Source organism: Sinohyriopsis cumingii, chromosome 8, assembly GCF_028554795.1.
Source record: "Sinohyriopsis cumingii isolate HCF-2022 chromosome 8, ASM2855479v2, whole genome shotgun sequence".
Lineage (NCBI taxonomy): Eukaryota > Metazoa > Mollusca > Bivalvia > Unionida > Unionidae > Sinohyriopsis > Sinohyriopsis cumingii.
Genome location: NC_142968.1, coordinates 37,730,861 through 38,019,218, shown reverse-complemented (window position 1 = coordinate 38,019,218; position 288,358 = coordinate 37,730,861). Strand labels below are relative to the sequence as shown.

The 288,358-nt window shown below is 37.3% G+C and overlaps 1 protein-coding gene and 1 long non-coding RNA gene across 2 annotated transcripts; one reads left to right on the top strand and one right to left on the bottom strand.

The window, feature by feature from the left end:
* The first annotated feature begins 87,853 nt into the window (after positions 1-87,853).
* LOC149793311 (BOS complex subunit NOMO1-like) lies at positions 87,854-273,519 on the top strand. The gene is made up of 30 exons (XM_089967278.1): positions 87,854-88,020; positions 93,434-93,569; positions 103,832-104,039; positions 110,905-110,977; positions 112,725-112,802; positions 118,049-118,123; positions 132,578-132,709; positions 133,637-133,726; positions 134,277-134,333; positions 141,201-141,400; positions 145,066-145,243; positions 150,322-150,463; positions 174,826-174,890; positions 175,744-175,807; positions 180,586-180,722; positions 188,648-188,796; positions 192,457-192,558; positions 193,437-193,553; positions 194,220-194,302; positions 215,193-215,352; positions 218,194-218,320; positions 233,750-233,866; positions 238,625-238,752; positions 241,647-241,788; positions 252,319-252,405; positions 253,976-254,086; positions 256,288-256,389; positions 258,432-258,551; positions 260,077-260,169; positions 270,452-273,519. The coding sequence occupies exons 1-30, from the start codon at positions 87,880-87,882 to the stop codon at positions 270,599-270,601; spliced, it is 3,564 nt and encodes a 1,187-aa protein (XP_089823404.1). The 5' UTR covers positions 87,854-87,879; the 3' UTR covers positions 270,602-273,519.
* Positions 153,678-156,998, bottom strand: LOC149793312 (uncharacterized). Its single transcript, XR_016422549.1, has 2 exons — positions 156,930-156,998; positions 153,678-153,968 (listed from the first exon to the last, which is right to left on the bottom strand). It is a non-coding gene; the product is annotated as an uncharacterized LOC149793312 (long non-coding RNA).
* Positions 273,520-288,358: the final 14,839 nt, after the last annotated feature.

Below are 288,358 nucleotides of genomic sequence, written 5' to 3'. Positions count from 1 at the left end.
AAGCGTCCAGATGAGTGTTCTTGGATTCTTTTCCGTATCAAGAGATTTTCCAGGTACGCTCAATAATGGTGAGTATCCATGCTGCTGCTGACTAGTTTCTTATTCAAGTGCAAATCCACTTCGCTGAACAAGGAATGCATTAACAATTGTTGACGGCAGCTTCTCTATCATCGGCCCCCGGAGCAGTTTCGTCCGTTTTGATCACTTTGACTTCAGGTACAAGTAACTGTTATTCAGATCGATGTATTCTTCGGGCTGTCCTTTGATTTCGAATTCGATGGGAGCTGAGGTCGTCAAAGAGGAGATGGGATGAAATTCTATCCGTTGGGATTCTTGCCTCCTCATCATAGTGGGTGGCATGGCAAACAGATCCAATTCCGACTTGGAACAATCGCAAGACTGTCGGTGCATCATTTTTTCTTTCTGTTATTTAATAGTCAAAAACGTCTAAATCTCGGACGGTTTTTTTCTTGGTTCTCTAGCACTGTGTGTGTGAAGTCCTCTGGATGGGTGTCTTCATTGTCTCTTTCTGCCTTGTCTTCGCTGTGGTGTCAGGGAAGCTGGAATGCATTACTGGGCAGCGTCAAATGCATTTATAGAAGTTTCTCGTCGGCCCAGAATGTCTTTTCCAGTTTGAAGCAAGACTGTTTTGCTTGCTCTCAAGAAGGCTTCTTTGGGGTTTGTTTGTTGATGATGACATTTTGGAGAAACTCTTTGCCTTGCGTCAAGGCATGCAATCCTCGTGTCACTATCGGTTACAAGTCATTAGAGAATCGTTTTTGAAAATGGAGTTTCACCGTAACTTAACCTTTGGAGAATGGAATATATTGTTCCAGATCTCCTTTTATACCAATGTTGACACTGTCGAAATACGACTTACTGATGGGCAAATAGTGAGGATGTACAAATTCGCGGTAAACGTGATAGGTATAAATGGTCGTGGCAGAATCCGCTTTGAAAGGAATGACTCGCAGTAATGGTGCGGATGCGTGTCCCACCACGTTGTACTCCATAACATCAGAATACACAAAGATCAAATTTAATCCTTGGTTCAGTTCTACGGGGTAAGGAGAAAACTTCGGAAAATTCAAGTTGTTGGTGATGAGTGGTATGAGTGAACCCTTGACCCTCTTGAGGTCTCCACCCAAAATGTCAAACAATTCAGGACAAAATGCAATGAACAATGTTTTGGCATTCAAAAATCTCATAAGCAGGCGATGAGACACTCTTTGGTATTCGATGGTGACACATCGTTTCGTTTTGTCCACGGCTTTGCCAACAGCGCATTGAATTTGGAAGCGATCGTGTCCACCAGATGTTGACCGCTAAAATAATTTCCTGCATAAATTGTCAACATATAGATATACTGTTGAGTATCGGGGGACACTTGTCATTTCATAGAGGCGTCTAAAGTGTCGTTTTCGTTCAAGTATTTTTGTACTTGGTCGTTCAGAACTTCGACCTCAAAAGTGTTTTGATTTTCAGTGATATATTTGATTTGTGTAGAGTGAACCATTTCGACCAAAGCCACTTCCCAATGGGCTTCGTGATCCAATTGTATGGCCTGGGGTAATTTGGCCGTGAAACAGCACAAAGTATTGTGGGGAAACACATCCATGGAACATTCAGTTGGTAAAGGTAAGTAAAATTGGTTATTCATAATTCCAGAGTTCTGCTGTCTGAGGAGTCATTGGAGGTAAGAGTGTCTAAAAGAGGGTTATTGTTGTTGTTTTGGTCTGTTGGGAGAGTGAATGACATTGTTATCGTTAGAATATTTCAAGGAATGGGGATTAACTAACCGATGAAACTGCTCCGTAAAATGGTCCACAACTGTTTGTCTCCTTGTTGAAAACTCAGATTTGCAATGGTAGCAGCGATGACATAACACACCACAAAAATTTGGCAGAAAAAGACGATTTGCGTTTTAGGCACATGTTCTCCACACCACACCCACAGGGTTTGCTTTTTGTAGATCTTGCATAGAAGAACTCGGAAAATGAGTGGTCACTGTCATGGTTCAGGCTGCGTTGAAGTGTATGATGGTCACTTCTTTTTATAGTCAATGATTTGCGATGCGTCGATCCAAGAATCAAAACTGGGAGGATATCCTTTCCAACGTACTTTGACTTCTCTGACAAGTCGTTTTCCCACTTTACGTTTTTTTTTAATTGAGAATGTTTTCGATGTCATGCATTTCGTCTTCTTTTTTGGTCCCACGTTGTAACTCGGGTAAGTAAAACGTTCCTTTTAACACTTCCCCGTTCATGTCTTCCAATTTATAGATGCCAGGACGACGACCACGCACTCGTCCAGTGACAGGAAACAATTCGTTGGTCCATTTGGGTAAGTAACCTTTGTCGAAAGTGTGTTTGGTTTTGCCATTGCTCACCCAATCTTTAGTTGTCAACACTTCACCTTCTTGGAGATAGCCAGAGTCGGAGACGTACCAAATAGGCGCTCGAAGACGGTCACATCATTGTCGGGAGTCACTTTTTAGGGAGGGGGGCACATCCGATGTTCCGATGGCAAGATTGTTTGACTAGGTGCGGTAAGATGTCTATGTACTTGAAAGTGTGTTGATGCGTAAAAAAAATCCAAAAGTGCGTTCTTTCAAGGTGCGTTGAAAACGTTTCACGATGCTGTCTTTTGTTTCGGGATTCTTGGTGGTGAAAAAAGGAATGTCTCGTTTCTTTTGGAAATCTTGGTACAGAAATTCGATGCCTTTGTCAGTTTGCCATCAAAGAGGGTGACGACCACATTGTTTCAACAGCAGTTGTAGGGATCGCATTAACTCAGTGCTCGATTTGGAAGTCAATGGCACGAACCAGGCAAATTTGGAAAAGACGTCAGTGACACAAAACAAATATTTGTAGCCACGATTGTAGGTGGCCAAATGAGAGACATCGGCTAAATCGGCTTGCCATTGATGATCGATGCTCTCCACTCGGGCGCGATTTCTGGTAAAGTTTCGTCGAATAGGTTTGTGTAAGGTGTACGTGGCTTATTCATGTAATACTTGACAATACCGTTAAGATTTTTCCATTTCTCAAATCGCTGAGATCCATCGACGATTGCAATTTGTGTTGTAGCTGGGACATCTCAGTCAAATGAGGATTGGGAGGCAAATGCGGGGTCCGTTGTTCTTGCCAACGATGGAATTCTATCCATCGTTTGTAAGGCACTAAAGTCTCAGTTTTTGTCCTTCCATCAGATTCCAAAGGTCACTCTGAGATCGTTTAATCCGAGAGACTCCTTTAATCGTCTTGATCCTTTTTTATCTTTGACCTATCCCTTGTGAAGCATCAGCTCACAAGAGTCATATAATAAGTGGTCCCAATACTCCTTTGACAATGGGTCCTAACAACAGGTGCAAAAATCGTTCGCATTGTACCAAGATCTTTTTTCTTTTGACGGATGGATATTGTCTTTTGGACCATTTGGCGAAGAACGTGTCGATGCTTGTCTAAGCATTCATTCTGATGCTGAGACAAAGGTATCGTTCATTTCAAGACATTCAGGCAACGTCCGCACATGGTATCGACGACGTCTTTGGAGGCGGCTTGAATGCGTCGTTTTTGCATGGGTGGAGGGGTTTTGGACTGAACGTGCAACAGGCCCCACTGTTTGGCTAAACGAGGAGGAAGTCCTTTCCTTTTCTTTCCTTTGGGAGAACAAAAATGTTGGTTTCCTTAGCGGTGACATCTTTGTTTGTTCTCGAGCACACACAAAAAATACACTGACGTCGATGATTTGGCACACGTCCTTTATCTTATTTTTTAAAGTAGTCTTTTGGAGCAATTTGTAGGGTGTGTGACCTTTCTGTTTGATGACCTCTTTGACTATCTCATCATCGCCATGAATATAAAATCCTCCCCTTTTTTTGCTTCTTTTTTTCTTTGGACGATGCGGTCTTTTCTGGGGTAGATGTCGATGCTTGGCTAGACGAGACTGCCCTTTTCTTTTTCCTTTTCCTTTTTGGACGGAAGAACGACGTTGGTGGTGGTGTACACTTCTGGTGGGTGACATCTTTTTGCGTTCCGGAGTACAAAAACACTGATACCCATCCTTTGCTCGGGTCTTTTTTTATAGTGGTGGAATGCGTGCCAATGATTGTCGGTTCATCGTATTATCATCATGCCAGGCATCACTCAACGTTGAGGGTTTTCAACGGACTAAATCGGGTAGATTCTTGCTTGGATACATTAGGTGGCAGGTACTTTGTTATCAGCTACCTCATCATCTGTCACTGTAGCTAAAGAGGAGGAGTGTGTGACCGCTGAAGGAGAAGTTCCTGCAGACACGGGTTTCCATTTTTCATCAAATTAGAAAAGACACGTGTGAAATTGGGTTTGGCTGTCATCACCAGCAAAGGTGATGTCGAAGAACCTGAGTCTACTGGAGATGCGGTCACCGTTTCTGCAGGTCGTGCCTTGGATATAAGGTTGCGTCCTGGCCGCATTGCCTCTCTCGCGAATAAAAGCTGATTTCTGGGGTATTTTCTTGGGACTTTTCTTTTTCTGTATCTGTGCCCTAGTCTTGACACCAATGTAATTTTTCTTATGGGTACGTTTTGGTCGGGGAGTGTCTTTTTTCTTGGGGATAACTTTTGGAGCATTGGGATCCCATTTTAAGAGGGAGTGAATGATAACACCTCCTTGAGATCAGCTACTTCCAGGTTTCAAAATAATTTGCATCAAGGCTATTTTGTTTCTCTCAAAAAAAGAGATTCGTTTCATGAGGGATTTGAATGATGCCTTGAAGTAATTGAGACTGGCTTCTAAGACACGAGCACGTATTTGTGGATTTTTTTCGTGACTGGTGCAGTACAAGGCACGAATCAATTTGACGGGAAGATGAAGACTGAAATGACGTTATGTTGACGATCTTAAGACAGACCAAAAGATTTTTTTTAAGTCGATGGGGACGTGTACACGACAGGCCCTCCGTCTTGGCACCAGTGGTGAAACAGATGGCTACGAAGAGGCAAATAATCGGGGGTGGTGGGTTTTAAATCCACGAGTAAATAGGCGTGAGGGGTTTGAGTGTCATCGTCGTATGCATGAGTCAGCCAAGGAATTCCTAACTGTTTGGCTAACACTTGCCCTTGTGATTTGTCTCTAGGCTTTTTAAACAAGACCACGTAATAAGCATTGAGACTGATGGTCCGATGGGCTTTACTTCGTTGAAACAGGTTTTGGTTGATGTAAATGACACTGGCATTACGATGATGCCCTTTGCTCGTAAACCACAGTTTAATTTCTTCTTTGTGTTCTCCTAACATGTCATCGAAGATGACCAGATGAGTTTGAATGGAGTCTGACACGATCCTGTCCATTTCGCCAGGAATGCCTTCCACAAACACGATAATATCTCCTTGACTTTCTCGCAGAAGACTGTACGCCGATTTAGCACATGATGCGTTGAGTTGGATGATCGATCAAGTTATGTTTATGTTCAATCAAACGTTTTACAAATTAGGTTTTGCCAGAACAGCTCGGTCCAGCAGTTTATCTTAAAGGGATGGCGAAGATACAAGTTCTCCCAACTAGCACGATCTAATGTTTGTCGATGACTTTGAAAGTTGGGAAAGAGGGAGCAGAGACAGCAGAGGTAGCCATAGCGAAGGAGAGTGTCACGTTTGAAACGAAGACAGACAAGAAAAGAGTTTTTATTCTTTTCAGGACACGTTTATTTCAAAACGTTTAAAATTGAACACGAAAGACAAAAATACAAAAAGGCCAAATGGTTAAGTACATCGATAAAGTAGACGTCAAAACGATCAGAAGCAAATCTAGAAGTAGTCCTTGGCCGTGGCAAAGGATTAAGGCAGTTAGAGCTGATTACGTCCCGTTTCTGCTTTTTTTAAATATAAAAACAAACACCCAACGGTCCTTCTCAGGGCAACCCACTTCTTTCGAAAAGTGTTAGTATTAATTTTACCAAAATCAATTAAAACTCAAAATCGCTTTTTCCCCCACGATGTACGTGTGTGAATGCGTGAGTGTAGATCCATATTTTAAAAAAAAACCACAACCAAGAGACACTTACCTTTTCTGTCTGGTTTTTTCTGTTACAAATTTTACAATCCAATTCACAACAATACACTTTAAAAGTTCATAGACTTCTTCTGTGTCTAAGTTCACTCTCTTTGTTTTTTGAATTTCTTAACTTGCACTGATTTTTCCTCTTCTTCCTCACTTTCTACTTGTCTTGTTTTCTTCTCTTGCTTCTCTTTCTGCACATGTCTGGTTTCTTCCTTTTGAGGGGATAACTGTTCTTCCTGTTCCGAAGCCCTCTCTTCCTCTTGCTCCTTTTGTTTCTCAGGGCATTCTGAAGACCAATGTTCTTTCTCTTGACAATGATAACAGTTATCTCGACTTTTGTCTCGTCGGACACCTGTGTTATTTTTTTGACGGTGTGGACACTCTGCAGCCCAATGCCGTTTCTTCTTATAGATATAGCAAGTATCTAGACATGTATTTCGAAAGGAGGGAGAGTAGTCTGTCTGCTTGTCTGAAGAAAACTTTCGCATGATACATCGCAAAGCTCTGATCACACGTTCGATCTGTGTGGGCTCTTCCATTGTTCTGGTCGGTTTGAGAGGGAAATGAATGCAAGGAGGGAAGACACTAACCCTTTATATATACACTGGTCTGACATAGATATGAATGTACCCATGGCGTTTAAAATGCAGTCATTTGGCCTTTTTTGCAGTAAAGATGAAACGATCGCATCATTTCGTGGAGAAAAGAGAAGAAGTAAGAGGCAGAAACGTGATTTATCGCCTCGTACAGTAGCTGAAGTCTTGGCACAAATTCATGCAGTTTGAATATTCGATGAGTTATTTGGCTATGCTTGTGAGTCGAATGCCTAAAACGTTTGAAATGACAGAAATGTCCAAAGGCTATTTGCCGCACTTTTTCACGCCTCTGACTCATTCGACGTTTAGGAAGAAATGTTTAAGTATTGTCGTTCCGACGTGGACAGTTTATGGCGTTGCTGTGGAAAATTTCGAGAATTGTTCGTGGAACACGGAGGGATTGATCCTTTGAAAGAAGCCTGCACCATTGCCAAAGCGTGTTCCTTAGTGTCCTGTCAACGATTCATGTCCCAAAACACCCTGGCTGGCATCACCCCTCAAACGACCAACTTCGTCAAACGTCGATACTCGGTCAAAGCCCTACGCTGGCTACATTACTTGTGCGACAAGGAAGACAAATGGATTCAACATGCCAGAAACGAAGGAGGCGAAAAGATCATCGGAACGTATTCGGTGGATGGCTCAGACTTAGAAAACCCCAAAATCGTGTACGAGTTTAACGGGTGCTTATTTCACGGATGTCTCGTCTGCTACCCTCAACGTGACACTAAAAGTCAGTTTTTACAACGGACCATGTAAGACTTGTACGAAGCTACTTGTCAGCGACGCTTGAAGTTAGAACAGCAAGGATACTAAGTGGTGGGAATGTGGGAACACGACTACGATGACCGTTTGAAAACTGACCCCGAAATTGAGCGCATCGTGGAAAGTTACAAGTTCGCGGACCCTCTGAACCCGCGGAAGGATTTGATTCTGACCAATTACGAAGAAAAACTGGACTTTGTAGAAGCCGTCGAATTTGGAAATGTCATCATTGCTGCTTATGTGACAACCCATGCTCGCTTAAAATTGTACGAATTTTAGAACTGTTAGGAGATTGCGTCATGTACATTGACACGGACAGTTTCATCTGCATCGATCGGCTGAGTCACCGCCACCCTTAAATGGATGGAGACCGTTTAGGATCCTGGACGGACGAGAACCCCGCCGACAGGATTCTAAGTTTTGCTAGTGGCGGTCCCAAGAATTACGGCTACGAGTACTGGAACAAACAAGGAGAAGTTCACGCCGAATTCAGAGTGAAAAGATTGTCCCTCAATTATCTCACCAGTCGAGTGGTGAACATTGGCGTACTGAAAGAAACCTTGCAGCCTGGACAGGATGGAAACTTTAAAGTGACTACCTACGAACGGTTGTACGTTTACCCACACACCAAATTGTCAGTCGGCCTTTGGAAAAAGTGTGTCAAATAGTGTACCAAAAGCAAGTGCGGCTTCCAACCACGTCACTTTGCCGTACGGACACGTCGATATTGGTCAGCATATAAAGAGGGACAACGTCCAAGACCGATAGTTCATTGTAACTATTAAGACCAAGCGAGAAAGATAAACACTTTAAAGAGACATCATTCAAGTTCGGTGATTCTCAAATGGAGTGTGATGCTGTGCCTTGCGATGAGAGTGATAGCTTACGCTGTGACCTCAGCAATTCAATACCACATCATGGGAACTTTGTTATGACTACTACTACGACTACCACTACACCTACCATGAAAAGTGTACTGTACACGGTAAACCTGATGGATGCGACTGCGATGCCACTCGTTACAGAAAACAGTATCACTTTAGTGGTTTTCATTGTCAATGTCATCCTCCACGTGAAACCATGCAGCTACCAACATACGGATGTCATCCAAAAATGAGCAAACTACTGCGGGTTTCACCGTATCCTCATTGAAAGGAACCCGTTAAAGACGATTGGGTTCGTTCCCTGTGCGTTTGCCTGAATACTGCGACTTTGAAAGTCGATTTCAACCGTTCCAAGTACAATGGTGTAATATCTGGAAGGACCTACCCCCGAAGAATTAGCCAGTGCCGGATTTATCTACTTGAGGAAAGGGGATACTGTCAAGTGCTTCATTTGCGGTGTGTTACTTCAAGAGTGGGAGCAAAAGATTCTGCTTACCTGGAACATGCTCGATGGTCTCCGCATTGTCACAACCTACCTATAGTAGACCCTAGTCATTGACGTGACATGCTATGTCTTTTAAGAAACCAGCTTGGCTAGGAGTCAAACGTTGGACAACACCGAGACAAGTATTTAAACCCCATTTAAAAATAAATATTCAAGAATTACCAATCGAATTGCAAGAAACGTTCTACAAGGTAGTTTGACAGGGACTTGGCAGAGCAAAAGCTCAATTGGTGACTGAGGAACGTTTGTATCGAAAATTCACAAGAGGAAATTGATAAAAGTCAACAAACTTGTCAGATTTGTTTTGATCAAGTATGCGTTCATCCGATTAATCCGCTTTAGACCGATTACATCAGAAGATTTTATTACCATTCTTGACCGTTACCCTGAATGGCAGTGGTCAGAAATTACGCTCTACGAGAAGATTTTAAATAAAATAAGGCCATTTAGAAGTGACTCCAACGTGGGTATAAATACCGACTGACATAATCATGGATACTATACAAGAGAACATTAGTGGTTTGCCTGTGGAGTTAGGGTAACGCATTTACCGAGAGCTGATCAAAATACAAGTGAAACGCTTAGAACAATTTCATTCGTCATTCGTTAAGTCAACGATGTTTAAACCATTGGTACCTGAATGCTATAAGAGGACTTATTCAGATAAAAGTATTCCAGTAGTCAGACATTGTTAAACTGGACGTGGGCGAGAAGGATTGGATTGTAATGACTCATTCATTTTACTACAAGGTGGTCTTACTGCAACGAATTTCAGAGGAAGAGTTAGAGGATTACCAAAATCTTTTACACGGCGTAAACTTAGTTCAAGAGGAAACTTCAGAACGGTGTGGTATGATGTGCAAGTTAGTGACAAAACCATTTAGATTCGCCACTGGAGTACGATCATCTCTGTGCAGGAAGTACACGTATTGCCTCCGACAAAAACGAGGTATAAAAAACAGGCTACCAAGTCACGATCTTTATCAGTGGTGATACAACAGATTCCGTGGAAGGAAATCAATGACAGTATTCAAATGGTGGAGGATTACCGTGTTGGTGTTTTATTACGTGAACTGTGTAACATGAATCGGGGTCGACGTGTGGTATGTGTCTTAGTGACTTGCTTTCAGGGATTTCGTTTACCAGTCGATTCCTTGTGGGCTAGGTACAATCTGAACTGTACCCAAAAAATTATGGTATTTCGTTTAAATGAGCACGAGAAGCTCTTTCTGCTAAAAGCCTTGAGCTTTCGTCCACAAACTTCTTGACCTCTGTTTGAAGAAAAGTTTCCTTATGAAATTTTATTCACTTCGGATGCTTATCAAGATTTGTGTATAGTTGTTTGTGACTTACACTCTCACTGGAAAGATCCACGTGACTGAAAAGGTTAGGGTTTCGAGGCATTCTGTTATGCATTCAAAGGAAAATTGAACTTAAAGTGTCCAGTAAAAAGTAGCTTTTAAACTGTATTAACTGCAGTGCGAGAAGAAGCCGACCCGAGGACAACCACTCCCTTCAGGACAGGACTGTCATGGACATTCCCGAAAGGCCATTCCGGGAGGACACCTGTGTGACTGTACCCAATGAGAGACTGTTAGAACATTACTCACTGTCCCTTGACCACTTTTGTTACCAAAAACAAGTTGTACAGTGACTTGCTTATATTCCACTTTGATCGTTTCGAAGTGTATTTTATCGCTGTACTTAACCATTTGGCTTTTATGAATTTGTCTTTCGTGTTGTTCCATTTTTAACATGTGTTGAAATAAAAGTATAAAAACTCTGGTCTTGTCTGTGTTCTTGTCAAAAGTGACATCCTCTGCATTATGGCTACCTCTACAGTCTTTACTCCCTCTTCCTCCACTTTCAAAGTCATCGACGAACACTTGGAGTGTACCAGCTGAGAGGCCTTGTATCTTCACCATCCCTTCAACATGTTAATTGCCGGACCCAGCGGTTCAGGCAAAACCGAATTTGTCAAACGTTTGATCGAACATATACATCATTTGATCGATCTTCCACCTCAACGGACCGTGTGGTAATCGATGTACAGCCTCTTGCGAGAAAGTCAAGGAGATTCCATCGTATTTGTGGAAGGTATTCCTGGCGAAGACGACGAGATCGTGTCTAACCCCAGTCAAACCCATCTGGTTATTTTCGACGACATGTTAGGAGAAGACGAACAAGAAATTAATCTGTGGTTTACGCGCAAAGGGCATCATCGTAATGCCAGTGTCATTTACATAACTCAAGATTTGTTTCAACAAAGTAAAACTCTTCACACCATCAGTCTCAATGCTCATTATGTTGTCTTGTTTAAAAGCCCTAGAGATAATCTCATGTGCGAGTGTTAGGCAAACAGTTATGAACGCCTTGGCTGATTTACGACGATGACACTCAAACCCCACGTGCCTATCTACTCGTGGATTTAAAACCCTTCACCTCCGATTATTTGCGATTTCACACCCATCTGTTTCACCACTGGTGCCAAGACGGAGGGCCTGTCGTGTAAACGTCTCCTTCGTCGACTTAACAACAACAACAGCAAAAAAAAATCTATAATAACCTCGAACACTTTGGATCTGTTTCACACAGCGTCAACATAACGACACTTCAGTCTCATATTCCCGGGAAATTGATTTGTGCCTTGTACGGCATCAGTCGCGACAAAAAAATCCACAAATGCATGCTCGTGTCTTAGAAGCCAATCGCAAAGAAGTCATGCGATGGTTTACGGTGACAGCACGTCAATTACTGCAAGGCATCATTCACATTCCACATCAAAGCAAACACTGTATTTACACAAGCAATGTAGCTCTGATGCATCTGGCTGATCCCCGCATCGAAATTCAAACCAAAATGCAAATCAGTTTGAAACCTGGAGGTAGCGGATCTCTAGGAGGTGTCATCATTCGTTCCCACTTAAAATGGGATGCCAATTCCACCAAAGTCCTCCCCAAGACAAAAACAACTACGAAGAAAGCTAAATACACCCAAAATAAAAAAGGAGCAGTGGTGTCAAGACTTTGTCACAGCAACAGAAAAAAAAACCTTAAGAAAAAGAAAAAGAAAAGTCCCCAGAACAAAAATATCCCAGAAAACAGCTTCTTCCCGCAGGGAGTCACTGCGGCCATGACGCAACCTTACATTTGCAAACCACGACCTGCAGAGACTGTGACAACCTCTCCAGTAGCTTCAGGTTCGTCCACTTCTTCGTTGCTTGTGATATCAGCCAAACCCAATTTGACACCCTTTCTTCCAGACTTGATGAAACAATGTAAACCAGCGTCTCCAAGAACGTCTCCTCCAGCGGTGACACCCTCCTCCTCTTTAGCTACAGTGGCAACTCCTTACAAAGTACATGCCCCCAAAATCAATGTCCAAGAGAGATCGGGCATGTTTCAGAGTTTACTGGATTTGTTCAATCAAGAACTGTCCCAGTTTAGTCCTTTGCGAATCCTTCCACGACGTGGTATGCCTGTTATGAAGTTGATACGACGTATAGACAATCAGTGGCGACACATTCCAGTATTAAAAAAAGACTTGTGACAAAAGTATTGGTCTCGGTGTTTGTGTGCTCCTAAACTCACAAAGATGTCCCCACAAAGAAGCACACACCGTTACCATCGTCGATCTCCTGTCCAAAAAGGAAAAGGAAAAAAAACCAAAGACAGTCTCGTCATCCGAAAACACGCTTAGCCAAGCATCGACGTCACTCCCAGAAAAGACCCTATCTTCCAAAGAAAAGGAGAATCCAGCAAAGGGGAGGATTCTTTGGCGATTTTGAAAAACACATTGTCACCTTTTTCACGATGCGATAGTGAACAAAAAGGTAAAAGGGCGTGTACCAAGTCTTTGACGTTAGTGTATTTTTGATGTGTGACCAGGAACCGACAAACAAAGATGTCACCCATGTGAAAACATCAGTCTTCACTCCCCAAAGGAAAGAAAAGGAAAGGACTTCCTCTTTGTTTAGTCACACATGGGGATTTATTGTTCGTGCTGTCCAAAGCTTCTCCACCCATGCGGAAAAAACTCTTTCAAACATCCTTCGAAGACGTCATCGATACAGTGTGCGAATGTTATTTGAACGTCTTGAAAGGCACGATACCTTTGTCTAAACACCAGAACAAATGCTGAGCCAAACATCATCACGTTCTTCGCCAAATGGTTATAAAAAAAATACCCATCCGTCAAAAGAAAAAGATATTGGTCCAACAAGCAGGATTTTTAACCCTGTTAGGAAATCTTTCCGAAGGAATAGTAGGACCCACGTTGGGGCTACTGGGAAGTGTTTTATCCATGCTTCCAGGAAGATAAAAGGGACCTCTGCAATAAAAAATCTCAGGCGTGACCATTGAAATCGAATGGAAGGACGAAAACCGGCTTTAGTGTCTTACAAACGATAGATGGAATACCATCGTTGGCACGAAGAACGCGCCCCGCATTTGCCTCCCAATCCTCATTTGATCGAGATGTCCCATTTACAACACGAATTGCAATCGTTGGTGTATCGCAACGATTTGTCCGAAACATAAAACAATCGCAAAAGTACGGTCAACTATTGAAACGACTGCATTTATTTCACCAGAAAGTTTTAGACGCAAAAGCTCTACCCACTCTGAAAGATTTTAAGACCCTGATGAAAAATCCATTACCACCACCACCACCCCAGAGGTCAAGACAGACGCAGCCCCACGAATGCCTGAGAAAGAAGAGGTACGAGAAGTCTTTCATACACCGTCAACAGATTCCATTCCTAGTAAGATTGCAGCGTTCTTGTTGACCCCATCCCCCACTCACCTACGAAAAGAACTTAAAGCTTGGGTTAAAAAGATGACGTCGACTCCTCCTTCGACAGAATTCAAAAAGAAAGAAGGGAAACCAGAAGTGAAATAAAGAAAAGAGGACCAAAGCAATCCCATTACCGCCCCCACCATGAGAAATGTAATGCCTTTTCCAAACCATCATTTCGCCATCATCATATCATCAGCGAAGTGTGGGTGACTTTTTCAAACAATGGAGAAGGTGTTAACCATCATTTCTACGATCCACCCCATTATGGAGGTTACGGAGGAGTTCAGAAATTGTATCGTGCTGCCAAAACCCGTCTGAAAAGTCTCCGTTTACCTCAGTTTAATCGATGACTACAAGAACAAGCCACGTACACATTACACAAATCGATTCGACGAAAAGTTTGCAGAAGTCGCACCCAAGTGGAGGGAACTGATCATCAATGGCAGCCGATTAAGCCGATGTCTCTCATTTTGGACACCTACAATCGTAGCTACAAATATTTATTTTGTGTCATCGATGTTTTTTCCAAATTTTCCTAGTCATGCCATTGACTTCCAAATCGAGTACTGAGTTAGTGCGAGTCCTCAAACTGGTGTTGAAAGTGTTCATCACCTTCTTTGATGGCAAACTGACAAAGGCAAAGAATTGCTGAACCAAGCTTTCCAAACAGAATTAAAGAAACGTAAGATTCATTTTTTTCACCACTGAGAATCCCGAAACCAAAGCCAGCATCGTGGAACGTTTTCAACGCACTTTGAAACAAGACATGTGGAAATATTTAATGCATCAATGCACGCTCAAGTACATCGACGTCTTACCGCACCTGGTTCAAGCGTACAACCAATCTTACCATCGAAACATCAGACGTCCACCCCCCGCCAAGAAGTGACTCCCGATAACGAAGTGACCGTTTTTGAGCGTCTGTTTGGTACGTCACCGGCGGTGGCTTTCCCCAAGAAAAGTGGAGTGTTGTCAGCAGGAGATTGATAAAAGGAACGTTTTACTTGTCCGGGTTACAACGCGTGACCAAAAAAGAAGACGAAGTGTACGACATCGAAAGCATTCTTGAACGAAGAACTCGAAAAGTGGGAAAACATCGTGTCAAAGAAATCAGTGAGCGTTGGAAAGGATATCCTCCCAGTTTTGATTCTAGGATCGACGCTTCGCAAGTCATCGACTATAAAAAGAAGTGCCCATTATGAATTTCAACACAGCATCAGCTACCGCTACCACCGCAGTGACCACTCTTTCACCGAGTTCTTCTCTGCAAGATGTACAAAAGCAACCCTTTTGGGTGTGGTGTGGAGAACGTGTGTCTAAAACGCAAATCGTCTTTTTCTGCCAAATCTTTGTGGCGTATTGTGTCATTGGTGCTGCCATTGCCAATTTGAGCTTGTAACAAAGAGACAAACAAGTGTGGACCATTTTACTGAGCAGTTGCATTCCTTCTCTGAAATACTCCTTAAACGGGAACACCGGGAATCTTGTGCCCAAACCCAGTCACCACCCCAACAACAACAACCACCACAATAGTCCATATTTATACACTCCTCTAACTTCGAGTGACCCCTCGGACAGCAACAGAACTCTGGAATTATGAACAACAACAATCAATTATAGTTGACGTTACCTAGTGACAGTGACTTTATGCTGTTTAACGGCCAATGTACCTCAGGCCATCCAATTGGATCACGAAGCACATTGGGAAGTTGCTTTCATGGAAATCATTCACCCTACACAAATACAAATATTCGCTGAAAATCTAAACACTTTTAGAGTCGATGTTCATGTCAAACAAGTGCAACAAAACTTGAATGAAAACCTAACTGCAGTTGTCTCTGTGAAAACACAGGACCCCAAAAACTGAACGGTTCAGCTATCTATTGTCAATTCGACCAGGCTATTATTTTAGCTGCCAACATCTGGCGAACGCAAATGCTGCTAGGTTCAATGCACTGTTTGCAAACAAAGTGTCACGATCGAGTACCATAAAATAGCTCGTCGCCTGTTGATGAAATTTTTATAGGACAAAGTGTTGGCCATTACATTTTGTCCTGAATTGTATGACGTTATGGTGGAAACCCCAAGATGATCAGGATTAAAAACTAAATATCAACCATTACCGACAATGTTGATTTTGCGAAATATTTTCGATTCCCTGTAGAAATGAACCAAGGACTGAATTTGATCTTTGTATACTCCGATGTGGTGAAGTACAACGTGGTGTAACACACCTCCGTGCTGTTACTGCGTGTCATTCCTTTCAATGTGGATTCTGCCACGAACGCTGACGAGGAAGGTAGAAACATCTATCATGTTCACCGCGAAATTCTATATCCTCGCCATTTACCTGTCAGTAAGTCGTATTTCGACGGTGTCAACATTGCTATAAAAGGAGAACTGGGACAATATATTCCATTCAAAAAAGGCAAGGTCACGGTGAAACTCCATTTTCGAAAACGATTCTCTAACGACTCGTAAATCATATATCCTTTGTACCGAGGAGTCGCTAGACAGCGAGGACATTTTTTAAGAGATATGTTGAAATCGGCCTTTCGTTTAGTGGCATCTGTTTTGAAACCGATGGTGATATGCGGGATTGCACGCCTTGAAAGATGCCACTTTTATATAAGGCAAAGAATTTCTCCAAAATGTCATCATCGACAAACAAAACCCTAAAGAAGCTTTATTGAGAGCAGGCAAATTGTCTTGTTTCACACGGACAAAGACATTTTGGGCCTATTAGAAATTCCTATAAATGTCCTCGACTTTACCGAATCAGGCATTCCTGCTTCCCTGATGCCACATCAAGGACAGGGTAGAAAGAGACGAGGAAAGCACTCCTTCAGAGGAATTCACACTCATATAGCTAGAAAGACCTAGAAATGAAGAATCGTCCGACACTTTAACGTTTTTGATTATTAAAAAACAGAGAGAAAAAGAAAGATAATGATGCACCTCGAGTCTTGCGCCTGTTCCAAGACGGAACTGGATCTGTTTGCCATGCCACTTACTATGATTATGATGTAAGAATCCCAATGGATTGAATTTCATCCCATCTCCTCTGTCAAGGACTCAGGATCAGCTCGTATCGAATTTGAAATGAAAGGACAGCCCGAAGATTACATCGATCTGAATAGCAGTTACTTGTACTTGAAAGTGGAAGTGATCGACACAACAATAAGGGACGGTCCCGATCTAAAAGACGACGACGATAAAGTACCCCCGTCAACAATTTCACGCATTTCTTGTTCAGCGGAGTGGACTTGTACTTGAATAACAAACTGGTCAGCAGTAGCATGGATACTTACCATAACCGTTCCTACCTGGAAAATCTCTTGACGTAAGGAAAAGACGCCAAGAACACCCATCTAAATGCGTAGTGATATCGACTATGCAATGTCGGTTCTGATTGGTAGGTGAATATTTCAACTTATGCGAATTAGATATGTCTCAGGTATGTAAATTCAAATCCGATTGGAAGTTGAATTCTTTGGTATTTTCTAACTTGTTAGTGTCAGTTATGCAAAGTCAAATTTGATTGGAAGTTGCATTCTTCGGCAGATTATAAATTGTTAGTGTAAGTGTTAGTGTTAAGGTCAAATCTGATTGGAAGTTGAAAGCTCTGGTTCTTTTTTAACTTATTAGTGTCAGTTATGTAAAGTTGAATCTGATTGGGAGTTGGGTCCTATGGTTTCTTTTCTAACTTGTTCGTGTTGGTCATGTTAGGTCAAAATTGATTGGAAGTTTAATTCCCTGGTTGGTTAAATTAGAACTTTGTTATTATTGTGGGGAATTTATTGTCTGATTGGTTACGTTTGCGCCTCTTTCTGGGTTCCCTTCCACCTTGCCTCTGCCAGACAGCATAATTAAAACGTGTGACAATCACACATAAACGCGTTGTTATAGCGGCAATATTCCTAGGTGTGTGTTTGTATATAGTGCTTGTAAGTAAAAGGTGATTGAGTGATTCTTTTAGGTCCGCGCGTTCCATGTTTTTGTGATAATATGGGCCTTGTACGTTTTGGTAACATGAGCTGTTTTCCTTCACGTCTGCGCTTCACAAATATAAAGCGAAATCGTTAGTCAGTCTGGCCACCCGTCGTTGATTCATCAACTGAAAGACGATTAGCAGAATCACCAAGACTCTTGAACTCCACATGTACCTGTAATATACCAGGCGCCTCTTGGACGAGCTGTCCATGGAGGAAATCCAGGAAAGTGGAAGATGATGATGATGAGGAGGAGGAGTAGAGGATAAAGAAGAAAGAAAAAGAAGAAAGAATCGTGCCTTACCTCATGCTAAGACCTCTGTGTGAGGTCAAGCCTGAAGTGAGGACGCCTCCAGTACGACGTCAGCTACAGCCGCAGCCACAACAACCTCTACAACCAGTACCAGCACCGCAGCCACTACCAGCACCACAACCTCATCATCCACGGGTGCAGAATAGGAAAAGGAGGGAAGTTTTCACCATCCCTCAAAGTGCAAACTGGGATGATGAGGCCACTCATCCGCCGTCTGTGCTTCCAACCACAACAATCAATTGGGACAGCGATTGGAGTCGGTGTTGTGTCTTCGGTGTCTTCCGTGCCCGGCCTGGGCGGTGTCACCATTAACCAGGCGCATCTGGAGTTCAGAACAACAGCCCTTCTCAGGGCTACCCCAATACTCTAGATAAGAGACCATTCAAGTTGCCAATAGGTGTGACTGTGGAGTAGTGCGATTATAAACACTCACTTTTTTCCTAATATGTCTGTCTGTGTGTCTGTGTGTGTGTGTGTATCAGTGCGCGTACGTTTGTGTGGATAGTAGAGTGTGTGGGGTTTTCCCCGTCCTTCTGTATGGATAGCATATATTGTGTTTGTATGGGTTAGCGTACGTTTGTGTGGATAATATAATTTTGGTTTTTTTCTCATCCCGTGTTTGGATAGTATAATGTAGGTATTTTTCTTCTTCCTGTGTGTGGATAGTAAATGTTGGGTTTGTGGATAATATATAATAGTTATTTCTTCTTCTTCCCATGTGTGGATTGTAGATTCGTGATAATTTGTCTTCTTCCCATGTGTGGATAGTAGATTTGTGGTTTGTGGATAGTTATTTCTTCTTCCCGTGTGTGGATAGTAGATAATATGTGACGCGAGTGTAAGATATGTTTTCCTTCACGTTCGTACTTGACAAATATAAAGTCAAGTGCCCGTCATATCACTCACCCCACCCGTATAGCCATCAATAAATGCAACACACCCTTCACTAACAAAAAGGTAACTACCGTCCCTGCAGGGAAGCTTATACACCAGTTGATTAACCAACTACCAACTGAAAATTACCAAGCCGACCCATCAACAAACTACGACACAACGCCATGGAACAATATCAAACCATCAGTTAACACGCAAAATACAGAATTTGGCAATAAAAAGAACAGGAACTAAAACTCAAAACAATTATCTCTTCTGAAATTATGACTAAACACCCTAACTCAATTAAAATATACATTGACGGGCCCAAAATATCTTAGACCCCCAGAACAGCAGCAGCAGTGGTGGTACCTGAGCTGGATATTAAAATGGGCAAAAGGCTACCTGACCACTGCTCTGTTTACACAGTTGAGTTCTGGGCCGTTGTGTCGATCACGTCAACATTCCCAAAGCAGTGATTATAAGCGACTAGCTGAGGGTAATAACAACTATACAAAAAAAAAAAAAAAATATACTAAATCAAGAGATAATTTCCTTAAGCAAACATATTTATTAAAGAATTACGTAATAACAAACAACAAATCAAATTCATGTGGATACCATCCCACATTGACATTCAAGGGAATGAGTTAGCTGACCAAACAGCGAAACAAAAACTAAATGAACCAACTCCCATAGCCATTAATTACAGTGTCAGCGAACTCCTAAGCATAACCAAAAACTTTATTGATAGCAAATGGCAGGAATACTGGAACCAAAACACCAAAGGCAAGAAACTATACTCTATACTAAAAGATATCAATATGAATAATAAACCACCTAAAATAAAAAACAATGATCAAAAAGCCATAACTAGGATCTATACCGGAAAAACCAAATTGGCCAGCAGCTTTGGGCAATACATAGGACCCCAACCCCACAACCCAAACTGCTACCACTGCCGGGTTCCAAAAGACCTATCACATACATTCAACACCTGCCACAAATTATAAAAAGAAAGAACTAAACTAAAAATGGAGCAAAATAAGATTGGATCCCCGGATACATACCCAGGATTTTTAATAAATAACAACCCTAACCTCAATCTCACCTATATAAATATAATAAACTTGATTCATGAAACTAATGAAATTAGATTACAAAACACAATATAAAACCAAAATTACCTAATTAAATCGTTATCAACTAGGCAAACAAACCTAAACATAGGGAACAAATAAGAACAGATGTCCTTGAGGCGTAGTAGTGACCCGATTGATCGGCAAGGATATGTATCGTATCCAAATAGACCTTAACCTAGTAATAAACATCACATAATTAATATAACTCAAATATGGGGGGAAATAAGATCAGATGTCCTTGACATGTCAGAGACCCGATAAAATCGGCAAGGATATCTGTCTTAGTCTTATTTAAACAAACTTAGCCTGAATATGTAAACAACACCGAACAAACGGAAACAGATAACAATAAGGCAACTAGGGAACTGAAATAGGAAGGGGGAGGGGGAAAATAATTTTATTTTGCATTTTTATTTTTATTTATTTTATTTTATTTTTATTTAAAATAATATTTTTCCTTCTCTTCCTTCTTTAATAATTCACCTTCAACCTAACCAATCCTTCCCATTTTCTAGCATGCATATAACACCACTAATACCTCTGAGAACTCTCTGGCCGATGGTGACAGTCATATTTATAACACAGCGATTTATAGGTCCCCAAAATTAGAGCATATAACACCCAACACCATCAGGGCCCGCTACACAAAATAGCAAACTTTTAACAAATCTAGGGAACGAAAGGACCCCAAATTAGCATATATAAGGTGGTCTAAACACCAACGACCATCAAGCCCAGCAACCCAAAGCTGCAAACAAAACAACGTAAAATTAGACAAGTAAGACCCTAAAACAGAATCCTTCAAATTAGGTGGTCTCAAAAGTCCAAGACCATCAGGACCAGCCACACAAGGTGGCAATCTTATCAAAACTGTCACCTAAGATAACTCTCCTAGTTATTTTTAAACTCAAAACAGCACAGTGTTTTTCAGAATTGTGTAGGACGACAATTTAGACCAGATACCGTGAAGTCTAGGAGCACCGACCTGTGACCTTGGAGCCGCCCTTCCACCCTCGCCTCCCTTCTGCGGCCAGACATAAAAAACAACAGCGTGTAGTGCAGCCCTTAATACTTAAAAACCAGTACCAAACATATGAGTGTGTGATGGGTCCATTCCCACTGATTCATACCTAAATGCAGCTTAGTGGTGACGACTGATTAGCTTGAGTGTGTGCTGGGTCTATTATCACTCGCCTTCAAGCCCTCCATTCAGACAGTTAGGACCTCTTGTAAGGTCACTGCCTGACGGCTTTAGTTAAAAAGTGCTCCCTGAGCACATAAACGCCTATGGGAAGTGGCTCAAATTCTTTCCCCTAGGAGCATTTAAATAGCCTACTGTGTAGGCATAAAGCAGAGGTACATGCTCGGAAGAGCGCAAACCTCCTTAATTTAACATAATAGAGATAGATACAGCGTCTCATACATTCAACTTCATTCCACTTCCACCAAGGCTACCGGTCGCATCAATTATACGCCAACGAGGTTACCGCTGACAAGAAGTGGCCCTTGATACCCTAATAGCTGATGCAATAAATAGCATCTACCATTGCAGTAGCCATAAGAGCTGCACTTTTAACCGCCGAATTTGTACAGTCTTAATCAACCCCGCCAGCCTTACGCAGCCCGCCCACCAGACCTTTGTTCCAGCCTAGCCGCCATATTGACCACACCACCTCACAAAGGAAAAAAATTTCAGACAAAGGAAATTTATTCTAAAAGGTATCGTGAATTTGCTAAGCCTACGGTGTTATAACCCTGTGCTGTTTTATCAATTCTATCATGTAAAAAAACTTTTATTCTAAATAACATTGCAATATCTACTAATTCTCTTTCTAAACAAATTTTTCCCGCCTATTTCCTTAAACAGGAACTAGGAAACATACTAGACCATACCTGGATTGAATCCACACAAGTTATTTAGCACTGAACAACCCTCTGTGTGATTTTCAATTATATGGAATAAATCACGACAAATTTTACCCATTATTTAACCTCCTTCTAAAAATGTTTTAATTCCTTTAATCACTCATAAACCTTCTGATTTAAAAAAAACTTTGTTCTACTTCTGGCGCCATTTCCTGAAAACAGGTACTAGGAATCATATTAGTATACACCTGAACATAATCCTCACAAGTTCTCACGCACAAGAAAACCACTCAGATATTCTGTAGAAGGAAAATTTAATTACGCTATACTAATTCTGACTTCCATTAACCTTCTCCGATTTCCACTAACCTTCTCGCTATCATAATTACACATTTACTCCCTCACTCAATACAGGATTGATATATAAATAAATAATTATATATCACAACTTAAAGCAACATAAATGTCTCTAACACCAAAGACCAAAACACTAGTCCCAAATTTAAAGAAAAAACCAAAACAGTCAAATGTACAAACAAAAGAACAAAATGGCCGAACACAATACCCCAAAAACAAAAGGGCAGGAACCCACCACCCCAATCACTAACATGGGAACATTGGACCTTAGCGCTAAACCACAACACAAAGAACTATGCGCTAAGCAATTAACCGTTTCATACACAACATCCGTAGGATACGATCTCATCCAAGAGCAAGCTCAAAACCTCAGTCCCAACTCCCAGGTAACCTTCCCAAGTATCACTCAAAGACTCGAAAAACCGAGGAACTAGACGATACCCTGCCCATTCTTGATTTAGAGTTACCAACTCATAACACAGACGAACAAGTAAATCAGGATCAACCCCCCCCCCACCACCCATTTACTTAGAAATTGCGCAATCACCAATTAAAAACGAATTGCGACAATAATTGAATAAATTAAAACACCAAAACCAGAAACAACAACTACAACCCAAACTGATTTGAAAACATCAAACAATAAGAAAGGGAAAACAACACCAAAATAAGTAAATTCAATTAACACTCAAACCCCACCTCCCAAAATCCAGTAAATCCCCGCCAAAATAGGTTTCACAACAGCCAAACACCAGGATCCTCCAGAATACTAACTTTAGGGGACATTCTATATAACACCCAGGAAACAACTCAAACTATGGAAAACAACACCCCAAACAGGGAAATCACCCCCACCCGAAACCCTAGTAACCATAAGCAAGCCAGTGGTAAAGGGAAGCAACCAAACAAAAGTAAGAAAGAACGGAAACCAGCAAACAAATCAACCGAAACCACAAACTGCACCAGACTTAGCAAACAAATGGCTAATAATAAAAAAATGGCACCAATAACAACAACAACAACAACAAAAATACCAGTAGCGCCACCTACGAAGCAAAAACCGTACCCCCCAAAACCAGTCCAAGTTAAAACAACTAATTAAAACACACACTGAAAGTTAAGTCTTAAGTAATACATACAAGGATATGAGCAGCAGAGAGGGTGAACAGACCAATATTGGAAGCGTCCAAAACCCGAAATAAGCCTTCCTACGAACGATCGAAAAATAAAAAAGCGTCGACAAATTTTAAAAAGCGTCGACTCTTTACTGAGAAAATCTCTCCGGAATTTGTCTAATTAATATTACTCCATTGTCGTTGGTGATTTTTTTCTAATTTATTGCGTACGCGCTTTACGAAGTACGTCTTAATTGAGGTCCCCACCCTCTCTGCTGCTATTAATTTATCCAAATATTTTATCAAGACCTACACGATATCTTGTTCTGGGATCATGTAGTACTATTGTTATAAATCCATGCGGAGTAGCTTGCGCTCGTGAAAAGAAGTTTCTGAATTTAATTATATCCATGTCACCGCTGCACCAAGTTTGATGAATATTTCTCATCGTATGTGTATCAACTCCATTAAACACAACTAAAATATTACAGTTATCTCTGATCACTTTTGGTATTTGTGTGTATCGTTGAGTAACATAAATGACATCAGTGTTTTTATGTCTACCTCGAGAAAATATTCTAGCTGGGTTTGTTTGTTTATCCAGCATCAAATCGTCGTATACAACCAAATTATTAATAAATCCGTCTATGGAATCTACTGATGGTGCTTCATCAATATCTGTTATAAACTTGATAACATCGTCATCCAGTAATAGCACGTTTTCATTAAAATCCTTGAGCACATCATAACATCGTTGATCATCAACTGACGGGGCTACCAAATACAATTTATCCCACTTTAACCATCTCATTATAAGATTAAATAACAACTGTGTCTTTCCACTTCCAGATGGTCCTATTATTATCATTCTAATTGAATTCGGTAACGCAGGATGGTGCTTGACAGGTTCTCTTTTTCTTGTCGCTGACAAATCAATTATATCCATGCTGTATAAAAATATATATGTATTTATATTGTGAGAAGTGCAGGACGCGTACCCCGACGGATACACTAACAACTATTACTACAAAAAATAACAGATCAGCGGTTACGGGTAAGTGTACGCAGTGTGGTACAAAGAAATTCAAATTTATCTCCACGCAGTCAGGTGAAAAACCAAAGCAAAAGCCAAAACCAAAACCAAAGTCAAAAACAAAGCCAAAGTCAGGTAAAAAAAAAAGCAACGAGGAGGTGATATTGCAGCAAAATTAGGAAAATTACCCGGAACTCCGTGGGCTAAATACCCAGGAGAAGAACATCTACCAGGATATAATTATTGTGGTCCTGGTACTCGACTCGATATCAGGCTTGATAATCAAGATAAACCAAAACCAGGCGAGGAACCAATAAACGCTATTGATAAAGCATGTCATGATCATGATGTTGCGTATAAAAGCAATGATCTACAACATAGGCATATTGCAGATGTGAAATTAATTCCTGCGCTAAATTCTATAAAAAATAAAAAATATCAAAAGAAGAATTAGCTAATTGGTTAATAAGATCCGCGATGAAAGGTAAATTAGCGCTAGGGGCTGGTAATATATAAATGGAATCGATTTATTATTCCCCAATTGGATACTGGAAAGGTAAAGCAGCAATTAGTAAACTTGCTGATGCAACAGCGGTTAAACATTCCAATGCTAAAGCGGGGTTATCCAAACAGGCAATATGGCAAATTTACGTACCACCACCTAAGCAAATTCACTTTGCACATTTCGACGTTAGTGTTCCTAATGAAGTTCATCAGGCTGATATTCTCTTTTTAGCACATGATACTGTACGTAGAAAAAACGTACAAGTACGCGCTAACCGTTGTTGATGTTGTAAGTAGATATAAAGATGCAGAACTGCTATCAACGAAAACAGCATCTGAAGTAGCCGATGCCTTTAAACGAATTTATCAGTGAGGTGGTCTACGATGGCCACAGCTGCTACAAGTTGATCCTGGCAAGGAATTTCTTGGTCCAGTATCATCGCTGATGAAACAACATAATACCAAAATACGACGAGGACATACTGCAATTCATCGTGATCAGGCAATTGTTGAACGATTGAATCGAACACTCGCTGAGCGGTTATTTGGATATCAATACGCGAAGGAATTTATTCAGGATACGAGATCTCGTGAATGGGTTGCAAGATTACCAAGTGTGATAGCAGCGTTAAATAATGAGATCAGTCGAACAACCAACATGAAACCTATTAATGCAATTACAAAAAAAATATACCTACACAACGACGTGATCTTTCAGCACAGCCAGTATTACGTAATATCACTGTCAGGTATTTATATGAACTCGAAGGTGGTAAAAAAAGAGCGACTGATTCTATTTGGAGTGTTACCACACACAAGATATCCATTGTAACAAGATCCTCAGGTAGACCCGCAATCTACAGGCTGGATTCAACTGCTCCTCAACGTGGATTTGTACGTAAACAATTACAAGTAATTCCCTAGGATACACAATTACCACCGCGATCACTTAACTAGCACCATCGCTTCTACGTCGATTACACTCAAGACAGGTCAACATGATATTTTCTCGTATATGACCGCGACTGTTATTTTTTCTGTCTACGGTAAATTGTCTTGGATCATTTTTCAGATACCACCATAACATTATACAATTACAACTTGCACAATGATTATTCTGTTGTTGTTTCAACGTGCTGATAAATTCAATATCAAGATCAAAATCGCGTTTATTTTTTTATCAGATTGTTTATAACCAGCTAATTTTTTCTTATTATATCATTGTCAATATCATCACTAATCACTGACGAGTCCATGACGATTCGTCTCAATTGAGATATTTTTCTAACTCGAGACACTGCGAGATAAACTAAGTTTGACCATTCGATGTGATCATCGATGATCGAAACAACTGTATCAGAGATAGTCAGTCCTTGAGATGAGTGAATCGGCATTGCGTATCCAAGCGTCCACGGGGATTTATCAGCACGTAGAGCATCTTCAACAACATCAACATCAACTGCGACAATATCATTCAGCACAAGATTCTGTTTCCTTGACTCTGTCAAGTGTCCTGGTATATCAACGTCATTATTTTGTCGTCGCGTGTCTGCTGGTCGATAACATAACGAAACTGGCAATGTTGGATATTTTTCTTTATGCAACTGAAGCAATTCCCATTGAAGTGTATCACGAACTATCTTTCTACTTGCAACTATCAGATCATTTGGTCGCCATGTTTGTAGAAAGTCGTTCATGGATGTTTCTGAAATTATTCCACGCATTACTTCACAATGAATTTTATTCGGTTGTAGTATGGTTAATATTTTTAACTGTTTTAATTCTGCATCAAGTGCTCTATGATCATCATTCATTTCTTCGTAATAATCGACAAAGTTCTTTAGCCATCCATGTGGAGATGGTCCAACAAACGGTGGTGGTTGACCGTGATCGCCTCACATTATTACAGCAGTATTTCTTGTTAACATCCAATCTGGAAATGTTTTTAATGTTTCTAACGGCACCGTGCATATTTCATCCCAAATGATGATTCTTGGAATGTATTTCTCGCCCATCCTTGAAGATGTCCATGTATCACCCTTCCATCGGAAGAAGCTGTGATAAGTACATGATTGTACTCCTCGTTGTTTCATTTTTCGCGCGAGTCTGTGCGTAGGTATCAGCACGATCATATCTGATTTCTGAAATAGTTCGATCGCTCGAGTGGTTTTACCAGAACACCCGGTCCGTTTATGTATATCGTTTTATATCTAGCTATTGGATCATATACCGATTTTAACAACGAAGTTGTCGATGATATATTTGATCGTTGATTTTTATAATAATCATCTTTGGTCGTAATATCTGCTGATTCTGAATAATCAAGTATATTTTCTTTCTTTATTCTCCATGAACCCCACGGTGCATCATCGTCCGTAAAATCATCCAATAACGTTGCATATTTCTTATCAATATAGGACGAATCCGTTGCAACCTTACTGCGGTGTCAGGAAATTTATTTATCATAGATAGCAAGTTTATGCTCACGTAGGCCAACATCGATGAACTTAAATGCGTATACTGAGGCGATTCTCCATCCATATAGCTTACTATCGTACCTAATCGTGTTTCATTTGATAAATAAACATCTTCGCGGTTTATAAATATATTTCTCGCTGCTGCATCAGCAACTGTAAAATCGTATTCGGTATCATCCAGTATTAATCGTGCATGACGTTGTTTATGATCATATGCTCCACCTTGAGTAAATTTCCCTATCATTTTTCTTCCAAGATCCTTTGCTGTTTTATCGCTATTATTGAGTTTAATCTCGAGGATTCTAGGAGCTTCTTTGATGATATCATCCTTGAAAGCATCAGGACATTTTTCTCTAAATTCTTTAATGACCTCATCGAGACTGATATTTTCCCACGGTGGTAACCAAACCTCGGTTTGTTTCTTATATGATATAATTGCCTCACTAACCACCAACGATACCAATATCGCACAATCGAGCATATATCGTAATAAAACTATTGGTGCCCTCCGTTTTTCTGACAAATGTCTACCAAACCAAACATAACATATCGTATGAAGATCCATAGTAAATTCGAATGATTCGACACAAGCAAATCCAGTTAGGTCAAAATCCGAGAAAACTTCCTGGATAACACGCAACCATATCAACAGATATCATATCGTTGTAATTATATTTGGTATCCCACAATCCGCCTTGGCCATACTCGACACGTCGTGATTGTATATCCGAAAGAAATTCATTTCGGGTTGGTTTCCACGAATTTTTTTCTCTAGCAACATGAGCTGCAACAGATGGAACAATAAAACAGTTGCTAAGCAACTCATCAATATTTTCTGAATATTTTTGACCAAGATTTTTCATTTCTTCATGGAGGGATTCTTTACGATATATCTGACCGTTGGGTCGTACAAATTGATCATATTTGTCATCATCTGAGCTCTTAAATAACCACACCGACACAAGATCGTTTTTACTCATTTTGTTAATAAAATCAAACATGTTATCATCATAAAATTTAACAGTTCGATTTCGTGGAAATATTGTTACTGCGCTAGTCCACGCGTATGCGTTATGATCAATAATTTCGATCGAAGCTCTTTTTGATTTATATTTTGATTCATACAAACCTCTCCTGTTATCGTCGCTACGGTTATTGGGAATTTCAGTTTTTTTCCTAACTCAGTGACATCTCTGATAGACGCTCCGGTATCTTTAACCATCTCGCCCCACTCATTTATTATTTTACGTCTTTTATCTGTTAAACCGTTTCCACGGACCGCGTTTGTAAAATGTTCTATTACTCGTTCGGCTACACAGTTTATTTTTGAAAATTTCATCGGCGCCAGTTTATCAACGCTAGGTTTTTCATTTATCACATAGATTCCATAAATAACTGCTGTTACAGGATACGCTCGCTTATAATACGGTTTGTCAATACCGGTCAATAGACCTGGTTTGGAATTTCTACTTAGTATGACAGTTTTTTTTATTACCGTGGACAGGATCATGTTTGTCACGGATAATCCAGATATCTGTTTATGCAAGTATGACAAATTTTATTCTGAAAAGATAACTTCTATCATCGAGCTGTTTAATAATAGCTGCTGCTCTTTCGTCATTCATCGTAGCATTGATGATACCATTGACACCTTTGGCCTTGACTTTGTCATTGCGAATAATCTTGAACGTTGACCAGACATGAGATGCACCGTCTGCGTGAAATTCTTTCTTGGCGTCGTGAATTTTATTGATCAAACCTTTATTTTTCCGATCAACCAAATCTCGTATCGGCACGTCAGGAGATATCCTGTCGAGGTTGAATTTACTTGTTTTCCAAGGCTTGATTTGGGATAATCTCTCAAACTCATCCATATTATATTTCAGACAAGTATTTAAATAAAAAATATTATATATACAATGTCTCAACAGAACAAGTGGAAATGGTTGATGATCGGATCATTAACTCGTTTTAATAAACCCTGTAAATAGGAATTCGGCGGAATTCACTCACAGTCCGTTCGCAGCTGAAGCTTAGGACCAATACCATGTCTGCGATGTGGTGCTGAAGTACGAGGAAAAACACAGTTGTGTGCGTGTTGTGGTGGTAAACGATACAGAGAGCTTAAAAGATATTGTGATTTTAAAAAATAATGACCCTGACAGAGTCAATGACAATGCTATAACATCCGTGGAGGATTATCTAAGTATTCAGACAAATTATGATTTAAACAAATGATATTATTGTATAATGGAGCAAAATGAATTTGTCCCACATCCTATAATAACAAACTACGAATCAAATATTGATGGTATGATCAGAAATTGTCAGAAGAAAGTACCACTTGGTTATATTAATAATACTGGTTACCTGTTGTTTACTGCTGGGAAGAAACCTTATCTCTATAATCGATTGTGAATGTCACAAGGGGTTGATCAAAGACGGTCTTGTGATCGATCATATTGACGGGAATCCTCAAAATAATAATTTTTCCAACCTTCGAGCTGTTACACAGAGCGATAATAATACACGTGGTAATACTGGGAGATGTAAAACAACCGGAAAGAGGGCGGTAAAATCTACCAACACACAAACTGGCGAAGAAATTATGTTTCAATCAATAAATTCTGCTGCGAAATATTTTTATATTAATCCGCCTTCAGTACAATTTGTCGCGAAAAATATAACCAAATCCACTCTTTCCAAGAAATATAAACAGAAAATTATTTTCCAATAGCAATAATGGAGATAAACTATCATCACTCTCAAGTAATTACCTCGAATTATATTTATTAACTATTTTTTAACCATTTATCCTTTTTTCTCAGAAATCCTCACTCTTATACTACTTATTATATATATATATATATATATATATATATATATATATATATATATATATATATATATATATATATATATGTATGTAGATTTCTGATTTTTATGATCCTAATTAGTCAATTAAGCATCTACGTCGTAATTAATATCAATAATTATACTCGTAGAAGGATATTTATGGTTTTTAGCTTACAAAATAGAAGAAAAAACGTATTTTACATCGTACAATATAGCGGAGTTATTTTTAGATCTGTTACGAGAAATCGAGGCAGAACACGCTGTTAGTGGAGATATTTACAATCTGTTTAGAAACCGCTGTTATAATGCATAAATGTTTAAACCGATCTGTAGGTGATAAAACGTTTTGATGGTGCAGTGGTAGGAGATGTACATATATAGTTTAAGACTCGATCTTATCAAGGCAGAACACGCTGTTAGTGCAGATATTTACAATCTGTTAAGAGAAATCAAGGCAGAAGACGCTGTTAGTGCAGATATTTACAATATATTCCGAAACCACTGTTTTAATACAGAAATATTTACAATCTATTCAGAAACCGCTGTTTTTAATGCAGATATATGTATAACTTACAATCTATTCAGAAACCGCTGTTTTAATGCAGATATATGTATAACTCACAATCTATTCAGAAACCTTAGCTATATAATAATTTCTGAAACGTATATTGTTAGATGATTCGATAGCTCAATTGATAACGTATCGGACCGTAATACTCGTGGCCCGGCGCGATCGAATCCTCATGGCTCACAAGTGTCGGTGGTTTACGCATATTTGCGATTTTTATAATTAATTGGGGGGCTCCGCTTGAAGCCTCGAAACTCAACAGAATAAAACACACCCACCTACCACGTCACTGGTGGCGGATACATGTTTTGTATCACCCACGGGCTGATTATTGTGGGGTGGGTGTCAAAATCTGTTGAGTGTAGAGAAGGCCCCCCGTATATGTTGTGCCGTCCTTGTACATATGTAAATGTTATAAATACTACGTGTTGTATTGTCATTCATTCATTGTATATATTCCATGTCATTCATTCATTGTATATATTTCATGTCATTCATTGATTATATATATTTCATGTCATTCATTCATTGTATATATTATAAATAGTACGTGTTGTATTTTCATTCATTCATTGTATATATTTCATGTCATTCAGTCATTGTAAATATTATAAATACTACGTGTTGTATTGTCATTCATTGTATATATTTCATGTCATTCATTGTAAATATTATAAATATTACGTGTTGTATTGTCATTCATTCATTGTATATATTTCATGTACCCCCTGAACTTGCTAAAAGACTCGAATAGAGGTTCATGTGGGGATTTTCATTCATTGTATATGCTGTGCTGTCCTTTAATTAATATTTATGTTTGTACTGTCATTCATTCACTGTATATATTCCATATACCCCCTGAACTTGCTAAAAGACTCGAATAGAGGTTCATGTGGGGATTGTCATTCATTGTATATGTTGTGCTGTCCTTGAAACATCCTCCTGAACTCGCTAGAACACTCGACTACGTATTCACATGGGGATACATCTTTTCTTATATATATATATATATATATATATATATATATATATATATATATATATATATATATATATATATATATATATATATATATATATATATAAAATGAACCATGAAAATATCAATGATGTAATTGTTTCTATTAAAAAATTAGAAAAAGACAGTATTAATATATCTGATGAAGTGAATCCTGAAAAGATTATTTCTGATTTTGAAATCTTACAAGAACGTAAAAATGATGGCGGTTTTACACTGTCGTCTGAATACAAGTGCATAAAACGAACTCAGGCGGCGATGTTCCGGTCACTAGCTGCAGTTAAAGATGATCAGGTCAAAAACTTCGTTCCTCTCTCTGCCGCAGTAGAAAAAAATTAGATCAGAGTTATCCCACGAATACGAGGCAAAGAAAACGTTTAATACTCGTATAAGACAATTAAGAAAAATTATGTCAGCGAGTAACTTCGTTACTGATGAAACGACCGGACACGTGTAATATTTTATTTATTCTGAAATATTTTATTTATTCTGAAATATTTTATATTTATTCTGAAATATTTTTTTTATTCTGAAATATTTTATTTTCCATAAAATCTGATCGATTTGTATAATTTTGAGTACCAACCACCATATCAGGATTAACCAACTGATTGATTTGTATAATTTTGAGTACTAACCACCATATCAATTTAAGATATTTCTGATAAAATAAAATATTTCTGACTAATAATAAAATATTTTTTGTAGTATTTTTTGCAAAACTGATCAATTTTGTTAATTTTGAGTACCTAACTATATATCAGGATTACAAAATTGATTGATTTGCACGATTTTGAGTACGCACTCACTAGTCAAAATTAACAAACTGATCGATTTTGTTAATTTTGAGTACCAATTTACAATAGTCAATTTCTGAATAAATAAAATATTTCAGATTATAATAATTATTTCAGAATAAAATATTTCAGATTATAATTATTATTTCAGATTGCTTGCAAAACTGATTGATTTACACGATTTTGAGTACCCATTTGCTAGTCAAAATTAATAAAATGATTGATTTACACGATTTTGAGTAACAATCGCCATATCAATTTAAGATATTTCTGATAAAACAAAATATTTCTGATAAAATAAAAATATATTTCAGAATAATAAGATATTTTTTGTAGTATTTTTTGAAAAACTGATTGATTTTGTTAATTTCGAGTACCAATCACCATATCAAAACAATCTGATTGATTTTGTTAATTTTGAGTACCAACTACCATATCAATTTCAGAATAAAAAAATATTACACAATAGAATATTTCAGAATAATAAAATATTTTTTGTAGTATTTTTTGCAAAACTGATCGATTTACATGATTTTGACTACCTAAATACCCATCAGAATTAACAAACTGATCGATTTACATGATTCTGAGTACCTAAATACCCATCACAATTAACAAGCTGATCGAGTTACATGATTTTGACTACCTAAATACCCATCAGAATTAACAAACTGATCGATTTACACGATTTTGAGTATCAACCACCATATCAATTTCAGAATAAATAAAATATTTCAGAATAATACAATATTTCTGATAAAATGCAAATATTTCAGAATAAATACAATATTTCTGATAAAAAAAATATTTCAGAATAAATACAATATTTCTGATAAAAATAAAATATTTCCGAATAAATACAATATTTCTGATAAAAATAAAATATTTCTGATAAAATAAAATATTTCAGAATAAATAAAATATTTCTGACAAAAATAAAATATTTCTGATAAAATAAAATATTTTAGAATAAATAAAATGTTTCTGAAAAATCTGAAATAAAGTCTTACGACAGAAATCTTAAGATTTCACATACAGATTCACAATTAGTTGTTCCCCAGGCAGGTCAATTAAGTGTCCAATGGGGTCAGTTAGTTTAAAATTTATTCGTGTTAACATATTATTATGACACCGCAGATAAACAGGATTAGTTGGTTCTTGCACGATCAAATCCCCAGGGGGAACTTGTGGTGTGAACGTGTATAAAATGTATCCTTGTTGAGCCCGATTTGATTTTCCGAGATCTATTTGATAGCTACCATCGATCACATTACAAACTAGTTTAACCGCGATCGTTGAAGTTATATTAACGATTCCCGGAGATACATTTCTACCGCCGCCGTGTGGATCATTATTATATACAAGAACAGTTACTGGTGGGGCTATTTTTCTCCATGCATCGAGTATTTTAGGAAATTTTTTCGCGATAAGATCATTGATAGATCTTTTTAATTCGTCTGTGGAAAATCCTGGCAATATGAACGTTGGTATATCGGCGTCAGTTATCTTATAATGATCAGTAAATAATTTTTTAACTGTTATACGAGGTTCAGCATCATAAATAACACTACCACCAGTAAACGCAGACTGTCTTGGAGTGTTGATAGTAAGTGATAGAGTAATAATTTTATTAATATAATTAAGATCTGACATAACATGGTTTAAATGTTGTATTGTTTCAATAATTTATCTTGTATTTTCTGAATAAAGATGTGTTAAATCCTTCATTGACAAACCCTTTTTCATTACTAACATAGTGCATATTTCCTACCATCATAGGAAGTTGTGTGCCATCAGGTGCAGTAAAAACAGCTCTAACACTACCTATATAGTAATTTGCTAGTGTCCATGGGTATTCGCTTTCATATTCTGGAGTTATTATAAACTTTGTTTCATCTGTGATGAAATCATTGAACTTCGGTTCTGGTGGGCCATGATATTCTGGCGCAATATCAGGCCATCCTAGTACGGGTCTTATCGTGGACTGATAAATATTAACGACGTAATCAGGCTAGTTTATTTCGATTGCAGAAGATAGCGTCGGCTCATGAACGTTTATCGATATTTTTGCTTTTTTTTCCTGTTATTGATTTTATTCTACGCGCAAATTCATCATTGATTTGTTCGATCTCATAACTACCAGTTGGTATTTCAACAACAACCCAGTCAGGTGTTCCATCGGGTTTATTCTTATTAGCAAATACAAGCGAATTATTTGTTGGTGTACCATTAAATGATCTCGATCTGATATTTGGCCAACTATGGTATACTCGTAATTGCGCTAGTGCAATTTCTTTTACTGGAATTGCAGTTGGAAAATTGATGCTAAATTCAGGATTAATCGAGCTTACCGAGATCATCGTTGTCTTGTGCGGGGTTGTGTTCATCACGATCTGCTGGAGTAATTCCGTCATTATTAATACTCGTACCTTTAATACCAGCGCAGTTGTATATTTTAATCATCTCTGAAAACTCGAAATCAGAGATAATTCCATCACTGAGGCTTGCTGATAACAACGAAGATAACTTCGAGTATGCGACCGTCACTGTATGTCATCTTATCATGTAATCGGATAACTTTTCATTCGTGCAAGTACATATTTTTTTGCAGTGATATTGAGCACACCTACAATCGTTGTTGCAGCTGAAATACAAATAGTTACAGCTACTGGTGTCATCATTGTCATTGTTGATAATATCACGCCGGTTCCAGCAACAACAGCGGATATTGAATAAAAGACCACGTCAACGATAACTAGTCGTCGTCGATATTTCTTTACTTTTACCGTGTATTGTTCGACTCGACATTTTAACGCTGCCAGCCATTCACGCACTTAATTGTACCTGTAATGTTGCGATGCAACGTCGATTGAGGTACTCATTATATTTAATGCAGTGAGCAATTGATGTGTTTCAGCTACAAATTCTAGACACCACCAGTAAGACGTTGCGGTTAATTTCTTATCAGCTGATTCCAGAATAAATATTTCTTCGTTTCCGCTATTTAATATAACAGATACAACCCCGGAAAACTTATTAGTTGAATGACGCCATGGATACGTTGTAAATATTTCAAATTTTGCAGCACTGAACACAGACAACCTGTACACGCCAGTCACTGTTGCGGTATATTTGATAGTTTTATTTTGCTGCGACCATGTTGCGAATCCCGATGATACTTTGAATACCATGTTGGTAATATCCCCGGGAGTAACCCCGCCGGGAATTTTAATCAAACTGGTTTTATTAACGATCTCAGGAATCCCCGCTACGATGTCTTGCTGTGTTTGTTTGATCGTGTCGATGTTCGTCTTGATATCAACGAGTTTTACGTCAACGACCAACGGATTACCAAAAAATTCCTCTGCGGTTTCATTAATTTTTCTAAAGTTTCTGCGAAGATTTGTGAACGAGTTTGTGTGAACGTCATACTCGGCCCGCAACGTGGATAATTTACCATCTACGGTGTTGTAGTTAACGTCAACGTACTTTTTTGTTGCGGCATCTTCGTTGGATGTTGGATCTCTTAAGACTACTATCTTATTCCCGTTCATGCTGAGTTCTCCCGTCATTGTGTCACCGGTATTTTTCACGCGATTAGCAACACTTGCTGTAATTTGATCTCTGATGGTTGTAAACGATACACTTGAATCCCTGATTTTTCCGCTGTCAGTAAACACAGGGATATTATTCGTGACCGCACCGTGTACTCGTCGAATTATATCATTCCATTTGATATTGCTGGTTTTTAGTTTACCATATCGATCCTGAAAAATAACAACCTCATCTGGGTCAATTCCAGACAGGTTCATAATATCAGCGAGTTCATCCTTAGTCGCGTACTTCGACAGATCAATGTCATCGGACTTTTTCTTAACGCGTGAAGAAGATCTTCTTCCGTAAATATCAACCATTATAATTTAAGATCTGTTTAAAACGAATTGGTTGCTTGTATAATCATGCACGACTTTATGTGGCGGTTTGGATGATTTTGATATAGCGTTAAGTACATTAATTACTTCACGGCCGCATATTGGCGGATCTGTCATTGTTTGTGTGGGTAGCGTTGAATACCAAAATTGCGCGTGAAGTGGTGCAACCTACTTGATAAACTCACGCGGCGGAGCTAACCCGTATGAATCAAAATAACGATTCCACGTGGATCAACCGCGTATGATACCCAATGAGTACCGGGTCCTGAATTCGAGTCAAGATTAATAATACCTGTTTCTAATTCATTCGGTTGTTTCGGTAATTGATCTCGCATAAAAACACCTCTCAAGTTTTTTATTTTTAATCGTTTAGCAGCATCAAGTAAATCAAAATTTGATGCTGGAGCATCTAACGAAGTGATCCTGGAAGCCTCAGACCTCTTACCCAACGAGATCCCGGTAATCTTAGGCCGCGTCCCTTTTTTGTACCCCTTTCCTGTTGCTTTCTTTAGAGCCATTCCAGCAGCTGTTCCAACAGCACCTAATGCGGCTGCTTTTGCTACGGCTGGAGCGGCAGCAGCTATTAACGCTGGAATATCCGCGAGAAGTGGAAAAATACCACCGGTTTTAATTGAGTCCTTAATATCACCCGCAGAGAGATTAAGTTTGACGCCTGTTTTTGATTGTTATGCGCTGTTGAAATGTTTAAATTGACATTCTGATAATGACAATTTAGTTTGACCACCCGTGATCTGATCTCGCTTTAGTGATATTTTCATTCCGCAGTTTTTAGCTGAATTTTATTGAAGGTTTTTAATCTGACCAGGAGTCAGACTCACACTAACGTGATGATATGGCATTTTATGATAAATATTTGCCACGTTCCAAATAATGATTAAAGATTTTCCACTGGTGCATCAACGACTCTCATTCGACCACTACCACCTTCAAGTAACATGGCTTTATCGCCGAGTATAACTGCGATTGCTCTATAATTAACACCACCCGTATTTAACGTTGCTTTAAGATGTATATCAACGACAGATTGGTTTGATAGATCAAGATGCTCCAGTGAAAAATAATAAATCGGATACAAAGTTCTGAAATCATATTGTGATATTTGCAACCCACTATCTACATTTTGATCACGTCCCATGAATGACATCAAACGATGATATACACGTCCTATATGATTTTGTTCATAATTTAGTTGTATATTCTCTGTTGGTTCTTGTTGTCCATTTATCCGTAAAGAAATATCTGTGATACCTAGTTTATCAAATATTATATGAGCACGTTCTTGATTACTTAAACGATCATAGTTCTGAAACGCAATAAAAATATGCCGTGGTGCAGAAACACCTTGTTGTGATGCTATATGCCATGTAAACTGACCGTTAACGTCAGTTTGTATACTTTCTGTGCTTGTTGTTAACCATGACAACAAGGATTTACCATCTGTGTCCATGAAAGAAATCAATTTTTGTTCTTCTGCGATCGTTGGAATCATTACCGGCATCCACAGTGAAAGTTTCGATAATACTACTTTACCAGCATCACCAGCAGGTCTCCACAGAGCATCGTTATCATCACCCTTTCTCACAAGAACAACCGTGTGTCTAGCTCCAAAAATAACTTTTCTAACATTTCTACAAAATCTAAAAAATATGCGATGGTGGAATTGTACATGAAAAACTTCTTTTGGCTCCTAGCAACATATTCTTACGCGTTCCAAATCCCAAGTTGAAATCTGGATTAGAACCATGAACCAACTGCGCCACATCAGCATCATCGGCAGCGGCAGTGTGTTTTTTCGGTAGTCTTATATTATACGGATCGCTTTCAGGGTGACCAGAATTATCTTTTACAAACATCATTGTGGGACCTGCTGATCTTGTATAATCATCAGAATATCTTGCTAGACCAATTATTGTTGTAGCAACGTCGACATTATTCTGAATTGATTCAATAATTTTTCCATCGATCATATATGTGGCGCTATCAAATAATGCCATAATACCATTGTTGACAAACCGCTCCGGTGGCCTAGTGGTTAGAGCGTCCGCCTCGGATGCGGGAGGTCGTGGGTTCGATCCCCGGCCGAGTCATACCAAAGACTTACAAAAATGGTACTAACAGCTGCCTCGCTTGGCGTTCAGCATTAAGAGGTTAGTGTTAGGACTGGTTGGCCTGGTGTCAGGATAATGTGACTGGGTGGGACATCGTGCTACATGTCTGCGGCATGATGCCCCAGTACTAGACATCACTATAAACTGCCACATTGCAGACATCGTAGTGATATGACTGAAAAATTGTTAAAACTACGTTAAAAATCAAAATCACATCACAGCACCATTGTTGACAAAACCAACTTTTACTGCATCTGCGTAATTAGCATCGTTTGTTCTTACAATTGTACCTTCTACCTCAATAAAAGCCTCAGCGGGTAGAAAATATCTACTTGTGTCATGAACTTGTAGTTCAATTCTTCCTCCACGTTGATCTTGTGTTCGTGCGTCATAAGAATAAAACTGATAATCACGTACCGATTCATTTTTAAGGACAGGTGCTTCCATATCAAATGCTTCGTCGGATACGCGCTTGAACATCTTATTATAATTATTTCCGTCTAACACATTGATTACCGCGTTCGGGAAATTCCACTTCGGGAAGTTCCACTTCCTGATATCAAACTTGAAATATTATTCCTTAGTTCACAGAGTCCTTGATCAGCTAACGCTGCCAGTTTTTGATTTGCAGCTTTATTTGTTATTTTACTTACTTCTGCGGCCATAATTTCAGTACTTGGTAATTTTACTGGTTGTGATCTTCGTCGCATTAATCGTGCTAGTCTATCTTTGATCGCCGAGAACACCTTACCAGCAACGTTGACAATTGCACCAGGAGTTTTTTCACGAACACTATCAATAGCTTTCATCGATAATTGTTTTGCAACAGGTGCTACTTTTGGAGCTATCCTTGTAAATAATCCCCGTACAACATCATCAAGTCCATCTCCGTAAATTGCTCCATAGATTGGTAATCGTGAGTTTACCGCTCTGACCTGTACGGATTTACGATGATTATTGTGTACTGTCATCTTATTTTATTTACCATTTATCTAACAACTAGTCACTGTAATCATCAACAAATTCATCGATAAGTTTTCTGTAAAAGCCGATATCCATGATACCACCTTGAAATAATCGCCGACAAATATCAGCTGCTTCATTGGTTATTTCTGGTGAGTTATTTCCGGCACGTTTTCTCCCTATGAGAACTTCTAACCGTGACACGTCATTGAGGATATTATCAGGACAAACAAAATTATTTCCCAGACCACTCCCTGCTGCTCCTTCTGTTGTTTTCTCAGATAGTCTTAAGGGTGATCTTTCTTCTTCTGTTTTTTTAAGTAGCTCCTCAGACCTTTTAAGTTCCGACTTCAACTCTTGCCGCGGTGAAGGAAGTTGATATGAAGGTTTCTGCTGGGAAAGTTGTCTTGTTCTAGTTGTTTTATTTTCTCTCTATAAAGTCTTTTTACTTCTTCATCAACATTTTTGTATTCTGGACCTCTAGCTAGTTTTTTGTTTCTATATACGCGATATATCCATTTAATAAGATTATCATCACTTACTTTTTCATGACGGGGTTTTAAAATATTAGATTTATTAAATATACCAAATAATATTGTTTGGGTAATTTTTCTCTTTTAGTATTTCTAATATCTTCGATAAACCCTTTCCTAAATCTTGCAATCAATTCTACGTTTTCTTCTACTGGTTCGGGTTCAGGTGCAAGTTCTTTTCTCACGTCGGCGACTTCAGTACGAAGTTCTTCAATATCTTCAAGTATTTTTTCACCAACGGGTGGAGGCTGAGCCGCAGCTATATCAGTTGGAAGATCTCGTAAAATCTTCTTTGTCTGTTTAGTTCTTCTTGCTATTTTTTCAGTCTGCGCTGCAGTTTGTTCTAATACTGGAAAAATACCCTTTTTCCTCTTTTCATCTTCCTCCTTAATATCTCCCCATATAGTTTTTTTCAACAGCCGCTGCAGCTTTCTTAGTAGCTGCAGTGACGGGTTTAAATAGTTTTTTAGTGTCTTCTTCGTACTAAACTTGTGATTGTTGCTGCGCTTGTAAGTTTTCTCTAAATGAGTCTCTGACAGGAAGAAATTTTTTGATTGCTTCTAATCGTTCTCGATCTATCCTTGCAGTATAAGATTCCGGATGTACCATTATTTTAATATAACATAATGATTTAATTATAGCAGCAGAGAGGGTGGGACCTCAATTAAGACGTAATTGCGTAAAGCGCGTACACAATAAACTAGAAAAAATCACCAACGCAATGGAGTAATATTAATTAGACAAAATCCGGAGAGATTTTCTCAGTAAAGTGTCGACGCTTTTTTAAAATCTGTCGACGCTTTTTTATTTTTCGATCGTTCGCAGGAAGGCTTATTTCGGCTTTTGGACGCTTCCAAAATTGGTCTGTTCACCCTCTCTGCTGCTATATGATAGCAAAAGAGATAAAAACACAAATAGGGAAATTAAAACAAATTAAAAGACCAACCCTACAACCCAAACTAAAGCAGCAACAATACCAGCCAAAAAAATTAACAACCAACCCATAAAACCAAATAACCCACAAAATCCAACCACACAGAATAATACTAGACAAGCTAAACATAGATTCCACCCTATAGAGCATACAGTCTATATAAGCAGTAACTCCACTCAGCTGCTAACCTTAGCGGTAACAGCATAACAGGGGCCCTTCAAAGTAAAGCTGTACCGATTAATCGGCTATACTCATAATCGGACCGATTATTAGAACAATTAGTATAATTGGTATCGGCAGAAATAATCTGTGCCGATGTAAACAAATTTCTGAAATATAAATTCAATCATAACATTCATCTTGACATGTCTTGAATTTTAAATCAGAATTAAATAGTGGAAATTAAGGAATGAACATTTGATTTGGGAGTTATTTGAAAGACAATATATTCTTAAAAGTAAATACTTTTACCACACTTGCTGTAAACTACCGCTGATTGTCTGCACAAAACAAATTATCAATACCATTCATGCAATCATCCCAATCACTGCAGCCAAACAGCAAATGAGGCCTCGTGTGGCTGTTGAACTTAAAGCATACACATTAGCAGATTAGATAGGCAGATTAGATAGGTAGCGAAATTTCCAACTACTACGAAACTGTGACTTATAGTTACTATAGTTAATCTGTTTTTATTTTTTTGCCAGTCCTACAATGCTGCTAATCAAAGAAGAGCTGAAGCATCTGACCGCTGACATACAAATATTATGCAGCATTGATATTGGCATGCCAGCGCCAGCAACGTTATCCCTGGATACCCCAGCTGCTAAGTTGCTTCAGCGTGCGACTCGCAGCCTGGTGCGTGCATCCATCCAGCCACATGGACAACTTAATAGTAACTGACTTGATTTAAAACATTGTTTCAAGAGCGCGAAACGATTGGATTATTAATATTGATTAGCGATTGTCCACTATTAAATATACTACCAAGCATATGCATAATGTCGACCTCAAAACACTCACGTTTAGTCTGGAATTACTTCAAAGTAAATTTAGTCGGCGAGTCCAAAGCGAATTTGCACACTTTGCAAAGCATGCATTTCCAGAGGTGGAAAAGATTCTAAAAACTATACGACATCAAATCATGTCCAGCACTTGCGCTGCAAGCACATCGTCAAACAAGGCCTGTTCCTGGCAGATAAAAAAAAAAGGATGCTGCGCAGTCAACCTCAGCAACTGCAGCAAATCCCCGTACTCTGACTAGCCATTTGCATTTGACGACCCGAGAGCTATTCGTTGGCACAAAGCTATTGCAGAGTTCATGGCAGTAGATGTGCAATCATTTTACGCTATTGAAGACATTGGATTTCGACGTCTGACGGCCAAGGCAGAACCGCGCTATAAAATTCCAAGTCGGAAGTACTTTTCAACATCTTTGATAAATGACATACATAAAGCGATACAAAGCAAGGTGCATGCTTTAGTTTCTGCCCAATCTGACTTTAGCTTGACATCTGATGCGTGGTCAGACCCGTCCATCGGCGTAGCCTTGAGTCTTACGGAATACTGGCTGATGCAAGACTTTCAGCTGAAACAGGTGACTTTAGCACCAACGCCTCTCGATGAATCACACACAGGAGAATATTTGGCGAGAAACTGGACAAAGTATGCGAGGAATACAAAATTTCCAAAACTAATATCCATGTTCTTCTCTGTGACGGAGGTGCAAACGTGGTTAAAGCAACGCATCTGGCTGAAATCGATATCATCAGCTGTTTTTGCACACACACACCACAGCTCGTTGTCAGTGATGGCATTCTGTCTCAACAAGCTGTCAAAGACGTTTTGGCGGTCTCGCGATCCATAGTCAGCAAGTTCCGGCACTCCCTCCTGGTACAACAGCAGCTCGAAGAGCAGCAGGAAAATTTGGCGCTGTCCATAAGAAACTCATCAGACACGCTGAAAGTCTACATACAATATGCTGGTTTTGTTATATGAACAAAAACAAGTCTTGTGGGCTTACGCTACTCTCTATGACCTGCCTAGCCTAACAGCCCAACAGTGGGTCTTGATTAACTATATCGTGGACACGTTAGGCCCATTCGCGGTCATTACTAAGTAAGTAAGTAAGTGATAGCCAAACATCAGTATCCGTCATTCTTCCGATGATGAAAATGCTCCGAATGTTGTTGGCTTGAGAACATGAAGCAAGTCAAGATATTCAGACAATGCGCCGTGATATGTTCACGTCACTGAACACACGTTTTGCTGACGTTGGCAGCAACAAGAAGCTTGTCTTGGCCACCATCATGGATCCACGATTCAAACATCACCTATTCAGCGAAGAATTACTTGTGACCAGATCCAAAGATTGGCTTGGATCAGAATGCTGACAAGCAGGAGGAACCCCAGACCGAAAAAAGAAAAATTGCAACTGAAGCAAACGCCATTGGAACATCTCTGGGATTTGTTTTCTGCGGCCTGTGATGAACCTGTCCATACCATCAACGAAACAAACCACGTGGATGATGCCGTTGACGTGATGTTTGAATTGTATCTGACCACCCCTCTGTTCCCACGAGAAGAAGACATATACGGCTGGTGGAACACTCACAGGTTTCAGTTCTCCTACTTGGCTAAATAAGCACCAGCTTCAAGCGTTCCGAGCGAGCAGCTGTTAAGTTGCGCAGGCTAGATTTTTTCGGATCACCCTGGATTGTTACTTGGCGAGAAGGGAGAAATGTTGTTCTTGTTTAAACACAACGTACCTCAACTAGGCTTTCCGTACTAGCTTCAGCCAGCGTAATTTGTCGTCTAACTTTAGTTTTAAGGCATGCATATTATTAATTTTAATTATCATTCGGCTATCATTATTAATATTTTTTGTCATTTATGGAAATCTAATAATGGCGACCTGCTTCATTGAACGTTAAGTTCAAAGACTAGCTTAATACATTTTCATTCATTTATATCTTGAATTGGCAAACCATAAGTTTTATCAGTGTTAGTTTTAAAGTTTTTCAAGTTTTATGTTTGTGCGATCGTTGTTTTCTATAAATAGCAATGTACTTCTTATCCAGTTTCTGTTTCTTTTTGTACAGAAGTTCAGATTCACTTGCCGCATAAACAACCTTGTTATAATTCACACGGCAAAATACCTGCTTGCATTGCACTAATGGTTTATGTTTCCGAACCAGTCATTGCTATAAAACAAATAATAATGAAATAATCGGTCTCATAATCGGTATCGGCAATTTTAATAATCGGCTATACGTGGAATCGGCATAATTGGCAAAAAGTGACATCGGTACAGCTTTACTTCAAAGGGTGCACCATGTGCAATTTACTATACACCGGCCCAACACCAGATACATAATCGTGCACTGCAGCACCCTAAATCAACTGGCAAAATTTCTAGAATTAGAACAATTAATTAGACACCACGAAATAAAGTCCAACACCCTAAACCTAACATAAAGGCCCAAACACCAGACACAAAGAACAAAACAAAAACTGAAAACCCCCCACCCCACCAATAAACACAAAGAAGTTTAAGTCAGTCCTAAATTTAAAAGGCCCAAACAAATGGATAAACAAAGAAACTTTAACTAAACAACTTAAAGAAAGTGGGACACCCCTTGAAAGGGCATACAAACTTAAAAACTACAAAGGGCAGGAGACCAATACAGCGGTCTTAGAATTAAAAACAACAACACTGCCTGGCATAGTAAGGCTTGGCCCATACGGAATACGCCAGCGCCTGGAACCATACATAAACAAACGCAGGTTCTACAGCAACTGTCAGCATTGGGGACACTATGCGTCCAACTCCAAATTTACCAAAATATGCAAACAATGCGGGGGGAACCAGAAGGGACGATGCCGAAGGGCCATACCTAAATGCACCAACTGCAGAGATGATCAGATACCACAGTCCCCCAAATGCCCCCATGCTATCAGGGAAGGAAATATCATCCAAATAATGAGCACCAAAAACTTACCATGCTATGCAGCCAAAATATTGACAACAATAGATGAAATAAACTTAGAAATAAGCAGGAAGCCAAATGAAACAAACAGAAAACCCAAACTAGGAATAAATACAAACATAGATAAAACCAAGACTAAAGTGGTAGCAACCCCAAAACAGTAAAAAGGCGACCTAATGTCCCCCACCCGCCCTACCAGATAAGACCAACATAAAGTTAAACAACAAAATCAATTTAGAACCCCCCAATCGAACAAGTAGTCAAAGAAATAATAAAAGGCACCATTAACTGCTTTCAATCAAGCAAAAAAAAACTTAGAACAAATAATGGAAAAGATCCAACAAATGTTAACTAAAATGATCTAATCCCCCACCCCTTTTTCCACTTAAGAAACCACAGTCTAGAATGAATAGCACAAACAAACGTAACATAATAGCACGGCAATGGAATGCAAGAGGAATAACAGCTAACATTAACGAAATAAAAATAAAATTACAGTATCAAGTTCCATTGCCCGATATCGATTGCATACAAGAAAGAAAGATATCTAATAAAACTATACTACCAACACTACCAGGATACTCCCCAGGTTACTTTAAAAACCGCAACACCGGACAGGGAGGAGGACTCGTCATTTTTATTCTAGACAACCTACCAACTATAATACCAGCTGATATAACACCAACACCAGGTAGCAATGAGGCATTTGAAATTCAGTCCTTAATAGTCCAAACAGGAAATGGTAATATTCAAATTTTTAATATTTACGACCCGGGGGGAAACACCAATGTATCCAATCTGGCCACCTATAGGCAAAAAAATAAACACCAATTAGTAGATCATATCCTCGTCTGCGGAGACTTTAATGCTCCAAACGAGCTGTGTGTGTGTGTGTGTGTGTGTGTGTGCGTGTGCGTGTGATAGACAAAAGAGGGGGGTTGGTTGAGGCATAGGCTGCCGAATCCAACCTGACCATCCTCAATGATGGGAGAAATGCACGCCTCAACCCGGCGGATGGAACTATGTCTGCCATCGACCTAACCATATGCTCGCCAAATTTAGCACAAATTACTGACTGGGGAGTGGATCAAACTGACTCACTTGGCAGCGACCACTTTCCAATCGTTATAACTCTGCAGATGACAGTCCAACATAATCCCATTAAAAAACACCCACAATGGAAATATGACAGTGCAGATTGGGAAACATTTAGGGACCAGTTATCCAAAATAAACACCAATAACTTAGAAAATGAGGATATAAACACATTTTACCAAAACCTCATTAATACTATACAAACAGGAGCAACCACCAACATACCCAAAACTAGCACTGGCCCATCATGCCGCAGACATGTGGCATGATGTCTCACCCAGTCACATTATCCTGACACCGGGCCGACCAGTCCTAACACTAACCTCTTAATGCTGAGCGCCAAGCGAGGCAGCTGATAGTACCATTTCTGTAAGTCTTTGGTATGACTCGGCCGGGGATAGAACCCACGACCTCCCGCATCCGAGGCGGACGCTCTAACCACTAGGCCACCGGAGCGGTTAAAAAGCATAGGGAGATGGGCTGATAAATGGGGATTAAAGTTATCACATGAAAAAGTATTGCAGTCCTCTTTACATCCAAACATAGCTTTAAATTCAAGTACCCAGAACTCACCATCCAAAATAAAATCATCAAATTCGTAAAAGTAGCACTATTTCTAGGCATGTATTATGATGACCACATAAATTGAGGATATCACATAAATGACTTAGTAAATAGATGCAGACCTATCATATATATTCAACACCTGCCACAAATAAAAAAAAAAGAAAGTACTAAACTAAAAATGGAGCAAAATAAGATTGGATCCCAGATACATACCCATGATTTTTTTAATGAATAACAACCCTAACCCCAATCTCACCTATATAAATATAATAAACTTTATACATGAAACTTGGTTACAAAACAAAATATAAAACCAAAATTACTTAATTAAATAGTTACCAGCCTAAACATAGGGAACAAATAAGAACAGATGTCCTTGAGGCGTACTAGTGATCCGAGCGATCGGCACGGATATGTCTTATCCAAATAGACCTTAGCCTAGTAATATACATCACATACTTAATATTCAGGCTAAGAAACAAATTAGCCTGAAAATGTAAATAACACCGAGTAAATCGAAACAGATACTAATAAAGCAACTAGGGAACTGAAATAGGAAGGGGGATGGAATAAAAATATTTTATTTTAATTTTAATTTATTTCATTTTATTTTTAAATGTAAAAAACAATTCTCTTTCTTTTCTTCCTTCTTTAATATTCTACCTTCAACCTAAGCAATCCTACCCATTTTCTAGCAAGCACATAGGTCCCCAAAATTAGAACATATAAAGTGGTCTAACACCCAAGACCATCACGGCCCGCTACACAAAATAGCAAACTTTTAACAACTCTAGGGAACGAAATGACCCCAAATTAGCATATATAAGGTGGTCTAAACACCAACGACCATCAAGCCCAGCAACGCAAAGCTGCAAACAAAACAACGTAAAATTAGACAAGTAAGACCCTAAAACAGAATTCTTCATATAAGGTGGTCTCAAAAGTCCAAGACCATCAGGACCAGCCACATAAGGTGGTAACCTTTATCAAAACTGTCACCTAAGATAACCCTCCTAGGCTATTTCTAAACTCAAAACAGTACAGAGTTTTTTCAGAATTGTGTAGGACGACAATTTAGACCAGGTACCCTGACGTCTATGAGTACCGACCTGTGACCTTGGAGCCGCCCTTCCACCCTCGCCTCCATTCTGCGGCCAGACATACAAAAACAGCGTGCAGTGCCCTCCCTTAATACCTAAAAACCAGTACCAAACATATGAGTGTGTGATGGGTCCATTCCCACTGATTCATACCTAAATGCAGCTTAGTAGTGACGACTGAATAGCTTGAGTGTGTGCTGGGTCTATTATCACTCGCCTTCAAGCCCTCCATTCAGACAGTTAGGACCTCTTGTAAGGTTTACTGCCTCGTCTGCTAAAAAAGGGAGGCATAAATCCAGTGACGTCACCACAAAAATAAGCTATGGAGCAGCTAACCAACTTTCTGGCACCTGTTACAGCAGCCACAGAGAAGAACACCGAACCAAAGATTGATAACATTGCCTTAATGTATTTGGTTCTCAGTTTGGCTCGAGAACCTTTTTTGACAATATCTCTATCTAATAACCTAATTTGATCCATTCGGCGACCGCCATTAAAACTTCACCTATCCTTTTCAATGCGTGATGCAAAATGCACATAAGTCAATTTGACTTCACTGATTGGTATTTATTAATATATCATATGTACACTCAGTACACTAAATTCCAACTTACTGACGAATGAATAATGTTTGAAATTCTACAACTTACTATATTTGATCAATTACACAGGTGGCTTATATATTACTGGGTTTGTATTGTCCATTAGTAAAACTGGACTTGATTTGAAATGACAATACGTCCTGGCGTTTTAGGGCTCATAGTGTGTTGTGCTCGGTGTATGGAGTTATAAAACTAAATCGGATTCAGAACTTAAAAACTCGGCTCGTACTTTCACGCGGGAGAACCAGGTTTGTAATTTGTCATTCATACATCGTCTAATTCCATTCATTCGATTACATTCAGCAAGAGGACGTCGACCAGGCAACATCGTGGAGCACTGAAGAGATGTCAAAAGAAATAACCGGAGCGCTGACCGCCATACGAAATGGGAAGTGATAGGAGCGATAAAGCACGATGCACGTGGGCCATGACGAATCATTTAAACAGAAACGAAAGGAAGCGTGTCAAATATACATGTGCAAGCTGCTCGCGAAAACCTGACCACTTACCTCTTCGGATCTATACAGAGAAAAGAGCTGAGACTTTATGAGGTGGATGGCGTCATTATCGCAGCATTAATGCTGCGACTGAAAAATATCATGACTGGGAAAAGATGGCAGACTTTGTTTGAAGAGGCCATTTGGGGTAGCCCACAGGCGAAGGATATGCCATGCCGTGTACCAGTGGAGACCATATCCGAACAATGCTTAGACATCCCTGAACTCGAGACAGATGTATTGCCGAGTTACTTTCAATTGCCTGGTCGAATAGTCTTGGTTCTTATTTTGGCTAGAGAACCTATTTGATAATATATATTTAATAACAAACCTAATTTGATTGTTTCGTTACCACCATCACAATTTATTCTCTTATTTCTACTTATGCGTGATACAAACTATATCTATGAGTCATTTCGACTTTACTGATTAGTATTTAATTAGTATATCTAACGTACACTTTGTACACTAAATTCCAACTTTAGAATGAATAATTTTTTCAAAATTTACGACTCAGTTGATTTGAATTATTGCACAGGTGGCTTACACATTATTGGTTTATTATTGTCCAATTATACAACTGGACTTGATTTGAAATAAGTACGGGCTGTCTTTTTTGGGAGTACATACACAACATCCATGGCTGGCTTTCCGAGACCCTTGCCTTTATTGGTGTGGTCACACTCAGACTCAATCATAGAGAGGACCCCCTATTGCCGAAAGATGAAATGGTTTTATGTGTACCTGTTTCCCCCATAGTGTGCATCGTGTTTGTGAGGATTGAAACATAATTATGTAAAAGGTTTATGAATTTTGATTAGGGTTTTGTACATCTTCCAACTCGATTGTTATAATAGCTCTACAACCCTGGCTAGTTTCGGAGCTTATTTATAGAGTGTGATCCTTGCCAGGGATCTATAGTGTCCAATGTATGCTCTGTGTTATAATATAGTGTATTGTTTGTTATCCTTGTGTTTTTGTATGGACTGGCTAATAGTCAAATTCAATATGTTTTCTTAATTTATAAGGGCTATCTGAAAATAAAATATTGCGGCTAAGGATGTCTGGATTGGCATGTGTTGATGGCAGGAGATTATTGTCCCACCATCCGCTTCCATCATAGTGGCCATTTCCTTCGTACCTATGCCTATCACCCTATCTACTTTCAGTGGTGTATTAGATTTGGAGAAAGGAAAACGAGAGAAGAGAGAGAAGACAAAAGAAAAAGAAAATATATATAAATATTGTTTTTGTTAATTGTGTGCGTGACGTGTTTGTTATACCTCATAGTATAAGTAAAGTGTAATTGTGATCCCGTGTTTGTGTTTTCATAATGTTCTTATTATTCGTCCTTCCCTTTGGGGAGCTCCTGTACGATCCGTGCTACCCCGCGTTAGCCACGTAACTTTGGCATCGTACCACCATTTGCTCATTAATAGATAGGACGATCCCTGTCCCTCTGTATTGTTGCGCTTTTGTTTCTAAATATGTTAGCTTATGTTATTTCTTCTGAGGTATTGGTTGTTTTGGTTAATGTGTTATTATATTAGTTTAACAAAAAAACAACAACAAAAAAAAATTACAAAGAAGAAGTAATAAAGTACCTTTAATTCTTTCTTGAGGATCTCTAATATCTTGCCTATTTATTTATCACATATTTTTGTCTTTATGGTAAAACAAAAGAGAAACAATACAATAGAAGCAAATAATTTTTGTTTTTTTAAATATTAAAACTTAAAACATCTTGCCTATTTGTTTTCATAATTGTGTTAATATATATGATTAAATCTGTATATGTTCTCTTATTAATAATATCATGAATGTATAATACATTTTTAGCTACTACCCCTCCATTTTCTTCACGTATTCTGTTTGTTATTCGAAATCTTTCTTCAGCGGTTTTCTAGCATCTTAACATAGAATGGGTTTTGGAGTCAGTATGGTTCCCGCAAAAGCGGCATAGTGGGATTATTCTTATAATGTGCCTTCTGAAGGCGATCTCCCCTGTCATCCATACATAATTCAAGTAGAGATACATTTTACTTTGTTTAGCTGTATATTTAATTTCCGCCCATTTTTTTCCCCATATGGCTTCCCAGTTTAACTCTGGTTTACATAATTCAGCTTTCAGTTTTTCATTATATGTGATATTAATTAGGATATTATATATTTTATTTTTATTACTCTTCCATATTTCGTCTTTGTCTCTGTATTTGTATATGAGATCTCTAATTCTCCGGCAACACAGTGGCGGTTCAAGCATTTTAATTAGGGAATTATTCTTAAAAATTGTTTCATTAAAACGGCACAAATAACCGTAATAGTAAATATAAATCCCTTCCCATGGGTATTGCGGGCAGTTATCGATACGTTTAATTCTATTCAAGATCACTGATTTTTGCTTGGCACTTACGTTATACGCACCAGGCCGCCTTTCTCTTTAGGTCTGTAGGTATATTTTTTATGCATATAGTGAATTCCATTGTTCCAGATATAGTTTGAAATCGTCCCTTCTATTTTGTTTAGCATTGCTTCAGTCAAATGTATAGTATTTATGAAGTAATTTAGTTGACTGTACATATAGGTTTTAGCAACCTGGATACACTCCATTAGGTTCCATAACGTATTCGAGCAAGTTTCAATTTGTTCTTCTACCTTTGTCAGTACTATACGGTAGTTTAATTGGATAACATTGTTCCCATATATTATTCCTAGCGCTTTAACCTGGTTCTTAATTAAATTGGGGCACGGGGTGGTTATCCCTCCAGTTACCTATTAGTAGTGTTTAGGTTTTGTCGTGATTTATAGCTGATGCAGAAGGTTTCCCAAATTGCACTAATTCATCTTGTAGATGTTTGAACGATGAACCATCTCTGGTGAAGTTTGAACAGTCATCAGCGTGAAGAAGAGTTTTAAATTCGCCTTTTAGATTTGGCAGTTTGATCCCTTGAATATTAGTGTTCGTTTTTATATTAATATTTAGTGTTTCAATAGCAATAACATACAGTATCATAGACAGGGGACAACCTTGTCTAACTAATCTTTTAATCTTGATTTTTTCAGAAAGTGCCCCATTTATAATTTTTAAAGTTATATTTTTATATATTGCCTTTATCCAGTTTATGATATTTGTACCAAAGCCACGCGATTCTAACAATGTAGTGATGAAGTCATGCTCTATCTGATCAAAAAGCTTTCTCTTGATCGAATAGAAGCATGACTCCTTTTTCACCTCTACTTACTAAATATTTAATCACAGCCCCTATGGATAATATATTATTTAATATATTGCGACCTTTGCCCCGCAGCTTTGATTAATGTCTATAAAAGTTTCAATGCAGTTTCTTTTTACTCTATTAGTAATTATCTTGCTTAGTATCTTGTAATCCGTATTTCGTAATGAAATTGGTCTCCAGCTGTTTATATCATTTCTGTCATTTCTATATTAGTGTAATTATCCCTTCCCGCATTGTCTTGGGCATTTCCCCTTTTAGTAGTATGTTGTTAAATAAAGTTCGAGTGCATCTATTAATTCTTATTGAAATTTAATATAAAAGTCGGTAATAATACCATCCGATCCAGGGGATTTCCCCTTTTTTAAACTATTTTTATAGATTTGTAAATTTCATCCGCAATAATAAATTTATCAACCATTTATTTATCATATTCTGACAGTTTCTTGTACTTTGTGTTTTTAATAAAGCTAGTAATTGTATTTAAATCTATATTTTGTGATGCGTATATGTCAACATAATACGCATGTATATTTTGTAGTATTTCTTTCTTTCCCGTATATAAAATATTGTTAATTTTTATTGCTTCAATTTTCTTTTCTTTTCCTTTTCTTTAATTCCAATCGTCTGTACAACCCTCTCCCATTATTGTAGACGCCACTAAATTTCCCAGCTCTTATTTGTATTCCTTGGGTGATGTTCTTTTCAGATTCTTCCCACTGCTTTTCAATTTCTTTATCAAGGCCCCGAGTGGTCTAAAGCCCTCTCCGTTACGGATCACTGCCATCTCACCTCTGTCTGCGTGGGTTCGAGTCTCGGATTCGGCTAATGTGGGTATGTGAGAAAGCTTGCCAGTAGCTTCTCGTGGGTCGGTGGTTCTTTCTGGGGTTTTCTCGGGTTCTTTATCCACCATGAATACTGTCCGCCATCGTGTGCTGAAAAATGGCGTTAAACCTACAACAACAACAACAACAACACCAATTTCTTTATCTTGTTATGTTTTGGGTTCAGTTTTTCCCTGTAGTTCACTGTATTTTTCCTTATTCCATTTTCTATGTAGCTTTTGCGTTTTGCTGTAATATTTCGTGATATTTTTAATTTCTTTTTTGTTTTTTCCCCAGTTATTCATAGTATCGCTATAGTCCCATGAGCTAAATTCAGCCAAGCGAAGACGAACAGTGCGTACATACTCATCATTGAGCAGGTGAGCATTGTTCATCTTCCATGATCCTTGTCCCCATTTAATCGTGTTAGTGGTGGTCATATTTATGTTTACTGGCTTTTGATCTGAAATTTGGTCAGATGAATAGAGCAATTATTGATCGGATTTTTGTGTCCTGTTGAGATGTAATAGGTATCAAGTCTACTCTCTTTAGTTCAGTATTTAAAGGTATATTTTCTTAAATTACCACACACACACACACACACACACCACACACACACACACACACATATATATATATATATATATATATATATATATGCGTTAGTGAGATTGTTGGCTTTTCGAAAGGTTTTTATTAGTTTATGAAGTTGTTTGTCCCAGTCTAAAAAGCCTTCACCTTTATCCAAGTCTGTTTCTATCCAGTTGAAATCACCCGTATAATGCATTGTTCAAGGGCCGCGACCATTGCCCACTTGCCTCAATCGGACATGTACTAAGACGGTGATGTGGAACAATTTCCACCCGCCTAAAGCCAGGTGTCTCGATGTGACGTCATCGTTGCGACCAATCGCAACGGACGTTACATACTGCTTGTGTCGACAACTGGTGAAGTTATCAAAATCTCTTAACATGAGTGTGTGTGGGTCTATTCCCCCTCATGTCAAAGCCTTTCACTCAGGTTGTTAGGGGCTCTAATAGTCCTACTATCTGAAGGCTTGAATTAAATAGAAGTACAGTCTGTTGTTTTATCGTCGGCAAATGGAATAAGGATACAGCTCACGAGACGCAGAGGTAATTATTGCTGGAATACCAGCAATTACCATACTACTTGCAATTTTCTTTCTTTCTTTTTCCTTTTTCACCTTTTTCACTTTTCCTTGTTTCTTTTTCTGACTTTTCATTTTTTTCACAATTTAAAAAAAATATACTTGTAGGATTTGTCAGTTAACAAATTAGAATTAGTTGCCCCCCTTTGCATGTTGGTACATATTACATTTATGTTTATCTTAGAAATTGGAAGTTTTCTCATTGTGCTTTGTAACTTAGTTGCTAACAAAGTAGTGTGAGACCGTACGTGTACACACTTACATACAGTAAACATTACTCATTCTAAATGGAAGCACCAGCTCGGGGTATTAGGCCTAGCCAGCCTAGTGGAACGAAGCTACAAAATTACTTCGTTACCAGATTAGAGGGTAAGGGAAGGTGTCAAAGACTAGTGGCATATCACCCCCCGTGATGCCACACAATTGATTTTGGGGATGTCACAACTGCCCTAAACAAGCTGAAATACTGATGGCTTTAAAAACTTTAGGAGCCCCAAAAGAGGACATATATGTACTACAAAATGCAGGGAGAAATAAATATGTCCTATATCCAAAAAAGTATGACACCCCTGTAATCAAAGACGCAGAAATTGAAGTGACAGCGATAAAAGCCAAAGTTGAAAGAACGGAACCGATTATAAGGGAAGTTGAGCCCAAGGTGACTGATGTGACTGTCACCGGCTTGCCCCTTGAGATAGATACAAAGGAAATTGTCACAAAAATAGAACACAAACTAAACACCAAAGTCAGGGCGCACAGAATGGCTACAGTTTGGGGGGTGTTGTGTTAGAGAAATAAAATCCGGAGTCAGAGTCATAACCCTTTTAAAAGAGGACGCTGAAAAGATCCCCACTTTTTTCTATGTGATGGGTTGCCTTCTCCGCACTTGGTAGAGGGGGTGTAAAAATGATAGAATTTGCCCAAAGTGTAAACAGGTGGGCCATGAGCCAAGAAACTGTAAAAATCAAGTAGTGGTCGCTACTTATGCTAGTAAAGTAGCCAACATCGTACAGAACGTAGATCAAGAAATCCCTAGTGCAGAACAAAACGTACAAACTCAAGTAGGTCAACTGATTGAGCAATGTAGGATAATGAAATACAAGATCCCAATGGAAAAGGAAAAGAGCATAGCTTAGAAAAAGAGGACGAGTCAATTGCATCAATGGTAAAGGTTGAAAATAATGGGCCAAGTATAAAACCTGACGCAGATCAAATGGGATGAAAATTCTCAAAGTGAGCAAGGATGGGGGGATTACCTAAGTCCGAATAAGACTGGGATTGCCCCATCACCAATAAGAGGAGGGCAAATTGCCCTAAGAAACAGGTTTGAAATCCTGGAGGAAGAGAGCTGAATAGATCAAGTTGACAATGAGCAAGAATCAGGAATTAGGCCATTGTCATTTACCCCATTAACATCAACCCCTAGGTTAAAAAAGGAAGAAAAATAGAGCCATATCAACTTCATCACAGGGAAGTGAGAACAAGAGAGTGGAGTTTGATACTCCACAAACAGCGCACGACAAAAATGTGGCAAATATGTTACAGCACAAAAAAGAGACAAGACAAAGACGGAGAGAGCGAAGACAAAACATTAACTTGGAAGAAGAAACGGACGAGAGTGATGAGGATGACGGAATGGAAACGGAAAAAATGCGGCTACCTGTTGGAGAGAAAAATGGAGGGAAAAAACTTCCGTATAATCTCAACAAACTTAAACGGAGCAAGGAAAGAAAAAATTATTAAACTAAAACACGTAGGAAATTATGATATCTTACTTTTACAGAAAATACACAACCAATTTACAAAAGAACTAGTAACTTTCTGTGAAGAAGAACTGGATGGAGTCCTAATCCTTAGTGATTATAAAGATAAAAGGAGTAGCTACCTTAATTAAAAACAAAAAGGAATAAATTGGGAGAGGATAGATGAAGGAACAAATCTTGCGGGAAGGATGCTACACATTCTAATAGAAAATAATCACTATATATATATATATATATATATATATATATATATATATATATATATATATATATATATGTGTGTGTGTGTGTGTGTGTGTGTGTGTGCCTGCAAACAATTACAAGAAACAAAGTTTTATAGATACCCTTTTCAAGTACCTGGAGAAATTCTCAGTCGAAACATTGTTCTAGGGGGAATTTCAACTCGGTGGGAGATGAAATAGATCTGGTAGGGAAACCAACAACCACTGATACTAGATTTAAACCGGCAGTGGAAAACCTCTTGAACAAACACAAATTAGTAGATGTGTACAGAAGATTGAATATACTAAAAAGGGAGTTTACTTTCGAGTATAAAGGAGATAAGGGTAGTAGACTGGACAAGTTTTATTGCACCTAACTTTGATGATAAAGTACATGTAAAAGCAGGAATCAAGAACATAAAAGTGTTTGATCACAAATTAATTTATCTAGAAATAATTAAAAAGGAAAAACATAAATGGGGAAATGGGTCGTGGAAAATGAACAACACAATTCTAGAAGAAAAAGAAGAAGTAATTATAAAAGACTTTACCAATAAAGGAAATAAGGATATTATAAATGAGTGGGACATTTTAAAAACTATCTTTAAAAAGAAAGCCATTAGCTAATATCTATAAGGAGAGAAAATCAAAAAATGGAAAAGGAATCAATAAAAAGAAGACTAGAGAAAAATCTTTCTGAAGATGAAGTACAAAAACTAACCGATAGACTAAACGTAATCTTAAATGAAGAAAAGAATGACAGAGAAATTAGGGTGGGAAAATTTGCAAAAATTTATAAAAACGCAGAAGGGCTATATAAAAGAGAAGCACTAAGGAGAGGAGGGGAAAATATGTAGAAAACTTTAGAGATGGGGAGAGAATAATATCGGGGAAAATAGAAATGTTAGATTACATTCGAACATTTATAGTAACCTATTCAAATCACAAGAAATCGAAGAAGATATTATAGACACATATTTAGACGGAATACCATGTGAGAGATCACCAGAACATAAACACCTATGTGATGATTTCATCTCCACACAAGAAATTAAAGATACTATAAATCAATTAGCTAAGAAGAAATCCCCAGGTGGAGATGGACTCACTGCGGAATTCTATCAAAAATTCCAAAGTGAGTTCGCCCATTCTAGAATGGTTATATAATAATACACTTTTACGAAATGAATCAAGGACTCAGTCAGTGAGGGAGAGAATAATTACATTAATATACAAAGGGAAGGGGGAGAAGCAAGATTTAAAAAATTGGATTCCCATCTCCCTGCTAAATATAGATTCTAAAGTTTTATGTAAAATTCTAGCTAACAGAGTTAAAATGGGAATGGGTAAAATAATAAATTATAATCAGACATGCGGGGCGGAAGGAAGAGACATACAAAATAACATTCTAAGCATAAAAACCGTTTTTGATTACTTACAATAAACGGGCACAAAGGTGATATGGTACTTTTTGACCAAGAAAAAGCCTTTGACAGATGGAAACAAAACCATGTACACAAAAGTACTAGATAAATTTGGTTTTGGAAATAATTTCCAAACTTGGGACCAAAATCCTGTACAAAGAAATCACTGCAAAAATACAGGTAAATGGCGCTAGCACAGAGAAATTTCACATTAAAAGATCGGTGAGGCAAGGTTGCCCCGATCAATGCTATTGTACGTAATATCAATTGAAATTTTGAGCTTAAAATAAGACTAAATAAAAGTATAGATGGTATCCAAATCCCAAAATATAAGGGAAAATATAAAAATGCTCCAACACGCTGATGATTGTACAAACTTTATAAGAGACCCAAACTCATTTAAGCACCTTGAAAAGGAATATGAGAATTTTGGTAAAGCATCAGGGTCAAAAATCAACCATGACAAAATTGAAATACTAAAAATTGGTAACTGGCGAAGGGAATCACCCCGGACTTCCCCCCCCCCCATTTAACAAAAGATCGCGTGAAAGCATTAGGGATTGTTTTTGGAAAAGGAGAGGAACAAGAAAACTGCAAAAATATGGGGAATATAATAGAAAAGAATGTGTATATCTGGGCGCTTACGCCATTTTGTCTAATGGAACGGGCCCAAGTTGTCAAAATTTATATGTATGCGAACATTAATTTTATTTAAAAATCTATAGACATAAACAATAAAAAAACTATATAAAATAGATAACAATATTATAAACTTTATATGGAATTTTAAGAAACGATATCAATAAAAACACTCTTTATAGAGCAAAGGAAATTTTTTTTTTGTTTTTTTACTAAACCCAATATTAATTAAATGGGCAAATTGTATAAATAGACTTTAAAAAACTAAGCTCAGAACTAAAATCGGCCTGGGAAGGGCTATACATATATATACGGGTTTGGTTTTACAATGCGAAATGGGGGGGGGGGGATATCTATAAGAATAATAAACTAATGAAAAAGTTGGAAATACCAAACAAATTTAAATATATTAAAGACTTGCAGCTTAAATACAGGGATGAGAAGGAACTATGGGAACTAGATGAAAAACTGACTTTTAAATGGTTAAGGGAAAAAATTTAAAAATGGTAAGATCTAAAGTGGAGCAAGACAATATTGATATAAACTGGGATAGAGCATGGGGGCACTGGACGAAACTAAGCTCCATAACAATTCAAAGCCTCTGCTTCAAATACATACACAATGCGTGGTTGACAGGAAAGGTGGCAGTGCGACGGCATATGATCAGAGTATCGCCAAATGTCCACTGTGTAAAAAAGAAACTTTTAGTAAAACATATAATGGTCCAATGTGAGAAGGCGCAAAAGGATAAGATAGAAGTGATTTTAGAAATAAAAAAGTACCGGAGGAACAATATACTTTATCTGGATGGAAACTTCGATAATAAAAAAAAAACCTATATAAAATAACAAATTATATAACGACTACTATGATGGCCTGTGGGCAGGTTATCACAATATGTCGATAGCCTGCCAGCTCTACCTACCAGAGTAGGGGGGTGGGAAAGGGACACTGGTATAGCGCCCAATTAGGGGCGCTACGCAATTGTATAGTTAAATAAAAAAACATTTGGAGAACTTTGTCCAATAACCTAAATTAAGAGCGGGCCGAACTCGAGTCTGGAGATATACAACTAAATCAAAAAAGTATGGACCCTTACTCGAGTACAACCACCTCATTTTTAAGAGCAAATTATACGAGGAGTGACAAACATGATCACACACATAAAACAATAGGTTTTCTTTTTCTAATCATAATTAACGCACCACTCACTCGTCGAAATTCTAAATTGTATTTATTTTATATATAATACAAATATATGTTAGTAAGACAGTTGGGGAGATTTGAAGAGTACTGCTGTCCCAACACGAAAACTATATATAGCACTCACACAAGATAGCAAAACACACATAGCAAACATGGGACTTAGGAGACCTCTAGCAAAGGTCACAAATAATATCTAGGGAAGGGGTTTCGAGCAAGGTGAAGGAAACCTAGCTCGGATGAACAACCCTATAGGAAAACACTAGGGAACTATAAATACCCCATCAAAAATTTAATCAGAAAAAGTTTTGATCGAAATTCTTTATTAAATTATAACATACAACACACCTTCGGGGGATGTACATAAACATAAAACACCTTTTGTTTTTTTTTCGGAAATTAGGGATGCCATTTGTCTGGTGCCCCCCCCCCAAAAAAAATTAAATAGTGTTCCTTGAACACATTAAAGCATGGTGGATGTGGCTCTCTTTCCGTCCCCCAGGAGCAATTAATTAACATGCTGTGCATGCATTAAACCGATATGTATGCTCGAAAGAGTGAAAATCTCATTAATCCAATGAGTCAGTCATACAGCGTCATACAGCAGAATCAGTCTGCCGCGAACAGAGCAGCGAAAAACCACGCATTAGAAATGGAGCTAGCGACGGAAATTATCCCCGCCCCAGCAATGAATGCACTAAGGGGTCTCGGCCTCATAGTAGCCTCACGCTGGAGCCTTAGAGCGCAGGAAAAACGTACAACCCTGCTTCTAATATGGGATAACAACAACATAGAAGAAGAAATAGACGGCATCATACGACCCAGAAGATGTGGAGGAGGAAGAAGGCGGCAACAGAGGGAGCGTACACCGCAGACCCAGACTAGCAGCCCACCCACTACGATCCACCAAAACAATCCCCAGCAGTCGACAGGACCAACAACAAATACAGGGACCAGTCCTAACAATCTGGCTGTCCAGGATAAATCGATCAATAACTCGATTGCACAAATAATGAAGACACTGGAGACGTATGCGAGCAAAGTTACTCACACCCCAGTTAAATCACCAAGACAGGAAATCCCACATAACACACTGGTAGCTGACTTGGAAATGTCTTCCTTTAGTGAAGAAGAAACGGAAGAAGAAATAGAGGAAGAAACAGAGGTAGAAGAAGAGGAAACTGAATTAAAACGGTGTAAAGAGATGGGACAAGAACCAGCACTAGACGATGTGAGAAGGCAGGACACTTTGTCAGTGCCGTAAAATACCTAGCCTGGAGAACACTAGACACCAATAGACCCCCACCGGCACAATGGTTCTATGGCGTAAGAATTCTCTCCCAATACTACGAGAATGCTTACACGCAATACCCAATCTACCATGCTTGTGGAAGCGGCAAACTACGTGTCAATGATACATGGCTACCACTTCCCAGATACCATCAAACACGACAAAAGAAGTGCGGTGAAAATAAAAGAAACAGAAGACCGCGGGGGAACTTTCAGCTAGCCTGCCAAAATAGCCCTTTTCGGGGCTCTAAGTTGCCTCTTAACAAAGTGAATCCACTTTGGCTTGGAATTACCACTCGGTAATACCAATACACTGATCTGATCCTTTATCCACTGCCTCAAAATTAACAACTTACTCCACCTAATAGAGACTACAAAATTATTTGAAGTCGCCTAGACATATCAATAAATAAATAATAAAAAAGAGGGAATTTTCAATGTACACTATGTACTAGAATTTTTCAAACAAGTTAAGATATAGGAAAATTCTGAAACTCAAATAATTTGGCAGAATTGCACAGGTGGCTTACACATTATTGGGTTTATTTATTGTCCACTTGTACATCTGGACTTCATATGAAATAAAATACGTCCTGGCGTTTTAGGGCTATTAGTGCGTGCTCGGTGTATTAGCTGAAAACTAAATCGGATTGAAAACTGAAAAACTCGGTTCGTACTCGTACCTGGTAGAACCAGGTTTGTAAACCCGAATCTGATTGGCAGTTGAATCCTTTGGTTGGTTTGCTAACTTGGTGGTATCAGATATGTAAACTTGAATTTGATTGGAAGTTGAAACCTTTGGCTAGTTTTTCTACTTGAGCCAACTCAAACATATTAACTATATAAGGCTGCATCTGATTGGAGGTTGAATTCTTTGGCTGGTTTTGCCACTTGTAAGGTTCGATATACTAACTCAAATTTGATTGGTAGCTTAATACTCTGGTAGAAACTTAACTTGTAATATGTTAACTATGATTGGATATGCTAACTGAACTTAATAAAACGCTCGTATTAGTTGGTGGATTGGGAATTGTTTGTTTGGGTTTGCGCGCCGTTCCTGGATACCTTTCCACCTTTGCCACGTCCAGACAGACTAATTAAGAAGTGTGACACTCACACATAAATACGGAACTGTAGCGGCACCATTCCTACAGTTCCGACTAATTAAGAATCTTGACATCCGAGACATAGCCAGTCGCAAAAGCACATGATTCATAGGCGACTTTAATTTTTTTATCATTCATTCATTCATTCATACAGCAGAATTCTGGGCAATAAATGAGGCACTTAAATGGATTAAAACCCAAAAGTACAATCAGTACGCTATTATAACAGACCCTCTACGCGTACTCAAATCCTTGGAGACTGGTACAGCAAAAGGCCTAGGTAATATGTTAGAAGAAACAATGATATCCATTAGAGAGATTGAAGGAAAACAAAGAAAGCATTGAATTATTATGGGTGCCTTCGTATATTAATCTAACAGGAAATGACAAAGCTGACCAACAAGCAAACCTCAACCTCATGAACATCACACTGTCACACCTTGACTACAGTGTACAAGAGGTATATAGTCAAATAAGAATTAAAATAAACAAGAAATGGCAGCAACTCTTGGAAAATACCAACAAGGGCAGACATCTGTTCCAACTGAAAAAGAGGTCAACAGAACCATCATGACACCTAAAAACATTAAAACCACCGACCTCAGCGTTATTAATAGGTTAAAACAGGAAAAACTTTACTAAAAAGCAGTTTTGGAAAACATCTCAAGAAAGAAACAAACCAAATCACAAACTGTCCCCATTGTCCATGTTAGACCATGTTTTCAACACCTGCCCCAAAAATCATAGTCAACGAACTAACTTCCGAAAAAAAGAAGAAGAAACACGGATCCCCTACAACATACCCAGATTATATTAAACAAGGTATATAATAGAAACATCGAAACTGCATACAAAAGTATACTATGGTACCTCAAATAAATAAACAAATATGACAAAATATAAGCAAACATTAGAAAATAAAAACATAACATCAATCACTAGACATGACTAAAGCGGTAGGGTAAAATCTCACACAAATAACGTCACATAAATAAATATATCCATAAACTAGGTAAATAAACAAAACAAATAAGTCGAAACCTATCATAACAAAGAAAAAAGCTAACAATCTTAAATTTAGGTAATAAAAAAACCCACATGTCTTTGAAAAGTCCAAGCGACCTGAATATTCGGCAAAGATATCTGTCTTATCAAAAAATAACATCATATAAATAACTCAATCAAAAACTAGGAAAATAATCAAACCAAAACAAAAATAGATCTAACCTGAAAATAACACCACATAAATAGCTATATCCACAATCAGATCAAAACATCAATCACCAGACCAGACTAAAGCGGTAGGGTAAGACCGCTAGCCAAAGGGCAAGTCCATATTAGAAAAACAAAAAGTGTGCATGTATATATATATATATATATATATATATATATATATATATATATATATATATATATATATATATATATATATATGGGTGTGTGTGTGGGGGGGGAAATACACTATTAATTAAAACTCTTTCATTGCATATGTTCAGGCTACTAATACAATATTAACATTACAGGTGTGAAAGAACTATATAAATAACCATACAATTCCACCATTCAAGAAACAATAATGTATATAAGCTGGCTAACCCCGCCACGAGGCCCGGTTGTACGGGCACAAAGATTGGCAATGTGTAAACAAACGCCACAAAAACTCATGTCCCCATAAGAATTAAGACTATAAGGTGAAAAAAGCCTAGTCATCAGGCCTACCGCACAAAGCGGAAATAAAATAACAGATACACAGACCCCAAACGATTAAACACACAACACTCAAATCCCAACATTACCCATCAGACCAACACATTAATAAATAAAAAACTTTAGAGGCACAATATAATCGCAAAAATTCCAACAAGTAAATAAGAAATAACAGCCCATGGACCAGTCGCAAACATCATGGCCGGCCTACAATATTGAAAGTCGAGTGGGAACCAAAACACTTTACTTCAACATCAGACCAACAGAAAGAAGAAAAAGAAGAAAAGAAAACAAAGAAGAAGAAAAAGAAGACCGACATCGACTTTCAAATAGCCTTCTTTTATGAGGTTCATCCTTTGGCTTATGAAGTCCTCTTTCGATAAAAGCTCTATCCACAAAATCCTGATCCGATCCTTTAATTACCACCATCAAAATTCAAAACCAAAGAAAAATAACAGGGCACCCAGCCGATTGGTACAGTTTAGAAATTTAAAGGTACACCATTTACATAAAATTCTAAACTTTTTTTGCAAATAGTAAAGGAAATTATACAACTCAATGAATTTGGAAAATTGCACAGGTGGTTCACACACTATTGGGAAAGTAATTGTTCAATAGCAAAACTGGACTAAAATTTAATCATACGAGCTTCAGCGTTCCAGTGCGTACCGACATCCAATGGCTTTCTGCGTCACCGGGGTGCCTTTCCTCTTTGCCTCACCTAGACATGTCCAAAATTAATGAGTGCGACATTTGCACATAAAAACGTTGATGTGGTGGCACCATACCCACATCCCCGACCAACTAAGAATCTTGACCTTCAAGACTTAATCGGTTGCGAAAGCACTAGTTGCATGGGCCACCTAAATTTTATGATCATCATAAACATCGTCATCATCATTCGCGCCATTCAACATTGAATAAACCAAGATGGCTTCAAGGCGTCTTGACATAGATGAAGAAGTTGCAACACGTCCTCGACAATTTGGGGATAATAGAGGAGATGTTGGTTAAAGTGAATGAAGATTTTTATTCTTATAGCTCCCACAGAGTGAAGATGGAAATAAACAGTTTAGGAAAGTCAAAGGAAAATGATAAGAGATCTCCTTGAAGAAGAAAATGAGGAGAATGAGGATGAAGAGGACGCAAAGAGGATGAAAGAATGGAACGAAAAAATAAAAAAATGAAGAGGAGAACGAGAAGAGGAAGAAATAGGAAGAGAAGGAGAAACAGGACGAGGAAAAAATGAAAAAAGAAGACAACAGCAATAACGAAACTCAGAAGTTGAAGGAAGAAAAGAAGAAATTAAAAGAACAAGAAGAAGAAACCACTCATATGCCTCGAAAAGATTCGCTTTCTTGCCTAAAATGTTTTTAAAGTCAATTTTATAGTTAGTGTATGATAGGTTGATGTTCATCAATCTCTGTCTGTATGTCTGTCTGTCTGTATGTATGTATGTATGTATGCATGCATGCATGTATGTATGTATGTATGCATGCATGCATGCATGTATTAATTATGTCTAAGTCTATATCTTCCCCGTATTTGTCTCTCCCTGGAGTAGCACATATTTAGGTCAGCCCTTTGCTACATTGTTACCAGTCTCCAGTATCGCAACATCACCTTACCATTTCCATTCCTATTGTCCCTATACAACAACTGTACTTTCCCTTGTCGCTATACACCCAATATTCTCCATGTTAAATTCCCTTTGTGGCCAGACATGCCCAGGGGGTCCGTAACAATCTTGTCTCCATACTTGCCCACGACTTTTTTGACTGAGATTTCCGTTGCCGCTAGGGTGCCCCACTATACTACTCACTGGTAAAGTGACACACCGCAACTAAAGCACTTGACTTTGTCACCTTTGTACAAGTAGATAAATCCGACTCTGGTTAATTCTTTGGGGGTAGGTCCTCCCAGATATTTAGACCATTTTCATTGGAAGGTTTGGAATCGACTTTCAAAGTCGCAGTATTCAGACAAACACAAGGGAACGAATATTCTTTTTTCACAAACTCATTTCGATGAGAGTACGGTGAAAACCCCAGCGGTTTGGTCAGGCATGGATGACATCCGTAAGGTGATAGCCACATTATTTCACGTTGAGGATGACAATGACAATGAAAACCGGTAAAGAATCCACGATAACGAGTGACATTGCTTTCGCATCCCTCAGGTTTGACGTGCATATCATCAATTTCCATGGTAGGTATGGTAGTAGTAGTAGTAGTTGTAATAGTCATAGCAAAATTCCCATCATGTCCTGCTGAATCGCTGAGGCCTCAGCGTATGGCATCCCTGCAATCGCAAAACACAGCACAGCACTCCACTTGATAATCACCGAACTTGAAGTGTGTATGTAACTCGCTTGGCAAATATAATGACAATGAACTATCGGTGTTGGACTTTTTCCCTTTTTATATCAGCGTGCCTTTAAGGTAAAGTGAAGTGGTTGGGAAGTCGCACTCGATTCTGGTACACGACTTGATACATTTTTTTCCAAAGGTCGACTGACAATTTGGTGTGTGGTTAAACGTACAATCTTATGCGATAATTTAGAGTCAATCCTTTCACTTTACACTCGGTGTGCACTTCTCCTAGTGGATCCCGGTATTCGTAGCCATAATTTTTGGGACCACCACTAGCAAAACTTAGAATCTTGTCGACGGGTTGTTCGTCCGTCCAGGCTCCTAAACGGTCTCCTTCTATGTCAGCTTGCCTGTGACCTAGGCGCTCAATGTAGATGCATCTGTCCGTGTCAAAATACAGCACACGATCTCCTAACTGCTGTAAGGCTTCGTACAATTTTAAGCGAGTATGGGCTGTCATGTAAGCCGCAATGATGACATTTCCAAATTCGTCATCGTGTACAAAGTCAAAGTTCTTCTTCGTAATTCACCAGGAACAAGTCTTCATGAAGGACGTCCACGTATTTCATGTATTTGGTTTTGTCGTGAATCATGTGGAAGTAGCGGGAAGGTTCTGTCAAATACTCCATCTTGGTAAACACGGTCGTTGTGCCATTTTGCCCTACAAGCAATTCAATATCGCTTTGGTAAACGATCGTCAACCTTTGTTTTACTCGATGTGATCTAAACTGATGCCTTCCTGCTCAAAGTATTTCTCTTTGAATTTCCTTTGATCTTCGGTAGTGTGGTACCAGGAAAGATATCCACTGACTTCTTGTTTCAGTTTCAAAAAGGCATCCATGTAGTCTGCAAAAATACCTTTCTGACTCACGTCGTCCTTGTAATATTGTTCTGTCTTGGGAAAGTGGTAAATTTCGCCCACTTCTAACAATTGCTATCCCAGGTCCAGAGCTTTGAACAATTCCACGCTGACCCACGTTCCTGTCAAGACGCGTTCTTACTGGGTGTACTGACAAGGTTGGTCTTGGTTGCACGTTTCGGCACAAGTACGGCACGAAGGAAACATAGTTTTCCTTGGCGATGGTGAGGTAAAACGGGATGGTACAATTTCGTGGGAGGTAAGACTTTACATTTAATCAATCCTTCTTATTGTCGAATGATGTTTTCAACGACGATGTGATCCTTCAGCAATTGTCGGTGCCCTGCGAGAAAATGACAATATTTGCACATTCAAGGATAAATCGAAACACATCCAAGTATTTGATTTCTTCTCCTTTCTCCTCGTCGTCGTGGCACAGTAAACAGGTGTTATTCATCCGTTCTCTATACAAACTGTCTCGCTGGTTCAGAGGGTCCGCCAGCTTATAACTTTCTACGATGATCTTAAATTCTGGATCGGTTTTTGAACGGTGATCGTAATCGTGTTCACATATTGCCACCACTTGGTATCTTTGCTGTTCTAACTTTAAGCGTCGCTGACAAGTGGCCTCATACAAGTATTCCATGGTACGTTGTAAAAACCGATTTTGGGTTTACCGTTGAGGGTAGCAGATCGGACATCCGTGAAATAAGCACCCGTTAAACTCGTACACAGACTGAGGGTTTGCTAAGTTCCAGCCATCCACCTCCTCCTTTTCGGACGTGTTGGATCCATTTGTCTTCTTTGTCGCACAAGTAATGTAGCCAGCGTAGAGCTTTGACCTAATAGTGACGTTTGACAAAATTTGTCGTTTGAGGGCTGATGATAGCCAGGGTCTTCTCCGGCATGAATCGTTTGCGGTACACTAAGGAACAAACTTTGACTATGGTGCAGGCCTTTTTTCTCAAAAGGATCGATCCTCCGTGCTTCATGAACAATTCTCGAAATTTTCCACAGCATCGGCATAAAATGTCCAAGTCGGAACGACAACACTTACATTTCTTCCTGAAAGTCGATGGAGTCCGAAGCGTGAGTGTGGTACCAAGCATAGAAAGCTTCTCGTTGTTAGGTGCGCGTGTTGTCGTAGTAGTGAGTATTAGGCAAATGGGGAAAAACGGCGTGTTGATTGGCTTCGGTATTGAAAAAGTGCGGGAAATAACCTTTGGGCATTTCTGTCATTCCAAGTGTTTAAGGCATTCGACTTAAATGCATGGTCAAGTAACTCTCATCGAATCTTTAAACTTCACTTGTCCCACTTGCATGGAAATGAGCTTGGCTTTGTTCAATGTGACATTAGGACTTTCGGTACTGTGTTCCATATATTATCTCAAAAGAATCTGTCAGTCGTATCCCGAGAAATTGTGAGCCATCACCATAGCATCTGTAATGTTCGATGTACTCTTGGCTCCACGTTTCGTCGATAGGGTATAAGATCCATTGGGCAAAATCGGTGAGCGAGTTAGGTCCCCGAAATATATTTTCACGTCCTACAGGAATCTTGCTACACTGAGGGAAATGACTAATGATAGATTCTTGGATGCACTTCTCGCAAGCTCGATGAGCCACAGATTTAGAATGTGAATGCCGGTCTCTTGCATGCATTCAGAATCGAAAAAGATGAAATACCCTTTATTCTTGTCATCTTCTTCGTCATTCTCCTTTGGGGGCTGGTATTTTTTTAATGTAGCATTCGTCTTCCAAGTTCAAAATTTGGTGACAAATGTGACACCGTTTCTTTCCTGGACAAATGTGTGCCTTGGAACTATTGGTACGTATGACTTGTCCACTAGCAGAACAACATTTCAGGAGTTGACAAACACTTTTCCGCTGGGAACCTTGCGTCTTCAGACGTTGCTGGTAATAGACCATTCTTAATGAGATCCTCATGAATATTAATGTATGCATGCTTCCCTTTGGAGGGGGATTTTCTGACATTAACTTACTACAATGATATAATTTCAATGGCCTGTGATTTAAGTGTGCGTTTTCCTTACGTTTACACACATCAATATGTTTTATCAACATTTTCATTAATTCTTATCCCCTCTCTCTCTCTCTCTCTCTCTCTCTCTCTCTCTCTCTCTCTCGTAATTTCATTCAACTTGTACTCGCATCATTTTCATTGTACTGGTGCTATCTCTCTTCTCTATCGTGGTCATTTACATTCTACTTTCTATTTTTTTTAACGAGGTAATAAAGTTCACTTTTTCTGTACTTACTACTCCTATGTAAATTCATAATTTCTTATATAAATGCGCTGCGTGGAGATTCGCCTAGTTTTCGATGACCCCGTTATGTGGAATGGGACTAGGGGTAACATTTTTAGAAACCTGTCATTATAAAACACACAAACATACAATCATTTGCTTCATCGACAGAATCTATTTTGCGTTTGGATTTCTCTTTCTTACATCATTCATTTGCAAGAAAATGTAAACACACTAACAATCATCCAGTTTCTTACCTTAAAATTCGGCCCCTCATCACGACGTATTGTAACAATCCATTTTCTACGAAGCTCCATCTTCTTCACTGAAGGAATATGGTGGAAGCTTAAATCTATGTGAATTCTAGCATTCCCACAACGGAAAACAACAATAACAGTCACGATTTTTTCCGTTGCCGGTATCAACTGTAGCAGCCATGAAGCTGGTGCCTATCTTAGCCTCGTTTTGGATTCGTTGACCCAGGGTCACATGAATACATGAATACATTCTGAGAATGATACATAGGCTGGGCTGATACATGTTTGCTGATAAAAGCAAGGCAATGCATTTGTTTTGTTTTGTTTTTTTTGTCCTTCGTCAAGACAGGGTTTCAAGTGAAACATCCTCGACATTTCGGTCCGCAATGCTTACGTTGCTCTCATAAACATAGTCAAAATTCTCACAATTATAACCGTAACCCCCCAGGAATGCAATGATACTAGAATGGCATCGAAATGTTCATCGTGATGATAGACTTAAATGTATTTTCCGTCTTTGAAAATTTTGCCTCGAAACAACAGACATCCACGCACTACTTGAGGGTGTACTTTCAATGTGTAGCGTGGAGCCAGGAAGTCTTGCAATTTTTGCATTTGAGGAATGCCACATGGTGTGGCTTTTGCTGTAACAGGAGTCCTGCTTCTCTTTGTTGTTTGGCTCGTTCCGATCATTTAATAGTTTTCTATACTCTTTTCCATTCTGCTGTGTCGATCTTGTCGTTAGTCGTTTGTCCCACCACGATGACACGGGCTAAACACAGCTTATCTTGAGGATTGTTCGGACGATACTCGTTTTGGAATTCGTCTTCCAATAACACCTTTTTGCGTCCGGTCTCTTTGGGAAGAGAAGCGTGCGCCACGTACAGTGTCGCTTTTCCATAGGTGAACTTGTTGTTGGACTGCTGAATTTGTTGAATCTTGTCGATGACTTTGGAAGGTGTCAGATCTGATTGCCTGCGAAACTCGATCCAAACGGGGGACTTCAGACTGTCGTGATAAATAGAAAGCGTCAAGTGATCGTCTTCGATGGCTCGACATTGTTGTTTCAATGTGGTTAACAAAGAATCCAACAAATCGGTGATGAACTCCTCTGCTTTCTCCAGCGGTACGTCTGACTTGAAATCTTTAAACTTCGCCGTGTACGTGTAGGGCGTGGTTCTAAATATTCTAGAGGAGCGTTTATCCGTCTCTCGACTGTGGTAGTAGTTTTCAGGGGTTACTGGTGGTGGACTTTGGTTTAACTTTGACTCACTGGGTCTGGATTCTGGCTCCCTCATGTCATCTTCAAAATCGCTGGCATGGATTTGAGCCAAGACTTCAGCTTCCGTGCGGGGCGATAGGTCACGTTTCTGCCTCTTACTCTCTTCTCCTTTCTCCACAAAATGGTGCGATCGTTTCATCTTGATTGAAAATGTCGAATGACTACATTTTAAACGTCATGGACCTTATACGTAAATGTAAGGCCAGTGTGTTCCCTTTATAAAGGATTAGTGTCTTCCTTCAAAGTATTCATTTCACTCTCATGCCAACCAGAAAGATAGAAGAGCCAACACAAATCGAACTTCTGAGCAGAGCTTTGCGAGGTGTCGTACAAAGGTTACGAGAAAAAAGTCAAGATACTTGCTTAAGCTGTCAGAATAAAGGGCATATGTCTTCAGAATGTCCACAACTTCAATGAAAGACCGGCATTAAAAGAGACAAAGGTAAAGATAACTATTATCATTGTCAAGAGAAAGGAAATTGGTCTTCAGACTGCCCTAAGAAACAACAGGAGCAGGAGGTAGAGAGGGTTTCCGAATAGGAAGAAGAGGTAAACTCCGAAAAGGAAGAATCCAGACACATTCAGAAAGAGAAGAAAAGAATACGAGAAGAAAGTGAGGAAGAAGAGGAAAACCCCTGTGTGAGTAAAGAAATTCAAACAAAAGGAGAGAGTGAAAAGACAAAGAGGTCTAAGAACTTTTTAAAGTGATGTATTGTGAAATTGTAATGTAAATTTTTACAGAGAATATACCAGAAGGACCTACACTCAGGCACTCACACACGTACATCAAGGGAAAAAAGGCATTTGAGTTTTATTTGATTTTGGCAAACACTGAGTATACCCTTTTCAAGAGAGATGGATGGCCCTAAAAGGCCTTTTTTTTTTTTTTTTTTTTTTTTTTTTTTAAACAAACTCAGGAATGGGAGGCAATGAGCTTTAACTGCCTTATCCCTTTGTCACGACCAAGGCCTACTTCTAGACCTCCAACTGTCGATGTTTTGGTAGGTCTTTTTCTCTTGGGTCGTATTAAAGAAATCTGATACATTTCTTTCAGACTCCTTAACTCTGCCAAAATCCGTCACCGTTTGACTTTCACTGTCCTCCTTCTCTCCTACACCTTGTTTCTTCTCTGCTTCTTCATCTTTCTGTCGTTTTCTTCTTGCTTCTTCTTCTTCTCGCTATTGCTGTTTCAATGAGAAAGGCTTGTTCTGCTTCTTTCTTTTGTTGCAAAAAAATTCTCCAATTCTTCTTTCTGCCTCTGTTTAATATCCTCTACGTACAGTAAGGAAAGAGACAGCGGAGATGGTACTGGCACCGGAACAAATTCTTGTGAAGAGAGAAAATCTGCTGAATCCCAATTAAAATCGTTCTCTTCTGGAAGTAGAACTGTGTTTGTGTTAGCAGTGTTAGTAGCCGCTGCTATGCCATCACTCTTCGTATCCACGGCCCGTGCACCCCAATTCATCGTCTTCGCAGTTTCCGTCAGGTTCTAACTCTGCCTCATTGATTCACTGCGCACAGACGCTAGCGCACACACGCTAGCGCGCGCACACACACACACACATATACCAGGCAGCTCTCTTCGGATTGGAAGACAGCCTCCGCACTGCGACTGAAATTTGTAACGCGTGTTAGGATTGGTGAAAGAACTCGTTCTGTTTCGATTCGCTCTTCCACCATAAATAACCACGGTTCACCTCATTCGATTCAGCTATTCTCGTCACAAGATGTGGACTAACGTAGAATCGTCTACCCTCATATCGTCGATGCTGTTCAACCCGGACTATCCAGTGTATGTCAGATCATCGTGGGCAGTTACCCAGATCACAGAGACATCCCTTTGGAAACGAAGGATCTATATGGAGAGACAAGGCTGTCTGAAGCGAGTCTTAATCTACGGTCCAGAGGTCAGACGAAGTTTGAGTAAGAGAAGAAGATCAGTGTTATGCCTTCTATGTTAACTGGATGGTGTTTAAAAAGGCCCTTTTCAGGACCCCTCCATTGTTTCAAAAAGATGCATATTCTCTCTTGCCTAAAAATGTTTTTATTAGATCTTTTGTATGATAGATTTATGTCCATCAATCTATGTATGTCTATGTCTCCGTCTATGTCTCTAACCCTGTCTCTTACCATGTCTCTATGTCTATTTCTCTATTTGCCCCTTGTCCCTAGAGGAGCGCGTATTCAGGTAAACCCCTTGCAACACTGTCCAGCTCGATTGAGGTCAGCCACTTGCTATGTTTCCATTGTTTCCCCAGATTCCAGTACCGTGACGTCACCCATTTTAAATTCCTATTTTCGGTAGACAGTCCCAATCCCTTGTCGCTATACAGTCCCTATGTTAAATTCCCTTTGTCGCTATATAGTCCCACCCATGTTAATTTCCCCTTGTCGCCAGGCTACAAACACCCATATTTAACATAGAAGTCCCATTGTCACCAGGGTATCCCCACTCACTACTCGTGTATGATTCGTTAAGCGTTATCTAGTATATCAATTTACCTAATTAGGCGAAGAACAGAAAAATGAACCAGTGTTGAAATGACTGAAAAACAAATGTTTAACGTCTGTGCAATAGATTCCATATTAAATGCACCAGCGAAAAGCCACAAATACATTCGTACTTAAATCTTACCAGACAAAAAAAGCATATGGTTTTAACAGATGTCGAATGAAAATTGAAGATATCAGCAAATTTGAAGAAGTAAATCAATCTGTTAGGATATGTGAAATAATTATGACATCTGTTTGTGTTCAGGAAAGAAAAAAAACCAATCGGTTGATATGCTGATCATTGTTGATGGCTTGGATACATTTCATTTTATTTTTGTTAGAATCAGTGATCTCTCAAGTGTAGTGTCGATCGAAATTAAGAAACACAATGATCAGAAATTTTATTGCAAGAAATATTTTAACTAATCGAAGAACCTAGCAATCGAATAAAAATAGTTTTACGCTTCAAAGTTGGTAGCAGGGTTGACATCATACCTCAGGATGCGCCAGTCTTTAAGTTAAAAATGAACAGCATCAGCTTAAAATTTCATCGGTCGATTAATCCTATTTTAAATGTGGGATGATCACAACTAATGATGACATTGATTCAATATTAAAACACTACTAATTCCTACATGTCACAGTCTCAGCAATGTTGGACTTGAAAGACAACAAAACATGTACTTCATAATAATGCATATATAAAACAATTGATGAATGATTCTTGTGACTAAATTATTAATCGATGAACAGATTGTGTTCAAATATTTTGCAGCTTGTTAGAAAGGATTGCAAGACTTGTATTTGATGAAACGAGGCCAAAGAATTAAAACCTAGGATTTTCACCCATGGAGACTAATGGCAACTGATATTTGTCAAATTTTATGAAAAAACAAACAATATTCAGATATTCAGTTTGTGATAATGATCACCCACCATATAAATATCGTGATCAGACCCATTCTAATTGCTTCTTAAAGAACGGATATGGGAAATTCACACAACGCATAAATTGTTTGGATACGATTCGCATCTGTTCATCAAGTAGTTAGTGAGTCGGGACCATGAGAATAATGAAAAATCCATCCTGGTACCAAATTGGAAATACAACACGTACAAAAAGAAGAGAAAAGATATAACCGCTCAACAAGCATCTACATTCATAGCTAGCTATAGCTTCATAGGAGAATCCACTGAGCAAAATAGCAAAACATTTGAACGACAACAAAATTAGAAAAAGTTAAATGCTCTGAAAATATGCACGGCAAATTTCCGAGAAAGAATGTTTACCATTATGCAGAATCCAACCATCTGTAAGAATGGGCAATGCTACAGTTCTTACCATTAAATACTTCGATGGGAGAAAGCTATACATTAAATGGACTGGAGAAGTTTAATAACTATTCCAGGTAATAATGAAACAGGATGAAGTTTGGAAGCTGATATGGTCATTCCTAAGCATCTGCATACGTTTCTAAGACTAACCACTTAACGCTGTATGTATGTATGTATGTATGTGTATGTATGTATGTATGTATGTATGTATGTATGTCGTTCTGTTTAGTAAATTATATATTTGTTTAACACTTTAGCTCGATACACTTAACGGAAAAACTAAAGTTGGCGCAATATCACGGAGCGGCAAACTCGATTTGAATATCAAATATAATTACTTTTAAAGAATTCGATGTCTATTACTATTTTTTATTATTTCATAGTGATTTTAAATGATTTGATAAAAATATCTTCTAAATATGCATACGACATTCAAACACTTATTACCATTAGTCCAGTTTGGTTGAAATATACGTTAATGCCACAAATAAATAAATATATTTCCAAAAGGATAGGAAACGAATTCGCAAGAATGTTCAAGTTCATCTCCATTACGCAAAACTAAATCACACGTCGTATAGAAAGACGCAAATAGAATATACGGAAGATTAAATATAGAATTTTATCGAAAAGGGAACAAAAAGGTATGATAGAAAATGTTAAAGGGTTTTTGGTGCCAAAAGAGAGAAAATTTTGCTATGGATTATTTGCATAAATTTAAATCCATATAATTTGTGCTTCGACTCATACGTATATTACAGTATATTAACAAATCCATATTGTTAACAGAAGTCACAATTTATAGGCGTTTGATATTACAATTTAAAAAAGCAATTCCAGTAATGACTTGAACGTTAATACATATGTACTAAACTGGAACAGTTGATGAAATAAAAAAATATGTTAGTAATCATCATAATCATCGCCATCATCATCCTAAAAATAGTTATTGTCGTCGTGTTAGAAAGTTAAAAGCAAAACACAGAAAAATTGTTCCTTAAAAAAATATACACAAAATAGACATATTATAAACATTTTAGAACGTATTTTACATTTGTCTAAAAGCAATATCTGCATCAATTAAATTTCACATTGGACATCAAATACTCACATTTTTATATAAAATATAAATATTATACATACATACATACGTGCATGCATGCACACGCACGCACGCACGCACACACACATACATACATACATACATACATACATACTTGGACACAAATAGATACATAGATACATAGATGCATAGATAGATATATACATACATAGATACATACATACATGCATACATCCACACATATATACATACATACATACATACATACATACAATAAGCACAATGTCTAATTATTCATCTAAACTTCGATTTTTCTAATAACTTTGAACTTCAGTTAAGTATAAGTCTGTTTTCTGCCTATGAAAGGTATACTTTCTGACCCCTACCCCACCCCCATTCTGAAAATCAATTGATGACATTTTTTAAAATATAATTGCTCAAGGATGGCTATACAAGGTACTTCTAAACAGAGTATGAAGGTCGTTTTCAATTGGTTGCTATTAATGTTTGATTTCTTTAACGTGGAAAATTCCACCATATTGAATTTTTAGGTAGAATATCCGTTATATGGATACACAAAGTTCTTGGGCATCCAGGGAATAGGTACGTTCTTCAGTATTAAAAAATACTTACATTTATACATGAAATTAGAACTTCTTGTTTTAATATAACCATTTCATTTTCAAATGTGAGCACACATACAGCACATTTAGGACACAGACGGCATAGACATCGAATGAAAGAGTTGAGGTCACATAATAAAAGAAATTGCTGAGATGTTTTGATCAAAACATGTTGAAAAATAAAATAACCACAAACACATCCAGTATAGGCTTTCCACCAGTGTAGTACTACAACTAGTAGTAGTAGTAGTAGTAGTAATAGTACTATTGATACTACTACTACGACCACTAAAATAAAAATGAGGCAAGTAAGATTACACACATGAAATTTAAGTCATGATTTATTAATAATTTAAAAAATATGCAACTGTCCACCAAGACATGAGAAATTTAATCTAACAAAAATAATACTAGTTCGGAAGATTTATTACTATAACAAGCAGCAGGAACATACCAAATATTCGACCAAAATAAGGCTTACAAGAAAGATGGCCATACATGGAGGGAGAGGGGGTTGAAGTGATGGAGTCTGAACAGACCAAACATTCGAGACCTTATTTCGTGTAAATAAGGCTTATAGCTAAATCGGGGCGCAAACCTCTTGCTATAGGGTTCGTAAAAATAACGCTTAAGTAAAGAGTTTGTCAAAAATGTCAGAAAAAAATGGGAGTGAATCAAGGTTTTAACCGAACCTTCTCACTGGGGTAGCGAATATTTGGTCTGTTCAGCCTCCCTGCTGCTTAACAAACAATCAAATAATATCAGAAACAGACAGAGCCATTGGAATATTTTAGGCATAATGATGCATGTAATCGCATATAAAACAGCAGCAAAGAGGGCGAACAGACCTTTTGCTGAAACGTAACTTGAAAACTAAAAACCTCATACAAAAAAACAAAAAAAACCCAAAAGGTCACTGACGCTAAACCGAAGCCTCTAACTTACTTACCGAGAGCTTCTCTCCAAGAGTCTCTCTCCAAAACTTTCTCTTGGGGGTTAGTTTTTTTGTTACTTTATTTTTGTCGTTTGTGTTTTTTAACAAGTATATATGTTGATTTTTCAAAACAATCAGTATTAGGTAATGTTATTGTCAGATATTTACGTGAACCTGGTGAACTTAAAGGTGGTAAAAAAAAAGAGCGACTGATCCTATTTGGAGTGTAACGACAAATAAAATATCTAGCGTGGTAAGATCTACGGGTAGACCTTCAATCTACAGATTAGATTCAACTGCTCCTCAACGTGGATTTGTACGTGAACAATTACAAGTAATATCTGAAGACACACAATTACCACCGCATTCAGTTTTGTAAACTAGCACCTCGACGTCGGTTACATTCAAGATAGGTCAGCATTACATTTTCGCGTGTATGACCAAACTTGCTATTAATTCTGTCTACGGTAAATTGTCTTGGATCATTAAGAATATTGCTCCACAACATTACTGTATTACATCTCGCACAATGATTATTTTGCTGTTGCTTCAGCATCATTATAAATTCAGTATCAAGGTCAAATTTGCGCTTATTTATTTGTCACTCTGTTTATAACTAATTTTTTTTCTTATTATATCATTGTCAATAACAACGCCAGTGGTTTCTGTAACGTCTATAATAACCCTCCGCAGCTGAGATATTTTTCTAACTCTAGACACTGTGAAGTAAACTAAATTCGACCATTCGATACCATCATCGACGATCCAAATTCGCGTATCAGTAATAGTTAGCCCCTGAGATGAATGAATCGTCATTGCGTATCCTAGCGTCCATGGAGTTTATTCCCATTTTTAGCGCATCTTCAACAACACTGACATCAACTAAAACAATATCATTTAACACAAGATTTTGTTTTTCTGACGATCCTGGTATATCGACGTCGATATTCTGCCGTCGCGTATCAACCGGTCGATAACATAATGGTACGGGTAGATTTGAAAACTTTTCTTTATGAAACATAAATAATTGTTGTTGAAGTGTGTCAGGAGCAATCTTTCTACTTGCCACTATCAAATCATCTTGTCTTCACAAATTCCAAAAATTGTTAATAGGGGATTCTGAAATTAATTTACTCATTATTTCACACTGAACTTTATTCAGTTGTAGTCTGATTAATTTCTTAAACCCTCTTAATTCTGGATCAAGTGGTCAATGATCATGAGTTATTTCTTCATAATAATCCACAAAATTCTTGAACCATTCGTGCGGAGACAATCCAACAAAGGGCAGTGGTTGACCGTGATCGCCACACATTATTACAGCAGTATTTTTTGTTAATAACCAATCAAGAGATGTTTGTAATGTTTCTAACGACACTGTACATATTTCATCCCAAACGATAATCTTTGAAATGCATTTTTCACCCATTCGATCAGGAGTCCATTTATCTCCCTTCCATCGAAAGAATTTATGATAAGTACATGATTTAATATTTCTTTCTCTCATTTCTCTTGCGAGTCTGTGTGTAGGGGTTAAAAAGACCGTATCAAAATTCAAAAATAGTTCAATTACACGAGTTGTTTTACCAGAACACACTGGTCCATTCAGGTAAACTGTTTTATGTCTAGCTACAGGATCATACACTGACGGTGCTGATGACAATTTTGATATTTGATTATTTTTGTAATAAATATATTTAATCGAAACATCAGCAGATTCAGAATAATCAAGTATATTTTCTTGTTTAGTTCTCCATGATGCATAAGTGCCGATATTTAATTTTTCCAACAATCCTGAATATTTGTTATTGATATAAAACGAATCTGTAGCGACTCTGACAGCAAACTTAGAAACTCTATTTATCATTGGTAATAGATTTATCGAAACGTACGCGAGCATTGAAGATCTTCAACAGGTAAAATGCGGTGACTCGCCATCAATATAACCCACGATTGTAATTAATTTGGTTCCGTCCGATAAATTAACATTACTTCGACTTATAAATGTATTTTTTTCGTTGTATCAGCAATTACAAAATCTAACTCAGCATCGTCTATAATCAATCTTGTACAATGTCGTTTATAATCATATGATCCCCCTTGGGTGAATTTACCGATTATTTTTCTGCCGAGATCTTTTGCGATGTTATTTTCGTAATCGGTTATATCAGGATTTTCCTCATCAGAATATTTCTTTTGTTGTGGTAACCAAACTTCTTTCTGCGGACGATATGATATAATTGCTTCACCTACTTTCAGAAATATCAGTATTTTTACATCGAGAATATATCGTAATAATACTGTTGGTACCCACATTTTTTCGGAAAAATGTTTGCCAAACCAGAATAACAAATTGGATGAAGATTTTCAGCAAACTCAAATGACTCAATACAAGCGAATCCAGTCAGGTCAAAGTCTGGCAATGGTCCGTTTAGCGATACTCTGGTCATTTCGTGTGTGGGATGACCAAATCGCTCAAAATACTCAGAACACTCTCCCCTACCAAGAAAAATTCCAGGATAACATGCAACCATATCAACCAAGATAACATCTCTGTGATCGTATTTACTATTCCACAATCCATCGTGTCCATATTCGACACAACTCGATATTATGTCATTGAGAAAATCAAACCGAGTTGGTTTCCACGATTTTTTCTTTCTAGCAAAATGATCTGCAACTGAAGAAACAGTAAAACAATTACTCATTAATCGTTCAGCATCATCTGTATAAGCAAGATTTTTCATTTCTTCGTGGAGAGATTCTGTGCGATAAATAACGCTATTAGGTCGTACAAACTGATCATAATTTCCATCATCAGAACTTTGAAACAGCCACAATGATATAAGGCCGTTTTTACTTATTTCGTTAATAAAATCAAATATCTCTCCTTGGTAAAATTTAACAGTTCGATTTCGTGGAAATATTGTTACTGCATTATTCCACGAATGCGTATTATGATCAATAATTTCGATCAAAGCTCCTTTTGATTTATATTTTGATTCGTACAGAATCTCTCCGGGTATCGTTTTTACTTTTATTGGGAATTTTAGTTTCTTTCCTAGCTCAGCGACATCTTTGCCAGGCGCTCCGGTATCTTTAACTATTTCTCCCCACTCATTTATTATTTTACGTCTTTTATCCGTTAGACCGTTTCCACGAGTCGAAACGGTAAAATGTCCCCTTACTCGTTCGACTACATAATTTATTTTTGAGAATTTCATCGGTTTCAGATTATTAACGCTGGGTTTATCATTTATCGGATAAACTGCATAAATAACCGCGGTTACAGGATACACTTTTTCATAATACGGTTTGTCAATACCAGTGAACATTCCTGGTTTGAAATTTTTACTCAGTATGGCAATTTTTTCATTATGAAGGACAGGATCATATTTGTCACGTATAACCCAATTGTCTGTTTCTAGTAATACAACAAATTTTACTTTAAAAAGATATTTTCGATTACCAAGATAATTAATGATAGTTGCCGCTCGTTTGTCGTTCATCGTAGCGTTGACACCATCGGTGATTTTGAATGTTGACCACACATGAGATGCGCCATCTGTGCGAAATTCTTTCTTGGCGTCATGAATTTTATTAATCAAGGTTTTATTATTCGCATCAACCAGAGTTTTTATTGGCAAGTCAGGTAATATTCTATCAAGATTAAATTTATTTTTAAAAGTCTTGATCTTAGATAATCATCTGCAAAGCGTTCGCAATGGAAGTCTAGGACCAAAACCGTGTTTGAAATGCGGTGTTGGAGTTAGAGTTGTGTATGCAGTGTGATGGCAAAAAATACAGAGAACTGAAAAGATACTATGATAAAAAAATAATGACAGTGACACGGTATTAAAAAATGTAGAATATTATCTAATAAGATTTGCAAAGTAATGATTTAGACAAATTATTATTTAAACAAATAATATTATATGTAAATGAGCCACAACTTTGATAACCCCCATGCCAAGACTTTGTTAAACACCCCATTATTAAAAATTATGAAGCATCTCGTGCTGGTGTCATCAAGCACTGTCGACTAAAAAACCCAGTTGGTTCTGTCATTAATACTGGTTATCTCATATTCACTAATTTATCTAATCTGAGAGCTATCACGCAGAGTAAGGATTCTGCATTTGGTTGTACTGGTAAATATAAAACAATTGGAAAGAGGGCGGTTAAATCTACAAATACTGAGACTGACGAAGAAATAATATTTCAATCAATGAGTGTAGCTGGCAAATATTTTGATATTTGAACGCCTTCGGAACAACTTGCTGCAGATAAAATATATAAATCTGCTCTCTCTAAGAAATATAAACAAAAAATTAATTTCCATTATTGTTGAGAGAGATAACTGTCAAAATTAGCTATCTCCGGTAGAGTAAGTAATTAATTATCCTGCTTATATTTACTAACTATTTATTTAATTTCTTTTTGCCATCATTCAGTAATTAATTAATTATGATATAACTGTCAATTTATCATTTGAAACTGATTTATGTCGATGAGACTAAAATGTCATCGTGAGGGTTTGTAGATGGAAAGCATGAAAACCCCTTTTTTCTACAACTCGAAGACAGATAATTCTGTACCAAGAGAGATAATTTTGTACCAAGAGAGATAATTCTGTAGTATACATTTCTTCATAAACCCACATTTTTTTACTACTCCAAGAGAGATAATTCTGTACCAAGAGAGATAATTCTGTACCAAGAGAGATAATTCTGTTTTATATATTTCTGCGTAGATCGTAATTCATTTTGTCATGGTAGTTAATTAATTAACCATCTGTGTCACAATTAATATCAGTGAAGTAACATAATTGTATAATAGTTCAAATAAGTAGAAGGATAATTAATAGTTTCTAAATTGCAAACAAAATCATGAGGTACATGTGCGATATAATAGATCTGTTACGTAAAAATAAAAATGACTTTTCAAGACAGATATATATATATATATATATATATATATATATATATATAATATCAATATTATTTTAATTATAAAATCAAGTAATTCACTGCTCTGCTTAGCATAAAATAAATATAATTATTTTATACAGCGAGTTTCTAAACAGAAATAAATTCACGCTGTAATTTTACTTAGTACTTGTAGCAATCCTGCATACGTTATAATCATTTCTGAAACATATGTCTGTCAGATGTCTCCGTAGCTCAGTGCTAAAGCATATATCTCTGATTCTCGAGGTCCCATGACTGACAACTGTCGATGGTTGCGATTTCGCGATTTTTCTATATAAGATGGGGGTCCAGCCCCGCCTCGAATTTCAACAGAAGAAAACACACACACACACACACACACCTTATCACCACGTGGTGGGTGATCTTTTGCACTCTCCCGTGTGTGTGTGTGTGTGTGTGTGTGTGTGTGCAAAAATTTGTTGAATGTAGAGAAAGTTATCGTATATGTTGTGCCGTCCTTAAAACAAAATTTATATGTATTTTTTTACCGTCCTTAGAATTAAGTTATATAATCAAGATTGTATATGTCTAAAAAGCTGACTAGACAAATCTCGGTTTGGTTATTCTCACTAGACTAAGGTCACTTTGACTATTCTCATTTTAAAAATCTCACGTTGGCCATATCTTAAGTTGGCTATTCTCACTAGAAAAATATCAATTTGGCTATTCTCACTAGAAAAATATCAATTTGGTTATTCTGACTAGACAAATATCAATCTGGCAAACTAGAAAAGTAACAATTTGGTTATTCTCACTGGACAAACGTCACTTTGACGTCTTTAGAATTAAGTAGATATTCGCTGTAAATATACTTATACACAAAGCTGTAAATATATGCTTATATACAATGCTGTAAATATGCTTCTATATGCATATGTGCCGTCCATCTTTTCTTTTCTTGCCCTTAGTGGTACCGTAAATATCAACCATTATACTTTAAGATCTGTTTAAAACGACGCGGTTACTTGTGTAAGTATGTACGACTTTATGAGGTGCATTGGAAGATTTTGATATAGCGTCAAGGACATTAATTACTTCACTACCGCATATCGGTGGATCAGTTAGTGTTTGTGTTGGTAATGATGAATACTAAATTTGAGTTATTATTGTGTTTATATATTTTAAATATTCAATTGGTGGAGTCAACCCATATGAATCGAAATAAACGATTCCACGTGAATCAATTGAGTATGCCACCCAATGAGTACCAGGCCCTGAATTATCATCAAGATTAATAATACCTGTTTCAAAATTGTTTGGTTGTTTTGGTAATTGGTCACGCATCAAAACTCCTCTGAAATTTTTTATATTTAATTTTTTAGCAGCATCAAGTAAATCAAAGTTAGACATTGGACGGATTAACGAAGAGTTTTTGAAGTCTCAGGCCTTTTCCATACCGATAAGGAGTTCCCGGTAATCTTAGAGCCCCTTCCTTTTTTATATCCCTGTCCTGTTGCTTTTTTAATGCCATTCCATCGGCCGTTCCAACAGCACCAAGTGCAGATGCTTTTGCTACAGCTGGATCTGCAGCGGCTATTAATACTGGTATAGCTGCAAGAAGTCGAAATATACCACCTGTTTTAATTGAGTCTTTAATATCGCTCAGAGAAAGATGAAGTTGAACTCCGGTTTTTGATTCTAAAGCCTTATTAAAATGTTTAAGTTGAGTCTTGGTTAATGATAATTTGTTTGGTCCACCACTAGAAATTTAATCTTTTTAGTGATATTTTTATTCCGCATCTACTTGCAAGTTTTGTTTGTAATTTTTTCACCTGACCGGAAGCCAGAGTGACATTAACGTGACTATACTTTTTTACAATATGATAAGTGATTGAATTACATGTTTTCTACTGGTGCGTCAATAACTCGCATTCTTCCACCAGTACCTTAAACTAACATTGCTTTATCTGAAAGAATAACTACAATTGCTCTGTAATTAGCACCAAGGGGGTTTACGCGAGCTCGAAAGTGAATATAAACAACAGATTGTCTAGATAAATCAAGATGTTCCAATGAAAAGTAATAGATCGGATACAGAGTTGTAAAATCCCGCTGAGATATCTGTAAACCAGCATTTATATTTTGATCACGTCCCATAATTGTCATCAAACGATGCTACATGATTTCGGTCAAAATTTAATAATATATCTTTAGATGGTTTTTGATATCCATTTATCCGTAAAGAAACTTCACTAACCGCAAGTGTGTCAAATATCATGTGATTCCGTTCTTGTGAATTTAATCCATCAGTATTTTGTAAAGCAATAAATATATGCCTCGGCGCAGAAACTCCCTGTTGTGATCCTATTTGCCATGTAAATAACACAGGAATAATACTTTGAACTCTATCTGTAATAAATGTCAACCAGGATTACAATAATAACCACCTTGGTCCATAAAAGAAATTAATTTTCGTTCTTCAGCAAGCGATGGAGTCATTATTGGCATCCACAATGAAAGTTTTTTTAAAAATCTTACCATACAATTGTGAGCAGCAGCAGGACGCCAGATTGCATCATTATCAGCAGCCTTTCTTACAAGTACAACTGTATGTTTAGCTCCAAAAATAACTTTTCTAACATTTCTGCAAAATCCAAAAATATGTGACAGTGGAATTTCACATGAAAAAGCTTCTTCATCATTTAACATTTTTCTGCGTGTAGCAAAGCATAAGTTGTAATTTGCGTTGATTGATACAATTGCTGGTCCATCAGCTGCTCCTCCAGCGGCTCTTACATTACCCTCAACTTCCCTTACGTGTTCAGGATGATTAGATGCATCTTTAGCAAACATCATTGATGGACCGGCTGATCTTGTATAACCATCTGAATATCTTGCAAGACCAATAATTGTTGTAGCAACATCAACGTCTTTTTGAATTCTTTCAATATTTCTTCCATCAATCATGTACGTAGCGCTGTCAAACAACTCCATAATACCATTGTTAACAAAACCAACTATATCACCAATTGCAACTCCTGTTCCATCATCCTGCGAAATTCTACCTTCTACTTCTATAAATGCTTCAGCAGGTAAGAAATATCTGCTTGTATCTTGAACTTGCAATTCGATTCTTTCACGCTGATTTGATTGTCTTGCGTCGTAAGAATAAAATTGATAATCACGTATGGATTCATCTTTAAAAACTGGTGCGTCTATGTCGAACGCTGGATCGGATACACGTTTGAAATTTTATTACAATTGTTATCGTCTAACATGAAGACCTCTTTCTGCTATTAAACTTGCAGTTATATTTGTTTTGTTTTTCTTTTTCTGATATTGGAATGCCTGTCAACTCCGATAGTTTTTTATTTGCGGCTTTTATTTATTATTTTACTGACATTTGCATAACTTCAGTGCTAGGTAATTTTACTGGTTGTGGTTTTTTTTGGTACTAATCGAGCTAGCCTATCCTTGATTGTCGAGAACGCTTTACCGGCAAGATTACCAATAGTGCCGATGCCTTTATTACGAACAGCCTCAATAGCCTTCATCCCTAATTGTTTCGCAAGCGGAATTACTTTTGGAGCCATCCTTTTGAATAGACCTTAAACAATATCGCCAAGTCCATCTCTGTAAATCACTTTGTAAGTTGGTAATCGTGAGTTTACTACCCTGACCATTACGGGTCCACTTTGTGCATTATGTACAATCATTTTTTTAAAATTACATGTTGATTAATTATGTGTTTTTAGTCGCTCTGATAATCATTAGCAATTTCATCAATGAGAGAACGATAAATGTTGTGATCCATAATACCGCCAGTAAATAATTTTCGACAAATATCAGATATTTCATTAATAATTTCTGTCGAATTATTTGCAGCACGTTTTCCTCCAATCAGAACTCTAATCTATCTACGTCGGTAAGAACACTGTCAGGACAAGCAATAAGACCACCTCCTCCTGGCTTAGTTGAGTAAAAACCACTTCCAGTAGCGCCTGACGTAGGTTCGTAAATTTCATCAGGGTCATTACGTTGCTATTTAGCTTCTTTAACGGTCACGTTTGCATTTTCAGCTATTTTTTCATATATTTTATTTCTACGTTTTATTACTTCTTGTTTAAAGTCAACAAAATCCTGACTAGTAGTATCTAAAGAATCTCGATTTTTATGGGCGGCATATACTGTAGCAATTCTTTTTTTTTTCAGGTTCTACATGTTCAGCAAATTCTTCATCCAAATAACCTCTTCTATTTCCAAAAAAAGCAGCAATACTTGCTGATGATACTCGATTATTAAGTAATGTACGACTTTTCTCATTAAATATATTTCTATAAGCACTGAGTTTTTGCTCAGGAGGTTGTAGTTTTGATAGTTAATTCATGAAGGAGGTTGTGGTTTTTCTTGTTCTCGCTCTATTTGTTGCTGCGGTGGAGGAAGTCGAAAAGAAGGTTCTTGCTGAGGAATTTGTTGTTTAGGTTGAGGAGGTCGTCGTCGAGAAAATTGAGCACCTAAAACATGTTTATTTATTTCATCTATATATGCTAGATATATAATATCATCATTTGAGATTCAATCTTTTTTACAGGTTTATCATATTCAGGTTTTAAATATCTTTCTCTATAATTATTGCTTGAAACCGCAAACGCATCAAGTTCAGATAAATCCATTTTATTTCCTATTACATTAATAGACAGATCATCCAATTTTTAAAATAACTGAACATGTTGTTCTTCTGGTTCCTCATCTCTTAGTTTTGGCTTTGGTGTGAGAGCTTTTTTTATTTCACCAATACCTTCAGTATTTCTTCATATGCGGTGGGTTGCTGAGCAGCAGCTTTATCAGTTGGCAGTGTTTTTAAAAGTTTATTTTTTATTGTTTTCTTATTTAATTTAGCAGTCTGTTCCAACGTTGGAGGAAGACCTTCAGCTGTTTCTGCAACTCTTTCAGTAACCTTTGAATAGGTTTAAATAATTTTTCTATACCTTCTGCATATTCAACTTGAGATTCTTGACGTTCTTGAAATTTTTGTTTGAGAGAATCACGAACAGGCAAAAACTTTTTGATTGCTTCTAATCTTTCTCTAGCTAATCTAGCTGTATAAGATTCAGCACCGGGTGCCATTAATGATATATAAATAACGATCTAATTATAGCTGCAGAGAGGGCGCGACCTGAATGAGACGTAATATGGGTAAACGACAACATATATACTTCTTAAAAAACGCTAAAGACAAAAATAAAGTAATAAAAAAAATACAAAAAAACAAAAAAAAACAAAAAAAAAAAAAAAAACAAAGAGAAACTCGTGGAGAGAAACTCTCGGTAAGTTAGAGGCTTCGGTTTAGCGTCAGTGACCTTATTTTATTCCATTTTTTTCGTATGAGGTTTTTAGTTTTCAAATTTACGTTTCAGCAAAAGGTCTGTTCGCCCTCTCGGCTGCTGAAACAGAGACGTTTCCGTACAGTGAGACATGAAATACATATGGAAAACAACGCTTTAAACAGACATTAACTAAAACTTTGTTTTAAGACATACATAATATCAACGCACACATTGAATACATACGTACAATAGTCCTACAATGTAAGACATAGCACATGTTGATTTTGTTTAAGTGCTTCAGCGTCAAGGTCTTACCTGTATGACTATAATACGTACAACAGATGGGTACTTATATACATGCGTACTATTGGTGCAAAGATTTACACATTTTTCTTTTATGCTTAAAACAATGTGCTCTCTGATTTATATCTCAGCAGATTGTCTTAGCTTTTATTTTGAATAATGAATAGTGCACGACTGTTTTGACTGATCAACTATGTTTAGATTTTCGACACAGCTGTCAGTATATTAATATCGTAAAAGTACGTTAAGAAATAAATTTTCATTTGTCAGAAATTTTATATTTGTAAGTAAATAAGTTGGTAAATTCTAAATACAAATTGAATGCTTGAAATAGTCTTGTAATTTCTCGTTTACGACATTTATGTACAAACGAGACCCACATACGACAAGCACATTAGTACCACTCGCCACAATGCCTGTTGTCTCAGATAAAACCTTACATTTTAGCTTATTGTTGGTTGTAAACACACTCGTCTACTGTGATGGAGACAACGTTTTAGGCTGTGGAGGATTTGTAAAATCCGATGTAGACATTAATTTTTCCCTTGTAGAGGTAAATCCGATTAATCAATTCTGAAAGGTTGTGTGTCCGAGTACTGTAGAAGGTGGCCTAGTGCTACAATGTAAGACATAGAGCATGTTATGATTGTTTTAGTGCTCTTGTCTTACTACCCAAATAGCGGGCTTGTATAGCGTGTTCCTGTGTCGTTGACATCGGAACGAGTAATCAAAGTTACATGAATATCTCACACTTGGCAGTCCATATCGACACTTAGTTCGAGTTTCCTCTGACCCTTGTCACCCCATTTTTGATATTTGGACGTTTATGTTGGGGTGTAGAGTCAGAGTCCATTCCCTGTCGAAAAGTTTAAATTTGCCGACACCATTTGGTGTCGGCATGGGGTATCCGTTTATTAGCTGGCCCAGCAAACTTAAAACGATCTTTCATTGAGATATACCTGCATGAAATCTATAGGAATATTATTTATTTTCTCAAAAATCGTGAGCATAGCATTCGTCATGTCTTTAATCCGCTGACAGACGTGATGAAAGTATGTCAGTGCTGAAATTTGACCTGGATCTGGCCATTTGCCTTATGAGTCACATGACTATACAAATCTCGCAATCTACATGTCATTGACATCAGAGGTCATTTATATATCGACAATAATTTATTAGACAAAAGACACCAGAGTAAGCAATGTCTGACTAAAACATTATGACTTTGTAGAAAAACATTATTTTACAGAGGTCTCGCTAGGATTTTAAAACTAGGAGTCCAGGACTCCCATTTTGGTAAAAATAGGAGTCCCACCATCAAAAGTTGCAGTCCCTTCTTTTCTACAGAATCAACACAGACGTGAGTGCATTTATTTCTAGATGGAGAGGTTTTCATAATGTAATCACTCAGTATAATATAGCTTCATTACAACAGTCCATTGACAGGATTGCAAATTTATGGTTTATTTATTTGTCTAGGTCCTTGTAGTAATTTTAGGCAATGGTTAAATATATGTGATTTGCTGTTTTTTCCCCCGTATTTTCGCAAATACATGTCAAGTCAAAAACATTTTATACCTTACAGCGCATCTTGCGAATTCCACAACATGGCATTGTCCCATATGTTTCTGACCTACATAATTTGCATTTTAAAGTTAAATCTTTAATAAAATAATACCTTGGCTTTGCTTTCGATGATTTGTATATTTTTCTGAAAATATTTACCCGATGATTTACGAAAACAGACAATTTAATAAACTGGTACATCCCAGACTTAGCAAAGTCTGCCATTATTTCCCGTTAGGCCTACTGGTTCACTTACAGTTTCAGACTAATTTTATGACGAAATAGTGTACAAGAGGCAGTTGATACATATCCAGATCACCGATTCTGATCTTAAAACACATGTTTGTATGTTTTATCATCAAAGTCAAAGCCTTTGAACTTGCCGCCCAGCTATTGCATCATGTTTCTTTTTGATGTACTCTTATAATGGCAACATGTATGTATGTCAAGGGGTCTTTCAGTCACTGAATTCTGTCATTGTAAATAGCAGCACAGCTAATTGATTAACACATTTTCCCACAAAGCAGGTGGCTACAGCAGGACTGGCAAGTCTTATTACATGCGTGTGGTGGACTCCCACCTCAGTGATTTTCTGCGTCCCAGATCAAAAATTGGTGTCCAAATACACGTAATTAAGCATTTCCGAGATCTCTGTTTTAGTTGCCAGTTGTGTGAGATGTTCCTGAAAATTTGACTTTTGTTACGATGTTAGTCAACATCAAAAACACGCTACACAGTGACGTTAGTTAGGCAGTAAGAGTCTGACAAGCCAAAACATAAATATCAGCATTGAGGTCTTACATGTAGGACTAGAAGGTAGTCTGCAGTGTGAGATCTCGACCCTGATATTTATGTTTTACGGGGTCAAGGCCTTTCTGCCCAAATAATGGCGATGTTTAGCATGTTCCAGTGTCGATTAACATCGGAACAATAAGTTAAATTTTCAGGAATATCTCACACACATGGCAGTCCATATCGACACTGGGAATGCCAAAATTGGTTACTAGAATGATAAGAATCTTGAACAAACGAAGCAATGTAAACTCTTTAATAATAATATAGTTATAATTGTTTCATTAAAGAAACATCCTTTGACTTAATCTGATTTTGGCATTTCCTGCTTCCATCACATTCATTCAACTGAAATGTTAGTCCTACAGTGCAAGCTCTCAACCCTGATATTGATGTTTTGGGTGTTGAAGTCTTGATGCCCAAAAATTGGTGCTGTGTAGCCTGTTCTGATGTTGATTAACATAGGAACAATAAGTAAAATTTTCAGGAATATCTCACACATTCGGCAGTCAATATCTATGCTTTTCTACAAATGAAAGTTATGTTTTAGTTAGACTTTATTTACTCAGATGTTTTTTTCCCTAATAAATTCAGATTCAATCACAAGCAATTGGAAGTGTTTTCAGGTTCTGTTGGCCTACATTTCAGTTGGCTGGAATGCGATGGAAGCTGGGAATACTGAAATCGGTTAAAGGGATGATAAGAATCTTGAACAAAATGAAGCTATCTAAAGACTTTCTTCAGTCTTAATATATTTTTATTCATTTCGTTAAAGAATTATTCTTCAGTTTAACCCGATTTCAGCATTCCCGGCTTCCGTCGCATTCTAGCCAACTGAAATGTTGGCCAAGGAAACTCTGAAACAGGTCCATTTACTTGTGTGAGAATTTAAATTTATTAGAAAAGAGATAAGAGTAAGTAAAGTCTGACTAAAACATTATGACTCTAATTTGTAGCCATACTTCATTATGGGCTGCCAAGTGTGCAAGATATTCCTGAAAATTTGACTTTTGTTACAATGTTAGTTGACTTCAAAACTTGTTTCACAGCACCATTATTCAGACTGTAAGACCTCAATGCCCAAAACATAAATATCAGGGTCGAGGGCTTACATTGTAGGACTAATGAACTTGAAAACAAGTCCATTTGCTTCTGTGAAAATATCAGTGTATTAGAAAATAAGACAGTAAATAAAGACTGACTAAAACATTATGACTTTAGTCGATATAAGCCTGCAGGTGTGTGAGATATTCCTGAAAATTTGACCTCCTCATGATGTAGTTGACAACAGAACATAATAACTACATATCTACTGCCACATAATTACACATAGTGCAGTGATACACACAAATCTGCAGTTAATTTCATTTGCACTCATCCCTAAGGAACAGAAAAATGAAGACCATATTTATGGTTCATCTGTAATAATGTCTGTTGCCAGATGGGCTAATAGGAAGTCTACTTCACATGGCAAAAAATGCCATTTTCGTTTTCTTTAAACTTAGCTCAGATGTCAGTTGCAAGTTGTTGGGACTAAAATGGTTTGAATTATTTTAATTGATTTTGTAGACTGTTATACAAAATGTACAGTTTAAGATTAAGTTTGGTAGGGTCTTAGCTACCATGTCTGTAAGTCACAAAAATAGGAACTGAGGAAAAACCATTGGCTCTTTTTTTTGTTGCTTTCATTACTGAAAGTGGAGATCATCCATCAGTATGAATTTAATATGGATCTGAATAGGGTTTCCTATCTTGTCATTAATACAAATAATGCCAATTTTTGATCAGATATAGCCACTTCAGGGATGGTCCTGGCTTTTAGAAAGCTGTCGCCAAATAAATCGCCAACCTCAATAATTTGTCGCCAATTTTCAAAAAGTGTCGCCAAAACAAGTAGTGTACATTTTTCCAAGTGTTAATTTAGTCTATTAATGTAACAGGCAATGAAAATTACAAAAGATGGGTTAGTTAATACTTTAATTACAACAAGCATTAACAAAATGTTACAAAGTGTTACATGAAGATCCGTCGCAATTTTAGGGCTGCCCACTTGTTGAATGCAGTTTCAAAGTCTAATTTTTCACATCTGTACATGCTGATTCTCATTAAACTTTTGAGAGATGAGATGCAGAGCTTATTTCTGATGTCAGTTTTTATGAGGTTCATCTTACTGAATCCACGTTTACAGTCTACAGTGCTGACTGGTGACACCAGTAGTCTCTCAGCAGCCCCCCCCCCCCCTTATGGCTAGCTTCACAAAGCTTGTAGCGAATTGCTTCCTAAATCCAAAGAATGATCACTGAATGCTGTATAAATTTTCTCGACAAGCAAAATAGGATCACCATTCCCATGAATGAAACTTACAGGAGTCAACACCTGGCAATATTGGACCGTATATATAAGCATAAATGCACACCCAATTTAGGGATTCTTTCATGCCTGTATTTTGAAAAATAAATAATTATTATTAATTATGCAAAACCGGTTTTTGTTTTGTTTTTTTTTGCTATTTCTTGTTGGGGAGTTTAAGTCTCTGCAGCCGTAACACGGAATTGATGGCAAAAGGAAAAGATCAATGAGTAAAATGCTGCACTGGCGACAGATATAATTGTGATTGAGATTTTTTCCATTTGCTTTGTATTTATACACAGTAGTCGGTACTTCAAAGGTTATCAGTTTTCTATGAAGGTTCAGCAAAACTATTGTATTGGTATATGTAAAAAAAAAACAAAAAAAACACAGAAGGATTAACCATACAATTAATTGTATCTGTTCTGTTCGCGTCTTCAGAAGTCAGTCAGTTGTAGGTATAGTGCAGTAGCATGACTGACTGTATCGCAGCATACAGCACTCAGCCCAGATGTCGGCATAAGCAGATTATGATGTAACAATGCACTGTAAAGATGGGGTTGTCAGTATGAACAAAGGATCGTTTGTGTAACAGATTGATTCCAATGCATTGCTTAGTCAAGTTTGTGGCTTCCTTTCGTTCTCCCTTTTAATTTATCCAGTCCAAATCCATGATTGTATGTACAAATTAAATAACCAAAAAGTATGTCGCCAAAAACATCGCCAGATGGGATATTTTTGTCACCAATAAGGAAAAAAAAATCGCAATTTGCGACATTGGTGAAGCCCAGGACGATCCCTGCACTTATACTAACAATAACTAACCCTTATATGAATTCTCAAGAAATAATTGAACAGAATTTAAATCAAATTTGACATCACCCTGGAAAGATGAGCCCAACAGTCTTGGAATTGTGACTTATCTCACTTCTGCTGAGAACATGGCTGCAGGGTGGAAAGACCAGGGATAGAAGAAGTACAGAAAAACACAATGGGGCAGTGTAATTTCAGTTGAATTCTTTTGTATTTATTTAGGTGAAGCTGTACACTCCTCATGACAGCGGGGTGGAATGACCAGGAATAGATGAAAGACAGAAAAATACAATGGGGGCAATGTAATTTCAGTTGAATACAGTTATTTATTTAGGTGAAGCTGTACACTCCTCATGGCAGCAGGGCGGAAAGACCAGGGATAGATTAAGTACAGAAAAACATGATGGGGGCAGTGTAATTTCAGTTGAATACATTTATTTATTTAGGTGAAGCTGCACACCCCTCATGGAAGCATCAAGTATCAGACTGACTGTGCTCCCAATACTGGCTATTACCTTATACCACTCTATGACAAAGGAGACTTCAAGCTGAAGGTGGAACCTCCACAGGGATGGAGCTTTGGTAAGTCACATTCGTTTTTTTTTTTTGTTGCACTTATCACCCTTATAATAAATTTAGGCTTCACAACAAGAGTAAAACACTTAAAAATTATACATTGTTCGTCACTGTATGATTGTACTTGGTATTTATCTTGTCTTTAGATTGTGTGTTGTTCCATAAGCAACCTTCAAATCTCACTCGCAAGCTCATAATTTGCGAATGGAAAAATGAAATTGGCGAGCTCAGAAAATAACAAGTAGGCTATCATACCGCAATGTTTTTCCCAAAAAATCTTGATTTTCTATTTTTTTAAAAAAAATAATTTATTTGCTGGCAATCAATTTGACTTACATTTTCAGTTTAGAGCGAGTTGCGATTGCCGAAAACATAGAATTAAAATAACGATAATAGTGTACTTATACGTCTTAAATGCATGCCATGCGTGGGTGAGATGCATGCACATAGGCATATTCAGTGCATACATACCCACCCCTTTTTGCGTATTGTCAACTGCACCTCTGTACTGAAGTAACTCTGCAATGTTCAGGTCAGTTCGGATTCAGAAGAGTTGATTGCATCAGCAGCAAGCATCCTGTCCCACTCAGACATCGCATGGGTATCACGTGCTTCATGTTAGTTTCTGTATGCTTTGTTTTAAGTTCATTCTTTTCTGTTTGTGTTCACAGTGTCTTTTATTCATCCCCCACAATGCTGGGTATCCTGTGTTTGGATGATTAATTATTATTTACAGTGATATTTAATATAGCTATTTTTAAAAAAATTCAAAATCATTGGTACTTCACAGCTCCAGCAAACATCACATTGGTTGGACATAAGCGCAAGCTTGCAGTGGCTGATTTATTGGTTACGTAAAATGTTTTTATAAAAATTACAATTATTATGTTAAAAAAAGAAGCAATAAAACTGAAGTATATTTTATTACAGTCCTACTCGTTTATCTCAACATCCTCGGGCCCGAGGAAATATTGTTGACATAGGCAGATGTCAAGATAAGTGTTGGGGGGTGGGTGGGTGTCTGAAAAAAGATACAAGTTAAATTCGTCAGTGAGAGGTGACCTGTTGTCAGTGAGTAGCATTTACACTTTGAGAAAACAAACAATGGAAATTTTGAGTACATGAAGACAAAACCGGTGTGAAATACACTTGTATATTGACAAATTACATTTTGGTTACCTTTGTGTAATAAAATCCACAATAAAATATCACATTGGTCACATCCTGATATGAAAAATATTCACTACGATATTCAATGTCGGTATTATTAGCACATGGTTGCATAGTTGTTATTTATATGCTTCAAGTAAGTGTACTTAAATTGGCCTAGATTTTGGTCAGTCTTTTCCCATCTTATTGAGGCTACCAAGGTGATGAGGCTATTCACAGGGAAATGAAAACCTGTCAACAAGTTGGTTTAAACAGTACATGTATTTAGTTACAGAAGTCACCGTGAAAAGTACATAAAAATGAACTAGAGATATGCGGCTGATATGATTAATGAAGGCATAATATTGTATACATTGACACATGCTAATGAGATATTAAAAGAAAATGATTCTTACAATACATTATTGTTACAACGTCAGCTCAAGTGGTATACATTTAAAATACGTCCCGGAGTTATGAATTCTCTCAAAATAGAAATACATGTAGCAGTAAAAAAAAATTAATGACAAATACATATACATGTAATTGAGATTATTATCTATAGCATAATCAGTGCATAAAATTACAATATAATTTAATTTAAATTTAAATTAATTAAAATTAAATGTTGTTAGCACAACAGGTGGGCCTGGGAGATAACGAGAGTACATGCATTTCTGAACTTAATGCAAGCTTCTTCTGTTTGAGCCTTGATAGTTGTTCTCTCTGGAGAAGACACTGCAACTTTTCCAAGTGACCATAAGCTTTTTCTGAATTTACCAATGAGTTTGATTGCACAAAAAATCTTGTCGAACCATCGCACATTGAAAAGACCTCTCTGTATGAAACACATGGCAAAGGTAGTGTTTCTGATTCATCATTAGCATCAGTATCAATTATGTTGTCTTACATACCATCTTCTGAAACATAATCCATTTTCATGGCAGCAGTAATGTCATCATCTGCTAGAGCTGCTTGGCATTGTTCCTTGTCATCCGTATCAATAGCCATCCGAATAAACTCATCCATCGGAATTCCAGTACCTTCATATAAGCCATCTTCTTCAAGGCTATTTGGGATATCTGATGGGGAGAATCCATGAAATTACTCATTCTTGGGAAAGAAAGCATGCATAAAGCAGTTCTCTATGGTCTCTGGTTTCACTAATCCCCAAGCTGTTTCACTAATCCCCAAGCTTTCCTCAAGTTGTACAGAGCCCCAAGCCAATCTTCCTTAAATTCTTCTTGCTGATCAGTCGCAGACAGCTTTTTGTGGGCAAGAAGTTTTTGATAATGTAGTTTTAGATTCTGGATGATTCCTTGATCCATCAGCTGTATGAGTGACGCATAGCTGCCAACCCTCACGAATTTGGTGTGAATTTCACTACTTTTTCAGTGATTCACGGATTCACGCTGCAAGCCAAAATTCACGAATTCTCCAATTCTCAGTTATTTTAAATCTTTAATAAAATAACCAATTTCCCGTTAAGCGCTAGTCGTGATATTTGCAGTTTCTGAAACGGTCCAGTACTGTTGGTCACGATATTAGTAGATCTACAGCCAATTAGTACAGTTGGCCAGGTAGCAAGCATTTTAGACTATTTTAATCTATATGTATAAGAGTAGTTTTACAAATGCTTTTGAAAGAAACTGGGACCTAACTGGAATTTTGCTCCGTGCATGCATCACCAACACTGATTTGAGTTACTGTTCCGCATCGCATGTAAGATCTTGAAAATGTCTTCACCACCAAGGAAAAAGAAATGTATTGCTCAAAGAGTGAAGTTTAATTTGGAATATATCAAAAATGGGCAGTGCATTCTGCCATTAAACAAGATATTCTTCATGCTTTTTGCACTCGGCATGCCATCGCAGAGATGATGTGAAGAAGCACATCGGTTGCAAAAAACATGTTTAAGTTGGGAAATTTAAGAACTTGCAGATTTCAGCTCTGGAATATTTTAAGCCATCAGCGGAAGACCTGTAAGCTACCAACTCTGAAACATTATTTATGAGTTTTCTTGTCGAACACAATCTACCTTTATCAGCTGGAGACCATGCTACAATCAAGCACTTGAAGTTAAAGTCTGCCACAGTATCATGTTTTGATGAATAAATAATAAATATTTCTGCATATATGTAGTGTTTTAGTTTTATATTGCGATCTTGATATAGTGTTGTATTGATGGTCAGAGTGGATGGAGTTATTGTCACGGTATTTTTCACTAATTCATGTACCAAATTCATGACTTTTTATCCCTATTTTCACTAATTGTGAGACTGGAAGGTTGGCAGCTATGGTGACGTGGTATTGGGCGGAAGAAAAAATAGTTGGACAAGTTGGAGATTATCCTTACATGGGTGTGCATAACAATTATCCACAAGCAAGGCAATTTTTCTTCCTTGCACTTTCATTTTTCTGTCGAGTTTCCTTATCCACTCCATAATAATGTCCGACATCATCCAAACTTTTGTATTTGCATAATAATCCACAGGAAGATGGTGCACATTTTTAAAACAGCGAGGCTTCTTAGACTTGCCAATAACTAGAAGTGACATTTTATCATTGCCAATCATGTTCGATGTGACTAGAACAGATATGCGGTCTTTTGGCTGTTTCCAACCAACACATGGTTGTCCTTTGATGCAGTATGTCTTGTCTGGAGTACACTTAAAGAATAAAGCTGTTTCGTCCACATCCTCAGACCTATAATTCTGCAATATATCTTTAAGCTGGGCTTTCCATCCATCAAGCTGTGATGTGTCTGCTGAGTTGGCTTCTCCACAAATCCTTTTGCATCTGATATTATGATGAACTTTAAAGTGACTGAACCACTTGTTACAGTGAAGTTCTCCACTATAAGTTTTTTCGCAAATTTCACAATCTTTGGATAAGGTGAAATGTGCAGTGTGGGTTTCATTTAACCATTTTGCTATGGCCTCCACCATGTCTACTGCTACTTCCTTTGGGGAGCACAGTTACCTTCAATGTAGTCTTTCTTTATAGACAGACAGGGTATTATGTTTAAGAGAAAAATTTTCACAGACATCTTTGCAAGATGCTCCACCCTCAACTTCCTTAACAGCCAGATATTTAGTTTCCAGAGACTGTAAATTTAATTTGCGTTTTACACTGCCGTTGGTAGCCATCGTAAATATAAATAAAGTTAAAAAGGAAACTTTCACAGCACAGTAAACTTATTTTAATCGTCAATCACTTTGGAAAGTGCAAGAATCGATCAGATTTCATTGCTTTTATTTAAGTTTCCGTGAGTGGCTAACTTTATAGGACCAAACAAAAGCCTGTTTTTTTTTATCCAACCATGACTGACATAAATGATTAGGCGGGGAAACTTAAAGCCTTGTGGCAAGATCAACTAATTGTTGAACAAAGTTTGGGTTGAAACTGGCAGCTGGTTGACATGATTAGAAAACAAAGGATTTGTTCAAGGTGGGACCAAGGGCTTTTGTCGACATGTACATTTTTTTTTATCTCGATGTTGACAGAAGCATGACAGTTTTGGTAGTAATAGTAGACTAAGGGACCAGGACTTTACTTTTTAGTTGAAATAGTGGCTTGTCAATATAAGTGGGTAGGATTGATTAACACAAAGACAAATATTTAATGTAAGTTTTTTTTGTTTACTAGAACCTGTCATATAATTGATGTTGACAATTGTCATCCTCCCCCTTTCCCCATTGTTGGCATTCTTTGGCTAGTGAGTTGTCAAAACAAATTGCAAGTTACTCATGGCTACAATTTTCGAGGGTTGTCCACAAGGACTGATGAGTTCCATATAACCTCTAAATGTTTTCTTTAACCAATACATAACAAGATGTGTCACATGAAAATAAAGATTTTTTTTGTCCCAAAGCCTCTTACACAGCAGTATTTCAGAAAACATAATTTTCATTAATCTTAGTAAAAAAAAATAAAGAGATGGAGGGAAATTATGACCACCAAATATGTCTGTAGCATGTTGTCTATATAAACAATAAATAGTCTTGTTTGAGAGCCCATGTAAACTCTTTGGGGGTGGGGCAGATTATACAATAGATCATCATGGAGGCAGTTAAAAGGTTAGGTGGTCACATGAGCAACCACCGTTTTATTGATTGCTTAACTGGCTGGGAGTAGCTAGGGTGAGACCATATAAACATCCTTTGAAGTCTGCTGTGGGAGAACCTAAGAGGCTAATTTGCATAGATAAAGTAGAACAACCTAATTTGTTGCAAGTTATGTAATCAAGGACAGGAATATCGAAGGAAAGAAGTTATGCATCATTACCTTGATTGATAATGTTTTAGCTAATTTTTTTAAAGTTATTGGCAAGTTTGTTATAAGCAGCAACAGTTCTTTGAACTTCAATTTCACTTCATATATAAAAAGCAGAACACTATAATTTTTTTAGTGGAATAGTGTACAAGTGCGATTCATCTGCAGATCAAGCAAAGCCCAGCAAAACTACTTTATAAGACACAGCAGCAGAGATGGGATCATGTTATTTATTTTTGCACACACTGCAAACACATCATTTTGACATCAAGAGAAATAGTGACATTATCCAGCATCCTTCACATTCTCCCCACTGCAGTGCAGATGCAGAAAGATCATTTTCTGTGATGAGAAAAATTCAAGAAGAACTTTAACATCCAGTCGCTAATGAGTTCAGATATAAACACAGATTAAACTTGCATTACCTTCAAGTTCAACCCCATCTACTGAACTATTGAGAGCAGTAAAGACTGCATCCAATTAAGAAAATAGTTAAATGGTCAATGGATTTAAAGACAGAAATTTCATATTTTTAATATCATTTAATGTCTGGTTGTTATTATTGAGTGTTGGCACATGTCTGTATGTGTGATGTTGATATTGTTACGTGTTTAGGCTCTTACAAAACATAACAAGAAAAAAGTGAAGACAACAAGCTTTGTAAAATTTAACTAAAGAATTTATTTCCCTAGGAAAAACAAGGTAAAAATGAGAAAAAGAACTTAGGTTTTACGAATCGATCCAAACATTTAAAAAATTGAATTCCTATTATTCAAAAGTCTTAAATGAATCCGAGTTTGAGTCCTGATGAAATCCAAAATGGAAGATGATGACATCAGTTGTAACCTGTGAAGTGCTGCAGTGTCCACAGTCTCTTGTTGAATCGCAGAAAATATTATTCCTGTTTTTATTAATCCTGTCCTTGTCCAAGAATTAATTTAGAGCACTAGTATTTCCAGGGAAAAGAATCACTTTTCTTTAAAATAATTTGAAGAAAATAAAATAATTAGCCTAAAACTGGTCACAACGTAAAACATCTGGACGTCTCAAGTGTTAAGGCACTAATGACAATTCCTTCTCAAAACATTTGTAATAAGTCTAAATACGACGCAAAACAAATTCTGGATGGAGGTCAAGAGTTCATCCTTCTGGAAAACCATAAGTTTGTAACAATAAACACACGCTGTTTGTCACGTACTCCAAGTATGGCCTTGATTTCACTTTATGACTCTTACTCTGAGAAAGAATAAAATAAAATTAAAAAAAAGTTGTTTACCGAAAACTATCACTGGTTCTGAATCAAAGTCAGGAACTAGGTCAGCATTAGATTAATTGTCTCTATAAAGTTGTTTAAGTCAAAATTTAAAAAAAAAAAAGAAGTCCAGTAAATAAAATTACATTGCAATAGCATGTAATAGAATAAAAAATATTTAAAACTAACAAACAAACAGTTAAATTAAATCAAATATAAATTAAATCAAATATACATAACAGTATTGGACATTGTTAAATCTACCAACTATATTTTATTTGTAAGTGTATTAAATTTTCAGGGGAAACATATTCTTTTCTATCTTTTTTTAAAATAAAATTTCAATTTGCAGCAATTTTCTATAAGATTATATAAATGATAACTTATTTGCATTTGGACATGCAAACAACCCCCCCCCCGCTTTCAAAACACTTTTTGAGTCTCAAAAACCCTTGACATTGCCTGAGAATATGGCCCGTATGTCCTTAAGGTGCTTGTTGTGGAGGTCTCCTATTGCTTGCTGCAACATATATCATTTTTCAACTGTTCACATATCTTGGTATTGCAAGTTGACATGAATGTTAGTGTAATCGAATTTGATTAGTACACTCTGTCCTGAAGAAACATTGTCAGTTTTACTATGCTTTTAGCAAAGAAAGTTTTACAGATGCTGGTTAGAAACACGTTACCTGGAAAACTAAAAAAAGGCACACTCCCAACATGGTTCATCTTCAGATAATCATTGATGATTGCAATTGTAAAATACTGGCTGATGACAGCATTGATGACAATGAAATTTTGAAGTAGACGAAGTTGGAGCTGGGACACTGCTGCTAGAAAAACCAATGAGGGATTTTGAGTCAGAAAATGATGTTGAATACTACAAGACTGATATACATTAATGCTGGCAGGACAAAAAGTGATGTAAATCCTCTGAATGGTAATTTGAAAATTAAATTTTTGAACTGGAGAATATCAAGCCAATAAACCGTTTAATGCTATTTTTTTTAAAGTGGATTTCTTGCATTTGATCATGGATTAAATAAATCTTTGTTTAGATTAGAGTAAATGTGGAGACATGATTGACAACAGCCATGGGAGAAAAAGGAAGCCTTGCTTACCCGATAAGTTGCATTGGTTATATATATATATATATTGCCCATACGTTTACATAAATATGATAAAGACTTTTAATAGAAAGCTAAATATGTGATATTGACCAGTCCATACTTTAAAAAAATGAGTGGAAATAAGTGCTCATATTCAAATAATAACTGTTTAAGTTCATTTTAAGCAAGTAACATCTGAACAGTTAATGAACTTTACAACTCATGACATAAGATAAAAGACACATACAGGAATAAATGACAAGAAAAGCTGCAAAGTTTTGTGAATATTACAGACTTTATGATGTGTAAACTTGTCTTTGGTGTTCCTGGACTGTATGTTTAAAAGTACACCGGGATTTTTGCAGACTTGGATATGCAGTTGTAACAGGAAAATATATGTATATTTCTGAGCTAGTAAAAAATAGAGATTTTTCTTTTAGACATATTTAAACTTTTCACCAAGAAAAGGAAACATAAATAATGATGAAATACAAAGGTAGTATGTAATTTTACCTGTATTTGCAACATTAAGTGCAGATGTGATGAAGTTGTGTATGTGACTTAATGCTTATAATAAAATTCATCAGACTTCTAGAATCATTTTTCATATAGGGTTTTGTGTTTTGTGTATCTATTATGTACAGTAATTAGAGTACTTGTAATTTAAAAGCAGAATGAAAATTTTCTTTTCTCAAAACATACAGCACTGAGAAAACTTGTACTGTATACAACTGTGTTGCATGCATATGTGTGATTTTGATTTTTAACATAACTTTTAACAATTTTCTAGTCATATCATTAGGGTGTCTGCAATGTTGGAGTTTATAGTGAAGTCTAGCGCTGGGGCATCATGCTGCATGATGTCCCACCAGTCACATTATCCTGACACGAGTCAGACCAGTCTTAACACTAACCTCTGAATGCTGAGTGCCTAGTGAGGTAGCTGTTAGTATTATTTTAATGAGTCTCTGGTATGACTAGGCAAGGGTTTGAACCAGTGACCTGCCCTTTTAGAACTAATGAATTCTGGTCATCTTTTATTTTAAATTCCACACTCTTGTAATTAAGACCTTATTGCATGTATATTGTCACACCATTGGAATTGGGGGATTCTCAAAATGACAATGAAGAGACCTGTGGTTTCTAAAAATCATTGGGAATAGTATGCAGATTATCCATGGTTCCTGCAATTTGTTGCTCTGAATGTGCAAATTTAATTTTTTATTCAGAATAAAAGTGTTTTAAATGATCCCATTTATGTCTTTTTGTCCACCGTCTCAACTGATGTACATGTATGTGTAAATATGCAAGCATTTATTTTATAGAGACCATATAGTTTGTGCAGAAACTATCTGATTGAATGATTACTTAGTATGGTATAGCAAACAGTCATGAAGGAAGAATCTTGACATTGAAAGGTTAGTAAGTGTAAAAAAATAACAGAAAAAAATTGTTGGATTAGGATGACAGAGGGGAAGAGGATCAGGTGGTTTGTCACTGACAGAAAAATGCACAGAAAGTAGTGACACGGAATTTAGCTGGCACCTTGACACAGAATGGGAACTGGTGGCTGTGTTTTACCCCATCCTCCTGATGCTCCACTATCCATGATTCCTTCTCCTCATCCCATCATGGTGTATGTAGAAGAGCTCTTCCTTTTAAGGACTTTTCTGGCAGCATCTTATCACTTGAAATGAGATATTATGCTATTTTCCAGTGCTGGCATTGACATTTGCCTTCATGGTCATCTTCAGCTGAAGGTCAGTTTCAGGGGAAGATAGATTCAATATACATCTCAAGTCTCTTCTGAAACTTCAAGCATAGGAGGAAAATTCCACTCTTGTTTGAAGAAAAGGATGAAATTTTCTAAATAAATCAGATTTCACAATGAAAATAACCATATGCCTTGGTGATGTGGTGCACAATCATTAATTCAGTTGATTTTTGGTGTGATTTTGGGAAATTAGAATGAATCACTTAATTTCATGTCAGAGAGCAGATCTTGCACATCTCTAAACTTAAGCACATGTAACAAACTTTTTATATAAAAAAATTTCTTCTCCCAAGTCATTTTATTATTACTTTATTTTTAGACCCACATCTGCAGTACCTATTCATGTGTAGGTTGAGTCTAACTGCAGACAGCTTAGACCCTGTCATGTAATGTGCTGGCAGATCAGTGTTGGTTTATTCTACTGCTCACTTCTAACAAATTGTATAGACCCCAGTCAGCCAGTGGATTATGTGATGGCAGATTTGGGTCTGTACATCTTGCAGTTGTACTCAACTTACAAGTGAGTAGTACATATGTACTTGGGATAATTATATTACTTAAAACCTTTATTTACTCTGTACAGAGTTGCACATCCTTTTCTTTTTTTCACATTATGTTATTCATTAGCTATTTTTTATTTGAAGAAGACAATGCTTTCTCTGCATCATATGAAGCATTTGTTAAGTGCATTCATTTTTTTTTTTTACAGAGCCAGAGAGCATAGAGCTACATATTGATGGCACAACAGACAAGTGTAGTCTTGGAGAAGATATCAACTTTGTGTTTACAGGATTTTCTGTTTATGGAAAGGTCACCAGCAAAGGTCAGAGCACAGGCCCTTCAGGAGTCACTCTCACCATGTCAAAGATTGGGTCATCAGAGATTCTACAGACCACCATTACTTCTGAAGATGGGAGGTATGACAGAGTGAAACAAAATGTCAGTTGTGGTAAGCATGGGAATTTGCTTTGATCCAGTGCTTTTCGGCAGACCATTAAAGCATGGTGAGATCATACTTACCACCATGCCTTAAGTTTTTTCTTACTTTGCATTTATTTCTTGTCATCATGCTTTAAATTTTCAAAAGGTCTGAAAAATGTATTTTAAAACTTCAAGATCTTATAGGCCAGGTCATTACATTCTTTGATTACTTGCAGATTACCTAACTTTATCACTTCTTGAATGATTGCAAATATTAATACAGTCCTAAGTTGTTTTGGATTAGAAAAATTGGCTCCAGCAAAATCCACAATCCAGCTTTTGTACAGTGGTCCCACTCATGAACAGTCCCCTTGACCAGGCCAGCATAATAGTGCAGAAATGTAAAATTTACCCCTCACAAGTGGCCGTATTTTATTTTATGTGTCCAGAACCATGAATTCATCCTGTAAGGTAATCCGATTATGTTTATGGATGTCTGTTTCTTGGATGTTTTTTTGGGCTAACTTACTGAAAGAAATGTTGGATAAAGTATATGTACAGCTAAGGTTAATATTATATCATTAATGTCGATGTTTACAGGAAATTGGGTCAAAAATGTTGTGATTGAGTTTTGAGTTATATATATATCAGCATTTTCTTATTTTAATTTTGTCTTCTATTTCTCAGTATGCATATAACAGTTTGAAGCAGTAGTTTCTTTCAAGTTGAAAAATCTGTGGTGTATGTTTATTGTTAACACATTTTGTATAATTATGTATAAAAATTATTATATTCATACCCATTGTATTCCTACTTGTAGTCTTAAATGTATGGATTGAGATAGATGCTGTGTATTTTGTAATCCAATTTGCCTTACTGCTGTGTTATCATAAGATGTCCGGTTTAGTCACTCAGATAATTGTTAAGATTACAATTATTGAACAGTAGTAACAGCTGAGAAGTGGCAGCATCAATGTACAATACCCAAGTCAGCAGGAAAATGGTTTGATAGCCTTTATGGCTTCCATTAGTAAAATGTTGAGCTTGTTGACTTTGATAATTAGTGGCTGTTACTACTGACAATAATTGTCAAAATTACAAATCCTAACGGCCGCGAGGTCAAATCTGCGTGATGTTAATGGTACATATCAAAACCATTTTGGCTTCTCACTTAATGTTAAAAAAATGTATAAAAACCATAGGGTACCAGATTGCAACTAACGAATCATGTGACAAGATCACTTCCTTTATAAACACACGGCAATTTGTTTAGAAGCATAAAAAATTGTTTTATCAGTATTGTTATCGGCAACATGAATAACTTACTGCATAAAGATCATCATGTCATCGAGGAAAAGAAAAATTCTCAATTTAGAAGAGAAAGTGAAATTAATTCAACTGATCGAGAGGTGGGGGGGTCGAGGATCCTTGCAGAAAACTATAGTCTGACTCTACGTTTGTTTGTACCCCTCTACTGATTTCAAAAACGTCAGAAAGACTCAGATACCAGTATTGTGAAAGATAAGGAAACAGTTCTGTAGAAGTGGGAAGGTGAAATGGACAGAGAAAGGAAGATTGTTTGAGCCAGGAGATGTTTGTATCTTGATTTGAATGACAAGAAAAAGAACAATTTTGTAAGATGAATTGGGATATGACGACTTTACTGCAAGTAACGGATGGTTGCACAGATTTCAAGTGCGACACAATATTAAGTGTTCTGTCCGTAGTGGAGAATCAGCTGATGTTAATAATGAAGATTGGAACAAAAGACTAAACGACATATGCATGGGATATGACAGCAAGGATATTTTTAATTGTGATGAGACTGGTTTGGTTTTTAGACTGTTACCAACAAAGTGACAGATGATGTGATTTGTAACATAATTATAAAGACAGTTTTAAAACTATATCAATGGTTATTCATAGCATTCTTTTGAAAATGATGAAACAGTTTGTTTTACGTTTATTTCACAACATGCATGTAACTTTTTAATGAAAATATTAAATGTTGTAGACTTAAATGTACTTATGACTTTCTTCATATGTATTTATTATTCACATTTGTCATCCCCCCTCTAGAAAGGCCACCCTCATTATAAGGCCACTTCCCTGCTGCAATAGGGGTGGCCTTTTAAGAGGGGGACTACTGTATAACAGTCTCGGCGTGGCTCCCGAAATTTTATATATATGTATTTTTCATGCATAAAAAAAAAAATTTCTTCTGAAAAGTACAAAAAAAACCCCATAAAAAGTTTATTATCATTTTGGGGAAAAGATCGCACATGAATAGTACAAGACAATTGTGGAGTGGCTCCTGAAATTTTATATGTATTTTTCTCATACACAAATAAATATTTTCTTCATAAAAGCATGAAAAATAAAGTGTAAAATGTTTATTCTGGGATTGCATAGAGCTTCGCCAGTGTCACAAACAATGATTTTATTTTCCTTATTGGCGGCAATATTTTTTTTTGGCAACATTGTTGGCTGTTTAAACTTGTATATACAGCCATTGGTTTAGAGTGGAGAAATTCAGAGGCCCTATTAAAGAAAGCCGCAAACCTGATATAAAATGCACTGAAATTTATCTATTGTTACATAAACAATTTCTTGTCCATACTGACAAACCATCTTAGCAGTGCATTGTTATATCATATTCTGCTTATGTTGACATCGAGCATTAGTACTGTATGCTGTGAGATATCTGCTTTTTTTTGTTGATGACATTTCTGGTAGCGGAGGTAACCGGACGAGGCATTATCTCATCTATCTTTTGTCAGATTTTCAGCCGCTCGCTAGTAATTAATTTATTTACATAGACTGACATTTGTGTGTGGATAGTATGTAAAATTCCTCTTCTTTCCACTCAGAATTAAATATTTCAGAACACCCACATTTGCTGTACTAATCCCTGTCATCAGACCAGAACATCATCTGTTGACTCTTTGTAAAATTTCTGACGCATGAGTGGAAGGCAGCTTCACTCTGCTACCACAAATGTTCAAAAAAAAAAAATCTTGTTGGTTTATTAAATAGGCAGGGAGGAACTGTAACTACAATCAACCAAACAATGGCCAATTCCTTTTTTTCAAAATGTACCCAGATAAAATAGTTTGCTGAAATTTCAAAGAAAACATTACCAAACATTACCTTTTTGAACCACTAACTGTTATGAAAGCATACTAAGAAAATGAAAAAATCTCAATCATGCAATACAATTTTTTGATGTTGCCACCACAATAAGAAACTGGCATTTGTTTGGTTCTCCAAAGCTGGCCTTTAGTGGTGACTTCAGTAACGCATCCACATTTCATCAAGGAAAGCCGACTACAATCTTCAGTAACAACAAAGAACTTTTTTTCAAAGAAGTCAGTACCAAACTTAAATAAAAGCAATGGAATCTGATGGATTTTTTTCATTTTCCAACGTGACTGGAACACGTTTACTGTGCCATGAAAGTTTCCTTTTTGCAGGGAAAAAGTTTGTGCTTACGAATGCTACCACTGGTGGCTTAAAACGCAAACTAACTTTTACCAACTTGGGATGTACTTTATCATTCATTACATGATTGTGCTATGTTTATCCACTGAATTCAGACCTATATGACCTGTAAAAAAATTATTGAATACTTTAAATCCATGTGCATTTTTTTGATGGAATTACTTGTATTGTGGATTTAGTATATGTGATGAGATTCGCGGGTGAGTACACGGTGTTGATACTCCATTCATGCTATACTTAAGACATGTATATGTAAACAGTATACACGTATATGTACCAATCCATGGTTCTCTAAATAAAGTAAAATATTATATGCACATATTGCGCTATGTGAGTGCATCTGTTGTTAGTAAGAGGGATTTTCTTAATATAACTGCTCACTTTCTAGCTTTGCTGCTTAATTCCATTAATAGGACTGCATATTTTTGGTTTTATTATTTGCCTACATACTGGTATTAACAACATGCATTGGTTAAATAGTATTTGCTTCACTACTATATATATTTTTCGTATTTTCACGAAAATGAATTCTGTCAGAAAACAACTGTGACCATACAGCATTTTTTTGAATTCCACAACATAGTATTGTCTCATGTTTCTGACCTACATAGTTAAATATTTTGGCTAAATCTTCTATCACATATTATTTAAACTTTATTTTCATTAAATTATATATTTTCCTGAATCTGTTTGCCCGATTAGTTTTTAATGTAGACATACTAATGAAGTGGTATATCATAGACGCTGCGATGTCTGCAATTACAGGTTCACTTATGATTTCAAACTGATTTTTAAAATAAAATAACACAAACACAGCCATTATAATCTCCAATTATTAAAAAGAAATAAATTAGAAAATACTTTTCACCAATTAAATTTTTTAAAATCAAAATATTCTTTAACATATTGATGTTTAAATTTTGAAACAGAATTTGGTATATTTTCATAAAAGTACAGTTGGCCCAACTTCATGAAATCGAGTTTCGAAAGGGTTAATTGTTAGTTAGCTATTAAAACATGCCTGTGAATGTGAAAGAATTTCTTTGTCTTTTGTTGTTTAAGGGTTGAACACCATTTTCAGCACAAGATAGGCTATACATGGTGGCCAGTATAAATGGTGGAGGAAGAACCTGGGAAAACCCCAGAAAGAACCTACCAGCAAGCTATCTCACATACTCACATTGGCCAAGCTCGAAACCCACAAAGACAGGTGAGATGGTAGTGATCCATGATGGTTAGCTATTTAGACCACTCCGGGCCCCCTATTTGTTTGTCTGTTTATGCTAATTGGTATGAACACTGCATAAATACATTTTGCCATGGGTTACAACACTGCCAGAACTTCCTGTCTACAGTGAGGGGCCATATATAAAGTCGTAAGCTCAGCCAGTCATTTTACATTTGAAAAATCTGAGGGTGAAGTCGTTTTCGCTTTCCTAATAGAAGAAGGTGAAGTTTACATTTTTCAGGTGACTTAGTTGCCCGCTTGGCCTGGTAGCATGACCCCTGGTCTTTGCATAAATGGAGGATTAATAATTTAGAATAAAAAGTAAAAGTTATTTGGCTTGATGACAGTGGGGAGAGTTCTTGCTGAAAATTGTTATGCTGGGAATACTAAATAAACAAGATCATAAGAGATAAAGAGAATATTCTGCAGCATTGGGAAAATGCAGTAAATGGAAAGAGAATTATTTCACTATTTGTACCAAAATTTAAATAACCTGTTTTACTGGTTTTGCAATGCTCATGCCAACAATACACCACTAGCATTTCATGTATAGGAATAAGAACTATTAATTTATGTTAACTTGAAACACGTCTGTTCTTAAGACAAGAAGAACCTTTTTAATAATTGATGCTACTTTTAAATTAGATGCTTTGAAGTGTATTTAGCTTTCTTACTATGTACAGATACATATACAAATGCATCCTTCTCACAAAAGACACAATATACAGCCACTTTCCCGCTGCAGAATGGGTGGCCATGTATGAGGGGACCACTGTATACATTTCTTAAATCATAACCAAATTTAAAAATACCATCATGACTAAGCATTGATGTGCACTGAGCTAGTGACCCACTATAGTAAGCACCTAGCTTATGGAGCAGAAATGTGTAAAATATAATATTATTCCAGTAGATATGATTGTAGAAATTTAATGGTCAACTTTTAGCTCAGAATTCTAGTTTAATGAGTGGACAAAACTAGGTCATGTATTGAATCAGAGTTGTGAAAATTCAAGTTTCTGTTGTGTTCCAGACAGTGTATTGTGTTACGACTCAATTGTCTTAAACTAAGTAACAGAAAAGAGTGAAAGCCAACAAGTTTTGTAAAATACAACAAATAATTATTTGCCAAGAAATACAAATTGAAAATTTAAAGATAACTTACAGTATTGTGAAGTAAATCCCAGAAAGTTCCATCAAAAGTCCAAATTATAGAGTTATGAAGTATTTCCCCACTGTTGCCTACTATTCTCTTTATCTGTTATGATGTTTTTGGAGTATTTCCAACATAAAATTTTTCAGGAAGAACTCTTGAATTCTCCCCATTGTCAATGAGTTGAATAACTGTTTTCTAAAGTAATAAGTTTTCCTTTACATAATGACTTGTTAATGTTTTGTGATAATTTAATGTTTCTGATTGTACAGTACTGTAGTATAATCATACAGACTAAGCTTTTATCGAGTAGATGAAATGCCTTGTTCATAAGGATGTGATACACATGCTGTCACATGATTTTTGGTACCCTGTTTTGTTCAGGGGTAATTTCTCCTTTTGTGTGAATGCTATATTAGGCTTATGTTGAACATGGTATGATCTTGGCAGTTATGTCTGGTTGTCATCATCAGAGAGAAGAACTCAACAGCTTTGTGAAGCCCAAAACTAAATCACAACATTGTTGAGCAAATGTCCTGTAAGTGTCAGTATTTATAATTGTTATAATGTACTTTAACCATTATTTCTTTCAGTAACAAAAGCCTGTCATTGGGGAAACAGACATTGCAAGAGATAATTGGATTACATGACTTACTGTATGAATTAAATATCGGTTCTGGACATATTAGATTAAATGTGGCCACTTGTGAGGGGAAAATTTTAAAAAAAATGGCAACAATGCTGGTTGCATGCTTTATTCAGATGAGTTGCTGTCCATGAAGGGCACTTTTGTACACAAACTTGTCAATGCCAAGAAAACTGGCCAATTGTGTGGGGTGGGGTGGGGCACATATAAGACGCACATTAATGTAGTAGTTTCGTTAGGTCATACTGGTCCTCTGAAAAATTACCCCAGTAGCCCAGAATTTGAATGTTCTGTCAGGCTTGTTATTCACATATGTTGATCGTGTTCTTTCAGTTACAAGTTTTCCCAAGTTATGCCAGGAGAGTATGTGGTCAGGGCAGCACGGGATTCATATAGATTTGAAAAGGTAAATCCTGAATAATAAAAAAAAAGAATAAGAACAATAATAATCATGGTCAGTACAGCACAGGATTCTAATTCTATAGAGTTGAAATTGTAAATACTTGTAAACAATAATAGTAAAAGTAATTTCATTACATAAGAATGTACTGTATATATTCAATTGAATGTAGAGTGAGACTACAAACTGCTCCGACACAGATCTGCCATTTCATAATGTAGCCTGTTAGAAGTAATCAGTTGAACAAATATCATATGCCCTGATCTGGCTCGTTATGTGATGACAGATCAGAGTCTGTGTTGTTTGCAGTTGGACTTGTAAGTGAATATATATGGTATGCTGTTCATTTTACCTCATGATGATAGCATGATTGAAAGCGACCCGAGTACACATGTGTGACAAATGTTTGTCTAATTTTCAAACAATAGTTTTCTATGCTAATTCACATATTTTGAAGATGTTATGGAAATTATGCTGTGTATTAAATTTTTTACCAATTCCAGTGGTAAATGCCACTTAAAATTTTTTAATATTCATTAAGGCAATAACACTTTCACTCTCATTGAAAAATTGTACAAAATGTTTGGTATTGAGTTCTTGGGGAATTAGCTGTTCAAAACGTATTGGTCTTTATTTTCAAGCACATCGTCAGCTGGAACTTTCAGTATAAAAATTCTGTTTTTTAAATTTCTTTCCTTATTAAAAGAATGTTGGCAAATATCACATAAATGTCAGGTGATAAACATTTTTAAAAGTACATTTCATTAATTAATATAGAATTATATAGATGTTTTGGGAAATTGGACCAGCATTTCACACATAAGTTTTGACTCTGTATGCAACAATACCCAGCAGCTCTTGGTCTACACTGTTAACAGTTAATTTACTATCTTATGTACAGCAAATAAGACATTTATTAATTTCAGTTGAACAACAATGCCTTTTGCTGGGACAGAGCTTCTTGTGTCAAAAATATTATCTTTGGTCTAAGGACCACGATTTCCTTAGAATTCTTAAGAACTGTGTTCAGATGAAGTAGTTATAAATGGTCTTATACAAGAGTTTTCACAGAAATATTTTATAAGGGGAGCAACTCACTCATTTCATAGCATTTTTAGTTATTACTTAACAATAGCATAATTTCAAGAAAATACAGCTTCAGGGTATTTTTTTCATGAGTTATATATTAATTTGATTAAGTGTTTTATGGTACAACAACACATGTAGGTTATTTAGTGCTGTAGCACTTTAGCCACTGCTCTTGATCTTTAAATTTGTTAGGTCATGACTAGGAAAGTCACTTTTATTTAAATGAGTGTTAAATTTCTGTGTAATATTTGAGCCATTCCAAGTACGAAGGTCATAATGAGCTGATGACATAATAAACAGAATTATAAATGTTTTTGGAAAATGATAAATAGTGTGAACAAAACATGGAATAGAAGAAAATAATAACTTTAAAGATCATAAATAGAGCAAATACTTTACAGTGTGTATTCCAAATAGCAGATAAATTAATATTTTTCACCATAGAGATCTTAATGCTTGGGATATATATATACTCGCTTAAAAGTTGATTCCAGCTGCAAACTGCATAGACTCAGATCTGCCATCATATAATGCATTAACAGATCTGGGTCAACGCAGTTTGTAGGAGTAATCAGTGATACAACGAACTTGTATATGAGTGTTTGCAGTGGCTCGTTTGCATATCATATCAGGAAACCTGCTAATCAATATTTCTCTCTTCTAGGCTGAGGCAACTGTAAAGGTGGAGAATGACAACACAGATGTCGGCAGTAATGTTATTATTGCTGGTTACCCAGTGAAGGTAAATTTTTCATCTAGCCTTTGGGGTATATGCTAGATATAGGTGTCACTTTGTTGACTGTATTGTCCTGATTGAATAGACATCAAAGTTACATTTTTGTATTTGGCTCAGTTTTCCTTAAAATCATTATTATTGAATATCACAAATGCACTGCATACATCAGCCATGTTGGAGTATTTTCTGGATGGAACCATCATTGAGAAATGAGTGTGAGTGTGGTGCTATTTCATGTATTAATGTTACAGAGGACAAACTATAAGTGTGTTACATCAGGGCTGGACACATTTATAAAATTCAACTTGCCCTAAGCATATTTTAAACTTGCCTCAGAATATGGCAAGATAATATGACAGCAAAAGTATAAACCTAAGGCAAAATATATTATTTGATGTTTTCTTTAAATTCTTTTATATTTATTGTACATATAAAGATATTTTTTGCACATAAAACCTTTTTCCAATGAATAAAGATGTCAGTAATGAAATATCTAGGGGTCATTCACTGGATATTATATACTTTTGAGAGAGTGACATATGTAAGTTGTTTACACTTAAAACATGCTCAGTTAAGAGAATGTTGGCATAATCTATGCTCCTTTCATGTATTGTGGCTTACATTTCTTTAGGATATTGTACTTGTGAAAATTGTACATGATCTAATCACACGGTAGACCAAAATGGTTGCTTCCATGTACTTGAAAGATTATCCCGAATTGGTCAAAAGCGCACAAACTTTGGCAGTTATTAAAGTAGGTATAACAAATTAAGCCAAATCAGGCAATACCAGCTTCAAAAATGCATGAATTACAAAATATCTGGAAAGTAATGGTAAATGTTGGTAGATATATAGGTGATTAAAGGGTTTGAATTGATAACTACAGATGAGCAAAGAGAGATAGCTGATAGACTGTATCAGCAAAAATGCAAATTTTTCTTCGAAATGAGTGCAATTGTTTGGTAGTTATTTTTTATTTACATAACTAAATGACTTGAGAACACTTATTTTCATCCATGTAATTATTTGATCTTCAGTAATTATGTAAAACTGGATGATAAACACTGTTTATGGAATGTAGATGTTTCCTGTACATTGGTCACACATTTACAGAAATCCATATGGCAGATCATTAGAGTCAAGAGTCTTTTATCTCCTATAATAAAAATCTCAATTATTATCTCACTAATAGTTACCACCTTGAAATGGTGACATGCATCAGAACAATCTGTGACATGCCAGCATATGAGAGTTTGCACATTTCATTGGATTAGAAAGTTGGCCAGCATAATCACAGTGGAGAAGCCTACTCACCCAGTGCTTGAGGATAGGTTTGGATTTGAAAGTTGGCAGATCCTATATATTTACATAAATGTATCTGATAATAAGAAGAACTATAAATACTTATTCTGTTTGTCACAAAATGCTTGAATAGTAAGCATTATGACTCTATGGTCTTAAACTAAGTAACAGTAAAGAGTAAAAACCAACAAGTTTTGTAAAATTAAACAAATAATTATTTGCCTAGAATACAAATTGAAAATTTAAAGATAACTTAGTGTTGTGAATTAAATCCCAAATAGTTCTGAAAGTTCTATCACAAGTCCAAATGTATGAATTTTTCAATTAAATTCCAGTTGTGTTGCAGATAAGTTCCAATATTTAATGTGTTGATGTGTTTATAGTCTAGAACATACTAATGTGCCAGTGGCCTGGAATATGTTGATGTGCTAGCAGTCTTTTGCTATATCACAGTAATTGACTTAGGTCAGTTACAAAATACAGACATGCATAATATATAATCATTTGAGAAAGCCAACAAATAATACAAATTAAATATACATAACAAGTGTGAAATAAGAGAAGTTATAGAATAATTCAGTGTACTGTTGCAAATTTGATGAGTATAACTTTTCTAGAATATAAAAGCATTATAAAATTAGCAAAAACCTATCTTCCAATAGTTTGTGATTGGGCTGGCCAGCGGGAAATCATCTAGGAAAATTGAGCTTTTCTTGGGTGTGAGACAGGTGGATCTGTCAAGTCCACTGCTACTTTTACAGTCTATCAGCATAATGCATGATGCACGCAACATTAAAGTTATCAAAAAAGAAGGTTCTCAAGCAGAGATAATTAAAATCCAGAGGGTTTGGTTTTATTTGTAATTAAGGACACTGTATAAGTTAAAGTCTGGATTATGCATTCTGGAACATCCTTGTTTAACCCTTTACCTCATAGAGCATAGTGACAAAGTGCAGCGTGCTATAAATAGAACTTCTGTTACCTAGTCGACCGCATATGCATAGGCCTGTCTGTGAACTGTTAAGCAATGTAGTGTATGTTACTTTTAACAGCAATTTTAACCATTTTATATTTTTGGTACACATCTATTATATGTGGAAAAATTTAAGAGTAAAGTCTGATTGTTATAGCTGTGTCATTTTTCACGGAAGAATTTTTTATGTGCTTTAAAATCTTAAGAGAACTTGTTCACTGTCATGTCAGTGAGGCCGCGTGACCAACCGTAGCTGCCATTTTCCATACTCAAAATTTACATTTTTCGCCTGCGTCTACATCACTAAGTCATCTGAATTTGATAATTTATAAAAACTAATTGCTGCCTACATCAATATCAGAGCCTATACCTAAGTTATTGAATCTTTCATAGTTGTGATTCTAATCATGAAAACTTCGTAAGTACTGACTGAAATCCTGCCTGTGAACTGTTAAGCAATGTAGTGTATGTTACGTTTAACGGCAATTTTAACCATTTTACATTTTTAGGACACATTTATTATATGTGGAAAAATTTAAGAGTAAAGTCCGATTGTTATAACTGTGCAATTATTTTTCACGGAAGAATTTTTTATGTGTTTTAAAATTTTGAGAGAACTCATTCATTGTCTTGTCATTGAGGCCGCGTGACCAACCGTAGCTGCCATTTCCCATACTCGAAATTTACATGTTTTTCGTCTGCGTCTACATCACAAAGTCATCTGAATTTGATCATTTATAAAAACTAACTGCTGCCTACATCAATATCAGAGCCTTTACCTAAGTTATTGAATCTTTCATAGTTGTGATTATAATCGTGAAAACTTCGTAAGTACTGAATAAAATCTGCGACCGCAGTTTTGGAGAGCGGAGATTACGACCCAGTTACTTTAAAAAGCAGATATCGACCAGTGCATAAACAGTCACCAAGTGATCTGACGTAATTGTCATTCGCAGAAATGAATGTAGTATATAATAGGGGGGTTATCTCTGAAGGTGGTGTTACAAAAACCAGCTCAAAATGGCTGATGTTTACAGCAGGCGTCAAAAGGCACTTCCATACAAATGGAGTAGAGGCGTCCAAAGACACTTGTATGAGGTAAAGGGTTAAAGAGTACTAGTATGAAGTATGTAACAGTGGCTTACTTATTGGACTAGGGTTGGAGCATGGGATAGGATTTGGTATTAAGTTAGGGATCATACAGGGCTGGAACAGGTTTTTCACAGCATTCCCTGGAATCCTTAACCTTCTTCGCAAAGCATCTTTTTATGCCTCATCTCGAATGTGTTATGCTTGTCCATCCTTCTTTCTTTCCATCCTTTATACCTTGGATAAGTTTTGCATTTAGGTCAGTTTGCAGTATGTATGTCGGGTTGTCCATTCAGGTCAGTTTTCATGTACTGTGATTGCTCCAATGGCCTAAGTGTTTCGAGTGTCTGCCTTGGATGGGGGAGTTTGTGGGTCATACAAAAGACTTATTTTAAAAAAATGGTACTAGCAGCTGCCTCACTTGGCGCTCAGCATTAAGAGGTTAGTGTTAGGACTGGTCAGCAATGTGTCAGGATAATGTGACTGACTGAGACATGATGCCACACTGTAGACATCGTTTTGATATGACTAAAAAATTGTTTAAAGCTACATTAAAATCCAGATCACACACACACATTCAAATACTGTGATTGGCTATCCATTTGGGTAAGTTTACAGGCACTGTGATGTAATGTCAATTTGGGTCAATTTACAGGCACTGATTTAGTGTCCATTTAGATTACTTAACAAGCACTATGATGGAATATCCATTGGGGTCAGTTTGCAGGCATTGTGATTGGGTATCCATTTAGTTTACAGACACTGTGGCACTGATTTTTCATGTTTCTGAAAGATTTTTGTTCAGTACAGTCAGCACTCCTTAGTTCCATTGAAATATGCATGGTACCCAAGGTTTTAAAAACAGTGTATGCCAGGGTACTCTGAATACTCAAAGAATTCATATGAAAATGATCCAGATTCTAAATTGTGTAAGTGGGCAACTACTTAACATTTAAAGTGCCTTCCTTGGGTCTTAAACATGTTTTACTGGAACATCCCTTACACCATCCAAGTTTATTTCCAGCTATTTTATTGTCATAAGGAATCTATGTTTGTAAAGATCGTCTCTTATCATTGACAAGCCAGCATGTTTAAATGACAAGAATGAGTCAAAAAGATAAATCTATGCTTCATATCTAATATTTTCATAATTTAAAAAAAAAATCTCATTAAAGGTTTGTTGTAGAAACAAAATGCTTACATGCTGCATAACTCATAAGTTGAGTTCTACTGCAAACAAAATGAGCCATTGTGTGATGCACTGGCAGATTAGGGTCTTTATTGTTTGTTCTGTCAATTACTCCTTACATCATAGATCAGTATCTTTATACTTCTTCCCTTTGTCTGCCTCTCCATATTTTTTTTGTTTTCCTGTTTTTGTCTGGACTATCAGGCAGAATGAGATTGTAGTTGGCAGGGGACATTCTTTATTTTACAGAGAGACAGGTATTATATATATTCACTCCAGATGAAGAGTCACAGGAAAACTTCCATTAAAAATGTTGATTTCATTGTATTTTGAACACTTTAAATATCTTTGTACAAACTTTTGTATCTGCAAGCATAAATGAAAACATGCCAGAGAATAATCTAAAATTGTTTTGGAGTTGTCACACCTTTTAATGATGGCCCTCATCTTAAGAATCAGCATGGGGTGAAGCTGGGCCAGGATTTAAGAAAGCAGTCACTTGTTCCTCACAGAGGAACAGGGACAGGTTTTATAATCTGAGGGGAGACATAACTGACCCAAATCCAGTGAAACAGTAATAATAGAATGCAGTGTTATTCTTTGCCTTATAATGTGACCCCTTGTTACATTTAGATATTAGCATATTTCAGTTAATGAACTATGTTGATAATACCACTAGACTTCTATTTTTATCAACAGGGCAAAGTTTATAGTGAAGGTGAACCAATTCGTGGAGTGAGCTTCCTGCTTTTCTCCACCCTTGTGAAGAAAGACGTAAGTAGTTTAATGTTTGCAAGCTTTGTTTACCATATATACTCACATGTAAGTAAAAATCCAACTGCACACAACATAGATCCTGATTGGCCATAGCATAATGTGCCTGCATATCAGGTCGCTGTTTTGTTATTCTGCTGATTACTCCTCACAAACTGTACCAACCCAGATCTGCAGACGCATGCATATTATGGCCATGTAGAAGGGTTGCCCTTTATGACAAGAATTTTGACCAGCTGCAGAACCAGGTTAGTAGTAAAATTGTATCTTATTTTATACATGCTGTCATATAGAGATTACACTTTTACACCCAAACTGTGCATTTTTGCTACTTACAGTAGCAATAATTACACTTATACCTCTTGGTGGGTTGGCATGTATGGAGTTCTCTGTGAAGACATTAAAAATTAGACCATAGGATAGAGTATACTTAAAGAATACTTTAACACTAGGTTTGAGATAATGGGAACAGAATGTATGAACTGTGAGCTATTGTTTGGAAGATCTTTGGCTTTTGCATTCATAAAACTTATCAGTTAATAGGATGCATTCAGCTCATTAATTTGTCCTTCCGTGAAAGCTGTGTTTTGACAGAATATGAATTCAGTTTTTCAATATTATGCTTAACCATGTCTAGCAAGAATTAGGTTAGGAACCCTTTTATGGTTTTCAAATAATTGGTGTGTAAATTTTATCAGAGTATGTTTACTCAAGGTATATGCTGTAAGTGGGGCCTCGACAGGTATTTCCCAAATCATTAGTGAGAATTGAAGGCATTAAGTGATTAGACTAGAATGTAATTGGAAAGTAAAACTAGCATGGAAATTCTGTTGAAAGATACCTCCAAATCCAGCCTTTTGAAGCTAAGAAAAGATGTAAACCATGCTTTTGGGCTTGTTTCACAATAGAAATGCTACAGGTTATCTGCTTGCAGACCTAGTAACCCATACGATTTTAATTTAAAGGTAGACCTGTGACCCCTGTATCACTTAACTCTAAATTATTAACTATCATGATTTATGTAGTATCTGAAAATTTCTACCCTATGCGATTGACGGATGGCGAGATATTTAGTTTAAATGTACATGTCATGAATATTCTCTGTAAGCCAAGTATAACTTCGGCAGTTTCCATGATCTCAGATGGTGTGACGTCACAAGAGGAATCTTGCATTGCTAAAAACCATTGTTTTCTTGTCAAGCGTGAAGCGTCTCTGGATTGTATTCCGACTGCGTGTATTACTCGGTATGGGAAAGATGTGTATCGTTGGTGGATGTAGTAATACACCAGAAGATGGTGTTTCATTGCACTTGTTTCCCCCGGACATTAAATATAAAGGACTTTGGTCCCGGTTTGTGCTGCTAACAAGAGCAGATTGGAGAGAGCCTTCAAAACATGCGACAATCTGTAGTGAGCATTTTCAACCCGATTCTTTTGGGCCCAGTCAGAGTTTGATGTCTACATTTGGAATAAAGAAAAAACCTACTCTTTGCCCCGGTGCAGTACTATCCATTATGCCACGAGCAAAGTGTGCTCACAGCCCAGATGTGGATGAAAGCCACCCACCCACCACAACCAATAGTTCAGACCAGACATTAAAGTGCCCAAGATCAGCATACAAGAAGAGGGAGAGAGAACAGGTATAATAGTATCTCTAACTTTTGCAAATTGTCTTCTTTTTATTTCACTGCTTTATGAATGATTCTTTTTCATGTGAGTGTACATGTGTGTGTGCGTGTGTGTGTGTGTGTGTGTGTGTGTGAAGAGAGAGAGAGAGAGCATCAGCAGTCACACAATAATATGGTCAGGTTTCATTGGTGTAATATTGAGTTGGAAAATATTTTACATAAATGTATGTAATAAAGTTTCTTCATGCAAAGCTTCACATGACCATTTCATTAGTACAATGCATGGCAGTATAACATCAGCTAAATTTATCTTTCAGACATTACATGATGCTATGGCTACATGTACAAGTTCAGTTGCCAATGTAGCAGAAGATGAGGCAGAAAGTGGAACTGTTTTTTCTGACCCAGATATGGTAGGTTTCTCTAAGCAAGATTGTAAGTACTGCAGAGCATTCAACAGTCAGGATTAAATAGATGTTTGTTAAAATAATTTGGTATTAAATTTTTGAACAACAAATAATATTAAATTTAATTAATGCCATTATGACCAAATTGTCACACACTTAAGAAATGTGTGCATTTCTCCTTCAGATACATTCCCCAATCACATTAACGTTAGGGATATAAGCCTGCTACCTCTCGAATCCAGCCCTACTAAAAGACGAAACTTCATCTTTTCTGTCTATCTCATATAGACCAAAGGGTAATAACTCTTGCCCCTTCCCTCCCCTTGCCACCTCCAGGTTTCGCTAGTTTTTAAGCTTCGCTTGTACTGATAACACGTACATTATACCTCCAAACAATCCAAGCCATCTTAGCGCTAAATTGACCATCCGAAGTTAAATTTGGATTTATTGTGTTGGACAATCATTCTTTTACAGGTTGTATACATTATTTTAACAATTTCAGAATGCCCTCCACCTCCTACCGCCACTCAAGACTACAAAAGTTAAGGCGTCTGTAGATCTTGACGGGGAGGAAGAGACGCCGTCCTTCCGGCTCCTTCCCCAGTCGGCAAAAATTAAGGAGATCAATGATCGTCTATCAGGACGAATAGGTGATGGGGAAATGCTAAGGCGTTCTTTTCAGAAAGCCAAGTACCAGCGACGTTCTCGTGTCACTGGTACAAAACTCATTCAGATGCCTTCAGTACGGATCTTCCGGCCCTGGACAAAAATAAGGCAGCAGTTCACATGTCGGCTCCACTGTTTTACAAGATGGACAAGAATGTGTTCCATGCCACGTCAAAGCTAGTCCGGAACATAGTCGCTACGTCTTCAATGTTAGACTTGGCTTCATTAGCCATTTTCTGACTCGCAGAAAAATCCGACAATGACCACGCTTGGAAAGCGACGGCCCAGATTCTTAGAGTTATTAACAAGGCAGCTCACCATTCCATGGCTAATGTGTTGACTGCTTCTGCCAACTTAGACCTGATACGACGTGACGCATGTCTGCGGTCCACGTCGCTCAAGCCCCATCATACTCTGGCTTTACGGATGACTCCGTTTGAGTCGCCTTTACTCTTTGGAGGAAAAATTGAAGCAGTTCGGAAGCAGGCAGCTCAGGAACTGCCCCTCCAATTCGCCGCCCAACCCTTGCAGGCGTTTAGGAAAAGTCAGCCCCTGCCACAGTGGAGGGATGATTGGCGGACCAGGGACAAGGGATCCTTACAATCAAATGTGCAGTATAGATCCCAACCCAATGCCAGGAGACAACAGGCTAATCAAGCTAGGAGGCAACCATACAGAGGCGGTAAGAAACAAAGTTTCTCCGTCTTCAAGCCTCCTAACTCTAAAAGTTGACATACCCTACCCACCACCCGCGGACAGCCTACCTGTGGGCGGCCGCCTCCTGCAATTTCAGGACCACTAGACCACCTTTTTTCCACAGAACAATTGGGTGATCCAGGTCATTTCAGAGGGGCTTTGGAATTCATTTATCCAACTCACCCACCCCACCCCTCGTCCTCCTCTCCCCTCTTCACGGACGTACCGTCCGATCGGGAGAAGGATACCTTTCTACAACAGGAGATACGGTCGCTCATAGAAAAATGGGCAGTGGAGATTGTGAAAAAAAAACGCAATCGCCGGGGTTTTATTCCAGGCTGTTTCTTATCCAGAAGGCAAACGGCAAGTTGAGTCTGATCATCGACCTGAGTCGCCTCAACCAATACATTTTACCACCGAAATTCAAGATGGAAATGGCGAGATCAATCCGTCTTTCCATCCGGTGGGACGAGTATGCCGTTGGTCTAGATGTGACCGATGCATATTTTCACATCCCTATCCACCCCGCGTCACGGAAATTTCTCCGATTCGCTTACCACAACGCGGTTTTTCAGTTCCAGGTCCTACCTTTTGGCCTCAACATCAGCCCTTGGGCTTTTACCAAGGTTAGGGATTGCGTCGTCACCCTGTTCCGCTCGACTTCATCTACAGGGACGGCAATGTACTTGGACGACATCCACCAGAAACATATGGTAAGTTCTATTCTGCTCAAAGGCAGAAACGATCTTTTAGCACTTTTAGATCATCTAGCTTTCTCGTGAACTGGAAAAAGTCCGATCTCCGTCCATCCCAGCGTTTTGTCCATCTGGGTATGGAGTTTCTCACCGATCTGAGTCTGGTACGGCTTCCTCGCGCTCACGTAATTCGGATCGTCGAACTTGTCGAGTCCGTTTCCAACAGGACGTGGATTTCAGTGAGAGAATTCTTGCAACTTCTCGGATTATTCAATGCAGCGGCGGACTTGATCCCGCTTGGCCGTCTTTTTATGCGTCCCTTACAAATGACGTTACTGGCACAATGGCGCCCCTTTTCAAGTTCCCTCAATCAAACAATAATGATCACGCCCGAGATCCAATCATTCCTGCGTCAGTGGCACAGCCCCGGTTGGCTGTCCATGGGGATTCCTCTGGAGATGCCCCAAGCGGAGATAACGGTATGTACCGATGCCAGTACCTACGGTTGGGGTGGCCACCTGTTGCCGGACTTCGCTACAGTCAGCAGCATGTGGGAGCCAGGGGAGAGGCCTCTCCACATCAACCTTTTAGAAATGTGGGCTGTCATCAATGCCTTTCATTTCTGGAAGGATCAACTCTCAGGAAAAACTGTCCTCATTATGTCAGACAACTCTGTGGTGGTGACTTACCTCCTCAAACAAGGGGGCACCAAATCACCAGACCTGTGCATTCTGATCTGTCAGTTTCTGCATTGGTGCGACAACCTCCACATCAACGTACAAATTAGACACATTCCCGGCAGACTCAGTGTCTTGGCTGACACTCTATCCAGGAAAGGTCAAGTCATTCACACGGAATGGTCACTCCATCAGTCAGTCTTTCTTCGGATTTGCACACTTTGGGGGCGTCCGATGATCGATCTTTTTGCGACAAGGTGGAATCGCAAGTTACCCACCTTTGTCTCTCCAGTTCCAGACCCAGAGGCTTGGGCCGTGGGCGCTCTGTCGATCAGCTGGGAGGGGTTGTGGGCATTCGCCTGCCCTCCCACAGTTTTGGTACCGAAAATAATCCAGAGGTTAAGGGGTCAGAACTGTTGGATGATTCTGATTGCCCCTCTCAGATGGAACAAGTCCTGGGTCACCGATCTACTCGATCTAGCGATAGATCTACCCAGGAAGATTCCAACCAGCCCAAATCTTCTCAAACAACCGCGGTCACAGGTGTTCCACCCCTGCCCGGACCGTCTTCTTCTTCATGCTTGGCTCTTGCCCAGACAGCCTTGCGAGACAAACAATTTAAACCTTCGATTGTGGAGAGAATCTCAAGAGCAAGAAGGCCTTCCACTCTGAAGGCTTACGAGGGAAAGTGGCGTGTTTTCAGGGACTGGTGCCATATCAATAACATCGTCCCTTTGAGTGTCTCAATCCCTCATCTGGCCGACCTTTTTCTCTGGCTTTTCGAGGAGAAATAGTTGGCCCCAATTACTATCAAAGGCTACTGCTCCATGATATCAGACACATTCCACCATCATGGTAGATGTGATATTGGGCATAACAAAGATCTATCAGATCTTTTAGCCAATTTTGATTTCAATCGACCAAAATCCCTCACCCTATTTCCAAAATGGAATCTGTCCTGGTTTTTAACATGGCTCAATTCAGACAAGTTTGAACCTTTAGCCCACACTTCGTTAAAGCTACTATCATACAAAACATGTTTCTTGATAGCCTTAGCTTCAGCATGCAGGGTGAGCGAGTTACATGCCCTTTCCAGTGACCCGAACTTTCTTCAGATCAGAGGGTTCGGTGGTCCTCCTGACGCAACCAGGCTTTGTAGCCAAAAATAGGTTACCATCCATTGGCAATCAAAGAATCGTCATTCGCTCGCTCTCTTCCATAGATAAGTCAAGAGCAACAGCCATGCAAGATCCTGTTCATGCACTCATGCACTATTTAAAACGCACAGAGGCGTGTCGGGACACACGTAAGCGCCTCTTTCTTCCGGTCAAAGCTGGTAAACAGGATATCACCCCTCAAGCCCTTGCTTCATGGCTGAAGTGGGTTATATGCTCCACGTACTCTGAGGTCTCACAAGATCAGAGTCGCCTCATGAAGATTATAGCTCATGAGATTAGAGCAATCTCGGCGAGCCTTGCATTCGAACATAATGTTTCGATCCGAGATATAATAGAAGCTGTTGGCTGGCATGCAGAGTCAACCTTCTCCAGTTTTTATCTCAGAGATTTGGCTTCGCAGAGGCAAACCTTGAATCTGGTAGGTCCGGTGTCTGTAGCCCAGATGACCACCAGACCCATTTAAAACAATCAGCACAGCCTATCAGCTTTGCTGAATTCGCCAGTGAAATTTGTTAGGTAAGAAGATTTCAATAACTATCTTCTTAACCGTATATAGGGGTCACATATCACGGGACCCTAGGCTGTGTTGCTGATGAAATTAGGAGAACGGGTTATCGTTCAAATGGGGAATCCAGCCATCATTCCGTAGAAGGTACCCAGGGTGGAGGCAGGATGCTCAGCATTCCCTCCTCCTATTACCTATTCTCCTAACGTTAATGTGATCGGGAAATGTATTTCAAGGAGAAAGCAAACTTTTTAGTAAATTATGTTTCTCGGAGAATACTTACCCGATCACATTACTTAAAAACCCTCCCAACCTCCCCGCTATGCGAGCATCCTTGTATAATATATATTGCTCAGCTTAAAAAACTAGTGACACCTGGTGGTGGTAAGGGGCAAGAGTTATTGCCCTTTGGCCTATATGAGATAGACAGAAAAGAAGAATTTTTGTCTTTTAGTAGGGCTGGATTCGAGAGGTAGCAGGCTTATATCCCTAACGTTAATGTGATCAGGTAAGTATTCTCGGAGAAACATAATTTACTAAAAAATTTGCTTTCTATTAAATCATTATCCCACCCCTGTGATTTGGTACTATTGTACTTTTTTTTCTACAGTGATGCATATCCTAAAGTTGACAGATTGTCAGTTGAATATTATGTTATTAGGGTATTTTCTCCTTAACTACAGTTTCGGGTAAAAAGTCACAAAAGTAAATATACAGAAATACAAAACTTGTAAATATAGTAACTTATTTTGCATTATAAACCCAGTGTCACAGTCTAGCAGTGGTGGAAAGGAGGTTGGGTGGGTGGGCAGGATATCTTCTGGGCTTAAATTAGGCTGTAGTCATCCATGGCAGTTGCTATACTCTATGTTTTTAAAAATTTGCCAGAAGTATGATGCCTGTGACTCAAGGGTGAAAACAGTAACAACTGGTTGTCAGACTTCAGTCATACCAAAGAGAAAATCTGCTAGGACCCAGTACAGTTGACCAAGGTAATGGTGATGATTGGTGGTCTAGATCTTGTATTTACCATGATGTGGCCCAGCAAAGCTGATTCAGACCTTTAGTTGCATGAAAGCCTTACTTTATAGCAATGAGCCATCACTTTAAGCTCATTGCTCACAAATTTTTTTAAAACCAGGCTTTAAGAAGATGAACTTGCTGTCCAAGAAGAAAGAATGTAAGGATTTAAAGTTTTGGACCAGGAGTGTGACCAATCACATGTACTGGGTCGCCACATCAATGCCTTATCGTAACAGATATGTGATGCTGGAAAAGTGGTGTTCATTAGTGAACCATATACAGAATGGACATGGAGACCTCTTCCCAAAATGTTTGCATGATAAACTAGTGGGACCTGAAACCAAGAAGAAATGGCTTAAGCCAGGTATGACCTAATTTCCTGTTGTTACAGGGAATAGCAATATTTTGTGGCAGTTGGATGTTTATTTAAATTTAAAGGAACATTTTTGCCACTAAAAATTACAGAACTTGCAGAGATACAGGATACAGCCTTGAAATCCATATAGTATGTCCAGTATATCTGCAAGATTGTTCGATAATGTTCATTTTGAGCTCAAGTGTTTTCAGATTTGTCATCGTATACAAGTTAACACTATGGAGTATGGAAATTCGATAGGTGGCAACCTGATTATTCTTGGAGATTTCAACTTTCACTTTGTCCCGGAAACCTAAACACATCAAAACTTCTAGATTCCTTTAATGTTTTCAACCTCAAACAGTCAGTTAACCAACCCACCCATAAACCTGGTCACATTTTAGACTGGATTCTTCATAGACCTGATGATAACATTCTATGGTCCTCCCTGGTATCCCATGAACTTGGATCAGATCACCTCTGCATTATATGCCATCTTGACAAGTCCCTAACCCTCCACCTTTATCTGCTACTAAGAGAAACCTCCATATGATAAATAGAACCAAACAAATGCATGACCATAGCTGCCAACCCTCACGAATTTGGTGTGAATTTCACGACTTTTTCAGCGATTCACAGATTCACGCCACAAGCCAAAAATTCACAAATTTTCCAATTCTCAATTATTTTAAATCTTTAATAAAATCACCGATTTCCCGTTAAGCACTAGTCGTGATGTTCGCAGTTGCCAAAACGGTTCGGCACTGCTGGTCGCTATATTAGTAGAACTACAGCCGATTAGTACAGTTGGCCCGGTAGCAAGCATTTTAGCCTTTTTAATCTATATGTATAAGAGCAGTTTTACAAATGCTTTTGAGAGAAACTGGGGCCTAACCGGAATTTTGCTCTGTGCATGCATGACCAACACTGATTTGAGTTACTGTTCAGCATCACATGTAAGATCTTGAAAATGTCTTCGCCACCAAGGAAAAAGAAATGTATTGCTCAAAAAGTGAAGTTTAATTTGGAATATACATGATATGGGATCAGTTCGTAGCCTCAACCACAACTAATCAAGTTGAGGCTACGACATCATAGCTAGGTTGCAGAGACGATGTGAGGAAGCAAATCGGTTGCAAAAAACACATAGAAGTTGGGAAAATTAAGAATTTGCAGATTTCAGCGCTGGAATATTTTAAGTCATTGGCGGAAGACCTGCAAGCTACCAACACTGAAGCATTATTTGTGAGTTTTCGTGTTCAACACAATCTACCTTTATGAGCTGGAGACCATGCTAAACATTTGTTCCGACCAATGTTCCCGGACTCGAAAATCGCTTCCAAATTTTCCTGTGGAATAGCCAGAAGTGCTGCAGCTCCTGTGCATTCCTCACAGCAACAGTGAACGCGAAGATTATTTTCTCTAGTGAGGAAAAATAAGACAGAATTTAAGGCCTCCTTAGCTGCAGAAAATTTGTCAGCAATTTTAGTCACCAATATCAACCAGCAGGCAAAATGTCTGAACTGTTTAGAAAACAAATTTACGATCAAGCAGTTGAGGAAATTCAAGTCTGCCACAGTATCATGTCTTGATAAATAACCACAAGAACAAGTGAAGTTTATGAATACCATAATAAATGGAAATGCAGATATATTTCTGCATATATGTAGTGTTTAGTTTTATATTGCGATCTTGATATAGTGTAGTATTGACGGTCAGAGTGGATGGAGTTATTCTCATGGTATTTTTCACTAATTGATGTCCAAATTCACGACTTTTTATCCCTATTTTCATTAATTGTGAGCCTGGAAGGTTGGCAGCTATGCATGACATCCAAGCAAACCTAACGACTTGCTTACCTTCTACAGTAGAACAACTCGATAACTGCCTGCATTCATTGCTTGACAAACATGCCCCAGCTACCAAGTGCAGAGTATCAATTCAAAAGTGTTCTCCATGGTACAGCAGTGTTAGGGACCAGCTTCGCACTGCTAAAAGAGACTGCCGTAAAGCTGAGAGGCTTTGGCTTTCCACCAGACTCACTATTCATAAGCAGATCTATGAAGCCGCTAAGAAGAATGTGACAGATATAGTCCATGCAGTGAAATTAGCTCACTGCACTACTAAGATCATGGAAAGTTCCAGCTGCAAAGAGCTCTTCGAGATTACTAACAAGCTAATGTCAAGGAACAAATCTACACCACTTCCAACTACCTTCTCTCCAGTCGACCTTCTTTACATGTTTGCAGATTTCATCCGTGACAAAGTACAAACCATCAGAGATAAGCTTGACACCACATTTTCAATTGACTCGTCATCACCATGCAGTTGGGATACAGAATATAAGCTGCAAACATTAGCAGCATTTGAACCTGTCTCTATGGATTTCGTAGGTACAATCCTGATGAAGAATGCACCAAATTCATGTGAACTTGATCCAGTTCCGGCATCACTGCTGCTTGAGTGCTTAGATCCAGTATTGGCTTCACTAACTGATGTTATTAATACCTCTCTCTCATCCGGGGAATTCCCATAATTTTTCACAACTACCATTGTAAAGCCTCTGCTGAAGAAACCAACACTAGACCATAACGATTTAAAGAACTACCTCCCAGTTTCTAATCTCCCATTCATATAAAAGATCTTAGAAAAGGTTGTTCTATCCCAGCTTGTATCTCATCTGAATTCAAACAGTCTTTTTAGCAATGTACAATCTGCATATCGCCCTTGCCATGGTACTGAAACTACTCTTCTAAAAGTAGTTAATGACATTTTCTCTGCTTTGGATAGCGGAAAGATTACAGTCCTCACCCTCCTTGATTTGTCTGCAGCATTTGACACAATAGACCATGATATATTACTTCACCATCTCCAGCATGTATTTGGCATTCATGATACAGCCTTACTTTGGTTCAAGTCCTACTTGGTCAACAGGACACAAATTGTATCTGCAAATGGAATACACTCCAGCCCAGTTGATCTATGCTGTGGTGTTCCACAGGGGTCTGTTCTTGGACCTGTTCTCTTCATTCTATACACTCAGCCACTCTCAAGTGTCATAGATCATCATCCAGTGTCTCACCAATTGTACGCTGATGACACGCAAATATACAAATCTACAGTACTCTCACATTGCACCAACATGTCATGAACATATGCAAGGCTGCATATCTTGAGCTGAGACGCATCAGCTCCATTCACAATTTTTTATCTTTCAATTGATGCCACTAAAACACTTGTGTGTTCATTAGTACTTTCAAGACTGGACTATTGTAACTCAATTCTGTCTGGTTCATCTCAATATCTACTCCAGAACTTCAAAAAGTTCAAAACACAGCTGCTCGGATCATACTTAGAGTACCACGATCAGAGCACACCTCCCTGCTGTTCTGTACCCTACACTGGCTATTCATTCGATCCAGAATCAAACACAAAATTTGTTCTCTGTGCTGTTTCATTGACGGACATGTGTCCAACATACCTATGCGACCTCACCCATGTGTACACACCAGCAAGATACTTACGCTCCTTTTCTTACAATTGTATACTCATTATTCCCACTGTGAAAGCAAAGTCATATGGACAGCGTTCTTTTGCATACCAGGGCCCAGCAACGTGGAATGAATTGCCCACTGAACTTAGACACAAAGATACAGTGATACCATTCAAGAGTGCTCTCAAAACTCACTTATTTTCACTGCAAGAACAAGACATAATAATGTTTGCTGCCTTAAATATTCTCAGCATGTTTTTTATGTTTTCTAATTTCATGGTGTTTGTTTTCGTAATCATATCATTATATATGTTTTTTATCTTATAGGTGTTGTCTAATGTTGTAAAGCGCTTAGAGCTTCTAAAGATTAGGCGCTATACAAAGTCATTATTATTATTATTATTATATAGGTGAACAATTAAGTAAATAACAAATTTCTTCCTCAGGTTCTGCTGCAGTTGCCAGATTTTCTGATTTGGTTCACAGTTGCCAAGTGACCAAGGATATACAACATCTGTCCCCACTGCACCAAACATTTGAGCTGGAAAGCCTCCACAGTGTGCTGCATCATTTTGCCCCAAAGCTTATTGGGTTTTCCTACTATGGCACAATTTTCAGGTGTTTTGTCCACTCTTTCTTTATAATTGTTTTGGGGTGTTTGAATATTTATAAGTAAAAAGGTGATATAAGTTCCTGAAGCAAATTTTAATATGGGAATAATATGTAGAATAAAAGAACATAAAATATATATTTTTCGAAAGAATTAAGGTGCATAAATATGTTTGAAGAATTACAGAATATATTTTCTGTTTTTATGTCAGAGCATTTTTGGCTGCATTACATTTTGAAGAGAGCAACCAAAAACCACAAGCTACAACATCAGATGGACAACTGTGTTACCAGATTACCTTCCTGAAGTACAAAGAAGTTACAGTGGAAAATACATTTTGTAAGTTCTGCACTTGTTCTTATGTAGACTTTTCTGTACAGCATGTAAGAAGTATTATAAATGGATCGTGGAAGCTGTTTCTTTAACAAATTTGTATACAAAGTCATAAATTTCAACAACTGAAAAGTACTATCGAAATTCCATCAATTGGTTGAAATGCCTTCAGGTCTAGTATTCTGGTATATTGAGATTTGAGATAAATTTGATTTTCAAAATATTACCACTGAAATTTTTTTTCCTTTTTTGGTTTAAATATAATAGCTGAATTGGGCAACAAATGAATGCTTTCCAACGATTAATCAACTAATTAACATTTCATTCATTATAGGCTATGTTGATAGTCTGATGGAAGTAGCTGAGGTACTCGCAGAGAACACCAAAATGAATGAAGAATCTGGCTTGCAGTTGCCAAGAGACATCCTGCCTCCTCCACTGTGTGCACAAATGGCTCTATCTTCACACATGTCTCGATATTCGAAAACTAGTTAGGCCATTTGAATCCAACATAGGTATCAGATGGGAAAGCTTGTTGTTTAATCTGCTACTGAATCAACAAGAAAGTTTATAATCAAATGTGCCAAAATATGGCTGATAAAGCTTTATGCTGCCAAGCAAGTTACCATGCAAGTCTTATGATCTTTTGAGACAGAGGACAGGTAATTCAAAATTACTGCCTTGGCTTAATTGTGCAAATCAAGGAGGGTATATGCATATTTGTATATGCATGTTTGAAATAAAGCAAGAAGAATTATATCTATTCATGTTTCTGTTCTATATTATACATGTAAAAATAAAATGATGTAATGGGAAAAAAATCATAAATGGACCTATGAGAGAAATAAGCCTCAATATCTCAGAAACAAGCCCGATCCAACTTACCATTTGGTATTGTTCAGTCAGTTGCCAATATCTCATTCAGTTTCTTCCCTTTCTTCCTCTAATGCAGACTCTTCACTTGTATATGGTTCATAGCGGTAAGGTTCAACACCTTTTTCATTACTCTCTTCTTGACCTTCATCAAACGAAGAGGAAGAATAATCCAATTCTGGTTCATGTTTGCTCTGACTGTTGCACCGAGTAGCCATGTTGCTAGCCAACTGGTGGTTCCTCTTGTGACACCACAAGCTTGGGTGTGCATATTGGGTTGTGTACAAAAAGTCGCTCGGTTGTTTCCATAGAAGTCACATTTTGGTGATATTTAAAGGGTCATATGTCCGAATCCAGTGAATGAATGTACGTCCTGTCTTCACGGTGTACTTGAAATGTCAATTAAATTAAGATTACCGAAAGTAGTAATAGCATTCAGGTCTACCTTTAAGTCTTCCTGAAGAGACCCTTAAATTATGGACTTATGGAATAGTAGCAAAAAATACAAAAGCTAGTCAGGGTTTGGTCTGGCTTTGGGTTGTAGACTTGGTGGAATTGGTCATGGAACCAGACTACTTTACAGGGATAACTCAGATGCTTCAGTCTACCCATATTCATGTAAATCACTTGCATGATCAAGCTCTTGCATATTTTGGCAATTTTGCCAATCAAATGAAAACATGTTAAAAGTAAAATGGATAACAAATGAGTGTGTGTGTGTGATTTTGATTTTTAACATAGCTTTAGCATTTTTTCAGTCATATTGCTACAGTGTGGCAGTTTATAGTGATGTCTAGCACTAGTGCATCATGCTGCAGGCATGTAGCATGATGTCCCACCCAGTCACATTATCCTGACACCAGGCTGACCAGTCCTAACACTAACCCTTTAATGCTGAGTGACTAGTGAGGTAGCTGCTAGTACTATTTTTATAAGTCTTTGGTATGACTCAGCTGGGGTTAAATCGTGATATTTGGGCACAACTCCCTGTATCCATGGGGAGACCACTCTCATCCGTTATCTCAGCAAGCAGATGACATGGGATTTATTTGCTTCTGAAATAGGCAATAATTCATTCTTGTCTTTTTCCTTGATTGGGAATTCTGGATTTTTTTTTATCTAGTTGACTTTCTTATAGCCTATTATGATTGAGTAAGTCTGATAGGAAAAAAAAAATCTTCCAAAAACTGGTTTTCTGGTAAAATGTAAGGGCATTAATGGAAATTCAGGATTTCATGAGATGGATGAATGGATGGAAGGAATACAGATTACAAAGGAAGAGTGTTTTTAAATACATTTGTTCCTTTTGTTGTAGGATGTACTGGACTGTTCAAAGGGTCCTGTAAGTGGTTACAAGACTGACAAGGAGGGACTCCTGTGTCATGAGACATCAAAGGATGATGGGAGTTTCTTGTTTCCATGTCTTCCAACAGGAGACTACAGCTTGGTATGAGTCTTGACTTACAGTGTGTATTCAGCAATGCTTTCAACCCATTGCAAAAGACAAATATTTTGAGTGATGATATACTGGATCTTTTTATTACAAAACCCTATTTTCTACCTAAATTTAAAGTCCCCATTATCCTAATCATAAAATGACCCCTTGATATCTCAAACAGGACACAACACTGAAAAAGCCGCAAACATGTTGATCCTATCTGTACTAATAAATGCTTGCCAGTGTCCAGTAAGAGAACCGGATACATAGTTTATTTGTTTAGGATAAGATAAATACACAAAACTGCTTACATATTTTGTTCTGAGTTGGTGGAAAGAACAAGTTTGATCTGGCATTTGGGTGTGTTGAGGCTGTCAGGCTGAGACATTCAAAAGCCATATCAAATGAGTTCTTTCCCCTAACTCAGAACAAAACACAAATACATTTTTGTATTTGTTACTTACCTCCTCTTTTACACTTTCTAAATATTAGTAGTGTACTGTATAAATGGAATTCAGAATGAATTGGGATTTGTACAGTTTTCACTTCATCCAGTGACAGATCAAGCATTGAATGGGTATGTAATAAGATGATCTTTTGTAATTGTAGCTTGGCATTTTTAAATAGAGAATGGCATAAAGCATCTGCACTATTACTCATTAATTAAATTTGGAGACTTAACAAATTAGAGCTACATTTGACTGCAGTTCAGATGTATAACGTTTTAGGTCAGACTTTTGTTCATTGATTGGATGACTAATTGCAGGATGTCGTAACCCATGATCTAGTAACAATTTGTTTATGAGACTTTGAAGATTTTGTATTTACCTTGTGGTAGACTACTTGTAAATCAATTTTCTCATTATGATAATTGATGCTTGATATTAATATATGAAAGTATGATATATCGTAATCGGTTTCATTTATATTGTTTAGGTTCCGTTTTACAAAGGAGAGCACATAACATTTGATGTGGTTCCTGAAGTGTTAAAGTTTCATGTGGCACATTCTTTACAACAGCTTGAGGTAATCATCATAATTTTTTTCCGTTAGCAGGCTTTTATTTAATTATGTCTGTGACTGGAAACACAAGAAAATTGTAACCTTGAGCTTAACATTTGGGCCTGGAAATTGTAAGACTTGTCATTCTAGGGACAGATGTGTAATGGAGTTTCTTATTGGCCTGTTTGGAGGTTTTTGTACATCAGTTAAAAAATTTATTGTTGATGTATCTGATTTAACGTATGCTTTATTTTTACACTTTAAAAATTGTATGATTTCAAATGTTTTTCATATGTTCTAAAGTTGTTTCTTTGGAAACGTTATATGTTACATACCTTTTCAGTGTACATAATTTTAGGGTTTAATTTGATTTAAATTCTACATGTGTACAGGCTGCAAATTTTATAACAGAAAATGCATAGTTAATAAAAAATATTTGCATTTTCCAGTTTCTATATGCATGGCATGATCATCATTGTGGGAAGAGAGTCATATACATATTTGTCAGTTGGATAATTTTGTGTGAATCTCTTCGTATCCACATATTTTAATTTATTTCATCTTCCTTTAATAGCCATCATTTACTGTAACTGGGTTCTCAGTGACAGGACGAGTGATGGACTCAGAAAAGGTAAACTTCTCATTTCATTAATATATTTTTAAAAAATTCTTCCACGAATAAATGACAAATTGGGAGTTAGAAATTGTTTTTGAGAAAAAGTACACAAATATGAACCTTGTTTTTAGACTTACTTTTGCCACTCACCCCTCCAGCAAATTTAATATCTTGAATTAATCCCTTATTCCAAACAATGCTAATGTCATGGAGTTGTTCTTCCTGTATGAGTGTGTTATTTATAGCCTACATTGTAGAAACCAGGATTATTAGAACACTCCATTTATGGTGTATGTTACATAATATATGAAATGAGTTTGATAATTTTTTAAATAATAATTTGCAAGTCTTGATATGATTGCAAATAGTAAGATTCGGTTTCTTGCATGATACAAAATACAGATTTTAGTTTACCAAACCACATAATGAAATTCCCCAGTATTATTTTGTGATGTCATGGGCTGTTATTAAGTGTCTTACATTTATGAAAATTATGATGGTATATTAATATAAATAACACAGTAGATAAACTAGGATATTTAACATTTAGATTGTAAGTTAGAAAGAAAAGAAATCTGGAGATTTCAATATTGTAATCATTGATAAAAAGACCATATTGGAGCATAAATGCTTGGCAGATAACAAAAAACAATTTAGAAGCAGTATTAATAGTCACACTGTCTTCTGACAGGGTGTACAAGATTTTACCACCCTCCAATGAGGCATCGAAGGGAAGAAATATAAAACTTAGTAGAGTGGCAGACCTGCCAACCATTATGATTTTGCCATTAGTCTTTTGGAAATGACACTAAAAATACAGACTAAAAGCATAAATTATGGAAGAGTGATTATTTGCAGTGAAATCCGGATACTGGCTTGACCATGTTTAATTCAGAACTGGGGTTTATATTAGATTCATTGGAGTTAGGCATGAAACCAGGCTAACTTTGCAGGAATAACTCTGAAGTTTTAAACTGTACATATTTTGTGATGCAAAACATCTTTTAAATGGCATCCAACAAACAATACATTTTCAGGATGAAAGGGACAATAAACATTTTGAAAAGTTTTAATAGTACAGAAGGAAAAAAGGGAATATTCATATATTTGGGAAAAAGAGCAGGAAGGGCAACAATTATGTTTAGTGTTTAATTTGAGTATGTCACACAGCAGGAAGAAGAATGCCATTGCCATGGAATTTGATTTGTTTTAATGATTACATGAAGTTAAGAGATTGCAAGAAGCCATTGTGCTCTGCAGGTTTTGGAACTACGGTCTGTGAAACTAGGTATGAGGTAATTAAGGTTGAAGTGAAACTTAACAAAAGTTTTCTTGAAGACAGGGGTGGCCCTTTGGTCTAAAGCGCTCTCCGTTATGGATCACTGCCATCTCACCTCTGTCTGGGTGGGTTTGAGTCTTGGATTCGACCATTGTGGGTATGTGAGAAAGCTTGCCAATAGCTTCTCGTGGGTCGGTGGTTCTTTCTGGGGTTTTCCCGGGTTCTTCCTCCACCCTTAATACTGGCCGCCATGTATAGCTTATCATGTGCTGAAAAATAGCGTTAAACTCTACAACAAAAACAACAAGTTGAAGACAGTGTTTACTGTCACTGCATCAGTGTTGAATTCCACTACTGAACTTTTAATTGCATGTTTTCGAGTTTGACATTAGCAGTAAATAATATTTTGTTAGACCTTATTGAAAACTGGTGTAACAGGAAAATATTGACTTCCTTACTGAGAAGGTCTTGTTAGGGTTGGCAGGTCTGGATTAGTAAAATCACATACATTATATCACAAGATAGTGTAATAAATGTATTACCCCTTAATGCTTTGTTTTCCCTTCCCCACCAAAGCAGTAAATCTTTGTTGGTGATCAAAATGAATCTGATCTTACATCCATTAAACATCAGGTAATTTCTTCACTGTCGAACATAGTTAGTTTTGCCCATCACCCCTGCCGGGGTATAGGCTGCCCACAAGAGATCGCCAGAGGCTTGTGTCCTGTGCCATCCCTTCAAGCTGACTCCAGGTGTGACCCATCTTAGTGATGTCCGCCTCAAGGTCGCGTTGCCAGGTGTTTCTTGGTCATCCCTTTCTCCACTTGCCTTGAGGGTTCCATTTCAATGCCTGTCTGGTAATGTTGGTTGGTGGCTTACGTAGGGTGTGTCCTATCCAATCCCACCTTCTCTTCTTGATCTCGTCCTCTACCGGAAGCTGGGAGGTTCTCTGCCACAGGTTGGTGTTGCTGATGGTGTCTGGCCAGCGGATCTGGAGAATTCTTCTTAGGCAGCTGTTGATGAAGGTCTGAAATCTCTTTACGGTTGACTTGGTGGTTCTCCAGGTCTCTGCTCCATACAGTAGGAGTGACTTCATGTTGGAGTTGAACAATCTGATCTTGGTAGGTAAGGAAATTTCTTTGGAGCTCCAGATGTTCTTGAGTTGTATGAAAGCTGCTCTCGCCTTTCCGATGGCATCTGCATCTGTGCCACCCTGCTGGTTGATAATGCTGCCCAGGTACGTGAAGGACTCCACCTCTTCCAGGGGACTTCCCTGCAGTGTGACTGTGTTGTTACTGGCATAATTGATCTTGAGAATCTTGGGCTTGTCTTTGTGTATGTTGAGGCCGACCTGTGCTGATGTGGCTGCCAGTATGTCGGTCTTGTCCTGCATTTGCTGCTGACTATGGGACAAGAGTGCTAGGTCATCGGCAAAGTCCAGGTCCTCAAGTTGACTCCACAATGTCCACTGGATCCCATTTCTCCGCCCATTGGTGAACGTCTTCATAATCCAGTCGATGGCAAGAAGGAAGAGAAACGGCAACAACAAGCAGCCTTGCCTCATGCCAGTCTGCACTAGGAAGCTGTCTGTTTGCTTTTCCTGCATGAATGACTCTGCAGGACATTCCGTTGTAAGTGTTCTTGATCAGGTTCACCAGCTTGGTTGGGATGCCATAGTGGCAAAGAAGTTTCCAGAGTGTCTCTCGGTCCACGCTGTCAAATGCCTTCTCATAATCGACAAAGTTGATGTAGAGTGAGGAATTCTACTCCAATGATTGCTTGACTGTGATGCGAAGAGTAGCTATTTGGTCCATACACGATCTGTTCTGCCGGAAGCCCGCTTGCTCATCTCATAACTGTGGGTCAGCGGCCTCCTTCATCCTCTCCAAGAGAACCCGATTAAGACTTTCCCTGGTACTGATAAGAGTGTGATTCCTCTGTAGTTGGAGCAGTTGCTGAGGTTGCCTTTCTTTGGGATCTTGATGAGGTGTCCCTCCTTCCGGTCAGTTGGTATTTCTTCTTCCTCCCAGATCTTCTCAAAGAGGTGGTATAGCATTTCCACAGAAGCATCTAAGTCTGCTCTGAGGGCTTCTGCTGGGATACCATCAGGTCCAGCTGCCTTGCCGTTCTTCAGCTGGGTGATGGCTTTCCTGATGTCATCTTTGGTGGGATTGTCACAGCTTATGGGGAGATCTGCATTGGCTGGGGGGGATTTAGTGGGGCTGTCCTGTTCAACAGTTCTTCAAAATGTTCTGCCCATCTCTTAATTTGGTGTTCTTACTTGCTATGGTCTTTCCCTGCTTGTCTTTTATGGGTCTCTCTGTTTTGCTGTACTTGCCGGACATCTTGGTGATGCCATACAGCTTCTTCATGTGTCCACTTCTTGTCGCTTCTTCTGCCTCTGCTGCCATTCCTTCAACATAGTTTCTCTTGTCTATCTTGATGCTTCTTTTCACTTCTCTGTGGGCATCAGTGTACTCTTTTTGTACCTTTACTTTTTTAGTTCTTGTCCTACTGCTGCTTTTTTCTGTTTATGCTCCTGGATTTTGCGCAATGCTTCGGCTGAAATCCATTCTTTCTGCTGGTGCTTCATGGGGCCTGGTACTTCTTAGCATGTTGATTTTATTTCCTCCTTAACTTTCTGCCATCTGTTGTTTGCATTGTCTTCCTCATATTCATGAAACTCATGTAGCACTTGGTACTTGTTGTTAAGCGTTAGTCTCTATTTTTCTTTAGTTTTTGCATCTTTCAACAGGCTGACGTTATACTTTGTTTTCTTCTCTTTTGTGCCCATTCATTTCTTCTTCAGCTTAAGTTACAGGCTTGCGACAACTAATTGGTGGTCAGATGCCACATCTGCTTCCCTCTTCACCCTCACATCTTGCAGGGATCTTCTGAACTTCTTGGCTATGCAGATGTGGTCAGTCTGATTTTCTGTCACATGGTCTCGTGATATCCATTTGTTCTTGTGGATTCTCTTGTGGGAAAAGATGGTACCCCCAATGACCAGGTTGTTCAGTGCACAAAGGTCTCCAAATCTCTCTCCATTTTCATTCATCTCGCCCAGGCTGTGTATCCCCATGGCTTGTTCATACCCTGTGTTGTCTGACCCAACTTTGGCATTGTGACCCATAAGGATGTTGATGTCTTTGTCTGGGAATTTCACTACTATATTCTGTAGTGTGTTGTAAAACTGGTCCACTGGTCCTTATCTTTTTCTTCACCATCATTTGCTGGAACATAGCACTGTATGACGTTCATCTTTATTTTCTCCTTCTTGGTCCTAAACGTAGCCGTGAGGATTCTGGGCCCATATGCTTGCTTTGATGGCATGAGCCCCACCCCCTGTGTATGAGACGCATTATCTTCCTCATGTCCTGAATACAGTAGCATCTCTCCTGTCATTAGTCTTCTTTGTCCAGATTGAGTCCATCTTGTCTCACTATTGCCCAGTAGGGATAGGTTGTAGTTCCTCATCTCTGCTGCTACCTGTGCTGTTTATCCTGCCTCATACATTGTCCTCACATTCCATGTTGCGATGTTAATTCTCCTGTTTGGTAGAAGGATGGTTTGCTTTATGGCTTCTGCGGGCTCACGGCTTTCACCACATAGCATTATAAATCTTCCAGAAGAAGACCCTTCCTCCCTCAGGCTTTCAGTTTCTGGTTTTTCTTCTGTTGGCGTTTTTGTAGCAAGTTGGGTTTTACAGGGTCGGGTTGCTAGCCCTACGCCCGACACTTCTCGTTTTACACCCGGGCTTGGGACTGGCAATGGCAGAGTTACTGTCAAACGTAGGTTTGATACATTGTTACATGTGATATATTTCCCACATCTGAATCAAAAGAGAAGCTGATCAGTGTCAGTTTCAGCAGTATATAAACTGAAATCATTAGAAATGGTTTCCATCTTTTGAAAAGGGTGATGTGAAACTTTACAAACTTTTACTTGGAAAGGGAGAACATTTGTAGTAGATGCCTCAATTGAAATGGTCAACATTTGTGTTCAGAGAGGCAGAGGAAGAGCAGATAATTGTGAGATTTTCTCATGGACACTGTCTGTTGTTGTTGTTATAGGGTTTAATGCCATTTTTCAGCACAGGATAGGCTATACATGTACACTACAATATTTTTTTTACATACAAGTCAGTTATTTGGGTAGGACTGACTATTTGATTTTGCCTAGCGGCTCAACGGCTTTGGATCATGTCCTGTAATTATATTTTCATATTTTAAATGAAACTCATCTAAATGAAAAATTGAAAAGAGGTTAACTACAATTTAAGTAAATAACACATACAATCCTGCAGACATGAACACACAGATGCCAATAGGTCTACATCGGTTACATAAACAAATGTACATTTCACACACATACACACACAGAGAGTTTTCTTGTTTTAAAAAAAGATTCTATATAGTAATTACAAGCACCTCTCAAACCCCCTTCACATCCAACTTTAGCTCTGAAAAAGATTTTGCTATCACCATTTCATTACATCATGCATTATTGAGGTCCATAAACAATAAACTCTTTGTTGGTGTATTAAAATTATTTGGTTACATATATTTGTCATTTTCAGTAAACTATAGACTATTTTGTAAAAACTAGGGAATAAAATCTCGTTTCCTTAATAGTGAATGTTGTATGCTAGCTAGGACAAGTAGTTTTGACATCAGGAAATAAGGACAAGTAGGCAATCCCAATTTTGTCATCAGGAAATAAGGACAAGTAGGCAATACTCCCAATTTTGATGCCAGGAAGTAAGGGCAAGTAAGTCCGACTACCAAGTTTGTCATCAGGAAATAAGGGCAGATAGGCAATATATCCAATTTTGACATCAGGAAATAAGGACAAGTAGGCAGTATTCCCAATTTTTACAACAGGAAATAAGGACAAGTAGGCAATATAACCAAGTTTTACAACAGGAAATAAGGACAATTAGACAATACTCCCAATTTTGAAACCAGGAAACAAGGGCAAAAGTAATTAAACATATTAAAACAAATGTTCTAGTTTAATCATATGTATATTTCTCAACCACTGATATTCATTCTCATAATATAGTCTCTTGGAGGCTGTTCATTTAATAATTTGATGACCACTGGTCAGTTTATGCCATGTTGTCAGGCAGCTGAATGCCATCTCCTGATTGCCTGTATGCAAATTACAGATACTGTTTGCTATGTCTCATGTATTCATGCATGGTAGGACAAGGCTAGAATGGTCTGTTTAATACAACTTTGAAAAATATTTTTATTATTTTGTCATTATTAAGAGTAAAATTTAATTTTATGGATTGACCATTTTTTACATTCATTGAAGCATAAACTGATTAAAATGCTGTGCAGACTTCAGTATGATTTGCTTTGCAGATAATACAGTTCATGCAGCAATTATTATATTCACACTTAATTGAATGTAAAAATTAAATGTTTTATCTTTGGTCATAAATCTTCCATCCATACTTGGTGGTATCTTAGGACTTTTTTGGTTTTCCTCCATATTAAAGACTTTGAAAAAAATATTAGCCAACAAAAATACATGGTAAAACTAAGTACAACTTTGTATAAAGTATATACATTTTAAAGTTTGTATCCTTTCAGGGGTCAGGAGTGGCAGGTGCTAAGGTCATTGTGAATGGCAAGGAACACACTGTGACTAATACTGATGGTATATATCATCTGGAGAAAATGAAGACGGGCAGCTACAAGCTTCAGATCAGGATAGAGTACGTGGTGTTTGATGACTTTGAGGTGAAAATCACTCCAAATACCCCTCAGCTTCCAGATATTTTGGCATCCAAGTAAGTATTTCATAAAATTGTAAATGTATGGTTATGATGAATATGATTGGGAAAATCTTAGCGATAAAGGTGGTGGTAGTGAGGACAAGGAGGATGGTAGCTGTTGTGATGGTGACATCGATGGCTCATGGTGTAATAATAATTGTAATGGTTTTGGTGATGATTATTCTGATCTTGAAAATGATAATAATAAGCATTCTTAGTAATCCTACTGATGATGATGATGCAACTTTTATGTTGTTTTATTTGCAATACCGTATTTACCGCATATGTTGGGACACGATAAAATAATTTTTTTTCCTGTCCCAGAACTTATGGTGTAACAGTTTTTCACTTTGGTGATATGTCCCAAGACTTAAGAAGTGAAATAAATTTATATTGCATTTGTGCTTGCCCCCCTCCCCCCACTGCACGTTGCAATAAAATAGATAAATAAAACGCTTAATTGATAATAAAAAGAAAGAAACTAACCTTGGGTTGTTATCATTTATTCCTTTTTTCAACATGAGCATTAAAGAATAATATATTTCCACGAAATCCGTATAAGTGGCGTAGGCTTCCATACTGTAGTGTGTATCAATTATGTCTGATATCACACACCACATTGTTCATTGACATGAACATTGAGAAACAATTGTGTGTGGTTGTGCTCAAAGGTTTGAACATGTTATCTGACTGAAAACTGGAGCCAGCAAAATCGCAAACAAGAGGGAAATAGTCAACCGATATCTTGAAGACACCATACACGCATGACACAGTGTTGGGTGGAAAATAATCAAGACTGAATTATATCCAGGTCTACTGTATGACAGTATGTTGCAAATAAAAATCATCATTTGAAAACACATTCATTTGAGTGCAAGTGACAATGTTTTCACCAGCTCAGGTTACAAAACTATCCTTACTATTTACCCGCAGACATCAATGCTCCTTTGTATTAATTGTAACCACATATGCCAAGCACATAGAAGCCCTGGTGGTGAATAAACACGACTGGCAGCAAGCAGTTAACTCCTTCTTTGAACCTACCGACAGGACATCAAAGACAAAAGGTTATTTTTATTACAAAGCAAGCCGATCTCAGAAGCCAACTTTGGTTACTTTTTTTGTAAAGGATATCAATACAAATGTTATTGCAAAGCAAGCTGACATCGGAAGCTGACTATGGATTCTGTGAAGTGAGCCGATTTTTTTTTTTTTTTTAATATACAAAGACAGCCGAGATATGGAAGTAAACTTGGGTTAATTTTCAACTGTATTCACGGGAATTTTGAAAATAAATTGAAACACTTTAACAAATTTTAAAGTGATACAATATAGTGCCTTGTGCACAGATGTCTATGACCCAGCAATATTTGGAGAAAATAAAATCATGTGATGAATTCATGAAGGCCAGAAGAGAAGCAAACGATTTTGCAAACCTGAGGAAAATAATCAACCGATATATTGAAGACAACTGCCATTCACACATGGCACGGTGTTAGGTGCAAAATAGCCAAGATTAATTTATATCCAGGTCTACTGTATGACATTATCTCGCAAATAAAAATCATTATTTGAAAACACATTTACTTGAGTGCAAGTGACAATCTTTTCGCCAGCATGGGTTACAAAAGTATCATTACTTTTTCTCCTCAGACATCAGTGCACCTTTGTATTAATTATTACAACAGATGCCAAGCACACAGAAGCCCTGGTGGTAAATAAACACAACTGGCAGCCAGCAGTAAACTTCTTCTTTGAACTTACCGACATGACATCAAAGACACATGTTATTTTTATTACAAAGCAAGTCGACTTTGTACTCGGAAGCCGATTTCTTTTTTAAAGGATATCAATACATAGGTTATTTTATTGCAAAGCAAGCTGAGTTTGGAAGCCGACTATGGATTCTTTTAAGTGTGCCAATTTTTTTTTTTTAGCTTTGAATATACAAAGACGGCCAAGATATGGAAGCTGACTTTGGTTCTTTTCACTACTATTCACGATAATTTTGAAAATAAAGTGTAACGATGGAACAGTTTTTAAAGTTACACAATATAGTGCTTCGTGTGTGAACATCGATGACCCAGCATCATCCAGAAGATTTTGAGAAAATAAAATCACATGATGAATTCGTGAAGGCCAGAAGAGAAACAGATCATTTCGCTGACAATATGATCATTAACATGGATGAAACTCTAGTGTACTTGGATCGCATTCCTGGATGGACTAATGATAAGATGGGCGTAAAAAATGTAAGAATTAGCATAACTAGTGCAGATTTGAAAAAATCTGACTTTTGTCCTTGCAGTTTCTGCTTCAGGTGGTGTGTTGCCTCTAACAATTTGTCATGGTATGAGAAAGCTAAAAAAAATATTCATGTACCAAAAGAATAGATCGTCTTTGTGCAGGAGAAGGGTTGTGTTGATGAGATGCTGCTGCAGTGGATTAAAGAATTTTATCTCAAGTACACAGTTTTATATTTTTTTAAATAAAATTTCAGCTGGAGTGCAATTTCCGACATGTAATTTTCAAATGATTTAAAAGGTGTCCCACAACTTAACAACTCGAAAAAAATTATGTGTCCCAGAACATACAGTGCACAAAAAAATTACTTTTAAAATTAATTTATGGTGTCCCAACAATTACGATGTCCCAACATATACGGTAAATACAGTAATTGTATTAGTGATGTTGATAGTTGTGACAGTGGTGGTTATGATAACAATGACTGATGATGCTGATGATGACAACAACAGCTTGAATTGGTGAAACAAGTGTTATCCTAATATAAAGTTTTTTTCTTAAAATAAACTTAATGAAGATACTGTCACATATCAAATTATAAGCATATATATGGTAAAGGTTATAAGCCCATATTTGTTGTATATACTTATTGATAATAAAACAGATTACACAGTGATTCAGTTTGAACCAGATATTACAGCATATTACATTGATACCGAAAGAAATAAATAAAGCATGAATGAATGGGTCAAGTCATAACAAAGTAAAAGGATAAATATTAGTACTGACGGCTTAGTTAGAAACAGAACTGTCATCAGATGAGCACATTTTACATCTTAGGCTGCTTTATCAATTTGTACTTTAACTTTTGTTTAGTTTTCATTTTTTTGTTATACATAATTTCAGAAGGCAGTGCATGCTTTTTTCTATATATATGGTATGCACAAAGTTTATTTAACATTATTTTACCAGTGCTGGTAGTGGGTGATGTTGAGTTTAGTGAAATCACCTGTCTCAAGCTGTATTCCTTTCAAGTGTAACTTTCACTCAACTCCTTTTCAGGATTCAATTCTGTTTGGCCAGTTTGTGGTTTACTTTTATATCCCAGGTAACATTATGGGTCATAAATAAATTAAGTCCATTGCCCAGCAGCCATTATAGTTCATGTCTGACTCCATCATTTAATCCTGGAGATTTCATTATGCATTGGGGTGTACTTAAATGAATACTACACAGACACAAGTGGAAAATCGTAAATACACAGTGTATGTACTGAACACTTAATTTTCATAACTTTGACAATCATCCTGATTTACAATATTTACAAAACTGAAATGTTGAAGAAAAGGTCTTATAGAATATTGTACTAATATGAATACACAGCTTTGACTTTTGAAATCTTTCCATAAAGTTACAATCTTTTTTCATTCCATAAGGTTCAGTGTATGTGGGGCTGTTGTCATCAATAAAGTACCAGATGGTTCGAGTATTGTCCTGACTAAGAGAAAACTCATTTTGTTCCCAGAAGGGAAAAAGACAGAAATTGCCTCCACAGAGACACAGGAAGATGGGACTTTCTGCGTGGAAAAAATGCCAGGAAAATACATAATCAAGGTGAGTGAAACAACATAACAAGGTTTTATTATTTATTTTAATTTGTCTAGAAAAGAAGAGATCAGACAGTTTGAAGGATAAATGTATACAGTAATTTTAAATATAGATTGCAGAAATATCTTTGAACTAGGATTGCATATTTTATGCTGCTGTGGAGAACTGAGTAAGATTTGTGAGCACTGAAGTAGGTTTGATGGAATTTAAATGGGGGGAATAATTTTCTCCTTGTTACTGATCCAGAAAGGCAGGCACACAGAATAAGAAAAGTTGTGAGTTCACTAATTGGACAGCCATATTTTGTATTCCTGAGTTCAAATTTGTAATACAAATGCAAGTTGTTGTTTTGGGTGTAATGTCATTTGTCAGCACATGATAGGCTATACATGGCAGTCTGTATGTATGGTGGATGAACATCATGGGGAAAACTCCAGGGAAAAGGCACTAACCCACGGTAAGCCACTAGGAAGTCTTCATGCTCACCTAACTTTGCTGAGACTCAAACCCATTTGGACAGATATGTCATTGATCAGTAAATCAAAATTGCTCACCTTCTTCTTTCCAATTTTGGACCCAGTAGCCTGGACCATGAACACATGAAATCATGGCACTGTCTGAGAGTTGAATGTAACATCTTGATCCGAGACAATACAGATGCTGTTTGACTGCATACAGATTGAATCTTTTAAAGTTTTTTATCTCAGGGATTTAGCTTCACAGAGGCGGACTTTAAATCTGGTGAGTTCTGTGGCAGCAGATCAGGTGACCACCAGATGAAGTTAAAGTCGGTGCAGTCTCTTTGATTCACAGGATTTGCCATGAATTTTTTGGTGGGGTAAGAATTAAGCAATCATCTTCTGTGGTGCTTCCAGGTTAGGAGAGCAGATTATCATTTACAAATAGAATCCAGCCTGATTTCCCTAGGAGTATAGTTAGGATGCTAACCATTCCCTCCTTCTCTTCTCCTAACATTAATGTAATTGGGGAATATATTCAAAGGAGAAAGCAATGTTTTCGATAAATTACGTCTCACTAAGAATACTTACCCAATCAAATTACTTAACCCTCCTGGACAACTTGCCATGCAAGCTTTCATTGTCGGTATATCACTGCTTAAAAGCTAGCAGCATCTTGTGGTGGCAAGTGGAGGTAATGGACAACAGTTACTGCATTTTATCTGTGATGTAGACAGAATGGAAGAATTTTAACCCTCTTTGTAGGGCTGGATTTGGGAGGTAACCAGCTTATATTCAGAGCATTAGTTTGATTGGGTAAGTATTCTTGGAGAAACATAATTTACTGAAAAATTTGTTTCTAATGCTGGCCAGCTTGAATTTGAGGAACAGTGTTTCTTTAGAGATGCCATTGCTTCACCCTTTCCAGCTGCTGCTTGGGTTGCAAAGTGAGGAGACCTACAGGAGACAGTGCAGTTGCTGGCTTTTCCAGTAGTGGATTGGAGTTGATTGGAGCTTGGCAGTCTAGTAGACAAAAGTCAGGGACTATAAGCCTGGGCACAATGGGTATAATACTAACCTTGATGGTCTGTAGCTCCCATCTTCCAAGCTGTACACTGCTGCTCTGACTGTAAACTGGATGTACCAGAAAATCATCACACTGGCAAGCTCTGCTGCATACTGGCTAGCTGTTACATTAAATGTGTCTTTGGTTATCCTTTAAATCTGTCCATTCGTTGTGTCACCCATTCAGTCCAGCTGTCCATCACAGCAATTTATCCAGCCATCTGCTTGAGTGTACAGTCCAGCCACCCAATTTGCTCACTTTCTGTTAAGCCTTCCAGCCATCCATACAAGAAAGAGAAGCAGTGTCACATGCCTGGTATCTACTTAACCATTGGGGATATTAATCATGTCATATGTGATGGCTGGATACAGTCCTGCATAAATGAACAATTTTACTGCCTCATTCGTACTGCTTACATGGGGGCCCCAAGTGGTCTAAAGCGCTCTCCGTTAAAAATCACTGCCCTCTCACCTCTGTCTGCGTGGGTTCGAGTCTCGGATTCAGCCAATGTGGGTATGTGAGAAAGCTTGCCAGTAGCTACTCAAGGGTCGGTGGTTCTTTCCGTGGTCTTCCCAGGTTCTTCCTCCACCATTTATACTGGCCGCCATGTATAGCCTATCGTGTGCTGAAAAATGGCGTTAAACCCTACAACAATAACAACAACAACATACTGCTGAGCATGTACAAAAACACTGCAGTGTTAAACATGCCAACCTTTCAACCTACAAGTTAGTGTGGAATATGATTGTCACGTCTTTTATGCTAGATCTGTCATCGCTGGTGTTTTTTTTTGCTTTGCTGGACAATTGGGAAGTCATCATGTGTGAGAGTCCAAGACTGGATTGCAAAGGTAATTAACAATGCTGCACATAAGTCTGTTGCTAACACCCTTATGACTGGAGTTAAAATTCAGATTTGGTGAGACTAGGTGCTATTATTCACTGTCTTCAATCAAGCCACATAATTGATTGGCTATGTGAATACCATCCAGTGATGTGACATTGCTGTTCAGCAGTAGAACTGAGGATGTATGGAAACAGTAGATGTGCCACTCCAGCTTACTTTGCTGCTTTCTGCAGTGTGGGAGGTCACAGGTTTGAACCCTGGCCGAGTCATACCAAAGACTTATAAAAATGGTACTTACAGCAACCTCGCTATGTGCTCAGCATTAAGAGATTAGTATTAGGACTGATCAGCCTGGTGTCAGGATAATGTGTCTGGGTGGGACATTATGCTATACATCTGGCATGATGCCCAAGTGCTAGACATCACTATAAACTGCCACAATGCAGACACTATAGCGATATGACTAAATTTTTTAAACCTATTTTAAAAATCCAAAATCAAACACACACACACACACACCTACCTAATTCAGATTAAAGAGGAAATAGCAACTGCCTATCAATAGTAAATCCTTTGGCATCATGGTAGAGGGGATATTGATCATAAGGATTGTCAGACCTACTTGCAAATATTGACTTGAATTGGCTCAAATCCTTCCCCTGATTTCCTGAATGAAACCTCTGTGTTTTGACATTGTTCAACTGAGATCAGTTGAAATCTTTAACCAGACCCTCACCAAAACTACTATCCTATAAAACATGCTTTCTAACAGGCCACTGGAGCAGTCTTTCTAATAGCTCTAATATTGGCATGCAAAGTGAATGAGTTTCATGCACTTTTGTTGAACACGAATTATCCTTAGTTAAGATTAGATGGTTTCATGGTCCTAATGGCACAGCCTGGCATAATAGCTTAGAGCAAGTTGCCATCAGCAGGCAACCAAGGGGTGGTTGTTCACTCCATCTTTCTTATATTGATACATGAAGAGAGGTGGAGATGCAAGATTCCAGTCCTTGCTGTTAAGCACTACTTGAGGTGCATGAAGTTGTGGTGCCGAACATGTCTTCATTCCTGGAAAGGCTGGAAAAGATGATATAATCCTCAAGCATCATGGGTATATGCTGGTCATACTCAGATTTCAAAATATCAGAAAGATTTTATCCCGTGAGATTAGATATGATGCATACTAGAGTCTGTTGGTTTACATGTAGTCGACCTTTTTGATCTTTAAACTGCAATCATGGCTAAGGTGAGAATTGAATCAGGTCGGTCCAGCTGCTATGGCTCAGATATCAGCACAATGTCCTCGCAGGTTTAGCACTCTCAGAGGATTAGACTGGAATTTTGCATGATCTTTGGTTGTGCTGCCCTCATGTTAGGAGGATGGTTTAGTCTTCATGTAAGGAATACATCCATTCCTCCCTTGAAGGGTTCCTGAGGTAGAAATTGGAAGCTTATGCATTCCCTCCTTCTGTTACCAATTCTCCTAATTTTAATGTGATCACTGCATGTGTTCAATGGAAAAAGTAATTTTTTTCTTCAAGAATACCTAACCAATCAGGTTACTATTAAACCTATCCACACCTCCCACAAATGTGAGCATCCTTGTTGTATCACTCAGCTAAACTGGTAAACTCTATTTGATTGGTAACCACCAAGCAGGGCAAGGGGAGATAATAATTAAGATTAGTTTCTCTTTGTATGTAAAGAGGTGATTGATCCTTTTTGTTGTTGTTTTTTTTTCCCCAGAAGAGGTGGATTCAGGAGGGAGCAGAGTTTATTTACTAATAATGTGATTAGAGTTGATCTGGCATTTAATGTGGATGTTCAAAGTCAGTGTGGATGTTCTCTGCGGATGTTCAAACTGTATTTGCATATCACACTTAGGTGAGAACTAGAAGTGCTTTAACTGATGTCTTTGCATCAGATTTCTTTGATTCATTGAATTGGACTTTAATAAATACCAGCTTTTATTGAATTCTATTCATACAGTATATTCAAAATCTATCTGGAAAGTGTATATGAAGGGTAATAATTACAAAACTGCATTATTGTTTTGTTCTGATTTGAGGGAGAGAACCTGTTGGTTATGGTGCATAAATGCATCTTGGCCAGATGTCCTTAGCCTGCCTATTCATAGGCCATACAAGACTTTCTGCTGATTCATTGCAAAACGTCTGTGTAGTTTTGATTATCCAAATGTGTGCAAAGTAGAACCAAATTGGCTGTTGCATAATGCACCTGCTGGTCAGGGTTGTGGCAGAAGTAGAGTAAAACAGCATAGGCACTGCTTTGCTTGCATACTGTGTGACTTCAGAACTGAGTGCATGCTTTAATGTAGCTGGGTGAGCATTATTTAAAAACACATTGTACAGAATTAAACAATTACAATGCAGTGCAATTATATTCAATACAATTAAAAAAAAACACAATTCAACAGAACAAAATTTATACAATACAACTCAGCCCAACCCAACATAATATAATATCTTTTTTGGGGAAATGGACCATTTTTTCCAACACTGTTAATTACATATATTAATTTTTTTTAGCAATGTATACAGGATACAGGATAAATTGTTGCTGTGCTTAGGGGGTTGAATATATCACCATGTTTGTGCAGGTTTGCAACTAGATACCCCAAACCCTACTTTCACGCTCTTTAGATTTCTGGTCTTACAACTGTGTAATCTGTTTTGTACTTATTCTTTCAGGTACATGTTAGTGATTCTGAGTTAAAGGCAGGCCTGCGACTTGTCCCAGGAGAGCATACTGTCACTGTGGTAAATAAACCGGTCTTTGATGTGAAATTTACACAATTTAAGGCCCAGGTCTCAGGAATCATTACGTGTATTGGTAAGCGGAGCAAACATTTTTTATTGCTTCAAGGTTTTGAATGTCCATCAGTTGAAAGACTGTTTTTTTTTATTGGACATCACTGAATGAAAAGTTACATAAAACTACTGAATCCTTTATATTTTATACATACATAACATATTTATTTCAAACATTGTGTAACTTTTGAGTCAATTCTTGCATAATTCACAATATACTCACATTTGCCAATCCCTGCGATATGATGGTTGGTTTACTGAAATGATACATAAATTATGGAATTGTGTAATAATAGCAACAAATATGAAAATGTGATCTTTATAGTCAAATCTGCATAATGGCTGGTCCAGATTTGGTCTGGATCCTGGTTTTCACTTGAGATTTAGTGGCGTTGGTCAGGGAACTAGACTAAATTTGCTGAGGTACCTTACATTTTAATATGCCCATATTTTTCATGCAGAATGCCTGCATGATCAAGCTTTTGATTTTGTTTTATTGCTTTATATACAAATGTTGTTCAAATAATAAAAACATGTTAAAGGCATAGGAGACAATCAGTGTTTAAAATGTTTTGTTGCCCAGCACAAAAGCCTATAAAAGAATATTCACATTCTCAGAAAAGAGCAGGAAAATAAAAGGTTACAATTATATTTATTTTGTACTTCTGTTGATTTGATTTTGCTCACAGCAGGAGAGATGATTGCGATTGTCACATTAAATATTAAAAAAATGAAGAATATTATTTGAGTGGAGAGATCTAGTGAAAAGCCAATAACCTTCCTGGTGTTAAAACTACTTTTAAAGACTACAATAGAGAAGTCTAAATGTTTAGTTGCCACTCGTACAATGAGGTCTAAAGTGCTTCATGTTTAGTTGCCACTCATACAAAGAGGTCTAAAGTGTTTGATGTTTAGTCACCACTCATGCAAAGAGGTCTAAAGTACTTAATGTTTAGTTGCCATGCATACAAAGAAGTCTAAAATGTTTGATGTTTAGTTGCCACTCATACAAAGAGGTTTAAAGTGCTTGATGTTTAGTTGCCACTCATACAAAAAGGTCTAAAGTGTTTGATGTTTATTTGCCATTCATACAAAGAGGTCTAAAGTGATTGATGTTTAGTTGCCACTCATACAAAGAGGTCTAAAGTGCTTGATGTTTAGTTGCCACTCATACAAAGAGGTCTAAAGTGTTTGATGTTTAGTTGCCACTCATGCAAAGAGGTCTAAAGTACTTGATGTTTAGTTGCCATGCATACAAAGAAGTCTAAAATGTTTGATGTTTAGTTGCCACTCATACAAAGAGGTCTAAAGTGCTTGATGTTTAGTTGCCACTCATACAAAAAGGTCTAAAGTGCTTATTGTTTATTTGCCATTCATACAAAGAGGTCTAAAGTGATTGATGTTTAGTTGCCACTCATACAAAGAGGTCTAAAGTGCTTGATGGTTAGTTGCCACTTGTACAAAGAGGTGTAAAGTGCTTGATGGTTAGTTGCCACTCATACAAAGAGGTCTAAAGTGCTTGATATTTAGTTGCCACTCATACAAAGAGGTTTAAAGTGCTTATTGTTTAGTTGCCACTCATACAAAGAGGTCTAAAGTGCATGATGTTTAGTTGTCATGCATACAAAGAAGTCTGAAGTGCTTGATGTTTAGTTGCCACTCATACAAAGAGGTCTAAAGTGCTTGATGTTTAGTTGCCACTCATACAAAGAGGTCTAAAGTGCTTGATGTTTAGTTGCCATGCATACAGAGAAGTCTAAAGTGCTTGATGTTTAGTTGCCACTCATACAAAAAGGTCTAAAGTGCTTATTGTTTATTTGCCATTCATACAGAGAGGTCTAAAGTGCTTGATGTTTAGTTGCCATGTATACAAAGAAGTCTAAAGTGCTTGATGTTTAGTTGCCACTCATACAAAAAGGTCTAAAGTGTTTGATGTTTAGTTGCCACTCATACAAAGAGGTCTAAAGTGCTTATTGTCAGAATAAAAAAGGAATTGCTTGCTTGTCCTTTTTAAAGGAATTTTAAACCCTGTAAACACAATATCAAGTTTAATAAGAAGAAGCACAAGAAGTTGTTAAGTGAATCATGCTGTACTAGTAAATGTACTAGTAACAATACTACATGGTTAATTCCCAAACACATACATTAACAATATCCTATTTCCCACCACTGATTTTGTGATCTCTAAAACCTGATGTAGCAACAATACTACATAGCTCTCCGCCAAACCCATGTAGTAACAATACCCTATGTCTAGGCATTGATTTTTCTTCAAAATCCGATGTAGTAACAATACTACATAGCCTTCCCCCAAACACATGTAGTAACAATACCCTATTTCTAGGCACTGATATGTTTTCTTCAAAATCTGATGTAGTAACAATACTACATAGCCTTCCCCCAAACCCATGTAGTAACAATACCCTATTTCTAGGGCACTGGTTTTGTGATTTCCAAGCCAGATGTAGTAACAATACTGCATAGCTCTCCACCAAACCCATGTAGTAACAATACCCTATTTCTAGGCACTGATTTGTTTTCTTCAAAATCTGATGTAATAACAATACTACATAGCCTTCCCCCAAAAACATGTAGTAACAATACCCTATTTCTAGGCACTGATTTGTTTTCTTCATAATCTGATGTAGTAACAATACGACATATCCTTCCCCTAAACCCATGTAGTAACAATACCCTATTTCTAGGGCACTGGTTTTGTGATTTCCAAGCCAGATTTTGTAACAATACTACATAGCTCTCCCTCAAACCCATTTAGTAACAATACCCTATTTCTAGGGCACTGGTTTTGTGATTTCCAAGCCAGATGTAGTAACAATACTACATAGCTACCCCCCAAAACACATGTAGTAACAATACCCTATTTCTAGGGCACTGATTTTGTGATTTCCAAACCTGATGTAGTAACAATACTACATAGCTCTTCAGCAAACCCATGTAGTAACAATACCCTATTTCTAGGGCACTGGTTTTGTGATTTCCAAACCTGATGTAGTAACAATACTACATTGCTCTCTGATAACATAATATTACTTGCAAATGTAGCATTTCTACATTGTTATACTTGAAATCCTTTTGTAAAAATGTTGTTCCTAGGAGACGGCATTGTTCTGAAGCTGTCATCAACAAACCTGGTTTAATAGTATGGCCAGTAATAATACAGTCTAGTTTAGATTGTTGAAGGTGCTATTTATAGAACTTAGAAGATATTCAGTATATTGAAGTACTTGTACACAACATTTTAATCATCATGAAATATAGATATTTTCAACAGTAATGTAATGCACAATTTCTTTCTCATGTAATAGAATTAAAATGTCACTAGCATCTCATGCTGTTATTTCTGGTAGTTCTTCCATATAAGGCAGATATTTGGGTAATTCTTTCCTTAGGAGGCTGTTAGTTTCATATAAATTCTGTTCTGCTCTTCCATCGATCTCTTTTCAACATATAGCCTACGCATAGAGTCATTGTCTCCACTAATACAGAATTTTGTCCTCATCAGTTTTCTGAAAAGATAAAATAGCTTATTTGAAAACATTGCAGACACTGGTGTGGAAATTTTGTTAATGCTATTTTGATCCACCATGCACATAGCATACAATATGACCTTTAAAACAATATATGGTTATAGGGTGCTCTCAACAGCTTCCAGGAGCTTACCCAAGGGCATCACTGGAGAATGGGAAGACCCAAGTGTGTAGTTATGAAGCCTATTACGTATGCCATCTTTCAGATCTCCACCTGCATTTCTTAAGAACCTACATTAAGTATGTATGTATCAGCATACATATAGATGGATGGACAGGCTGGATCATAAATGTCTGTGTGTGATTTGGATTTTTAAAGTAGCTTTAATCATTTTTCAGTCATATCGCTACAATGCCCACAGTGTGGCAGTTTATATAGATGTTGGGGCATGATGTCCCACCCAGTCACATTATCCTGACACCAGATCAAGCAATCTTAATACTAACCTCTTAATGTCTTGGCAGGATCATATAATATCTGCCTTTACAAAAAGCAGAATAATACATTTATTATGAAAACTGAATATAAACTTCTAAAATATTTTGTAATATTTAGTAGTGAGAATATTTTCAAGATGGCCTTGTTCGATTTAATATTAAATTATTTGATTTACCCAGTTTACATTCAGTATCTGTTAGACCAGAAGTTGAAAGATTGTGTCAAGTTCCTGACTACTTTGTAGTAATGATAAACATTAAACTGCATGCAATTGCAAAACAACACTTGATATTAAGGCCAATAGACTTCAGATTTCACATGGACAGTAATGTCCATTCTCTCATGATGAACATTATATGTGAGAGTTAGAGTCATTGCAGTGATGATTTGTCACATAATCTGCATATGAACTATGGCAATTATACAACAAGTCAAGTTAATTAAATCAGTCTAAGAAAATTTCCTAACCTGTTGTAACTTCAGGTGATGAAAACTAAGATTCCACATGTCCAAAAATGTTGACCAACTAACTGCATGGATCATTTGTTTTTTCATGCAGATTCTGCTCGTATATTGTTAATTTTTTAGATTTCTAAGGCAGCATCATATCACCATTAACTGTCATTCTGTCAGCATGGTGGTATGCATAATCCTGAAGCCAAGATATTGCATGTTCTCTTCCTTGTCCTTTACCACTCTCTTTTCTGTATCCAGCTGAAATTGTGCCACCCTTAGATTTCTTTATGTATTTGTAATAGAAATGTTTGTCAATCCTATACAAACATCTGAAGCAAATCCACAAACAAGCTTTCCATCAACCGCTCTGGTGGTCTAGTGGTTAGAGCATCTGCCTCGTATACGAGAGGTCATGGGTTTGATCCCCGGTCGAGTCATACCAAAGACTTACAAATATGGTACAGCACTAACATCTGCCTTGCTTGGCGATCAGCATAAAGATGTTAGTGTTGCGACTGGTCGGCCTGCATGCCAGGTTACTATGACTGGGTGGGGACATCATGCAACATGTCTGCGGCATGATGCCCCAGTGCTAAACATCACTATAAACTGTCACTCTCCAGACATCGTAGCGATATGACTGAAAAAGTGTTAGACCTATGTTAAAAATCCAAATCACACATACATGCATACACACACGTTTTCCACCATCAGTAAAATAAGAAACATTCCTTTTTTGTCCTTCCCATCAGCTATTTTGTCAAAAAAAGCACTCAACTCTGCTTTCAAAACAATTGTTCAGTATCAATATCTTGCTTGTTTGATATCAGTTTCTGTTATCATTTTTAGACAGTAATTCACACATTGTTTTGCCTTCTGTAAGCATGTTGTTACATTTTGCATAGCTTTTCCCAGCAGCTTGGAGTTACTGTAAGTTCTTAATTGTTTGCTCTTATTCGATTTGCATGTATCATCAAAGGTGTAATTATATATGCTTAAATCATAGATTTATATGCTTAAATCGTAGGCTTTAGAGTTAAATTTTGTTATAAAATGTATAAGTTTAATTTTTTTTTTTGTTCTTTTATTTTACTTTATGTTTTGGTACAAGAACATAAACATCAGTAAAACACACTTTATAACTATAATGATTCATCAGTGAACATTTTATCTTCAAAATGCAAGAAAATTAGAATTGTTTCGGCTTTTTTAAATGACACTAAAACCCTGAGCATCACCACATGCCCTATCTTCCAGCTGCAAATAATGTCATAACTAATTAACAAACATATTTCTTGCTAAAATGCAATTCTGGATAAAGTGCATACATTTGTTGTTGGGTTTAATGCCATTTTTCAGCACATGAAAGGCTATACATGGTGGCCAGTATTAATGGTGGGGGAAGAACCCGGAAAAACCCCGGTAAGAACCACCGACCCACAAGAAACTACTGGCAAGCTTTCACACATACCCACATTAGCCGAATCCAAGACTTGAACCCACACAGACAGGGGTGAGATGGCAGTGATCCGTAATGGAGAGCGCTTATGACCACTTGGCAACTTGCTTACATTTGATGTCACATGAAAACTGAGGATAACTAAGATCATGAACATCTTTATATGATGAAGTGAACATTTAAGTGGATAAGTGCATTCAGTTGTGTCACTCTCCCCGTTTTGAGGCTTAAATTGCATGCTAGAATTGGAAGCTACATCAACAGACTAACATTTATTTCTGTATTGCTGTGATGTGCTTATATTAATGGCACAATAAGAACTGTAAAAATTCTACACATACCTACATCTACAAAACGTATTGTTCCACACCACCTGGTTAAACAATAAATTATACTAAATTTTAATCAGAAGTAGGATATTGAAGAATCATATAAAATAATGTAACTGGTAACTGCTACATCTGAAGAAAAAAAATGGTAGATATTACAATTAATTACAAGCAGAATAGATAAAATCCTCAGATACATTGCATTTATTTTAAGGTTTATAAATATTTTGTGGTATAACATTTAAGATGCTACATACCTTGATACCTTCAGTAAATGATGGGTTTTCCATCTGGATATCCATGAAGCAACTCCTCGAATATGCTGGTTTTGTAGAAGTTATTGATGATCCAAATCCATCAACATCATCTTGGTCATGTTGTCATCTTGAAAAGTGTTGTGTTCCTCTGCAACTGATGTATCTGAAGCATCATGTCTTTTTGACAGATCTTCTTGCAAAGAACTTCCCAATTTGTCAGTAAGTGCTGTACCCAGAACTTCAATACTTTTGGATATAGCATTATCCTGCCACACATAATTTTCCATTAATGAGGTTCCTAAAGCATTATTACTTTCAGTTTCATAATAGTTTTCCATGGAATTGCCTACTTCATCAAAGTCCAAGTCTGTTTCACTGACCATTTCAGTGTTATATGGCAATACATTCAAGGATTTACTTCAGGCAGCTTATAATACTAACCCATTTAATAAGCCATATGTTTACATTTACTGCTAGATATAAGCAGTTAAAATACAAAGCATTGGGCATTGCATGAACCACATCTAGCATATCTAATGTGAGTAATTGGATTTTATCCAGTCCTTACCCTTCTGAATTGTTTTACAACTAGAGAGCCAATTGGGATCCCATTCATTACCCAACAGGTGCTGACATTTAGTTTGATACTCACATCATCAGTTCTCAGACACTAGTTAATTGTACAAATATAGTCCAACATAACCCACATGTGTCTTGCTATGTCAGGCAAAAGAACTGCTCTGCCATTCTCTGTAACTGCTATCTCAACAGCTGTAAACTTTGATCTTTTCACACAAGGGATTTGTCTCTCCATTTGAAGTAATTATAAAATAACTTTACCAAACCTGAGTTTTCTCCATAATACAAGTGGGAGGGGGATATACTTTCCTTTATTCTTGAAACACTCAATTTCCTTGCATGCACTCTGATTAGAAGTATATTTATGATGGAATAATTTTTACAACAGATGTAGACAGAAATGGGGTTGCATTTCTGTCCTACAGAATAATGATTACATCATATGGACAAGAACTTTGAGTATGTATGTATGTATATGTGTATGCATGGCACATCCGCCAGTAGCTTCTCGTGGGTCGATTAATTAATTAATTAAATAATTAATACTGGCTGCCATGTATAGCCTATCATGTGCTGAAAAATGGCGTTAAACCCTACAACAACAAAAACAGCAACAATGGCACATCTGCACTATCATAGCCACCACACAGAGCCAGGTTAATTAGGTAGTAATATTTGTTAAGTTTAATTTGCTGATAATTGTAACTGATGAGATAATCCACTCTCAGATTTGAGCAAATTCATGTGGGTGCTCTTAGGACTGATTGAATATATATTTAAATTGTATTTGAAACAACTTCCAAACTCAATATCAAGCCCTAATAGTCAGGGTTGGTTCGTCATGCTAAAACTATTATACACATAGGTAGACCATCTCCAATCATATCCTAAACTTCAAAGCCTAGAGACAAGAAACGTTTGGAGGACATGTGCGATATTATTAATAAATCAACTCATCCATATATCCAGGATTGCATGATCCTTAAACTTTCATCAAAATACTCAAGATAACTAGTAGATTTACTTTGTGTTTTTGTTTTGGAAAACAGTAACTTTTCCAAATCTGGACATATATTTGTTCATTCAGAAAGTGCTCTTGTTCTTAATCTTAACGAATCTCTCTCTCTCTCTGTCATTAAGAATATATTTCAACTCTAGTGGTTTTTCACACACTTCTGCTGGAACTAAGGCCAGCAAAGCAACAAATTTATTAAAAAATATATGATTTTAAAATAAATTTTAATCTTTTTCAAATAATCTTGCTAAAATATTTTTCTTATAAAATATATGTTGAAAAGGTAAATGTGTAAAAATAAAACATCGAACAAATATTCTTATGAAGGCAGTCACAGTCTCTAGGCTGAAATTTTGTTTTGAAATCAATTTCATTACTTCTTTTTAACTGCTGAATGTGGTAGCCATCTCTGATATTCTTCAACAATATCACCATCTTCAATTTAACTATGGTGGACATATTGGAATCCATATTGGCATCATTATTATTTAGGACCAACAAGACATCATAAGAAGTCTTTTGGTGGAAATCCCATGTTGATATTACTTTCTGTTTTGGAGGAGAACAATCTGGTATATGCTCTTCATGTTAATCTTTAAATAATCCCAGCCCTTTTTTCTAAACATATGGATAACAAGTTGGTTCACTATATGAATTTGTGGAAAGCATTATCATATTAATGTCTACCTTTTTTTTCTTTAAATCAGAAAATAGTTTATTCTCATCATACTAAAAATATTTACAACTCGCTCTCTCTCTCTCTCTCTCTCTCTCTCTCTACATTATTTGATTGGCCAGATATTTAATATAAAGGCCTCATTGGTTGTTAACACCTGCTGTGCATCCAACTGTGTTTTGCTAACATCATCAGCATGCTAAACAATTATGAGCTCACAGTTAGCAAATTCCTCAGTAAGGAGAGTGCATGGATCAGATGTTTACACTGATAGCGTGTTTGAGCCCAAAAATCTTCTTTATACCCATAAAAAAACAAAGTTTTGTATGGAGACTTCATTTATAATGCTATGGAAAGTAGAAGAAAGCAGGTTTAGATTACTGAACTATAATTTATACTCTGGAAAGCCAATATGCAGCTAGCAAAACTGCACCAGAAAAAAAGAAACCAAATAACTCTAAGAAACTACCCCTCCCCCACCTGTGAAAAGCCATTTACAGTGAGCTAGTAATAAGGACACAAGCACCTACCCCCCCCCCCTGCAAATCATCTTGTCTGTGGAAAGCCTTCTAAGGTGGCTAGTAAAATTACACCAGAAACTCTTCTGATTAGCATATTTTCCATCACGTCAGAGTGTTGGAAAATTTCAAATGTATATAATTTTAATCATTCTTAGTCAAACAACTTTTTGCCATCACACTAAAGTGGATTTGGAATGGGCATACTGATATATGGATATAAGGACAGAAATTTCCTGAAGGACACAAGCAGAATAAAAAGGCACAAGGAAGACTTTTTAGGCCTCATAAAAAGAGGTCGAGTGCTTGATGTTTAGTTGCCACTCATACAAAGAGGCCTAAAGTGATTGATGTTTAGTTGCCATTTATTCAAAAAAGTCTAAAGTGCTTGATGTTTAGTTGCCACTCATACAAAAAAGTGCTGAATGTTCAGTTGCTGCTAGAGATATCAAAGTTTTTAAAATTTTCCCTGGTCAGTTACCCAGGTACCCAATCAAAGGGAAATTGTATTAAATGTGAACCTGTACTGCTTTGTTGTAGGTTCACCATTGCCAACCCACAAGAGAGGTATAAACATTATTATTGCTAATATAAGTGGCAAAAAAGTGTAATCTGAGCATAAAATGAGCAACATATATATTACATGCCATAATTACAGAAAACTGTATGAAAACATACTTTTAATTTTGCTACTTACCTGGACTGCAGTTAAATTTTTTGACTCAAGTCAGCTAAATCCATGTGGACTAGTAGTTAATACAAGATTATAGACACAAAAGAAATAGATAAATTATTTATGCATAACACTCACTTTAACTAGTCTACATGTCTACAGTAACTTTCGCTGAATACTCATTAAGTCAACAAATGATGATTGTTGTATTATCCTCTGACCGTCCGGTGAAGCATGTTTTTAAGTTTAACAAAATCCCTCTCCTCTAACATTTTTAGTCATATAACATCTGTCAGTCTCATTGATACATCATGTTTGTTTTTAATGATATCTGGTGCCATTTATTTCCAATTTATGCTGGTCCGCTGCATATGTAGTATCAAAATAGAATGAATCTATGACAAGTGGTTTCACATTTAAGAAACCCATCTGTTTTCTTGGAACTGTTTCATGTAAAATTCAGGTAAAAATTGCCACATGTACACACATGGTGAATTGTTATTAGATTTTTTTTCAGTGTTATTAAATAACAAAGATTTTTTTCTCAGTGTTATTAAATAAGAAAGATTATTTCTCTTATATTTAAATATTTCAGTGAAAAATTTCATTCTGTTTAGTTTTTCATAACATGGTATTAGAAGTGCATGTTATGGATGTCAAGTTTTTAAGTTGCCATTGCTGTGACAAAAATATCTGTCTTGGGGTTTCCCTCTAATTAAAAGGTCCCGTAAATGAACATGTGTACAGCAGTCATGAATAGCTAACACTTGTCCAGGACCATAAACTTGAGGCAAAAAAGGCATTAATTAAACCAAACATTTCTATTGCGCTTTGTTTTATTTGATACATAGTATGTATTAAATATTTATTTCATTGAATATTTTGTAATCAATATTTACTGTCGCTGTTGATGACAGGTACTGACAAGTTATGTCATCTGGATCTCAAAACAAGCACATTTAAATTGTAAGAAAAATTGTGTACGAACCATGGGCAGGCACAAAGTTAGGTTGATCTAGCTTGAAATATCAGCAGTGATTCTTAGATAGGTTGCTTGAGAAAGGAGAGAAGTGTCCTCCCTTGTATTATTATATTGTACATGTACGATAAGTAAATTGTAAGCGAACATACAAGTTCCTGTGATGATGAATAAATGCACACATGATACGAGCCTTGAGCTGTAAATCATTATTCTTTATCTCGATCTAAACTTGGAAAACTTTTTTTTTTAACAGGTACCTGGTTGTTCATTTTATTACCTGGGTTATTTTCAGTATGTGAGTACCTGAATACTTGGGTACCTGTTGGCATCTTTAGTTGCCGCTCATACAGAGAAGTCTAAGGTGCTTGATGTTTAATTACCTCATTCAAAGAACACTAAAGAGCTCAGTTTTTATTGTCAGCCATTTATGAACTCATTGTTGACTAAAAACAGTTGACTAGAAACAATCTCCATCAGATGGCTGATTTGTATGTTTATTTCAGATTTTAATGCAAAGTTCTGCATTGAGACATAAAAAAAATCACACAGACACATACATACATATATATATATATATATATATATATATATATATATATACGTCTCCCTCAATAACTTGCGCACATCAAGGTCCAAAAACATCGACTGCACTATAAGTGAGGTGCTAGTTATCGAGGGACCTATAAAAAGAAGCCAAAACCAATAAAGGGGTCGACATAAAGGCAAAAGGGGGGTGGGGGTGGGTTGGCAAGTTGTAGTGTTGAATACTCAATTTATAATCATGCTGAGATTAACTGTAAATAAATATCTCTTCATAACGGTGTACATTGTTTATTTTTTCCTCATAGAGCAACATTAGTTTCAGGATAAATTAACAGTATATTGAGGAGATCATCAAAAACATTATTCCACATGGTTTCCGTTCGCTTAACACATGTACCACTTCACACATTGTGTACTACGTCACTAATTTGTGTGTTGAATTGGATACGTTCTAGTTTTATTGTTTGATCCAAATTAGACAGGTTTTTTTAATAGAAAAGATTGACACACTTTTCGAGAAACATTGTTGATCGAACGAACGATAGATAGATAGATAAATAGATAGATTTGATTGTGGTAGATGTACATTGAAAAAAGATCACAAAGGTTAATCATTACCAGCATGAATTTAATGGGTCTACAAATTTAAAGCAACGTAAATTTGAACACAATAATACTTGCTGTTCATGACACGCTTGACAAATATACAATGCTTTCGGGCATTTCTGTGCACTTAAGGTTTCCGTCTCCAATATTGAAGCAAAGCGCATACCAAATGTGACTGATTGATGAAAATAAAATACAGCAATGCTTACCATTTGAAAATAGGCAATTGTCACCGGAAGATTCTGTTCAAAATAATGTTAATTTTGGACACAGGGGATACCATCCCCGTGATTTCCTGACTCGCGATATGGCAGCCTATTATGCTCACAGCATTGAAAAGATGTAATGTTTCTCCAGCAGGCTATAGATATGGAATACATTACTTTGGACTGTTTCTGTCAGCAGTTCAGTCAAGTAATTAGGTCAGGTTTATAGCTAGTTTTACAAAATTCAAGGTAAAAATGCCAATAATTGGCAAGAGATATTAAGCAGGCTAAACCAATCTTGTAAAAAAAGTTAGTAAAGTTCAATGTTTTTTAAAAAATAAGCTATTATGTGGAAGAGAAACAACAATGAATAGGATGTAATGTGTTTACGTCTTATTGATGGTGAAAAAATTACTAAAGAATTTAGTTGACACATTGGGTAGCAGACGATTTTGTACGCGTGGGACAACTTCTTGCAAAATTGGACACTTGGATTAAAATGCAGTATTGTTTTAAGGTATACATTTACCTCTTTTATATAATGTATTTATTTGTATGATTCTAAAAGATACATAGTAAATTGGATTTTCTGGGTTACCGTTTCAAGAAGGTCACGGAGTTTGTCTTCATGTTGACATTTAGAAATCACATTTTCATATGCATTTCGAGTCGAAATGCAGGATACTTTTTTACACTTTATGAATATCACTTCCTTAATTAAAGTACGATCATTCTTTCTTGATACAAAATGGATTTTTGAACAAAAATAACATGTGATCCAATGTTTACAGAAATAATGTATTGTTGCACAGAATTACCTGATGTGCAGAATTAGCTGACATGGTGGTAACTTCACATTTTGAAAACTGAGTTAATTTTTTTGTGTTACTCCTTGATTTCTCTGCCGCTGAGAAAATTCCTGTAGATTTCTCAACTGTATGAACTTTTTCTGTGTATCTCCCTTGCTGGATTTGATACAAAAGACATATTCAAAGTGATAGAACAACATAGGTCTCTTTTAATTGATTTTTTAATGCAACAAACACTTCCCCAAGTTGTTGATCAAAACAAAGCCAGCATGTAAGGGCTGTTCCAGTAAAACATATATCCCCCCGGGGACGGCACTTCAAAAAAACTTCTGTAGGAGGTTGTGTTTCAAACTATTTTGATTCTGACAGTGGAAGGTTGGTTAGGAAAATCACTTCTGTCGTGGGTTGTGTTAACAAATTGAGAAATCGCTGGTGGGTTTGTCAGAACAAGAAAAACAATATATATTTAAAATCGCATCTAACCACATCATAGCGGTCGAACATGAATAAAACATGGATCTGACATATAGTCCTACGACATGACGGCTAAATTAGCAGTGCTTCTTGAGCACATACACGTCTGGGGGATGTGGCACTAATTCCATCTCCTAGGAACATTTAGCTTCCCGCTGTGCGGGAATAAACCCGTCGTACATGCTCCTCTGGGCACACGCGACGTAAATCCAATCAATCAATCAATGCCGGTACACACGAGTGCACGTAATTTCTATGAACTCGTGTACTTTTAAAGCAATGATACGTGTTCAGCAAATTACGTCACTGTTGCAGATATAATAAATGTGCTTTGCGCAGTATGCAATTTTTATGAAACTTTTAACTTTAAAAGTGTATTTCGTGATGTAATTCATGCTGCTGCAGCTGTCTCACTGCACTTGATGCGACATCCAGATATCTGGTTACTTCGGTTCAACATGAATGGCTATTAAACTAAAACTAAATTTGATTGGTTCATTTGGCCCTGGACCAAGCATTTTATGGTAGTTTTAGCCTTACTTTCATCATTGAAGTTTTACAAATGTGTGTTTCGAATAAGGGCCACACAGCAAACCAAAATCACAGCACGGTTTGTCTTCAGACGACATTTTCAGTTGGCAAATACTGGCTGGTGATAGCTATGATGACAATGAATTTCATGTATATCGGTCTGTTGGACATTGGGAAAATGTCACTGGAAATACCAGTGTGTGATTTTGAGCCCAAAATTGATGTTGAGTGCGAGTCTGATGTATGGGAGAATGAGACAAGATGGTCGCTATCGCTTAACCGGCTTGAAGCAGCTGTTCTGTTTTTTAGTGCCGTTTTCATGATATTTGTGCCTGTTGCCTGTTTTCATCTTCGTTATTTTGTTCATTATGTATTGTCTGTTAAATTCGTATGTGTTTCTTCATCTCCTTGTTTTGGAAATGAGAACAATTAGACTTTTTCTCAGCTGTCTTGCTCCACTGTTTTTGAACAAACCGCCATCACGTGATACTTGCCAGTCAACCTGTTTATGCTACGATGGACCCACATTAATTGATTTAAATGATCACTCCTTGGCTCTCCACCCTACATTGTGCTCTAGACTAAACGAACTGGGACTACGTTCATCATTACCTAAATGTAAACAGAAGCGAAAAAAGAAACATTTCAAAACTGGCTGGCGTAGAACAGGAAGAAGAATCCCAGTTATCTACCTTATTTCGGCTCAACCATTTAAAAAAAATTTGACCATTAATTTAGATAACCTAATTCAAATCCCTATTAATTTGTCAACCTTTGTGTCAACTATCCAAGAAAAACCTCTGCGCATTGCATTATTCAATGCCCAGTCAGTAGGACCTCTGGAAAAGCGCACAGAAGTAATTAATTTTGTCAACGACCAGAATGTTGACATAATTTTCCTGACAGAAACATAGCTAAAAACATCAGGCAATGAGCCCAAGTGTGCGGATCTAACACCCACTGGTTACTCCATCAAATCGTTCCCCCATAATTCTCGCGGAGGTGGAATTGCTGTCATCACAAAGAACTCCATGATAAAACGTCTCAACTACACCAGAGCATTCAATTTCGACCACACATCGTTTGAACTAGTCAAACCACACTCACACTGGAGCAAAGGTCAGTCCATTTTTTCTGCCTATACCGCCCTCCTCCTAGTAGAAAAAACAAGCTGGCTGACTCTCTCTTTCAGGAGCAGTTTCCGAATCACCTGGACTATGGAAATTCGATAGATGGCAACCTGATTATTCTTGGAGATTTAAACTTTCACTTTGACTGTCCTGGAAACTCAAATACATCAAAACTCATAGATTCCATTAATGTTATCAACCTCAAACAGTCAGTTAACCAACCCACCCATAAACATGGTCACATTTTAGACTGGATTCTTCATAGACCTGATAACATTCTACGGTCCTCCCTGGTATCCCATGACCTTGCATCAGATCACCTCTGCATTATATGCCATCTTGACGTATCAGTCCCTAACCCTCCACCTTTATCTGCTACTAAGAGAAACCTCTGTATCATAAATAGAACCAAACTAATGCATGACATCCAAGCTAACCTAACAACTTGCTTACCTCCTACTGCAGAACAACTCGATAACTGTCTGTGTTCATTGCTTGACAAACATGCCTCTGCTACCAAGTGCAGAGTATCAATTCAAAAGTGTTCTCCATGGTATAGCAGTGTTAGGGACCAGCTTCGCACTGCTAAAAGAGACCGCCGTAAAGCTGAGAGGCTCTGGCTTTCCACCAGACTCACTATTCATAAGCAAATCTATGAAGTTGCTAAGAAGAATGTCACAGATTTAGTCCATGCAGCGAAATCAGCCCACTACACTACTAAGATCATGGAAAGTTCCAGCTGCAAAGAGCTCTTCGAGATTACTAACAAGCTAATGTCAAGGAACAAATCATCACCACTTCCAACTACCTTCTCTCCAGTCGACCTTCCGGACATGTTTGTAAATTTCTTCCGTGACAAAGTACAGACCATTAGAGATAAGCTTGACACCACAATTTCAATTGACTTGTCGTCACCATACAGTTGGGATACAGAATTTGAGCGGCAACCATTAGCAGCATTTGAACCTGTCTCTATGGATTTCGTACGTACAATCGTGATGAAGAGTGCACCAAAGTCGTGTGAACGTGATCCAATTCCAACATCACTGCTGCTTGAGTGCTTAGATCCAGTATTGCCTTCACTAACTGATGTTATTATTACCTCTCTCTCATCCGGGGAATTCCCATCATTTTTCACAACTGCTATTGTAAAGCCTCTGCTGAAGAAACCAACACTAGACCATAACAATTTAAAAAACTACCGCCCAGTTTCTAATCTTCCATTCATATAAAAGATCTTAGAAAAGGTTGTTCTATCCCAGCTTGTATCTCATCTAAATTCAAACAGTCTTTTTAGCAATGTACAATCTGCATATCGCCTTGCCACAGTACTGAAACTACTCTTCTAAAAGTAGTTAATGACATTCTCTTTGCGTTGGATAGCAGAAAGATTACAGTCCTCAACCTCCTTGATTTGTCTGCAGCATTTGACACAATAGACCATGATATATTACTTCACTGTCTCCAGCATGTATTTGGCATACATGATATAGCCTTACTGTGGTTCAAGTCCTACTTGGTCAACAGGACACAAATTGTATCTGCAAATGGAATACACTTCAGCCCAGTTGATCTATGTTGTGGTGTTCCACATGGGTCTGTTCTTTAGACCTGTTCTCTTCATTCTGTACACTCATTCGCTCTCAAGTGTCATAGATCATCATCCAGTGTCTCACCAATTGTACGCTGATGACACCCAAATATACAAATCTAGCCACCCAACTGAAGTTGATGCTACCATCCAAGGTGTAGAGAGGTGCATTTCTGATGTGAAATCATGGATGACATGTAAACAAGCTGCAGATGAATGATGATAAAACTGAGGCCATTCTGAACACAACACAAAGACTTTCTCATTCACATCCTTTACCTCAAACAATAAATATCAGCAATGCCAACATTAAATTCACACAGTCAGTACGAAACCTAAGTGTTACTCTGGACATTACTCTCACATTGCACCAACATGTCATGAACATATGCAAGGCTACATATCTTGAGCTGAGACGCATCAGCTCAATTCGCAAATATCTTTCAGTTGATGCCACTAAAACACTTGTGTTCATTAGTACTTTCAAGACTGGACTATTGTAACTCAGTTCTGTCTGGTTCATCTCAATATCTAGTCCAGAAACTTCAAAAAGTTCAAAACACAGCTGCTCGGATCATACTTAGAGTACCACAATCAGAGCACACCTCCCCACTGCTCTGTACCCTACACTGGCTATCCATTCGATCCAGATTCAAACACAAAATTTGTTCTCTGTGCTATGTTTCACTGTCGGACTCTAGTCCGACACACCTATCTAATCTCACCCATGTGTACACACCAGCAAGATGCTTACGCTCCTCTTCTGACAATCGTATACTCATTATTCCCAAAATGAAAACAAAGTCATATGGACAGCATTCTTTTGCATACCAGGGCCCAGCAGTGTGGAATGAATTGCCCACTGAACTTAGACACAAAGTAACAGTGATCACATTCAAGAGTGCTCTCAAAACTCAACTTATTTCGACTGCAAGAACAAACTTAAAGACCTAATAATGTTTCCTACCTGAAATATTCTCAGCATGTTTTTTATTTTTTAATGTTTTTTCTTATTTCATGGTGTTTGTTTTTGTAATAATATTATTATATGTTTTTTTATCTTATAGGTGTTGTCTAATGTTGTAAAGCGCTTAGAGCTTCTAAAGATTAGGCGCTATACAAAGTCCTCATTATTATTAATATTATGGGATGGACAATATGTCGGTTATATTTATGCAAGATACCTATGTCTGAACAAGCAGACTATGGGAATGTTGGATTTAAACCCTAATACAGCATTATGGAAGAGAAAAATCTGGCATAAGAGGCAGCAAAGCACTGATTCAAGGAAATGAATCTTTGGTAAAGTTCGTGTTAGTGAAAACTGACAGAGGTCTCGGAAACGCTTATAATCACGCATATTTGGATGCCAATTTTTTTATTTAAGTGGGCGGTAAAATTAAAAGACTTGCCAGTCCTGCTTCAAACACCTGCATATTGTGAAAATGTTATCTGTTAGCTGTGCTGATATTTACAATGATAGAATTTAGTGGCTAAAAGCCCCCCCCCCCCGGTCGTCACCATTATAAGAGTACATCAAAAGAACATGCTGCAGTGCTGAGTGGCAAGATCAAAGGCTTTGACGTGCAGCTGGGTGGGAAAAATCTACTGATATTTACAGTACTTGAATTCAGAGGCAGAAAGACCCAGAGATGTACATGTGGTCATTTATAACAGTACATCAAATAAGCAACTTTAGCTTTCATTATTGTGTTCATTTCCGAGTGTAATGGAATAAGCAGTGTACGTGACTTCAGAATCATGACATGTTGAGACTTAGACTTGAATGAGTATTTTGGGGTTCAACGGTAAACCGAGGAAGATTGTAATTAGATTCAGGAGAGTACTAAAGTTGCTAGAACTAATAGTTTGGAAGGGACAGTAGCCAAGTGTAAGAAAGTGTGTGATGCCTAGCTTAGTGCTTTGAATAAGACCTTCCTTAGATCGAAAAATTCAGACAAATTCTGATGGACAAACAAAAGCTATGTCAGTGAATGAATGTTGAAATTAAACTCAATGGCAACCAATAGTTCTTATAATCTGCAGTGTTCTGGGAGGGGACTGCAACTTTTGCTGGTGGGACTCATATTTTTACCAAAATGGGAGGCATGGACTCTTAGTTTTATAATCCTAACAAGACCTTTGGTTCAAAACTTTTCTTTTTGGAGCAGAGATATCCAAGAGAGAATACCCATGGGGCCATACCTGTGAGATGTTGAAAATTGCACAGCCATAAAGAATAGTAACTTGTTCAAGCTAGTTATGCATATGTGTTTCAGACAGCAGGCAATGAAAGGAGTTCACAGCACAGAATAATATTCATACACAGAGGAGGAGGATCATACTAAATTCAGAAACAATTAACAGATTAATGCTCATAGGGAACATCAGAGAATCCCCATACAGCATAATTAAGTGTGTGTAGATCTCTAGTTGGCAGAACCACTATGGCAACAAAGAATAAAGAGACAAACTTTTCTATCATGCAGGTGTATGACCAAATGAAGTATATGCTCTCTGTGTGCAAAAAATTAAATGACATTAAACATAAGAGACTGGCTGATCTGTGTAAACTCAAAGCAAGATGGATAAAATTTGTCCTGTTTGTGTTCGGTTCTTCCTTTGTATATTTTGATCATGGTTGTATTTTCTGCAGACGTTTTGGCACTTGGTTCCAAACCATCATTTGGTAATTGTATTACAAATTGGATAACTAAAAAAGTCTATTATCTAGTACACTACATTTTTAAGCAGTGTCATTAACTAATGATGAAATTGATGAAAAAATACTTGATGTCATTCTGATATATGGATTCTTTACTACACTACTAATCTGTTCATCCTGATTCTTTTTTTTTACCATCTCCTTTAGTCTTACTGGTACCAGTGCTTTTAATAAAATTGTAACTTCTATTTTCTTGCAATCTAAATATTTGTAATGATGTGTTATTGTCAAAAAGTAAAATGTGCTTACTGTTGTAAAATCTAAAACTATTAATTAGCAAGGGACTGAAGTAAAAAGTGGGCAGAAATTATTGCCTTATTACATTACAGTGTTGTTAGAAACAACAGAAAAGTTGTACAAGATGTATTTTGCAAAGTTGTAGAACTAGCGCTTGTATTGTCACCACATATTCTACTTAAATAATAATATCATTATTTCTTTATATTCCTATCAGTATTTTCCTAGTGGTAGTAATTTTCTGATCTGATGTTGTTCATTTCTTGTGCAATTTTTACACATCAAGAATTCTCACAGTATCATTAAAAAAAAATATAATCTGTGCCAAATTGAGTTGTTTGAGAAGAAATTAATTATTTTAACCCAAAAATCACTGAAGCTACAAGTTCTTGCATTAAAGTCTCACACTAAATAACATTTGAAGTAGCCACGATAGTTGTTTAGGATGCAACTGTACTAATTTCACCTTTGGTATATCCAAATCTTGAATGTGATGGAGGAACATAGCTCCAAAATAAACACATCAATTTTAGAACCTGTTCATTGACTATGAATCAAGTATACGAGTCCAACTGAATTGTTAGGAATTTTTTAATTCTTTTGACAACATCGTACTTAGCTGTCAAATATGGAGTAATCCTATGGTCTTTCTGCCATCCCAACCAAGACCCCACCACAACCACGTGAGCATGCCCAATGACATCACAGTAATAATTGCTATACAACTAGGGATGACATCTCTTCGAGAATTTTGATTTCAGTAGAGCCTTAACAGAGTGGAACAGTAAAAAAGAGTGACAGATATTTAAGTGTTAGGGAGATATTTAACAATGGCTATTCCTCCCGCCACGACTTCCTCATTGAAGACCACACACACACAAAACTTCCTGGCAGCATCCCTGCAGGGGAGGTAACTTGACTATTCGATTGTTTTGGTCTCTGGTTATCCCATGGTATTTCTGTTACTTGAACATTATCTTACAGTGTGTCCAGTCAGCATGGTCGAAAAAGGCTTACAACCATTGAGAGTTGTTAAAGGACTCACATTACTACAGATGTGAAAGAACGAGAACCATACTATAAATCAGTGAAGATCTTTTGAAAGCTTGTCCTATTTATAACTGAAAAAAGTGAGGGACATTGTTTTATTAACATAATTTCCGTCCTTTTACAGACCTAAGTTTGGACGACTCATTACTGAAATCAGCACCTGACTCTTTGGTGCAGTATTGAAAGCACACATTTCAAATTTGTATAGATCCACAAAATGGTGCGGCTGTTATGGTTTTCTTTTCACAAAAACTGTTGTCATAGATGTGTCTATACTGATACAAATTTGATCATGAGCACTTGAAATTTTAAGTTGCTAAATTTTAATATCATGGTGTTTGCACAGGTTTACAGTGGGAACTGAATTAGTACAGAGAGTCCTGAACTCTTGAGTTTTGTGCAGAAATATGGAATCCAAGCAGAATACATCCGGAAATGTAGAGGTTTTCAATCTTGGATTTAGTCTCCCCGTTGCATTTCACACAAATTTAGATACATATCATAAACAAGACAAACAGTATGTGGGGGGGACAAGATCATAAGAATATAATAAAAACAATAATGAGTTGAAGTGTGCCTCTTTTTTATGTGTGCAACATTATTTTCTCAGCTTCATTAAGAAATTTCATCAAAAGGAAGCAAATAAAAGGTATACAGTTCACTAAACCAATGTCAATTTAGCTACTTTAAAAAGTATCAAATTGATTTTAACCTTCTGGTCTGTTTCTGTCCATTCTAGTGATATGTCCACTGAATCAGTATGGTTGGAAAATATTTGGCAAATTTAAAAGTTTAAAAATCTTTTGGCAGATTATGATTATACACTACTTCTGTCTGAGAGATGTGAATAATTTTATTTCTTGGTTTGTTGATTGTGGTTGTTGCTCAGTTCAAATGCATCATTGAAAAACATAGATGCTTTCTCATACTTTGTTACAAATATTTATTACAGATGCATATCTCCAGATATTGGTGAATATAGCTTGAATAAGTTATAATGGTTAAAGCTGGAACAATGAACATTGTTAGAGAAAATTTAAGTGAGCTAAAATGTAAACTTTTCGGCAGTGTGTGATGCAGGATTGCGCAAGACTTTTCAATCTCATATGTTCATCATGAAAAATCCATTTGTACCATCTGATGATGATGTTTAGGTAACTGTCAGAAAGGCATAATTGACGTTATTCAAAGGTCTACAAAAATTACTCGAGTCAAAAGTTATAAACTCATACAGCTGTGGCAAAAATGATTGACTAGTACCTTTGCTGCTGTTGCCACAGTTGATTTTTTGGTTGATTTAGTTTGGTTTGATTTGTTTTTTTGTGTGATTTTTTTAACAATATATTAGGTGGAGGAAGAACCCCAAAAGACCACCAACCTAAATTGGTTGATCTATGACACAAACTCACAATGTGAGATGTGAAGTGATGTAAAAGCAAGCAACTTAGTACACTTGGGCACATGGAGCCTCTGTTGATTTGACATTTATCTCCAACAGCCAAAGTCATTTAAACATGAGATCCCGGGTTTTGGTAGATCATTGTGGCCTTTACACCATTTTCAGATGAAGAGAATCTATATATGGCAGCCAGTTTTACTGCTGAAGAAAATCCAAGTCCTTTTGAGGCACCAAACACCACATATGTAGAACCACTGACCTTCCACAAGTAACTGGCAACATTCTCATTTACACGTTGGAGGCAATTAATCACATGACAAGCATCTTGTACCACTGCCATGGAAGCCCCTCAGATCTGTATCACAAGACAAGCATCTTATACCACTCTGCCATGAAAGCCCCTGAGGCCTTAGGTATAAGTCTCATATGAAAGACTAGAAGTGGGAGATAAAACCTGTGACAACTGGATTGAAAGTGCAGAATGTTACTGCTAGGCCATCAGTGATGATGATGATGCTGTTGACAATACAGTTAACTGCAATGACATTGATTTTATGAGTACTCTGGGAAAAATGATTCCTTGACTTTCATCCAGTTTAAAAAAATCTAACTTATGATATAAAAATGTTTGACTTGCTATATTTTTTTATAACTTTATATTAGTCTTGCAACAAGGCATGAAAATAAGACATCGGTAACTGAAAAAGATGTTCTTGCAAGAAATGATATAGTGTAAAAGTAGACAGAAATAATGCAACATTACTTTCACAGGCATCAGTGGGTTTTTTTTTCTGACAAATCATGTATTATAAGTTTATCTAAACATTTATTGAAAAAAATAATAACAAGGAATCATAGAATCTGCCCACACATTTAAAGCAATACAAGATTAAACTATTATTCTAATCAAAAGCAGCGTGCCTGAGAACAAAGAAAAATTGCAAGACATTGTGATCACTTTAGTAAACACACAGTTTGGTAAGGATACTAATTCATGATTTCTGTATTAGAATAGAAATACCTATTATAAAATCTGTATTCATGGACGTTAAATTAGTAGGTATTAAGGGACTGATCAGTGACATCTACAAATAATAAACCACCATGAAAATTTGTGATTTCACAATATCAGAGACATACTTGGCTGACAGACAAACAAAGAAAAGGACAAAAGATTGATTATAATGAATGAATACAAATAAAAAGATGCAGTAGATTATATATTATAAGAATTCAGTAAATTACCTCCAGCCAGCTGTCATTTAAATCCCTTCTGTCCCCAAGCCAATATTAAAATCACTTCTACTGCCCACTAACCCACAGCCAGAAATTATGTTTAAACAATATGCTTCTGTTGGGGGCAGTGTTTTTTGATTAAAACACATCTGATGGTGGATCATAATTTTTTTATACTGTTTCTGTTGTGGGTTGGTTGAATTTGAAAGTGCCTTCCCCCCGGGGGGTATATGTTTTACTGGAACAGCCCTAATTAGGTTCTCACAGAAGTACTTACTGGTTTTGATGTGATAGTTGATTGACTCTTTTCATGTTTTCATAGAACAGAATATGTTGCGATTATAACGTTTACACTGAAATGGAATTAAAGGATTAGAACGTGACTTTCACATAGCAAGACATTTAAATGGTGTTTATTTCATTCTCTGTTGTCACCTGTTAGCATTTACTAGAAGTTGTCATTGATCGCTATTTCACTAGACTGTTTATTTACAGTGTATTGACAACTATTTATCATAAAAAACTTACATAATATATATCTTATTTAGAACTTGCAGATTTCACAATATGGAGTCTGTCTTTATGGGCATTAATCACCATTTTTGATGATAAAACGGTCGATGTATCAAGGTTTAATTTACCAATTCTTTTCATAATTTTTTCACGTTTAGCATATTTTAAAGACATTTAAATTATCTTTTCATTGGAAAAAATTGGGAGCCACACTGGATACTGTGTTATTAGCGGGATCGTGAGTTATCCAGATGCGAGATATCGAGGGAGTGGTGAATATATATATATATATATATATATATATATATATATATATATATATATATATATATATATATATATATATATATATATATATTTAGATATATATGTATATATATATCAATATCTATGGTATTTTCAGAAAAATGTGGCCCCGTAGAGGTGTCCCTTGATGGGGTGGACAGGAATGAAAAGCAAATTGCGCAGGTTTGTCATAAACAATACATGTTTAATATTTCATTGTCATCGGTTTGTTGGAATGCTTGACCTAATGCATGTTGCAGTGACTGATAATACATTGTGTTGGCTATAATCAGTTTTACTTAAAGTGTAAAATATTTATCGAGACTTTTTAGGCCAGTTAATTGATCACCAGTCTGGTAATAATTTTTAATGGCATGTTTGTAATCAGCATTGCAGAAATTCTACATTACTTTCTGGAAATGTATAGCAGCAGAAAATTGTCCAGATCAGCATCTGATGCTGCTAGGATATAAAGTAGTTTTGACTTAATAAGATGGAAAATGTTATTGATAACTGTTAGGATGGAAAATGGCATTGATAACTATTGAGATGGAAAATGGCAGTGATAACTTTATTGATGGAAAATGACCATAATAAATCATATGATGGCAAATGGTATTGATAAGTCTTTGAATGGAAAATGGCAATGATAACTGTGGTGATGAAAAATGTCATTGATAACTGTTATGATGGAAATGGCAATGATAACTGTTTGGTTGAGAAATAGCAATGACAACTTTTATGATGGAAGTTGGCAGTGGTAACTATTGAGATGGAAAATGACAATAATAACTGAAAGTTAGGGTGTAATATTTGACCCAAGCACTTCTGAAATAATGAACTGTTGGGATAAAGAGTTTATCTTGATTTTACACTGTCATATGTATTGTGAAAGGAAAAACAAAGATAAATTTAGCTTTGTGAGAGAGATAGAGGGAGTGAGAGAGATTATTTTAAAACAAGCAAAATATTCAGATGGTTGAGTTAATGAATAATTTTATTTATTATTCTAGTAATTTTTCTTTTCATTTTAAAGGCCAGAGAAACTCAGAAAGGAGCTTCATTTTCCTTTGAAAATGTGATACCAGGAAAATACAGAGGTAAGTAGTAATGTGAGTTGCACTCAGAAAGGGAACATAATTCCTGAAAATAAAAGTACAAGAAGTTTTTATCCTTCATGAGACAAAGGATCTAACCTAAGTGTTCATATCAGATTAAATTTATGAAATAGGTTGGATATCTTCTGTCATTTACAAGTTTCATAAATTTTACTTGAAAGGAGCACAGATGTAAGATTCAGTTTAGCCAGTCATATTGATATAATAAAGGTTTTTCTATTGCCATGGTGGAGATATTCATTACATTCATTCATTGTCTGCTTTGCGTTAGTGAAACGTTCAAAGGAACAAAAATCTTTGGTAAAAATTATGGATGAAAGACAGTATTTTACAACCACGACTTTTGTTGATAGCTCATTATATTGTAAATTGTCCTGTTTCTCTGTTAAATAACCTAGTCAGATTAACATTAGGAAAATAACTTGGCTACCTACAGATTCAGCCCTTCCCAAAAGTTGAAAATGTCCATCTGTATGTCATAGTAAGGGAAGTAACTCTTGCTACCACTACCTATCCACCCACAACACAAATGTTTGCCAAAACTGTAAACATTTCCCCAGGAATCCAGTTTATTTTCTAATTGTTTAAAGACAGTCGGTAAAAATTTGAGGGCTTTGATTGTGTGTATACCTTAATTATACAACATTTTTGAATTATTTTGTAAATTTATTAAAATTTATGCTTTTTGTTATTGTCCATGTGATATCAATCAGTAAGACTCACATATCAGCTTTCACTGTTGTATCTTGAATTTGCACTATAAACACTGCAGTTCATTTGCACATTTATAGGTGTTCTTGGTAGGGGAATTTCAGTTAGTAGAATTTACTTTGCATATATTTTGTATGCACTTTGTATTTTCCCACACCCATGTAAAGTGCTTCATGGAGCAAGAGAGCACGGTCCAACATCTCAAAGAATCAGCTTTTGGGCTGGGAAGAGAGGTTGAGTATCAAAATCGTCAGACTTGGATGTCTTGAATATCAATCTGAACATCTCCATGCCAGTAAAACTGTCTCGAGTGGCATTGTCGGCAGTGATCACATATGACCCAACATAAGCTGTTACGAGTGATCTTATCCATGCTTTGTTTTTGTTGCATATGCAGTGTCTTATTCTGAAAGCTTTGTTATCACAGATGTCAACAAATGAATCGGAGGAGGATACCAGGTTGGATTTGACCCCTTTTTGGCAGTCTACTGGGCATAAGTACCCCAACCCTCATGCCTGTGCTTGGCCTTAGTGCCTGTTAGACCAGGCATGTTGAAATAGAATTTGACTTTGTGGAATGGTTTGTCCCACAAGTGTAGTACAATATGACATCCCAGTTACTGACCAACTGGTTGAGCTATCTATCTGACCCAGAGAGAGAAAAGACCATAGAACTTCTGTGGAGTTCAGTGAATACATTCTTAATTTGTTCGGCACATATTTCCATGTTCCCATATGCTCAGTATCTGGCAAGTTCCTTTTCTTTGGTTGCTGCAGGGCAGTGTACAGATTCTGTGTCCTTCCATTCTACCTCAACCTCAGGCCATCACCAAGACATCAGTGTGTGATGTATCTTACTTCAGGACATCTTCCTCCATGGTGACATTGGCATGTCTGAATTTCATTCTGCAAAAACACTTGGTATGTTGAGTATTAGTTTAGAATATCAACAGCCTTCGAACGGCAAGGAAGAGTTGATATTGGACACTACAGTTTTGACCCATTTATTCTCTAAATGGAGCATTTCTTGGGTCTTGGCATGGTTTAGATCTTTTGAGTTCAAGCCCTATTTCTGACTTTGCTGAAGCTGTTAATGTACAAGAATTGCTTTCTCATAGCACTAGCTTCATGCCAGGCCATGGGAATACTGGTTTCTCACAGTGAAGATTACTAGTCATTCAACTTCTCGAGACCAGTGGGGAAAGGTCACACAGATTATTTGCAGTTACTGCAATTTGTTGTACCAAATAAAAATTATAAATAAAGGTTTGTCCAATTAAGTCTTATTCATCCACTAGATGGTGAACTCAATCAAGCTATGTTAAGATAGATTTAGTATTTGAATACAAGTGTCTGTATGATTGAGATCTGCTGTGGTGTTTGTGGAAACTATTCAGGGGTTTCAGTCTAATTGTGTCTTTTGGGGGTATAACAAACTGATCTATTGATCAGCCATAACAGAACTTTATAGAGCTTAAAAAGTAGCAAGTTTTATTAATGTAAAAAAGGTTGATAACTGATTTCTTTAAGGTAGATTATTTGGTTGGTATTATTTAGTAAAAGGAAGGCTCACATGTTCCAACATGCACAAACTGATGACACAGAAATTGTTTGGCACATTGACCAAAGTATGTGGAAGGGAAACGGAACCTGCATAGCTGCCAACGAATTCCCCAATTCTCAATTAATTTAAATCTTTAATAAAATAACTGATTTCCCGTTAAGCGCTAGTTGTGATATCGGCAGTTGCCGAAACGGTCTTGTACTACTGGTTGTGATATTAGTGGAACTATAGCTGATTGGTACAGCTTGCCCGGTAGCATGCATTTTAGCATATTTTAATCTATATGTATTAGAGTAGTTTTACAAATGCTTTTGAGAGAAACTGGGGCCTAACTGTCAAAATTCACTAATTTTTATCCCTATTTTCACTAATTGTGAGCCTGGAGGGTTGGCAGCTATGAGGCTGGGAAAAGAAGATGAAAAGGAACTGAAATTCCAAGTCAAGTGGTTAAATACCTACAACTGGTTAAGGAAAGAACCAAAAAGGAGGAATGTTATGTATTCTATGTTAAGAATATAAGAAAGATAATCCATTTATTAAAGAAAATGCATAGGTTAACCTATGTTCTAAGACAGCCTTGCAACAAATGTGATACTTCAAGAGAAATATCCCTGGGACATTATGATCTATGTTCAGATATAATGAAGACCAGTTCTTTTGTTTCTTTCAATGGTCAAAATGGAAGGGGAATTAGTTCATAAACAGAATTCACACTGCTTTTAAGATAAGAAATAGTGTTGTTGTTGTTGTTGTAGGGTTTAATGCCATTTTTCAGCACACGATAGGCTATACATGGCAGCCAGTAATAATGGTGGAGGAAGAACCTGGGAAATCCCCGGAAAGAACCACCGACCCTCGAGAAGCTACTGGCAAGCTTTCTCACATACCCACATTAGCTGAATCCAAGACTCAAACCCACGCAGACAGAGGTGAGATGGCACTGATCCGTAACGGAGAGCACTTTAGACCACTCGGCCACTCGGGGCCCTTAAGAAATAGTAAACAAACTGATAACTCTTCAGATACAAGCAGGCCATATAGATGATTTCCTGCTTTTAGAGGTTGGAAGAAGTGTAGTAATAAGAAGAAAATAAAATTTTCCATACTTAGCAAGCTAAATTGAATATGCAAATAGTTTATATATTTGTTCTCAGTTTGTCTTAAGTTAGGTATGCATATACCTTAAAATTATGTTGTCACCTATCAGTTACCATTTTGTATTGTTCACCTCCATTGGAGGTAGGTGTGGGCAACCTCCCCCTCTTAAGAAAATTCCTGGCAGCATCCTCGTAGCTTTGGTGTGAAGGGTGAGTAAACTGCATCTGCTGACCTGTTGACCTGTTGAGCTGAACTACATGCAGTTATTCTGACAGTTCATTTGTACTAATGTCATAACCTGGTTTCATCCTTAGGAAGAAGTTTCAGTTTATAGGTATTCAAAAAAGTAACCATCTACCTGCTTTCTTTGATCAGTCTGTTGACAAAGGTGAAGCTATGGGACCTGGTTCACCTGCTCTGATGCTGTTGTAAGTGCACAGAGAATGTCTTTTGAGCCAATCGGAAACTTCCTACTGGTTAAGACCTGCAAACAAGACAACCCCACAAGTACTAGTCTTGTAACTAAAGTGGGTTGTATACTATGAGCTCTTGCAGGGTCAGGTATACTTTCAAAAAGGTCTTGACTTTTGAAATACCAGCAATTTCATTGAACCTGGCCTTCAAACATAAATGTTTCAATTCTAGACATAATGGAGTCAGTGGGCTTGCATGCTTAGTCTACTTTCCAGTTTCTACTTTCTGGACATGGCAGGCTGTGCAGATGAGAAAACTGAATCTAGATGGGCCACTAGTAGCTCCCAAGACATTTACCACACTCCATTCATGAAAACACCACCTTACCCCAAGCATGACCTTATAACTTTTGCTGGATTTGAATGAGGAACTTTTGCAGGTGAGGCAATATTTAGGACCTTGCTGTGATCTCCATTGCATGAGTAGAAACATAATCTTAGATTGTGCTACCACGTTAGGGAAAGTTCATTCTTTCAGTAGAGCAATCATCCTGCTCCTACAGGGTGATGTTGGTAGAGGTCATGCATTGGCTTCTCTTAATGTTAATGTGTTCAGGTAATGCATTCGATGGAAATTTGTAAATTACGTTTCTCCAAAAATACCTACCCGAGCACATTATTAACAGTCCCTTTCATCTTTCCATGCAAATGCTTGCATTTTTTTGGTGGTTTTGCCAAAGCTTAAACAAGCAGATATCTTGGATACAGGTGGCCACTTGGTGGTGCAAGGGAAAGTAATCTGTAAGAGTTAAGACCATTCATCCATATGCTATATATATTTATGGACATGTGTTTATCATCTTTTAGCTAGAGCTGGATTTGGAAGTAGTGGAGAGGAGTATTTTCCTAATGTTAATGTGATTGGGTAAGTATTCTCGTAGAAATACAGTTGACAAGCAAAATTTCCTTTACAGTGACATTGCTTCGAGACAGCTGGTGTTGGAAGAATAAGACACTGGAATTTGAAATCGTCGATAAGAATGTCGATGATTTGACCTTTATGCAGACTGGTTTCATTCTGAAGTGCACAATTTCACATTCAATAAATCTGGTAAGCAGTCTGTTTTCAGTTTAAAATTTTTATTAGTAGAGCACTAGTCAGACAGGATAATTTTTGTACATAATACATCAATAGAAATGGATGCCAATTTCAGATCAGTTCGTAAAACATTTTTAATGTGAATTCAGTTAGTTTTCATTATATTGACATCCTACAAATGCAAACAAATTTAAGGTACATGTTCTCTGATTTACCCTTGATTTATAGATATATTTATGTACACAATTGTTATTTATTTAGCCTCCATGTGGAATCCTCTGTAAATCATTATAATTTTTAACAGCAAGAGTCAAAATATATGTCTGTTTATTTATACAAAGAAATGGAGATCTTCTGTACACCATTTAATGAACATTTTTTGGGAAACCGTTAGAAATTTCTGATGATTATAACATTTGCCAACTGAATATTTTTTTTATAACTTGACTAATGGTAGATTTTTACAGAACTGCCATCTTGCACCTCTTTTAATACCCTGTGACATACTGTATTTACCGTATTTGTTGGGACACCATAAATTAATTTTAATTTTTTTTTGTGCATTGTATGTTTTGGGACACATCGTTTTTTTTTAGTCATAAGTTGTGGGACATCTTTTAAATCATTTGAAAATTACATGTCAGAAATTGCACTCCAACAGAAATTTTATTTTAAAAAATATAAAACTGTGTACTTGAGATAAAACTCTTTAATCCACTGCATTGACACAACCTTCTCCTGCACACGTACAGTCTATTAGTTTGGTACATGAATTTTTTTTTAGCTTTCTCATACCGTGAAAAATTGTTAGAGGCAACACACCACCTGAAGCGGAAACTGCAAGGACAAAAGTCAGATTTTTTCAAATCTGCACTAGTCTTGCTAATTCTCACACTTTTGATGCCCATCTTACGGTCACTCCATCCAGGAATGCAGTCAACGTCCACTAGAGTTTCATCCATGTTAATGATCATATTGTCGGCGAAATGATCTGTTTCTCTTCTGGCCTTCACGAATTCATCACGTGATTTTATTTTCTCCAAATCTTCTGGATGATGCTGGGTCATCGATGTTCACGCACAAAGCACTATATTGTGTAACTTTAAAAACTGTGCCATTGTTTCACTTTATTTTCAAAATTTTCGTGAATTCTGGTGAAAAGGAACCAAAGTTAGCTTCCATATCTCGGCCGTGTTTGTATATTCAAAGCTAAAAAATAAAAAAATTGGCACACTTGAAAGAATCCATAATCGGCTTCCGATGTGAGCTTGCTTTGCAATAGAAAAACCTTTGTATTGATATCCTTTAAAAAACAATCGGCTTCCGAGTTCAAAGTCGGCTTGCTTTGTAATAAAAATAACCTTTGTCTTTGATGTCTTGTCGGTAAGTTCAAAGAAGAAGTTTACTGCTGGCTGCCAGTTGTGTTTATTTACCACCAGGGCTTCTATGTGCTTGGCATCTGTAGTAATAATTAATATAAAGGTGCACTGATTTCTGCAGGTAAATAGTAATGATATTTTGTAACCCACGCTGGTGAAAAGATTGTCACTTGCACTCAAGTAAATGTGTTTTCAAATAATGATTTTTTGTTTTCGAGATACTATTATATATTATATTTGCTATGTGTGTGTGTTTATGTATGTATGTATGTATGTGTGTGTCTGTGTCTGTGTGTGTGTGTGTCTGTGTGTGTGTAAGAGATTATAAAATGCAGTGATTCAGGACACACTGTCCTTGAAACTATTCTTGCATCCCCTAAACGTTGAACGTTCATAATCTTGAATTGTATTGCAGATTGGCAGCAGGAAATATATTCTATCAATCTCTCTATATATGCATGCATACATACATACATACATACACACACACGCAACATTACATACACACATATATATCAACTCTCTCAAGAGCGTAGCGTTTTGGAAATATAGCCAGTTATGTCTACAGGTGACACACAAAACCTCTTATCTATCAACGTTAGCAATGTTAATGGCGCAGATAGGGGCCGTCTGTTTAGTACGTTCGCATGTAAGGGGAGGGGGTTAACCCAAATGCTTGCGTGGGGTGGGGTGGTTACTGATAATGTACGTACGCATAGGAAACGGGGAGTGGGTGGTGGGGGTGGTGGTGAAACCGCGATAATAAATTGTCTAATAGTTAACCTTATCGACTGGGTTCAGTCGGCGTTTGAATTTTAGTGGAAAATAGACAAACTTTTTAAAGTTACGCAGCTTATTTCTTTGATGCAGCCAGACATTCAACGTCGGTGGACTATCTGTTTTATTAAAGATGTTAATATTATTAATCCTTGATCGTTTCTAAGTGAATTAAATATTGGCCGTTCTATAGAATTGGGGCGGGGAGCGTCACGCGTACGTACGAGGAGGGTGTGTGTGTAAAAATAGTACGCATATGTACAGGGAGGTGGAGAGGTCAAGCTTTGCCAGATGTTTCGTACGTAATAAATGGATGGCCCCGTACAATTCTTTTTACAAGGAACAGTTAAACTGAACTGGAAGTTAGTTCCAAGTATTTTCTTTATGCTGTACATGGTGCATTGCCCGACTGCTCTAAGATACATATAATCCGCACAACCTGAGTGGATTTAAGAATATATTTGCAACGAGATGGAGTGCTCCGTAACGGAGAGCGCTTTAGACCACTCGGCCACTCGGGGCCCCTTAATGTTACTGAAGTATTTACTTATATATCAGTACCTGAGGGAACAATCTGAATGTTTTCCATGATTATCTAAATCGTAATGATCTCTCACTTTCACTTAGGTTAATCGTGGTGATAATTCACCGAAGATGAAATCATATCAACCAATACGGTAGCAGACGTCACCTCATGAATAATAAATAAATCCCCCGTAATGTCAGCCAAGCATATCGAATTTCATTAAGAACTAACCATTGCAACTTGACTATGTTTATCTAACATAGCTTGAGGCATAGAATGGATGTAATGGGTACAACGTCTCCCGATGCTTTACTTCCTCTATGTTGACACCTCTTATTCTCATCCCAACACATTTAATTGGTTAAGACTTAGAAGTGACACCCTGGTTTTCTAATGATGTTTTATGCTTTGTGTATTCCTGTCCACCCATAAGGTGTTATAAGTTTGTTTGTCTCCAAGAAAAATAAATATAAAAATTTGGTCAGAGTTAGTCTATGTTTCGTTCATCATATGACAGAGTTTAAATTATCCCAATAAAGTTTGGTCGGTTGTACTCCCTTCCCTATACCTGGGCTGGCATTTGGCCTGGTTTCTATCCTTCCTTACTTTTAACCTAGGGAAGTACTATCCACCCTGGGGACTATTTAAGTCCCAGGGTAGTTTTCCTTCCCTTTCCCTTGTTGTTTTAATATTGAGTAGTGGCTCTGCCAGAGTCATTTTAGTTTAATGTTAAGTGTGCTTATGTGTGTTCTGTTGTATTATGTCCCCTTTTTCGTGTATGGACGGCTCTATCTAGGTCAGATCTTCTATGGTTTATTTTCTTATCTAATCCTGCATGTGTATAATTTTGAATCGTATCCAAAAATATGTGTTAAAAAAAATAAAGTGTCTATATGCATAGTATCTTTGTATCATGAGTGTATGAATTGCATTTTGTTATTTGTATCTAGTTTTTCTATATGCCTTGGCATATTGTTGTCCAATTAGTTGTGTATTGTTGCACCTTAGTGCCTCAAAGAGGATTGAAATCTTCCATCACGCGGACGTGATGGAAAACACAGTTTTGTGCTTTAAGCTTTTACTTGAAAATGCCTTAGCACCTGATATAGGGACTGAAGTTTTCTGTGTTAGTCCTACTTCTCTCTCTAGTAATTTCTCTTTAGAGTGCACATTTATGATGGCATAATTATCAAGAGAGAGTTATTCTTTTGTTAGTTACAATTATGATTTAGTAAAGTTGTATAATTTTCTGGTGTATGTTTCAAGTCATTTCATAGTTACTTTTGAAATACCTTAGCATCCCAAAACGGATCGAAAATCTCTATCACCTGGACGTGATAGACAACATGTAGGTGGTTTGTTAAAGTCTTCAGTTCTGTTGTGCAAGTACCTAAGCACTTCTGTAGGGATTGAAAATCAACATCAAGCCAACGTGATTAAAACATCATATTTTATTCCGATTTGTATCATTGCTTTTTTGTCATTGAATAATATCATATCTATATATGAGGTTATATAAAGGGGATTATTAATTCTATTAGGGATATTTATTTTAAATTATTTGGAAGATGAACTTCATTCAATGCTGTTATGTGCAGAGTTTGGATACTGTTTGTTTCGGCAAACTGAAAGTTATACTTGGCTATAGTGAATTGAAACGAAGTGTTGTTCCTTCGAGCAAAACTAATAATTTCAAAATCCTGTATTCTTTAGATCAAAGAAAAGGATTTATTGGTATAGTTACGGCAAACTGAAAGCTACACCACAAGTTATACTGCATAGTTTTTGGTTTTAGTGTTGTAGTGTAATAGCATTATAATGTTTACAAAGTACCGAGTTTGATAAGAAAAACGGATTGAAATTGTAAAGGCGCGGACGTGATTGAAAACATCCTAATATTGGAAGTTTCAATATTGAGGTACCTTAGCATCTCCCATATGTTTGTGATTTCAAACATGATAGAAAACATGTATATTCAGTCACACGCCTTTTTCTTGTTCTTATTATTAAGAATTTTTGAGGAAAAGATTCCATTTATTGTGTTTCGGATTTTGTGTTGTGTTTGTTGGATCTAATAATTTCAAAATCTTGTATTCTTAAGATCAAAGAAAAGGATTTGTTGGTATAGTTTCGACAAAATGAAAGATACACCACAAGTTATACTACATTGTTTTAGGTTTAAGTGTTGTAATGTCATAGCATCATAATGCTTATAAGGTACCGAGCTTGATAAGAGAAACGGGTTGAAATCTGTAAAGGCGCGCGGACGTGATTGAAAACATCCTAATATTGGAAGTTTCAATATTGAGGTACCTTAGCACCTCCTATATGTTTGTGAATTCAAACATGATGGAAAACATGTCTATTCAGTCACACGCCTTTTTCTTGTTCTTATTATTATAGTTTTTGATAAGTTTTTTCTTTTATTGTGTTTTGGATTTTGTGTTGTACTTGTTGGATTCTTCAGATAAGTTCTAAAATACAGTTACAAGGCTCTTCCTGTGATCTCTTTTTAAAGTGCACATCTTATCAATGGCTTAATCACCTAAAGAGCCCTGCTTCTGTTTCTTTATGATCAATTCCATTTTGGATAAATTAAATTTGGAATAGAGTACATTAGGAAAGTTCTATTACAGTAGAGTGTTATTTGAAGTTAAGGTGGCAAAGGTGTTTACTCATGGGTTCTTTTTAGATAACCTAAGCTTTCCCATGAGTATGGCTTTGACGTTTCAGTTATGGGTTCTTTTTAGATAGCTCGTCTTTCAACTGCTTTCCCATATTCTAGTTGTAAATATACATTTATGGGTTCTTTTTAGATAGCTCATCTTTCGACAGCTTTCCCATATTCTGTTATTTTGTATATATTTATTTATTCATTTTCAGTAAGCCATATTTTGCTTTTTCTGGTTTCGATTGATAAAATTATGAAATTGGTTACTTCTTTATATAAATCTTTATCATTAACTAAATTTGTGTCTAGTAAAATGGAATCTTCAAAATAACCTATTTTATTTATTATTTTTTGTTTTATATTTTCTCTCTGTATTTCTAATTTTTTACAGAATAATATAATATGTCTTTTATTATCAAACTGTGTTTTGCATATTGGACATGGTGGATTATTTCTGACTATTTTTCTTAAAAGGGCCTTTTCTCCAGTCCACCATGCATCATGAATATGTTCAAATATTTTGGTTTTATTCTTTGGTCCTTTAATGTTTTCAAAATTTTTCCAAACATCTTTCCATATTATGTGTGGTTTCTGTATTTCTATTTTGTTTGATGGTAATTCTATATCTCTTATAAGATTGTAAATTTCCTCCTTATTCGTTTTTACCCATATTTCCTTATCATTTCTATATTCTTTTAATGCATTTGCTTGTCTATATGCATTAATTGGTGGGTTGATGATTTTGGTAAGTTTATTATTTTGGTGTATATCTTGTCTGTGGGATATTAAGAAACCAAACCAGTATAAATAGATGGCTTGCCAGTAATTATTTGGTTCATTATTTAAATTTTTAAATCTCTCTATATAGTTTATTGTTTGTTTTATTTTTAGTTTAGGGACATTTAGTCCCCCTTGGTGTTTTCCTTTCTGGAGTGTATTTTTAGACAATTTTTGTATTCCATTATTCCATATAAAGTTGTATATTAACTTTTCTATGTTTTAAATGTAGTATAATTCATAGTTAATTACATCGAACTCATACCATATAGTTCAATCTTGGCTATTTTGCACCTAACAACATGCCATGCATGAATGGCAGTTGTCTTCAGTATATCGGTTGATTATTTCCCTCTTGTATGTGAAATCGTTTGCTTCTCTTCTGGCCTTCACGAATTCATCACATGATTTTATTTTCTCCAAATATTCTGGGTGATGCTGGGTCATCGCCATCTGTGCACAAAGCATTTTTTTGTGTCACTTTAAAATTTGTTCCATTGTTTCAATTTATTTTCAAAATTCCTGTGAATACAGTTGAAAAGGAACCCGAGTTTTCTTCCATATCTCGGCCGTCTTTGTATATTAAAAAAAAATAAAATCAGCTCACTTCACAAAATCCATAGTCAGCTTCCGATGTCGGCTTGCTTTGCAATAAAATAACCTTTATATTGAGACCTTTACAAAAAAAAGTAACCAAAGTTGGCTTCTCTGATCGGCTTGCTTTGTAATATAGAAAAAACTTTTGTCTTTGTTGTCGTGTTGGTAGGTTCAAAGAAGGAGTTAACTGCTTGCTACCAGTCGTGTTTATTCACCATCAGGGCTTCTATGTGCTTGGCATATATGGTTACAATTCATACAAAGGAGCATTGATGTCAGTGGGTAAATAGTAAGGATAATTTTGTAACCCGAGCTGTTGAAAAGATTGTCACTTGTCCTCAAGAGAATGTGTTTTCAAATGATATTTATCTGTGAGATACTGTCATACAGTAGACCTGGATATAATTCAGTCTTGATTATTTTGCACCCAACACCGTGTCATGCGTGAATGGCATCTTCAGGATATCGGTTGACTATTTCCCTCTTGTTTGCAGATTTTGTTGGCTCCAGTTTTCAGTCGGATAACATGTTCAAACCTCTGAGCACAACCACGCACAATTGTTTCTCAATGTTCATGTCACTGAATAACGTGTTGTGTGGTATTGGACATAATTGATACACGCTACAGTATGGAATCCTTCGCTACTTATACGGATTTCATGGAAATGTTTTATTCTTTAATGCTCATGTTGAAAAAAGGAATAAATGATAACAACACAAGGTTAGTTTCTTTCTTTTTATTATCAATTAAGCATTTTATTTATCTATTTTATTGCAATGTGCAGTGGGGGGGGCAGGGCAAGCACAAATGCAATACAAATTTTTTAATTTTTTCGTTTCTTAAGTCTTGGGACATATGACCAAAGTGAAAAAAATGTTTCACCATAAGTTCTGGGGCAGGAAAAATATAATTATTTTATCGTGTCCCAACATATGCGGTAAATATGGTATTTGCACATATGTTATTGTCCTTTGACAGATTTAAATTTGTCAACATTCTTTATATACTGAAATTCATGAGGCTATAATATATGAAATTTATTGAGATTATTTAAAGAACATCTGTTTACAGATATGTTCTGTCAAATCTGTATGTCACAATTTGAAACTGGGGATCATTTTAGGGTATTGGGCTCAGAATTCTTGAGTGATTCTTTTTTGAAGTGGATCAAAATCAGCAGTTAAATGATTTAAAAAAAATTTTCATCAGAATTTTGCCCAGGAGAAGAAGGAGGGGAGTGTAGGTTCATTCCAGCTGAACAAAGGAAAGAATCGTTTTTGTTTGGCCCAGTCTGGTGTATACAAGTTGACCCCAGATTCATGTCATCAGTTTGAAAAGGAGGTTTATTCCTATGATACGTAAGTAATTTAGTCTTATTATTTTAATTTCTATAATATGCCAGTAATAGTAATTTAGTCTTATTTTTATTTGTATAATATGCAAGTAATAGCAATTTAGTCTTATTATTTCAATTTCTATAATATACAGTGCAACCCCACTATAATGCACCCCACTTTAATGCAAATTCAGTTCTAACGCGGTCGTTTCATGGCTCCCGAAATTTCATATATTCATTCGCACATACAAAAATATTTTTTGTTCAAAGTACATGAAATAGTGTAAAAAAATTTTAATATTATTATGGGGAAGAGATTGCATATGAATTCAAATTTAATATGATCATGGAGTGGTTCCTGAAATTTTAAATACATGTATGTATGTGTATTTATCTCATACAGGGAAAGAATATTTTTTTTACAATCCTTATAGATAAACTGCATGCCACGATGTCACGATAGTAAACAGTGTTGATACCTTATTCATCATTTACATTACACATGAATACACATATATGTGCCAATGAGTGGTTCTCTGAAAAAGTAAAATAATGTAAAACCCGCATCAATGTGACCCTGATATTAACACGATCCAATTTTTTGGACCCCAATTATTGCATTATAATGGGGTTCCACTGTACAAGTAATAGTAATTAAGTCTTATTTTTTTAATTTCTGTAATATACAAGTAATAGTAATTTAGTCTTATTATTTCAATTTCTATAATATGCCAGTAATTTAGTCTTATTTGACATTGTATAATATGTAAGTAATAGTAATTTAGTCTAAATAGTTCAATTTTTGTTAATCTCAGAACATTTTTATACAGTACCAGGAATGGGACAGTTGTTATGGAGGTTAATAACACACCTTGTGTCAGTTACTCCTTAATGTAGTAAGTTGTAGTTATATGGAAAGATGTTGCTTTCCTTTCTAAAGAGGAGTGGAGTATTATTTTTACTTTCAGAGTTTAGTAAATTATTATATGATTAGTTGGGATCATATGTCTTTGGAGATTTATAAAGATATTTTAAGTGCATGTATTTTAAAATTATGGTATTTGTTTAATACAAACTCATGCTTAAATAATTTCACACCCATTTCTGTAGTTAAAACTTGCATAGAAATATAAATGACTAAGCTCACATCTCAATCCTAGCAAGCCTCATGGAGGGGGAGTAGCTGTTTAAACCCACCTGTAGTACAAGTCACATGGGCCATGTAGGCATTCAACACCAATTATTTCAGTTATGGGTGTCATTTTTTAGAATTTGATTCTGCATACCTTTAAGTGGCAAGTATTCATTTCATTTGGATTCATATACATCCATATCCCTTTGGAAGGTCATTATTTAGACACCCCAAGAGGTCCTTACAGCAAAATCAGTGTTAAAGTATGCAGCCATTTTTGGATGAAATGAACCTAATGAGTGATCCAGTACAATCCAGATTGAATGTCGCACACTGTGATGTCACAATGAAAGTTACACTTATTGATAAACAAATTCATACTACCCTCTATTGTGACAATTCCACTCTACATGCTCTTATTTTGACCCATAGTGATAGAAAATTTTCATTTGGAATTTTCTTGGTGACAGTTAAAGTATACAGCATCCAATAATCAAGACTGAATTGACTTTGGTTAAAGAAAATTATTGTTAAATTTTAAAAGAACAATTTATATTTGATTTAAAATAAATAAATGTGCATACATGACCAATGTGACTAGTACTATAGAATATCAAAAAAAAAATCCTGCTACCTTACATACCTGGCATCTCATTATGACTTATTTGTAACTTTGTGAGTAAAAATCTGTTTAAAAAATGGATTCAGGACCAGATTGGGAGAGAGAATGCTCATCCAAAGTGGAGAGCTCCCTACATGTACCATGGGAGCTAGCTCTCCATGTATGTGCATTAACATGATAGGACGTTGTTTTTGACATTGTTAATCTGTGCTTGCATTGTTTTCATGACATTACCCAAATAATATTTTTAGCAGACAAGGTAAATCAAATATGTAATACCTATGTTCATATAACTCGAAGTATTTTTAAAAATGTTTTAGACAAACATCACAGTTCAGATCAAACCAGTTATGACATTTTAAGGCAACAATTTATCATCTTTCTTGGCCATTTGTTGTAATTATCTGTTCCAGGCTCATATATAATTTAGTTAAAGGATGGATTGTTATTGTGTGAAACCATTGGATATCTTTGTAGCATGTACATTCATAAAAACTTTATCATGTTGATTACTTACTCAGCTTAAATTTTCAACACAGTTAAGTAAAAGCCACGACAAAAAAACCCCCAAAAAACCACCAACTAACAAAACCTAGGTTTCAAAACAAGCCTGTAAGTTATGATGGTATTATTTTCAGCATTGAACCATGAAAACTTTTAAACCGGGTCAAAATGTTGAGTCAAATATTAACTCAAGTTGAGATGTTTTATGTTAACACATTAACCCCTGGAGCGTTTTGTCATTTTCGCCTGAAAATCAAGTAGGAAACACATTTTGAAAGCTATTACTGAAGTGACTCGAAAACACCAAATCCCCAGTCATCATTCAATAACATACTGCCTAGTTGTGTTAGAAACATCGTTTTTCATTGGCTATTTGACTCACGCATGAACAGAAGGGTAAAATTTTTGTTTTTTTTGTTTTGCTAAACAGAGCCATTATTTTTGTAAGGAGATCACTCTTTATTCCAAATGCCCATCTTATCCTACTTTTTGCAAAGGCTCATCTGTCTGTTTGCAGTTTGCATACTGGTTTGCCTTAGAGCTGAGACCAAAAAGTCTAAAATCCAGACACAAAATCAGATTCCGACCATGGGCAAATTTTGGGTAAACAAAAGTCGGGTCCAAAAAATGAGGTTTTTTTAATCTGTATTTTGTAGTGCAACTAGATATTCCAGATTAGTTGGTATCAGTGTAGAGCTACATCTGTCTACCTTTCTATAATACCACCCACTTTAGTGTATCTTGCATGAGTATGATGCTACAGAGCTCGGCAGTAGGCTACTACCTCCTGCCCCGTTAAGTCGTCACTAGGGGTTAATGTGTTAACAGGGCATGTTTTTACAGGTTTTCTCATTTCACATTGTTGCAAGTGAACTTTCATTTCTCGCATTTACAAGTTCTCTCATACTGCTTGGTTTACAAGTTCTTTCACTGGGCTTGGTTGTAAGTTCTCTGATTGGACTTGGTTTAGAAGTTCTCTCATTGGACATGGTTTTATAAGTTCTCTCACTGGACTTGGTTGAGAAGTTCTCTCATTGGACTAGGTTGCAAGTTCTCGCATTGGGCTTGGTTACTCATTGTGCTTGGCTGCAGATTCTCTCATTGGACATGGTTGCAGGTTCTCCCATTGGATTTGGTTGCTCTTACTGGACTTGATTGAAAGTCCTCTGACTGGTCTTGGTTGCAAGTTCTCTCATTGGATTTGATTGCAGGTTCTGCCATTGGACTTGGTGTACAAGTTTATAAATGCACTTAGTTTACAAGTTCACTCATTCTACTTTGTTGCAAGCTATCTCATTTAACTTGCTTTACAAGTTCTCCCATTGGATTTGGTTGCAAGCTGTCTCCTTAAACATGGTTTACAAGTTCTCCCACTGGACTTGGTGGCAAGTGCTATCTTAAGAGTTAGCTTCTGATTCTTTCAGTGCAAACCCAGACACCTTGACTTTGACTGCAGTGAAACATTTACTGGAGGGTTCAGTCAGTACAGTAGATGGCAAGGCAAATGACATCATTATCATTATCAGGTATAGTCATCATTTGTGATGATGATTATGATGATCTTCTTCTGTTTCTTCTCGTCCTCTTCTTTCTACTCACTATCCTTCTATATGGAGCTATTTTTCATGATAACTGATGTCCATATGTTTTAATTTTCGACTTTTCAGATGTGGAGTACAACAAAACTTTCTTACTATTGACTTATTTATATCCAGGTTTTCAACTGACTCAATTGGAGCATTTTATATTTACATTCAGGTCATCAACTGATTCAATTAGAACATTTTATATTTATATCCAGGTCATCAACTGATTCAATTAGAACATTTTATATTTATATCCAGGTCATCAACTGATTCAATTAGAACATTTTATATTTATATCCAGGTCATCAACTGATTCAATTAGAACATTTTATATTTATATCCAGGTCATCAACTGATTCAATTAGAACATTTTATATTTATATCCAGGTCATCAACTGGTTCAATTAGAACATTTTATATTTATATCCAGGTCATAAACTGATTCAATTAGAACATTTTATATTTATATCCAGGTTATCAACTGAGTCAATTAGAACATTTTATATTTATATCCAGGTCATCAACTGATTCAGAACATTATTATATTAATTCCAGGTCATTAACTGACTCCATTTACACATGCTGTCTTTATAGCTAGATCATCAACTATCTCAGATAGGGTTGTTTCAGTACTGGAACCCATGGAAGGTGCTTTAAGTGTGAAGTAGTCACCCATAAATTTAGAATTTAGTATCATTTTTTTATGATATCAGTGAGAAATCAGAGTACCCTCACATATATTTTTAAAAAATACCTTCCCTGGGTATTGTGTATTTTTATATGGAACAGCCCTTAGCACATACTGTATTTATATACAGGTCATCGATGGAGAAGGTGCCTGTCTCTATTGGACCTCTTGTCATAGAAAAGCCCAAGACCACTGAAACGATGGATAATGATGATCTAGCAGTTTACAGGTTCTCTCATTGGGCGAGGTAGGTCATCACATAGAAAGCACACAAAGATGTAATCAAAATAATTAATACTGTATTTATTGTAAAACAATTGGTTTCAAGATTTGTCCAATATAGATTGCATCCATGTTATCATCCTCAAATCCTACCATCAGACCAGCCTGGGTTCAATACTGTGGTGTGTCCTTGTGCAAGGAACTTTACTCCAATTTCCCCAGCACTAACTAACCTATTTGTGTTGCTGTGCCATAAAACACCAAACCAAACCAAAATATTTTGCTCCAGAGGGCAAATGCTTGATGTAGAACATTATAAAAAAGATATGATGCTCTGTTAATAAGGATTTAGTTTACAGTTTTATGAATACGTAATAACTTTAGTAGGTTTCTGTTATGATGGATGATAATCTATTTTGTACACACCAAAATCTTTAAATAGTATTTGTTGGATGAATGTGTTATAAAGAGAGGATGTAATTTTGAAACCATACAAAAGTTTTTGAATGACAAGGTGATTGTAATCATCAGCTTCAGTAAATGAAAGAATAATATTGTATTTCAGCAAAAAATTCAAGTCTACTGTATCAGACAAATACTTTATACCAGGCCTAAGACAGCTTTGATGGGGTTTAAAATTTCTGTTAGGATGACATTAGCTCATCTTAATCATAATATGCTGGTTTTCTAGGGCTGGAGAACAACTGGAAATCACAGCCAAGTCATCGGAGATTCTGTTTACGCCTGACAAGGTGGAAGTCACCATAACAGGAGGTGGGTCGATATAGCTCTTCTTTCTGCCTCTAACTACTATAGTTGCCTTTACCACACCAAGAGGGGGCCCCGAGTGGCCAAGTAGTCTAAAGTGCTCGTCCGTTATGGATCACTGCCATCTCACCTCTGTCTGTGTAGGTTCGAGTCTCGGATTCAGCCAATGTGGGTATGTGAGAAAGCTTGCCAGTAGCTTCTCGTGGGTCAGTGGTTCTTTCTGGGGTTTTCCCGGGTTCTTCCTCCACCATTAATACTGGCCGCCATGTATAGCCTATTGTGTGCTGAAAAATGCATTAAACCCTACAACAACAACAACCACACCAAGTGATTATAAAGTCAGTTTATTGGGGGCTTCGACTGAGATATATGGGCCCTATAGTAACTACCTTGTCAGTTAGCCCATCTGTCCATCTAATCACTTCTTGTAACCACCAAAACTTGGCAATTGTTACACAACTTGGTTTTGTCATTTTTATATGCAGTGCCTATTACTTTTATATGTGCCTTTTAATGATTGCATATTTCAGGTTAAGTTTTGATGGAGTTACTGCCCTTTTTCAACCAATTTTAAATTACAACAGCAGATCCTTTTAGCCTTCATGGTGAGGAACCTTTCAGCATATTCTAAACAAATTTTGGTGAGTGTCTGTTAGATTTAGATATGCTGTGGATGTGTATTTTTCTGATCATCTCCATTAAGGATAAATTCATGGTCCTTGACAATTAACTCCATATTATATGGATGTTACTTGTAACCGTCATAACTCAGGAGTCATTCACTGTATTCTGATGCAGTGTAGCATGAACATGGTCTTATAGATCACGATGTGGCTTGTATTGACTTTGTGTCATCAATTGTAGGCAGAGTTAGGCCATGGAGAATTAACTTCATATCTTCAAATGGAATGTTGCTTATAACCAGCATAGTTCAAGAACCATTCAACATATTGTGATTCAGTTTGGTTTGAACATTGTCTCATAGACTTGCATGTGACTTTTATGGGTTTTGGACAGAGTAATGGCCCTTGTTGATCAGCTTTTTGTCTATATATGGGAGCTTTCTTGTAATTGTAATTGTCGTTAGCAGGTCTGATTCTAATGCAGTGAGCCAGTTGTAGTTAGTGAGGCCCAGAAAATTGTAGTTAACAGGGTTCTTTTCAATGTTCTAAGCAAATTGTAGTTAGTATGGCCTTTGTAATGCACTCAGAAAATTGTAGTTAGTGGGGCCAGTTGTAATGCACCCAGAAAATTGTAGTTAGCAGGGCCCTTCATAATGCCTTAAGAAAATTGTAGTTAGCAGGGTCCTTTGTAATGCACTCAGAAAATTGTAGTTAGTGGGGCCAGTTGTAATGCATCCAGAAAATTGAAGGGCTCTTTCTAATGCACTCAGAAAATTGTAGTTAGCAGGGTCCTTTGTAATGCACTCAGAAAATTGTAGTTAGTGGGGCCAGTTGTAATGCACCCAGAAAATTGTAGGTAGTTGGGCCGTTTGTAATGCACTCAGAAAACTGTAGTTAGCAGGGGCCTTTGTAATGCACTCACAAAATTGTAGTTAGTGTGGCCTTTGTAATACATGCAGAAATTTGTAGTTAGATGGGCCGTTTGTAATGCACTCAGAAAATTGTAGTTATCAGGGTCCTTTGTAATGCACCCAGAAAATTGTAGTTAGTGGGGCCTTTGTAATGCATGCACAAAATTGAAGTTAGTGGGGCCTTTGTAATGCATGCAGAAAATTGAAGTTAGTGGGGCCTAAGGTAATGCATCCAGAAAATTGTATTTATCAGGGTCATTTGTAATGCACTCAGAAAACTGTAGTTAGTGGGGCCTTTGTATTGCATGCAGAAAATTGAAGTTAGTGGGGCTTTTGTAATGCGTGCAGAAAATTGTAGTTAGTGGGGCCAGTTGTAATGCATGCAGAAAATTGTAGTTAGTGTGGCCTTTGTAATGCATGCAGAAAATTGTAGTTAGTGGGGCCAGTTGTAATGCACCCAGAAAATTGTAGCTAGCAGGGCCCCTTGTAATGCACTCAGAAAATTGTAGTTAGTGGGGCCGTTGTAATGCATGCAGAAAATTGTAGTTAGTGGGGCCCTTTGTAATGCACTCATAAAATTGTAGTTAGCAGGGCCCTTTGTAATGCACTTAGAAAATTGTAGTTAGTGGGGCCTTTGTAATGCATGGAGAAAATTGTAGTTAGCAGGGCCCATTGTAATGCACTCGGAAAATTGTAGTTAGTGGGGCCTTTGTAATGCACTCAGAAAATTGTAGTTAGCAGGGACCTTTGCAATGCACTCAGAAAAATGTAGTAAGCAGGGTCCTTTGTAATGCACTCAGAAAATTGTAGTTAGCAGGGCCCTTTGCAATGCACTCAAGAAATGTAGTTAGCAGGGGCCAGTTGTAATGCACCCATAAAATTGTAGTTAGCAGGGCCCTTTGCAATGCACTCAGAAAAATGTAGTTAGCAGGGGCCTTTGTAATGCATTCAGAAAATTGTAGTTATCAGGGTCCTTTGTAATGCACTCAGAAAATTGTAGTTAGCAGGGTCCTTTGTAATGCACTCAGAAAATTGTAGTTAGAGGGGCCAGTTGTAATGTACTCAGATAATTGTAGTTAGCAGGGCCCTTTGTAATGCACTCAGAAAATTGTAGTTAGCAGGGCCCTTTGTAATGCACTCAGAAAATTGTAGTTAGCAGGGCCCTTTGTAATGCACTCAGAAAATTGTAGTTAGTGGGGCCTTTGTAATGCACTCAGAAAATTGTAGTTAGTGGGGCCTTTGTAATGCATGCAGAAAATTGTAGTTAGTGGGGCCTTTGTAATGCATGGAGAAAATTGTAGTTATCAGGGTCCTTTGTAATGCACTCAGAAAATTGTAGTTAGCCGGGTCCTTTGTAATGCACTCAGAAAATTGTAGTTAGTGGGGCCAGTTGTAATGTACTCAGATAATTGTAGTTACTGGGGCCAGTTGTAATGCACTCAGAAAATTGTAGTTAGTGGGGCCAGTTGTAATGCACTCAGAAAATTGTAGTTAGCAGGGCCCTTAGTAATGCACTCAGAAAATTGTAGTTAGCAGGGCCCTTTGTAATGCACTCAGAAAGTTGTAGTTAGTGGGGCCTTTGTAATGCACTCAGAAAATTGTAGTTAGTGGGGCCAGTTGTAATGTACTTAGATAATTGTAGTTACTGGGGCCAGTTGTAATGCACTCAGAAAATTGTAGTTAGTGGGGCCAGTTGTAATGCACTCAGAAAATTGTAGTTAGCAGGGCCCTTAGTAATGCACTCAGAAAATTGTAGTTAGCAGGGCCCTTTGTAATGCACTCAGAAAGTTGTAGTTAGTGGGGCCTTTGTAATGCACTCAGAAAATTGTAGTTAGTGGGGCCCAGTTGTAATGCACACAGAAAATTGTAGTTATCAGGGCCCTTTGTAATGCACTCAGAAAATTGTAGTTAGTGGGGCCTTTGTAATGCACTCAGAAAATTGTAGTTAGTGGGGCCAGTTGTAATGCACCCAGAAAATTGTAGTTAGCAGGGCCCTTTGTAATGCACTCAGAAAATTGTAGTTAGTGGGGCCTTTGTAATGCATGCAGAAAATTGTAGTTAGTGGGGCCTTTTGTAATGTACTCAGAAAATTGTAGTTAGCAGGGCCCTTTGTAATGCACTCAGAAATTGTAGTTAGTGGGGCCATTTGTAATGCACTCAGAAAATTGTAGTTAGCAGGGCTGTTTGCAATGCACTGAGAAAAATGTAGTTGGCAGGGCCCTTTGTAATGCACTCAGAAAATTGTAGTTAGTGGGGCCTTTGTAATGCATGCAGAAAATTGTAGTTAGTTGGACCTTTTGTAATGTGCTTAGAAAATTGTAGTTAGCAGGGCCCTTTGTAATGCACTCAGAAAATTGTAGTTAGTGGGGCCAGTTGTAATGTACTCAGATAATTGTAGTTAGTGGGGCCTTTTGTAATGCACTCAGAAAATTGTAGTTAGCAGGGCCCTTTGTAATGCACTCATAAAATTGTAGTTAGCAGGGCCCTTTGTAATGCACTCAGAAAGTTGTTGTTAGTGGGGCCTTTGTAATGCACTCAGAAAATTGTAGTTAGTCGGGCCCAGTTGTAATGCACTCAGAAAATTGAAGTTATCAGGGCCCTTTGTAATGCACTCAGAAAATTGTAGTTAGTGGGGCCTTTGTAATCCATGCAGAAAATTGTAGTTAGTTGGACCTTTTGTAATGTGCTCAGAAAATTGTAGTTAGCAGGGCCCTTTGTAATGCACTCAGAAAATTGTAGTTAGTGGGGCCTTTGTAATGCACTCAGAAACTTGTAGTTAATGGGACCAGTTGTAATGCACCCAGAAAATTGTAGTTAGCAGGGCCCATTGTAATGCACTCAGAAAGTTGTAGTTAGTGGGGCCCTTTGTAATGCATGCAGAAAATTGTAGTTAGGGGGCCCTTTGTAATGCACTCAGAAAATTGTAGTTAGCAGGGCCCTTTGTAATGCACTCCCAAAATTGTAGTTAGTTTGGCCTTTGTAATGCATGCAGAAAATTGTAGTTAGATGGGCCATTTGTAATGCATGCAGAAAATTGTAGTTATCAGGGTCCTTTGTAATGCACTTAGAAAATTGTAGTTAGTGGGGCCTTTGTAATGCGTGCAGAAAATTGAAGTTAGTGGGGCCTTTGTAATGCATCCAGAAAATTGTATTTATCAGGGTCATTTGTAATTCATGCAGAAAATTGTAGTTAGTGGGGCCTTTGTAATGCGTGCAGAAAATTGAAGTTAGTGGGGCCTTTGTAATGCATGTACAAAATTGTAGTTAGTGGGGCCTTTGTATTGCATGCAGAAAATTGAAGTTAGTGGGGCTTTTGTAATGCATGCAGAAAATTGAAGTTAGTAATGCATGCAGAAAATTGTAGTTAGTGGGGCCTATGTAATGCATGCAGAAAATTGTAGTTAGTGGGGCCTTTGTAATGCACTTAGAAAATTGTAGTTAGTGGGGCCAGTTGTAATGCACCCAGAAAATTGTAGCTAGCAGGGCCCCTTGTAATGCACTCAGAAAATTGTAGTTAGTGGGGCCGTTATAATGCATGCAGAAAATTGTAGTTAGTGGGGCCCTTTGTAATGCACTCAGAAAATTGTAGTTAGCAGAGGCCTTTGTAATGCACTCAGAAAATTGGAGTTAGTGGGGCCTTTGTAATGCATGGAGAAAATTGTAGTTAGTAGGCCCTTTGTAATGCACTCAGAAAATTGTAGTTAGCAGGGCCCTTTGCAATGCACTCAGAAAAATTGTAGTTATCAGGGTCCTTTGTAATGCACTCAGAAAATTGTAGTTAGCAGGGTCCTTTGTAATGCACTCAGAAAATTGTAGTTAGTGGGGCCAGTTGTAATGTACTCAGATAATTGTAGTTAGTGGGGCCAGTTGTAATGCACTCAGATAATTGTAGTTAGTGGGGCCAGTTGTAATGCACTCAGAAAATTGTAGTTAGTGGGGCCCTTTGTAATGCACTCAGAAAATTGTAGTTAGCAGGGCCCTTTGTAATGCACTCAGAAAGTTGTAGTTAGTGGGGCCTTTGTAATGCACTCAGAAAATTGTAGTTAGTGGGGCCCAGTCGTAATGCACACAGAAAATTGTAGTTAGCAGGGCCCTTTGTAATGCACTCAGAAAATTGTAGTTAGTGGGGTCTTTGTAATGCACTCAGAAAATTGTAGTTAGTGGGGCCAGTTATAATGCACCCAGAAAATTGTTGTTAGCAGGGCCCTTTGTAATGCACTCAGAAAATTGTAGTTAGTGGGGCCTTTGTAATGCATGCAGAAAATTGTAGTTAGTTGGACCTTTTGTAATGTGCTCAGAAAATTGTAGTTAGCAGGGCCCTTTGTAGTGCACTCAGAAAATTGTAGTTAGTGGGGCCTTTGTAATGCACTCAGAAACTTGTAGTTAGTGGGGCCAGTTGTAATGCACCCAGAAAATTGTAGTTAGCAGGGCCCATTCTAATGCACTCAGAAAGTTGTAGTTAGTGGGGCCCTTTGTAATGCATGCAGAAAATTGTAGTTAGTGGGCCCTTTGTAATGCACTCAGAAAGTTGGAGTTAGTAGGGCCCTTTATAATGCACTCACAAAATTGTAGTTAGTTTGGCCTTTGTAATGCATGCAGAAAATTGTAGTTAGATGGGCCATTTGTAATGTATGCAGAAAATTGTAGTTATCAGGGTCCTTTGTAATGCACTTAGAAAATTGTAGTTAGTGGGGCCTTTGTAATGCGTGCAGAAAATTGAAGTTAGTGGGGCCTTTGTAATTCACGCACAAAATTGAAGTTAGTGGGGCCTTTGTAATGCATGCAGAAAATTGATGTTAGTGGGGCCTAAGGTAATGCATCCAGAAAATTGTATTTATCAGGGTCATTTGTAATTCATGCAGAAAATTGTAGTTAGTGGGGCCTTTGTAATGCGTGCAGAAAATTGAAGTTAGTGGGGCCTTTGTAATGCATGTACAAAATTGTAGTTAGTGGGGCCTTTGTATTGCATGCAGAAAATTGAAGTTAGTGGGGCTTTTGTAATGCATGCAGAAAATTGAAGTTAGTAATGCATGCAGAAAATTGTAGTTAGTGGGGCCTATGTAATGCATGCAGAAAATTGTAGTTAGTGGGGCCTTTGTAATGCACTTAGAAAATTGTAGTTAGTGGGGCCAGTTGTAATGCACCCAGAAAATTGTAGCTAGCAGGGCCCCTTGTAATGCACTCAGAAAATTGTAGTTAGTGGGGCCGTTGTAATGCATGCAGAAAATTGTAGTTAGTGGGGCCCTTTGTAATGCACTCAGAAAATTGTAGTTAGCAGAGTCCTTTCTAATGCACTCAGAAAATTGGAGTTAGTGGGGCCTTTGTAATGCATGGAGAAAATTGTAGTTAGTAGGCCCTTTGTAATGCACTCAGAAAATTGTAGTTAATGGGGCCTTTGTAATGCACTTAGAAAATTGTAGTTAGTGGGGCCAGTTGTAATGCACCCGGAAAATTGTAGCTAGCAGGGCCCCTTGTAATGCACTCAGAAAATTGTAGTTAGTGGGGCCGTTGTAATGCATGCAGAAAATTGTAGTTAGTGGGGCCCTTTGTAATGCACTCAGAAAATTGTAGTTAGCAGAGTCCTTTGTAATGCACTCAGAAAATTGGAGTTAGTGGGGCCTTTGTAATGCATGGAGAAAATTGTAGTTAGTAGGCCCTTTGTAATGCACTCAGAAAATTGTAGTTAGCAGGGCCCTTTGCAATGCACTCAGAAAAATTGTAGTTATCAGGGTCCTTTGTAATGCACTCAGAAAATTGTAGTTAGCAGGGTCCTTTGTAATGCACTCAGAAAATTGTAGTTAGTGGGGCCAGTTGTAATGTACTCAGATAATTGTAGTTAGTGGGGCCAGTTGTAATGCACTCAGATAATTGTAGTTAGTGGGGCCAGTTGTAATGCACTCAGAAAATTGTAGTTAGTGGGGCCCTTTGTAATGCACTCAGAAAATTGTAGTTAGCAGGGCCCTTTGTAATGCACTCAGAAAGTTGTAGTTAGTGGGGCCTTTGTAATGCACTCAGAAAATTGTAGTTAGTGGGGCCCAGTTGTAATGCACACAGAAAATTGTAGTTAGCAGGGCCCTTTGTAATGCACTCAGAAAATTGTAGTTAGTGGGGCCTTTGTAATGCACTCAGAAAATTGTAGTTAGTGGGGCCAGTTATAATGCACCCAGAAAATTGTTGTTAGCAGGGCCCTTTGTAATGCACTCAGAAAATTTTAGTTAGTGGGGCCTTTGTAATGCACTCAGAAAATTGTAGTTAGTTGGACCTTTTGTAATGTGCTCAGAAAATTGTAGTTAGCAGGGCCCTTTGTAGTGCACTCAGAAAATTGTAGTTAGTGGGGCCTTTGTAATGCACTCAGAAACTTGTAGTTAGTGGGGCCAGTTGTAATGCACCCAGAAAATTGTAGTTAGCAGGGCCCATTGTAATGCACTCAGAAAGTTGTAGTTAGTGGGGCCCTTTGTAATGCATGCAGAAAATTGTAGTTAGTGGGCCCTTTGTAATGCACTCAGAAAATTGTAGTTAGCAGGGCCCTTTGTAATGCACTCACAAAATTGTAGTTAGTTTGGCCTTTGTAATGCATGCAGAAAATTGTAGTTAGATGGGCCATTTGTAATGTATGCAGAAAATTGTAGTTATCAGGGTCCTTTGTAATGCACTTAGAAAATTGTAGTTAGTGGGGCCTTTGTAATACGTGCAGAAAATTGAAGTTAGTGGGCCCTTTGTAATGCATGCACAAAATTGAAGTTAGTGTGGCCTTTGCAATGCATGCAGAAAATTGAAGTTAGTGGGGCCTAAGGTAATGCATCCAGAAAATTCTATTTATCAGGGTCATTTGTAATTCATGCAGAAAATTGTAGTTAGTGGGACCTTTGTAATGTGTGCAGAAAATTGAAGTTAGTGGGGCCTTTGTAATGCATGTACAAAATTGTAGTTAGTGGGGCCTTTGTATTGCATGCAGAAAATTGAAGTTAGTGTGGCTTTTGTAATGCATGCAGAAAATTGAAGTTAGTAATGCATGCAGAAAATTGTAGTTAGCGGGGCCTATGTAATGCATGCAGAAAATTGTAGTTAGTGGGGCCTTTGTAATGCACTTAGAAAATTGTAGTGAGTGGGGCCAGTTGTAATGCACCCAGAAAATTGTAGCTAGCAGGGCCCCTTGTAATGCACTCAGAAAATTATAGTTAGTGGGGCCAGTTGTAATGCATGCAGAAAATTGTAGTTAGTGGGGCCAGTTGTAATGCATGCAGATTATTGTAGTTAGTGGGGCCAGTTGTAATGCATGCAGAAAATTGTAGTTAGTGGGGCCTTTGTAATGCACTTAGAAAATTGTAGTTAGTGGGGCCAGTTGTAATGCACCCAGAAAATTGTAGGTAGCAGGGTCCCTTGTAATGCACTCAGAAAATTGTAGTTAGTGGGGCCATTGTAATGCATGCAGAAAATTGTAGTTAGTGGGGCCCTTTGTAATGCACTCAGAAAATTGTAGTTAGCAGAGTCCTTTGTAATGCACTCAGAAAATTGTAGTTAGCAGGGTCCTTTGTAATGCACTCAGAAAATTGTAGTTAGTGGGGCCTTTGTAATGCATGGAGAAAATTGTAGTTAGTAGGCCCTTTGTAATGCACTCAGAAAATTGTAGTTAGCAGGGCCCTTTGCAATGCACTCAGAAAAATTCTAGTTATCAGGGTCCTTTGTAATGCACTCAGAAAATTGTAGTTAGCAGGGTTCTTTGTAATGCACTCAGAAAATTGTAGTTAGTGGGGCCAATTGTAATGTACTCAGATAATTGTAGTTAGTGGGGCCAGTTGTAATGCACTCAGATAATTGTAGTTAGTGGGGCCAGTTGTAATGCACTCAGAAAATTGTAGTTAGTGGGGCCAGTTGTAATGCACTCAGAAAATTGTAGTTAGCAGGGCCCTTTGTAATGCACTCAGAAAATTGTAGTTAGTGGGGCCTTTGTAATGCACTCAGAAAATTGTAGTTAGTGGGGCCAGTTATGATGCACCCAGAAAATTGTAGTTAGCAGGGCCCTTTGTAATGCACTCAGAAAATTGTAGTTAGTGGGGCCTTTGTAATGCATGCAGAAAATTGTAGTTAGTTGGACCTTTTGTAATGTGCTCAGAAAATTGTAGTTAGCAGGGCCCTTTGTAATGCACTCAGAAAATTGTAGTTAGTGGGGCCTTTGTAATGCACTCAGAAAGTTGTAGTTAGTGGGGCCAGTTGTAATGCACCCAGAAAATTGTAGTTAGCAGGGCCCATTGTAATGCACTCTGAAAGTTGTAGTTAGTGGGGCCCTTTGTAATGCATGCAGAAAATTGTAGTTAGTGGGCCCTTTGTAATGCACTCAGAAAATTGTAGTTAGCAGGGCCCTTTGTGATGCACTCACAAAATTGTAGTTAGTTTGGCCTTTGTAATGCATGCAGAAAATTGTAGTTAGATGGGACATTTGTAATGCATGCAGAAAATTGTAGTTATCAGGGTCCTTTGTAATGCACTTAGAAAATTGTAGTTAGTGGGGCCTTTGTAATGCGTGCAGAAAATTGAAGTTAGTGGGGCCTTTGTAATGCATGCAGAAAATTGAAGTTAGTGGGGCCTAAGGTAATGCATCCAGAAAATTGTATTTATCAGGGTCATTTGTAATTCATGCAGAAAATTGTAGTTAGTGGGGCCTTTGTAATGCGTGCAGAAAATTGAAGTTAGTGGGGCCTTTGTAATGCATGTACAAAATTGTAGTTAGTGGGGCCTTTGTATTGCATGTAGAAAATTGAAGTTAGTGGGGCTTTTGTAATGCATGCAGAAAATTGAAGTTAGTAATGCATGCAGAAAATTGTAGTTAGTGGGGCCTATGTAATGCATGCAGAAAATTGTAGTTAGTGGGGCCAGTTGTAATGCACCCAGAAAATTGTAGCTAGCAGGGCCCCTTGTAATGCACTCAGAAAATTATAGTTAGTGGGGCCAGTTGTAATGCATGCGGAAAATTGTAGTTAGTGGGGCCAGTTGTAATGCATGCAGATTATTGTAGTTAGTGGGGCCAGTTGTAATGCATGCAGAAAATTGTAGTTAGTGGGGCCTTTGTAATGCACTTAGAAAATTGTAGTTAGTGGGGCCAGTTGTAATGCACCCGGAAAATTGTAGGTAGCAGGGTCCCTTGTAATGCACTCAGAAAATTGTAGTTAGTGGGGCCGTTGTAATGCATGCAGAAAATTGTAGTTAGTGGGACCCTTTGTAATGCACTCAGAAAATTGTAGTTAGCAGAGTCCTTTGTAATGCACTCAGAAAATTGTAGTTAGCAGGGTCCTTTGTAATGCACTCAGAAAATTGTAGTTAGTGGGGCCTTTGTAATGCATGGAGAAAATTGTAGTTAGTAGGCCCTTTGTAATGCACTCAGAAAATTGTAGTTAGCAGGGCCCTTTGCAATGCACTCAGAAAAATTGTAGTTATCAGGGTCCTTTGTAATGCACTCAGAAAATTGTAGTTAGCAGGGTTCTTTGTAATGCACTCAGAAAATTGTAGTTAGTGGGGCCAATTGTAATGTACTCAGATAATTGTAGTTAGTGGGGCCAGTTGTAATGCACTCAGATAATTGTAGTTAGTGGGGCCAGTTGTAATGCACTCAGAAAATTGTAGTTAGTGGGGCCAGTTGTAATGCACTCAGAAAATTGTAGTTAGCAGGGCCCTTTGTAATGCACTCAGAAAATTGTAGTTAGTGGGGCCTTTGTAATGCACTCAGAAAATTGTAGTTAGTGGGTCCAGTTATAATGCACCCAGAAAATTGTAGTTAGCAGGGCCCTTTGTAATGCACTCAGAAAATTGTAGTTAGTGGGGCCTTTGTAATGCATGCAGAAAATTGTAGTTAGTTGGACCTTTTGTAATGTGCTCAGAAAATTGTAGTTAGCAGGGCCCTTTGTAATGCACTCAGAAAATTGTAGTTAGTGGGGCCTTTGTAATGCACTCAGAAAGTTGTAGTTAGTGGGGCCAGTTGTAATGCACCCAGAAAATTGTAGTTAGCAGGGCCCATTGTAATGCACTCAGAAAGTTGTAGTTAGTGGGGCCCTTTGTAATGCATGCAGAAAATTGTAGTTAGTGGGCCCTTTGTAATGCACTCAGAAAATTGTAGTTAGCAGGGCCCTTTGTAATGCAGTCACAAAATTGTAGTTAGTTTGGCCTTTGTAATGCATGCAGAAAATTGTAGTTAGATGGGACATTTGTAATGCATGCAGAAAATTGTAGTTATCAGGGTCCTTTGTAATGCACTTAGAAAATTGTAGTTAGTGGGGCCTTTGTAATGCATGCAGAAAATTGAAGTTAGTGGGGCCTTTGTAATGCATGCAGAAAATTGAAGTTAGTGGGGCCTAAGGTAATGCATCCAGAAAATTGTATTTATCAGGGTCATTTGTAATTCATGCAGAAAATTGTAGTTAGTGGGGCCTTTGTAATGCGTGCAGAAAATTGAAGTTAGTGGGGCCTTTGTAATGCATGTACAAAATTGTAGTTAGATGGGCCATTTGTAATGTATGCAGAAAATTGTAGTTATCAGGGTCCTTTGTAATGCACTTAGAAAATTGTAGTTAGTGGGGCCTTTGTAATGCGTGCAGAAAATTGAAGTTAGTGGACCCTTTGTAATGCATGCACAAAATTGAAGTTAGTGTGGCCTTTGTAATGCATGCAGAAAATTGAAGATAGTGGGGCCTAAGGTAATGCATCCAGAAAATTGTATTTATCAGGGTCATTTGTAATTCATGCAGAAAATTGTAGTTAGTGGGGCCTTTGTAATGCGTGCAGAAAATTGAAGTTAGTGGGGCCTTTGTAATGCATGTACAAAATTGTAGTTAGTGGGGCCTTTGTATTGCATGCAGAAAATTGAAGTTAGTGGGGCTTTTGTAATGCATGCAGAAAATTGAAGTTAGTAATGCATGCAGAAAATTGTAGTTAGTGGGGCCTATGTAATGCATGCAGAAAATTGTAGTTAGTGGGGCCTTTGTAATGCACTTAGAAAATTGTAGTTAGTGGGGCCAGTTGTAATGCACCCAGAAAATTGTAGCTAGCAGGGCCCCTTGTAATGCACTCAGAAAATTGTAGTTAGTGGGGCTGTTGTAATGGATGCAGAAAATTGTAGTTAGTGGGGCCCTTTGTAATGCACTCAGAAAATTGTAGTTAGCAGAGTCCTTTGTAATGCACTCAGAAAATTGTAGTTAGTGGGGCCTTTGTAATGCATGGAGAAAATTGTAGTTAGTAGGCCCTTTGTAATGCACTCAGAAAATTGTAGTTAGCAGGGCCCTTTGCAATGCACTCAGAAAAATTGTAGTTATCAGGGTCCTTTGTAATGCACTCAGAAAATTGTAGTTAGCAGGGTCCTTTGTAATGCACTCAGAAAATTGTAGTTAGTGGGGCCAGTTGTAATGTACTCAGATAATTGTAGTTAGTGGGGCCAGTTGTAATGCACTCAGATAATTGTAGTTAGTGGGGCCAGTTGTAATGCACTCAGAAAATTGTAGTTAGTGGGGCCAGTTGTAATGCACTCAGAAAATTGTAGTTAGCAGGGCCCTTTGTAATGCACTCAGAAAATTGTAGTTAGCAGGGCCCTTTGTAATGCACTCAGAAAGTTGTAGTTAGTGGGGCCTTTGTAATGCACTCAGAAAATTGTAGTTAGTGGGGTCCAGTTGTAATGCACCCAGAAAATTGTAGTTAGCAGCGCCCTTTGTAATGCACTCAGAAAATTGTAGTTAGTGGGGCCTTTGTAATGCACTCAGAAAATTGTAGTTAGTGGGGCCAGTTATAATGCACTCAGAAAATTGTAGTTAGCAGGGCCCTTTGTAATGCACTCAGAAAATTGTAGTTAGTGGGGCCTTTGTAATGCATGCAGAAAATTGTAGTTAGTGGGGCCTTTTGTAATGTACTCATAAAATTGTAGTTAGCAGGGCCCTTTGTAATGCACTCAGAAAATTGTAGTTAGCAGGGCTGTTTGCAATGCACTGAGAAAAATGTAGTTGGCAGGGCCCTTTGTAATGCATTCAGAAAATTGTAGTTAGTGGGGCCTTTGTAATGCATGCAGAAAATTGTAGTTAGTGGGGCCTTTTGTAATGTACTCAGAAAATTGTAGTTAGCAGGGCCCTTTGTAATGTACCCGGAAAATTGTAGTTAGTGGGGCCAGTTGTAATGTACTCAGACAATTGTAGTTAGTTGGGCCATTTGTAATGCACTCAGAAAATTGTAGTTAGCAGGGCCCTTTGTAATGCACTCATAAAATTGTAGTTGGCAGGGCCCTTTGTAATGCACTCAGGAAGTTGTAGTTAGTGGGGCCTTTGTAATGCACTCAGAAAATTGTAGTTAGTGGGGCCCAGTTGTAATGCACTCAGAAAATTGTAGTTATCAGGGCCCTTTGTAATGCACTCAGAAAATTGTAGTTAGTGGGGCCTTTGTAATGCACTCAGAAAATTGTAGTTAGTGGGGCCAGTTGTAATGCACCCAGAAAATTGTAGTTAGCAGGGCCCTTTGTAATGCACTCAGAAAGTTGTAGTTAGTGGGGCCTTTGTAATGCATGCAGAAAATTGTAGTTAGTGGGCCCTTTGTAATGCACTCAGAAAATTGTAGTTAGCAGGGCCCTTTGTAGTGCACTCACAAAATTGTAGTTAGATGGGCCATTTGTAATGCATCCAGAAAATTGTAGTTATCAGGGTCCTTTGTAATGCACACAGAAAATTCTAGTTAGTGGGGCCTTTGTAATGTGTGCAGAAAATTGAAGTTAGTGGGGCCTTTGTAATGCATGCACAAAATTGAAGTTAGTGGGGCCTTTGTAATGCATGCACAAAATTGAAGTTAGTGGGGCCTTTGTAATGCATGCAGAAAATTGAAGTTAGTGGGGCCTAAGGTAATGCATCCAGAAAATTGTATTTATCAGGGTTATTTGTAATGAACTCAGAAAATTGTAGTTAGTGGGGCCTTTGTATTGCATGCAGAAAATTGAAGTTAGTGTGGCTTTTGTAATGCATGCAGAAAATTGAAGTTAGTAATGCATGCAGAAAATTGTAGTTGGTGGGGCCTTTGTAATGCATGCAGAAACTTGTAGTTAGTGGGTCCAGTTGTAATGCACCCAGAAAATTGTAGCTAGCAGGGCCCCTTGTAATGCACTGAGAAAATTGTAGTTAGTTGGGCCGTTGTAATGCATGCAGAAAATTGTAGTTAGTGGGGCCCTTTGTAATGCACTCAGAAAATTGTAGTTAGCAGGGTCCTTTGTAAAGCACTCAGAAAATTGTAGTTAATGGGGCCTTTGTAATGCATGGAGAAAATTGTAGTTAGTAGGCCCTTTGTAATGCACTCAGAAAATTGTAGTTAGTGGGGCCAGTTATAATGCACCCAGAAAATTGTAGTTAGCAGGGCCCTTTGTAATGCACTCAGAAAACTGTAGTTAGTGGGGCCTTTGTAATGCACTCAGAAAAATGTAGTTAGCAGGGCCCTTTGCAATGCACTCAGAAAAATGTAGTAAGCAGGGTCCTTTGTAATGCACTCAAGAAATGTAGTTAGCAGGGGCCATTGTAATGCACTCAGAAAATTGTAGTTAGTGGTGCCAGTTGTAATGTACTCAGATAATTGTAGTTAGTGGGGCCAGTTGTAATGTGCTCAGAAAATTGTAGTTAGTGGGGCCAGTTGTAATGCACTCAGAAAATTGTTGTTATCAGGACCCTTTGTAATGCACTCAGAAAATTGTAGTTAGCAGGGCCCTTTGTAATGCACTCAGAAAGTTGTAGTTAGTGGGGCCTTTGTAATGCACTCAGAAAATTGTAGTTAGTGGGGCCCAGTTGTAATGCACCCAGAAAATTGTAGTTAGCAGGGCCCTTTGTAATGCACTCAGAAAATTGTAGTTAGTGGGGCCTTTGTAATGCACTCAGAAAATTGCAGTTAGTGGGGCCAGTTGTAATGCATGCAGAAAATTGTAGTTAGTGGGGCCTTTGTAATGCATGCAGAAAATTGTAGTTAGTGGGACCAGTTGTAATGCACCCAGAAAATTGTAGTTATCAGGGCCCTTTGTAATGCACTCAGAAAATTGTAGTTAGTGGGGCCTTTGTAATGCACTCAGAAAATTGCAGTTAGTGGGGCCAGTTGTAATGCACTCAGAAAATTGTAGTTAGCACAGCCCTTTGTAATGCACTCAGAAAATTGTAGTTAGCACAGCCCTTTGTAATTCACCCAGAAAATTGTAGTTAGCACAGCCCTTTGTTATTCACCCAGAAAATTGTAGTTAGCAGGGCTTTTTTTGATTGACTTTTTGCTTGTCGCTCTTGTTACAATTTCTTAGTCTTGTTATACAGCAGTTAAAAACATTAGTTGAATTGCTTGAAGTAGAAATAAAATTGCCACAGTGAAGTTAAAGTAAAACGGCTGTGAACATTGGTATGTCTCATTCCACTCTTCCTCCACTGGTTATGCTGGCTGCCATGCATAGCCTATCTTGTGCTGAAAAATGGCATTAAGCCCAAAAGATCACACATCATATGTCACATTCCACTTGATACCTGCCAAATGAAATATATTTTACAGCAAACTAACTTTTAATTGATTTTTAGTTGTGTGCAGTCAATATTCACGGAATTGTAGACCTGTCAACCCTTAAGATTTAACTGTATGTCATACTGTATATTGACCCTTAAATTACAGGCTTACAGAGTAATAGCAAAATATCATGGCAGTCAAATCCAGATTTTGGATTGTCTTGGTTTTGTTTGGATCTGGGTTTTCATAATACGGTCATTAGACTGGTTTAATCTCTACTGATTGTTAACATCACTCGATGGAATGGCAAGCAAGTTCCAAGTTGCAGTATGGCCAGGGCAAAGATAGTGGATGTGCCATGTTCCTTTGATGAGCTTGAATTTGGTATTCAATGTTCATTAAATCTCACTTTCAGTGTCCTCATTTGTTTGCCCAGGCCAACATTTAACTTGGCACTCAGTAAAAATCTTAGATTGAGAACATGCCTGGTTTGAGTGGGGAATTAAAGAATCGATCTACACCTGTGCGCACAAACCAACACTGAACAGGGACATGGGCAGTTACAAAACCTGACGCATATTTGGGACAATCTGTTACAATCATTAGAGTTGGTCAGGGAACATTAGAACCTCAGATGTTTTCATCTACCTTTTTTTTCATGCAAAATGCTAGAATGATGGAGCTTTTGTTTTTCTTCATTATCGCATTATCTACAGATGTCATCCAAAAATGAAAACATGTTGAAGGCAAAAGAGTTCCCACAAGCAGCACTTACTTGGAATAAAAACAGGATTGCATTTATTGTACATCATATTGTGTCAGTCTGAGCAGTATTCATGGCGAGATAGCTGATTGCTGTTGTCATTTAAAGAGAAAAATATGCCACTCCCAAAAACTAATAATTTGTTTATGTGTGTGTGTGATTAGGATTTTTAATGTAGCTTTTACAAAAATTCCATCATATTGCTACAATGTCTGCAGTGTGGCAGTTTATAGTGATGTCTAACACTGGGGCATCATGCCACAGACATGTAGCATGATGTCCCACCCAGTCATATTATCCTGACACCAGGCCAACCAGTCTTAACACTAATCTCTTAATGCTAAACGCCTAGCGAGGCAGCTGTTAGTACCATTTTTGTAAGTCTTTGGTATGACTTGGTTGGGGTTCGAACCAATGACCTGTTTCCGAGGCAGTTGCTCTAACCACTAGGACACTGGAGTGGTTTTAATAATTTGTCATGTTGATAGGTCTAGCAAGAAATCGTTGACCAACTTAATGTTTGGAACTGCAGTCTCTGAAACTGAACTGGAGGTCATTAGCATACATGCCAACCATTACGCTTTTTGGCGTAATCATCATGCTTTTTTCACTAAATTATGCCTTACACGTAAATGTATTTTGATTGCACTTTTCAGTATACCCACCTCCAAAAAAAATTTAATAGTTTGTTTTCTCATTTTTATTAACATCCCAATAATCCCACAGACCATATTCTAGAAAAGACAGCTTCTATGTAACTACGACATAAGAGTAGGTTTGTCCGTAGACTTGCATGCACTTTCCTAACAGTATTCTGTTCTATTTATAGCAGCTGCCCTATTTCCAAGGAACATGCTGGTTTCTAAGTACAAACTTTTGACCTCGGATTCTATTTATAGCAGCTGTATGGCTTAGTTAGGAGAGAACAGACTGGTTTTCTAACTTTTAATCTTTGCTCAGAGATTCATTGTTCTAATTCATATCTGGTACAGGACCAGACTAGGTATTTGGCACTTAAAGTCAAGTTGGATTTATTCTAGTTGATGCGTGTGTTAGTGCAAAAATGTCTTTCAGAGAATTTCACAGATGGATTAGGAAAAGATGAAAAACCAATTCAGAGGTGAATACATGAATTACATAATACAGCGTTCCATTCTAGGGCAGCTTCAAGCCTCTTGCAGGCTGTGTGGAAAGGATTTTAATATTGATCATGTTGGTGAAACAAAGAAACCTTGAATTAGATCATTTTACTAACTCCAATACTAAGGTAACTTCTTTTTTACAGCAGAACTAAATTGTGGACACGAATTTTATAAATGCAGAGGTGTTATGTACCAAGTTCTTAACAGAACACGGACTACCCCTAGCAGTAGAAGACTACATTGGTCTTTTGTTCAAACAAATGTTTCTTGATTCCAAAATTGCAGAAAATATGCATGTGCAAGAACAAAATCATCTAATATTGTTAGGTATTTAACAGAAGATACTTCACTTAAAATAGCAGAAGCCATAAAAATTGGTCCGTTTAGTATTGCAACAGACAGGAGTAGTGATTATGAGGACAAAAAGTTGTACCCAGTCTGTGTAAGAGACTTTGACAATGAAAAGGGAAAAGTCAGAGTGCTCTTCTTTCATTACCAGAATCTACTGGAGTAAACATCTTTTTTTTTATTTGCTTGATAATGCTTTGAATAAATATAAGTTGGCAGAACAGTATGGGGTTTTCAGCTGATACTGCATCAGTGATGACTGCAATTCATAAAGGAATTGCATTCTGTATTTTGAAACATGTCTCCATCATTGTACGTATCAGGTTGTCTCTGTCATATGAAGCACCATGCTGCAGGAAAAGTTGTTGATAAATTAGAACGAGAACTCCTGAAGTATCAAGTTGGCTGTCTACCTGACAAGGTACAGCGTGTGGACAGATTTTTTTAAAAAATCTTATTTCCCAGCTAAAAGACCCAATAACTGGAAAATATAAATTTTCTCTTTGTCAGGTTGTGAAAGGAATATTGGTTCTTTACCATTCTAATGCTGACTGTGAGAGATTGTTCAGTATTGTTAATAAAAAAAGAACTGAATTCAGATCCAGGCTCTGTAACCCGGCACTTAGTGCTCTACTGGTGTGCAAAACATTCATAGTCGCAGCTGATACTAAGTGTTTTTAAATGCAGTTTGGGAGTCTGTTGCTTTTTAAAGCTCAGGGTGTTATATATGAAAACTTGAAGCAGTAATTGATGTTAAAAGTCCAGAGGGATAAATAAATCATTTTGTACATACACTCATTGAATTTTTATCATGTTATATGTGGATTACTCTTTTTCTGCTCAGATTACTTTTTTTGTCCAGTTGGATTACACTTTTTCCTCGGCAGGGGTTGGCATGTATGGCACCTTCCCAACTAAAAGACCCAATGACTGGAAGATATAAATTTCCTCTTCTTTGTCAGGTTATGAAAGGAATATTGGTTCTTTACCATTCTAATGCTGACTGTGAGAGATTGTTTTTAAATGCAGTTTGGGAGTCTGTTGCTTTTTAAAGTTCAAAGTGCTATATATGAAAACTTGAAGCAGCAATTGATGTTAGAAGACCAGAGGGGTAAATAAATCATTTTGTACATATGCTCATTGAATTTTTATTATGTTTTCTGCTCGGATTACTCTTTTTGTCCACTTGCATTACGCTTTTTCCTTGCCATGGGTTGGCATGTAAGCATTAGGGCCAAGTGTACATAAACTCTGGCAAATCCATTATTGAGTATGGATGTAAGACCATTTATGATAAATCTGCACACCTTGTAAGTTATCAGTAAGGCATATGAGGAATGGGTGGGGTGTTTTGTGCCAATGTGTGCTGGTAAAGTTCTCTGGGCTGGCTGTGATGCTATAGCTTTAGAAAGATCAGATTTATCTTCACCCAATAAAAAAAAACTCCCATTAGAAGACATTGACAGTCTATGTCTGTCATCTTGTAGTTACAAATTCTGCTAGGATGGTGCTTGTTTGGTTAGATTTGTAGTTTCACCAGAATACTTAACATTACCCTCACATTCTGTGCACATAGCAATTGCCTCATTAATTTTCCCATCTGTTTACTCTTTCTAAAAGCAAATTCTATCTATATGGCCAGCCATGCTTTCAAATTTTTCATCAGGTGGTACTTTTTGCTCAAGGTCAATTTCAGTTTGTCATCAGTGTTAGCAAAGTGCTTTTTTGTTAACATAGATGAGTTAAAGCTTCAAAGAGATTAAGATTTACATAGATGTAACTTCTGATTACAAATGCTGCAACTTCCCAGGAAACAAAATATAAATGTTACTGAAGCAGATTATCAAAGGTACAGAAATGGAATTCAGTATGTCATTTGGAAAACTAATATTGCTAATATTAATTTATAAAAATAATAGAATTTGTTTGCAACTTTTTATCAGAATTTATGTCAGTATCATACTTTATTGATATAAGAAATTTATATCATGATTATTGTATTCTTGGTTTAATACCACAGCATGCCAGTATTTGATATTGCATACATCTAGTGTTTTGTCTCATTCAAAAAGATTCTCATGTGGCTTGATGAATCTCCACCAAAACATGGCTCTGGTAAAAAGAAAGTTTTCCTTGCAATTTCAGAGTAATGCTTTCACCAAAATTAGAAAAGTGATTTTTCAGGCTGGTGAGATGAGGTGTAAGTTTGCATATACCTAGACAATTTCTTTGGCTGTATCAATGTCTGTTGAGGTCATCCTTTTTACTTTCTATTCTAGTTAAGTTTGAGTGATTGTAGAAAGCATGTCTTAAAGAATTTTAAGATTAATGCTTATGTTTACTTATGTTTACTTCCCTTTACAAAGTTTTTCTGAAGCACCTTCTCTCAGAGAACAGTAGGCATTTTACCAGGTTTTTTTGTGGCAGAGCTGTCTCACAGTCACATGCAAGTCTTCTTGAATGAGAATCAGTTGAACTATGAATAAGGAATGACCATAATTAGCTTTTCAAACCTTTCTTGAAAGATATTTTGCTATGTCAGTAAAATAATCAGTGTAATTCTCCTCCAGAATGGAAATTATACCATTTTATTTAGTCCTGTTCATTTTGGATTTTCTTTTTGACTTTTAGATATATGTCCTGGTGAGGTGGCCAGATTTGTCGGCAAGAAGGGAGTGTTCATTATTGGCCATATTACCCCTCCTCTGGGTGGGGTCAACATCACTGTTATTGAAACTGAGGGTAGGATGGAGCCTGTGTCTATTGAGAGTGACAACAAAGGGCAATTCAGGTGAGTGTTCATACATGTACATTTAAAAATGTTCAAAACATTGAATTTTTTTTAATTATGTCCAATAGTAATAATATTTATTGTTTAAAATGTTAAATATTTGAAAACATTGAGCTAACTCAGGCATATCACAAACACACACCTATTTATTTTCATTTAGTGCTTTTGCAGTTATAATTTCGATGCTGCATCATGAATTGTATACATGGTCTATTTTATATATCTTGAATCTTAAATTTAATGATGTCTCATGAAATGTATACATTGTCTATCTCTATGTCATAAATTCAATGCCGTCTCATGAATTATATACATTGTCTATTTTATATATCATAACTTCAGTGTTGCCTCATGAATTGTATACATTGTCTATTTCTATATCATAAATTCAATGCCATCTCATGAATTGTATACATTGTCTATCTCTGTCATAAATTCAATGCTGTTTCATGAATTATATACATTGTCTATTTCTATATCATATATTCAATGCCATCTCATGAATTGTATACATTGTCTATCTCTATGTCATAAATTCAATGCTGTTTTATGAATTATATACATTGTCTATTTCTATATCATAAATTCAATGCCATCTCATGAATTATATACATTGTCTATTTCAATATCATAAATTCAATGCTGTCTCATGAATTTTATACATTGTCTATTTTATATATCATAAATTCAGTGCTATCTCATGAATTTTATACATTGTTTATTTCTATAACATAAATTCAATGCTGTCTCATGAATTGTATACATTGTCTGTTTCAATATCATAAATTCAATGCCATCTCATGAATTGTATACATTGTCTATTTCTGTATCATAAATTCCATGCCATCTCATGAATTATGTACATTGTCTGTTTCTATATCATAAATTCAATGCTGTCTCATGAGTTGTATACATTGTCTATTTTATATATCATAAATTCAATGCTATCTCATGAATTTTATACATTGTTTATTTCTATAACATAAATTCAATGCTGTCTCATGAATTGTATATATTGTCTATTTTGTATATCTTAAATTCAGTGCTGCCTCATGAATTGTATACATTGTCTATTTTATAGATCTTAAATTCAGTGCTGCCTCATGAATTGTATACATTGTCTATTTTATATATCTTAAAATCTGTGCTGTCTCATGAATTGCATGCATTATCTATTTTATGAAAGCACAGTTTTACTGAAGTTCAGCATTGTAGAGACAGCAGCTAAAGAATAAGAATGACCAATAGTTGGATGGTGTCACTGGATGTAACACATTTAGCAGACTAGACCCTCCAGAACACTGATAATAATTGATCACCATCTTCCATGCATTTGAAACAAAAATGAGTTTAATCAGTGCTTTTTTGGCTCATTTATTGGACACATGATTTCGGTTGAGTCTTTTTGAATAGCGTTTGAATGTTGGCCATTACTAAAATACCTTTTTTATTGGTTATGTTGTCAATTATTTATATCATGTAGATTTGACTGAACAAGAAGACCATACAAAATCATTTGTACAGATATACCATAATGATATATTAATGTATGGTTAAATTGGTGAGACTGCATTCCATACCATGAATGCCATCTGAATACTTTTAATTTGTCCACCATAGCGTATTTTGCTGTGATCTGACCATTCATCTGTGCATTTGTTAGTTACCAATTTTGTTCCTGCTCAAAAACTTGAGTTGTCCATCATCTACTGTGCATTTGTTAGTTACCAATTTTGTTCCTGCTCAAAAACTTGAGTTGTCCATCATCTACAGTTTCCATGCTTTGGGCATGGCTTGCACTTGTGGTAAGGAGTTTCAAGATCAAAAGGTCAAAAGTTGTTGGTCACCCTACCTAAAAGAAGCAGTGAGCCCCATTGGCCAAGTGGTCTAAGGTGCATGTCTTTCAGATCACTCATACACTTCACTTCATTAGTTTTTACTGCTCCGGTTGCCTAGTAGTTATAGCATCCACCTCAGATGCGGGTTCAATCCCTGGCCAAATCATACCAAAAACTTAGAAAAATGGTACTAACAGCTGCCTCGCTTGGCACCCAGCATTAAGAGGTTAGTGTTAGGACTGGTCAGCCTGGTGTCAGTATAATGTGACTGGGTGGGACATGGTGCTGCATGTCTGCAGCATGATGCCCTAGTGCTAGACAACACTATAAAATGTCACACTACAGACATCATAGTGATATGACTGAAAAATTGTTTAAGCTACGTTAACAATCCAAATCACACACACACACTTCACGAGTTTAAGTTTTGACTCAATCAAAGTAGGTATGTGAGAAAGCTTGTCAGTAGCTTCCTGTGGGTCAGTGGTTCTTTTTGAGGTCTTCTAGGGTTCTTCCTCCACTAAATATATTGGCCACCATGTATAACCTGTCATGTGCTGAAAAATTAAGTAAAGCCCACAAAACAAAGTCAGATGCCTGAAAGAAGAAAAATGGTTTCTGCACAATAACTTGAGTTCTCCAAATAGTACAGATACTAAACTTTGTGATTGGCTTGCACTTGGGGTAAGTAAGAACCCTATTGATTTTTGAGTCAGAAGATCAAATGTCAAGGTGATTGTGATGGAAAGAATAAAAATGGTATCCACAGTAATATTAGTTTCACATCACAGAGCTGGACTAGACTTTTGCACATGGATGGGTATGGGGGGTAAGGAAGAAGCCTAATGTACTTTTGGGAACAAAATGTCAGAGGTCAGGGGTGCTGTGACTGAGAAAAAAAAAAGATTTTTGTACAGTAGCTTCAGTTATTTACATAGAGAACTATAAAACAGAGCAGGCATATAATGTCACATTCATATTACCCTTGTTGTTTGTATTTTAGGGTTGGTCCCCTTCATAGTCACATGAAATACAATGCCTTGGCTGAAAAAGAGGGATATGTGCTTGCCAAGGAAGAAAGAGAGACAGCAGCCTTCAGAGCATTCAAACTGGGCAAAGTTGCAGTGCAGGTAATGGGGCATTCAGAATTGTAAAGAGCCAGTAACATGGGCAGCAGCAGGGGGGGCGAATCGGACATTTTGTCCAATCGTTATTTTGCTTAATTATTACTTTCTGCACTCAGCGGATCCGGTGTAGTCAGCGCCTGGTAAAAAAAAAACGACGACGGTCCATCCTACACAACGGTGACGTCATTTGGTTTAATACACTTTTCTGCGAGCCGATCCCAGCGTCGTCAGCGTCCGGTAAACACAGCGACGACCGCGTCGATGTCATTTCCCCCCCTGCTGCTAAGAAGTTATTTACAATGAAAATTAGTTACAACTAACCGAATATTTGGTCAAGTCCGATACGATATCGTGTCCGAGGATCATGTAAATTTATCGTTACAAATCCATGTGGGGTCGACTGAGCATGACTAAAAAAGTTTCGAAAACCATTAAAGTCCATGTCACTGCCACACCAAGTTTGCCAGATATTTCGTAGCGTGTGTGTATCAACGCCGTTAAATACAGCAAGAATATTACAGTTGTCTCTGATTACTTTTGGAATCTGAGTGTATCGTTGAGTGACATATATCACGTCGGTGTTTTTATGCCTGCCTCTGGAAAATATCCTAGCTGGGTTTTTTTGATTGTCTAACATAACATCATCGTACACGACTAGATTGTTAACGTCGCCATCAATATCATCAATACCTGGTGCATCATTGATATCTGTAATAAACTCAATAACATTTTTTTCAGCGATCGCTGATGCATTCTCGTTAAAATCTTTCAACACCTCGTAGCATCGTTGATCATCTACGCTAGGGGCGATTAAATACAACTTATCCCACTTCATCCATCTCATTATTAAATTGAGTAACAATTGCGTCTTGCCGGATCCAGATGGTCCGATGATAATCATCCGGATCGAGTTTGGTAACGCTGCAACATGCTTAACTGGTTCTCTTGTTTTAGTCGCCGAAAAATCAATTATATTCATATCTCTATACATAAATTATGGATTTATATTGTGTGAAGTGTAGAGTGCGTACTGGCACAAATGATATGACAACCGTTACAACAAAAAATAACAGATCGGCGCTTACTGGTAAGTGTGCGACATGTGGTACAAAGAAATTTAGATTTATTTCTGCTAGACCCGGAGACGTTTTAAAAAAAAGCGAGGAGGTGATATTGCAGCCAAGTTATCAAAACTCCCCGGAACACCGTGGGCAAAGTATCCAGGAGAAAAGCACCTCCCAGGATATAGCTACTGTGGCCCCGGAACACGATTAGATATCAGACTCGATGATCAAAATCAGCCCAAACCCGGTGAGTATCCAATAAACGCTATCGATAAGGCGTGTCATGCTCATGATGTTGCTTACTACAAAAGTAGCGATCTGCAACAGCGTCATATCGCGGATGTAAAATTAATTCACGCGTTAAATGCTATTCCTGATAAATCATTCAAAGAAAAATTGGCTTCATGGTTGGTAAAATCGGCTATGAAAGGTAAATTAATGATTGGAAGCGGAGCTTCTCGCGCTGGTAATTGAAAACGCTAGCGTTTATAATAACAACATGGAATCCATCTATTATTCTCCGAGAGGATACTGGAAGGGGAAGGCCGCAATTGGTAAACTCGCAAGCGCTGCAAAGGTAACAAAGGCCGTTGCGGATAATTGGTTATCCAAACAGGCTATATGGCAAATTTATCTACCACCGCCTAAACAAATCAACTTTTCGCGCTTTGATGTCAGCGTACCTAATGAAGTTCATCAGGCTGATATACTATTTCTGCCGCATGACAACGGTTACAAATACGCGCTAACCGTAGTTGATGTTGCGAGTCGATACAAACAAGCTGAGCTTTTAAAAACAAAGTCAGCAACTGAAGTAGCCGATGCGTTTGAGCGGATTTACCGAAGGGGTCCTCTGCGCTGGCCAAATCTATTACAAGTTGATCCTGGCAATGAATTTCGCGGCGCTGTTTTATCAACGCTGAAACATCATAGCGTCGCGATACGACGAGGTCATACTGCGCTACATCGTGATCAGGCAATTGTTGAACGATTCAATCGGACTCTTGCTGAACGGTTATTTGGATATCAATACGCGAAAGAATTCATCCAGGAAAAACGATCTCGTGAATGGGTTAAAAGATTACCAGGCGTAATTGCAGCGTTAAATAACGAGATTACCCGAGCAATCAACATGAAGCCCAGCGACGCGATTAAATACGAGTACATACCCGGAAGATCAAAAAAAAATAGCGTTTCCAAGCCGATTCTCGGCGATGTCACTGTTAGATATCTGTATGAACCAGGAGAGCTTGAAGGTGGTAAAAAAAGAGCTACTGATCCTATTTGGAGTGTTACCACACATAACATATCAACGATAACACGATCAACTGGTAGACCACCGATCTATAGACTGGATTCAACTGCCCCACAGCGGGGGTTTACACGCGAGCAACTACAAGTGATACCTGACGATACTCAATTGCCTCCGCGTGGTCTTAACTAGCGCCGTTGCGTCTATTGCACTCAAGACAGGTCAACCTCACATTGTTTTTGACATGACCGAGACTGTTATCGATCCTGTCCACGGTAAATTGGCGAGCGTCTTTATCCGAATAACGCCAGCGCATTACACAATTGCAACTCGCGCAGTGATTATTCTGTTGTTGTCGTAACGCAATTATTAATTCGGCATCAATATCAAAACGCCGCTGTTTTTTTTTATCCTGTTGGCAGTAACCCGAGAGTTTTCTATCAATGACGCTTGCATCGATGATGTCATCGTTGTCACTGGCTTCGTCAGTAACAATTCTTCGAAGCTGATTTATCCTCCGTACTCTGGACACTGCAAGATAGACTAGATTTGACCATTCGATGCGATTATCAACCATCCAAACAATTGTGTCCGTGATGGTTAATCCCTGCGAGGAATGTATTGTCGTTGCGTATCCTAGCGTCCACGGGGATTTATCAGCACGTAGCGCGTCCTCGACGACGCTGATATCAACGAGCACGATATCATTCAGCACGAGAACTTGTTTTTTTGTCCCTGACGCTGTCGGGCCCGGGATTTCAACTTCAATGTTCTGCCGCCGTGTGTCCGCGGGTCTATAACATAACGGCACTGGGCGCGTTGGAAACGTTTCCTTATGCAACGCAAACAACTTCCGCTGAAGTGTGTCTCTGACTATCTTTCTACTCGCTACAATCAAATCGTTTGGTCTCCATGTTTCCCAGAATTCATTTAACGGCGTTTCCGGAATCACCTCGCGGATTATTTCACATTGAACTCTATCCGGCTGTAATCTGATTAATTTTTTTAACCTCGCGCAGTTGTTCATCAAGTGCTCGGTAATCAGTATCGGTTTCTTCATAATAGTCCACAAAACCCTTTAACCAATCATGTGGACCCTCGCCGACAAATGGTGGTGGTTGGCCATGATCTCCGCACATGATTACCGCTGTATTCGCGCGCAGCAACCACTCAAGAAACTTTTGTAAAGTATCTAACGAAACAGTACATATCTCATCCCAGATGATAACCTCAGGAATAAATTTTTCACCCATTCGATCAGGAGTCCACTCACCGCCGCTGTATCGAAAAAAGCTGTGATAAGTAACGGCGTCAACATTTCGTTGTTTTATCTCTCGCGCTAGTCTATGAGTCGGTGTAAGCACAATTATACTTGCCCGCGTTCGAAATAATTCAATTGCCCGAGTCGTCTTTCCTGACCCGCCACAGCCGCTTAAATAAACTGTTTTGTATCTACAAATTGGATCAGAACACGGTGGTGCATTAGACCATTCTGATAAATTATCACCGCGTAAGTAATTGTTTTCAACGGTGACATTTGCTGACGGGGAATAATCGCGTTGTATTTCATTTTTAATTCTCCATATACCCCAACTCTCGTCCGGACTAGTAAACTCGGCTACGTTTCCCTTGTACTTTACGTCTATGTAAAATGAATCAATCGCAACTCTAACCGCGGTGTCGGGAAATCTATTTATCATCGAGAATAAATTGATAGCGGCGTAACCCAGCATAGACGCCCTCAAATGTGGATATGCCGGGCTGTCTCCATCGCTGTAGGTAACAACTGTACCCAACCTTGTTCCATTGGACAAGAAAGCTGTTTTGCAGTTCACGTATCTATTTTTTGCCACTGCGTCCTTGATTACGAAATCATATTCTGCGTCATCTATAATCAGCCGTGAGCAATATCGTTTGTAGTCGCAGTTTTTTCCACCTTGTGTGAACTTACCAATTATTCTTCTACCGAGATCTTTTGCCTCGCAGTTTCGTTTGTTGAATATCTTTTTGGACCATTCGATGATATATTCCTCGTTGGCATCAATGTGTGCTCTGGACTATTCAATTATGCTATCTAGACGCTCTGGTTCTGGTAACCAGACTTCAGTCTGCGCCCGATATGATATAATCGCGTCACTGACAATCAACGATACAAGCATGCTACAATCAATCATATACCGTAGCAGCGCTATTGGCAACCACTTCTTTTCAGCCATGTGTCTACCGATCCAAATATAACAACAGCGATGAAGTCCTGCCGCGAATTCAAATGATACTATGCGAGCGAATCCGGTTAAATCAAAATCAGGCAGTGGTCCATTAATAGCAACACGAGTCATTTCATGTCTGGGGTGTCCAAATCGTTTGAAATACTCAGCGGCGGATCCATACCCGAGAAAACTCGCTGGATAACAGGCAACCATATCAACGGAAATCATAGCGTCGGGGTTGTATTCAGTGTTCCATAGTCCACCGTGATAATATTCCAAACAACTGGATTGTACATCCGGTAGAAATTCCTTGTGCGTTGGTCTCCACGCATTTTTCCTTGCTGCAACATGAGCCGCAACTGATGGAATCGTAAAACAATTTGTTAGCAGTTGTTCATCATGCTCTTCAAATTCCATGGCGGTTTTTTTCATCTTGTTGTGAAACGCTTCAGTGCGATATAATTCACCGTTTGGTCTTACAGACTGATCAAAGGTATCCATGTCGTTTTCAGCGCTGCGAAGTAACCACACTGATACAGGGTCATTTTTACACAAGCAAGCAATAGCATCAAATAGTTTCCTCTCCGCGAGAAAACTATCCTCTCCCAGGAATTCCCCCGGGATATACTTTACTGTTCTATCCCGTGGAAATATTGTGACCGCGGGCGTCCACGCGTGTTCGTTATGATCAATAATTTTGATTGGGGCTCCCTTTGATTTATACTTTGATTCGTATAATACTTCACCGGTTATCGTTGTAACGGTTATTGGAAATCTCAACGACGTTTCTAATCTCGCTATGTCGCTGATGGTTGCTCCTCGCTCGCGCACTGTCTCCTCCCATTGGTTTATTTTGCTACGTCGTAAATCAGTCAATTTGTTTCCTCGACACGCATTTGTAAAATGCTCTATTACTCGTTCTGCTACACAATTTATCCCCGTTGACTGTTTCATCGGCGCTAGTTTTCCGATATCAGGTTTCTTATTTAACGGGTATATTCCATAGACAACTGCTGTTTCAGGATACGCTCGTTCATAGTATGGTCTGTCAATTCCGGTTAACAGCCCTGGCTTGGAGTCGCGGCTAACAATGACTGTTTTCTTGTCGCTGAGAACCGGTTCAAATTTATCACGTATGATCCAATTACCTGATTCCACCCGGACAATGAATTTTACTCTGAAGAAATACCTTTTACCGTCAAGTTGTGATATTATCGTTGCTGCGCGGTTGTCGTTCATGGTAGCATCAACAATACCATCAATTCGAAATGTTGACCAACTATGAGATGCACCATCGCGCTTGAATTCATTGATACAATCGCGTATTTTATTTAACAGGGTTCTATCGTTTATTGACGTTTTTGGTGCGTCCTTGAGGGCTCTATCGAGATTGAACTTAATATTTTTCCAGGGCTTAATTGCTGCTAATCTCTCGAACTCTTCCATATAATTAAAACAAGTATTTAAATGAAAGAATATAGTATAATGAATCACTGCAAATGGTTGATGATTGGGTCGACAACCCCGTGCAATAAATCATGTAGAGGTGAATTCTGCGGGTATCATTTACAAAGCGTTCGTAATGGTTCTCTTGGCCCCCTACCGTGCTTGGTTTGTCACGTTGGTGTAAGAGGAAAATCGCAGTTGTGTATCAATTGTGGCGGAAAGCGATACAGGGAGTTAAAACGCTATTATGACAAGCGAATAAAAAATGCCGTCATTGACCCCACCGCAGACTTCGTCATCAAAACTCCTCAGGACTACATTGCAAGGTTTATAATTAAACCAAATAATGAATTAGACAAGTAGTATTATTATACAAATGAACCAAGAATTTCAGCCGCATCCCGTGCTCGTTAATTACGAGGCATCTCGCGACGGCGTTGTTAGAAATTGTAGACTGAAGAAGCCGGTTGGTACCGTAAATAATCGCGGGTATTTGATGTTTACTGCGGGAGGAAAAAGCTATTATGTTCATAGGATTGTATTTGAAGTATTTAACGGATTAATCGAGAATGGGGTTGTGATTGATCATATTAATAATAATAAGACTGATAATTCTCTTATAAACTTGCAAGCTATCTCGCAAAGTCAGAATACCAAAAAAGGCGGAACCGGTAAATACTCAAAAAAAGCAAAACCCGTAAAGTCATTTGATACAATAACGCACGAAGAAAAAACTTTTCAGTCGATGAATGAAGCCAGTAGATATTTTGATATTTGTGTGCCCGCAGTACAATTTGTTGCAGAAGGAATACAGAATTCAGCGATCTCAAAAAAGACGGGTCACAGAATTCGATTTTCATATGTAACAGAAATCAGCGAGTGACAAGGTCACCGTGGCGAAGTCACCGGCGCCTATGGCGCTGACGAAGTCGCCATGACAGTGCGAACGCTACAATAAATTGTCTCTTCCGGAAGAAAACGAATTATCCTACGGTTTCATCGAATGTTAACACACCTCGGGATTGATACGCGGGGTTCATTTTGTAAAATAATTTTTTTTTTGATATTAGAAATAAGATGTTTTATAAGAATATGAATATCGAAGACATCAGTAATATATTAACCGAGATTTTAAAATTAAAAAATCAAGGAATTGAATTATCTGATAAGCTTGATAACCAAAAAATATTGTCCGATTATGAAATTATTAACGAGCAATCAAAGAAAGGTCGATATACCTTGCCACGCGAGTATTCTTTTATAAAGCGATTACAATATACGATCAATGAAAACTTGTATGGCAATGACGTAAATGCATTTATTGGACTATTTACTGCCGTTGAGACAGTACGAAAAAAACTCGGACAGGCTTTTGAACGACGTCGAGAAATCTCTAATAAAATTAAAAACATTAGAAGGATTATAGACGAAAACTCCCTGGAGCCCCTGGGACATATCCCCGCCACACTCGGCGGGAAATTAGAAACTACGGAGCAATTGCAATAATGGTAGGCGAATCACTTACTACTCGGCTAGCCAGAGAGCGGCTAGTAGCGCTTAAAAAGTTCATACCGTTACGAGACAGGGTCCGAAAACAACTTCAAACGCGGCAACAACTACAAACTGATTTTGCTGTTGGAAGCGAACAACTCTTTGCTCCGGTAACTAAAGCGACCAAAGATGTTACGGCGGCAACTGTGCCCGTCCTCGGTGCGCTTGAAAAGATAGCGGCTCAGACCGAGCAAACAAAAAAGTCTCTGGAAACACTCCCTGCGAAAATAGCGGTTGCTACAACACGGAGGCCGCCACCACTCGCTATAACGGACCCACAAGAACCTTATGTTACAATGGCCGACGAGGAAGAACTAGGCGCCACCGCAAGAGAACCAGAAGAAGAAATACCGGAGGAAATACCGGAAGAAATACCGGAAGAAATACGGAAAGAGGGGAATATGCCCCGTAATGTTCTTAAAAAGAGCACAATAGATAAAATTAGAAATCTCGGCTACGAAGAATTAGTCGATTTTACTGTTACAAATTTTGATAAAGACACACGAGATGAGCATATCAATAGCGGCTACGAGAAAAATATAAGGTCGTTAAAGGACTGGACAAGAATAGTGTATTTGGCAAATAAACATAAAAATGAATTACCACCGCGTGATAATAATTATATAATATTCCACAATAAAGTAAAAAGTGAAAGACCAAAACACGGAAAAGGATACTCTGTTGGTAAAGACGTTACTTGTCCTGGTAATGTTCTCAGTGATATATCACGGCTAGAAATACTAATCGGAGGAAAACGAGCCGGAAATAACTCTCCGGAAATAATCAATGAGGCCGCTGATATTTGCAGGCGGTTATTTGCCGGTGGTATCATGGACATTAATGCATATCGAACGCTCATAGACGAACTCGTGGACCACGGTCATTACAGCGATTGACCAACCACTGGTGATCAATCACTGGTGACCAACCACTAATTGGAAAACACTGGTGTTTTTTATAATAAAGATGATTATACACTACAACCATGATAAACCAGTCAGCGTCTACGTGGTAAACTCACGATTACCTGTATACCGCGCGTGGTACGGAGACGGTCTTGGTAGCACCATTGCGGGGTTATTTACAAGAATGGCTCCAAAAGTAGCGCCGTTAGCCAAACAATTAGGAATGAAGGCTATTGATGTTATTCGTGATAAGGGTATTAGTGCTATTGGAGATGTTGCCGGAAGGGTGGTTTCTGCAGCACGAGATAAACTAATGTCGTTGGTAAAATCCAAAGGATTTTCACGAAAAAGAAAACAGAAACCACCGGTGATGCCATCAACGACAGTGATGCCTGCGAATGTCAGTAAAGTAATAAATAACGCCGTGGAAGAAAAACTAGCGTCGTTGGTAAACAATAATCAAGATGACATCGCAAACATAATAGCGGGAAGTGGTTTAAAACCACGACAAAATTCGAAGAATTTAAAACGACGACGATGATTTAGATGCATCAGCGTATTATTAAATAAAATGTTTAAACGAACAGCTGACCCGGCGTTTGATATGGACGCACCAGTGCACAAGGATGATTCTGTCCATAATTATCAATTTTATTCCTATCATGCAGTACAACCCAACATACGATCGCGAATTGAACTTCAAGTCCATGATACCAGTAAATATTTTTTGCCATGTGAAGCGTTTATTGAAATCGAAGGAGAACTTGTAACAGAGGCCGATACTCCTGCTGTACCAGCACCGTATCCAGATGGTACCAAAGTTGGCTTAGTCAATAACGGCGTAATGGCGCTATTTGAGAGCGCAAAATATCTCATTGACGGGCGAGAAATTGAATCAATAGAACGTGATGTTGATGTTGCTACAACAATAATCGGGTTAGCAAGATATTCCGACGATTATACAAGATCAGCGGGTCCATCTATGATGTTTGCAAAGGATACTAGAAACACTGCTGGAAACTCGCAATTTGTGGTAAGACGACCAAGAAATAATGCTAATAACGCTGATGCTGATGTTGAGAATATGATTATAAACAGCGATCCTAATTTTAACATCGGAGCTGCAACACGCATATCAATGTTAACAGGGTCGCGTAGATCTTTCTCATGCGCGATTCCACTGCATCATATACTTGGATTTTGTAGGAACATGCGAAAAGTTATCTACGGAGCAAAGCATACCGTGGTGCTTGTGCGAAAAGGTGATGATAGAAATGCAATTTGGAGAATTCCAGCGGATCTTACGAATCCAAATAATGACTCTGGTAAAGTCGTTTTAACTAAAATATTATTGTGGATGCCAGTAATGACTCCATCCATTACCACAGAGGCACGATTGCTATCCTTTATGGAGCAGGGAGGAAAATCATTACTAAGTTGGCTAACAACAACAACAGATACTAAGCAATCAAATATCAATGGTATATTCACATGGAACCTGGCATCACAACAAGGCATTTCGGCTCCGCGTCATATATTTGTTGCGTTGCAGGATATGACGAGAGTTGATAATCAACTATCCAGCCATATGATATTTGATCGATTAGGCGTTACTGACGTCTCGCTGAGAATAAATGGCCAGCAGGAACCATCTGAGGGTATACAACTTAATTACGGTCAAAACCATATTGCACGCATGTACCATCGGTTGCTGTCGTATATGAGTCGTGATCAAAACGTCGACACTGGTTTGCAAATATCACAACATGATTTCAAAGAACTATATCCGATCTATTACTTTTCGCTGGAACATCTTGATTTAACAAGACAATCCGTCGTTGATATACACTTCCGAGCTAATGTAACTCGCGGCGTTATTGCCGATTATAGAGCGGTTGCTGTCATTCTCAGCGATAAATCAATGCTGTTGGAAGGTGTTGGTGGACGAATGAGAATCGTTGATGCACCAGTGGAAAACATGTAATTGAAAACATAAACGCGTTTACAATAAAAATGTCGTATAATGTTGTCGCTGTAGAGTTGACCGATGGTCAAGTCAAGAAATTACGATCAAAGTCAGCTAAACAATGTGGAACCACAATAACGTTAAAGCCCTCACAGATGGCAGGTGGTAATCATAAGATATCGTTGACGGCGCGTCAAATAAAACATTTCAATGATGCGATGAAGAATAAAAAGGGTGTTCAAATAGATTTTTCAGCCGCAGCGATTAAAAACATGGAAAAGACCGGTGGGATATTTCCGCTGTTAGCTGCGATTCCAGCGTTGATTGCCGCGGCGGCCCCAGCAGTGGCGAAGGCGGCTGCGTTAGGAGCCGTTGGTACCGCGGCGGGAATGGCATTGAAGAAGGCAACCGGGAAAGGCTATAAAAATAAACGACCCGTAGCAGGAAAGGGTCTAAGACTACCAGGAACCCCGTATTCATGGTACTCGGGGAAGGGTCTAAGACTACCGGGAACCGTAAACGCATTAGCGATAAAAAACTTCAGAGGTGTTTTTATGAGGGATCAATTACCGACGAAACCAAGGAATATTGAAACCGGTATAATTAACCTCGATAAATCCTCCGGAGCGGGAACTCATTGGGTTGCATACGCAATTGATCCGCGTGCGATCGTCTATTTTGATTCATACGGGTTAGCCCCGCCAAACGAGTTCATGCGGTATATCCGGGCATGTTCAGCCCCGGTTTTTTATTCCACGCTGCCAACACAACAATTAAGTGACCCACCGATATGCGGCCGTGAGGTATTGAACGTACTCGCGGCGATTTCATCATCGCGGAAACCACCTCATGTGGTTGTAAACGAATACACTAGTGGGGTCATAGAGGCCCGGCGGGTTAATTAAAAACACTGTTTTTTTTTACAATAATAATGATTGATATCTGGGGACGACCGGTTTCGGCGCTGAAAAAATCCACGGAAACGCTCGCCACCGATGACATAAAAAAACTAATCGAGGATGAAATCGCTGATACGTTAAATTTAACCAGTGTTGACCCGGGCGAAATAGTTGTATTTCAAGATCGTCAGGGTAAACTGAAATCCAGTAATGTGTCGCTGAATGACGTTTTAATATGACAGCATGATGCCGCCGAGAACACCATCGCGTTGTATACCGATGACGGACGACTTAAATCAGGTGAATCCATCTTGACGATAAATGGAAAAATAAGTACACTTGGCAACAATTATATATCCGTGTCGGATTCGTTAAAAAATTTGTATGATAAATTTAACGCGCAAGCAAATCAGTTCGAGGGGATACAAAAGTCTGTCACCGATATACAACTCACTACTGCTAGTTTTTTTGGAACCCCGACGGTAACCGAACCGAATCTTGTGGGGATAAAAAATACTATTTCGGAGTTTACAACGCTGTCGGGCCAATTTTACACGTTACGAAAAAATTTTAACAGGGCTGATAACACCATTGATAAATTCTTTGGTAAAAAAAATACCAGACCGGATGAAATTACAATAACTATAAATGATATCACTGCGTATGGACAGGAAATAGGAACAATCAAAACTGATGTTGCAACGATCATAAATAATGTAGATGCGCATAAACTGATAATAGAAAAAATCAGCTCTAATGTTGCAACGAACATAAATAATGTAGACGCGCATAAACGGATAATAGAAACAATCAAAACTGATGTTGCAGCGAACAAAAGGAGTGTAGACGCGCATACACAGGAAATAGGAACAATCAAAACTGATGTTACAGCGATTAAAGACAGACTACCGGAGGTGACAAAAATAAAAATCCCTCATGAAAACACCATCAACACAGTATACACGATTCATCATGGATCATTCGTTTGGACTCCTACACAGAATACAGTAAAAATCATCGCAACTGTTAAGGGTATTTATCGATTGACACTGGTTTCAATTATGCATTTTAATATATTATCGTCGAGTTCATCCGGGTTTAACAATATAATATCAACAATTATAGACAAGGGCGCAACTGAACAGTTTACAATTTATGCCGCCGATAGACATTTAACCGAGGCAAACATTACATGGTATGCAGAATTTGTAACGGATCTAAGTAATTAAAAACACTAGCTCTTTTAAAATAAAAATGACCACCAAGGTAATTGAATCAGAGGTATCACCGACGTCACATCAATATCGATTCAATACCGTAAAAGAATTCTCCGCGAATTTGAAAACGCTTTCCGAACAATACCGTGTAAAAATAAAAAAATACCGTCGAAAAATAACCACCATCGACGCGGTCGTGTACTCGGTGTCGGGTATAGTAGCCGGTACCGGTGTTATTTTATCCACGGTGACCATGATGGCCCCGATCGCTGTTCCAATCGCTATCTCCGCGGCGACAACAATTGCTGGAGTCGCCAACGCAATCACTAGAAAGATATCATCGTGTTCTCAGAAAAAACTCAACGAGTATACAGTAAAACATCAAATAGTATCCGACGCGTACTCGAAATTATCCGGGTTGATCTCGTTGGCGATAGATAATTCATTTATATCCGATGCTGAATTCTCCACGATGGTCCAGTTGCATGACTCCGCGATGTCAAAAATCGAGGATTTTCAACTGGAAGCTGGAAACCACGTGGCTGAAACCACTTCAATGGGCTTAAAACATCCTCCTGAAAACAAGCAGGTTGTTAATATTCGGTGTTGAAATTAAACAATAGAAACGACGAATAATAATAATGTCGCTGAACCCCGAAGGGTTGCAATTACTTCAACGGATCGCGGAGAACACCACTCCGGTACAAACAAATATGATATTGATAACATCAACGAAGCCAGAATTCAGTGTAAACTTCCCCTCTCCGATTCCAGTGAATGAAATAGCGCTGGCAAAATTGCGAGTATATCACAGTTGGCCTATTATCCGAGCGGAAGCATTTAACGGACAACAACCTAATAACTCGCTGGTTTTTGCATGGACAAATAAACCCGATGGGACCCCAGACTGGAATGAGGTTACAATACCAACTGGGTCATACCAAGTAGAACAAATCAATAAAGAATTTCAACGCAGGATAAAATCGATCACAGGAAAAGAATCAAAAATCGATATTACGGTTCATGAACCGACGTTATCGTCGACGATTGAAATAAGCACACCGGGGTATATGGTTGATATTTATAACAGTTCAATAAGAACCATACTAGGTTGGCCCGAGAATCCACCTAATGAAATCCCCGCGGACTTGCACACGAATGCGCAATCGTATCATGAAATTAATCCCAGTTATCGAGATAATTTGTCTATTATGAAAAACACGTTATTACCCAGTTGGTTTATATTTCAAGACAGGAATGCCATGCAGTGGTATTTTCGGTATGACAAAACCCCTGAATCGATCGTCATATTAACAGTTAATTTAAATGATATCGCTAGTGTTTTTACCGAAATTAATCATAATTACCAATTGCAACTAGAACAACTACGGAAAACAAAAGCACGAAAACACGTCGAGGTGTTAAATCAACTTATATCAGACATGGAATATATCAATGAACGAATCGTTAAAATAATATCCGATAACAGCGATGATAATAAACAAAAATTCCTAACCGAGTATAATATCACAGAAGCCGATTTACCCGATTTCAAGTTTCCAGAATACAACGCGCCAGAACTAAGAAAGTCTCTTAATGATTTTCTCGGTCCATCAATTATCCTCAGACACGATAACGGAGATGGTGGTAGGCATATTGCTCCATACAACGTAAATATCGCATCGGTGATAGCAATCAATCTAGTGTGTGATGTTATCAAAGGGAGTTACCAGGTAGATACCAAGCAATCAAATCAAGCTCAACAGGGGTATATCCTTTATTCATTTTCACCAACAGCCCCTGCCGGATTTTTAATCGTTGAGAGCCCAATTAATCCGGTCTATATGCGATGCCATAATCGGTTTTTAACGAGAATTAATTTCAGACTTACCGATCAGTCAAATGACCTAATTGATCTACAAGAGGAGGAGTTAGTAATCACTGTTTGTAAGATCATTGTAAATAACTTCTTAGCAGCAGGGGGGGAAATGACATCGACGTGGTCGTCGCTGTGTTTACCGGATGCTGACAAAACTGGGATCGGCTCGCAGAAAAGTGTATTAAACCAAATGACGTCACCGTCGTGTAGGATGGACCGTTGTCGTTTTTTTTTTACCAGGCGCTGACTACACCGGATCCGCTGAGTGCAGAAAGTAATAATTAAGCAAAATAACGATTGGACAAAATGTCCGATTCGCCCCCCCTGCTTGGGCATTCAAACTGGGCAACGTTGCAGTGCAGGTAATAGAGGCATTCAGACTTGGTAAAGAGCAGGTAACATGGGCATTCAAACTGGGCAGAGTTGCAGTGCAGGTAATAGGGCATTCAGACTTGGTAAACAGCAGGTAACATGGGCATTCAAATTGGGCAAAGTTGCAGTGCAGATAATGTGGGAATTCAAATTGGGCAAAGTTGCAGTGCAAGTAATGTGGGCATTCAAACTGGGCAATTACTTAAATATTTTCCTAAAATTTGTACTAATTATTTTACTACATTATCTATTAAGAGTTAAGGAGAACAAACAACTCAAAATAAATTATATATTAGGATTACATATATTTGTCAGGATGTTGCAATTTATTTGCTTATGATCATTTACAATAACATGATTATCAATATCATGATCAATAAATAACAATATTATCAATATTATGATCATTAATGAGTAAAATGATTATCAGTATCATGATCTTTAGAGAGTAACATGATTTTCAATATGTAACAAATTATGTGTATCTCATGATCCTGTTTACTTCAGTATGTAGTAAAAGAACCATCAAACACATCTGTATTCAAAATGTATTGATTATAGTATGGCATTATGGCAATAGCTTTCAACACCGATTAAATTAAATTTCCACCTTTCTCTGGAGTGAATTTTTGGCTGATTTATTTACATATATTTGCATGTCCTACTGACAGATTGTGGGTGAAACTCAAGCCCCCCTCCCGGACGTGCTTCTGTCCCTAAGTGGTGGCAAGCAGTATAGGAGTAATAATGTCACAGGACAAGAGGGCACAATGATCTTTAATGATTTGGTGAGTAAAGGATCTAAGATTAAAAAGAAGCATAAAAGTTAACTTATATTTTTGACTCCACTACAGGGAATGTCACAAAAGGTGAGACAATGGTCACTATGTTTGTCCATCTGGATTAAACTTTTGGTTAATTTTTATTAAACTTCAGTGTGTCTCCTGTTTTCATCAGGGATCATCATCAGATATCGCCCACAAATATATCAGGGGTAAGGAATCTCCATAAAGATTGAAAGCCAGAGTTCAGTGGTCACAGGGAACAATTGCATAATTTTAGGTGTGTGGTCAGTTGTTAAAATTGTTGGATCTGGATGAATTATCATCAGACTGCACAAATTAAAGATGTTTACCAGAGGAGATAAATATTTCTGCTGATATGGAGGTCATAATGACTAAGGTCAAGATCACAGTTTCAGTTTATGATATCTTTCTTGGGGAAAAAACAAACATGCAAATGGATAGGGATTACTCTATTAACCAGATTCACCAGTGTACATGGCCCATTCCAGGAGCTTATGGATCTAAGCATCAAAGGTCAGCATCATGTTGTAAATTCTTGTTTAGTTTTTCAAAGTAAATTGGCAAGAGCTTTACAAAGGGGCTGTATCTTCTGTTTGCATACATATATTAGTATCAGATTTGTGACATGAGGGTTAAAAGGTCAGAGGTCAATATCACAGCGTTGTGTAGTACTTGAGCAGCAGCAGCATTGTCACAGGGAAGATGATAATAAATTTATGTGTTTTTCTTTTGTATGTGCTGTTGTATTGGGGTTATGCACAATTTGTAATGTTAAAACAGTTGCTGAAGCATGGGAAATGTTTGAACCCCAAGGCAGAGTGTTAAGGTTGAGACCTTTTCCCAAATGTCTTAAATGTTTTTCACCATCTACAGTTACCAACTTGGAATAAGAAAGAAATCTGTCATTTTGGGGATGGAAAGTTCAAAAGGTCAAGGTCACTGACTAAAGACACAATGGTTTCTGCATAGCTGCCAACCCTCACGAATTTGGTGCGAATTTCACGACTTTTTCAGCGATTCACGAATTCACGCCGTAAGACAAACATTCACGAATTTTCCGATCCTCAGTTATTTTAAATCTTTAATAAAATAACCGATTTCCCGTTAAGCGCTAGTCATGATATTCGCAGTTGCCGAAACGGTCCGATACCGCTGGTCACGATATTAGTAGATCTACAGCCGATTAGTACAGTTGGCCTGGTCGCAAGCATTTTAGCCTATTTTAATCTATATGTATAAGAGTAGTTTTACAAATGCTTTTGAGAGAAACTGGGGCCTAACCAGAAAATTTGCTCCGCGCATGCGTCAAAACACTGATTTGAGTTACCGTTCAGCATCGCATGTAAGATATTGAAAATGTCTTCACCGCCAAGGAAAAAGAAATGTATTACTCAAAAAGTGAAGTTTAATTTGGAATATATCAAAAATTGGCTGTGCATTTTGCCATTAAACATTGATATTCATTCATGCTTTTTGCACTCAGTGTGTCATCGCAGAGACGATGTGAGGAAGAATGTCGGTTGCAAAAAACACGTAGAAGTTGGGAAAATTAAGAATTCGCATATTTCAGCTCTGGAATATTTTAAACCATTGGTGGAAGACCCGCAGGCTACCAACGCTTAAGCATTATTTGTGAGTTTTCTTGTGTCAAACACAATCTACCTTTATCAGCTGGAGATCATGCTAAACATTTGTTCTGACATATGTTCCCGGACTCGAAAATCGCTTCCAAATTTTCCTGTGGAAGAACCAAAAATGCTGCAGCTCCTGTGCATTCCTCACAGCAACAGTGACAGCGAAAGAGTATTTTCTTTAGTGAGGAAAAATAAGACAGACTTTAAGGCCTCCTTAGCTGCAGAAAATTTGGCAGCAATTTTAGTCCCCAAGATCAACCAGCAGGCAAGAAGTCGGAACTGTTTAGAAAACAAATTTATGATCAAGCAGTTGAGGAAGTTCAAGTCTGCCACATTATCATGTCTTGATAAATAAATATTTCTGCATATATATAGTGTTTTATTTTTATTTTGCGAACTTGATATAGTGTAGTATTGACGGTCGGAGTAGTCAGAGTGGATGGAGTTATTGTCATAGTATTATTCACGAATTCGTGTCCAAATTCACGACTTTTTATCCCTATTTTCACTAATTATGAGCCTGGAAGGTTGGCAGCTATGTTTCTGTACAATAACATTTGTTTTACATAACATACCTTGACCAGACTTTATGTATGGCTTCCAATTTGGGTAAGGAAGACTCTTTAAGTAATCAGAGCAGTGTATATTTAAAGAAAAACTGCCATCTATGAGTAGCATGTATATTTAAATGGAACAACCCTGACCAAACTTTGTGGATGGCAAGCACTTAAAATAAAGAAACTTATTGATTCTGGGGTAAAGGTCAGAGGTTGCATGCCTGACTATTGCCTCCATATAGAACTATAAAACATGAAGCAGGCATATAGACTGCCATTTTTCCTTTATTGTTTTTAAAAGATAAACAATTTTTGTTTGCACAGTATATACTGATATACTGGTTATAATATAGGTGAAGGTTGAAAGGTGGAAAAAAATTTTGTAAGAAATCATCATCGCATTAAAGGATGCTGATTTGGTATCAAATGTGGCCACAGTTACTGTAAATATAAAAATCAGTTATTGAATGTACGGAATATGGGTTCATGGCATACATTTTTCCCACTAACTAATGTGGGTGTCAGAGAAATTTCATTTAAACAAACAATTACCTTGAACAACATTTTGATGTATTCTGCTTTTATATGTACTAGAACATGTACCATTTCTGTTCCAGATTTGCTGTTTTAATAATATCCTTTGATTATACACTTATTTGAAGTACTTAGTCCTAAAAATTATATTTTCATTTAGAAAAACACTAGTTTCACATTACAACAGCACTTTTGCCACTATAATGATTAGAAAAAACATTATTTTGTATTAGCATGTTGATGTACAACCTCTGAAATACATAACACTGATTGGCACATATTTCATTGTATCAAGTAGTATAATGGTATACATTTAAACAGAATTTTATGCCACTCTTATGATTAGAAAAACAATGATTGCATTTTATTAGCATGTAAATGTTCAATCTCTGAAATACATAACACTTATTGGCACACATTTAGCTGTGTCCAGTGGTATAATATTTTATTTTGGAGGTGAATATGAAGTTTTATGGACCAGTAACTTGGATATTTAATTCCCCCACGCCTGTATTCACAAAACTTTGCAAGTCCACACTCCCACTCAAAACTTGAGCTTCATGAATATTTGGAGGTCAATGTAAATGGTTTACAGGTTCATAAAACTTCACCCCAAACAGAGGTTCATAAAACTTCACCTGAAACAGAGGTTCATAATTGTTTTATTAAATGAGTTAATGCCATTTCAACTACATGGTGCAAATAAACATGATGTCATCATGAGTTTTTCATGGGACTTATATAATAAGATCTGATATGGTCCTAAGAAAGTATTTGAAGATGATAAAGATTAATGTACAATGTATGTCAATTTGGTCATGTAGGTACATTTACTGAAATTGTTAATTGTTGTTCAAACATTTAATACTAATGCAGTTTTTTAACCAAGTCTATTCAGTCCTGACTGTTGATTACTCTGCCCCATAAATGTCATTAAAAAAATTATTGATCACTGTGGACTTTTACAGTGGTGGCCAGGTACTATATTGGGTCAAGAAAGAGGATGTTGGGTTTGTGATAGCAAATAACAGGGGAGCACATTTAACGTGCACTGCTTTTGTAGTGACATCAGCAGCATGTTACATTCAATCCAGATTGTATTGGGTCACACCTTTAGGTTGACCGCATCTAAAAATGTACCTGGACTTTAACATTGATTTTTGCCATACCTGTTTCTCGGGGCATTAAATAATGACCATCCAAAGGAATAGGGATGTATGAGGATCCAAATAAAGTGAATAATTGCCATTTAATTGCATGTGTAATCAAATTAAATGCAGCTACATTCATTACTGAAATAGTCAGTACAGAACACATAGATGACCTGTATGAATTTTATTGTAGTTGGTGCTTGTAGTTTATCATTGCTTTAATACCTCCATCGTCTTATGCTTTGTGGCTATATTATTAAATGACTCCATGGGGGGGGGATTCTTGTTTTGGAAACCCAGTAATGTTTTTTTGTGTACCTTATATACTAGGTTAGAAGTTGAGTCCAACTGCAAACAGCATAATGAACCTGCAGACCAGGGTCTATGCTTATTGTTAACCAGGTTGCTCTTTACAAACTACATAGATATAGATCTGCTGGTGGGACCCTGAGTGGCCATGTGATCTAAAACGCTTACCATTATGGCTCACTGCCATCTCACCTGTCTGCGTGGGTTTAAGTGTTGGGCTCAACCATTGTGGATATGTGAGGAAACTTGCCAATAGCTTCTTGTGGGTCAGTGGTTCTTTCAGGGTTTTCCCAGGTTTTTCCTCCACCATTTATACTGGCTGCCATTTATAGTCTATCTTGTGCTGAAAAATGGCATTAAACCTTTTAACAACAACAACAACAGATCTGCTGTCACATAATGCAATGGCAGATCTGTATTTATGCAGTTTGCATTTGGATCCAATGTTAAGGCAAGGGTATAAGTTGATGTGGTTTATAATAGTTATATTGGTACAAAAGAAAGGTTATGAGTTTTATAAAAAAATTATTATGAGTGTCCTTGATCATGTTGCAGAGTCCAGGCCAGTACTTCCTGCGGCCCATGATGAAGGAGTACAAGTTTGAACCATCCTCTCAGATGATTGATGTTCTTGAGGGCACTACAATGGACATCAAGATCATGGGAGTAAGAGTGGCCTTCAGGTAAAATTAGGTTTATGTTCTTTTTGTTTTTTAAAGGATATTGGTTTGTGTGGCTTGACTAAGACTAAAATCTGGGATCCCATATAGCTAGCCAGGTGCTTGACCATCTCAGATATCTCTTAATGAGCTAATATCCATCATAGGCATACACTTATGACCCATAATCTTGCTGTTTGAGATCTCTCCTTGAGACCCATATTCCCACTGTTTGAGCTCTCTCCTTTTGACCCATGGTCTCACTGAGGTCTCTCCTTATAACCTATAGTCTCACTGTTTAAGATCTCTCCTTATGGTCCACAGTCTCATTGTTTCATAGCACTCATTTTAACTCATGGTCTACTGTTTAAGAGCTCTCTTTGTGACTCATACTCTCACTTTTTGAGATATCTCCTTGTGACCCATACTCTCACTGTTTGAGATATCTCCTTGTAACCCATGGTCTCATTGTTTCATATCACTTCTTGTGACCCATAGTCTCATTGAGATATCTCCTTGTGACCCATGGTCTCGCTGTTTCATATCATTTTTTGTGACCCATAGTCTCATTGAGATATCTCCTAGTGTCTTAATCAACCACTGACCCTTATGAGACTCAAATTGAGAAGTTATCATCCTCATAGTTTATGAGGTGAACACTAAATCTCGAAATAGTTGACACCTCCATATAACAAACACCTGCTTTCAAAGAACATGAATTAGATGCAACTATCCATCATTCCTTTTTTACTACTACAACTGGTACTACTGGTATTACCACTACTGTATTTAAAAAGAGGATGAAACTTATTTACCAGCTAATCTCCTATGAGGCCTTCATGATGAATAAATGTAGGATGGAATAACAAAAATAATAAGGAATACAACAAAGCTGTAATATATAGAGATGAGGGTTCAGTGTCTCAAACCATTACATATTTAACCTTTATGTACAAGACACTAAGGATTATAATTTTTGATTACCTAGGCATCCTTTATAAACAGGTTTCATTTCATTAGGTCTTACTAGATCTGCAAGAAATATGGACAGATAGAATGGGATACAAAACCAAAGGTTCAGATTAATTATATTATGGCTTTTACAGTAGACCAGCTATCTAAGCTCATGCCCACAGCAGCAGCTGCTGTTTGTAGCTCTAATGGTCATAGACCTGAAGAGCTTATGGAATTGCCTGTTGTTCATTGTCTGTCTGTCTGTCTCTCTGTCATCCATCTGGTCTGTTTGTTATCACTACTCCAAAACTATAAATATACTCTTCCCAAGATCTAGTTTGTCCTGAATTAAAATGGTGCTGCATTGGCATACAATATATCCATCATGGTAGCCAATTGAAAATCCAGAAGATTTCATATGTTGCCTTGTTGGACCTAAATGAAAATGGTGCTTATATGACCTTTGTCATGGTCAACATGGCAGCCATCTTGGAAATCTCAGTATTGATACTGCAATTGAATGGATGGTCATAATGACATGTGGTTTTAACCAGACGACTTCTTCTGTTGTCTAGTTGCTCTTAAATGAAAATGATCCGAATCCATCTTGAAATCTTGTTATCACAACTCATACTGCATGTATGGTCATATCAACATGGATGACCACTCTGGTGGCCTAGTGGTTAGAGCATCCACTTCGAATGGGGGAGGTCATGGGTTTGATCCATGGCTGAGTCATACCAGAGACTTACTAAAATGATCCTAACAGCTGCCTCATTTGGTGCTTATCATTAAGAGGTTAGTGTTAGGACTGGTTGGCCTGGTGTCAGGATAATGGGACTGGGTGGGACATCATGCTACATGACTGCGGCATAATGCCTCAATAAACTGCCACATTGCAGACATCGTAGAAATATGACTGAAATTTTTTTAAAGTTACGTTAAAAATGCAAATCACATCACATCACATCAACATGGATTTCCAGTAAAAGATTACATCTAGTTGGTCTCATGAAATTTGTGCCAATCTTACATCAGCCTGAATGCCATAGTCAAGAATTTTCGAGATAGCTTCAACTCACTGCAGATAAAAGAAGAAACTGTCTTATATGGGATTCTGAAAATACTTTTCAGCCATTTGAACATCAATACATTCAAGGGAATCCTGTTTGTGTTTTGGTAATGTGATGGACAGGATCACAAGGTATTGATGCATTCTGTGATTTGTCTATTTATTCATTTATTCTTTAAATGAGGGGCCCAGGGTGGCCAAGTGGTCTAACAGATCACTTATGTCTCACCTTTGCATAGGTTCAGATCTTGGCTTGGCCAGTGTAGGTATGAGATGGAAGCTTTCCAGTAGCACCCTGTGGGTCAGTGGTTCTTCCTGTGTTCTTCCTCCACTAATTATACTGGCTGCCATATACAGCCTACCATATGCTGAAAAATGGCATTTAACACATAAAACTATAATATTCTTTGAATCTTATCTGCCATTTATATAATACTGTTTGGAAGAAAAAAAATGTTTACATTATGTAAACTCTCGATTATTGACAAAGTATTGTATAAAGTCCCACCATTTAAAATAATGTAAATCAATTTTTGATGCCTTTTAAAGAAATGTTGAAGAAAAACCAAAATAATATTCTCTGAACTTTGAATATAAGTTCAAAGTTATGTATAATCAGTTTGTTTATTTCTGCTTTGAATATTTTTTAGCTGAACAGTTTTAATGATATAAATGATTTTATGTTCACCAGATTTCACCATAGTTTACGAGAGAAAGATGACAGTTTTAATGATATAAATGATTTTATGTTCATCAGATTTCACCATAGTTTTCGAGAGAAAGATGACAGTTTTAATGATATAAATGATTTTATGTTCACCAGATTTCACCATAGTTTTCGAGAGAAAGATGTTAGTGTTTTTTAGATTAAAATTGTCCTTCTGAATTTCAGCTGTTATGGTCAGGTAACTTCTCTGAACGGTGAGCCAGAACCAGGGGTGATTGTTGAGGCTATGGGACAGGATAGGTGTAACATGTATCAAGAGGAAAGCAAGACTGATCAGAATGGACAGTACAGAATCAGGGGTCTTGAAGTAAGACAATTTTATGAATGAAGGCATTCATCAGTTTGGTTGTTTATCATCCATGCACCTTTTGGGGGGTTTAAGTTTTACGTAGTGAAACAAATTGTCCACAACATGTGTTACAGAAAATGTTTCTTAGATTTGAACAATTTGAAAGTGATGGACCGAAAGAGTGCACATGCATGTAGTGATATCTTTAAGGGCTGTTCCAGTAAAACATATACCTCCTCCCTCCCCGGGGGGGCAGGCACTTTCAAATTCAATCAACCCACAACAGAAGCAATTTAAAAAAATTATGATGTACCGTCAGATATGTTTTATTTGAAAAACACTCCCCCGACAGAAGTATATTTTTTTAACATAATTTCTGGCTATGGGTTAGTGGGCAGTAGAAGCGATTTTAATATTAGATTGGGGACAGAAGCGATTTAAATGACAGCTGGCTGGAGGTACTCTACTGAATACTTATAGATAATATAATCTACTGCATATTTTTATTTGTATTCATTCATTATAATCAATCTTTTGTTTGTCTATCTGTCAGCCATGTATGGCTCTGATACTGTGAATCACAAATTTTCATGGTGGTTTATTGTATATGTCATTGATCAGTTCCTTAATACCTACTAATTTAACATCCATGAATATAGATTTTATAACATGGATTTCTAATACAGAAATGATGAATTTGTATCCTTACTAAACTGTGTGCTTACTAAAGTGATTACTATATTTTGCTATTTTTCTTTGTTCTCAGGCATGCTGCTTTTGATTAGAATAATAGTTAAATCTTGTATTGCTTTAACTGTGTGGTTAGATGCTATGATTCCTTGTTATTATTTTTTTCAATAAATGTTTTGGTAAACTTATAATTCATGATTTGTCAGAGAAAAAAACATTAATGCCTGTGGAAGTGATGTTGCATTATTTCTGCCTATTTTTACACTATATCATATCTTGTAAGAACATATATTTCAGTTACCAATGTTTTATTTTTATGCTTGTTGCAGGACTAATATAAAGTTTAAAAAAACAAAAGAAATACAGCAAGTGAAATATTTTTATATCATTAATTAGATTTTAAAATATGGATGAAAGTAAAGGAATCATTTTTCCCAAAGTACTCATAAAATCAATGTCATTGCAGTTAACTGTATTGTCAACAAAACATCATCATCACTGATGGCCTAGCAGTAATATTCTGCACTTTCAATCCAGTTGTCACAGGTTCTATCTCCCACTTCTAGTCTTTCATATGAGTCTTATACCTATGGCCTGAGGGGCTTTCATGGCCGAATGGTACAATATGCTTGTCATGTGATTACTTGCCTCCAATGTGTAAATGAGAATGTTGTCACTTACTTGTGGAAGGTCAGTGGTTTTACATAAGTGGCATTTGGTGTCTCAGAAGTACTTGGATTTTCTTAAGCAGTAAAACTGGCTGCCATATATAGATTCTCTTCATCTGAAAATGGTGTAAAGGCCATAATGATCTACCGAAGACTGAGACCTCATGTCTAAATGACTTCGGCAGTTGGAGATAAACATCAAATCAACAGAAGCTCCATGTTCCTAAGTGTACTAAGGTGCTTGCTTTTACGTCACTTGCACATCTCACAGAGTGAGTTTTTGTCACAGATCAGCCAATTTAGGTTGGTGGTCTTTCAGGGTTCTTTCTCCACCTAATATTTTGTATAAAAAAAAACATCAAAAAACAAACCAAACCAAACTAAATCAACCAACTAATCAACTGCGGCAACAACAGCAAAGATAATAGTCCATCATTTTTGCCCCAGCTGTATGAGTTTATAAATTTTGACTCTAGTAATTTTTGTAGACCTTGGAATATCGTCAGTTATGCCTTTCTGACAGTTACCAAAAAGTCATCATCAGTTTGTACAAATGGATTTTTCATGGTGAGCATATGAGAAGTCTTAAGCAATCCTGCATCATGCACTGCTGAAAAGTTTACATTTTAGCTCACTTAAAGTTTCTCTTACGATGTCCATTATTCCAACTAGAACTGGTATAACTTATTCAAGGTATATTCACCAAATATCTGGAGATATGCATCTGTAATAAATATTTGTAACAAAATATGAGAACGCATCAATGTTTCTCAATGAAGCATTTGAACTGAGCAACAACCAGAATCAACAAACCAAGAAATAAAATTATTCACATCTCTCAGGCAGAAGTACAGTGTGTAACAGTAATCATAATCTGCTAAATTTGCCAATTTTTTTTACAACCATACTGATTTAGTGGATGTAATCACCAGAATGGACAGAAACAGACCAGAACAGATATAACCAGAAGGTTAAAATCAATTTGATACATCTTTTAAGTAGCAAAATTCACATTGGTTTTATTAACTGTACACTTTTTATTGTCTTCCCGTTGATGTAATTTCTTACTGAAGCTGAGGGAAAAAAAATGTTGCACACATGAAAAAAGAGGCACATTTCTACTCATTATTGTTTTTATTATACTTCTCCATTCCAGCCTGTTCTTTTCATCTTGTCCCCCCTCCCCCATACTGTTTGTCTTGTTTATGATATGTATCTAAATTTGTCAATTACTTTTTCTACTACTATACTAAATGTTTGTGAATATGCATATCAATGTGAAATGCAACAGGGAAACTAAATCCAAGATTGAAAACCTCTACATTTCTTGATGTATTCTGCTTGGATTCCATGTTTCAGTACAAAACTCAACAATTCAGGACTCGCTGTACTAATTTAGTTCCCACTGTAAACATCTGCAAACACCATGATATTAAAATTCAGTAACTTAAAACAGTATAGACTGAGACACATCTATGACAACGTTTGTGAAAACAAAACCATAACAGCTGCAACATTTTCTGGACCTACACAAATTTGAAATGTGTGATTTCAATACTGCACCAAAGAGTCAGGTGCTGATTTCAGTAAAGAGTCTTCCAAACTCAAGTCTGTAAAGGGACAGAAATTATGTTAATAAAATAATGTCTCTCACTTTTTTCAGTTACAAGTAGGACAAGCTTTCAAAAGATTCTTTTTACTAAAATCTTACTTTCATTATCAGCCGATCAGGGACAGTCAAACCCATATTTACTCTATTTTATCTTCACTGATTTATAGTATGGTTCTTGTTCTTTCATATCTGTAGTAATGTGAGTCCTTCAGCAACTCTCAAAGGTTGTGAGCCTTTTTCAAACATGCTGACTGGACACACTGTAAGATAATGTTCAAGTAACAGAAATACCTTGGGATAACCATAGACCAATAAAATCAAATAAAAGTCAAGTTATGTCCCCTGTAGGGATGCTGCCAGGATCTCGGGAAGTTTTGTGTGTGTGTGTGTGTGTGTGATCTCCAATGAGGAAGTGATGATGGGAGGAATAGCCATTGTTAAATATCTCCCTAACACTTAAATATCTGTCACTCTTTCTTACTGTTCCACTCTGTTAAGGCTCTACTGAAATCAAAATATTCAAAGAGATGTCATCCCTAGTTGTATAGCGATAATTAATGTGGAGTCATTGGGCATGGTCACGTGGCTGTGGTGGGGTCATGGTTGGGATGACAGAAAGACCAGAGGGTTACTCCATATTTGACAGCTAATTACGATGTTATCAAAAGAATTAAAAAATTTCTAACAATTCATTTGGACTTGGATTATATACTTGATTCATAGTCAATGAACAGGTTCTAAAATTGATGTGTTTATTTTGGAGCCATGTTCCTCCATCACATTCAAGATTTGAATATACCAAAGGTGAAAAATTAGTACAGTTGCATCCTAAATTACTATCATGGCTAGTTTAAATGTTATTTAATGTGAGACTTTAATGCCAGAACTCATAGCTTCAGTGATTTTTGAGTTAGAAAAATGAATTTCTTCTCAAACAACTCAATTTGATGCAGATAGCATTGTTTTTTAATGATACTGTGAGAATTCTTGATGTGTAAAAATTGCACAAGAAACAAACAACATCAGATCAGAAAATTAATATCACTGGGAAAATACTGATAGGAATATGCAGAAATAATGATATTATTATTGAAATGGAATATGTGGTGACAATACGAGTTCTGGTTCCATGACTTTGCAAAATACATCTTGTACAACTATTCTGTTGTTTCTAACACATAAAGTTGACCCACTTTTTACTTTAGTCCCTTGCTAATTAATAGTTTTAGATTTTACAACAGTAAGCACATTTTACCTTTTGACAATAGTACATGATTACAAATATTTAGATTGCAAGAAAATAGAAGTTACAATTTTATTAAAGGTACTGGTACCAGTAAAACTAAAGGAGATGGTAAAAAAGAATCAGGCTGAGCAGATTAGTAGTGTAGTAAAGAATCCATATATCAGAATGACATCAAGTATTTTTTCATCAATTTCATCATTATTAATGACACTGCTTCAAAATGTTGTGTACTAGATAATAGTAATCCAATATGTAATACAAATACCAAATGATGACCTGGAACTAAGTGCCAAAAGTTCTGCAGAAAATATCACCATGATCAAAATATACATCGGAAGAAGTTAGAACTGAACATAAACAGGACAAATTTTATCCATCTTGCTTTGAGTTTACACAGACCAGTCAGTCTCTTATGTTTAATGTCATTTAATTTTTGCATATAGAGAGCTTGTACTAAATTTGGTAATACATCTGCATGATATAAAAGTTTGTCGCATTATTCTTTTGTTGCCATAGGGGTTCTGCCAACTAGAGATCTACACATATGTTATTATGTTGTATGGGGATTCTCTGATGTTCCCTATGAGCATTAATCTGTTAATTGTTTCTGAATTTAATGTAATCCTCCTGCTCTGTATATGAATATTATTATGTGCTGAGAACTCCTTTCATTGCCTGCTGTCTGAAACACATATGTGTAATTTTCAACATCTCACAGGTATGGGTATTCTCTCTTGAATATCTCTGTTCCAAAATGAAAAGTTTGGCCAGAGGTCTTGCTAGGATTTTAAAACTAGGAGTCCAGGACTCCCATTTTGGTAAAAGTAGGAGTCCCACTAGCATAAATTGCAGTCCCCTCCCAGAAAACTATGCAAATTATAAGAACTATTGGTTGCCATTGAGTTTAATTTCTACATTCTTTATAACACTGATAGAACTCTTGTTTGTCCATCAGAGAGAGTCTGAATTTTGTCAATCCAAGGAACATCTTATTCAAAACACTAAGCAAGGCATCACACACTTTCTTACACTTGGCTACTGTCGCATCCAAACTAACATGAACTCTGCCAAAGATCCACTTTCTTATATCAGTGCTTTGCTGTCTCTTATACCAGATTTTTTCTCTTCCCTAATAATGCATTAGGGTTTTAAGTCCAACATTCCCATAGTCTGCTTGAATAAATATAACCGGCATATTGTCCATCCAACTCATACATTGGACTCACACTCAACATCAATTTTAGGCTCAAAATCACACACTGGTATTTCCAGTGACATTTTCCCAATGTCCAAAAGACCGATAATCATGAAATTCATTGTCATCATAGCTACCAGCCATTTTGGGTTCCTGTGTGGCTTTTATTCGAAACATGCATTTGTAAAACTTCCATGAAGAAAATAAGGTTAAAACGTCCATAAAATGCTAGTTCCAGGGCCCATTGAACCAATCAATTTAGTTTAACAGCCATTCATGTCGAACCGAAGTATCCAACTATCTGGATGTTGCATAAGTGCTGCAAGACCGCTACTGACAGTGCAAATTACATCGCGAAATGCATTTTTAAAATTAACAGTTTAATAAAAATTGTATATTGGCAAAGCACAGGTTTTATATCTGTGATGTTGACGTAATTTGCAGAACATGTATCACTGCTTTGAAAGTACATGAACTCATACAAATTATGTGCACTTACATGTACTGGCATCATTTTCTGACCCAGTGTTTTATTCACGTTAGATCACTATGAGGGAGTTAGATGTGATTTTAAATATATATTTTTTTCTTCTTCTGACAACCCCACCAGCGATTTCCCATTTTGTTAACACAACCCACAACAGAAGTGATTTTCCTAACCAACCTTCCACTGTCAGAATCAAAATAGTTTGAAACACAACCTCCTATGGAAGTCTTTTTGAAGTGCCATCCCCATGGGGAATATATGTTTTACTGGAACAGCCCTAAGGTTTTCCAAGGAAGGACATTAGATCAAAAGGTTGAGGATGTTTATGAATAGCTGAGGGGAGGGGGAGGGATTGGACCATCTTAGTCACCTTCATGACCATCCTGTCACCTAGGTGAAATCAGCAGACTTCCTGGATCATAGTTGGATGCCATCAGCGTTACTTCACAGTGTTCTTTTTTATGTTGAGAAAATTCTTGACTTTTGTTCAAATTATTAATAAATGTAAGACACACTCTTTAGGTCAGAATCAGAATCTTTTCTCAGTACTTGTTGCTAGTACAACCATTACACATCGTGTAGTTACATCTTCAGATTATTATTTCGAGGGTCTTTTTATGACCCTACATCAGTAATAGAATGAGGCATGGTGTTTTGCTGCTGTCTATGTTTATAACTTTTTTATGTTCCTCCAAAATTTGTTTTAGATTAATCAGATTTCGAAAACTTTATCATGGTCATGAGTTGATGTTCTGATTTTATTTTCAGACTTTTATTTTTTTTTCTCAGTTTTTTGGTTCATATTTTTAAATTTAGATATTTGTGACAAAAACCTTGTTTGCACAGTTAGGCAAAAACCATATTGGTGATGGTTTGAGGTTTAGAGCCATTTTTCAGCACGTGAAAATCTGTATATGGCAGCCAGTATATATTGTGGTGAAAGAACCTGGGAAGAAGTACAGACTTACAGGAAGCTACAGGCAAGGTTTCTAACATACTTTGGGTAAAAGGAGATTTGAACTGCATGACAGAGGTGAGATGTTTGAGTAATCCATAAAGGTGAGTACCTTAGACCACTAGGCCAGAAACCACTTTTGAAAGACAAATAAAATTTGGTAGACATAATTGTAATCATATGTAGATGACCTTATTAGTATCCTGGGTATGGACTTTTGTGATCAGTTGTGATGTTGAGGGGTACCCAATGTGTGGGGTATTGTGACCAGCTGTGATGTTGAGGGGTACCCAAGGTGTGGGGTATTGTGACCAGCTGTGATGTTGATGGCTACCCTAGGTGTGGACTGTGACCAGCTGTGATGTTGAGGGGTACCCCTAGTGTGGACTGTTGTGACCAGCTGTAATGTTGAAGGCTACCCCATGTGTGGACTATAGTGACCAGCTGAGATTTTGTTGAGGGCTATCCCATGTGTGGACTATTGTGACCAGCTGTGATGTTGAAGGCTACCCCATGTGTGGACTATAGTGACCAGCTGAGATTTTGTTGAGGGCTACCCCATGTGTGGACTATTGTGACCAGCTGAGATTTTGAAGGCTACCCCTTGTGTGGACTGTAGTGACCAGCTGTGATGTTGAGGGGTACCCCTGGTGTGGACTGTTGTGACCAGCTGTGATGTTGAAGGCTACCCCAGGTATTGACTATTGTGACCAGCTGTGATGTTGAAGGCTACCCCATGTGTGGACTATAGTGACCAGCTGAGATTTTGTTGAGGGCTACCCCATGTGTGGACTATTGTGACCAGCTGTGATGTTGAAGGCTACCCCATGTGTGGACTATAGTGACCAGCTGAGATTTTGTTGAGGGCTACCCCATGTGTGGACTATTGTGACCAGCTGAGATTTTGAAGGCTACCCCTTGTGTGGACTGAAGTGACCAGCTGTGATGTTGAGGGGTACCCCTGGTGTGGACTGTTGTGACCAGCTGTGATGTTGAAGGCTACCCCAGGTATTGACTATTGTGACCAGCTGTGATGTTGAAGGCTACCCCATGTGTGGACTGTAGTGACCAGCTGCGATTTTGTTGAGGGCTACCTTAGGTATGGACTGTTGTGACCAGCTGTGATGTTGAATGCTACCCCATGTGTGGACTATTGTGACCAACTGTAATGTTGTTGACGGGTACCCCAGGTGTTGACTGTGACCAGCTGTGATATTGTTGAAGGCTACTCCAGGTGTGGACTATTGTGACCAGGTGTGATGTTGTTGAGATCTACCCCAGGTGTAGACTGTGACCAGCTGTGATGATGTGTACCCCAGTTGTGACTGTGACCAGCTGTGATGTTGAGGAGTACCCCAGGTGTGGACTGTTGTGACCAGCTGTGATGTTGCAGGCTACTCCAGGTATCGACTATTGTGACCAGCTGTGATGTTGAAGGCTACCCCATGTGTGGACTGTAGTGACCAGCTGCGATTTTGTTGAGGGCTACCTTAGGTATGGACTGTTATAACCAGCTGTGATGTTGAATGCTACCCCATGTGTGGACTATTGTGACCAACTGTAATGTTGTTGACGGGTACCCCAGGTATTGACTGTGACCAGCTGTGATGTTGAAGGTTACCCCAGATGTTTACTATTGTGACCAGCTGTGGTATTGTTGAAGGCTACTCCAGGTGTGGACTATTGTGACCAGGTGTGATGTTGTTGAGATCTACCCCAGGTGTAGACTGTGACCAGCTGTGATGATGTGTACCCCAGTTGTGACTGTGACCAGCTGTGATGTTGAGGAGTACCCCAGGTGTGGACTGTTGTGACCAGCTGTGATGTTGCAGGCTACTCCAGGTATCGACTATTGTGACCAGCTGTGATGTTGAAGGCTACCCCATGTGTGGACTGTAGTGACCAGCTGTGATTTTGTTGAGGGCTACCTTAGGTATGGACTGTTATAACCAGCTGTGATGTTGAATGCTACCCCATGTGTGGACTATTGTGACCAACTGTAATGTTGTTGACGGGTACCCCAGGTATTGACTGTGACCAGCTGTGATGTTGAAGGTTACCCCAGATGTTTACTATTGTGACCAGCTGTGGTATTGTTGAAGGCTACTCCAGGTGTGGACTATTGTGACCAGGTGTGATGTTGTTGAGATCTACCCCAGGTGTAGACTGTGACCAGCTGTGATGATGTGTACCCCAGCTGTGACTGTGACCAGCTGTGATGTTGAGGAGTACCCCAGGTGTGGACTGTTGTGACCAGCTGTGATGTTGCAGGCTACTCCAGGTATCGACTATTGTGACCAGCTGTGATGTTGAAGGCTACCCCATGTGTGGACTGTAGTGACCAGCTGTGATTTTGTTGAGGGCTACCTTAGGTATGGACTGTTGTGACCAGCTGTGATGTTGAATGCTACCCCATGTGTGGACTATTGTGACCAACTGTAATGTTGTTGACTGTGACCAGCTGTGATGTTGAAGGTTACCCCAGATGTTTACTATTGTGACCAGCTGTGGTATTGTTGAAGGCTACTCCAGGTGTGGACTATTGTGACCAGGTGTGATGTTGTTAAGATCTACCCCAGGTGTAGACTGTGACCAGCTGTGATGATGTGTACCCCAGTTGTGACTGTGACCAGCTGTGATGTTGAGGAGTACCCCAGGTGTGGACTGTTGTGACCAGCTGTGATGTTGCAGGCTACTCCAGGTATCGACTATTGTGACCAGCTGTGATGTTGAAGGCTACCCCATGTGTGGACTGCAGTGACCAGCTGTAATGTTGTTGACGGGTACCCCAGGTATGGATTATTGTGACCAGCTGTGATGTTGAATGCTACCCCATGTGTGGACTATTGTGACCAGCTGTAATGTTGTTGACGGGTACCCCAGGTGTTGACTGTGACCAGCTGTGATGTTGAAGGTTACCCCAGGTGTTTACTATTGTGACCAGCTGTGATGTTGTTGAAGGCTACCCCAGGTGTGGACTGTTGTGACCAGCTGTGATGTTGTTGAGGGCTACCCCAGGTGTGGACTGTGACCAGCTGTGATGTTGAGGGGTACCCGAGGTTTTGACTATTGTGACCAGCTGTGATGTTGTTGAGGGCTACCCCAGGTGTGGAATGTTGTGACCAGCTATGATGTTGTTGATTCTCTTCTTAGCAATTTTGAATAAAAATTGTATTAAAATTGATATATGAGAGCATCTTAGCATTTTTTCCCTTTCATGCAAAGCAGTATTCCAGAAATAAGTATCATTCTTTGATTTCTCTTTTTGTGAATTTGATTGTTTCTATAAACTTTGAAGTTAAACACTGATTCATTGCTCAGTTTAGGTACCATGTATACTAACTTATAAGTCAAGTCCAGCAACAAACAACATACATCAGATCATAGTCCATGTTGTTCTGCTGATTACTCCAAACAAAATACAGAGACTCAGATTTGCTGGCACATGATATGAAGGCAGATCTGGGTTTGTGCAGTTTGCATTCGGACTTGTGTGCCTGTTTATATGGTACCAATCATTTTCACACACCACTTTTCTCTTGATCTTATGATTGAAAACTCCACTTTCTTACTTGCTGAAACTCCCTTTTTACTGAAATTTGAATTGACTAAGTTTTGAATTGAAGTTATACGACTAATGACAGTGCATTCATTTGTTTATTATTGCTGATATAAAGTTTCATCTTTTTCTTCAGCCAAACTGTACATACGAAGTTCGTCTGAAGATTGGAAATGTCAACAAGCACATCGAAAGGGCTGCTCCCAAGTCTAGATTTATTTTGGTAATTTCTACTTTTCTTTTAGTGCCTCAGTTTGTTGCAAACCTGGATTTTATTTGTTATTTGCTGTGCATTGGTTATGCTACTTTAAAGAAGATATATATGGTTTTTATCATGTGTGGTAGTGCTCTGGTAAGTGGAACCAGAGAGGCATAAGACTGACCAATCTGACCTTTTGCCACACCTTATGTATGAATAGTTCTGATACCAGCTGTCCACCCAATCGACAGCTAGGCATAGCAGCCATGAGCCAACCATCCATCTGTCAGTTAGTCATTCTCCTTGGTCATCCAGATGGCAAGACCCTGTCCCAAACATTACTTCAAGTGCACAGTAAAAGTTGTGAAACAAGAAACCCAGGTGAAAGAGTATATCACCGGTCAAGCCCTTCTTTTGTGGCTGAAGTGGTTTTTATGCTTGGTGTACTCTAAATTTTCAAAAGGTCAGAATCACCTCATTAATATTTCAGCTTAAGAAATGAGAGTGATATCTGTGAGCCTCACTTTTGAATGTAACATTCAGTCTGAAACAAAAAAGAAGCTTTTGGAAGCATTCACAGGCAACGTTCTTGAGTTTTTGTCTCTGGGGTTTAGGTTGCCGTGGCTGCTGTCCAGATGACCACTAGTTCATGTCAGCATGACTTCCTCTTGGGCAGTAGTGTATTGCTTTCTAGATTCACCCTTAAATTTTAGTGGTAAGAATTCAATAATTCTCTTCTTAGCCAGGTATAGTTGTTATGGATGACATAACTTTAAGCTGCACTGCTGTCAAGTTAGGATAGTGGGCTATCCTTCACATAGTGAATCCAGTCATTCTTCCCTTGAAGGTAGAGGTAGTATTCTCAACATTCCCACCTTCTGTTACCTATTATTCTAATGTTAATTTGATCGATGAATGAATTCAAAATTCAAAGGAGAAAGCAATATTTTTGGTGCATTATGTTTCTTTGAGAAAACATACCTGATCACATTACATTAAAACCCTCCCAACGTAAATTACTTTTTTCAGAGAATACTTAGCCTGTCTCATTATGATACAACCCTTACTTAAAACTGTCATATCACTGGTCAAGGGGAGGTTGTTGGTAAGAGTTTCTTCCCTTTGTCTACATGAAACATACACAAAGAGGCCTGTTCATCGTTTCAAGAGGACTGGATTCAGGAGGTAGTGGAGTTTAATTTCGCAATGTTAACGTGATCGGGTAAATTTTTGTTTTAAGAAACATAATTTACAAAACTATTGGGGGGTATTTTCAAGAAAATGATGGTTTCAGTTCTCAGCAGTTAAAAAGAAAATGACAGAAGAAACATGCATCTCCATGGATTCCTGGGAATTCTTTATGCCAGTAAATTTTAAGTCCTGGCAATAAATACATTTTTTTTAACCCTCAGAGATTGCAGATCTAGTTAGTTATATGTGATGTTTACATTTATTGCCACAAATATTTTATGCACAAATTAATAAAGAGATAAGTATAGTCCATATGTATAATGTTTACATATTTATGAAAAAAAGCTCCCCTATCCCCAGTATAGCAGTTATGATCTCCTTCATTTACTCTTATCATTTTCAGGTGGAAAATTCAGATTTCCAAGGTGTCAACATAATTGCATTCCGCAGAATGAACCAGATGGATATCAGTGGCAATGTTGTTACAGACCCAGATTACCTGCCTTCACTGAAAGTGAGTACCCATAACTTTTCTGTTAAAAATTCTATTGAATGGTTGAAAATAGACCCCATTTTTCTGACTCATATACAGTACACAGACAACTCTAGTTACAACAACTTTCATTAAAACAGAATATTCATTTTTTAAAACATATTTGAAGAGTACTAATGGCTGAATAGTAAGTTTGATCTTGATAATGGACTTTGACAGGAATTTCCCAGTAACAAGCGTGCATATTTCTTTTCTTTTTTTTTTCAAAGTGGCATAGTAATTATCTTGAACTTTACAGTTGTTAGGAATATGCCTGAGGTTAGAAAAGACTATTATATTTAAAATATTAAAATAGTTTTCACTGTTGGAAAATGTGTATAAAATTGTTCAAAATATTTGCAACAATATGAAGCATACATTGATATTTTTGATAAATATTTCTCATTTCCACATGCTGGCTTAACAGTGCTGAGTCATACTCAGTTATATTACAGGCATTAATGTTACAACAGTGGAATTGTTGCATTGACAAAATGACTAGAAACAAACTTGGTTGTCATAAAGAAAGTTCACTGTACTTCAGTATTGCACAGAGTTTCCAATTGTAGCAATTATTTCCTCTAAATTTTCAATCTGGTATATGAATACTTTCACAAAATATTTTCTTTTCCAATTCTCTATCAACTTTTAAAAATGTGTGAATTTATCGTTTTGAATATTGGACAAATTCAGTAATCTTAAATTGTTTTCAGATGTTCGATTTGATTTGTTACAGCTTATTTCATTAATAAGTAGTTCTAATTATACTGTGTTGATAGCAGATTTGCATCCTGTTTTATTGTTTTGTGACCTGATGAAAAATCTAGTGAAATATTTTTGTTACCTATTATTCTGAGAAAAAGAACTCCCCAGTAACACTATGTACAAAAAAAACTTTTCCAAAACCTTTATCATGCTGAAGATAAATGTCAAAATTACCATGCTTACATATTGGTGAAAGCCATTTGATGTATTACTGTAATTCTTTTCAGCAAACACCTTAGATTGTTCAGTCAGAATCTAGATCTTTGAATACCACCATTACTTGTCTGTATGTCAGAATACCATCTGTACTTGTCTGTGTGTCAGAATACCATCTATACTTGTCTGTGTGTCAGAATACCATCTATACTTGTCTGTATGTCAGAATACCATCTGTACTTGTCTGTGTGTCAGAATACCATCTATACTTGTCTGTGTGTCAGAGTACCATCTATACTTGTCTGTGTGTCAGAATACCATCTATACTTGTCTGTATGTAAGAATACCATCTTTTATTTGTTTGTACTTGTCTGTATTACAGAATACCGTCTGTACTTGTCTGTTTGTCAGAATACCATCTATACTTGTATATGTTAGAATACCATCTATACTTGTCTGAACATCAGAATACCATCTATACTTGTCTGTGTGTCAGAATACCATCTGTACTTGTCTGTATGTAAGAATACCATCTTTTATTTGTCTGTACTTGTCTGTATTACAGAATACCATCTGTACTTGTCTGTTTGTCAGAATACCATCTATACTTGTATATGTTAGAATACCATCTATACTTGTCTGAACATCAGAATACCATCAATTCTTGTCTATGTTAGAATACCATCTATACTTGTCTCTATGTTAGAATACCATCTGTACTTGTCTGTATGTTAGAATACCATCTATACTTGTCTCTATGTTAGAATACTATCTATACTTGTCTGAACATCAGAATACCAGCTATACTTGTCTGTATGTCAGAATACCATCTATACTTGTATATATGTCAGAATACCATCTATGCTTGTCTGTATGTCAGAATACCATGTTTACTTGTATGTATTTCAGAATACCTCCATACTTTTCTGAATGTCAGAATACAATCTATACTTGTGTATAAAAATACAATCTGTACTTGTCTGTATGTCAGAATACATCTATACTTTTCTGTTTGTTAGAATGCCATCTATATTTGTCTGTATGTCAGATCCAGCAGCAAATGCATAGATCCAGATTTGCCAACACAGAATGTGCCAGCAGATCTGGGTGTGTGCAGTTTATTCAGATTAATTAGTAGAACAAGCAACATAGTCCCATATCAGCTGTTACATTGGATCAGTATTGTAGCAGTATGAACTGACTTTTACCTAAGTGCATGTGGTAGGTGGTGTGCCCATAACATTCACTTATCTATCTTTCAGGTTCGCTTGTTCCGAGATGACAACCAAGGTGTGCCAATTCAGACAGTATCTCTGGGTGTAGTCAGTTTCTTCTACCTGCCCTCGCTGCAGATTGATGATCAAGTAAGCCCTGCTAGATAACAGTGTTCTAACTCTGTTAAAAAAATTCCAATTCAGAACACAACAGGATTTTACCAAGATTGGCTTGATTCAGATTTGCTACATTTATTCATGTGAAGAATACTAGATCTACACTAAGAATACTAGATCTACACTATAAGAATACTAGAATTACACTATAAGAATACTAGATCTACACTGTAAGAATACTAGATCTACACTATAAGAATACTAGATCTACACTATAAGAATACTAGAACTACACTATAAGAATACTAGATCTACTCTACACTGTAAGAATACTAGAACTACACTATAAGAATACTAGAACTACACTATAAGAATACTAGATCTGCACTATAAGAATACTAGAACTACACTATAAGAATACTAGATCTACTCTATAAGAATACTAGAACTACACTATAAGAATACTAGATCTGCACTATAAGAATACTAGAACTACACTATAAGAATACTAGATCTACTCTATAAGAATACTAGAACTACACTATAAGAATACTAGATCTGCACTATAAGAATACTAGAACTACACTGTAAGAATACTAGAACTACACTATAAGAATACTAGATCTGCACTATAAGAATACTAGAACTACACTGTAAGAATACTAGAACTACACTATAAGAATACTAGAACTACACTGTAAGAATACTAGATCTACTCTATAAGAATACTAGAACTACACTATAAGAATACTAGAACTACACTATAAGAATACTAGATCTACTCTATAAGAATACTAGAACTACACTATAAGAATACTAGATCTGCACTATAAGAATACTAGAACTACACTGTAAGAATACTAGAACTACACTATAAGAATACTAGAACTACACTGTAAGAATACTAGATCTACTCTATAAGAATACTAGAACTACACTATAAGAATACTAGATCTGCACTATAAGAATACTAGAACTACACTATAAGAATACTAGATCTACTCTATAAGAATACTAGAACTACACTATAAGAATACTAGATCTGCACTATAAGAATACTAGAACTACACTGTAAGAATACTAGAACTACACTATAAGAATACTTGAACTACACTATAAGAATACTAGAACTACACTATAAGAAACTAGATCTACACTATTAGAAAATCTATATTACCAATCTGCGATTTCAGAGTAAACATTGGTGAAGTTTGTAATTGTTTATAACTGAAGTTTACATTTTAATCCATGCTTCAAATTTTGTTGTCCTACATAAACAGTAGCATGAACAACTCATGTCAGACCAGACCGTCAATATGCTCTTATGCACTGTTTGGAAATATACACATTGGCTAACTTGGACATTGCTCACATAGAAAATTTGATAATGGATAGCAAATCATAGAAACATAAGGACACATAAAGGTTACTGCTCTGTTTTAAAATGTTAATCCCATTCCTACTTGAGTTGTAGAAATTATACGTTCCACTCTGAACTCACTGGGCAGCTGCAGTTTGAGTTGGAAACAGAGTTGAGAGGGTCCCACTCGAATGCTAATAGCTAAACACAAATTTGACCTTGTCAGACAGGTCATGATGTTTTTACTTGGCTATTTAAGGCTTCAAGACAAGTCTCAGCCATATATAGCTCACCTACTGCGTATGTCGTACAGCTTGTACTACACCCCCATTGTCATGGTCAGCTGCCTCAGAGATGGCATTGGTATAGCAGATGCACACCTTTAATATTTAGGTCAGTTTCTTGCATGCCATTGCATGTGCAGTCTTTAAATTTTATATGTGCATATATCCTGAGGAGTGCCACATAACAATATAAAAAGTAGGTGTCTATGACCTGGTTCTTGAGCAAATACCTGGTAGAATGACAGATCAGTTATCACAACAGTATAGCAAGAGTGGAGGATCGATCTTTGAGTCTTTCAACTGATTATTGGAAGCAACTTTTTTTTTTTACATCCCCCACAAAAATTCATAAACATAAAAAGTATGAAGACTTAAAATTATTTTTATTATTATTATTATTATTATTATTATTATTATTATCATTATTGCAGAAATACACAATAAAGCTAGAGAGTACACTGCCAAAAACTACTCATGACTATAGTCTACCCGAAGTCAGCCTAACAGCCAATGTCTCATATAAACATGTCACCTTCAAGTTTGAACCAAAGGTTTGTTCCTACTCATCATTTCTATATTTCTTCTCTTTAATATTGCTAAACCCTTTATTTATTTCTCCTTATGTCTTTGTGTCTGTCTGTTTGATTTCCTATACACTTGTGCAAAAGTTTTAGATCTGTAAGCAGGAAATGGAATAGTACAGAGATTTTCAAACTTACAATGTCCCATAGTACAGAATGATTCATGTATGCATTCATGTATTTTAACTGCAATATTTGTGTACATTTTAAGTAAGGTATGTTATGTTATGGCATCCGTCCATCTGTTAATTGACATTTTTTTGTACTGCCGTAACTTTGTAACAGTTGGAGAGACTTTCTTAAAACCTTGCCCATGCATATATCACAAGTATTTGTGATGCATATTATACCATTTCTGTCCACCAGGTTCAATGTTAATTTCAAGGGAAAATGTAATTCTGTGACTTGCATTTTTTTCTTCAGTATAACTTTTGAATGAATGGATATTTTAAGGAAGCATTGCCCAAGGATATATCTTGGACTAGACAGTTCATCACATACCTTGTAGTCCATCTTGGGGTCAAGGCCATAGCAAGGATAAATGAACTAGTAAACATATTTGAATGAAACTTTAACATGTATAGATCATGTGATACATTCCATAGCCATGCCCATTGTGTCAGAAAGGGAAACTGTAACTCAGATTTGTGTCCTTTTCTGGATTATAACTTTTAAACTCCTGAAGATATATAAATGAACGCTTTACCAGTTATGTACAATGACTAGACAATGTGTCACATACTATAGTTATACCCCTTTCTCTAGATCAAGGACACGGCAATGGAAAATATTTTTTTGAACCATTGAAGATAACTTAATGAAACTTTAGCATGTCATATATCTTGAGAGTGCCTCAGTCTCAGGTTACAGCAAGAGATAATGTTAGTCATTGACCTGTTTCCTTATTAAACCTGAGAGGGGATGAAACTTTACCTAGGTCCACATCTTATCATACAGTAGTCAAGTTCCAAGTTCAAAGGTCAAGGTCAATAGTAAGATGACATTCCAAAATTGTATCATGTGCCATTTGCAAGAACAAACTTAAAGACCTAATAATGTTTCCTACCTGAAATATCCTCAGCATGTTTTTTATTTTTTAATGTTTTCCTTATTTCATGGTGTTTGTTTTTGTAATAATATTATTATATGTTTTTTATCTTATAGGTATTGTCTAATGTTGTAAAGCGCTTAGAGCTTCTAAAGATTTGGTGCTATACAAAGTCCTCTATCATTATTATTATTATTCTTATTATTATTATTTGTGGCACTTTTTTTGTATGTTGATAAATGTATGTGCATTGATATCTGTGTATGATGAAATGTGCCCACAAAAAAGCCTTCTGTGTTTGTGATTCTAAAATACACAAGCAAAAACAAGAAACAAACAAACAATTAGGTTACTGAAAGCCCATGATTTTTTGGGGCTTCAGAAGAAATGAATGCCTTACCCTCACCAATATCCAGTTTAGCTATAAAAACATTGTCTTCATTTCAGAGGAAATCATTAGACCAGGAGCTGACTCAGAGCTCCATATTGGTTCTTCCACTAACAATCCTGGTTCTTTATGCAGCCTACAATTATGAAAAGGTTGGTAAAAGTTAATTCTTAGATTTTAACTAAAATTGCAAGGTTGTTAGAATTGTCAAATTTTCACAAATTTAGCAAGGGAACTGATTTCGATAATGGTCACATTTATGGGTGTGATGTTGATTAGTATGTGTTTCGACAGTCATTTGTAGACATGAAAAAATGGCAAATAAATTTACCATGTTGTTGAAGGTTTATACAGTGTTTCTTACTATAAAGCCCCTCATCATACAACTGTCCCATTTGTAATGCAGGTATGGTCATAATCACATTAAACTGGTTACCATTTATACTTGCTTATAAGTTGAAGTCCAACTGCAAACAGTATAGACCCTGATTTGCCATTGTATGATGCACTGGCAGATAAGGGACTAAATTGTTTGTTCTACAGATTAGGTATGAGTTATCATTACATTTTATCTTAAATGTAGATTAATTTATCTTCCATTTCCAAATTGACTGCTCCAGTGGCCTAGTGGTTAGAGCAGCCAACTCGGATGCAGGAGGTCGCAGGTTAGAACCGTGGCTGAGTCATACCAAAGACTTGTAAAAATGGTACTAGCAGCTGCCTCGCTTGGTGCTCAGCATTAAGAGGTTAGTGTTAGGATTGGTCGGCCTGGTGTCAGGATAATGTGACTGGATTGGACATGATGCTACATGTCTGCGGCATGATGCCCCAGTGCTGGACATCACTATAAAATTCCACACTGCAGACATTGTATCGATATGACTTCTTAAAGCTACTTGTTAAAATTCGAAATCACACACACACACACCGTTTCCAAATCAATGCATAATTCGTACAGACATTTAAAAAAGTGAAAATTGAAGTTGTTTGTTTTGCTTGTTTATTTTATATATCATGTATAAGATGCAGAGTTTTAGAGTTCTTAATGCCTGATACATTAGCAGTCAAATGTGACTTCAGAATAACCAGACTGCATGGAGTGACTGATTTGGCTATATATATATATATATATATATATATATATAATATGTTCACATAGATCTGCAGTCCAATATGGCCATTTAGATCTGCAGTCCAATATGTTCACATATATCTGCACATAGCTGCCAACCCTCACGAATTTGGTGTGAATTTCACGACTTTTTCAGCAATTCACAGATTCACGCCTTAAGCCAAAAATTCACGAATTTTCCAATTCTCAATTATTTTAAATCTTTAATAAAATAACCGATTTCCCGTTATGCGCTAGTCGTGATATTCGCAGTTGCCAAAACGGTCCGGTACTGCTGGTCACGATATTAGTAGATCTACAGCCGATTAGTACAGTTGGCCCAGTAACAAGCATTTTAGCCTCTTTTAATCTATATGTATAAGAGTAGTTTTACAAATGCTTTTGAGAGAAACTGGGGCTTAACCGGAAATTTGCTCCGCACATGCGTCAAAACACTGATTTGAGTTACCATTCAGCCTCGCATGTAAGATTTTGAAAATGTCTTCACCACCAAGGAAAAAGAAATGTATTACTCAAAAAGTGAAGTTTAATTTGGAATATATCAAAAATTGGCCGTGCATTCTGCCATTAAACATTGATATTCATTCATGCTTCTTGCGCTCAGTGTGTCATCGCAGAGATGATGTGAGGAAGAATGTCGGTTGCAAAAAAACACGTAGAAGTTGGGAAAATTAAGAATTCGCAGATTTCATCTCTGGAATATTTTAAACCATTTGCGGCAGACCTGCAGGCTACCAACGCTGAAGCATTATTTGTGAGTTTTCTTGTCGAACGCAATCTACCTTTATCAGCTGGAGACCATGCTAAACATTTGTTCTGACAAATGTTCCCGGACTCGAAAATCACATTTTTTCCTGTGGAAGAACCGAAAATGCTGCAGTTCCTGTGCATTACTCACAGCAACAGTGACAGCGTAAGAATATTTTCTTTAGTGAGGAAAATTAAGACAGACTTTAGGGCCTCCTTAGCTGCAGAAAATTTGTCAGCAATTTTAGTCCCCAAGATCAACCTGCAGGCAATAAGTCGGAACTGTTTAGAAAACAAATTTACGATCAAGCAGTTGAGGAAGTTCAAGTCTGCCACAGTATAATGTCTTGATAAATAAATATTTCTGCATATGTGTAGTGTTTTATATTTATTTTGCAAACTTGATATAGTGTAGTATTGATGGTCGGAGTGGTCAGAGTGGATGGAGTTATTGTCATGGTTTTTTTTTCACAAATTCATGTCCAAATTCACGACTTTTTATCCCTATTTTCACTAATTGTGAGCCTGGAAGGTTGGCAGCTATGTCTGCAGTCTAATATGGCCATTTAGATCTGCAGTCAAATATGTTCACATATTTCTGCAGTCCAATATGGCCATATATGCATGCAGTCCAATATGGCTATTTAGATCTGCAGTCCAATATGTTCACATAGATCTGCAGTCCAATATGGCTATTTAGATCTGCAGTCCAATATGTTCACATAGATCTGCAGTCCAATATGGCTATTTAGATCTGCAGTCCAGTATGGCAGTATAGATCTGCAGTCCAATATGGCCATAAAGATCTGCAGTCCAATATGGTTATTTAGATCACATAGATGTGCAGTCCAATATGGCTGTTTAGATCTGCAGTCCAATTTGTTCACATAGATCTGCAGTCCAATATGGCTATTTAGATCTGCAATCCATTATGGCAATATAGATCTGCAGTCCAATATGGCCATAAAGATCTGCAGTCCAGTATGGTTATTTAGATCACATAGATGTGCAGTCCAATATGGTTATTTAGATCTGCAGTCCAATATGGCAATATAGATCTGCTGTCCAATATGGCTATCTGTGTCTGCAGTCCAATATGGCTTTTTAGATCTGCATGCTAATATGTTCACATAGATCTGCAGTCCAGTATGGCTATTTAGATCTGCAGTCCAATATGGCAGTATAGATCTGCAGTCCAATATGGCCATAAAGATCTGCAGTCCAATATGGTTATTTAGATCTGCAGTCCAATATTGCTATTTAGATCTGCAGCCCAATATGTCCATATATGACTGCAGTCCAATATGGTCACATAGATCTGCAGTCCAATATGGCCATATTGCTCTACAGTCCAATATGGCCATATAGCTCTGCAGTCCAATATGGCCATCTAGATCTGCAGTCCAATATGGCTAATTAGACCTGCAGTCCAATATGACCATATATGACTGCAGGCGAATATGGTCACATATATCTGCAGTTCAGTATGGCCATATATGACAGCAGTCCAATATGGCCATATAGCTCTGCAGTCCAATATGGCTATTTAGATCTGCAGTCCAATATGGCCATATAGATCTGAGGTCCAGTATGGCTATTTAGATCTGCAGTCCAATATGGCTATTTAGATCTGCAGTCCAAAATGGCCATATATGACTGCAGTCCAATATGGCCATATAGATCTGCAGTCCAATATGGCAATATAGATCTGTAGTCCAATATGGCTAGTTAGATTTTCAGTTCAATATGGCCATATAGATCTGCAGTCCAATATGGTCATAGATCTGCAGTCCAATATGTTCACATAGATCTGCAGTCCAATATGGTCACATATTTCTGCAGTCCAGTATGGCTATTTAGATCTGCAGTCCAGTATGGCTATTTAGATCTTCAGTCCAATATGGCCATATAGCTCTGCAGTCCGGTATGGCTATTTAGATCTGCAGTCCAATATGGTCACATAGATCAGCAGTCCAATATGGCTATTTTCATCTGCAGTCCAGTATGGCTATTTAGATCTGCAGTCCAATATGGCCATATAGATCTGCAATCCAGTATGGCTATTTAGATCTGCAGTCTAATATGGCTATTTAGATCTGCAGTACAATATGGCCATATAGCTCTGCAGTCCAATATGGCCATCTAGATCTGCAGTCCAATATGGCTAATTAGACATGCAGTCCAATATGTCCATATATGACTGCAGGCTAATATGGTCACATATATCTGCACTTCAGTATGGCCATATATGACTGCAGTCCAATATCGGCTATATAGCTCTGCAGTCCAATATGTTTATTTAGATCTGCAGTCCAATATGGCTATTCAGATATGCAGTCCAATATGGCCATATAGATCTGCAGTCCAATATGGCCATACATGTCTGCAGTCCAATATGTTCACATAGATCTGTTGTCAAATATGGCCATTTAGATCTGTAGTCCTATATGGCTATTTAGATCTGCAGTCCAATATGGCCATATATATATGCAGTCCAATATGGGTAATTAGATCTGCAGTCCAATTTGTTCACATAGATCTGCAGTCCAATATGGCTATTTAGATCTGCAGTCCAATATGTTCACAGAGATCTGCAGTCCAAAATGGCAATTTAGATCTGCAGTCCAATCTCGCAATATAGATCTGCAGTCCAATATGGCTATATATGTCTGCAGTACAATATGGCTATTTAGATCTGCAGTCCAATATGGTTATTTAGATCTGCAGTCAATATGTTCACATAGATCTGCACTCCAATATGGGTATTTAGATCTGCAGTCCAATATGGCCATATAGCTCTGCAGTCCGGTTTGGCTATTTAGATGTGCAGTCCAATATGGTCACATAGATCTGCAGTCCAATATGGCTATTTAGATCAGCAGTCCAGTATGGCTATTTAGATCTGCAGTCCAATGTGGCCATTTAGATCTGTAGTCCGGTATGGCTAATTAGATCTGCAGTCCAATATGGCTATTTAGATCTGCAGTACAATATGGCCATATAGCTCTGCAGTCCAATAATGGTTATTTAGATCTGCAGTCCAATATGGCCATATAGATCTGCAGTCCAATATGGCCATATATGTATGCAGTCCAATATGGTTATTTAGATTTGCAGTCCAGTTTGTTCATATAGATGTTCAGTCCAATATGTTCACAAAGATCTGCAGTCCAATATGTCTATATATGTCTGCAGTCCAATATGGCTACTTAGATCTGCCGTCCAATATGGTTATTTAGATCTGCCGTCCAATATGTTCACATAGATCTGCAGTCCAAAATGGCAATTTTGATCTGCAGTCCAATCTGGCAATATAAATCTGCAGTCCAATATGGCTATATATGTCTGCAGTCCAATATGGCTATTTACATCTGCAGTCCAATATGGTTAACTAGATCTGCAGTCCAATATGTTCACATAGATCTGCAGTCGAATATGGTTATTTAGATCTGCAGTCCAGTATGGCTATTTAGATATGCAGTCCAATATGGTCACATAGATCTGCAGTCTAATATGGCCATATAGCTCTGCAGTCCAATATGGTTATTTAGATCTGCAGTCCAATATTGCTATTTAGATCTGCAGCCCAATATGTCCATATATGACTGCAGTCCAATATGGCCACATAGATCTGCTGTCCAGTATGGCCATATAGCTCTGCAGTCCAATATGGCTATTTAGATCTGCAGTCCAATATGGCCATATAGATCTGAGGTCCAATATGGCTATTTAGATCTGCAGTCTGATATGGCTATTTAGATCTGCAGCCCAACATGGCCATATAGGTCTGCAGTCCAATATGGCAAAATAGATCTGTGGTCCAATATGGCTAGTTAGATCTTCAGTTCAAGTCAAATATGTTCACAGATCTGCAGTCAAATATAGTCACATAGATCTGCAGTCCAATATTGCTATTTATATCTGCAGTCCAGTATGGCTATTTAGATCTTCAGTCCAATATGGCCATGTAGCTCTGCAGTCCAGTATGGATATTTAGATCTGCAGTCCAGTATGGTCACATAGATCTGCAGTCCAATGTGGCTATTTAGATCTGCAGTCCAGTATGGCTATTTAGATCTGCAGTCCAATATGGCCATATAGATCTGCAGTCCAGTATGGTTATTTAGAAATGCAGTCAAATATGGCTATTTAGATCTGCAGTTCAGTATGTTCACATAGCTCTGCAGTCCAATATGGCCATATATGACTGCAGTCCAATATGTTCACATAGATCTGCAGTCAAATATGGCCATTTAGATCTGCAGTCCTATATGGCTGTTTAGATCTGCAGTCCAATATGGCCATATATGTATGCAGTCCAATATGGCTATTTAGATTTGTAGTCCAATTTGTTCACATACATGTGCAGTCCAATATGGCCATATATATCTGCAGTCAAATATGTTCACATAGCTCTGCAGTCCAATATGACCATTTAGATCTGCAGTCCAATATGTTCACATAGATCTGCAGTCCAATATGGCTATTTAGATCTGCAGTCCAATAAGGCTATATATGTATGCAGTCCAATATGGCTGTTTAGATCTGCAGTCCAATATGTTCACATATATCTGCAGTCCAGTATGGCTATTTAGATCTGCAGTCCAGTATGGCAGTATAGATCTGCAGTCCAATATGGCCATAAAGATCTTCAGTCCAATATAGCTATTTAAATCTGCAGTCCAATATGGCTATTTGGATCTGCAGTCCAGTATGGCTTTTTAGGTGTGTGGTCCAATATGTCCATATATGACTGCAGTGCGATATGACAATATAGATCTGCAGTCCAATATGTATATTTAGATCTTCAGTCCAATATGGCCATATAGATCTTTATTCCAACATGGCCATATAGATCTTTTGTCCAATATGGTCACAGATCTGCAGTCAAATATGGTCACATAGATCTGCAGTCCAATATGGTCACATAGATAGCAATATGGCTATTTAGATCTGCAGTACAATGTGGCCATATTGCTCTGCAGTCCAATATGGTTATTTAGATGTGCAGTCCAAGATGGCTATTTAGATCTGCAGTCCAATATGGCAATATAGATCCACAGTCCATTATGGCCATATAGATCTGCAGTCCAATATGGCCATATATGTCTGCAGTTCAATATGTTAACAAAGATCTGCAGTCAGATATGTCCATTTAGATCTGCAGTCCAATATGTTCACATAGATCTGCAGTCCTATATGGCTATTTAGATCTGCAGTCCAATATGTTCACATAGATGTGCAGGCCAATATGGTTATTTAGATCTGCAGTCCAATATGGTTCTTTAGATCTGCAGTCCAATATGAATATTTAGATCTGCAGTCCAATATGTTCACATAGATGTGCAGTCCAATATGGTTATTTAGATCTGCAGTCCAATATGGCCATATATGTATGCAGTCCAATATGGCTATTTAGATCTGCAGTCCAGTATGTTTACATAGATCTGCAGTCCAGTATGGCTATTTAGATCTATAGTCCAATACGGCCATATAGATCTGCAGTCCAATATGGCTATTTAGATCTGCAGTCCAATATGACCATATATGACTGCAGTCCAATATGGTCATATAGATCCGCAGTCCAAAATGGCAATATAGATCTGTGGTCCAATATGGCTGTTTAGATCTGCAGTCCAATATGGCCATATAGATCTGCAGTCCAGTATTGCTGTTTATGTCTGCAGTCCAATATGGCTATTTAAATCTGCAGTCCAATATGGCCACATATGACTGCAGTCCAATATGGTCATATAGATCCGCAGTCCAATATGGCCATATAAATCTGCAGTCCAGTATTGCTGTTTATGTCTGCAGTCCAATATGGCTGTTTAGATCTGCAGTCCAGTATGCCCATATATGACTGCAGTCCAATATGGTCATATAGATCTGCAGTCCAATATTGCAATATAGATCAGCGGTCCAATATGGCTATTTAGATCTTCAGTCCAATATGGCCATATAGATCTGTAGTCCAACATGGCCATATAGATCTGCAGTCCAATATGGTCACAGATCTGCAGTGAAATATGGCTATTTAGATCTGCATTTTTTAATTCATTGCTATTTCATAAACCATTGAGGATTTTCTTTTGTTCAGTTGATGAATCATTAGAAAATTAAGAAAATTTTGCAACATGCTTATTCAACCTTTTGACATTTTGGTTAATGTCACACATTTTACAAGCATGGCTCTGTTTTTGACATGCATTTTCTGGCCTTGTTCATTGCTGTAAGTAACATATGATGTCTTGAATGGTGTGGATATTGCAGAATTAGATTTCATCATTGATTTATTTCTGCTATGACACTTATAGCTGCTCATATTGGCTCATGCATAGGTTTGCAAATCACTTGGTCCCAATGCCACATTTGTTGAAAACCCCCCAGAAGAAAACACATTTAAATAATGATGGTCTTCACAATGTAGTTTCCATGGATTTTGTAAATGTATTTTGCAGATAGGAACTGCTTCATTGCATCATAATTTTGAAAGGTGTATCATACTATCATCAGTACATAAATATAAGTATACATTTACATGGCTCTATATTTAGATCTACTGGTCATAGACTAGAAAAGCTAATGTGATGGCCTTTTGTCCATCATCCTTCATATGTCTTTCAGTATCCATTGGCACAAGTTTGTTGTTGCTACTCCTAAATAATATGAATATTGCCAATAAACTTTTCAAACTCATTCATTTCAAAGTATTGTTAGTCCTAAATGTCAACAGTAAAATAATTTTACTGTTGCAACAGGTGGTTATATTGACTTTGTGTTTTCATTGAAAGACCTCTTATGATGTCTACTAGGTCTTAAATGAAAAAGGTGCTGATATGACATCCATTAAAACCTCTACATTGGAAACCTTCTTAATAGATGGTCATATCAGCAAGGTGTTTTTCATAAGAAGACTTCTTGTGAGCTCTTGCTGGATCTAAATGAGAATGCTGCCAATCAAAAGTCCTATGTGGCCAACCTGAAGATCTTGTGTTTGCTTACTCATCCAGAATGGATGGTCATATTGATATGGGGATTTCACTACAATGACAATTGTGATGATCTCATGAACCAAACATGGTGGCCATCTTGAAAATTTTGTTATTGCTACTCCTCCTGAACAGATGGTTGTATCAACATTGGATTTTCACTGAAAGACTTAATGTGATCTCTTATTGGTCATAAATTAAAATTGCATCACTTAAACAGCCAGTACAGCTGCCATGGTGAAGATCTTGAAACTTTTGTAATCACTCTTCTAAATGGGTGGTCATATTGTCATGATGTTTTCACTGAAAGATTCTTTATAATGTCTAATTGTTCCTAAATCTAAATGGTGCCTTGAGACATCCAATATGGCTGTCATAACAGCCAGCATGACACTCTTATCACTACTCAACATAAACAGATGGTTATTTTGCAATGAGAATTTTTGCTAAAAGACTTCATATGACATCAGTTGGTTCTGTTTGAATATGGTACCAATATGACATCCGGTATAGCTGCCATTTTGTGAATTCTGCTTCTTTTGGAAATTGTGACATTCTGACAATGAGTATTGCCACCAGACCTCCTTCTTAAAAATCTCTTGTAGTGATGGCTGTTGGTCATGCCCAATTTGGCCACAACAGCATCCAGCTTGAAAATAATTTTGTAATAATTTTTCGTCCTAAATATAGACATGGATTTTCACTAAAAGTCATTATATCGTAACTAGTTGGTCCTAAATGAGAATTATACAAATGCGAGATCCTGTGTGGCTATAATGGCATCATCCATAAAAACTTGTTGTAGTACCTTCTCCAGAATGGATGGTCATATTAACACTAGAAGACTTCTTATGGTATTTCTTTTGTCCACGCTTGAAATGATACTTCCTGGACATCCAAATTGGCCACCATGGTGGTCATCTTGGAATTTTGTTATCACTAGTTCTGAATGGATGTCATACCTTCATAGAGTTCACACTAAAAGACTTTTGAACGAAATAAAAATTATGCAGGTGTGATTCCAGCACTGCTGCCAAATCTTTTGATAGTACTAACTGTTTTATAATTTGACCCAGCTAGAGGATACATCTGAAGAATAACTTGAATATCACTTCAATAACTTCGTTATCTTGTTTTCTCCAGAATATATTCTTTATAGAGTTAATAAAACTTAGCATGTGGGTTTATCTTTACATCATCTGAAACGTATTTGTTGAGCTTCTGTCTGTGATATCAGAGTCAAGATCAAAGGTCACGACAAAGAAGTTTATACTGCACTTACAGGTATCATGTCAATATGTTAACTCAGTCATAAGAAATTAGTTTTGTTACCAAATTTGGTACGTTGAAGTATCTGAAGAATACCAGGGATTGTTTCAATGCTCAAATGGTTAAAAAAAAAAAAAGGCTAAATCTTGGATTCCTGGAAATTTGTATGGCCAGTAGAGTGTTAGTCCCATTGAGGGGTCTCACTGAATTTACAATTATATCCATAATATTTTACTTTGTTAAACTCTGTTTACTTGTTTTTTATGTCTTCCATACTCTTGTGTATTTTCCTAGGTTTTGCCATTCCTTGGGCAGCTGGCAAATCAGGTTCAGCAGTCTGTGAATACAGTAAATAAATCAGTAGCAGAGAATTCAGCTGCTCCAGAGACCAGTCCTTCTGACTCTCCAATTCAAAAGAAAAAGAGCAAACCTAGGAAAACATAATGATGGCTGTGATATTTAGTATTGTGCAATGGTTTTTGTGAAGCCTGTCTTGTTGGAAGTTTGACAAAGCAGTTACTTTGGCACTGATATGTGTGACCCAAGATTATGCTCCATATTAAAGTATTTAACTTTTTAGCTAGATAAAAGGTGGGGTTTCTTATTACTGAGAATGAGTTGTTGTATATAGTGATAGGATATAGGCAAGGTTATATGAAGGAATTGTACTTGTTGATGAATATCTTTTAATTACAGGCACATTTTACTTAGATTTAATCTATGTAGATAAAATTGGTTAAATTTGTGCCATGATAGGAATTGAAGATAATTATGTTTCTGCCAGGCTGAGACTATGGATGTTTTTGGAATAAATGTTTTCATGAGAGGTTTATTGGTTTGAAGGTATTCCTCTATGCTTATGGCATAGAGTATAATCTATTTTACCAAATATAGTTTGTATTATTAAAAATAGTAACAGACTTTATAATATTACTAAAATTTGTAACAAAGTATAGATCTACTAACTTCAATTTCTGTTGATAGTTTTTATCTTCCTCAGATAATGTTGCACAGATGGTACAACAACAGTAGAAAAAGCATTTGAAAGGAAAGAGCATTAATTTCTCAAAACATAGAGCAGTAAGTTTACAGTAGTAAGCATGAATAGCACTCTGTTTAGATAACAATCACTTCAACCATCAGTATTCTAAATATTTTGAGTTTTAATAGGCTATTGTTAAATGTATGAAAGAGATCTTAGTTAAAGGATCTGTGCAGATTTGAAATTCAGCATGCTTCTTTTGATGCATAAAGTACATTTTAAGCCTTTGTTTGTTTGTATGAAGGTGGTATAATGTTTTGCAGTTGATATGTTCATCCTAAATCTTGTTTTTTAGTATAAATTGTAGCCATCAGAATGCACACATTTTAACATGGTCATAAGTAAAAGACCCTGTTGGGTTTTTAGGCTATTGCATCATTTTTTCTCCAAAAAGTTAATATAAATAGGGTCATTTATTTATTAATATTGTATAAGAAGTCATGCATAAATGAATTTTAGATGGATATTTTGATTTCAGAGTCATATAAACTGTTAAAGTTTATAGGCAGAATAAATAACCCTACTGTGGAAGGCTGGCAACTCCATCTGCTTTATTAGCATATGGGGAGAGGGAATTTGTTCAAATTTGTTAATAAACTTTTCATGCATATGCTTACAACATTTTGTTTAATAATATTCAGCCCTTAAATATTGTAGATATTGATGTTGAAAATTACTTTATAATTCAGGAGAAACAAAGTCAGTTGTCTAAGTCTCCAAATGCTTGCTAAATTTATTAAGTCTTTTCAGAAACTGCTGTTATGCAGTTGGTCAGGTCCTAATTTAGCGGAGCGGCAGTAGTGTCAGATGTGACATTTGCTTGACAAAAAATGAACCTGTAAAGAATTTTAGGTTAACATGAGTGTTAAAATTTTAGTTTAACATCGTTACAATTTTAGATTAACATCATTGTTACAAATTTATATCAACCTCAAAATTAAACTTTTAGATTAACCTCATTGTTAAAGTTTTAGGTTAATCTAAAAGTTTTGGATTAATTCAAAGTCAGCGGTTTAGATTAATCTCAAAGCTTTGGATTAATTCAAAGTCAGCGGTTTAGATTAATCTCAAAGCTTTGGATTGACCTCAGAGTTGATATCTTAGATTAACCTTGAAGTTAAAGTTTGTTACATTAACATCATAGTTAAAGATTTTTTGTTTGCAGGAAATAAATATGTCAGGCTTAACAAAATTGGGTCTTTTTTAAAGTCTAAATTGTATTCATATTTCTTAAATGTCTTCACCTGTTTGGAGGCAGGTAGTGTTAGTATGTATGTGTAACATTAAAAAGTATATTCATGGATTTGTAAATGGATAATGTAACTTAGAGAACAGTGGAAAATTGTCATGTATGACATCACAGCTTGTCATTAATTAAGTGAATTTAAATATGAATGTTGTCTGTGTGCAGGTTTGATTAACTGTAGAATAGCCTATTGATTTCAATTCTCAGAATCTTCTGGGGAGTTAGAGACAGGTGAAATAATTTAGTCAAACCTGTGTACCTGCCAATCAAGAGAACAGCTGTAGTTTTTATGTACAGGTAGTCATAATACACAGATATTTTACTCACATGTCATATTATAATAATCAATATTATTGTGAGTAAATGAAAAACAGTGGGTGGGCATATTTTGAATGCATTTACAATTACATTCACATCAAACCTTACAGGTTTTTTGTACATGAAAATCTAAGTTGATTTTATGGATAACTTTATTTCATTATGATTTCATTTAGTACAGTTGCATACATTTAGTTTCTAATACAGTTTAAAGCACAGAGCCAAACAACAAAGCATGATTTATGCATCTTAATTAGGTAAATGTATACCTGAGAGATATACAATAGAATTTATTACCTGGATAGGTTTGATTGTTGTCAGATACTTTAGCAACCTGGACTTTGATTGGTTAGTGGATGTCATATTGAATTATATCACAGCAGAGTGGAGTGTATAACATGGTTATATTGAGGGTTACATCTAATTCTGATTCCATGCCAGTAACTTTGTTGATAAATTTTTTGATAATTCGTACAGAAAATCAGATACATTACCTGCTGTCATCTATGTTTCAGATGTTTCCAGTACTTTATATTTGTTTGCAGAGTAGAATAACTTACTGTTGCTGCTTTAATAAAGATGGAATATATTTTCCCATTTCATGCTTTGGAGAATCGGTTTAGACTTCATTTTATTCTCTTTAAGATTTAATTTTGAGCCCCATTTGTTCATAAATTGGGCTGATCTCATTTCTTTAAATAACTATTAATTATCCTGTCTGTATGGGTAGATGTGAATAAACTATTTATGATGATATTTTCCACATTCTTTGTATTTTATGAAAAATAGGCAAAATTATGGCCATACTATCTTGCTGACATTAAGTCAATACATTATTTTTGCTATGAAGTGTAACAGTGAAAAATGTATGGAGCTGGATGGGAACACAAAATCCCTCTAAGGGTGCATTACACCTTCAGCTGTCCATACCAGCCAAGTTCACATTTTGCCCTGCTTTTCAGAGACCTGTCCCTTTGGTTTGATTTGCCACAAAGACACCTTCTATGGGTTACAGAAATTGAACTTGAAAATCTTAGTCAGTGCCCAATATAAATGGGTGAAAAATTCATGGCCTGATCAAATCTTAAACCTGGAATCATGCCAACGCTAGTCAAGCACTATTACCACTCTCTACTCTCTTTTGTTGACACTCGTTAGCTCCATCCCAGCATGTCTTGCTGGTTAGAATTTAGAAGTGACACCATGTTTTTCTAAAAGTGTGTTTCAGTGTGGGTTTCCCCTGTCCATCCCATCAGTGTTGCAATGTTTTTGTTTCAAGAATAATAATAATGTGATATATAAATTTAGTCGTGGTTACTCTTTGTTTTGTTCATCAAGTCTATGAGTTTCAATATGCCTTTAATAAGCTTAGTTAGTATACTCTCTTTCCTTTGTTTGAGCTGACAAAGGGTCTGATTTCTATCAACCTTGCTTAGAACTTTGGATTGTAAGTTTCCACTACTATGTTCCCCAAGTTTTCTTCTTTCCTTTTTTTTGACAGTGACTTTGCCAGAGTCAGAGAGTCCTTTTGTGGTGATATTTATGCTTGCAATGTTGTTTGTGTGTTGTATTGTTGTTAGGACACCATTATCTAGATCAATATCCTTAGTTGTTTTCCTTATCTATCTTCTAGTGTTTTAAATCTGAAAGTATGTTTTTAATCAGAAAAGCGGTGTATAAATAAATAAAATGTCTGCATGTTTGTTTATGTTGGTGAGTGCATGGTTTGCGTGTATTGTGTTTTTAGTTATGTCTATATGTCGTGGCATATTAAGGTCTAATTTTTTTTTGTGTCGTATTATCGCCTTAGTACTGTTCATTTTTTATCTTTACTCCAACTCCTTTGTTCTAATTGATTGTGCCTTAGCACATGGACAACATCTTAAGGGTTTTGTTTAAGTTTTATTTGAATGCACCATAGTGCATGAGATTTCCAAGCTTTGTATATTTTAGGGATTGAAATTTTCCACCACGCGGACGTGATGGAAAACATTCCCTTCTTTAGATGTTTCTTATGTGACTCAGTTTCTTTGTAGGTTTCCTTGTGGTTTCCGAAATATTATACCTGCAAGGCTCTTTCCTAGAGTCTTATTTGAGTACTATTTATGGAATCTCTATTTGAGAAATCGTGCAGGCATTTTGATAGAAATGTTTCTTTTAGTTAGCTTGCCTACCATAAGGGATTGAAATTTTCAATCACGCGGACGTTATGGAAAACATCCCATCTTGAGAATTACAAATGTTAGTGATATTATGTCATTCTTGAATTGTCTTTTGAAGTGATCAGTCATGTTCCTTCTCATTATTGGTTATAGCTTTGTGAGACGTTTACAGAGGTTGCCATGGCTTCCCCAGTTGTGTCGTCAGCCTGTTGATTGGACTGTTTTTATGGAGGGCCGCCCTGGGGCACGTGTGGAGAGTTTCCTCCTTCATTGAACCCATTACCTGACATTGTATTTTTAAAGATCAGTGAAAATGACATTGGCGTCATAGAGCCTAATCTGATTGTGAATCACTTGATACAGTTATGTGATTATTTGTTACGTCATGGTGTGTCATTTGTTTGCATTGGTTCTATATTGCCTCGCTTCAGTGTGTGTAGATTATTCCGGTCTCAGTACAGTCAGAGAGCTTGTATGGTAAACCAGGAGTTGGATTGTGTTTTCCAAGGAAATACTTATGTTGCTGTATGTTCCATTCAGGGATGTCGGAGTGTTTATATGGATCATGATGGAGTACATTTAACAGCTAATGGGAATCGCTGGCTTTATTCTAGGATCATCTACATTGTTCAGCATCATGTCCGTATTGAAAGAGTGGGATTAAATTGAACATTTATTGTTGGAGTATCTCTTTTTGAAAAATAATTTTTTGATAATTCTATAGTTGTCTTACAAGGGCGAGACCCCTGGGATGAGGCCTTGTTAAAGTGCCAGGGTGTGGCATCCCCAACCAGGGGCCCTGAGTGGCAGAGTGGTCTTATGCGTGCACCGTTACGGATCAGTGTCATCTCACCTCTGTCTGCGTGGGTTCGAGTCTTAGGCTCGGCTAACATGGGTACATGAGAAAGCTTGCCAGTAGCTTCTCATGGGTCGGTGGTTCTTCCCTGGGTTTTCCAGGGTTATTCCTCCTCCAATTATACCGACCGCCATGTATAGCCTATCTTGTGCTGAAAAATGGCGTTAAACCCTACAAGAACCTACTAACTGTGTCTTTTTCCCCATATTTCTGTATTTTTCCTAAGAAGTATGTCGATTTAGTTTTTACTAGCATTGCATATTATGCACACTTTGTAGCACCACCATTCTATCATTCCAGGATTGTTGGCATCTTATTTGAGAAAACATTACATATATTTGGTAAGATATATTCTTTAAACTTGCAAGAATACTCGCGCTATGGATTTCATGTTAAGCCATGGAAATAGGCCTGTTCGATAAGGGTTGTTATGTCCCTTGACTTATTAATTCCTGTGATTTATCCATGATGCAACACTTTTCCAGCGAACAAATCTATATTCTGTGATGGAGACCAACAAAGCATAGCATTAAAGCTATCCAACAGTATATAATGTGTATGTATCTTATTAATCACGTCTTCATTTGATATCAGTTTATAAGGTTCTCATCAGTCAAAATTGATCTATGCCAATAAAACTGTGTTAAAATGCAAATTAATTTTTTTATTATTTTTTAATCAGTATCACATATGAATTTACAGTTTTTCATTTCCTTGCAACGTGCCTTTACCCATGCCGTTTTGCAATGGTACCACCTATTTCGATGCTAATACAATAGATGTGAAGCACAGAATTCAAGCTATTCAACAGTATATAATATGTGTAGATATGTTATAATTACTTCTTCATTTGTCTGTCCATTCACCTAATGCTTTCCTATACAAACGTAACCGATCTTCATATCCTTGCTACATTCCTTTACCCATGCTGTTTTGTGATGTTGCCACATATTTCAATCATCATCATCATCATCATCAGTCTCTTGACCTAGTGTGGTCGTTGAGGCACTGTGCTGCTGAACATCTGACCAGTTCCCTCTGCTTGTCTCGGTCATGTGCCAATGCTTGTGTCTCCGCAAAACTTTTCCTTGTCCATTCTGTGATGTTGTCAGTCCACTTTTTTCTCCGTCTACCTCTCCTTCTGCCACCCTGGACGCTGCCCTGCAGGACTGTTGTGGATATACTGTTGGCTCTAGTGACATGGCCATACCATTTCAGCTTTCTCTTTTTGACGGTTGGTGAGGAGGTCCTCATATTGGCCTACTTCGCGCCTGTTGGTGTTACGCACTTCTTCATTTGTGATGTGGTCCATGTAAGAGATGCCAAGGATGGTTCTGTAGCATCTCATTTCAAGTGACTGGATTCTTCGTTGTAATTCTGCTGTCAGGGTCCATGCCTCACATGAGTACAAAAAGACTGAGATGACTAGAGCTCGCAATAGTCTGATTTTAGTTTTCAGACAGATATTCTTGTCTCTCCAGATAGGTCTTAGCTTTGACATAGCCGCCATTGTTTGTGCTGCACTTGACAAAATTTCTGCTCTTGATCCCTCTTCAGTGATATGGAACCAAGATATTTGAACTGGCTCACTGTTTCTAGTTCATGTCCTCTGACTTTAATCTTGGCCGAGATTTGTTTGCCACTATTTGTCATCAGTTTTGTCTTCTCAGCGCTTATCTCCATGTCAAATCTGGAAGATGTTTCATCCATGTTCTTCACTAAGGTGGCTAGCTCATCTTCACTGCCTGCCAGCCCATCAATGTTGTTTGCAAAGCGGAGGTTGGTGATGTTACGCCCTCCAATGCTGACTGTCCCACAGTGGTTTTCCAGGGCTTCGCTCATGATGCGCTCTAAGTAGATGTTGAAAAGCGTGGGTGACAGGAGACAGCCTTGACGCACTCCCACTCTTGTCTGGAACCAGTCCCCCACAGCACCTTGGACAATAACTGCACTGGTAGCCTTGGCGTACAGCTGCTTGATGGCATTGGTTAACTTTTGACCCATGTTATACTTCTTCATTGTGGCCCACAATGCCTCATGCCACACTCGGTCAAAGGCCTTTTTGAAATCTATGAACACATGATAGATGTCTTGTTGGTGTTGCGAGTACTTTTCGCACAGAACCCTGAAATTGAATATTTGTTCTGTTGTGCTTCTTCCACTCCAGAACCCGGCCTGTTCTTCAGCGATTGTTTCTTCTGCTTGTGGTTTCAGTCTGTTCAAGATGATCTTCAGCATTACCTTACTAGCAGGGCTGATCAAACTGATAGTTCTGTAATTTTGGCACAGCTGGAGATTGCCTTTTTTGGGAAGTGTTATAATCAGTGACTGGGTCCATTGTGTTGGCCATTCACCTGTCTGCCAGATCTTGTTGCAGATTTTTGTTAGTAGCTCTTTCACTGATTCTCCCCCATTCTTGGTAAGTTCAGCTGGGATGTTGTCTACTCCAGCTGCCTTCCCATTCTTCAGTGCTTTTATTGCTGACTCCACCTCTTCTTTGAGAATGGGGAAGTCATCATCATTTGAGGAGTTTGGAACTTCAAGCACCTCTGGGTCTCCTGTGGACTGATGGTTGTAGAGTTCTTTGCAATACTCAGTCCATCTTTCTGCAATGTCACTGGCTTTTGTGAGGCATTTTCCATTTTTGTCTTGAATGGTACTGACATATTTCAATACTAATACCATATATGTGAAGCACAAAGTCCAAGCTATATAACAGTATATAATGTGTGTATGTATCTTATTAAGTACGTCGTCATCTTTCTGTCCGTGCACCTAATGCATTCATATAAGAACGTTATTTGTCTGGGCAGAAAAGTAATTCAATAGTAAACAACCACCAATTTGGACAAATTTGACATCAACTGACAAGTTTCTCATCACTCTAAAGCCACATGTGCCAATAGAAATTTGTACAAATGCAAAATAAAAAAGTTTTTATTTATTTATTCAGTATCGCTTGCGAATTTACCGATTTTCATATCCAGGCTATGTGCAACTGCCCATGCCGTTTTGTGATGTTGCCACATATTTCGATGCTAATACTACAGATGTGAAGCATATAATTCAAGATATACAACAGTCTATAATATGTGTAGGTATCTTATTAAGTAGGTCATCATTTGGTGCCACATATCTCGATGCTAATACATTGGATGTGAAGCATAAAATTCAAGCTATACAATAATATATAATATGTGTATGTTTTTTGTTAAGTGCGTCTTCATTTGTCTGTCCGTGCGCCTAATGCTTTCCTATGCAAACGTTTTCCATAAAGGCAAATAGGTCATACCGATCGTAAACAGCCACCGACTTTGACAAATTTTATATCAATTTATATGTTTCTCATCAGCCTAAATCGATATATGCCAATACAAATGTGTGAAAATGCAAAATAAAACAGTTGATATTTTTTTAAATACTCAATATCGCTTAGGGTTAACGACTTTACCTATCTACATATCCGTGCCATGTGCCTTTACTCATGCCGTTTTGCGTTGGCGCCACATATTTCGATGCTGATACTATGGATTTAAAGCATAGAATTCAAGCTATCCAACAGCATACAATGTGTGTATGTATCATATTAAATACGTATTCATTTGTCCGTCTGTGCGCCTAATGCCTTCCGGTACAAACGTTTTCCGCACAGCCAAATGTCATACCAATCGTATACAACCATCGATTATGACAAATTTGATATCAATTTCTATGTTCCTCGTCACTCTAGATCAATCTATGCCAACAGAAATGTGTAAAACTGCAAAATAAAAACGTTGGTATTTGTTTTACTCTGTTTCGCTTAGGGTTAGCGACTAGCTAGTTGATGCATCCGTAACGGGAGTATTGCTCGCCGGAATTAGGGATTGTAAATTTACGCACACGGTTTCTGATTTCAATGTACCAAAGAGCTCTTCAAGGGAGCCTATTGTCAGAGGCGGTAACAATCATTGTCGAACAGGCCTATAGGAGACTTCAATAAATTTCTAGTCCATCAAGTCATAATAAGTTCAGTAGGAAATTTTATTGTAGTCTTCTTGAATTTCATGCTAAGCATGCACCAAACAAAATAATGGTGTTTTCTTCATTTCACGAAAGTTGACTTTGTGTGAAAGAAGAAAAGTTTAACATTGTTCTAGTTCTAAGAATGCAAGAACAAATTAGTTGTAAGAGAAAATATAATTTTATATAATACCTGATCTAGTTCTAGGAATGCAAGGACAAATTATTTGTAAGAGAAACTATAATTTAATGTAACACTTGCTGATATTGTTTTGCTTACTTTTTCCGGAAAGCATGTCCCCACTTTCAGGCTATAAAATTCCATTCTCCAATTATGATAGACTATTCTAGAACCTAAGGAACACAGTCCCTGTCTGACTCCTGAATGGTTTATTAGAATATAATATTCTAGAACACTAGAACTTAAGGAGCACAGTCCCTGTCTGAAACTGGGACCACTAGAACTTAAGGACCACAGTCTGACCCTGTCTGACTCCTACAGCATGGTTTATGTGTGCAACTTTGTGTGAAGAAAATTGTCCTTGTTCTTGAGTGTTTTAAAATGTATTTCAGTTATTTTTTAAGTGATCATGTGTTAATCCCATAGTCCTTGCTATAAATGAGTGTTAACTGAGCTCTCTTTGTAGAGTCTGGTGGTATTTTTGATCAAGTAGTGCTTTATTAGTGTTCCTGCCTATGGTGATCGGGTAAGTATTTCATACCCAGTTTTCATTCTGGATTTTGTTTGGATAAATATTCTTTTTCGAAATATATTTGCATAAATATTCTCTTTCAGTATATAATGTCACAATGTATGGAAAAGTGGGGGCATAAAATACACTTTGGGAATCACACTTTCTTAGTGTGCGCTGGATGTGCACATATGGACAGTTGTCTGATCTGCTTTCTTTGGTGTCACCAAGTATGGCACGTGGCATATAAGAGGGGAAAGAAAGGCCATTTCTCCCGCATTGTTATCCTTGGACAAGGCCCTGGGGGTGGGATGATAATGAAAATACTTATAAGAATGATGATAATAATGATGATGATGATGCAGATAATGCCAAATATGCAGACAATGCAAATAATAATGAGACTTTCTGTTTCATGGTTTGAAAATCTTATAAGGCCAATTTCTCCCTGATTTTAGATTGGATGTTGTCACTGCTCGTGAATGATCAATTCTGGGTCCCTTTCAATGGAGGAAAAAAAAATGCAGAGTCAGTCGAGCTGCTTAGTTAGGGAGCAGCAGCGCACTCTTGAAAGTGTTATCCTCGTCAAAGTGATGAACCAGTCAGATTATCTTCAAGAGGTAGTTTAGCGCTTTCACTCAGATAGTTCTGGTGTGAACTGGCCCATGAGATAATTGTCACCGGATTGGCCTTTATCTGTTCATCAGACACCATTACCGGTCTTTAAGTACTGGTCACCAGTCAGTGGAGTTCCATTGCTGATCTAGGGACAGAGATAGCGTCAGTACCCTCTTTAAGCTACCAGTCAATCAAATTGAGGATAGCCAGTTGGCATGTACTCGTCTGACCTTATCTTCCATTTCAATCCCTCTGGGATATGGAGTGATACTTCCCAGGAATTGTTTTCCTTTTCTCTTTATGGCACTGTGGATTTATTTACTTGCCTTGACCTTGAGGCAAGAGAGATGTTACAGGTCGTGGATTTGTTTTGTCTTCCCTGTATGGACAGGAGAGCCCCATCATACTTCGCACCAGGGAAAGCACCCAGAAGTCCCGCACTTCCACTACTTTCATAAATTTATCTGGCACCATAAAACAATGGAATTGCCAAAGTTTAAGGGCATATATTGATAAATATATTTCCCTACCTAAAGAACATGAGAAGAGCTTTCTACATTTGAATACACTTGGAATATGATACGAAATAAAAGCAGCTGTATTAAAAAGAAGATGAAATCTGATGAGATGGTCACAACCATACCAGTATCTCGGATACAATGGCGGAGAAATTATCAGTAATTAAGCTCCACTGTGTAAAAAAACTAAAGAAAGGTCCCTTTAAATAGGAAATATGATATTGTTGAAGACTACAATCAACCTTTCACTCTCGGAGTTACAAGACGTTCTTGATCGAACCAATGACACTTCACCATGACCAGGTGAAATCCACGATCATCTTCTGAAACATGTTCCAGATACCGCTCTAAATACACTGCTAAAATTTTTCAAAGCAATTTGGAAAAATGGCGACGTCACCCGGCCTTTGCGATAAGTCACGGTGATACCAGTACCCAGACCTGGAAAGAACCAAATCTACCGTTCCAACGATCGTCCCATACCATTAATAAGCTGTTTTACCCACTGTTCTGGTATCTCGAAGCCAAGAAACTACTATCAGACTTTCATTGTGGATTCAAACACCACAGAAGTATAACAGATAATCTAGTCCTTTAAGCATTTGTTAGAGACGTTTCATAAAGAACGGAAATATAGTTGCCATCTTTCTCGACTTGGTGAAAACTCTTTCTCGACTTGGTGAAAACTTACGACACAACATAGAAGTACGGTGTAATGAATGGCCTATTGAATCTAGGTTTAAGAGCTGGCTACCTGTCTTATCAACAGGTTTTGAAAGACCGAAACTTCAGACTTCAGGTAGACATCTTCCTTTCTGAAAGTATCCACACGAGATGGGTGTACCTCATGGCAGCATATTTTCAGTTACCTGACTCAAAATTAATAGCACAGTGAAATGCCTTAATCCAGGCAAAGACTGCCCATTATATGTTGACAACTCTTTGATCGACTGTAGATCAAAAGGTACATAAACAATGTTAAACACTGGGCAGAAGAAAACGGACTCAACTTTGTTAAATTCTATAACTTTTTGTATGCATGTGCCGATTTAATCGTATTCCTGACGACTCAGAATTATCTCGACAGTTGTATTATTCTTTTGTGGACTGCACATTTAGGGCCTATTTCGACCGTAAACTAACTTTTCTTCCACATATTAGATAACCCGGAATCTTTTTTACAAACGCAGAAAGGGGTTGGGGTTGGGGTGGGCAGATTGGAAGGTCTTGCTCCTGTTATACAGGTCATTAATAATCTCGACTATGGTTCAGTTGTTAATGTTACCTCCAGATGCTTGGTTCGATACATAATCAGTGTATTAAACTCTCCCTGTTATTTAAGGAATTCGTGTTTGCGTGTACGAAAACATAATTTGACTACTTCACACCACTGAATACAAAACACGACGCAAGACAATGAATTATTTCTATCTCAAATTGTTAAGCACGTATCCACAATATCCAGAGAATTTCCTACGTTAAAAATATTATGGATGGTCCATTTTACGAAACTAATCCATGCTATCGTAAAGTCTCGCGAATATTGTAAATGATGACGTCTTTTCCTGGAAATTTCCTAATTACTCATGTTGAGAAACATCTTTCCAACTCTGATTCGCCATGATCAACAAAAAATCTGTCTGTGTGTGTGTGTGTGTGTGTGTGTGTGTGTGTGTGTGATTTGGATTTTGAACGTAGTTTCAACTATGTTCCGTCATGTCGCTACGATGTCTATAGTGTAGCAGTTTATAGTGATGTCTAGCACTAAGGCATCATGCCGCAGGGTTCCCAAGCTACCGGCATATCGGGAAAAAGTCGGGAGAAATGATAATTTTTCCCAACCGTGAAAAGTCCTGGAATTTCGCAAATATGGATGAAAGTCGGGAAAAACCCGGGAATTTTCATCACCATTTGACGCCCGAAACAATCACGTAACTGAGTCGTAACTAAACTGATCGTGAGTTAAATTTATTGAGTTGTAACCAGAATATTCAGAGGATGCACTATGTGTCATTTGGGTGCTTGCAATAAATATATATGCGGAGTCAATCCAAACGCTCAGTGCATTAGATTCGTCTGGTAGACTTTTATTTTCAAAGTCAGCTTGATTTCCGTATATTTCCTTACGTGGAAGCTATGAAAACCACTCTAGAACGCAAGAGGCAAACATCATGTTGGCAAAGCGTAGCCTAGAAAACTTTAAACGTTGTTAGATCGAGTGATACAGAATATGAAAATTACTTATTTTCTCAGAAATTGTGAGTATTAAAATCGAAGTTGATGAAATGTGACCTGGTACTCGCAATTTGCATTGCTAGTTGCATGAGTACACAAATCTAGCAACCCACATTTTCAAACGTTGTAGAGAAAAAGAAATATTAAATGAAAGTCGTATACTGGTTGTAATCAAAATACAAAAACGAAAGAACACAAAGTTTTCCATATCTATATATCCCGAGAACAAATTCTGGAGTTTTGTTTTATCACGGGACTACCATGTTGACGTGCTCTCTGCTTGATAAATCAGACTAGCCAGATTGCCGGTTTTTAAAAAAAAAAAGTACCTGATGTTCATTTAATATAATTGAATTTCTCTATAACAACATTAAAATGGAGTTTGATGTTGATATGACGTGACTAATGGACTTCCGATGTCCTTGTTTGAGATTCGTGAAGTGACCAGTACTGCAAATGGCGAGTACCGGGTCAGGTTTCATCAATGCCGTAGTTTCGTCTAGTCTGTCAGCAGAATAAAGACATAACGATTATAATACTTGCCATTTTTGAGAAAATAAATCAATTTCCTTTCCATTTCATGCAAGTATAAGTTGAAATAACATAAGTTTAAATTTTCTAGGCCCGCTGGTAATCGACTACAACATGTCGCTACTGCACGGTGACGGCAAGTTCCAAATTTTCGATATGCAATTGCAACGAACCCACACCCCAACCTAAATGTCCAAATATGAAAAAGGGGGTGGGAATATTCGGAGGAAACCCGATTAGAAAACGGACTGCTATTCGTTTTAATCCAAATTTTTAGTCCAAATTGTTGACTTTCAGAGCTGAAATGAGAAATTTTCGTCCCTTGTATTATATATTAAAATACGATTCGAGCCCCTGTATCAATACAGGTTTGGGGACTGGTTTAACGAATTACAAGAATACAAGTTGATTTTACAAAAAATTCAGTCCTTGTTCATACAACAATATATAATTTTGAAAGTCTATGTCAAAATTTAAATCAGCCCTTTTAAAAATGTTTTTTAAATGATGGATTTTTAATCAGCTCTTCTTAAGGAGATTAGGTTTGTTGAAAAAGCTTGCTTGGGATTATATTGGCACAGATAAATTCAGGGTTAAACTCTCTTTGTTACAGGACAAGAATCTAATTTGCGTGTATTGTTTTTATTAATATATACTGTAATAGGAAATGTTTACTTTCTATAAGATATATATATATATATATATATATATATATATATATATATATATATATATATATATATATATATATATATATATATATATATATATATATATATTGCTATAGAATTCTTTAGAATTAAAGGTTTGAAAGGGAAAAATCTAATGTATGTTCATTATGTTGTTCCCACTTAGCAACATAATGCATGTCAGCAAAATAAAGTTAGAATTTTCATTTTTACGTTGAAATGACTACATGCCAATTTAAAGGAATATATTCAAACTTGTTTTGTGTGATAAATTTTGTGGTTTTCTACATGATCATCTTTTCTGGCTTAGATGATTTGGAGAGTCTTGAAAGAGAACCGTCTTTAGATTTAGAAAATGCATGTTTTATAATCTTAAATGTTCTTTAATTCCATTCAGTAATGGTCATATGTGAACCTTGAAAAAAATAGTTTCATCCTAGAAAAACCCTGGAAATGTATGGAACGCCAGAGCTGTCTTAAGATGAGAATATTTATTATATGCTGTGCTTTTGTACTTATATGATGTGCAAACTTCTTTATATGCTGTGCTTTTGTACTTATATGATGTGCAAACTTCTTTATATGCTGTGCATTTATACTTATATGATGTGCAAACTTCATTATATGCTGTGCTTTTGTACTTATATGATGTGCAGACTTCATTATATGCTGTGCATTTGTACTTATATGATGTGCAAACTTCTTTATATGCTGTGCATTTATACTTATATGATGTGCAAACTTCTTTATATGCTGTGCAAACTTCATTATATGCTGTGCTTTTGTACTTATATGATGTGCAGACTTCTTTATATGCTGTCCATTTATACTTATATGATGTGCAGACTTCTTTATATGCTGTGCATTTATACTTATATGATGTGCAGACTTCTTTATATGCTGTGCATTTGTACTTATATGATGTGATAACTTCATTATATGCTGTGCATTTGTACTTATATGATGTGCAAACTTCATTATATGCTGTGCATTTGTATTTATATGATGTGCAAACTTCTTTATATGCTGTGCTTTTGTACTTATATGATGTGCAAACTTCTTTATATGCTGTGCATTTATACTTATATGATGTGCAAACTTCTTTATATGCTGTGTATTTATACTTATATGATGTGCAAACTTCTTTATATGCTGTGCTTTTGTACTTATATGATGTGCAAACTTCATTATATGCTGTGCATTTGTACTTATATGATGTGCAAACTTCATTATATGCTGTGCATTTGTACTTATATGATGTGCAAACTTCTTTATATGCTGTGCTTTTGTACTTATATGATGTGCAAACTTCTTTATATGCTGTACTTTTGTACTTATATGATGTGCAAACTTCATTATATGCTGTGCTTTTGTACTTATATGATGTGCAAACTTCTTTATATGCTGTGCAAACTTCATTATATGCTGTGCTTTTGTACTTGTATGATGTGCAAACTTCATTATATGCTGTGCTTTCTTCCTTATATGATGTGCAAACTTCTTTATATGAAACTTAATTATAATGAGATGGCCGATAGCTGCCGCCAGAATACAACATCAGAGTAACATGAATCTGTCATCAGCTTGTTATTAGCAAGTGTGAATTTCATTCATGTCAAAATTAATTGCTTTTAGACTCCCAGCTAACTGTCCAACTAGAATGCCCCTATTTCAGTTCCCTGTCTTTGAAAGCTAGCTTTAAATATGGGATTTCTATATTGTATTGTGCATAATAGATTGTAGGTGATATTTTGTACCAAAATAAGATTAGCTGACTGTTATTGTGATGTGTTTGATTGACAGGCACTCCAAATACATTGTCTGAATAGTGTTGTGATTTTTTTTTTAAACAAGAATACTTAACTTTATCTTGAAGACACGGAGTATGTAATATAATCAAGAATTCCAAGAGGAAGAAATGATAAGAATTCTATATTATTTGTATTCAGTATTTTGTAATATCACATATTCAGTGTATCACATACCTACACATACTAATGTGAGCCTCAGTTTGATATATATATATATATATATATATATATATATATATATATATATATATATATATATATATATAATTGTAGAAATTACATAGATTTATACCACAGTAATTTTTTTTTCTGTTTATAATATCAGTTAAGTTTAAGTTCAATAACAGTTCAATAGAAATAAGTTCAATAACAATGCTCTCTTCAAAATCAATTTTGACAATTTGTTTTATTTACATATCATCAATAGGAAAATAAATATCAAGTTCGTTAATTGGATGGGGATGTAACATTTAATATCACCGTGGTATATTATGTTACACATTTGTATTAGGGACTATAGTTCATGAATCAGGCAGCCAGTCACATCATGGTTATTGGTTTGGACGTTTTTTGTGGATTTATCACAAGTTGTCAGCACACGATAGGCTATACAAGGCGGCTATAATGAAGTTTGCACATCATATAATGAAGTTTGTACATCATATAAGTACAAGAGCACAGCATATAATGAAGTTTGCACAGCATATAAAGAAGTTTGCAAATCATATAAGTACAAATGCACAGCATATAATGAAGTTTGCACATCATAATGAAGTTTGCACATCATATAAATACAAATGCACAGCATATAATGAAGTTTGCACATCATATAAGTATAAATGCACAGCATATAAAGAAGTTTGCACATCATATAAGTACAAAAGCACAGCATATAAAGAAGTTTGCACATCATATAAGTACAAAAGCACAGCATATAATAAATATTCTGATCTTAAGACAGCTCTGGCGTTCCATAGAAATGACCTGGAAATTTATCTTTAGAAAAGCGTGGGAACCATGCATGTAGCATCATCATGTCCCACCCAGTAATATTATACTGACACCAGGCCAACCAGTCCTAACACTAGCCTCTTAATGCTGAGCGCCAAGCGAGGCAGCTGCGAGTACCATTTTCTAAGTCCTTTTATATGACTCGGCCCGGATTCGAACCCGCGACTTCCCGCATCCGAAGCGGACAGACTAGCCACTTAGGCCACTGGAGCGGTAAAAGATAATCACATTAAATCTAACCAAGCTATAAACGGAAACGTAAATACAAACATCACATTACCTATATATAGTTTGATTATCAGCCCTAGCATGTGAATATGCCATATTTAAGATCACCGTAGTCTTGAAAATTAGCCTGCCAGCTGTTACTACATAAAACTTCGTCGCTTTGCTAATTGCTGTGAACTAGAGTACATTAGATACGGTAAGGCGTGTACTCTAATAAATTATGTAAGAAATGTAAGAATCTC

Excerpts from the sequence above, each read along its gene's own strand:
- LOC149793311 (XM_089967278.1), top strand. The coding sequence starts at position 87,880 with ATGCCTGTTGTCTCAGATAAAACCTTACATTTTAGCTTATTGTTGGTT. Across the intron at positions 150,464-174,825 it reads AGGAATCATTACGTGTATTG|AAAAATGTGGCCCCGTAGAG; the intron begins GTAAGCGGAGCA and ends TGGTATTTTCAG. Across the intron at positions 174,891-175,743 it reads ATGAAAAGCAAATTGCGCAG|GCCAGAGAAACTCAGAAAGG; the intron begins GTTTGTCATAAA and ends TTCATTTTAAAG.